The sequence below is a fragment of the Martes martes genome (genome assembly GCF_963455335.1).
Source record: "Martes martes genome assembly, chromosome: 2".
Taxonomy (NCBI): Eukaryota; Metazoa; Chordata; class Mammalia; order Carnivora; family Mustelidae; genus Martes; species Martes martes.
In genome coordinates this window covers 177,197,919-177,486,276 of record NC_137889.1, presented here as the reverse complement: position 1 = coordinate 177,486,276, position 288,358 = coordinate 177,197,919, and the positions used below count along the sequence as shown (strand labels likewise).

Sequence of the window (288,358 nt, the reverse complement as noted above, 5' to 3'; positions counted from 1 at the left end):
GTTGGCAAGTAAAATACAATAGTCCTGTGGAGGTAATTACCTCTTTTATTTCCTAAGTATAAAATGAACTCTAATTACTTACTTTGATGAGCTTAAATATATTCAAATTTAAATACTGGAGATCATCAGTATATGTTACCTTCACCATGCTATATTGCCTATCTCATTTAAAAACTGATATATGATGTCTGCCACCAGCTGGGATGGAGTAACAGGGACTGGATATACTCTCTTTCTTGGGACAGCTGAAAAGCTGTACAAAGTATAAGAAACAATAGGGTCATAATTGAGTATCAGGCGACAAGAGACAATGATCCTTGAGCATGGTAAGACTTATATTTGGCCCAGCATAACACCTGGAGAGAGTTTCCAGGATGCAGTACAGAAAAGAAAAACCAGGGAGAAGTCAGTGATTTCCCTGCATTGAGGGTATGGGGCTGGAAGTTGGTTTTAGTCAATAAATGGGAAGGATTAGGGTTCACAGGACAGATTGGTAGATAGGAGAGATGCCCAGAAAAGGAGTTCTGGAGATCTGCTGAAGGTTGTGGACTCTTGAGTCTTCAGCTGATACCAGTTAGTGGTTTTACATCAAGAAACTGACCCAGGCTGGGGAAACAAGAAAGTACCCCAAACAGTAACAAAAAACCAGTGCCAAGAATTCACATGGCCCAGGAAACATGCATGTTCCCAGTACCCAAATTGGATAAACCCCATAATTCATGAGGCATCAGGGAGCAGACTCAGACAAGCTTTGCTTCAGGAATGAGGCAAAATTAGCCTTAAACTAAATGCTTTTCTGATCCTACCAGACAAAGACTAAATATTTTGAAGTAAATTAACTGTATTGTAGGAAAAATTTCAAGAATATTTATAGATAAGTACAATATATTTTATATGTGCATACACATATATACACACACATACATGTCCATACTATAAACGTAGTCTGTATATCTACACACACATAGATATGGACATATATAGACAACTGATATCATGTGTTTTGATGAATAATATATTTTCAAGTAAAGAACCACATTATAGGTGAATATTTCATTAGAAGTGTGTGCCTATGTGTAAATTTGCTGATTGATACTATTTTACTGACAAAAAGGACAAATATGTTAATTATACCCTCACACAAAATGACATCATGATACATCATACAAAGGATTTACATTATAAAATGTATTTTGGCAAAATTATATTTTCATCTGGCACACTGAAGCAAGAACACATTGAAGTAGATCATTTTGTATAGTGCCACTATCACAATTTATCACAATAAATTAATAATTTGCAATATTAATTCAACTGAGCCTGCTGTTTTCTTTGCAGTTGACTTTAAAGCATTTATAGTTTTAAAGCAGAAATAAGAATAATGAGTTAATTCTGCCCAGAGCAATCTATACTTTCAACACCATCCTGATCAAAATACCAATGGCATTTTTCAAAGTGCTGGAACAAACGATCCTAAAATTTGTATGGAACCTGAAAAGACCCTAAATGACCAAGGAAATGTTGAAAAAGAAAAACAAAGCTGGGAGCATCAAGTTGCTAATTTCAAGCTTTATTACAAAGCTGTGATCACCAAGACAGCATGGTAGTGGCACAAACATAGCCACACAGACCAATGGAACAGAGTAGAGACCCCAGATATGGACCCTCAACTCAATGGTCAAATAATCTTTGACAAATCAGGAAAAATTATCCAATGGAAAAAAGATCAATAAGTGGTGCTGGGAAAATTGGACAGCTATATACAGAATAATGAAACTTGACCATTTTCTTACACCACATACAAAGATAAACTTAAAATGATGAAAGACTTCAATGTGAGACAGGAATCCATCAAAATCCTAGAGGATAACATAGGCAGTATCCTCTTCGACATCAGCCACACCAATTTCTTTCAAGACATGTCTTCAAAGGCAAAGGAAACAAAAGCAAAAATGAACTTTTGGAACTTCATCAAGATGAAAAGCTTCTGCATAGCAAAGGAAACAGTCAACAAAACAAAGAGGCAACCCACAAAATGGGAGAAGATATTTGTTAATGACACTACAGACAAAGGGCTGATATCCAAGATCTATAAAAAACTTCTCAAACTCAACAACCAAAAATCAAATAATCAAGTAAAAAAATGGGCAGAAGACATGAACAGACACTTCTCCAATGAAGATATACAAATACCTAACAGACACATGAAAAAGTATTCTTCATCATTAGCCATCAGGGAAATTCCAATCAAAACCACATTGCCAGTTAGAATGGCAAAAATTAACAAGGCAAGAAATAACAAATGTTGGAGAGGATGTGGAGAAAAGGGAATCCTCTTACACTGTTGGTGGGAATGCAAATTGGTGCAGCCACTTTGGAAAACAGTATGGAGATTCCTCAAAAAATTAAAAATAGAGCTACCCTATGACCCAGCAATTGCACTACTGGGTATTTACCACAAAGATACAGATGTAGTGAAAAGAAAGGCCACATTCACCCCAATGTTCATAGCAGCAATATCCACAATAGCCAAACTGTGGAAGGAGCCAGGATGTCCTTCAATAGATGAATGGATAAAGATATGGTCCATATATACAGTGGAATATTATTAAGCCATCAGAAAGGATGAATACCCAACTTTTGCCTCAACATAGATGGGACTAGAGGAGACAATGCTGAGTGAAATAAGTCAAGCAAAGAAAGTCAATTACCATATGGTTTCACTTACTTGTGGAACATAAGGAATAGCATGGAGGACATTAGGAGAGGGAAGGGAAAAATGAAGGGGTGGAAATCAGAGGGGGAGATGAACCATGAGAGACTGTGGACTCCAAGAAACAAAGTGATGGTTTTAGAGGGAAAAGGCATAGAGGAATGGGTTGGCCTGGTGACGGGTATTAAGGAGGGCATGTATTATATGGAGCACTGGTTGTTACATGTAAACAATGAATCTTGGAACATTACATCAAAAACTAATGATGTACTGTATAGTGACTAACATAACATAATCAAAAATAATAATACAAATTTTTCAATAAATAAGTAAAGGTATGTTGGTGACATAAGTATAAATATAACAAGTTATTTGGAAACAATATGACAAACATGAGACAGTATTTGTATTATCCTTGAATTGAAGTCTTTATTGTGAATCAATTTGCTTTATTTTGACCTCAGTAGCAGATACAACCTATTAAATAATCAAAGAAATGCATCAAAAAATATGAGTTTATACTTAGTTTTATATTTCTGCATGTCAAAGGAGTAATTTAACTGAGATAACATGAGATTGTTTTTTGGAAGAACTTCATATAGTAATTAAGCTAGATTTTTACATATGTATTATATTACATGGAAAAGAAATTCTTAACAGAACCAGTGGGCTAAAGTCATGTATGGAAACATTTTAATTATTGACTTTTGACAAAACGCTTGAATTCAAAGTGTAAAAGATGTTAAAAAATTGTGAAAGATGTTATCTAATTTAGGTCTTTTGATAATTTTCCTCTTTTCCTCCATTAAAATGCAACTGGTTTGCATTCCATTTACTTTGGATATCTAAAGTAAAACAAACAAAAACAAGAGGAAAAAAAAAAAAAAAAAAAAAACCTTGTACCTTGCCAGAAATTTCATCCAGTATCTGCAGGAGATGGAGGTTTGGGGGAAGGGGGTAGACCTCTTGATTCCTCTTGTTACTGGAACCATGCTTCCTTGCCTGTGTATTTCACTAGTGCAGTATCAATGCAAAGAAACATGGAATCAGCTTTCATTTATTGGCAATGGTGGCAAGCAAGAAAAAATAGCCTTAGGCAAGTTAAATGAAAAGATGATTTATTAGGAGTCTACGAGATGAGAAAAAGCTAAAAACCTGGCTTTAGGATTAAAACAAACAAACAAACAAATGGGAGCAGCCCTGGTGATCCAGGCAGCCAGGGGAGACAATCACTTAACAGCACCCCGTTTGAACTTAATGGACTCCATCCATGTGCTGGTTATTACACCTTCATAAAAAAAATCATGCCAATACTCTGCAGCTTAAAGCAGCCATTTCATCATGCTTATGGAGTCTGGATGTCAGAAATCCAGAAATCCAGACAAGGCCCCTCATATGGAGGCCTTAGCTAGAAAGACCCAACCACAGGTGAAGGCACTGTATGGCTGGATGCTGAAATGGTTTCTGGGCATCTTCATTCTCAGTTGACAGGTGTTGCTAGCTGTCAGTTAGGGCCCTCAACTGGAGCACTTTGAAAAAGTCTTTCCATACGGCATGGATTTCTTCACAGCATACTGGGTCTCGGGGTATTCAGAAATTTTATGTGGCCACTCTGGGCACCATAAAAAATGTCCAAATACAAGGCAAAATTTTCACTGCTTTTTTAGAACCTAGTTTTAGAAGTTATATAATGTCATTTCTGCCATATTCTACTGGTTGAGTTAGTTATAAGCTGATTCAGATTCAAGGGGAAAACATAGATCCCACTTTTCAAAGGGAGTGCGGTAACATCACCTATTAATGTAGAAGACCATGCTTGTCGGGAGATATTGTAGTCACTTTTGGAAAATATTATCTGTCAATACCTCTTTTCTATTTACTATTTTCTAGTTCTATATACAAGCACACATTTGATTCCACTGGGCATCTGAATGGACAGGTTTTATGGACAGGTTTATATTTCTGCCTAGAATCTCACCTTCTTTACCAGGAAGAAGGTACTTTGTGGAGAAGAAGGTCTTCTGATTTAGAGAAAGAGAAATATCTAAGGGAAATGGAGGCTGGAAGAAATATCAAAGAAGAGAGTTAGAGTCCAGTGTGCCTTTGGTATCATAAATGTCACAGCAGCAGGCAAAATAGACCAGGGGCAGTGACTCTATGAAATTCATAAGATTTCTTAAAACTTCGAATTTCCCTTTGTTTGTTCTTCTGTTGCCCCAAAGGGATTCGAAGTAAAAACCTTCATACCAAAAAGGCATGTATTTGTCTTTGAGCATACCAAGAAAAGGTTGAGCTGGAGTAAAGACAAACCACTAAGGAGGCAAATGAGAAAGGGTGTTTAATGTTAACAGTTAAAGAGGAAGGAAAAGCAGGTTGGGTCCATGGGGATCACACAGGGAAAAAAAGAAAAGAACAGGAAACTAGCCTTCACCTTAAACACAGCCCTGGGGATTTTGCAGCCTGAAATCCCTAGAAAAGGGCTCCAATGGCTTAAAACAAGCCTGATGTTAACTATGCCAGCTAAATCAAACTAGATCCAAATATTTAAACCTGACAAATATCTGGTCGTAAACCAGGAGCTGTTTTCGATGGCTAATGCAGAATTATGATTATTTTCTTCTAGGCCCTTCCAGTGGTTCTACCTACTTTCTTCTTTTCCCCCTCTCTTTTCTACACTCCCCACTATTTTTATTTGTTAAGTCATTTTTAGTGTTTTCTCTCCTTTTACAATTAGTGAAGGTAGAAGGAGAAATGAAAATATTAAAAATCATATAATTCGACAGTCTCATTTTAACAAAAAAGAAAGCAGCCTCAGAGAAGTAACATGCTCAGAGTCAAGGTGGATTCTTGGGAATAGCCGTGTTGTGGATGAATGTTGCTGTACTACTCACGTGATTCCTAGGATATGAGACTGCCTTTCCAGCCTGGCTTGAGGCTGAAGTCCCAGAGAAGGAAAATCGTAAAACTATCAAAAGGTCCTTGTGTCAGTTTGAGCTCTGTGGGGAAGCTGATGGCAAGACAGAACTAGAAAGGCCTGGGATTTTGGGGGCGAGGTACCTATGAAGAATAAAGAAAAATAAAAGAGACAGAGAGAGGCTTCAGATCACAATGTTCGTCTGACACTCTGAAGGAGAAAGTAAAAGAAGGAAGAGACTCTGATTCCTATATTGTTCTGAGACAGTGTCAGCAAGGTTGATGGAGTGTCCAGAGTGAAAATTCATCATTAGAGGAGTCCCACATTGGGCAGCAGTGTCTCAGCTCTAAAATCACTAGTCATTGTTCAGCCATTGGCCGAGAGCAGCCTGGAGGGAGTGGGAGGAGTGAAAACACTGCAGTGGATCCCCAAAATGTGGTAGCTGCGGACTTTGGTGATCTACACTTCTTGGAGCTGATTCTCTCTTTCTCTCTCTCTTTTTAAAAATCAGCATATAATGTATTACTTGTTTCAAGGGTACAGGTCTGTGATTCATCAGTCTTACACAATTCACTGCACTCACCGTAACACATACCCTCCCCAATGCCCATCACCCAGCCACTCCATCCCTCCCACCCCCCCTCTCCTCCAGCAGCCCTCAGTTTGTTTCCTGAGATTAAGAGTCTCTCATGGTTTGTCTCCCTCTTTGGTTTCATCTTGTTTCATTTTTCCCTCCCTTCGCCTGTGATCCTCTGTCTTGTATCTCAAATTCCTCATATCAGTGAGATCATACGATAAAAGTCTTTCTCTGATTGATTTATTTCACTTAGCATAACACCCTCTAGTTCCATCCATGTTATTGCAAATGGCAAGATTTGGGGGGTTTTGATGGCTGCATAGTATTCTATTGTGTGTGTGTGTGTGTGTGTGTGTGTGTGTGTGTGTGTGTATTTATATATATATGTGTGTGTGTGTGTGTGTGTGTGTGTATCTCACATCTTCTTTATCCATTCTTCTGTTGATGGACATCTAGGTTCTTTCCATAGTTTGGCTATTGTGGACATGGCTGCTATAAACATTCGGGTGCACGTGCCCTTTTGGAAGTATGTTCTCTCCAGAAGCTGTTCTGAGTCATACAATGACTGCCTCAGTTTGCTTCTATATAACTTATTTCAAATGGGTCTGTAGTAAAGTGGGCAAGTGAATTAGATGTCTTCTGCTATGTAACAAATTACCACAAACATAGTGGCTTAAATAGTGGCTTAAAATAGCATACAAGTATTATCTCACAGTTTCTGTAGGTTAAGTCTAAGCAAAGCTTATCCAGGGCATCTACAAGGCTGCAATTCAAGTGTCAGCCAGGGCTGGGTTCTCATCTGAGCCTCAACTGTGGAGGATAGGATTTCCCAAGCTCATATGGTTGTTGACAGTATCCAAGTCCTCACAGCTTGTATTGCAAGCTTCTGTTTCTTTTTGGCTGTTGACCAGGGACTATCCTCAGTTCCTTGTTATGCGGCTTTCTCAGTAAGGCAGCCTGCTTTTCAAAGCCAGCAAGGGAGAGATTAGTAAGATAGACATTATAATCTTATGTAATGTTATCATGTACATGTAATCATGTATATTCCATCATTTTTGTTGTATTCTCTTGGTCAGAAGCAAGCCACAAGTCCCACCCATACACAAAGGGAGAGGAATACAGATTGGCATGAGTACCAGGAGGTGTGGATAATTGAGGAGATCTTAGACTATCTGCTACAGTGAGAGGCTGTGTTTATTGGAAGCAAAGGGCTGCTGAGCCTCTGTATACATGATCATTTGAGTTCTCCCCTCTGAGACCAAACCTTGAGAGATTCAAATATAGGCATGTTCATAATCTCAAATTATTTTGAATATTCATGAGTAGAACAAGTTTATTCACTTGTTATAGGTTATATACATTATCAGAATGGGTTTGATGGGAAAGTTGGGAGACACTAAGTATGTTAGTGTCCTAATGACTGAAAATATTCTCCCCACGCTGTCCATTATACTCCACACTGCCAAAATACCCTTTCATTTAGATTCATCCAAACTGGATCAAGTCATTTAATATTCTTAAGCATCAGTTTCCATACTCATTAATCTCATGCTCCCATCTTAGGAGCCTTTGGCACCTGAAATTATTCCCTCAGCTATGAATGCTCTCCTAGACTTTGCAATCACCTTCTGTAGGTCATTGCTCAAAAGGCACTTTCTCAGTGAAATCTATCCCACCAATTTATTTTAAATTGCAACCTACCCCTTCCTTCAGAGCTCTTGATTCTTTTTACCCTGCTTGACTTTTATTCTTTCCCACAGTATTTATGGCTTGCAAGTACACCATATATCATTACTCATTTATTAGATTTCTTTTTTTATTGTCTGTGCCTTTTAGAATTTAATTTTGTGATGGAGATATTTGCCACTTTTGTTCATTCATGTAGCTCAAGTATCTAGAGAAATAATGTAGATAGTAAGCACTCTACAAAAAAAAATACTTATGGAATAAATTAATATCTTTAAAGAACTCTCTGTGACAGGTATTATTATTATCACCTTCAGGTTACAAATGAGCAGATGCACAAAGAGGTGAGCAAATTTCCCTGATCATTCAAATAAATGATAATTGACAGAACCCAGAGTCAAATACAGGTATTATGACTATGGAATCTGACCTCAAAAACGATGCAATATTGCTTTGCAAGGAGAGAAAGGAAATACAACATGCAAAAAATGAAACTTTCATATTGTCTGTAAATACATATAACCCTTCTTAACAGTTTTGCTTCTCTGTCCCATTACTATGTCTCCAGAAGTTTAAGCACATATTTGCAGAATTTTCAGAAAAATATAACATAACAAGAAATGAGTTCATCACACAGATGCAAACTTTACATTTAAGTATTGTTAAATTTCCCCCACAAATAATATAAGTAATATTCCCTCTCCCAGAATTCTAACATTTTTCCTTAGTGGTTGAAAATCTCAACAATAGAAAGGACACAAGTACTATTAATAAGGTTCCTTTCAGTTCATCTTTCTAGATAAATCCTTAGCAAGGAGAATAACTGAGTAGATTTAAATTAATGACTGTTCAGAGGTTTTCAAGCACTTTATAGATCTCAGTATTTGGTCTAGTTCATTATTCTTCATGGATCTTACTCTCACTAAAATACACATTTACAGTCAAGTTTCACTTCAAAATCTGGGTCAAAATTATCTAAGCTTGACCTTGAAGTAAACTATAGAAATAAGATGATAATTGCATGATATAATTTGGGAATTCCTGAACAAGTTCACTGCCATTATGAATGCTTTTGTTTTTTAAGATTTTATTTATTTATTTGACAGAGAGAGATCAGGAAAGCACAGCGAGGGGAGTGGTAGAGGGAAAAGCAGGCTGCCCACTGAGCAGGCAGCCTGATGTGGGGCTTGATCCCAGGACACTGGGATCATGATCTGAGTCAAAGACTGTTGCTTAACCAACTGAGCCACCCAGGCACTCCACCACTATGAATGCTTTTAATAAAAATCTTTCACAGATAGTTTTCCTAATTGTCAAGTACATTGTGAGAATCATAACAGAAGAGTGCTGGATTAGGAGGAGAAGACTCAAGGTGTGACCCTGGTGCTGTCATTGTCTTACAGTGTGGTCTCATGTAAGTAATTTTTTCTCTCTGGGTCTCAAATATTTCATCAATTGGAGAGAGTTATGGTGTGGCTTCTTTGTGACTTCCAGACTTAATAAGACCGATGAATCCATGAAAAGTGAGAAATCCATATTTAATAGTAAGGTTACATGAAACAGATTTTCCACACTGTGACTATGATTTAAAGTCTCTTAAACTGAAATCTAGGATCTAAGTATATCTAAGGAACTGGTGAACAGATGCCCCCCCCAATTGTCTATTGGCTTCATTTATTTTATATGAATGATGGATGGAACCTCTAGAAGGACAGTTGTTGTACACTTTCCTTGGATACTGTATCAGACGGGTATTATCAACAATAAAACCTATAACAAAGGACCCTAAAATACAGTGGCTTACAATAATATACATTTATTCACATGCTCACAGGTCAGGAGGTTGAATGGCTTGTTGATCTAAGCTGGCTCCACTAGGCAGGCTACCTCAGGCTGTGTATAAGCTAAGCCTGGTTCTAGGTTATCAGTGGGGTTCAGGGCTCATATTTACTTCATGTAGTTTGTTCTAGGGACCAAGCTGATGGGACATCAGCTATTACAAAAAATCATCATGGAAGATTTATGAACCACAAGCAATAAGACAAACCATGCAAGGCTTTTATTTCTATTACATATGTCAATATCACATAGGCCAAGGCAGGTCATGTTGCCAAGCCTAATCTCAAGAAGTAAGAAATTATACTTTTTTTCTTTTTTAAGATTTTATCCACTTATTTGACAGACAGAGATCACAAGTAGGCAGAGAGGCAGGCAGAGAGAGAGGAGGAAGCAGGCTCCCCATGGAGCGGAAAGCCTGATGCAGGGCTCGATCCCGGGACCCTGGGATCATGGCCTGAGCCGAAGGCAGAGGCCTTAAACCACTGAGCCACCCAGGCGCCCCATGAAAGTACACTTTTTTGAGGTGTAGCATAGACGTAGATGTAGGGTAATGAAGAATTATCAATAAAAGTTTAATCTATCACAAAGGCAAGGTGAAGGGAGCCACATGTGTTCCTGAGGCTAGCTTCATGGACTGGTTTGAACTCTACCAAGGGAAAAAAAAGATTTCTCAATTTGGACAAATGTCAGAGGACTTATCAGGATTCAGTCCCTAGAAGGGACTGAGGAACATAGTGCTGTTTTTTCATGGGAGGTCATTACAGTATTTTATTTAGGGTGGAGGTATCTGGGTGGCATCACTGTGGGCTGGGAAGCAGTGCCATGTGAACAGCAGCATCGATGATACTGGGTGTCTGTGACTCTCAAGTGCTTCTTTGCGTGATAGCCCTCATTGAAGAATATGAGGACTTGAGCAGATTTATTTATAAACAGATGCCTCATTTTCCTGGGAGGATCTCAAAATTAAATGAGGAAAATAGCAGGTGTTAGGACTGAATCATGTACTCTGCAAATTCATATGTTGAAGTCCTAATCCCCAGTACACCCTAAAATGTGACTGATTAGAGATAGAGCCTGTAAAGAAGCAATTAGGTTAATTTAAATCATAAGGTAAGGCCCTAATCCAATAAGTCTGGTGTCCTTGTAAGAATGGGAAGATAGACAAAGAATGGACATGCATAGGGAAAGACTATGTGAGGACACAGCGAGAAGGTGCTGTCTCTGAGCCAGAAAGAGAAGCTTCAGGAGAAACCGAATCTGCTGATACCTTGATCTTGGACTTCCAGCTTCCAGAATTCCAGAAAAAGGAATTTCTGTTGTTTAAGCCATTCAGTGTGGTGGCTGGTATTTTGTTAACACAGCCCTAGCAACCAAATGCAGATTTTGATACTGAAAAGTAGGGAGCTCTTGTAACAACTACCTACAAATATGGAAGTGACTTTGTGGTTGTGGGATGGGGAAAGCTGGAAGAGTTATAAGGTACATGTTGGAAAGGCCTAGATTGACTTGAAGAAACTGTTGGTAGAAGAAACTGTTGTTCATAGAAGTATGAAACCTTACTGGTGATGCTCATGTGGTCTCAAATGGGAACAAGGAACGTTATAAGAAACTGGAGGAAAGGTGATCCTTGCTATAAAGTGGCAAAGTACTTGGCTGAATTGTGCTTAGTGTTTTTTTTTTTTTTTTTTGAAAATAGGACTTATTTGTGATTAACTTAAATAATTAACTAAGGAGATTTCTAAGACAAAATGTCAAAGGTGCCTTCTGGATTTTTCTTACTGTTTATAGTACAGTGCAAGAATGTAGAGATGATTTTACAAGGAATTGTTAAACAAAAGGGGAACAGACTTTGAATATTCAGAAAATTCTCAGCCTATCCACACTGAAAAATGCAAGAAAAGCATGTTCTGGAGAGAATACCAAGGATTGTTGGCTGGAAGAATACTTCATTAAAGACATTATGGGTGTGACTCCTGGCCAGCAAGATAGGAAAGACTAATGCTGAAATTTGAACCAGGGATCCAGTTCTAGAATTTGAGTTTTTAACTCCAAGGCTCTCAACTTTCACACTTTGTTATTCACAGAATCTATTTATCTATCCTGTAAACACTGTGTATGTGTGTGTGTATCATATATATTCATTTCATAGTATACAAATTTGGTAAGTTCTCCATCTCCCTGTGGAATAGATTTTTAAAAGACAGGACATGTGAAGTTTTAGAGGAATGACAGTACTATAAAAATAATAGTACCATATGATTTCACTTATATGTGAATCTGAAAAACAAACAAGAACTAAACAAGCTCTTAAATACAGAGAACAAACTGGTAGTTGTCAAAAGGGAAGTGGGTAAGAGGATGGGCAAAATAGATAAAGGGGATTAAGAGGTAAAAATTTTCAGTTATGAAATAAATAACTTATATATATGAAAATTACAGCATAGGGAATATAGTCAATACTACTGTAATAATGTTGTATGGTGACAGATGGTGACTGTTTATCATGTTAAGCATCGAGTAATGTGCAGAATTATCAAATCACTATATTGTACACCTGAAACTAATATAATATTGCATGGTAATCATACTACAATAAGTTTTTAAAATTTTTTTAAAAATAAAAAGAACAGTACCAATGCTAAAGGTGACTGGAATGTGAAAGGGACATTTTTCAGACTGAAGGTTTTGTGTCTATAAACATGATGTGGAAAGGTTTGGGATCTTGTGTTTTTTGGAGTGAGTTGAGCAGTAACCCATATTTGCTAGAAAGAGACGGGGGGGATCTCCCCATACCACTGTCAGTATTTCATGAGAGTTTTAATATGTGAGGGCGAGGTATCATTGGAAAATGCTGCAGATGTCTGAAATTAATTGAACACTGGGAAGAAACATTTTGTCTGTAGTAAGCTCATTGGCAGCTTCTAAGAAAGGCATTTATTCCAGTTGAATGATAAGAAGGCTCCAGATGACTAGAGTCATGTGTTAAAAGACTCTTGTCACATTTTTTCTTTCTTTCTTCCCCCCCCCCCTTTTTTTTAATGTGTGTTGTGTGGAACCTGGGTGGCTTAGTTGGTTGAGCATCTGACCCTTGGTTCTGGCTCAGGTCATGATCTCAAGGTTGTGAGATCAAGCCTTATGTATGGCTACCTGCTCAGCACCGGCTCTGCTTAAGATTCTGTTCCTCTCCCTGTGCCCCTCCCCCCACTCATGCAGGGGCATGTCCTCTCCTTCTTTCTATAAAATAAATAAATAAAAATCTTTTTAAAAATGTGTTTTGTTTTCTTTTTTTGAGATTTTATACATCTGGATTTTTATGTAAAATTGGCATTTTTAAATGTTGGGAAGTAGGTAAAATTAAGTAAGGTGAAGGCAAAGAAAAGTATCTATGCATGGAGACCCAAGACCTCATTTGTAATCTCTGGCCTGCACAAAGTGATGAAGAAGAAAAGAACGAGCAAGTCTCATTGCAGACCAGCTAAGGCTAGATAACAAAAATGTTTAGTACAGCCAGTAAGCTTGGTCACAATTAGCAGTATGGGATTGGAGGAAAGGAAATAGGTAGTTCTACCTAACATGGAAGTTTTGTTATGTGAGTCTGGCAGGCAGTCAGCAGATGGAAAGAAATCTATGTATGAAGGGAGGGACATTTTAGGACTTTCGGTTGGCAAGCTGAAGTAGCCTGGAGATGCGCTCTTTTTTCTTTCAAGGATAAGATTATGGAAAGAATAAATAATAGATAAATTAACAGAGACACCAGAATGAGACAAGTGAGGCCCCTAGGGTACAAAACTTAAGAAGTAACTCACCTGTTGGTTCATGAAGGCTCAGGGTTAAGGCTTGCACAAACCTAGGCATGAATGTCTCCTGATATCGTGTGCCCTGGATGCATCAATTGCCTCACCTTAGTGCTGGTTCTGGTGCCTACATTATGTCAAAAACAATTATTTATTCTTTTCTCATATGATATGCCTATATTTCAGTTTTGGGAGAAGCAAATCTCAATGAAAAGTAGTAACAAAAGAGTATTAAAAAGAAAAAAGTCTGGACACTAATGGCTCATTTCGTGATGATAAATTTGCAACCATTTGCTCCAGAAAATCAATTTTTATTTTATACTTATAGATTTTCGATTATACTTCCAAACTCTGTTACAATTTTACTTTGCTGGTTTACATATTTATTCATTCAAAGGTATTTATTGAATTCCTACCTAATGTGTCATTGTGCTAGGCAATTGATTATATATTGGTGAATAAAACAGAAAAGGTGACTCCCCTTTTGGAGTTGATGATAAGGGAGAGAGAAAGAGACAATTTAACATAACTAAGTTAATAAGTACTTATCATTGTGGTAAGGACAATAAAAGAAAAAATGATACAAGAATGTCTACTATTATTGTTTCATATTAGATAAAACAGTCAAGGATCACCTCCAAGACCTAAATTATGGTGAGGGATCAGGCATATATAAAAACTTTGGAGTTGCAATACGGTTGAGGAGAATTCCTGCCAGAAGTCCTAAGACATTTGAGAAAGTAAACTATATAACATCTTTTGTTTAAATACTAAAGATAAAGTTGAAATAATTCATGCATGCTTTAAAAAATAGGAAGATATTTTTTCAAGTATGTAGAATAAAAACAAAACACATTTGATCATACCGCAAAGATACTACTGATGAAGTTATTTATTTCTTTCTAGCTTTGTCTCATGCCACACTTTAGTAAAATTCATATTTTATTATTTATTCATATTATTTGAATATGAATTTCATATTTGAATTTAAATTCAATTCAAATTTGAATATGAGTTTGACTATTATTTGAATATTATTTATTCATTATTTATTCATTTTATTATTTATTATTTATTCAGATTCTCCTTCTTCTTTCTCTTCCTTCTCCTACTCTTCCTTTTTATTCTTACGTATTGAGGATTGATCTAATTTTACTTTCTTCTTACTTAAAGCTACTCTTGGAGGGGCACCTGGTTGGCTCAGTTGTTGTTTCAGGTCAGGTCATGATCTTTTGGGTCCTGGGATGGAGCCCAGAGTTAGACTCTGTGCTCAGCAGGGTACCTCAAGTGGCTTGAAGATTCTTTGCCTCTGTCCAACCCTCCACTCACACACACACACACACACACACACACACACTCTCTCTCTCTCTTTCTCTCTAAAATAAATAAATCTTTAAAAAAGTAAAACTACTCTTGGATATATTAAGTTTTTGTTGCTGTTGTGAATCAAATCTGGTCTCTATATTTTCTTTTCATAATTTTCATAATCTAAATAGTCTTAATGTTTCACTGTAGAGAAATTTTAAAAATAAAGAAAATTCTAAAGAATAAATAAAAATCACACACAATGTGTAATCCGGTTAATGTTTGCAGGATAATCTTTCAGGTATATATTTATATTTATAAAATCAAGCATTTTTGTTGGTCATATGTAATGATTATAATTTGTAACTATCATTTTCTTATATAAAAGAAAGTACTGAATTTTTCTATATGTGGTTTGCATATGCCATTATTCTATTGTACCTAATTACTAAGACTTTTAATTAAATACTTTATCTTCATCTATTGAAGTAATTGTTATTTTCATATCTCACCAATTGGTGGGTAACAGGGTAGATTTATAGATTTTTTTGGAACAGTAATGTCCTTGTGTTCCTGGGATAGAATTTATCTATTCATGGTATGTTATTTCCATTTATTTTGTGTGAATTTACATACATACAGTACAAAAGTTACTATAATTGCTCATTCTACATGCCTCGTATATCAAGATTTTTCCTCTTTACTTATGACAGAATCATCTGGTAGAAAATAATTCTTCCATTTTCATCACGTTCTTTCAAAGACTGTTATTTCTTTGACTTTTCTATATCTCACTGAGAGTCTACTTATGTGACATTAGAAAAATAATTTATACTTTTAGCCATTTTAATAGTGGAATTGTATAAAATTCATTATTACAAAGAGTGTTGTGCTAGAAAATGTTTATCAATTGACTCTTCAGAAAAAAAAAAAAAGAAGAAGCCATAATTTGTAATGTTTGTTTATTTCCATGGTGCGAATACTCCCACCATGGCTTTTTTCAGGCTACCAATGTGATGACATTGAACATGGATTTGAGACATTGAGTAACTTGTAGAATCCAGCTCTAGCACACTACTGAAACTGATGGTGCAGGAATTAGTCATTGAGATGGCTGAATGTAAGAAAAGTCTTTATAGTCCTAATATCTATAAATGAAAATGGCCTTATGCAATAAGATAGGATTGTCTGTATTTTATATGAATAACTCAAGAAGGTTTTGAAGGCTTGCTCCCTCAACATATTGCAGTTAAAAAGTACTGGAACAAGAGAGAGGACCTAGACATCAACATATTCATTCCTTCATAAACTGTACAAATTAACCATTACCTAGCTGCTATAGAGGTTAATACTGCCTTTCAAGATCATACTCAGGTCCCTAAGACCTTTATCAAACCTTTTCTGACTATATTAAATTTTCATCTTTATTCATTTTCTTTTTTTTTTTTAAGATTTTATTTATTTATTTGTCAGAGAGAGAGAGAGAGAGAGTGAGAGCGAGCACAGGCAGACAGAGTGGCAGGCAGAGGCAGAGGGAGAAGCAGGCTCCTGCCGAGCAAGGAGCCCGATGTGGGACTCAATCCCAGGACGCTGGGATCATAACCTGAGCCGAAGGCAGCCGCTTAACCAACTGAGCCACCCAGGCGTCCCCATTTTCTTCTTTTTAATGCCTATATTCATTCTCCCTATTACACAATGCGACATGTGTGTATGTGTAATTTGCATTATTCACAGCTTCAATATGTCCTGATCTTTCCTTTTCAGATAGATTTAAACCCCTTAATGCTTGAATTATAAAGCCCCCAAGTATTTATCATATTGCCACACATATAGCAGTGTCCAATCAATAACTGTTCACTAAATATGAAAATAAAATGTAACTCTAAACTTGAAAAAGCAAGAAAATAAAAACAAATTCTTATGCAATATTAACTTAGACCTGTGATGGTATTTTTGAACTTGAGTTATTATCCTGTTTATTGTTGACTGCTTAATGTAATAGTGTCTGACAAATTATTATACTTATCATTTATTAAAGGCTTCTACATTGCCAAGAACCTTACTAGGAGCTTTTACTATCTTTTTCATCCTTACAATAATTCCAATAAGATAGGTCATTTCATCCCTTATTTTTGAAACAAGGAAATTATGCTTTAGAGATATTAGCATGTTCAAGGTTATAAAGATTAAATGATGAATCCAAGAATCAACTCTAGGTGTGGCTGACTCAAAAGCCCAGGGCTTAAAGTATTGCATCAAAAGTGCAAAAACTATGTTCCAGAAGTTCACATTGAAATTAAGGATATATTCAAATTTATGGAAAAGAGAAATGAAATGCTGGGTTTAAATAATACTTACGGTTGGCCATATAGGAAATCATAAGAGAGCTACTTGAATTTAACCTTACCCTAGAAAGTACTCTAATTCTAACCACCAAACTGGATCAGCCATTAATAATGCAAGGTGATGTGCAGAGAAAGACGCTTAGCGCATAAAAGTGATTCATGCACCCTCTTTCCGGAAACAACATTCCATTGGGGCAAATCAAAGCCATGAGCTGTTACTGAGGACACTATCTACATGAGCCAAAAACCACTAAGGTTCGCTTTTATTTTTTGATTCTAATTCTGAAAGGTACTTGGCAAATGTTGCAGGATGTTCTGTACAAGAGGGCAAATGATAATAATTGGGGAAAACTGGGTATCGTACATGAATGGACTTCTGAAGGCTCTCTGGCATTACTTTTCCTTTTAGTCCCTTTTGTAAGTTTTAACTGAGGGTTAGCAGTAAAACAATTTTCTGGAAAAAGTTTGTGTTACTTTAAATTCTAACCAAAAATACTTGGAAGAAAGATAAAAATAAATACTGTAATAAGATACACACATAAAACAAAAACTTCAAACCCCTTGGATTATATTATGCTTAGTTCCTTTTCACAAACAAAGATTTTTGTTACACATAAAATTAGCATTGAGATTTATTGGTCCCCAATTTTTGATAGTTTGAGCTAACAGGAAAGATGGAGCTAGGTTCACGTTTGTAAGTTGCTCAACTCGCCTACACACATTAGTTATTCAAGAAGTATTTGTTATGTGAATAAATAAAACCCCATGAATATATGCATCTGTATGCTTATGTACACACATTCATGCACATATATTCATGCTGCTAGTGTTTTACCCTAGCAATAGTTATAAGCACATATTTACAGTCATTCAGGTATACATATGTGTGTGTGCATTATTGAAATATAGGGCTTGAGTAGGAAATAGTCTAAGTCCTGGCTATTGTGTACTCTGTGTTATAGGAGAATACCAGGTTTTAGAAGCAAAGTTGGATTTGCCTCCAAATTGGATACAACTGGATTTGAATCCTCATTCTACCATTCTACCACTAACCAATGGTAACCTTGGGCAATCTCTCAGATGATTCTAAGTTCCAGTTGTCATATGTTAGTTCACAGTAATGCAACTTTTTCAGATTTTTCAGATTTGTTGGGTAAGGATTTCAAATATGAAATATTAAAAAATCCATATGACCCCAACATTTTAGTGTTATGTGGTCTTAAGCTTTAAATTCACTTCTGAAATATTTCAACATTTCAACATAGCTATGTGGGGCTTTAGTTTCCAAATAGGCTGCATCTGTCAAGAAACATATAATGTTTGTGATTCCTTCTATACTGACATTTTTAATGCAATAGATACATGATTATGAGAAGAAAAAAGCAGATTTGAAGCTGTGGATGAGTATAGCTGAAGTATTTTCATTTCAGAATTTTAACATAGATTATCATCTTAGGGGCTCGATGTATATTGTTTGTGTGAAAATATGTAAGTTCACTTGCTTGGTTCTTTGGTTAGGTACAACCTAGTAAGTTCAGATACAATTTCCCTTTTTTAAAAAAAATTCATGAGCTAATTAAGTTGTTTTCCTGATATAGTTTAGGCTGCTTTTATTTTATCTTATAATAGAGTGTAATTCTTGACATTCTACCAAATTAAGTAGACTTGGAGAGAAACCAAATGCATAATTCAATGAGAAAACAAATCTTAACAAAAATCTAATAAGCTCTTAGAATTTTACAAATAAGTAGCAGAAGTTTGAAACCAATAAGCACATACCATGATTCTGCATTTATAGAAAATTAGAAATAATATGATTGAAAAACTGACTCACCAGATGAGTGGACAATAATAATTTTAATTTTTAATGAGATAATAACTTTAATTGGGCAATGTTTTCCTTAATTAATCTTTTATTTTGAATATAAGTGGCACTGACAAAACTCTAGTTTTCATTATATTTAATGAATCACTTCTAGGTGTATGTATACTTTTCTTAAGATTTCTAATTTCAAAATAATATACTACAGTCATACTTTGTCTTCTCCGTATCTGTCAAACTCAGAAACAATAGAACCATTATTAAAATAAATAAGCACATATCATGCTGGAAAGTAAGAAGGGGAACTATCAACAAACAAGAAACTGAAATGAATTCCCCACCAAAAAAAAAAAAAAAAAAAAGGAAAGTAGGAGGGGAGTAGCACCTGTAATTCCCGACTACCATTAGAAATAGAGCTAAAATTAGGAGAAGGAAGGGAAAAATGAAGGGAGGGATATCAGAGGGTGAAGATGAACCATGAGAGACTGTGGACTCAGAGAAACAAACTGAGGTTTTTAGAGGGGAGAGGGATGGGGGATGGATGAGCCTGGTGGTGGGTATTAAGGAGGGCACGTATTGCATGGAACACGGGGTGTGGTGCATAAACAATGAATCTTGGAACACTACATCAAAAACTAATGACGTACTGTATGGTAAGTAACATAACATAATAAAAAATAATAATTAAAAAAAAAAGAAATAGAGCTAACATTGATAGTTGAGTTCACCTGGTGAGGCCCATGGCTGCTTCAGGAAGCTATAGTTCAAAAACTGTAGACAGTGCTGCAGATATGTGTTACAATAAATTTAATCACCATATACTTAAGAAAATCCAAGCTAATGAAACACTAACAAACTCAACAAATAGAATTTGCACTCGAAGAAACCGAGTTAATAGAACACTTAGATCCTGTCTGTATAATAAGCATATTTGGTGTGTCAGAGAAATAAAGCAAGGACTTACACCCCTGGAAATAAAAACAGGAGATGGTAAAAGATAGGTGATGCTGGGAAAGAAGTCAATTCAAGGCGTGTGTGTAATTGTTGAAATGTACTTCTTGTTAATTTGAAGGTCAAGTCAGAGAAAATGTAGTCACTGGGCTTCATTCTTCTCCTGCTTCTCCTTCTTCTTCTCGTAAATTTCAAGTTCCTTTTTTTGTTTGTTGTTTGTTTGTTTGTTTGTCTGAAACTGAAATCCTCTTTATTCACATTAGGAAAGCCCATGAATTTGCATGATTACTTTGCTTCTGTGAGTAATATAGATTTTGGCTCTGTTATCCTATACTCTGCATGTATAAATAAACAAAGGCTAAATATAGCAAATTAGACCCAAATGCTTTAGATTGAACATTCTTCTACTACCTGTGCAGCACAATCCTCTAACTCTTTGATGTCAGCCTCAATTTTAAATAGTTACTCCATTTCCCTATTTCCTCCAACTTGCTCTCTTGAAGACACTGCTTCCTCTACAGTAAGTACTTTAAGTACTTAAGCAAGTACTTTACAAAAACACAGATTCCACTCCAGACAAATTCTCACCTATGAGCTTGTGAAATCCCTTTTTATTTCCGCATCTATATTGCCCTCCCTGCTTGTTTCTGGATAGTATTAGCTCACCTTATGAAATCCACATTCAGGGAAGACTGTGGTGTGTGGTCCCCCAGCCCCTCCATTCCCGCTGCATCTCAGTGTGAATAACATCTTCTCTGGTATCACTCATCCATCTAATCACACCCTCTTGCAATCACCCTAATGCCCCCTAACTCCTCCACTTCCATTGGAAACATCCCATCCTCCAGCCCCAACATACTATCTTCCAGACTGCTTGTTTAATTTTTTTCTTTCTTTGGCCTCACTGAGATTCTCAACTCACTGATTTCTCATTTTTCTCATTACCCATCACCACCCCCTTCCTTCACTTCCTTCTGTATTTTGCTTAGACTCCCTAGTCCCTTATTTCAGTCACTGTCTCCCAAACCTGTAACACTTTGCCTCTATCACAATGAGCCCAACTGTTCTCTGCATGTCCACCTGGACAGGTGACCATTGCTGAAGGAGACTACACAACCAAATTGGAATGAGACTATCCACAATTTTTGCTCACCAAAATAAACACTGTTTAAATCTTAAATGACATTTGGCTATTTGGCTAATTGTCCTACTTTCCACAATAACAATTTCAGTTCTTTCCATTCTATCCAGACTCCCAGTCTCTCCTACTTCACCATACTAAGCAGTTTCAGAACTCTCTTACTTCCTGTAGAAAGTAAAAGCCAGCATTCTGGAACTCCTTCAACCTCCCACCACTAAACATAAATACCTCTCTGAATCCTCAGCCATCCTCCTTTTTCCCATGTTTAAAATAGAGAAAACATTCTTTCTCAAGAGCTGCCTAGTGCTTCCATTTTCTTTACATTTACTCTTTAACCCACTGCAATCCAATTTATTGAATTGAAAGTGGCAGAACCACTTCAATAAAACTGTATAGCTAAGGAAATCTTTGGAGTCTTAATTTAATATATTACTTAATTTTTCAGTAGTATGATCCTGTGTTCCATAATATACTCCTATTTGTTTTCTTCTTATGTCTTTACTACTCAGCCTTATCTCTTGGCTGTTTTTATCTATAAGATCTTTAAATATCATAGTTCCTGAGTATTTTCCTACTTTCTTCTCTTAGCCTAACCTCCCCACACACAACCACTTCCAGAATGTCAATCAATATCCATAAACTGAATGTTTTTATGTTTATATATTGAGCCAAAACTTTTTTCTGAGTTATATATCTATACAATTACTTGCCTACTTGACATTTATACTTGGATTTTTTTAGAAGCATTTCAAATTTTATACAGCCCGAACTGAACTCATGATTACTTATTCCCCTAAGTCTTCTTGCTTTCCATAATCTCCCATACAGGAGGACCCCAGACAGGTCCTCAAGTCAAAAATATGGAAGTCCTTCTTGGTACTGTTTCCCCAAATAACATTATTTTATCTTGTCTATTTTACTTCCCTATCACTGGAAGTTATCATTTCTCCCCTCCTCTACCCTAATCACCTATTTCCTGAAATACTGAAATAACTTTGTAAATAGTTTGCTTTTATTCAAATGTTTGTTTCATTAATGACATGACAATTGAAGGAATGTATTAGTTATTCCAATTATCACTGTTGAAATAATTTACATACTACCTAGAAATTAATTTTTACTCTCAAATCTGGGAACAATTTATTTCATTGGACACTTATTGTAGCCCTAGGCCCTCCTTTTCTTGATATTATGTAACTGTAGGGATGACTATTAAATTAATTCATTAAGGGGCACCTGGGTGGCTCAGTGGGTTAAAGCCTCTGTCTTTGGCTCAGGTCATGATCCCAGGGTCCTGGGATTGAGCCTTGCAACCGGCTCTCTGCTCAGCAGGGAGCCTGCTTCCCGCCCCCTCTCTCTCTGCCTGCCTCTCTGCCTACTTGTAATCTCTGTCAAATAAATAAATAAATCTTTTAAAAAATTAATTCATGAAGTTCTTCCCTCTCATATCTTCACACACTCTGTATAGTGAGAGACAGACCTGGACATCTATCTAGTATCAGGATGGAGACATTTGGGATTTGCCAAGGTCCATAGCTCTATGTTTTAGGATAACCTCTTCTTGTATTAGAGAAATAAGAGTTCTAAGATCAGGGTTAGTGAATTGGTTTAGTAGAAATTGTGCAAGTGAAACAAATATCTTTTCACAAAAGTTCCAGCTCTGCTTCCCACCACCAGGGTATATATAGGTGTACGGAACTGATGGTTACTTGTCATTTCTGTAGAGATCCTAATATTCTCAGCTGGAGCAGGATTTAGCAGTTTGACAATTTTTGAAATTTGGCTATCTCTAACTTGGTATCCTGAGGTAATTCCTGGGATGATGGTCCTGTTTTATCTAGTCCTCACTCCCCTTGAAAAGTGGAGTCATCTCTGAGACCCATGCTTTGTGCTTGTGTTCTTGATTCCTACTGATACTTTTGGTACTAAGTTCATGTTAGTCTGGTTTTATATTCCATGGTACCACCTAATTTCTCTGTCTTTATTTCTGGAAGCTTGCTCAGAACTTTTTCTGATCCTGGGGTGGCTAGCTTTATTCATTTTATCATGGAGCATGTGTTCCAACATGCTGGGCACATGGAATTGTGTGTCTATTTGTTTTGATTTGATTAAGATGATACTTACACAGTAGAGAACATTTGGAAGTTCTCCTAAAGCATTTAGTCATAAGTCATACAGCACTAATATATATTCACAGTCACGTAGAACTAACATTGAATTGAGGTCAAATGTTAAAATCTTGGATTTTAGGAAGATTTTGAAATCACTTGATGCTTTCATAAATAAATATACTGATACAAAATCTGATGTCTCATTATTACTGCTACTCTGACCCAATGAAATAAATACAAATTTAATCTGCTAAGGGGAGAAAAGACTCACTTGGTAACCTAATCAATATGTAGGTTATAAAATCATAATAAATATTGTTCATATTTTATCCAAATATTTTTCAAAATAAATTAGTTAATTACCTATCTTCCAAATTTTTATTTAAATTCCACTTAGTTAGCATACAGTGTAATATTAGTTTCAAGTGTAGAATTTAGTGATTCGTTACTTACATACAACACCTGGTGCTCATCACAATTGCCCTCCTTAACCCCCATCATCTATTTAACCCATCCCCCGCCATGTACCAGCCTTCTGGTAACCATCAGTTTATTCTTTATAGTTAAGAGTATATTTCTTGGTTTTCTTTCTTCATCTTCTTATGGAATACAAACAGTCTACACTTTACAAAAGTGGGCTCTGTATATAAATAGAGTCTAAAATTCAAAATACATATAAAATGGAATAACAAAATCCAAAGCAAAATAATCTAACCCAATGCATAAAGTCAAATTCAAAAAATACAAAAGTAAGTGAAGGAAGCTAGACAATAAATTTGGTATTATGTTTTTATTAAAGAATAAAAGAATATTTTAACTGAATCCTACAGTGGCATTTTAGGAAGAATTTTAGGTTAACATGCAATATTTGTTATTGGGAGAACTTATATAAAACCAAGGCTTATTTATTGAAAGACTGTTGATCTTCCTGTCAAATACTGTCACATTCCTTAACTGACATGGCATAAACTTGCTGGATTTATTCCATGCATTTTCTTATAGAATTAAAAAGTGCTCTCTTTTTTTTCCCCCACAAGGACAGATCCCAAGCAGGTATTAGAATCCAAGTATTGAAGTAAGTCTGCTTCTGATGGAATTAGCACAGATTTTAATCATCTCCCTCTATTATAATTTTTCTTCCAAGATCTGCTTCCTCAATACATTTTCTGGAACACTTTACTATATATCTTCTTTGCTAAAAAAAAAAAAAAAAAAGACTCACCTATTTCTTGAAGTAAATTATGTATCTCTCCTACTTCACAACTTGGACTAACTGAACATTGAGCAAAATATCCTAAATGGAGCTTTCAGTGTGAACACTGCTTTGGAACTATGCCAGCTTTTCCTGAGTATTAACTGCTCTACTAATGGTTGTCTAATTCTTCAAACTGCAGTTTGAATTATGGCTATTTTAGACCTAGAAAAATTCAGATGTTTCACACAGGGATTTGGAGAATTAATTTTCCAAGCTAATAAGATTTACTATGTCCTAGAAGAGGAAATAAGTTAAATATTTTGTATGGTTTAATAAGACCCAAAGAAAGGAAATGGGGTCAATATCTTCTCAAAGAAATGTCTTTAAAATAGTCTTAAAAATTATAGTTTGATTTCTAATTTTCCCAGTAGTTTAATTTGCTTTATCTTTCACCCACTTATCAAAAATGGCAGTATCTAATCCACTCGTTGGACTTTGTCTTTGGGTCCAGTGGTGGGGAGAAAATACTCATCCTGTCATCTTCCCTGTGAGTCTCAGAGCAGCTTCATTGGAATTCAGTAATGGTTCCAAGTTCACTTTACTTCTTTAAGGCACAAAGTAGGATATAAAATGGGGCCATGCCTCCTTCTCAATGGAATTTTTAATGAATTGTTTAAGTACAACACTAATTTGTGTTTTCTTTCTGCCCTTGGAGCAGTGCCCTAAGAACAGGAAAGAATCTGTAGCTTGATCTTATTAAAACCTGGAGGAGAGCTCTATGATGGACCCCATTTTCCTTTATTGTTGTTGTTGTTGTTGCTTTTATTTGTTCATTTGTTTTTGGCTCTCTGTTGATGCTCCTATCTGTTGGTAGGAATAGAGAGGTGCCAGTGCTAAATATGGTTTTAGACTTCGTTTTCATTAATGGTTTCATTTCCCTATTTAAAGAAAGTAACTAAATTGCTGAGGGGAAAAGTGCTGACCAAGATTTGTAGCATGTTCAGCAAACTTTTAATTGATGTATGATAGTGTATTAAAGACACTGAGTACATAACCTCGCACATTTGCTTTTTTGTAACTCTAAGATTAAACTTCAGACTGACACATTCTCTTCCAAGAGAACTCAGCATGAGCCTCACCTTTTCCTCACAACTCCATCAGGAGAAATCTGTTCTTCTGTCCGTATCTGTCAGGATTTGTACGTAAGTAGGGTGACCGTGTGATTAGTGCTCAAATAGAGACACTTTGAAGAGGAAAACAGAATGCTATTAATAATTAAATAAGGCATAAATAGAGATGTTCCAAGAAAATCTAGACATAAAATGACAGTAGAAATCAGAATCAAGTAGGCCAAATAAGTCACTGAACTTGAATTCCAACTTGAATGGAAACCTCAGTTTCATGATCACCAGACTCTCTAGAGATCCTCTGTTTAAATATATGTAAATATATTTCAGAATTACTTAAGCAAAGCTCCAGCTTACCATTTCACATTTTCAGCAATGAAAAATATGCTCCAAAGTTGTCAAGGAACATACCATGCTTTTGCTTCACTCTCATGGGTTTTCCCATGCTCTTTTCCAGTAAGGGTCTTAATTTTGTTTGCTTGTTTTAAATCAAGAACATGGGGATGCCTGAGTGGCTCAGTTGGTTAAGTGTCTGCCTTTGACTCACTTCCTGATCCCAGAGTCCTGGGACTGAATCCCACGTCAGGTTCCTTGCTAAGTGGGAAACATTCTCCCTCTGCCTGCTGCTCCCCCTGCTTGTGATTTCTCTCTCTGGCAAATAAATAAATAAAATCTTTACAAATAAATGAATCAATCAAGAACACGGAGGTGTACTTACAGTAAAATATACTCTTGTGTATACAGCTGCATGAATATCTCCACCATATCAACCAGACACAGCATATATCTATCACACGCCAAATTTCTTTATTTTCTTTATTAGTCACTTTCCTCTGCCCAAAGTCAGAAACTGGCAACTACTTTTTCTAGACTACCATAGAAATGAAATTATATAGTATGTAACTTTTAGAGTCTGGCTTCTTTCACTTTGCATAATGCATTTGAGATTTGTCTATGTTATTGCATGAATCAGTAGTTGGTTGTGTTTTTATTGATCTTTCTACTGAGAGGTATTCTACTGGATAGCAGTGTCACAGATAATCCACTCACTAGTTGAAGGGCATTTCTGTGTTAGGTAATTGTGATTATAACCACTATATCTCTGCCATCCAGATCTTCTTTTTTTTTTTTTTTTCTGCCATCCAGATCTTTGAGTGAATATTGTTTTTATTGTCTCGGGGGGCAGGATTGTCAGGTTGGATGGTAAATGTATGCTTAATTTTATAAGATACTACCAATTTGCTTTCCATGGTGATTGGCTTTCATTTCCACCAGCAATATATGAGAACTGTAGGTTAGCACTCTTATCTACAACTGATACTGCCATTGCATCATTTTTATCCATTCTTATAGGCATGTGATGTTATCTCATCATAGGTCTAACTGACATTCCTCTATTAGTAGTAATGTTGAACATCTTTGCATTGTTTATGGATCATCCATTTATCTTCTTTTTTGAAGCAGCTCTCCAAACCCAATTTTTTTTTTTATTAACATATATTGTATTATTAGCCCCAGGGGTACTGGTCTGTGAATCATCAGGTTTACACACTTCACAGCACTCACCAGAGCTCATACCCTCCCCAATGTCCATAACCCCACCACCCTCTCCTTACCCCCCTTCCCCCGGCCACCCTCAGTTTGTTTTGTGAGATTAAGAGTCTCTTATGGTTTGTCTCCCTCCCAATCCCGTTTTGTTTCATTTATTCTTTTCCTACCCCCCAAATACCCCATGTTGCTTCTCGACTTCCTCATATCAGGGAGAGCATATGATAGTTCCAAACCCTATTTTTAATTGTGACCTTATTTTCTTATTGTTATGAGTGTCTTCCCTCCTCAAGGGAAAAAAAAAAAGAAAAAAGAAAAAGAAAAAAAGAAAAGGCATATGGGTGGCTCAATCAGTTAAGCAACCCACCCTTGATTCTGGCTTAGGTCATGATCTCAGGGTCATGAGATCAAACCCTCCTTCAGGTTCTGTGCTGGCCATGGAGCCTGCCTTGGGATTCTTTCTCTCACTTTCCCTCTGCCTCTCCTCACTTGCATTCTCTCTCTCTCTAAACAAATAAACAAGCAAACAAACAAAACCACAAAACTTCATGTATTTTGGGCACCATTTCTTTGCACAAGGTGTTGTTTCACATTTTCTTCCAGTAGTTAATTTGTCCTTTCCTTTTCAAACACATGTTGAAGAAAGAAATGTTAACTTGGATGAAGAATAATTTACCATGTTTTCCTTTATGATTCATACTTTGGGTGTCCTAGCCAGGAAATCTTTGGTTAACCCAAGGTTGCAAAAAATTTATTTCCAAATTTTCCTCAAAAATCTTACATTTTTTCATTTTACTTCTATTTCTATTATCTACTTTATGTTAATTTTTGTATGTGATACAAGGTATAAGTTGGGGTGGGTTTTTGTTTTATTTTGTTTTGTGTTTTGCTTATGGATGTTCAATAGCTCCAACACTATTTGTTGAAATGCCTCCCTTTCTCTATTTGATTGCCTTGGTTCTTTAACTGATCATATACGTGGGTATCAATTTTCGGAGTCTTTCATTCTCTTGACCTAAGAGTCTATGTTTTTGCCAATATTATACTCACTCAGTTACAGTTAATTCTAAAATTAGGTAGTGTGATTCCTCCTCTAACATTGTTTTTCTCTTTCTCTTTCTTTTTCTTTTTCTAACGGCTACTCTAGTTCCTTTGCTTCTCTATACACATTTTAATATCAGCTTGTTGATCTCTACAAACAAACAAGCAAATAAACAAAATACCTTGTTTGGCCTTTTAAAAAATTATTTATTATTATGTTCAATTAACCAACATGTAGTGCATCATTAGTTTTTGATGTGGTGTTCAACGATTCATTAGTTGTGTATAACACCCACTGCTCATCACCACATGTGCCCTCCTTAATGCCCACCACCTGGTTACCCCCTTCTCCCTGCCTTCTGTAACCCTCAGTTCGTTTCCCAGAGTCCAGAGTCTCTCATGGTTTGTCTCCCTCTGATTTCTTCATATTCCATTTTCCTTCCCTTCCCCTATGGTCTTCCGTGCTGTTGCTTATGTTCCACATACGAGTGAAACCATATGATAATTGTCTTTCTCTGGTTGATTTATTTCACTTACCTTGCTTGAATTTTAATTAGAAGTGAACTGGATGTGAAAATAAATTTGGGGAGGATTGAAATATTAAGTTTTGACTCAATTTATGAGCAGAATACATTTCTCCATTTTTCTTTGATTTTAGTATTTTATTATATATTGTGGAAATGTATTTAAATGTGAAAAATACTTCTGAATATTTTTGCTATAATTGTACTTGGTAACAACTATTTCTATTTCTAGTTATAATTACCTAAATGTGAAATAAGATTGATTTTTTCATATTGTTATTATACCTCATTATATCTGAATTTATTTATGCCACTAGTAACTTTTCTTGTAGGCTTTTTAAGCTAGCTATTTCTATGTAGAACATCAAGTTGTACATGAGTTGAGCTTTTCTTCTTTCTTTCTTTCTTCCTTTCTTTCTCTCTTCTTTCTTTCTTTCTTTCTTTTTTTTTTTTTTTTGCCGTATTACACTAAGACCATCATTGTGATATTAAGAACAGTAAGAGAAGAACATTTGTTTTGATCCTGATATAAGAGGGGAAGCATTTACTCAGTTATCATGTTTTGTTTTAATTTTGCTTTTGTAGATGCTCATTATCAGGTTGAGAAAGTTTCCTTCTATTATTAGTTTGTGAAGACATTTTTGCCATAAAGGAATTGTTGGATTATATCAGAGGTATTGTCTGTTTGTATTGAGGTGGCTGTATGTTTTCCTTCTTCACTTTATTAAATGGTAAAAAATTGATTTGTTTTACTATGTGAAAATGCATTCCTGCATTCCTGAGATAATGCCCTGATGTGTTATACATTTCTGGATTTGATTTGCTGTATTTTTTGGAAGACTTTTATGTCTATATTCCTGACAGATGTGGCTGTGTAGCTTTCTTTTCTTGCAATATTTTTGTCTGGTTTCTGTATCAGTGTAAGCCTGGAGTTGTAAAGTGCATTGGGAAGTGTTCTTTACCCTCTACTTTCTAGAGGCTTTCTATACTGTTGATGTTATCTTCTTTATATGTCTGGTAAAATTCACTAGTGACATATCTGGACATAAAATTTTTTTTAAGATTTTTGTTTGATAGACAGAGATTACAAGTAGTCAGAGAGGCAGGCAGAGAGAGAGGAGGAAGCAGGCTCCCCGCTGAACAGAAAGCCCGATGTGGGGCTCGATCCCAGGACCCTGAGACCATGATCTGAGCCGAAGGCAGAGGCTTTACCCTACTGAGCCACCCAGGAGCCCCATGAAATTGTTTTTGTTGCTTGTTTTTGTTTGTTGGTTGTTGGTGGTAGAAAGTTATTAACTTACAATTCAAATTCTTTAATAAATATAGAATTATATTATAATAAACATAATAAAGAATTATATTCTTTTTTTTCTGGGTGTTTTTTAAAAATTAATTTATTTATTTTAATAAACATATAATGTAAATAAAGAATTATATTCTATATATAGAAAAACATATTATTCTAGTAATATACGCCTTCTTGAGTTATATTTGGTACATTGTGCCATTTAAGAAATTTGTCCATTTTATCTAGATTTCAGAATTTATGAACATCAAGTTGTTTATAATGTTACCTCACTAACCTATAAATATTAAGGTGACCTGCTGGTGTGTTCCTTTCTTTCTTAATAATATTGTTTGTTTTTACATTCTTTTTTTCTTAAATATTGCTAAAGCTTAGTGATTATATTGATCGTTTTTTAGTAATTAGCATTTGATTTCATTCATCTTATTGATTGTCTTTCTGCTTTCAAGTTTATTGTTTCTACCTTTGCTTTATTATTTCTTCCTTTTTTTAACTTGAGTTCCATTTGCTCTTCTCATTCTCGTTTCTTAAGATGAAAATCAATATCATTTTGAGACATATTCTAAATCAGCATTTAATATTATTTTCCCGTTGATTAGCCACATCACACAAATTTTTGTATGTTATTTTTATTTTCTTTTTTTAAGGATTTATTTATTTATTTGTGGGGGGAGGAGAGAGAGCATGAACAGGAGAGAGGGGCAGGAGAAGAGGGAGAAGCAGGCTCCCTGCTGAGCAGAGAGCCAGACATGGGGCTCAAACCCAGTTGGGGCAAACAATAGACTAACCAAAAATATGGAAGGAGAGGCTGGGTTTTGAGACGCTTTGGGCCATAAAGACTTGATAAGCTCTGACATATTCCTGGAAATCTAGGCCAGGCATATGCCCATGGCAATGTTATTATTTTATGATTGGAGTGATAATGGTAGAAGGTTTCCCTCAAAGTTTGTTTTCTGTTCTGTTTTAGCTGTCCTATAAGCCTGTGCTATAGTGGTGTTCTCTTAAGCTACTCTTGTTCCTCCCCCAAGGTTAGACTCTTATGGCTTGTACTTCATGCTTGCTCTCATGTGGTGTAGTTCATTGTAAGTCAGGTAAGCTCCATTTGGCATCAGAGGTAGGTTTCTCTCAATGTACCAACTCCTCCTTCCCATAGTAGACAGCCAAACTGTGAGTTGTATTTGTGGTACGACTTACGCATCAGAAAGTTTGTTGCCATTCCCCTGATGTAGACGACCTCTCCATTAGTATTGGGTAAGATGCTGTGCTCAGAACTGTTAGCTGCCACTACCCCTGAGGTAGAGGGCTTTTGCTAGTGTCTGGGAGTGATAGACCTAAGGCTTTTGAGAAAAAAGAAAAAAAAAAAAAAAAAAAAGATGGGGCTTTGTGACTTTCTTAGGCAGAAACAATACCTTTCTTCACACCTGCCAGTTAGAAAGGAGACCCTATCTTGTATCTCCACCTGTCTCTAATCTTTCTTATTAGCCCCCAGTGGAAGTCCATTGATGGATAAAGGCCTACCAGCAGGTATAAATTTCCTTGTTCTAACAGTTCCATGGGTTCTTTGGAGTGATTTGAACCTATACCCAGCCTTTATAAATTGGTGAATAATTTTGCTGATTTCTTCTTACCTGCTTGTGTAGTGGTACTATCTGTTCTGATACTCTGCCAATCTGTGATAAGCCAGTCCTTTTTTTTTTTTTCCCTTGGGGGAACCCATCTCTCCTTGGATTTCAGGTTTCTTGTCTGATTTGGGAATTAAGCTCCCTGATGTATTGAAGAAGAGTTAATTTATGGTTTATCTGTTTAGCTGTTTCTCATTGTTATCAGGATAGTGGCAATGCTTTCTCCAGAGCTCCGCATCCTAGGCATAAAGGGAACCTCCAGTGAATTTTTGAATCTTAAAAATATATGAGACAATTAAATGAGGGAATGGTGAAGCTAACTCTTCTACATCATAGTTTCTGTTTTTCAACTGTAGAAATTTATAGAGGAAGTCTCTTCATGCCTTAATGATATATTTTTCTACAATATTCTTCATGGACAAGACTTCTATGACAGCTATTTCTTCCCTGTGATTCAAGTCACTGCTAAATTGATTAAAATATAGTTACCCTTTAGCACAGGGTATTTTTATTTTTATTATTTTATCAAATTTTAAAGCTTGCCTTAGGAATTGTTCTTAAAATGTTTGTTCCATGCATATAAAAGACATTTGGAGAGTAGAGGGAGGACCTGTGTCACTGTATACATTTTTAATTTAATATAAAATACTAAAATATTAAAATAATAGACTTTCACACATTGAATTGTCTTGTTTACATTCCTCTCACTTGATGGCTGTGGACAATTTTCACCTCCAACCAAATAGAAACTTTTTTTTTTTATCATGAAACAACAAGGCTTTTCAAAATTATATGTCAGACTCCATGTGTATAATACTCACATCATCACCCGCAATTACTTTCCTTATTATTATGTTATCATTTGTTGAATTATTTCTTGATTCATGTCCTTTACTCCATCTAAGCATTTGTTTGAATATTCACCTTTACAGAAGGCTATTCCTGCCTTATCCAATCTAAAATAATAGCTATCTTCCTCAATATCACCATCCATTCTGCTACATTGTTCTTCAGTTTTCCTCAAAGAATGTTACATGACCATATATATATATATATATATATATTTTATATATATGTAAAAAATATATATGTGTATATTTTAAAAAGTATATATTCATATATACTTTCATATATATATAAAAGTATATATTCATATGTATGAATATGAGTATATGAATATATGAGTATATGAGTATACCTACTTTATTTTTTAAAGATTTTATTTATTTGACAGACAGAGATCACAAGTAGGCAGAGAGGCAGGCAGAGAGAGAGGAGGAGCAGGCTTTCTGCTGAGCAGAGAGCCCATTGCGGGGCTCGATCCCAGGACCCTGGGATTATGACCCGAGCTGAAGGCAGAGGCTTTAATCCACTGAGCCACCCAGGCGCCCCTACTATAACTACTTTAAAAATTTGTTGGAAATGCAGAATGATGTGATGCCTCTCAGCATTTTCATATCAGGATACACAGAAGAAAATGAGTTTGCCTAAGAATTTTTACATTGTTTCATTCATTCATTCATTCAATGAGTACTTTTTAAGCACCCACTCAAAAAATCTGCCTGTCTACCAGGCACTCTTGCAGCATCAAGATATGTCCATGTGCGCAACAAATCACAGCCCTCTGGTAATTTCACCAATGAGTGAGAATTCTTCTTCAAAGGGATCTGCCTTTCATTAATATTGGTTTTTCTATTTGACACATTAGGTCTGCTGCTCCAACCATGGCTATAAACCAGGTAACAGTTATGACGAATTGCCTCATTATCCTGAGGTCTCCACTTTTGCCCAGTTCAGTTCTGACCTCAATGCTGCCACGCACAATTCTTGAGTCTTGTGTATGTTTGACTGAGTTTTTGAAAAAAGTACAGCGTTCTCTCATGGCTGGTGATGAACAAGTGGCTGTCATCTATGCTGATATAAACTGGATAAACTTCATAAATTTGAATCTGGCAAAATAAGTGTTTGAGGATGCTTTCTTAGCTCATGTTGTCTGTCATTGCCAAGCTTGGTTGGGCAACATCAAAACTGGAAGAAAGATCTCAGAGCAGTCAGATGCAATACTGAAAGACGTTGTAACCATGTTTTTGGCTGGTATTGAAACTTAAGTTCATATGGATTCAAATAAAATACCACTTGTTTTTGTCATTGTTTCTTCTAGCAATCATTTCCATTTGTAAAATATATATTCTCATATTCCTAACATAGAGTAATTATGTTAAAAATAAACGTTCCCGGGCACCTGGGTGGCTCAGTGGGTTAAAGCCTTTGCCTTCAGCCCAGGTCATGATCCTGGGGTCCTGGGATCGAACCCTGCATTGAGCTCTCTGCTCAGCGGGAAGCCTGCTTCCCTTCCTCTCTCTCTGCAGCCTCTCTGCCCACTTGTGATCTCTGTCAAATAAATAAATAAAAATCTTTAAAAAAATAAAGGTTCCTTATTCCTTGGTTTAAAAAATATATATTCATATAGGAGCTGAAGAAGCAAAATCTGGCTGCAAAGTATATACTAATAGATAAGAAGAGAAGAGATGGATTGTAGACATAACATAATTAGAGCAGGGGTATATTTCAGAGATTAAAAAAAAATGTAGATGTCAGGTTACCAGATAGCAACAAATATAAACCGAATGAGTAGAGAGCTCTAGAATGAAGAGGAAGTGAGAAATCTGGGATAAACATTTACTAAAGGATCAAGTAATAATAATAGTATTTGGAGGGGCAGGAATAAGATTGTAACGAATATCAGAATGTAACTAATAACTTGTAACTAATATCAGAATCCCTAATTTCTATGTGCATATTACTATTCTAAGTGTTAAATATTTGCTTTAAAACTTATTTACACTATGGATTTGCCTTGCAGAGTTTCTACTGTACACATATACAATAGAAAACTAATCACTGTTACACATTTCAGATGATGATGTCTAAAATGAATGAAAGGAAATGTTAATTCTTCTATGAAAATCTATTCTTTCCATATCAATTCAGGTCTCTTTATCATACCCTGGTCTCCAGTGATACACAGAGAAGACAATCTGGCTCATAGACTCCAGGGAATATTATATATGCCACAAATCCTGGAGGCCCTGTGAACAGGCTGGCCATTGATTCAGATCTGACTAGGAAAACAAGACTTTCATAAAGATGATGGCAATGAACATCGGTCTGCCATGACAACACCATATTCAGGCTTGTAGCAGTTACTCTGTTCCTGTTTTCAAAATAAATGTGATCCCTGGAAAAACTATTTTGCATAGTGGTTAATGTACATGCTATAAAATCAAACTTCTTGGATTAGAACCTGAGTGAATAACTGTAGGCAGATTACTTAATTTTTTTTTTGCTTCAATTTCTCATCTCAAAATGGGAATAATAATAGTACATACCTCAGTGCTATTACAGGGTTAAATGTGTTAATACAGGCAATGTGCTGAGAATTGTGCCTGATATATAGTAAACCTTCTAAATTGTGAGCTGTTATTAGTGTCACCTTATAAGAAACAGCTAGCATCCTTAACCAAAAGGCTGACTTTTAATGTGGAAATCTTGGAAAGTGTTATTTTTTTTGTTAGCACTTCAGAATAGGAAGTACTAGCCACTGATTTAGAGTTTACAATCTTCCCAGGCTTCTTGGCATCTCATAATATCTGAAGTCCATTTGTGTTTTGACCGTGCATAATATGCACACATCAAAACTCTTCAGTTGTAGACCAGCTCGATAACTTTCTCATTTCTTATATGCCTTGCCCACATAAGATGCTGAACTGGAAAATCTCCACACCACCTCAAAATATGGTAATATCCAGAATATGGTAGATAGTATATGTATGTTCTATAGTAGAAGGCAGAATAAAACTAAGGAATGTCATTCAGAGATAACACAGCTGTGAGAAATATGAACTTTATGAAGACTCCAATTAGAAGAGAAGATTCAGATTCACGATCCTTCTACCTGGCAGTGTAATTTACTCTAAATTCTATTGTATAGTAGAGTCTTTGTACTGTAAACAATCCCTGGGGCACTGGGTTGGCTCAGTTGGTTAAGCATCAGACTCCTGATTTTGGCTCAGGTCATGATCTCACAATTGTGAAACGTAGCCCCGCATCAGTCTCCGTGTTTAAGATTCTCTCTCTCCTTCTCCCTCTGCCCCTCTTCCCTCTAAAAATAAAACTCCAAACCGAACCTAAACAAGAAACAGTTATTAACATCTATCTCACAGGATTGTGTGGGGAGACAGTTTTCTATGCTGTTTAAGTGGCAAGAAGTATTTTTGATGGTATTCCAGAGGAGATCACGAATGGCTCATTGTCCAAAATCATCTCCTTACTAACACAACCAAACGTAATTACTTATTAAGTATTCTCTCTTTCCTAACTTCATGTAAGAATATACAGAGACCAGAGAATCTAAAGGCACACCTGCTCACTTTACAGCTTTATCTAGGCCTGACTTAATAATCACAATGAAATTTTCTTTACTCAAACAGGAAAGGACTCAGTCGATTATGTCCCCTTAGGTAGTCTCATGACAACTTGGGGACAGTGAAGGGTAGAGTATAATTTCCTTAATCTACATATGGACCCTTGGATAAAGTTATTGGTTCTCAAAGTCACATTATAAGGTGAGGGCCAGGGAGGTGCTAGGACAACTGACTGCTGGTGTTTTACTGAGTGCTGCTAGGATACCAATAACATCTCCATAATAAAAACATAAACAAAACCCCGGGCCTATAAAAGATGCATGAAATCAAGAGACTCACAGTCAAATGGCCATATCTGCACTTAAAAAAAGTGACTATCAGCCTATCACATACACCTTCACACCCTTTGTCACATTCATAATTCTTATAAAGGTGTGACTTTTGAAACTCTTTTTGGTGGACCAGCTTTTCCTTTGGAAGAGTCAGCTTGAATCAAATGGGTCGTGTCTTTTTACTGTACTTTTAGTTGTTTGCCCTAAATGCTATTACATGCATTATTATGCATTCACAGCACTTTTAAGATTCAGTACCACCAAATTAAGGAGTTAAAAATTGTTTAGAGAGATAATATTAATATACATGAAATAAGATGAGAATGTTTAAAATAAACATACAAAATGTGATAACATTTATTACTAGTACTCCATGAATTCATAAATGAAATAAGTCAGTGGGCCCTGGAGAAGACAGGCAACAGTATACCAGGGAGCTGGTCTGAAGGAGTAGACCCAGGGTCTGATTCAGAACTCACTTCCTGTCCAGGGTAGCATGCCTCATAACTTCCCTCTAGCAACTGTTGAACATTACTATTGGCCCATCCCTGCCACATGCTGCTTATTTTTTCCTTTCCAAATGTAAATATTTCCCAGTATTTCAATATCCCTGTACTACCATAGGGTATGTGGTGGGCATATAATTTGTCTTTTTAGTTCATAGATATTTAAATCAAGAGCACCCATGGCCTGACCTGATATAGATACAGAATATCATAAGATTAGAGTGTTGATTTTATGTGTTGAGTTTTCTTTCTTGAAGAGGGCATGAGTATATTTTGTGGGCAAAAGAGAGGAAAACAAATATTTGTGACAAAGAGAGTAAACTGTAGTAGACTTTATACATTTTCAAAGTATTAACTGCTCCTCTTTATGGAAGTACATCCTAATTCTGTGACATCAGGCTTGGCCATAGGATTTTCTGTGCCTGTTCACGTGAAAAGCCATCCTTTTTGTGTTGTAATATGCATACATCAAAACCCTTCAGTTGTAGACCAGTTTACTGGCCGTCCTACTGACATCAAGCTTCACCAAGTGACTTGCTTTGTCTGGAGAAATGTGAACAGATGTGAAATGCTACAATTTGAGCAAAAGCTTTAGCAACCCCTACCATTTTGTTTTTTGCGCCCTCCACGAGAAGAATGTCATTGCCACAGGTGAGACTGCTCTCTCAGTTTGAAACTAGCATAGAGATTATGTAGAGAATCACAGAGCAATTGAGATTAGCACAGCATGAGTGAGATTTGTTGTTGTAAACCACTAAGAACTAGGAATTGTTTGTTGCCCTAGTATATCTTATACAAAGCTGACTGATAGAGAGTGGTAGAATTTGTACTGGTGGTAGGAGAGACATCTCATATAACAGTAGCAGATATGAGTAAAGAATGCTGCAAAATGTTTTTGAGGAGCATTAAAGAGGTAAACCTGAATAGAACAGGAGTGTTACAAAGTAATGAGATATGAACATTTGTATGTAGGTCTTTTTTAGGTAATGGGAAATCTCAAAACTAGGCACTAGAGTTTAGATTTGATATATTAAAACTGATGGACATTTAGGCTTTCAGTCAGGGACTCATAATATAAAAACCCATGTAATGATAATTAATTTGGCTGTGAATTATAATCAGAAAAATTGGGTGAGAAACCAACAGAAATTCTAGAAAAGATAAAGAAAGGGCTGTGATTGTCATTTGATTATGGTTGAAATTGGTCCATAACAGTGGAGCTAGGAAGAAGGTGAAGAACAAAATAATTCTTTTTTTTTTTTTTAAGATTTTATTTATTTATTTGACAGACAGAGATCGCAAGTAGGCAGAGAGACAGGCAGAGAGGGGGTGGGGGGGAAGCAGGTTCCCTGATGAGCAGAGAGCCCGATGCGGGGCTCGATCCCAGGACCCTGGGATCATGACCCGAGCTGAAGGCAGAGGCTTAACCCACTGAGCCACCCAGGTGCCCCCAAAATAATTCTTTATAAGAAAAACTATGGAGTTCTCTATATTTATAGAATATAGTGAATAAAGAGAAGGAATGAGTCAAAGGTAACTTTATAGTTTCAAATCTAAGGAACTGGGACAATGAAAACACCATGAACAGAGATAGGTATATTAGAAGAAAGGGCTAATTTTGAGTGAAAACTTGGTGTTTAGAGTAAATATTTTATTTTTTATTTTTGAGATGAACCATTCAGTAAAATGTTGGATCAGAGATCAGGTCACATGATAGAAATTTTTGAGTCATCTTCATAGAGATTATTACTGAAGCCAAGAAAATGAAGAAGTCTTCTCAAATAACACAGAGCAAAAATAAAGAAGATTAAGAAAGAAGTTATGGTTATAGGGTTTGAAGGAGACAGAGAAGTTATAGAATCAAGAAGTTGGATATGCATTTATACTACACATAAGTATTATCACAGCATTAACTCCCCCCCCAAAAGATAGTTTATTTAGGATCATCTGAGGCATGAAAAGCAAGAAAAAAGAGGATAGAGAAAGTTCATTAGATACATCAATTCTCATGGTCTATCCAAAGAGTTGTTTAGTGATGGAGAATGGAAATTTATGAAGTTTAAAGACAGCATACAAGAAACACTGAACATCAAAGGTTCTCAGAAAGGTGAAAAGGGAAAGGAATAAGAAGAAGCAAGGTCTTTGATGAACGAGAAATGGATGGGCTGGGGGACACAGGTGGGAGGGTTAAGTTGCCTTTAGGTGGGGTAAGTGTTTCTACTTTATTTGCCTTAGCGAGCTGGTGTGAAAATAATAAAAATAGCCAATATGGTTGGTTCCTTACTATGTGTGAAGTGTTGTACTGAGAATGTGACAGATATGTCTTTTAATCCTCCAAATAAATCCTCCAAATTAAGTAAGTAGTAGGGTAAGTAGTGTTATTATTATCCCCATTTATAGGGAAGAAATATAAGGAAGTAAAAAGTTTAATTAACATAGGTCACTAGTAAGTGTCAGAAATGAGAGTCAAACTCATGAGTTTGGATTCAGAATCAGTGTCCTAAGCCACTATATTTAGAATGGAAATGGTAAGTGTGTTAAGTGCTGAATTTGAAACAAAGAAAAGTAGGTGTGACCATTTCAAGCAAAATGAGGGGGCTAGCAGCATTTTAAACAAGATGTCATTAGATACATATATCCCTTCTAGTTCTTACCATTTCAAATACTGGAACATTTCACAATAAAGTAAATACTTTAAAAAAATCCAGTAAGTGATTTAGCATAACTCTTCATGTATGATTCATCTGTAGTATCTCATTTGATTCTTACAGCAAACTATGTAAAAGGTACTATTGCCTTTTTTTTTTCTTTTTCTACAAGTGAGCTAAACTAAAGAGAGGGGGAAGAAGTTAATTTTGTCAGTTACTCTGATAGAACATGGCAGAGCTGGAGCTCAAAGCTAGACAATCCTTTCACTCCAAACTTGGTGTTCTTCACACTTTGCTAACTGATTTTCTACCAAGCACCCATTCTTTTGAAAATAACGGCATCTATACACACTTAGCATTTGATAAAGTCCTCTCAGTTTCTCTAATTATTCCTGAAGAAAGCATAACATGAGACTCAGAGAAATCAGGGCACCTGGGTGGCTCAGATGTCTGGGTGGCTCAGAAGTGTCTGCCTGCGGCCCAGGTCATGATCCCAGGGTCCTGGGATCCAGCCCTGCATCAGGCTTCCTGCTGGACAGCGAGCCTGCTTCTCCCTCTTCTTCTGCTGCTCCCCCTGCTTATGCTTTCTCGCTCTCTCTGTCAAATAAATAAGTAAAATCTTCAAAAAAATAAGAAAGAATCAGAGAAATCTAACTGTCCAAGAGACATGCCTCTACTCTGGACTGACTTCCTGATTTCTCCACTCTCTGCACAAAGTCCACTCCCTGTATTGAATCCAGAAACACTAATAGTTTGCTCATAGGGAATGCTTCAGACTTATTTCCCTATTACTTTTGAGAACCGGTTCCCTGAGGCAGTAACAAAGTTCCTGTGCAGCCCTTTCATCATCCCATCCAAAATATAAAGCATCTTTTAGCTTTGAAATTGAGCATCACTAGGGCTGGAAAGGCATAATTTATCCCGTGTTCCTATGAGTCACATATTTTAACAAAGCCCAACTTGTAATCTTTTGTCACAATGTTGTAAAAGCTTTTCTTCAGTATTATTCCTGTTCTTGCTTAAGTTATTAGGAATAATTTAAGCTATAATTAAAAATAACATTTTAGCTCCCATCCTTCCAATAGGCACTTTGCAAATTATTTTTGTTTACTTCAATCCAGCACTGTGAAATTACCAGCAAATGTTTGGATTTTCGTCAAAACATAATACATTATTTATTAAGTACAAAATAAAGAAAAATGAAATTCATTGCCATTGTTCTTAGTTGTTTCTTTTCCCCAAGATTACCTAAATAATTTAGCTTCATAAACTACCATACTTCACTTTGGAAAAGAAGGCCTGAAGAGTTTGTCTGTGAAATTGAACCTAGATGTTCGGGTTTCCTGATTAGTGGTCCATGAAACTGAATAGCCATTAGCAGATGTTATGTGGTTGTATCTTGTGCAGAGCTCTGCTATGCTGATTGTCCAGTTGTCCAGACTCCAGGAGATGGTAGATGAGATGGTAGAGGAAACTCCAGTAATTTCCTATTGACACAGTTGATTGGAACCAAAACCTCTCCATACATGCATGGTATAACCCTTGGGAGAATAAAATAATCTAAGTACAGCTAGATTTGAGAAGAGTTTATGAAGCCTGGAATTATCTCAGCATGTCTAGAGTCAGCTGTAATTTTTTAAAAATGTGGTACATGTGGTTCTTAGGCTTCTGGATCAATAACTTGGAAGTATGCAGGAAGACGAGCCATTTCATTTCTTCTGCAAGGTCATAGATATTTCTATCCCCAAAAGAGCTCCTTTTACTTAAATAGCAAAGTCATCCCCACTGAAACTCCTCTTCTAGCCTCGTTTGGAGTAGTAGATCATCTTTCAAATTGCAGATATCTTGGACCACTTAAGGGGTTAATAATACTTTAGTGGAAAAATCCTTCAGCTTACTCTTTTTCCTAACATTGAATAAAATCCGTCCACCCCAAGGATAGTTAAAGACCAGACTTCTGAGGATCTTGAAAGCCAAGAATCCTTTGTATTGGTTGTGTTGGGCAATACTGCACTTCTGCAAGAATGAAAAAAAAATACTGTTTAAGGAAAATTAGTCAACAAAATGTATGGGTATGGATTTGATCATTACAAAAATAATAGACAAGCACAATCTCGGGCCCATGAGTCAGTGGATATTACCTATTATCTGTTTTGTCACAAACCTACTACGTGATCATGGACAATTCATCATATGTTTCTTAGTTTCAGTTTTATCACTTCTAAAATGAGAGTATTAAAAAATGGCAGAAACAGACCCATAAATACAGAGAACAAGTTGATGATTGTCAAAGGGAAGAGAAATGGAAGAATAGGCAAAGTGGGTGAAGGGGAGTGGGAGGTCCAGGCTTCCTAGTATAGAATGAATAAGTCAGGGATGAAAGGTACAGCATAGGGAATATAGTCAATAGTGTTGTAATATGTTGTATGGCGACAGATGGTGACTACACTTGTGGTGAGTGGAAAAGAATGTATAGAGTTGTCAAATCTATGCTGTACACCTGAAACTAATGTAACATTGTGTGTCAGATACAGTTCAATAAGAAAATAACCTTGTCATTTCTCTGAAAAATTACTGATTAAATCACATTTCACAAGAAACAAACATTAAAAAAATAAAATGAGGGTGTTATGTTAGATTTTGTAGGCTTGTATATATGCGTTGATTATTTTATTGAGATAGAAACAACTGAGATATAACACTTGATTAGTTTCAGATATACAACATATTGAGAAGTGATCATCATAATAAGACAAGTTAACATCCATCACCACATACAGTTACACATTTTTTTCTTGTGATGAGAACTCTTAAAATCTATTCTCTTAGTAACTTTCAAATGTGCAATATATTGTTAACTATAGTTACAAAAATTATTAACTACAGTCATCATGTTCCCCACAACAACAAGATATCATCTTACATTTATTAGAATGGCTATGATTAAAAAAAAAAAAGACCAAAAAAACACAAGTGTTGGAAAGGATGTAGAGAAAAGTTAGATTATTTTGAAATACCTCCTTGCCCAGATTAAAAATGAAAGCAATCATCACAATCATAAAACCATGGGCACTTAAAGTTAGAAGGTACCTCAGCAATCACTTTTCCTCCTGTCCCATTAAGGAATTCTTCTTTAGTATCATTGATTAAATAATCTATAGCTGAAGACTAACTCTGAGAAGAAGATTTTCATTTTATAAAGCAGATTCTTCTAAGATACAGGTGGAAGAGTTCATGGTTGACTGTTGGAGCTCTAGGGTTATTGCATTCTGAGTTTGAATCTCAGCTCATTAGCTGAGTGACCTTGAGAAGTTTAATATCTGTATGCCTCAATGTCATCATTCGTTTAAAAAGATAATATTATTACTATCATTAGTATAACCATTATTGACAAAGACTCTCTCTTTGACTAAACTTTAGTTAAGCTCCTTTGAGCCCTCTTCTCAACTAGGTCTCTGTGCCCTTCTGTGCAAAGCCCAGTTTTAACAAGAATTCTGTGAAGTCAGTTTGTCAAGAATCCCCACCCTTGATGGATGACACCTTGATAGATCACCCTTGAGAGCTGATCAGATTCCTCATCCCTACCCTTTATATCTAATCCCTCTCTCTGTCTTCCATAAGAATCCTATTAAGTAAGTTTAGTAAGAATCCCCCTCTTCTTGATGTCTCCTTTTAGTAGTAAATTTCCATCCACTGTCTGCCCTCACTCTGCTTCTTGGCTATAAATCCCCAACTGCCTTTGTTGTATTTGGAGTTGAACCTAATCGTTCTCCCCTGTTCAATATCCCCTTTGCAATAATCTTGATGAAGTTCTTCCTTATCATTTTTAATAAGTGTCAGGATAATTTTTCTTTAACATTAGTTATTAGAAAGTTCTCATGTTGAGTTGAGAACCTATTTTGCCTCCTCCCCACTCATCCTAGCACTTTCCTTTTGGAAACACAAATAACATTTCTATTCCTTCTTTCACATGAAATCTTTCAAATACATGAAGAGAGAGATCACATATACCAAATCTTCTTTATTTCAAGTTAAATGTGTCCATTTTCTTCAGAGTTCCAGATGATAACCATTTTGGTCCGTCTTTATGAATAAGTTTGAATATGTCACTGTGGAAGTCATAATACTTCAAAGGTGTGCATACAATCTGAGGACGCACTGACACCATTATCTCTCTTGGTCTAAGCCCTACAATTCTACAAAGCTGCCCTGAGATGTATTTCACAGATGCATTAAATGTTGGCATTTGCATCACACCTTGGCACACAAATACTGATATGAATCTGGATTTTCTCTAACCTTGAATCTCTGTAGTTGATTTTTTAATACTAAGTACAGGTTTTTAAAATAGGATGGAATTATTCAGGACAGCCTTCCCAAAAAAGGCATTTCTAGTAATCTAATGAAACAGTGATGGACATGTGTCTTGAGAACTGAGGCTTGAAAGAGATGATGGACAGTAATGATGAAGCATGAATATTTTCTAATGGTAGGGTGGAATACAGAAAGGCATGGAGAAGGGAATTAAAAAGAGTAATATATCAGCTAAAAGCTGATTTATCATTACTCACTGCTTTGCTTTCTTCTTTACCCATATGCCATTTGCTAATTCCTATTTCCAAGACTTGCACCACTTTCTTCAAATACTGAGGGATTTGTCTCTCAAGCACCTTAGACCCTGATTATGCCAGTTTTCAAACTGTATTTTTTCAACATGTATTACTATTTTTCTGAAACAAAAAAGCCATTTAGTTGAGAGAGTTTTAAAAGTATAGAAAAACACTTTTGATCTGAATTATATATATAGCTATTTATAGATATATATATTTATATCACTGAATTACATATGTAGATATATATTTATGTCACTATATATATTTATCTAAGTTATATATGTATGTATATACATATATAATAAAATTTTTTCCCTTTTTCCCTACAGATTCCACTTCCCAGCAATAATCATTGCAATTTAGTTGTCTGGTTCCATCCTTTAAGCTATAGATTCTTTGAATATATAAACTGAATTTATTTAAGGTTGTTAAACCCATGATCAAAGATAAAATCTTTATGAAGATGAGATCCATTAACTATCAACCCTTACCAGGCAAAATTTCAATGTGTAGCCAGTACTGCATACAACATATCATAATAGAAATAATACATAAAGGTGAAAAGGAGAATTCTCTACCCATAACACAATTACCAGAAAAGTGAGAAAATATTTTTGCCTGAAAAAAACTGGGCACAAACTAAGCATTCTTGATGCCATTTAGACTTTTAAAAATTACTCAGAAATAAGCTTAAGTTGCACCCTGATAGAAGAATTTTGCCTGAAGACACAGTGTTGTTATCCTTTTGTGCATCTAAGCAGCATGCAACAGCACTAAAAATGAAAATTTGATTTAACTATAGCAACAAACATTGTCACTTAGGGTAGACAGAACAAAAGTAACCAGGAGAACAAGCGTTAGAGATGATAAAAGCTCAGTATCTTGGCAACCTTTTGTGTTGCGTTATTTTTAAAAAATGAATAATATTGTGCTCTATTTCTAATTTATTCAGCCACTTGCTGAGTGATAGCAACATTATTACTATAGAAACCGTATGTCATTTTGACATTATAAGTATTTCTTAAATACAGTAATACTTGTTTTATTTTTTCTTGTTTAGTTGTGCTGAGGTGGGAAGAAATCCTTAAAGAGGTTCTTAGTGGATTAACTCAACTCAACTCAACAAGTCACTATTTTGTCTAATTTTTTTTTTTAATTTTGAGAGATATTTCTTAGTGTTTCTATTAGAGACTGGAGACAATATTACTTCAGCTTCCTCTTGTTAGCTATTAATATTCTTGAAAGAACACTCTGGGATTTGATTTATTATTTATTTAATTTATTAGTCTAAGTGTATCTGTGAAATACATTTACAAAGTGTATGGTAAAGGTTTAAATAAACAGGGTTGCTGAAAGACAAACAGGTACTTAATTAAGTTCCACAAGTATGAAATGTCATTTCTGCACAGGGCACTGTGCAGGGTGCTAGCTCTATAGATACAGATAAGTATGAAAGAGTCATGTAGCTCTTAGACCAGTAGCAAATAATAGTCTCGTATAATTTTCATGATTTACACCTTTCAAAGATATTTTACATCAAAGATAAAGTGAATAGCTTAAAGTTTATTTATGCATCATAACGAGCTGGCCTCTTAGACATTGTTCAGAAGGAGTGTTAACCATTGTTAAATTCATGCATCTCTGCCCTTCCTTTTCCATCAAGGCTTTGAACTGTTGATTCTCCAAGCAGCTCAAAGGCAAGTCAAAAAACCTCTGTGAATCATGCCTCCCTCCTATTTCCCAAGTGCGAATGGCAGGTTGAGTCAGACCAACTAAAACCTTCTCTCATATTTATGAAAATCAGACCAGGAATTTCACATGAGGCTGTGTCATATATGTAGTGCCCTAAATTTCTTCTTCCCCTTTTTATTTATTTATTTTTTTACTAAAGGCATGAACACCTTTTCTTTTTTGGAAATAAACTTTACACCCAGTGCAGGCCTTGAACTGAAAGACCCTGAGATCAAGAGTCACATGTTCTACCAACTGAACCAGCCAGGGGTCCCCTAAATATCTGGATATAGATTCTTACCTTCCTATAATCACCATCTGGCATGTCATAATATAATTAATAAAAACAAATGTGTGTGGTGCTCTTCATCTCTTTTTCTATGTAATTTATTTTCCCTGTCAGTTCTTTTAACTATTTCACTATGCCTAGCACAGTAAATAATTGTCAAATCTGTGAGGGAATGAATGAATGAATGAATGAATAATACTTTACCCTTTCTGCCATCCCCTGAAGAGCATTTCCCATATTCTCTTTGAATGATGCCCCAACATTGTGACTGAAGTTGAGTCATCCCCCAATCCCCATCCCCCAACCCCCAACCCCCAGAGGAGTGTCTCCAGACACTGTCTGTGGTCTGTTTTCTCCTCACATTTCTCATGCTTGGGAGGTGCTTTCTGTGTTTTTGTTTTTGTTTTTGTTTTTTGTGAAACATTCCATATCACAGTGATTTCTAGTAGCTACCTAGAAATATGTCTAAACCTTTTAAGTTTAAATTCTTCAATTTTGTTTTATTATTTCAAGGTTGTCTTCCCATCCCCCCTTTCCGAGTCTTCAGATTTTAAAATTCTACCTCCGCTAACGTCTACAGATGTATTTGATCACTTTGCATCTATCACCCGTCTAATTCTCACCGTCACTTTAGGACGCAGACATAAGAAAACGGGAACTCCAGTGGGATGGTCAGTGGCTCAGCCCTGCAGCTGAGATGGTAGGACCTGGTTTCAGAGGGGCTCTGGACCTGCCAGAATGGGTGCCTTTCCACTCTGCTGTGCACCATCTCCTGGCCCAGTGTTTGCCACCTTCTCCCTTCGTTTATTTGAAAGACAAAAACACTGACTGATGAAGTGCCTTGACATTGATCATCCTCTCATGAGGAATATGAACCCTCCCATTAAGTTTTCTGGCCCCTGTTGTGCCTTGAGGACCTTCAAATGACTCCTTAATGAAGGAGCTGTGGGCAGTGGTGGGAGCTGTTATGTGCAAATGAATTGGCACTTGGCAATGTTTAATTATATGTATCCTGGTTCCCAATAATGTTCAGATCCCCTCTGTTTATTTTCATCTTCTGTTCTCTTTTTTTCATGGCACAAATGCCATTCTGTGTCTTCTTCTCCAAAGCAAGTCAAGCATTGCCCATGGCCTGGCCTGCACTTTGAGGTCTTCAATATTATCTCTTTCTGTCTCATTTGATAGCGCTGGGCCTCTTGCTACAGCTTTCCTGGAGTACCCTTTATAGATTTTAAATATTCTCATCTTTGGTTTGTCCGCTATTGTCAAATGATGTTATCTGCATAAGGCACATAGGCTTAATAACTAACCTCCGATAGCATCTCTTTTTTTAATCATTTCCATTTGTCTTCTCTCCGATTTGTTATTTATTTTCTTTTGAAAGGGTCTGCAGAGCACACACAAAAATAGAGGACTGTGTGGGTAGACTTGTCTCACCTCCTTGTCACATTAATTTATTTCTTCCCCCACCCATTGAGCGTTAGAATGTGGGTCACTTTGATATATAACATCCTCACTTATTTTAGGAACTTATCTGGCAAACATTATTTTGGATCCAGATTTAAAGGAAGAATTATTGTAGTTAATCATCAAAGCCGTATTTTTGAATAAACTAATTAATAATTTCCCCACCTCTCTATTTTGGCCTGTTTCAGATCTCCTCTGAAATTCACAATCAGCTATTTTTGGATCCTTGACATATCATTTGCCCCGTGTGTCATGCTTTCTGCTAAGCTTGCCAACCTTTGCAGCGAGATGTCTATGTAAGTCTTGGGATCAGTATTCAGTTATGTTCCTGGTCTCTGGATTCTAATGCTTTTCTTCTCTCCTTTGTAATTATTATTGATAGTTTTCCGTGTGCTGACCTTTCGACCTTTTATTCATACACATTTAATCCAAAGGCTTTTTAGAATTCCTTTTGTTTAAAGAGCTGAAAGACTCTTTCAGCAGAGAACCATCAAATATCAAACCCAAGAGAAACATCAAATTCTACCTTAATCAGTCTGTGCAATTTTTGAGTTGATACGTTTGCCGTAGAATAAATTTTAACTTCTTGATTAATTCTTTGGTGTTGGCACATATTACTTCTGTTTTATGTGATGTACCATTTTTCTTTCCTTTTTTAAAATTTTTATTTATTTTTTAAATTTCTTTTCAGGGTTCCAGAATTCATTGTTTATGTACCACACCCAATGCTCCATGCAATACGTGCCCTCCATAATACCCACCACCAGGCTCACCCAACTTCCCACCCCCCACCTCCAAAACCCTCAGATTGTTTCTCAGAGTCCACAGTCTCTCATGGTTTGTCTCCCCCTCCAATTTCCCTCAACTCCCTTCTCCTCTCCATCTCCCCATGTCCTCTGTGTTATTTCTTATGCTCCACAAATAAGCGAAATCATATGGTAATTGACTCTCTCTGCTTGACTTATTTCACTCAGCATAATCTCTTCCAGTCCCATCCGTGTTGATACAAAAGTTGGATATTCATCCTTTCTGATGGAGGCATAATACTCCATAGTATGTATGGACCACATCTTCCTTATCCATTCGTCCACTGAAGGGCATTTTGGTTCTTTCCACAGTTTGATGACTGTGGCCATTGCTGCTATGAACATTGGAGTAGAGATGGCCCTTCTTTTCACTACATCTGTATCTTTGGGGTAAATGCCCAGGAGTGCAATTGCAGGGTCATAGGGAAGCTCTATTTTTAATTTCTTAAGGAATCTGCACACTGTTTTCCAAAGTGGCTGCACCAAATTGCATTCCCACCAACAGTGTAAGAGGGTTCCCCTTTCTGATCAAAATTCCACCTACATTTTTCAAAGAGCTGGAGCAAAAAATCTTAAAATTTGTATGGAACCAGAAGAGACCCTGAATTGCTAAGGAAATGTTGAAAAAGAAAAACAAAACTGGGGGCATCACGTTGCCTGATTTCAAGCTTTTACTACAAAGCTGTGATCAGCAAGACAGCATGGTATCGGCACAAAAACAGACACACAGACCAGTGGAACAGAGTAGAGAGCCCAGATATGGACCCGCAACTCTACGGTCAAATAATCTTCAACAAAGCAGGAAAAAATATACAGTGGAAAAAAGACTGTCTCTTCAATAAACGGTGCTGGGAAAATTGGACAGCTATGTGTAGAAGAACGAAACTCGACCATTCTCTTACACCATACACAAAGATAAACTCGAAGTGGATAAAAGACCTCAGTGTGAGGCAGGAATATATCAGAGTTCTAGAGGAGAATATGATTTTCTTTCTTAAAGAACATTTCCTTGATTTCTCATTTCTCTTTCTGCACCATCTTATTGCCTATTTTTAATATGTTAAAAATCAATCCTGATTTCCTCTTCTTTGCATATTCCATGTTTTCTTTCTGATATTTTACTCTTGTCTGAAGTTTTCTTTCTACCTTGATGGTATAAACAGATTCTCTCACCTGTATTTAGATTTTTGCTATGTTAGCTTTAACTTATTTTCTCTCCTTTGATGTTCTATTCTTGTTCGCTCCATCAAATATTTCTGCAGTCTTATAGACTATTGGCTTTCTTCTTGAAAGCCTTGTCTTTATTCAACCCCTTTAAAAATCATTCTTCATGTCACTTTTAACTTTTCACTCACTTTCTGACATCTTAAAAGGGCCATCCAACTTTCACTCTGTTAATCAATCCTCCCGGAATTTCTTCCTGTTCTAGAAACTCATCCTCTGTTTACCATTATAGGTTAATTCTTTTAGCTCTAAAGCTACCTAGAAAAACCTTTACCGACTTTTTTTCAAAGCAAAGATTGTCTGCTATTGATTATAAGAAAAGGCAAAGAACTGAGGTAGAGAGGCAGGTTTCCCACGAAGTCTGTCTGGAATGGTTCTGCCTGGTAAGTTTGTGGCCCATCAGATACTCATGCACTTTTTATTACAAGTGGGGCTTTGGAAGGTGAGTCAGACGTTACCTCTTTGGACAGACCTGTAGGAGAAGAACAGGGTCTGCAGCTCTAGCATCCGGACTTTGTTATCTTAAACCTTTCGGCTCATCCTCATCATCTCTCTCCTTCAGGTCCAGTGAACTTTATATCATTTCTCAAATCTTATTCTCCCTCATCTTAGGGCCTTTATGCTGTTTCCTCTTCCTGGAACATTTTGACCTCTCATCCCAGCATCCAGTCATAACACTTTACGCATCAGGCTTCAGTTTAGATGGGGTCTTTTCTGTTCTCACTCCTCGGGTTAGATATTTCTCCTCTATGTGTTCTCATAACTCCTTAAATATACCCCAGTGTAGCTTTTGTCATGCTTTATTACAACTATTTGGTTCCTTGTGCCAGTCTGTAAGTTTTCTGAGAGCACACACTCATCTCAGAGGCATCTTCAACATGATGGCTAGAGGCAAAGACTAGAGTCATGCTAGCTATGACCTTTACTGGCTTGCAGACCTAGGAGAGTTACCCACCTCTCTCTGCCTCATTTACTCACCTTTAAATTAGGGGTATTATTATACTTGTCTTGTCATTTTGTGTTTCTGATGATCAAATGCTTACAAAAATTCCCAGCCTGACTCACAGTAAGTACTATGTAAAGTTGCTATAAAGTTTACTATAATAATAGTTCTTACCAATTATCATATATAACTATATTATATGTTATTGTATATAATATATATTATTATATAATTTTATAATATTATTATTAGTCATAGACACATTCTAAGGATATGTAACCCAATATTTGCCATAGAATGGTGTTAAATCAATACTTGTTGAATAAAGGAACTAATGAAAGATCGAGTGATATTAAAAATAATACATTCAGATAAACAATCTAGCAACACAAGAGAATGTATATAACCTAGAATATGTGAGAATGGAAACCTCCCAGAGGCTGGATTGCTCTCTTTTTTCCCTTCTGACTGGCAGATATATCTAGAAAGGAGCAGACCTTCCAAGGGAAACTTCACCTAAAAATAACTGGGCACTGATAATTAGTATGTGCTTTAGTGATATCCTTTGTTATCCCAAGAAACTTCCTTTCTGGCCTCTTTCCAAATCACACTTCTGCCAAATTTCTCAGCTTATGAGAAATTTCTGCTTTTCCTATGGCATTATAAGAAGAGGGAACTTCTTTCATATTTTACAAGCTAAATTCCTTCTTACACACTAATCCTATTGACTCCGTCACAGCCCCCTTTTTACTGACTTTGTTAGAGAGGAGTAGTTGAGCATGCAAATAAACATCCCACAATCCTCTGCTCTTCCAAGTTTCTAGTTATTTTTCGTATAGACTGTCTGTTGTTGCTGTTATTCTTTCCTTTCCTATCACCTTTATGGACAAGCAATCAAAATCTTCTCAATTGGTTGTATGCATAAAAAAGCAGGGTGTTTGTACATTCCTCATCCTTCCTTTTTCCTTATGTAATATATATACATTTGCATGTCTAATCACACATCAAATTTTCCTTGACATTACTGTAACCAAATCTTAATTTTCCACAATCTACTTAAAAAAAAAAAAAAAGACTTATTTATTTTAGAAAGAGAGAGAGTAGGCAAATGCATGTGAGTATGGGAAGGGCAGAGGGAGAGGGAGAGAATCTCAAGCAGATTCCATGGGTGGAGTGTGGAGCTGGCATGAGTCTCATCTCACGACCCTGAGATCATGACCTGAGCTGAAATCAAGAGTCAGATGCCTAACCAGCTGAGCCTCCCAGGTGCCTCTTCCACAATCCACTTTTGCATTTTGTGTTTGTTGACTTGATCTCCATCAAAAACTTACAATGTGGTATAAAGAAGGTGTAAGCCACAGGTCTTTTAAAGAATTGCATTGTCTTTTGTAATGTTAATTTTATGGTGTGTTCCATATAGTAATAATAAGTGATAATAGTACTATATATATCTCTACTTTATAAATGAGGAAACTGAGTAACAGATACTAACAATTACTTGTTATTAAACATACATGGAATTAAAAAAAGAAAAATTTAAGCAGCATGTTATAATTAATCTAATAAGATAAAAATAGTTAATTTTTAATATAGGAGATAATACAACCTCTAAGGAGGGAAAGAGAGTTATGTGGTATTCAGAAGTGTGGACTTTGATATTCTCTAAATATTTTACACTTATTGTCTAATGTAGGCCTCAAATTATTCTCATGAAATAGTTCCTCTTATTGTCTCTGTTTGATAGAAAAGGAAATCAAGGTTCAGAAAGAATCAATATGTGACTCAAGGTCACAGACCTACAAACTGAGAAAAGAAATTCAAGAGACCAATAACAAACATGAAAAAAATTCAACCTTACTAGTTAAGAAATGCAAACTAGTATGAAGAAATTCCATTTTCATTATCAGATCAAGCAAAATTTTAAAAACAATATTGACTAATGATAATAAAATGGTTGTAGAACTTATATCGCCGACAAGAGTTTTGAATGTCGCAAACTATATGATGAATACTTTGGGAATATATATAAAAGGTCCATAAAATATTCATTACTTTATTTCCATGATTACATTTCTCAAGTTCATAAATAAATGAAATTAAAATACAGGTTTCTCCTGCTACCTGATAGTAGAACATGCTTATGAAAACTTTTGTAAAACTAAAGGGCAGAAATTGAAGAATCTATTTACATGGAAAAAATTTCGAGCACTCAGAGACCCCACAAATAATCTCTCTGAGGCTCTTCTGATACCTCAGGACACCTCTTGCTCTCAGATGCACAAAATAAATCGAGATAAAGTACGGATGCTCACAGACACAGTTCAAAGCTACGGCAGCTCGCTGCTGAGATGCTGAGTGTAGTTCCCAGGGAAGGAGCTTAGCGGGGCCCCTCTTGCGTTTGGGGTGCGTGTTGCCTCTACGGCAGCTTGCTGCAAAACAAATGTTGAATATTCTTGCTTTTCACCTTGTATCCTAAAAGAAAAATCCTCTCCGGATTTCTTTGGGTCAGCAAAAACAGACAACAATGCAGGTAATTTATGAAAGCAAAGTGGTGTGATACAAACTTTAAAAAAGTGGGGGTAGCTCAGGGCATCTGAGATCGAGCTCTGTGTTTTCATAGGCTCCTCAATCAGCAGGATGTCTGCTTAGGACTCTCTCTCCCTCTCTTTCCCCCTGAACCTTCACTCCACCCCCCCCATTCCTTCTCTCTCTGCCTCAAATAAATAAATAATAAATAAATAAATCTTTAAAAAGTGGAGGCTATCTGTATGAATATGTACTTCAAGTCTTTTCACTGTTGCTGAATTTATATTGGGAAAAATTTGGAGAAGAACTCCAGTCTGAAAACTCATTGGATGGCTGATTATCTATATCATAGTGTGCCTTTATATAACGGAATGTTATATTGCTGTAAAGACAGAGCCTTCAAAGATGATCTTTCAGAATGCATTGCTAAAGGCTAGAAGTCAGATATAAACAAGATCGTATGATTCTGATGAGGCTCTGCTAAAGTAAAAAATACCAGCTTAGAGGCTTAAAACATAATAGAGATTCATTACTCATTCATGCAACATCTGCTGTGGGTGTAGCAAATGGTGACTTGGGGCCTCAGTCTGCTTCCATGTGGTGGCCCTGCCACACAGATCAACCTGAGGTTTCAGAGTTCACCACCCAATCTTCAGTGCCTCAATCCAGTAACCTTGATTAAACCTTTGGTTCTGGGTAACTACAAAAGAGGTGGGAAATACATTCCTTTCACCTGCCATAGAATGAGAAAATTAGTGAGATAACATTTTCTAAAACAGCTATATAGTGTTGGTCTCATTTTTTAATTGTTTATAATAGCATTTATCTGTCTATAGCTATAGCTCTATCTACATACCTATGTGTCTAAACCAAGGGTTGGCTAAATATGGCCCTTGTCAAAACTGGCTTAGCTACTGGCTTTTATACAACCAATCAGCTAAGAATGGTCTTTAACATAATTAAATGGTTGAATAATATTTGGTGGTACAGGAAAATTATCTGAAATTCAAATTTCAGTGTCCACAAATAAAATTTTATCGGAAACACAGTCATGAACCTTCATTTACATTTGTCTTTGACTGATTTCAGATTTAGCAAAAGAGTTGAGAAGTCACTTCAGAGGTCACACAACCTACAGAGCCAAAAATGTTGACTATTTAGGCCTTTACAAAGAGACTTTGCTGACCCACTGCCCTAAATACTTAGGAAAAGTAGGCATGAAAACAAATTGTCATAGTACTTACTTGAATGTTTGGGATTTAAGCTATTTTTTTTAATTTTTTTGGTTTTTAATACTTTTATTTTCTAAAATTTCGACAATGAATAGATATTATGCCAATATTTGGGGGAAATTGGAAAAATTAATAAAAATAAAAGTAACTCATATGTAGAATCACTAAGAATATTCTTACATGAGTAGGTGCAAAAGGCTGCCTTCTCTGTGGAGGCCTCCAGCCTAGCACAAGAGACGAGGGAATCACTACCAAAGAGAGGGCTGGCTTCCTTTCCAGTCTCATGTCCCAGTCCTTTCCCGCTCTTTCCAGGCTCTGGCCACATTCCCTTTCTCTCTCTGCAAATAAACCCAACTCATTCCGTCCCTGTGGCCTCTACACTTGCATCTCCCTGGAGAACCCTTCCTCCAGATTTTCACATGGCTGACAGCTTTGTCATTCAGATCTCAGCACAAAATGTCATCCCATGAGAGATCTCTCCTGACTCCTCTGTGTAATGTTTTACACTATCACAGTCAGTCTCGATCACATTTTCCTGTTTCTTTTTCCCTCCATGCACATAACACTACCTGCTTTATTTTGTATGTCTATTTATATTTTTATTGTCTGTGAGCACTCAAAATCCATGAATGCAGACTCCTTATCAGTCTTCTGTCACTGCTCTATCCTAGAACATTGAACAATGATTAGCAAAGGACTTATATAGAAGACTGAATGAGTAATAAATGTTTTAATTATAACTTTCATGTGTAATGTTATATACACATTGACATCTTGAAGAATCCCAGTGGAAAGCCAAATACCTTCTGGGAAAAGCCTCGCTAGTCAGCAAAATCCCTAATTTGTGTTAGTCATCTGCTGACAATTGAATTTTGAATTTAACTGTGCCAGTGATGAAAAAATTCAGTTGTTCTTTTATCTGACATGATTTGAAGGAAAATAGGCAACTGTAAGCAAATTTAATGGAAATAATTAAGAAGAATTTCTTTGAAAAATCATGATTTATTGGCCCACTAATAATGCTTTATTTTTCTGACCATATAAGGATGACTGGACAAAATGTATGAACGTGTACCTAACCAATACCAACAGCATACATTTATTAGATATCTGATTTGTGAAAAGAGAAATAAGAAATGTTACCATTTTAAGAAACAAAGAAAATGGGGGAGAGAGATCTGTGTAATCAGGTTGTAAAAATGAAATATTATAAAGATAAAATGCATCATCAATATAAATTTAAAGTATTATAATAGCCAAATTTATGTTATAAGAATTGTATCCCCAAGGGAGAAAGTTAGATATTCTTGGAGGTCAAAATGAAAATGAGTTTTTGCAACTTAACCTTTTGCCTGTGGGATTTCTGAACCTTCTTTACTGCTAAGAGGAGGACAGAGAAGACTCCATGGCTTACAATCCATTATTCTTAAGAATGAAGAACTGATCATCTTCTTCATGTTCTTGTCTTGGGAATGTTGTCTCTGATTCCTCTGTTTTTTCCAATAATATGTATTCGTATAACATCTTTCAAAATATATAAAACCAGCTATTGTCAAAAAATAGTTTACTGGACTTAAGCATTCAGAAAAATAAAAGTATGCACGAGGAAGCAAACTCCATAGATGTAGGGCAGCTACAGAATCTTGCCCTTTCTCTAAATGTCTATATGTCCCCTGCCTTTACATTTCTTTCAACTCATAATTCTCATCTATTTGTTTTACATACATCCACTTAGATTCAACATCTAAGTTGAAGGGGTCCACACTTAAGGATAAAAATTTAGTATTAGTGTCAATTGAATGACTCTCCCATGGAATACAGTTGGCAGAGGAGGGGTGCATTCCATGTCCAAAAGGAAAAAAAATACCTCATTGGGGGAGAGGTGGCAACGTGACCTGCTCTCCTTGGAAAATGTTTGGATGCTTAGTGCAATGCAAATGACCTTGGTCTGTTATGTGGAAAAATATAAACCTCACAAACTGTTATTTATCACTCAAAGAAATATTAAAACCCAACTTGGTGGTCCCAGAAGGATATTTAAATTCTTATCATTATTACTTTGACAGATAAGATGTTTTTGTCTATGCTATTTGGGAATGTGTCTCAAAAACAGCATTCACAGTACAATTTACCATAATGATTTTTATAAACCAGATGTTACTGTTTCTCTTCCAACACTGTCACAAAGTCAGCTATGTCCATTAAAATCTATTTCCTATCCTTCCTGTGTATAAAATAAACAGCTCTACCGTATTCCCTGTTTCCACTGTAGTCAGCTGGAGCCATGTGACTATGCTATCAATGTGAGGGAATAAATATTATGTGCACCACTTCTAGGCCTGGGCCATAAACAGCTTCACCCCTCTGATTGCCAACTGAATGTCAACCAGGCTGTCGAAGGCTTAGCTGTCTTTAATACCTTGATCCCAAACTATCCAGTCTGTGAATGAGATGTGAAGCAAGGTGGCCCCCATCACTCCCACTGCCTATAGAGTTCACCTAATTGTAAATGATGAACTCCTCTTCCCTCATGAAAATTTTATGGATTATGTTCTATCTTTATTGACTAATTGCAATAAATAATACAGAAGTCCACAACAATATGTCTAATAGTATTGCTTTCCAGTTTTCCTTCACGGTCATAGTTAAGTCTTTTCATTCATTTAGCCATTTGCACAAATGAACTTGGAGTGTACAAGAGAGAAGAAAGAGTATCTGTTCATCTCTTCAGTGAATATTCATTGACTATGTCCCTTATGCTAAACATTGTGTATAATGGACCCACAAAGATGAATTACATAGTGCTGTGATTCGGCAAACCAGTTAATAATTCTCTGTACTAAATTGTTTTTTGCTTAAACTAGCTCCGGTGGATTCTGTTCCCTGAAATGGAAACCCGGACCCCAGTATTCCACATTCCAAGAATATAGCTGCAGATGTCTCAGCCTTTGAACTCCAGTTTAAGAAGCATTTCATTTAATGTTAAATGTAATTATTTTAGGGTTTCACTTGGGTAAATAGCAGGTGATTGCAAATCCAAATTTCAAAGCAGGAATGGAAATTTATTAATGTTCAATTATGATGATCATTCAGATAATTCAAAATAAGTTCATATTTTTTATTAACAAGAAATGGAAATTTTTAAAAAAATAGTTATTTGTTAATTTGCAGACACCCTGGGTGCTACTGATCCAAGATGAAAAAATCCTGGTTTAAAGCTTATAGCAACAGAATGTTTGGCAGAGTCGTGAGAAAGAGCTCCATCAATTTTCACAATTTTAAACATAATGTTAATGCTAAATACCAAATGAGATAATAATGTGGAAGTACTCTGGAAAGTGGTAAAAGGCTGTACACACTATTGAGAGTTTCATCTACATAAACGCCTCACAGTTCCTTGGTGCCATAGTGACAATAGTCCAATGTCACATTATTGTAACTGAAGGATAATTCTCTGTATATTTTGTCTATTGAAGGCATGGATAGAAATTACATAAAGGACCCTTCACTCTACAGACAAGATTCAAGTTAAATAGCATTAGTATAAACAAAAGAGGAGTCCAATAATTGAATGCCCATAGTGATTCTCTAGGTCAAGATAGACCCTTACGTGTAGAACAGTTTAAATTACTGCTTCTCATATTCTGCTTTACTTTGGGGATCTCAAGCTGCCATTATAACACCTTCCACCAGACTGAACTTGCAATTGAAAAATAAATCAATCTTGAGGTGATTGAAATTACTATTGCCTGACTTCTCTTACTTTGTCATTCCACAGGAAGCCGGTATTGGCAGTGGATAGAGAAGGAACTGACATTTTTCTTTCATTTTGTGGCATCACAGACTTCGAGAGAAATTAATCATAATGTTTTTTCTATGAACAATAATACATGAATTATAAATTTTAGTATATGTTGTCCATATGTATTTGAGATATATTTTCCTCAGTTCATATGTCCGCTGAACTCAGTATTAAAACCTCCTTTGAGTTCCTGGACCTTACAATTAAAAAAAAACCTGATATAATATTTTTATGTATATATCAATATGTAATATTGATAAGGTGGATTTTTATATATAGAATAGTGCAGATATATAAATATGAATCTCATGGATGACCTAAATTGTATAGATCATTTTCTTGATTAAATTTACTCATTAAAAATATTCCATTTTCTTTGAATTCATTAATTCTACTTTTATTCTGCCTAGCATTTAAACATTCACTCCTAGAACTTCATTTTTGCCCCCACTGACCTTTTTTTTTTTTTTTTGAAGATTTTTATTTATTTATTTGACAGATCACAAGTAGGCAGAGAGGCAGGCAGAGAGAGAGGAGGAAGCAGGCTCCCCACTGAGCAGAGAGCCCGATGTGGGGCTCGATCCCAGGACCCTGGGATCATGACCTGAGCTGAAGGCAGAGGCTTTAACCCACTGAGCCACCCAGGTGCCCCCCCACTGACTTCTTTAAGCCCTTTCTGCCTTTTAAAGACAATGAAGAGAAAAAAACTAATAAGTAGCTTTTATTAACTCATAGCTGTTTTTGTCCCTACCTTTTGTCCATCCCTTTATATCCAAGCAACCGATATGTTCTTTTCATTTGCCTCATTGTGTCTCAGATTTCACCTCTTCTAATTTCCTCTGCACCATGCGTGTCTCACCCTCACTATCTCACACCGCAGTAAGGCTTTCTTCCTGACACCATCCTCTTTTCCACTCTCTACCTTCACAGATTACTTTGACCAGGTCCCAGCCTCTGAAGGATATTCACTACACTGCAAAGTTGTTCAAAAATCTGTACTCATTCCCACTATCTCTTGCCAATGTTTCCAAACCCCAATATTGTTACTCTTATGAAAGAGTTCAGGTACTAAAGTGAACAAATGTAAAGATGTTTCTTTCTTACTCAACTCCATGGAAACTACAGTATGCTAATCCTCACTGTAAATTGCCAGGAGGGTATAGAGTCTGGGTATAGGGTATAGAGGGTATAGAGCAGTTCCCAAATAGAATATGTTATTATTTTGAAGGGGAAGGGAGATAGCATTAATATCCAACAGAATGCTGATATTTTTCAAAATACTATTAAAGGAAAGCTAATCTGTGAAGATCATTTTGAAAAAGCCTGTTGTTAAAATCTGACCATCAACTCATCCATTTTTAAAATTTCAGTAATTGTCAAGAGCCATAATCTAGGTGCTCTTGTGACATGGTCTACACATGGCTTGCTCATGTCTACTTCTGTGGAATCATTCCCAGCAAAGATCATCTTCCTTTTCTTCTTCACTAGTTATTGCCAGACTGCTATGATTTAGGTCAAAATCCCCCTGTCCCAAAAAGCCTTTCTTAATGATCTCCATTTTAGGCTATTATGCTTTATTTTAGAGCCATAGTGGCTATGTAAATTTTCATGCCTTCATCTAAGAAGTATATCCTCTTAGATATCAATCTTGTCTTTCTGATTGCAGTGTAAGCTTCTTTTTAAAGTATGAAATTTCTATTTCTTTTGCTTTATCCTTACTGTTTATGCCTCTAAAATGAGTTGCAAGTTGTAATTTTTAATGTAATATTTTCCTTGTGTATTAGTTGTTAGTATCTACAAATGTAAAATATCCTTCTGGCTGCTAAACTGAGGAAGCCCCTATCCATATCCCTGGATACATTTTAGATGGAAGGTAGCAGCACAGCTGACAATGACAGGATGGCAACAGACATTCAGTAGTTTCATGTAAGTGAACATCATTCCTGACAGCTTATGCATGATGCAAGAAAACATCTTGCAATATACTATAAAAGAAGAAGGAGCCAAGCAGTTTTTAACAGGGACCTCATCGATAATGTTTTATAAGCTAGGGAGCAATATGTGCATATATTCTATGTGTAATACAAATTACATAAATTTAAGTATCAAGGGATTCATGCATTTAAGAATGAGATATGTTAAAGTTTTAGCGTTTGTTAATTCTGAGTGATGGATATATGGAGTATTGTGTTCTTTGTAACTTTCTGTGTATTCATATTTCTTTTAAAAATGAAGATAGCAAACCATTTTGCATAATTAACAATAATTTCTTTTGTGAGATCAATTAATACCTTGATGTCACTTTATTTGAATCCTATAAATTATTTTGCTTCGAGTCTGTATTTTGTAGGCAGCTTTCTGAGTATAATTGCCTCCCTTAGTGACCTAAGTGTACTGCTTTGCATGAGTTATAGCTTTCGTTTTAATTAATACTTTAGCATTTTGTTATGTAATTGAACAACGTGGTGATTAAGGGTGCTCTCTATGCAGTCGAAATATATGTATAACTTTTGACTCTCCAAAAACTTAACTGCTGATAGCCTACTGTTCACCAGAAACCTTACTGATAATATAGTCAATAAGTACATATTTTATATGTTATATGTATTATATACTATATTATTTTAATAAAGTATGACAGAGAAAAGAGTATGTTATTAAGAAAATCATAAGGAAGAAAAAATAGATTTACAGTACTGGACTGTGTTGAAAAAAGTCTGCATATGAGTGGACCTTCACCGTTCAAACTGTGTTGTTCAAGGGTCTGCTATACATTGCTTTCTGGGCACTTGAGTCTACTCCAGACAGATACACCCATACTTCATGGACTGAAAACTTATCCACATTTCTGAGTCTGTCAGGATGAAAGTCAGACTCTAAAGCAGTGTTTCTCGAAGTGTGGTCAAAGGACAACCTACAGAAGAATCATCTGGACAAGGGCGCGGCTTTTAGGTCTGGTGAATGGAAGTCTTCAGGCGGGAATCCCAGGCATATGTGTCTGTATACTCACGCACGTGAGAAGGAACATTGTCCCTAGACCATGAAGTCAAGGCCCCTCGCTAGTTTTCTTACTACAGGCATCAACCTTCTCTTGGTAATGCTCCAATCTTAGCAAATCACTTTTTATTGCAACTGCATTAAAACGTACTACTCCATGGACACACTGGTGCAAAACTTCCCATACAACTTACTGTCACATATTAAAAATAGACAACTTTTCTTAAGAACAGAATTCTGTAATTATAAATCATAATTTTATAGGGAAAACATGACTTCTTGTGATATTTGTGGTACAAAAATTTCTTTATAATTTTTATGCTTAAACAAAGGCCTATATTCATTGTAAAAGAATATATTCTCTGTATTAGTATATCACTAAAATTATACAAAGGCACAGTTAACATCTTTTTAAAGAAAGAAGACAATAAAAGTAAGATAATAACCTAAGGATTAAAACGTATATAATTTTGCCTCAATGCCGTGGACTTCATGTATTTAACCAGACATTGTTTTAAATTTGACTCATCCCTGAAAATTTTTTGGCACAATGTCAAATTGCAAAATTTAAAAAATATTTTAAAGTGATATTATTCGAGGTACGTTCTGTGGAGTGTGAGTGACCTCTCTATACTCTGAAAGAGGATATTTAAGATGTCATTTTGACTAACATGTGAGAACTAATTAACATGGCTCTGTGTTTCCAGTGTCTTGTCTCCTAGATTTTCTGTGTTAAAAGGGCAGCATAGAAAAAAAGCCACAATGGAAACTCTTCTCAGAAATATTCTACTACTGCCCCTGTAAATACACTCTTTTTCTGCTGAAAGGTAAATCTTAAATAATTTTAAGTAATCTGGGAAGTGGTTTTTTTTTAATATATAAAGGTGATAAGTGAGGTAATTTTTATCAATAGGAGAAGGTAGATCATGGATGTTTGGCTTTAAAAATCTGATAAAGATATGAAATAGCATCATTATTACATTTTACATAAAATGCAATCTTTTTTGGTTCAAAATCATCTTAACTCAGTGCCCATACCATTCTGATTGTCATGATAGCTTGTTTTCCCCATTATAAATAATTAAATTCCACTAAAGCTTATAGGGGGTACCTGGGTGGCTCAGTGGGTTAAAGCCTCTGCCTTCAGCTCAGGTCATGATCCCAGGGTCCTGGGATCGAGCCCCACATCAGGCTCTCTGCTCAGCGGGGAGCCTGCTTCCAGCTCTCTCTCTGCCCGCCTTTCTGCCTACTTGTGATCTCTGTCTGTCAAATAAATAAATAAAATCTTTCAAAATAAATAAATAAATAAATAAATAAATTCCATTGAAGCTTATGACTTGAGTCCTTAAAAGAAAATATTTCCTGTCTTCAAGTCATAGTAGGTTTTTAAAGTATTTTATATATTTAGAAATTCTCTTTTGTGATGAAATCTGTACATTTCACTCTGTAGTTTAAAGTCCATGCATAGAAGACATCATTCTTTTCCTCCGTAAAATTGATGTACACAGTTGTTCAGAGGAGACTGAGGTAAGGGTTTGCATACATGCCATTTGTGGGAAAGGTGGAAAGTAGTTTTCAAGCCTGAAGCAGTTGTGCAATAAAGAAGATAGTCATTTGAATGTCGTGTGTCACTCATCCCTAGCAGTAGCATGAACAGCTAGTTAGATATGTAGGTAGATAGGTAGCTGGCTAGTTAGATAGCTAGAGAGCTAAACAGCTAGATAAGCTCTATAAACACATGTATTTACTATCTTTACTCACATACAGATATGCAAAATGTATTTATCTTTCTTGGTGCCTGTAAACAAGATGAAGGCACTTTTGGTTTTGTTACTGATTATTGCTTTTCCTGCTCCCTCCCCAGTTTCTCAGGAGCAGAGGTTAATTTAATCCTACAGCCCAGGCCCAGGCCTACAGTCATCTTGGGTCAGTGCAAGGTCCCTATCCTCTTTGAGGACATCCCTCCATCCCAGATTCTCAAGTACTTCCTTCTCTCCCTTTCCGAAACTACCTCCTACAATGCATTTGATATATTTTCCTGACTATATGAAGCAAACAAAATTTGTTCTCATTTTTTAAGCTCTAATCTCTAAAAATATTTTATTTATTTATTTGAGGGAGAGAGCATGAGCATGGGGGAGGGTCGGAGGGAAAGGACAAAGCAGACTCCCCACTGAGCAGGAAGCCTGATGTGGGGCTCCATCCAAGGACCCTGAGATCGTGACCTGAGCAGAAAGCAGACACCTGAACTGACTGAGCCATCTAGGCGCCCCTAAACTCTTATTAAGGAGTTAGAGAAATTAATGACTACATCTAAATAGAAAATTTATTTGACTGTTTTGATGGAAGTAACCAGCTGTTAACAAGCAGTTCAGCATTTGCCAAGGTCTTACCCAAGGAAATGCAGAAACCTCCATGTGCTAAGAACCTTCCAGGCCATGTTGTAGGCCTCTTCCAGAAATTTTCTCATTTAAGCTTTACTATAATTATAATTCACTTTGATAGGCCACATATGAGGCATGAGAAAACTGAAGCTCAGGGTGGTTAAGAGACTTTTTCTAATATAAAATAGGAAAAAGCTGTGGTAGTGCTGAATGATTTCATGATAATAAATCTTTTTTGAATGAATGAAATAATGACTGCTCGCACGAGTAAATGAATTAATATGACACATCCTGACTCTAATGAGCTTTTGTTTACCATCTGGGGAATATTTACTCTCTGAGAAAAGAAGAACAATTGGGATACAATTGGGAAATTCAAATCTGACTAATAATAAAGACCACATGTATTATTTAGACAAATTGGGCCGTATGAAATCAGAGGAGGTGAGATCAATGTGAACCATTTTACAGGTTGCAAAATACACAGAGTTGTGAATTTGTGAATGAAGCCTTTGAGGCTAGGTTAGAAGAGCACAGAAAATGTTAGAGAAAAGTAAAATGCTGTTTTCTTGTTTGCTTTTTGCTTTGTTCAACGTGCACAAAGCAAATACCTGCTGATTGAAGCTCACTTATGCCTAAGTCGATAAAATGGATGCAGGACAGGAAGCAGAGCGTTTATGGTTCACGATGCCCATTTCATAATCAATAATGGCAGCAAAAGCTGTAGTGACTGATACTGACTATTAAGATGCGCAGATATGAATCATGGAGGTTGTTTTCTATACTTTATCTTATTTTCTCTCGCTCACATAGCCATGTCTTCATGAAACGGGTTCATTCACTATTGGTATGGCTGGACTTAACCTTTATTAACCCCCCAATTTTCAAAAATTTCTGTAAAGTGATTTACAAAGACAAAAATATGTGTACTCAGCTCTGTTATGGATAAAATTTAGTCCATTTATAAACTTTTCAACAACAACCTTCCTACACAACTTCTGTACATTACTATGTTTATATGAGACTTTGTGTAAAAAATAAAATGATAATATTGGTTTTGCTACATTAGAGTTGAGTGAATTATTTGGACAATTTATATAAAATGGGACTATGCCATGATTAAACTTTGATTACATAAATATGTGATTATTTCTAGACTAACCTTCACATACATGTTTGAAACCCTGCAGACAAGCTTTTATACCATTCCTCTCACCTGTATTTTAATTTTTATTAGTGACCCCCATTGGGAGGGGAAATTTTTTCTCTACCCTTAAAGATTCTTCCGGCTGATCTAAGAATCAAATTGACATGAGACAGATTAACAGAAGAAAGTCAAATTTAATTACATTATATATGCACAGGGAATCCATATAAACATGTGAACTTCCAAAGGTAGTCAGGCAAAATGAGATGTATATGGCATCCTGAACCAAGGAGAAGAGATAGGGGTCTGGGATTTCAACGAGAATGAAAACAATTCATAGGAAGAAGAAAAAGAGTAAGTGTTCAGTAAACAAATGCTTGCTGGGTCATACAGAAACAGTGGGAGATAGAGAAGAATTTTAACAAACAAACTTGGCTAAGTTCCTGCCTCTCTACCACTCTTTATTCATGTTATGTTTTAGGTATCTCAGATGATAGCTCCTGTCCTGGAGCAGGGGCTCTATCTAAATTCTTTTAGGCAGTTAGGGGGACTTGCAAAGTTTCTTCTTGAGTCTTTCAGACCTTGATTGTTTTCATCTTGAAAAATTTGCATGCCAAAATGGCACATCTTGGGGCCACTGTTTTGAATGCTTGGAGCCTTGCAAACTTTGTTAAATTGAAATAATTCTTTCTGAGACATGCTGAATAGTGCACTAGTTTAGAGATGAAATCTGACTTCAGAAAAACCTGGGACTGAAGACTGACTATGTTATTTACTAGCTTTGTGTAATACGCGATTTTTTTTTTTTACCTGAAACAAGAAGAAGAAGAAAAAGAAGAAGAAGAAGGAGGAGGAGGAGGAGGAGGAGGGGGAAGAGGAGGAGGAGGAGGAGGAGAAGGAGGAGGATAAGATTAAGAAGTTCATATGTATTTCTTTTAGGTTTAAAATAGCTAATACATGGGGGCGGGGTTATGGACATTGGGGAGGGTATGTGCTATGGTGAGTGCTGTGAAGTGTGTAAACCTGGCGATTCAGAGACCTGTACCCCTGGGGATAAAAATACATTATATGTTTATAAAAAAATTAAAAAAAAAACACAAATCATCGAAAAAAAAATAGCTAATACATGTGAAGTCACTTACCATAGTACCCAGCATAAGGAAACACTAAAAAATGATGGCTTTATTATTTTTCCTATTTACTGGAACCTGTATCATTCACACCTAATAATTAAGTCACAATTTACAAAGATGTGTTGAAACTGAAACAAACTCTCTGGACAATTCAGATTTTATAATTTGATATGAACAATGGAATTGAAGTACTGATCAAAAAATCAATTATCTATTTAAATTTACTGGCTGAGACATGCCCTAACTTTGTTAAAATGTAGTCAGACAGACAGACGAAATATGTGCATTGATAGAACAGTTATCACTTTGGTTTTGCATTATTCACTCTCATTTGTTCTCTAGTACTTGACATGCCTTTAATGCATTTTTAGTTTGGGCATTTTATTAATTGAAATTCCAATTATTCTAAAGTTATCCAGGAAGATTGGAAACAGCCAAATTTGTTTTTTTTTTTCTTTGAAAACTTCATTGTGCAGTAATATTCATAGCTACACCCACTCTCCAGCAATTTTGAGTTTTGGGGAATGAGTCATGCAGACATATGCATGTATATTTTTATCTGGCTAGAAAATGTCATGCCCATCGAATTCTGTCTTCCAAATACATGCACTTCTGGGCTGCAAACCTCTTTCTCACATGCATGGAATGCAAGATAGGGAATGCTGTTCTATAATGTATGTAAGTTATTTTTTGAATCACCCAATGGAAACGATTTGGTGCTTTGAAATGTTCTTTTAATGAGAACTACCATTGTGTTTATTATTTTTTAGTAAACCATTTTTACAAAACCTAAGAGAAAAATATGCACAGGTCATTGTTTGGAACACAAAATGTGAGGCTGCCTTATGATTAATAGATATATCTTGTTATTTTTGTTTGGTACCACATACAATTTGAAATTACACAAAATGTGTAAAGATGGGCATCTCATGTTTGGATAGTTCTAAGAAAGTTGAGTGAAGTTGTGATCAAATTGATGAAAAATATTTTTGAATGATAAGAATTTCTTAAGTTGAATTTCCACGTTGATTAATGAATATCTGCTATATTTACTGTCATATTAAATACCCCAAAATAGGTTGGTTTGGCTATCTTATTTTAACAAAACAACTACTACTTATTACTTTCATCTTTTGAAAACAATTTTATATTTTTAGCTTTGTTTAAAGTTCTTTTGACATTTGCCTCACCCTGATACCTCTTAAAATCTTGAGAAAATCAAATGCTTTGGTTCAAGATTATCTTACAGTCCACATTAACCACTGAGTTATTTGAAGCAACCTAATCTTACTGATCTTCTGTACTTTCTAATTTCCTTCATCAGGCTGATGCAGACCAAAAATAAACAAAAGATAGCTTGTTTTCTTAGCTACAATACCATCAAAGCATTGCAAAAATAGTGACGGTGCCCCTCAACACACACAGACTTCTTCTATCCTCCCCGACCTGTGCCAAATGTCAAACTTATTTGACTCTAGGCCAGAAGTCAAACTTATTTGGGTGAGACTCAAATACCTCTGTATTCTGGACACAACTGCCTTTTCAGCTTAGCCCTCATACACTGCTGGCATGACTCACCCTTTCCTCAAGCACTCAATACTTCCCGGCTTCTGCTCAGACATGGTCTTCTCAGGGAAAACCAACATTGAATATTGGCTAGAGGACTGGTTATATGGATGGAAATGGGGGAAGATAAGGCTGAAGAGGTGAACTAGATGCAGAGTATGAAAGGTTTTGACCCTTTGGCTATATATCTTGAGTTGCTTTTAGTAAATGGTGGAACGATACTCCTGATCTGATAGTAAGAAAGTACTGGAGAAAGCTCTGCAGGCAGCAGTCTTTATGAAAGTTTAGAAGGCATAAAAAAGTGATAAAATACTGATCAAGGAAAGTGCATCTACATGGAAAGGAGGTGGACTACAGTATATTGGCAAGAGCACAAATTCATATACTTGCTGCCCTCCTTACCAGCTGCATAGATTTGGAAAAGTTACTCAATTGCTCTGATCTTTACCTCATTTTATCAATGAGGATAATATAGCCACTACTTATGGATTTGTATAAAGATGGGGATTGAACAAAATAATACCAAGTATTTAGCATACAGCCTAGCTCATGGAAAGTCCTCAAGAAATATTTCCTATTTCATTATTATTATTGTAAAGTCAAATGAATTTGATAGCATATTGACTCTGAATGCCAAAACCAAAGAAAGAATAAAATCATTCTAAGACTTCTACCATGAGTGACTAGAACAACAATGACATTGACAGAATCTGAAAATACAGGAGACAAAAGAGCTACAGAAAAGAAAATAATAACCAAAATTTTTGTTGTATCTTTTATTTGAAGGGTTGGTGGGATGGACAGATAGAATTACTCAGTAGGCAGTTAGAACTAGTGGCCTTTGTGGTTAGGAATGAACCGCTAACCCACCATGCTGTAAAAAGGCTGTGACAAGATCCAAAGAGAGAACTGTATTTTTAATTGTGCTTTTGATTTTTAAGCGGTGAATTAGTTTTCGTTAAACTGATCATCATGATCATACAGGAATCTAAGTCTGCCTTGAATGAAACCTAGTGAAAGAGATACATTATTTCACAATCAAGGCTTATAGTCTCAGGGATACAGACTCTGAGTCATTTCCTACACTTATATAATTGTATTGTATGTTTTTTTTTTTCCAGAAGAATGCAAGCATAATTTTATGCATTTTTATCTACCAAAAAAAAAAAATGTTTCTATTGCCTCAGGAACACTAAAAATGACTCAGGGAATCTCCCATAATCAAATCAGAGAATTTTCTCAATGTTGATGACTCTAAGAATTGAACTGTGCTGTTTGGCTTTAGCTGGGTTCTGAATGAAATAACATTATTCATATCCTGGTGATTTGCCAACACGTTCACTGTAACGATTATTCTAAAATATTCCTTGTTTCCTTCACCTGCCCATCCCATTTCTTTACCTGTTTCCACATTTCCTCTTTCTTTTGAAAGCTAAGTATGATTTCTTAATATTGTCTATTTTGTGTAGAAAAATTGGTATGATCTGTCTCATTTTCTCCAATCTCTACCTTGATCACTTTATGGGACACCTGGGTGGTTCAGTTGGTTAAGCATCTGACTCTTGATTTTTGGCTCAGGTCATGATCTCAGATTTGTGAGACTGAGCCCCACATTGGGCTTCATGTCAGGCATGGATCCTGCTTGGGATTCTCTCTCTCCCTCTGCTGATCCCCCCCATATCCCTTCCCCCACTCTCATTCTCTCTTTCTTAAAAAGAGAAAGAGAGAGAGAGAGATACTTTATTTTTCTCTTTTGCTGATTTATGAGGTACATGTTTTGAAATTGTGACCTTCCAGAACAACTCCAAGATCTGACCCCCTAGTTATCTTTTCATTTTAGAATCTTCATTCTTACTGCCTCTTCCCTTAAACATATTGGGTCTATAGTTTCTGAATCATTGCACAATGAACGTGTATCTCATAATAGAAAATAGTGAAATCATTTCCCCTACAAAGATTGAAATGCCCCAGGATAACTTCAATAATAAAGCAATGCAAATAAGAAGTTATTCACATTATCTTTATCTGTGCCCATAAGAAAAAGGTGTTTCTTCTCCCTACTTAGCATCTTTAGTTCCTATTTTCTACATGCTTCATAAATGCTGGTCCTACAATGCCTTATGTTGGATTTCTTTCATTCTTTCTTTCTTTCTTTTTAAGATTTTATTTTATTTGACAGAGATCACAAGTAGGCAGAGAGGCAGGCAGAGAGAGAGGGGGAAGCAGGCTCCCCGCAGAGCAGAGAGCCCGATGCGGGGCTCAATCCCAGGACCCTGAGATCATGACCTGAGCCAAAGGCAGAGACTTTAAACCACTGAGGCACCCAGGCACCCCAAAGCAGATGCCTGAACAGGGGCTGTCGGGTTTATTTCTAAGCTCTCTGTCTGGCTACATAGAAAACACCTTGAAACCTCACTTAATTTCTTATATATTTTTATATGAGAATTGATCATAATATAATGATTGAAGAAAATTTATTTGAAGCAGAAGTGCATTAAGATCCTTATTTTAGGGCGCCTGGGTGGCTCAGTGGGTTAAGCTGCTGCCTTCGGCTCAGGTCATGATCTCAGGGTCCTGGGATTGAGTCCCGCATCAGGCTCTCTGTTCAGCGGGGAGCCTGCTTCCCTCTCTCTCTCTCCCTCTGCCTGCCTCTCTGCCTACTTGTGATCTCTCTCTGTCAAATAAATAAATAAAATCTTTAAAAGAAATCTTTAAAAAATCCTTATTTTAAAAAGAAAACATAAAAATTAAGGCTATGCATAGGGATAATAGCTGATTTACGTGAACAAAGAACACAGTAATTCCCATCATCTTGATATTTTCAGGCATCCTAGGGGAAGGGAAAGAGAAATAACTACATTGCACTCATTATTCTTATTGAGTCCTATCACCTGATTAGACATGCAGTCGGGTTTAGTTGTTCCATAAGCACATTAAGATGGAGCTGAGAACTTGCCCTTCCTTCCTATGTCCTTCAAAGACTGAATGTTTATCATTGAAAACAATTTATTTCTGAGGGGAGAGGAAGATGAGGAAATTGTTGTTCTATGGGCGTAGAGTTTTCCCAGATGGAAAATTTTTAGAGATTTCTATATGACACGGTGTTTATTATACTTAACGATACTGGACTGTACCCTTATTTGTTAAGAGAGTAGATCTCATGTTATGTGCTCTTTGCCACAATAAAAATAATAATTTCTCTGAAATATGTAGGCCTTTCAATCTTCACCAACTCACTTATAAAATTCAAATGTGCCTAGAAAATCATACGTTCCATCTCCAGTGTGCTGTAATGGTCCTGTGCCAAGTGTGGTCCAGTGACTGGTGCTGGTCTTATGAATTATTGTTACTGATCTGTAATAAGTACAAAAAATTGAAAGCATGCACTTAGAAAATTTTGTAGAAATTTGGCATTGCTGCATTTTAAGGTTTTATTTTTCAACAGTGTGTCTCTACAACAGATTAGAGGGAAATAGAAAGAAAAGAAAGGTCTTTCTTCACAGATAATTTGCTTCTCACTCGGGACTTGTTCCCAAAATCCTGCAATGCTAGAACTTATGGATATAGCTTGATGCTTGAAGAATTTCTGGTACAAGAAAATGGAAATAATTGCTTTCTATAATGGAAGTCGTCTTGTGGAATTCAATGCCCCAGAAGATACCACAAGCTGAAAATCTAAATAGATATAATAGATATCTAAGTAAATTTAAAGTTGGTAGAAAATTATGCTATACCTACAGTTGTGGTAAAGGGTGGCCCAGGATTATCATTCATTTTTAAAGCAAATTTTGGGGGTTCATAGACCCCTTTGAGAATCTGATGAAAAGCATTGTTCTTGAGGAAGAAAAAGTAAAAAGTGCATATGGACAAATATTTGCATATAATTTGGGGATATTTGTAGTTTTAGTTGGAAGTAATCTGATTACAAGCATTACACAGTAGGAGAGTAGATCTTGAAAGTTCTCATCACAAGAAAAGAAACTAACTAGCGATGGTGATGGATGTTAACTAGACATAGTGTGGTAATCATTTCTCTGTATATATAAATATCAAATGATTATGTTGTATACCTGAAACTAATATAATGATATGTGTCACTTATACCTCAATTAAAAAAAAAAAGAAATACACAGGATGAGTATGAGCATTCAGGTATCTACCCAATGGGAGTTTGGGTTAACTTTGAACCAAAATTACTTTCTCACCACATAGCAAACATGGTGAAACATGCTTTGGTGGCTCCGGCATGGTGAGATAGAGATGTTGGTGATTGGGAAATAGGAAATACTAAGATAAGGATGAGGAGGCAATAAGCTTCAAACTGAGAGAAAATGCTGCTGCTCCAAAAAATTTGTTATTATCAGATATCATAGAAAGAATCGTCCTCCCCTTCTAAGTTCTGCTCTTAATTTCCCCCCTGTCCACCCATGAATTAGACCCTCTTTTTTTATCTCTCTTCCTGACTGCTTTATTTCTTTGGTGACCCTTACTCATTTTCATGACTCAGAATAATAATGATGATAATGATAAAATAGTGATAATACTGATAATAATTGTTAACATTCATTGAGTGGCTTGTTAGGTAACAATCATACACACACACACACACCCCCCAGAGGTATATGAAATTTTCTCTTTATAATAACCCCATAAAGGAAGTACCATTTTACAGACAAAGAAAGTGTTGCACAGAGAGATTAATTAATTTGTTCAAGATAACATAGCTAACAAGTGATAGAAATAGAATAGAGATAACATTTTTTCTGAGAATATTTCTGGGATAGGTTTATTTTCTTTCTTGCATACTCTCAAGTAGCCTGTATTGATCACATTATAAAACTAATAAGAGTTACAGTTTATAATAGCCTAAAGTTCATGGGATACTCCCCTAACCAGACAGAATTCCAGAGAGGGAAGGGGCTGTCTTGTTCATGTTTTTAAGTGTCTCTTGTAATAAGCACAGAATAGCTAGTGCAGAAGAGGAAATCAATAAATATTTGTTGAATATAAGTACAAATGGATGAATAAGTACTTGGATAAATGAATAAATGCTTGGATGAATAAATAACCTAATAATTAAAGACTGTGTAATCAAAGGCTGAATAAATGAATCTCATAATTAAGGACTATAAGTAGTAACAAAAGTCCTGCTAGAAGAAGTGACATCCTTGTTTTCCAACCTGGTTAATGAAGGTTATTCCTGTTGTTTATGGAACAATGGAGCTGCATTTCCCTTGACTACTCTGGGCAGATCCTACAACCACAAATTAACAGCAACAATGGAATGAAGGACCATAAGCTATTGATCTCCATTTCCCTCTCTGTATCAACAAGAGACTCCCACATTGAACAGGAAACTCTATCGCAATAAGATTGAGAAAAATCAATCAATATCTTGTTTATCAATCTACATGGTATCAAATACCTTGCATGGGGTTTTCTTCTTTTAGTGAATTGTCAATCTCAAGTCAATGTAGTTCTATTCAGTGACAACTATGCTTAATGATGTGAATTATGAGTATAGTCTTTTCTCAAGAGAAGAGATTTTTGTAACAGCCTGTTCACTGCATCCTGTTTCCAATTCTTCCTTTCCAGTCCTTCACACAAACATCAGATTTTTCTTTCACTATTATATTTCCCTGCTCAAAATCTTTAATTACTCTCTTAGCTACAGGATCAAGGTCAGACTTCTTCGTTAGCTTGGTGTTCAAGGCTTCCTGAGTTAATCCAAATTTGTGTGTTTCTTTTATTTTTGACTCCTTTCTTATGTCAACCTTCTGTTTTATTTCTTCTGAACGTAACTTGCTCAGTCCACACGGTACTGCTTTGGAGTGAACTGGGGACACCATGGGCCCTGGGGCCTTGCCACAGCCAGGATTCCCCAGAGGTTCTTGGTCTTGTCACAAGAATTCAAGGACAGACATGCAGCACAGATGAGTAATGCAAGTGGGAAAGTTTACTTAAAGGGACAAGGGCACTTTGGAGAACAGTGTGGAGATTCCTCAGGAAATTAAAAATAGAACTTCCCTATGACCCTGCAATTGCACTACTGGGTATTTACCCCAAAGATACAGATGTAGTGAAAAGAAGGGCTATCTGTACCCCAATGTTTGTAGCAGCAATGGCCACAGTCGCCAAACTGTGGAAAGAACCAAGATGCCCTTCAACGGACGAATGGATAAGGAAGATGTGGTCCATATACACTATGGAGTATTATGCCTCCATCAGAAAGGACGAATACCCAACTTTGGTAGCAACATGGACGGGACTGGAAGAGATTATGCTGAGTGAAATAAGTCAAGCAGAGAGAGTCAATTATCATATGGTTTCACTTATTTGTGGAGCATAACAAATACCATGGAGGACATGGGGAGATGGAGAGGAGAAGGGAGTTGAGGGAAATTGGAAGGGGAGATGAACCATGAGAGACTATGGACTCTGAAAAACAACCTGAGGGTTTTGAAGGGGCGGGGGCTGGGAGGTTGGGGGAACCAGGTGGTGGGTATTAAGGAGGGCACAGATTGCATGGAGCACTGGGTGTGATGCAAAAACAATGAATACTGTTGCGCTGAGAAGAAATTAAAAAAAAAAAAAGGGACAAGGGCACTCTGGAAGTGTGAGAGCCAGTGGGCTCAAGAGAGAGCTGCGCCCCCTGGAGGTTGAGTTTGTCTCTTTTTTAGATAGTTGTGAACTAGGGGGCAGAATATTGATTTCTTGGGGCAGGAATGCAGGGTTTTGCACTTTTTTTTTTGCTAATTTGGTCAGGGGTTTTCTGTCATGGTGTCTGCCATTCTGGGCCTGTCTGGTTTAATCCAGCTTCTTGTGGAATTCTGCCAGGACAGACCTCTGACCTTCCTGATAGCTGGCCATGACCTTCTGTCCAAACCTAACTAACTGCCTACTCTAATAGTACCATGCAGAGTTCAATAACAACACTTAAAAATTTTCCTCTTCCTCTTTGATTGCCTATTCTATTTGTCTTAATAGGCCTAATATAAACTCCATCACCTCTCCAGAGAGCAAAAGATAACACTTACTTTTTTCTCTTGTTATTTTGTGGGATTTATTTTTGACATCATTTATTTAGCATTTGGTTTTACGCTACCTGTGATATTCTCCTCTCTATATATACATATATGTATACATATATGTGTGTGTGTGTGTATATATATATATATATATATGCTTTTTTCTCTTAATCTGGTCAGCATCATAAGGGCAGAAAGCATGTCTTAGACTTACGTTATATTTTATATGATCCCTAGTTTCAATAATGAGTATGTAATTAAATATCTGCCGAATGCATGTGCTTGTACTTTTGGTATAAATACTTGAGGAGAGGTGCTCAGAGCAGCAGGAAACTTGCCGGGCTGAGTCATTCAGTAGCTGCAACGTGTTTGCAATGTATATCCTCAACTCGGTGTGTGCATTAGGAATAAAGGAATCTCAGTTTGAAGTGGAGTGAATAATTTTGTACTGTCTTGTAATATTTATTTATTTGTTTGTTTGTTTGTTCATTTGTTTATTTATTTATTTTAGAGATAGAGTGAGAGAGATAGTCATAGTCGGGGGTAGGAACAGGGATAGAGGGACAAACAGACTCCATGTGGGGCTGGATCCCAGGATCCTGAGATCATAATCTGAGTCAAAGTTAAGAGTCAGAAGCTTAACTGACTGAGCCACCCAAGAGCTTTGCCTTCTTGTAACTTAATAATGCATCTTAAAAACTACTGCTGTGCATGATCCTTCCCTTTGATTTTATACAGGTAAAGTGGTTTTGGCTGCAAATAACAAAATGGCTTCAATAATAAGGAAGCAATGGGGCGCCTGGGTGGCTCAGTGGGCTAAAGGCTCTGCCTCCGGCTCAGGTCATGGCCCCAGGGTCTTGGGATCGAGCCCCGCAGCATCGGGCTCTCTGCTCAGCAGGGAGCCTGCTTCCTCCTCTCTCTGCCTGCCTCTCTGCCTACTTGTGCTGTCTGTCAAATAAATAAATAAAATCTTAAAAAAATAATAATAATAAGGAAGCAATCATACCAAAAGGAAAAAGAAAAAAAAAAGTTCAGGTAGAATAGTTTCAGATTTGGTTAATTTTGTAAGCCAGTGATGTCATCTCGGACAAGGTTTGCTCCAAGTTTGTGTTCTCATGCCTCCTACTAATGTAATCCCCTTAGGCTGAATTTCTTCTTAATTGCAAAATGGCTGTTACAGATTCATCCCTTTGTTGAAAAATGCCATAGTGTTAAGTGGGAGAAATAGAATAATTTCTTCTTTGGTCACTCTATTTAGGCGTGAAGAAGGCTTTTCCAATAGCCCCTAGCAGATTTCTTCTGTCTTATTAGTTGAAACTGGATTACATGCTCACTTCTACATGAGTAGGTGGAAAGAAGAAGAATACCGCTACCTGGTTTGCCTTGCTTCTGGAAAAATTCTGATCACACGAGGTTAGCAAATGGATATCAGAACAAAAGTGAGGCTGTTAAGTGTGTAAGAAGTGGAAACGTCTGTTAGTAAAACAACCAGCAGTGGGGCTTAGATTGGAACATGACAGTAGCCAATGACCCGTCTCAGAAAGGTGAATACTATGCCCCCCTCTAATGTTTGTTTTCAAAGGATTGAACAGGCCAATGCATATCCTGACTCAGGGGGATACCATCCAGCTAATCAGTGGTTGGAGTCCTCTGCCAGAACATTTTAATAGTCTTAATGACCATATATTACATATATTGTTTGCATTAAATATTGGCTATGACTAAGCCTAAGGTTCTCCAGGGCACCTTTTTAAATAATAAATTTTAGACTTGATGACTTCCTAAGCCAACTTGTAAATTAGAGAGATCTTATGCTCAGTTATCCCCACCTCTCCATTCTGTTTCTTTCTTTCTTTTAATTAGGTATCTTTAGACCTTCTTCCAGAGGCCCAAAGCTGTGTCAAAATCTGCTTATTAGAAGTTTTCTATTGTCAGTCAGTCATACTGGAGGGTGAATTTGAACATGTGCACCTCCACCTGAATTATGTGAATTAAAAATTAATCTTTAATGGTAGAAAAGGGATTTTTGGTTTTACATGCCAAAATTGTCAATATTAGCTAAAAGAATGTGCAGAATAATTTAAGCGATTTCATGAGTTTTCTAGCACCCCACTCTACTCATTGTAAGTTAAAACTTGTTGAAAACCTATTTCAATTAACCAGATAAAATGTGTGTGGGTGTATGCCATGTGCCTTTGTATGTGTGTGCTGGAAGTGGAATTGAGGAAACAGTTTTGAAATGCATGTTTCATATTGTGATCCTAATTAGGTTCATATACACTATCTCCACCAGTTTATAGAAATTTTATGTTAAATGTATAAACAAAGTAATTAAGTTGAGTATATAGGAAAAAAATATATATAGTTTGGTGTTGTTTTCAAACCACTTGGAAATAATTTTGTTTCTGACCAACTGCTTCTTAAAAAAATACTTTCTCAAAGATTATAAAAAAAAGTCATTAAAATATTTTCACTCTTCATTTCTTGCTTTTTAAAGTCTGTTTCAACTTATATCATCTGCTTAATTGAGCAGAATGTTACACATACAACACCCAAAGTCACCAAATGTTCAGATTTGCCTAGTGAATTTTGTGTGGACATTAAAGAAAGAACAGGGATGCCTGGGTGGCTCAGCCTTCGGCTCAGGTCATGATCTCAGGGTGCTGGGATCGAGCCCCGCATGGGGCTCTCTCCTCAGCGGGGAGCCTGCTTATCCCTCTCTCTCTGCCTGCCTCTCTGCCTACTTGTGATTTCTCTCTGTCACATGAATAAATAAAATCTTTAAAAAAAGAGAACAAAACTAAAACTCTGATGACGTAAGATTTCTGACATTCTTTCTGTATCACTATGTTCTTTTTCTACATTTCCTTTGGCTAGTTTGATAAGAAAACTATTTGTCTCTAATCTGGCAAGGAGAAGGAATACTAATTAAAAATAAAGATTTCAATAGAATAAACTATAATCACAAATAAATTATGATTTCTTCATCAAGTCAACTTATAAGAAGTTAAAAGACATGTATTACATACAGAGTTTACCTAAAAGATTAATTTAGAAGAAGAATCGTTTGTGAAGTCTCCTGCAACTCAGCTCTATCTAGCACAAGAATGAGACCTTCCCAATTTGGGCCCCACAAAGTATTTACAGGGTTCATACTTCTATTTCACTTTGCACAGGGCACTATATTTATTTCTGTGTCTTTCTCAACCTCAAACCTTTGGAACTCAAGGACTGTTTCTAAATAATTTCTGAGTACCCAACACTCAGCCAAGAATACAGCTCACACTGGGTGCTCAATGTCCACTAGAAACATATCACTCATGTTTGGCTGGCTCCTTACTCTGGACCACACACGATATACAGTTAGAACTGGATTTATGCTGGACCCTCCATAAAAGGGGATAACAGTGAGAAGTCAAGGCCATCTTGTTCAAGGTTTTTCCTCTTTGTAGTCTGAGGCACTATTAGAATACCCATATATTCTGCCTTTTCTCATGTCTGGAATCATTCATTCATTCAAATGATATTTATTCAATATCTAGTATATGCCAGCTACTGCCTCAGGTTCTAGCATCCATCTGCAAATGAAGTAGATGAAATGCTTTCCTCATGAGGCTTGCATTCAATTTGGAGAGCAGACAGTAGAGAAATAATCAAATGGATATATAACATAATGTCAGTTAGTGATAGATGTCATGAAGAGAAGTACAAGATATAAAGGAACAGAAAGTTTCAAGAGATACCATTTTTAGAGAGAGTGATCAGGTCACATTTCTGAGGTGATATTGGTTTATCAGAGACAGTAGGTATCTGGGAGACAATTTTTTTTAAAAACTTATTTATTTTAGAGAGAGAGAGAGAGAGAGCATGCATTCTAGCAGGGGGAGGGGCAGAGGGAAATGGAAAGAATCTCAAGCAAAGTCCCCACTGGACATGGAGCCCACATGGGGCTTGATCTCACAAGCCCAGCGATCAAGACCTGAGCTGCAATCAAGGGTTGGATTCTTAACAGACAGCACCACCCAGATGCCCCATCTTGGGGAAGAATATTCTAAGCAGAGATTAGCAAAAGCAGACTGGAGGCAGAGCAAGCGTTATATGCCTGAGAAATAGTAGGAAGAATCTTGTGGCTTTAGAAGAGTAGGTGGAAGAAAGAATGGTCAGAATTGAGGTCAAGAAGTCTTGGACATCTGACATTAGAGGACTGGAGTTAATGGTAAGGATAGTATTCTGATCTGTATACACATCTCCATATATTAGTATATTTGAATATATTAATACAGTGTGGGAAACCACTGATGGTTTTAAATAGAAGGCTATGATTTATTTTTGAAATGATTATTCTGACTTTTTTTTTTTTTGAATGATAAGTGGGAGGAAGGCAAGAGTGAAAACAGACAAATTAGAAGGCAAATTGCCATAATCCAGGCATGGCATAGAATGATAGCAAGTGGGCTAGGAGAGTAACAGTACAATGAATGCGAAATGGTTAGTTTCCCGATTTATTATGAAGGCGAGCCAAGGGGAAATATGGATCGATTAGGTCAAGGCTGAGAAAAAGGGAAGGTAAAGAGTGGTTGTATGAGTTTTGGCTGAAGCAATTGGGAGAATGACAGTGTTATTTAGTGAGATGGGACACACTGTGGGGTGAACAGAAGGAAAGCAGAAGAGAAGGGCCGGTTTTGAAGCAGAGCAGGAATCCTGACTTTATCTTGGGACACTAAGTTTATGATGATTATTAGAGACCCAAATGCACTGTCCTGGATTTCAGAGAAATGGGCAAAGCTGAAAGTTTAAATTTGGGAGTTATTAGTGCCTTTGATATAAAGATTCAGATGAACTCTCCTAGGATTCAGTGTAGTAGAAGAGATACAAGAGGACAGAGACATGAGGTGCTCCAGAATTTATAGATCACAAAGAGGAAGATAATCTAGCAAAGGAGACTGAGCAGAAGCCACTGTTGAGGGAAACCAGGAGAATGTGCTGTCAGAGAATTAGAAAAGAAAAGAAAATGAATGGGGGGACAAAGAGAAGGAAAAGAAAGGAGAAGAGAGGAGAGGAAGGGGGAGGGGATGGAAGAGGGGAGGAAAGGAGAGAAGAGGAGAAGGAAAAAATATAGCAAAATCTAGTAAGAACCTTCTTTCCTTTTTGCTTTGAATGATTTTCTTCATTGTCTCTAAGCCCCCCAAAAGTGAGATTGATCTCGTGATCTAACCTATGTATCAGAAATATTCAGTCTGGGAACAGATTCCATCTCCCCAAGTTGTGAAGCGATGTCTAAATGGTCCATTGTGGGATGTGCTGTTCTTGCTTCCATCAGTTAAACACTTAACTGGGCTCACACTTAGCTCCTTAGTTTGCAACATCGCTGAGGAGCTGTACAGTAAACGGCCCAGAGGTTTGGTCTATGTCTATTATGTTTATCAGGACTCAGGCTCTGAGGACATTTTATCTATTAAGGTCAGTTTTGTTATAATTTATAAATGCTCTGAAAGCAATTATATTAAATGTTTTCTTATCGGGTGTCTTAACAAATAGCTCCAGTATTCCCCATTGTCTACTTAAAATACACTGACTAATAACAATAGTCACCAATCATAGCCACAGGCTTCTCCTCAATGTCTGTACCCTCCTATTTCCTCTTGAATTAGACCGTTTCTCCAATTATACTTATCAGGGCAATATTTAATTTGATGAGATATTTGTAAATTGATATACTATGAAAACAAGATTTACTGCATTGTTAGGTCCTGATAAATATGGATTGCTAAAATAAGTCTGAGGTTTTGGTGTTGGAGAGAAAACTAAAAACTAGGATGAAATTATAAAGATTAAAGAAGGATTGTAGCCAAGTCCTGAATTATAATCATGTTTTGAATCCAGATTGCTTCCCCTGACTCTTCAAGCTCTCGTTAAACTGAAGGAGGGAAGGAGAAGGGCATAAAGGAGGAATGGAAGGATGCAAAAATAAAGGCACAAAGAAAGACACAAAAAGAACACATTGGAATGAAAAAGATGTACTTTGGATAGGATTCGTGTAAGAGACAATGTAAAACTTTAATTAAATCCAAAGAAAATGCCATATGTCTGCATCTCTGTATCAAATATTCACAAATAAATGCACGTGTATGCTTTCAAAGTTAAACCTGTTTAAGAAATGCCTGTTTCATTTGTATTAGATGCACTGTAAAATTAATTTTTTATACCTACCATTGATTTTCTTATTATATTGGTATCTATGTGTAGGTATTTATTTCTGGCTTAGGATAACTGATTAGGGGTTTTTTTGTTTGTTTGTTTTTTAAGTAGGCTCCAGGTCCTACATGGGACTCAAACTCATGACCCTGAGATCAAGAGTTACATGCTCTACAGACTGAGCCAGCCAGGCGCCCTAATAATTGATTAGTTTCATTTTAAAGGAGCCAATGCTGCTGCAAAACAACCCAGCAAAAATAGCTTATTATGATGAAAGAATTGAAGAATCGGTTGACCTGTGTCTTTGAAACTTTCATCCTATTTTTGTCATTATAGATGCGTTTATTCTTGTTATTACATATTCATTTGAGTAAAGTTTCAAGTTAAATTTAAAATATGTAAAGTACGCTTTACAAATTTGGCTTTAACAATATACAGTTACCGATATTTATCAGTTTCTTATTTGTTAATTTTGAAAGACATAACATAAATAATGTAATTGAATATACTTATTTGGAAAACACAAAATGAAACAGCTGAGTCTTCTTTAAAAAAGGAGAGAAAATTGATTCCAAAGAAGAAAGAAATGGCAGAAAGAACTATAAAGGAAAAACATTTCCTGTGTCATTTTCAAATTCTCAGAATAGAATGCATTTGTGTCTAGTTGGGTAGAGAATTGTGCAGACTTTTATGGTTTTTTTTTTTTATTTGAAAATCTGTGTTAACCAACTTTTACGTGATTTAGTAAAGAAAGCATAGCCCAGCTTCAAGCTTAGTTTTATTATGAGTCTCCCGTGAGATAGTTCCCATTTCCATCTATTTGCTCTAAGGCAGGCACTATACTATCCCATTTAATCCTTCTGACAACACTTCCAAATAAATATTGTCATCCTCATTTTCTACATGAGAATTAGCGGCTTAGAAAGAGGTGAAATGCATAGTCAATGGCCAAATAGGGGCGTGAGCTAACCTCTGCCTGGTAACAAAATCTGCGTATTTCACCACACCCCGAACTGTCTCAATTCATCTGCTCATGTCTCAATTTCTTCTGCTATAAATTGTGGGTAAAATCATCTGCCTTCCCCAGGGTAGATCAAATGAAATGAAAAAAATCCTGGTGTTTTGCAAATGTCAAGTAGTGTTTATAATTATGACGATCTCTCAAGGAAAGAAAGTAGTCGCAGAGGAGCTGTCTTGGAGAGATGGAAATGTGTTCAGCCCTCAGTCTTGGCTAGTGCTTCCAATCTGCCCTGGCTTATCACCCCCACACTCCCCGGCAAGGGCTCCGTCAGGCTGACCAAGTTGTCTTGCATTTTTCTGCTGCTTATCAGTGGCTCAGAGAATTGTCAGATTAATTTCCCACAGAACTTCCTTTCATAATAAGGAGGAACTAGAGGTTGTGTAAAGTCCAGGTTCTCTCTTTTTTTTTTTTTTTTAAGATTTTATTTATTTATTTGACAGACGGAGATCACAAGTAGGCAGGGAAGCAGGCAGAGAGAGAGGAGGAAGCAGGCTCCCTGCTGAGCAGAGAGCCCGATATGGGGCTCGATCCCAGGACTAGATCCCAGGACTCATCCCAGGACTCAATCCCAGGACTCTGGGATCATGACCTGAGCCTAAGGCAGAGGCTTTAACCCACTGAGCCACCCAGGCGCCCTCAGGTTCTCTCTCTCTCTCTTTTTTTTTTTTTTAAAGATTTTATTTATTTATTTGACAGAGAGAGAGATCACAAGTAGGCAGAGAGGCAGGCAGAGAGAGAGGAGGAAGCAGGCTCCCCGCTGAGCAGAGAGCCCGATGCGGGGCTCAATCCCAGGACCCTGGGACCATGACCTGAGCTGAAGGCAGAGGCTTTAACCCACTGAGCCACCCAGGTGCGCCAGTAGGAAGACTATTTTGAAAATACATTTAAACACATGCCTGGTTTCCTTAAAGCGTGGTGTCAATGATGAGACCTGTGTAATATTCCTAAAAATAAAAACAGAACAAACAAGCCCAGATTTACCTAGGAAACAAACAAACAAAATCCTGAGTAAGAGATAACAAAACTTTAGTGTCTTTTCCAATAGAGTTTAACAAACCAGTTTTGTAAAATTTGTCACTGAACCAAATGGTTCTTGATTATATCAGCAACAACAACAGTAACAACAATGACAAAATTCCGGGAGTTACATGTTAAAATGGACAGCCAGATAGAAGTGGATTGGGGGTGATTACAATGGACATTTTACTGAACAGGACTGAAGACATGACTGAATTTTAGGGCAAACAGTGTGAACAATAGTGTTTAAGTGATAGTATTAAGTAACAGTATTTGTCAGGAGCTTGTCCTTCCATAAACTCCCTAATATAGTAAATCTTTATAATTATTTTTTCTGAACATAATGTGTTAGCTTTGACTTGATACCTGAGGGAGCAAGAAGCTAAAAGAAGGTGAAGAGAGGGTTAAGACACATATTAAATAAATAATAAGAAACCAAAAGGGAACTCTTCGAACTCCCATCCTTGGGAGCTTGATTTCCCAGTGTCAACAGATGGTGCTTCTTCTAGTTTCCCACAGTGTCCTAAATGAGAAAGTTTTCCAAAATACTTAGCTGAAAAAATCAGTTTTCCATCCAAAAATCAAGTCAAATCACCCAAGACAATAGAAGCAATATTTACAGGTGAATTTTATTATGTGCCTAACTCATGAGAGGACTGTGAGGAATCGTTAAAGAAAATGCTCTACTCATCAAATTCTCAAATGGCAACATTCCACCAGATTTTAGTGGGAGTGCATGCCAGTGATCAGAGAAGTTTAGGAATTTGTATTTTTGTTTTCTTTTGGATATTCACAATGCAAAAGAAGTTTTGCTCTAAAGAAATCAGTCCAGCTCTGTTAGTACCAGTATTTCCTATTTTATTTCCCAAAAGTACACTTTTTTTTTTTTCCAATTCCTAATGACACACTAAGTAATAGCTTCCTGAATATGTATGGATATGGTTGTCATGCCCTGGGACTGATTCCTTGTATCTCTTCCTACGTTCTTGCCTATAGGGGCTACATGGGCAGAAAATACTATCTCCTCATTTATGTTGGATGCCTACCACAGTGCCTGCATGTAATGGATGCTCAATGAATGTCTGTTGCACTGAATTGAACAAGGCCAGTTATTCTTGGATTGATATTTAGTCAGCGGTGTGGTCCTAATAATGGAATATTCACACTTAACACACACACATGCATACTCACACATGGAGCTGGTATTTTAATTACAGCTTAGAGTTTGTAAAACAGTTTTAGGTGTATTACCAGATTTTATCTCCATAAGCACCTGTGAAATAGCATGGAGAAGATGGCTAGCTGTCCACTAAAATTTATATTTCTTCATTCGTAATAGAACATAGTAGCTGAAAAGTAGTTACTTAGGTAGAAACTGTATTTCTCAGTCTCCCTTCAGTCCTTATATTTGGTTGTGACTATTTTTCACCAATGCAATGAGTGGAAGTGAGATTTATCACGTATGGGTCAAGGCTTTAAAGCAGTAGGTGCGCCCTTCCCTGGGCTCTCATTTGCCTTGTGCAGCTTCATAAATTCAGCAATGTCACAGTGCAGGCAAAGCACAGGACTGTACATAGCCTAGGAGAGAGCTTCTAGTTCCAGGTTCCACCAACCTGAAATAACCACATCGGATTGTTAGATGTAGAAGAAAAAAAATCAAACTGTGGACACTGGGTCTGTTACAGCAGCTAGTGTTACCCCAGCTAAATAAAAACAACTATTGCTATTCTAGCATGTGAAAGAAGGTGAGAGGTGGAAGAGTTAAATGTCTTAAGTAATGATAATTTGTGAAAAACCCAAGTTTCCAAGCCAGGTCTTCTCAACACAAAAGCTGTGCTCCTTTGAGCACACTATGCTGCCTCCCAGCCAAACACTCATCAGCTTTGGTGAGGAGAGTTATTGGTGCAAGAGCTCCTTCTTTCTGAAGGCTCAAATTTACTATCTTGCATTTGTGAAGTCAATTTTGACGAATCAACATAAGAATGGTAATTTTATAATGAAAATAATGTTATCATCATGCATTTTTAGGGCCTTATAGCTGATAAAGTATTTTCTTCTACGGCTCATTTAATCTTCATAATAACCATACATGTTACACAGAAGATTTTTCCTCTTTCAATGTTGTATGTGATCAGATGAGTCTTAAATAAGTATTTTGTCTCAAATCTTATTATTCAGTTTAGAACAGGAGAATGAGGAATCCAGCAGGGAGGTCTTTAAGAGGGAAAGAAAAGAAGTAGAGAGAGACAGTCCCAGTAGAATTACTGATATCATGAGTGTTTGAAAACAACATTTGAGGATATAGGTAAGAAAGTGCGAGACAATTAAAACTTTAGGGAAAAAGAAAATACTGTAAAAGAAAAAAAAATGGAGTAAGAATTACCCTGCTTGGCTCTCTAGAGCAAAATATTTACCTAGCCATAATCATGTATGTACTATTTATTCATTCAACTAGAAATCGTGATAAAACCAAATAGGGCCTATGAGATAGAGAGGTGGGGTTGAGTTGTAGGAGACCTAAATCCTCATAGCAGAAACTATGTGGACAATATTTGAAATCAAATAATCAGAAAATATCAGTTTGTGCATGCTGTTTGTACATAGAGGAAAAACCACTAGAGGAAGCATTGGGAGAGGTTAAATGTTGTTGCCTCCAAAGTGATGAACCTTTAGGAGTGGGATGCAGGGTTTAGATGTTCAGTCTACATCTCTGTCGTATTGGGGGTTTTAATCACATGTATATGTTACTTTAATTAGAAGTCACATTTATTTTAAATGACTGTAGGGGCACCCGGGTGCCTCAGCTGTTAAGCGTCTGCCTTCAGCTCAGGTCATCATCTCAGGGTTCTCGGATCGAGCCCTGCATAGGGCTCCCTGCTCTGTGGGGAGTCTGTTTCTCCCTCTCCCTCTTTCCTGCTTGTGTTTTCTCTCTCACTGTCTCTCTCTGTCAAATAAATAAACAAAATCTTTAAAAAACCATGACTCTAAAATGAGAGATGCTTAATACTAGTCAGCATGATCTATTTATAGATCTGGTGTCCACTTATTATCCTCTGAGGGCATTGCCTGAGGGCAGGTTGTCCGGTTAACCTAGATCCCACAAGGCTAGGGCTAGAAGTGGAAGCATCTCTTAGAGATGTGGATGTGTAGGGAAGAGGCTGTAGGGAGGCAGGAACAGATGCAGAGAGAACCATTCAGCAGCAACTCTCATAGTTTAAGCAACAGAGCAAGTCTGGACTAAAGAGTGGAGTCAGCAAGCATGGGAAGTATTCTAGAAGTTTTGAAGGCAGAAACAACGGATTTGCAGATGAATCGGATATTAACCATGAGAAGAAGGGGAGAATCAACAAGGATTTTATAGCTTGGATCTGAACAACATAAGAAAGAAATCGCCATTTATGGAGTAGACTGTGGGAGGAACACGTTTGCAGGATTAAAACCAGGAGTTTAGTGTTGGACATGATAAACTTGCTGTGCCTATTAAACAGCCCCCAGGCGGAAATGTCCGCTAAGTATTTAGATATTTGAATCTGGAATTCGGGAATAGTTCTAAGACAGAGATACAGAATTGCAAGTCAGTGGATACATGGTATTTAAAGCCACAAATGAATGAGGTCACCTAAGGGGTGAGCAGAGAGAGTGAAGAAATACAGTCTAAGGGTGGAGTTTAGAGGTAGGGATAAGGAGGATCCAGCATAGGAGACAAAGTAATGGCCAGGAAAGTAGGAGGATAAGTAGACAAGGTGGTAACCAAGTAGTCAAAAGATAGCATTTCAGGGAGATGGGAACAAGCAACTGTTTCATATGCTGTTGAGAAATTAAGTGAATACTAAGGAGTGAGTGAACCTTGCATATGGCCACGTGCAGGCCACTGGAGTCATTAACCCGAGCTCTTACCGTAAATGTGATTGGAGTCAAAATGAGTCCAAGAAAAAAAAAATGGGAATATAGGTAGTGGGAACTTTGAGTATGGACATCTTTTTCTGAGTATTACTGAAAGAGAAGCAAGTTTATTAGGCAGTAGCTAGGGACACGTGTAGGATTAAGAGGAGGTTTTTGGCTCTTGTTTATGCTTAATGAAGTATGTTATAGTATGTCTGCTGATGAGAATGAGACTATAGTCAGGGAAAAATTCACCCTGGAAAGCAAATGGGGAAAATGAGTATTGTTAGGCCTTTGAGTAGACAGGGGGAAATGGGGACTAGTGCCCAGGTAAAAGATACGAGTATGTGTGTAGGATTTCAGATTTGGGGGTGAGGGAATATAAAAGTTCTCTCTTAATCTCTTTGTTTCTATTTTCCCTGGGAAATGAGAAATAAAATAATTTGCAGAGGGTGAGGTTAAAGGAATCATGGAACTTTGATGACAGACAAATGGAGTCACCATGGAGCAGACTGAGAGAGAGAAACTTGCCTAAAGAAATACAGGAGAGCCTTGAGCTCCAGGGGCTTGCTTGAGGGTTTTGGTCATGGCACATTGCATGCTTCTCTCTAACCGCATGCAGCTGCTCAGGTGCCTAAACATTAGACCAATATGTTAAGAGTTGGGTTCAACAAACACTGGGTGCTTCCCAGATTAGTTCAACAGAGTGAGAAGGGGTCTGCACAGAGGAGTGGTGGTGCGGGTGCATCATGGAATTGGAGTCAGGTGAGAAAAGATGAGAGCGCATGGTCAATGATGAGGCAGTAGGGTCAGTGGGTGTCACATATTTATGGAATTATGGAATTGAGGTAGGAGAAGAGAGGAGTGAGAGGTAGGAGGATAAAGGCAACAAGAAGGGGTCAGAGGCTGGGTATTGAAGACATTCGCTTCAAAGAAGCTGGGTGTTTAGGGAAGATAGTGGTCTGGTTGTTGCAATGAGTAGCAAAAAGTAGCTTATCCGCTTTCAAGCTGAGTGGTGCATGGGATATAACAGGTAAAAGGGCCCCAGTTTATGGGCACTATAGGCAAGTTAGCCCACTCTGTGATAGACAGATTTCAGACTGCCTGACGAAAGAAAGAATGCCAATTTAGCCTAGTTTCTTTTAGAATTTTAAAGGTGTGATATATACCTTTATTCTAGAAATAAACATTTCTAATATTTTTCTAATAATATATTGTTAAGTAGAAAAAGCATAATTTGTATAATATGTGTATCTATATCTATGCATTTGTTCTCATCTATTATTTTATAAGAATGAAAGGAAAACAAAACTGGTTTCAAGAAACATATTATGCACAACCATTACTTAATTGTCAAGCTACTTTCTCTGAATTTTGTTAACTTAAATCTTATACATTAGCACAAGCTTAAAAAATTCCTTTTGTCGCTTAAATATTCGCCACTCAGCGTTTTGCAAATGACTTATTTTGTTAGCAATAACTTCCTTTGGCTCCTTTGCCAAGTAGTTGATATCCAGATGCTCGTAAGCACAATAATGTGTTGGCATAAACTAATTATCTGCCATGTGCAACTATTTATACATCCTCACTACATTAGTAAGATATGAAAGCGATTTACAATTCCCTTTAAATAGCCACATGCACCTGCAGGCAGTTTTGGTTCAATAATACAGAAATGAATGATAAAGATAGGTTAGGCATCTTTGTTCTTTATGGATTTAAGAGTTCAAATGATTATGAACAAAGCATTTCCTTTCACTTTGCAGCATTGCAAACACTGTGACAACTTTCTTGGTAAATTCCTGAATTAATTCTGGAGCCTTATATCATGGAAGCAAAGAAATCGGCGTTCTACTAACTCATATAATTCAGACAGATAAGGTTGTTACATTATTATTACTATTATTTTAATTTGGGAGAAGTGAGAAAAAAAATTGAGACTGGTGATTTGGTGGTCAGAATGAGAGAAGTAAGTGAAGGAACAGCGTGTCTGAATTCACTTCATAGGCATTAGGGTTGAGTCTTGTGTCTGTATGGCCAGTATAACTCTTGGACATAGTAGGCATGGTACATGGTCCAATGGTTTTGTTTAGCTTTGTTTTGTTTAGAGACTCACAAAATATTTTTTTCAAGATTTATTTATTAATTTGAGAGAGAGGATGACAGACAGTGCAAGAGGGAGTGGCAGAAGAGGAAGAGTCTTTTTTCTTTTTTTTTTAAGATTTTATTTATTTATTTGACAGAGATCACAAGTAGGCAAAGAGAGGGGGAAGCAGGCTCCCCACAGAGCAGAAAACTCGATGTGGGGCTGGATCAGAGGACCCTGGCAGAGGACCCAAAGGCAGAGGCTTTAACTCACTGAGCCACCCAGATGCCCCAGGAAGAAAGAGTCTTAAGCAGACTCCACACTGAGGGCAGACCCTGAGATCCCGACCTGAGCCCAAACCAAGAGCTGGTCACTTAATCTACTGTGCCACCCTGGTGCCCCAGAGACTCACAAAATATTTTACTTTTGATTTCCCTTAAAATCAGAAAGAAACAGTTGAATATCATAACAATGAATCTATAGTAGTGAACCCAGGCTGGAAAATAATTGTCTTTATACTTAGGTTATTAAGAAAATACTGCTTTTATTTTCTTGTTTACTACTACTACTACTACTACTACTACTGCTATCATTATTTTATTGAGGAAGGGGTCCACAAAGGCAAAACAGCCTGGGTTCTGTGATTACTGTATGAAGCAATCATACAGAGCTGAGTGGCTCTACAACTTTGGTTGAATAACTTAGAATAATTTAACCAGGTTGTACCTTATTCTCCTAATCTTTAAAGCAGAGCTAATAACTGGCAGGTCTGTTCAGAGAAACTGGTGAGATCCTATATATAAGGTTCTTCGTACAGTGTCATGTACAGTCAATAAATGTGAATTAGTATTGTTTAACCCAAAATGGAGAAGTTTGTCTCCACAGAAAAATGGCTAAGGAGTTCCATCTCTCTATATCTGTTTCTGTTGCTCTCTTTCTTTTAACACTGCTTATTACATAGCTACTGGGATGAAGCCGATGGACAGGTTTGGCAAATTCAATTAGAAAAGTTCTTTCTAAAGATAACCAACAGCTAGGGTGCCTGCACGGCTCAGTCAGTTAAGTGTCTGCCTTCGGCTCAGGTCATGATCCCAGGGTCCTGGGATGGACACCGCCCCTCCCCCCATCCTTGCATCAGGCTCCCTGCTCAGTAGAAGGCCTGCTTCTCCCTTTCCCACTCCCTCTGCTTGTGTTCCTCTCTCTCTGTCTCTCTCTCTATCAAATAAATAAAATCTTTAAAAAATGACTAGAGATCATTTGTTTTAACTTAAAAAAGGACTGTGTATAAACCCTACTTCTACCATAGGAAATATGATAGAATTTTTATGAAAAGTAATTGATGAAAATAAAGTCATAGTATCTTTCTTTCCTAAGCAGCCAGTGACGGAAGCCAGAGTTACAGTCAAATAGAAAAAAACAGAAACATTCCTAATTGTATTTGCTGCCTTTTGGTAAAAAGATGATGGAGAGTGAAGGGAATGAGGCACTTGAACATCAGTCTTCTCTGAACAGACTCATGTAAATGTCGATCTGCACGTGGGGACAATGTAGACCTTCCCAAGGTCAGATGGTGTAAGACTCTGCTTGGTTTCCTGTTCCTGCACTGTTCTAATCTTCCCAATCCTGGTTATTAACTCATTAATCATGCCTTCCCCCAAATAGAGAATCTAATAGTATCTAATGATTTCTTGGCCAGTAGCGTAGACTTGCTAACTTTTCATCTTTCTGAAGCTCTGGTCTGTGGCTATATATCTGTCATCTTTCAGCTTCAATCCTACTCATGCTGGCATGTGCCATGGTAAGCCTTCTTTGGGGAAAGACACTAAAGCTTAAAATATCTTTGGCTCTGACTTGTGTACCAACAACCATGTTCAAGAGTTTCTTTCCATATTATCTGCAAGTGTTCTAGAAATAAAACAACTTTTCTGCCCCAAACTCTCCTATATATGTGCTAAGTTTCTTTTCCTGGGGAGACCCTGTCCAAGTTTAAGAGCCTAGACTCAGATGTGAGTAAGCCTTCCCTTTCTGCTCCCACTCCAGCCAACTTGTGTCACTATTGCTACCTTTAGCCCTATGCCAACTAAAAAGCCCTGGCAACATTTTCTTAAACACCAGCTGCTCACTCCTTGTTTTCTCATTTTCAAACTCTACAGTTCCTTTGAACAGTTCCAAATTACTCAAGTGTGCCAAAACCAATTCGGTCCTTTAGTGAATGTCAGTTTTTCTTGGTAAACATCAGTATCTACCTTTGCTTAGAGGCAATGCCCACCCTGCAACCTCTCTAGCAGACGTTAAATCACCGTGAAAACACATCTTAAGCCAAAATCTGCCAGATAGAAGACATTTATTAACAAGCAGGCATAATAACACAACTTTTTAAGCTTAATTAAGACAGGTTTGTTCTTTTGCCCTCAGGTGAGCAGATGAGCCTCATCCCTGAAAAACACTCACTCTGAGGGAGGCATGTGGGGTGGTAATGGCAGGATCTGCAGGGTGCTGTGACTGGGAAGAGTGGCAAATTGTCTCCAGATGAAAGGTCCTAGAGATGGATGTTGCTTTCAGGGCATTGGTTATATTGTTGTGCGTCGTCTTCTCATACTTCTGTCCTGCAAGGATTTTAAACTCCTCTTTACTTTCCACATATCTCCAATTGCATTACTATCTCCAAGAAAAGGTTATCTTCTATAGGTCCAATGTAAATTAATTAACCCAAAGGGGCTGATTGGCAGTGAGACACTTCTTAGGCTAATTAACTCTCTCTAGAGTGTTTGTTAAATTTAATTTGTCCATACATATATGTCATAGTACTTACACTGAATTATTTAAAGTTAATTACATCCAGAAAATACAACAAGCAAACTAGTTGGTGGGATGGTGGTGGTGAGAGGATTCTTCAGTAATGTCTTAGATGACTTAATAAATAAAGTTGATGGAATCCTGAAGTTATTCAGCTTTGTAGATCAGACATATTCCAGGTAGAACTGGATAGTAGAATAGGTATGGAAGTCATTTAAGATCTCCTAACACTTGAGCCTATAATTCCCTCAAGTCACTGTTCTTCTTTATCCATTAGGCTTTGTTAGCCTTTTCTAGGATTGTGCTATTTCATGGGCCAGACCCTTTTTCACTGTTAGATAAAAGCCAAAGAAAAGGCAAAGGAAGAAATTAAAGAAAAAAATAAGTACAGAGCTAGGGGGACACAGAGCTCAAAATTGTGATTTAAGGTCCCCAGAGGACTAGGAAAGACATAATAGTAATTGATTCTTTAAAGAGAGGAGATATTAAAGAGGGAGCCAAGCAGGAGTCAGGTGTAAAATAATAGTGGAATCCAATTTATTAGAACCAAGTATTGATTGGGAATTAGTCTCAACCAAAGAACTCTATTACTTACTACAATTGTAAGGACAAATGAGGAGGGCACATGATGTGATGAACACTGGGTGTTACACGCAACTAATCAATCATTGGACACTACATCAAAAACTGATGATGTACTATATGTGCCTAATTGAATTTAAATTAAAAAAAAAAAGGACAGATCAGAATGGAACCCTAAGAAGGCTGACTTGAGAGGTCTTGTTATCAATTTCTGGCTCCAGGACATTCTATATTATTTAGCTTTAGTTCTTTTCAGAGCCTAGGGTGGGATCCACATTTGGGAGCAGTTAAAGGACCTACAAAAATTTTCTAGGAACAAAATAGCATCTCCTTGCTTCTTCCCCCAAATGTTTTCCTAGTGCTAAGAATAGTTAAGTCAGGGGCGCCTGGGTGGCTCAGTGGGTTAAAGCTTCTGCCTTCTGCTCATGGTCATGAAGGCCTTCTGCTCAGGGTCCTGGGATCGAGCCCTGCGTCGGGGTCTCTGCTCAATGGGGAGCCTGCTTCCGCCTCTCTCTCTGCCTGCTTCTCTGTCTACTTGTGATCTCTGTCAAAAAAAAAAAAAAAAAAAAAAGTTAAGTCATTACACTAATATTTACACGTAGCCATTCAGTGTTCCTACTGTATATTTGAAGGAAATCTGTCACTCTTTCTATAGCCACTTCCCTGTTTTATTTAGATATCCATCACTTCTACCAGATAATAGTAGAAAAGTCAAAGCCCAAGAGTTCACATTCATCCGTAGAGAAACCAACATGTCAGAATTCGATTTTGAAAAGAATCAATTGCTTGACAATTGGCAGGAAATGATACCAGAATAAAGAATTCAATCTGTTCTTGTTTAATTTAATTTTGTTTTATCTCTGCTTTCATATACTTTGATAAAACTTCAATCACTGTGAATTGTTATTGCTTAGTTTATTGCATTTTGTAAGTAAAATAAGTAGAAATGTTTTAGGATAATCCTGTGACAAAAGACAAACTGCACTAAAACACCATGGAATTCCTACACTGAGTATAGGTTAACAATGGACAGGTACCATCAACGTGAGTATTTATAGAATTATCAAGTAGAAAGAAGTTTATCTGCACAGAACATATTTTTTCACCTGTCAAGCTAACTTGTTTCAGCATCTTATGACAGATGGCTTGTATAGTCATGCAGAATATCAATGTTTATTTGACCTAGCCATCTATCCATATACCCATTTATCCATTCTTTCAACAACTTTTTATTGAGAAGTCATTACTGTGCTATACAGAAGGGGACACAGAAATAAATCATTAGCTTCTGTCCTTAAAGAGTTCACATTCCACCTGGGGAGATGGGTGAACATATTTTGGCAATATAGTGTGATGATTTGAGCAGAAGATGATATGTATGAGAGCACAAGGGAAGGGCACACATTTATACAGAGGATATACCTTTTACTTTAGTTTTTGGTACAAATCACACGTTCTTTCAAAAAACTATTTTTTGAAGAGGTGGTGAACCTGTTTTATATTGTTTTGTTTTTTAATTTAAAATAAGGCCGACCATAGTTGGCTTTACATTTTATAAATTGTATATACAAATATTTTTAATTTTTCTTTTGGAAAAACAAGGGTAATTATTTAATTCCCTAAGTCATTTTTTGGATACTAATTGAACAATATTTCCACAGGAGCTAGAAAGGAGCCTTCCAAATAGTAATTGTTGAAGGAAGGTATAAAAGAACCATCTTGTTATGGAGTTTAATGTGAAACTCTCGTACTCTCTTACTTAGTTCAGAGATTGTTAAGCTTTTTGTCTTAAAAGATCAGGGAGGAATGCTTTGGGCTTTGTGGGCTACATGGACTGCGTCGCAACTACTCGGTTCTGTCACTGTAGCACAGAAGAGCAAAATACGTAAATGAATGTGCATGGCTGTGACCCAATAAACTTTCATATACAAAAGCAGGTGGTAGAACAGATTTGTGCAACAGCTATTTACTAACTCCTGAGTCTTAATTGACTAGTTCGGATCATGCTATAAATATATGTACATACAAATGTGCAAATTTTCAGTTAGTTATATATTTATGGTGGGTAAAATACATTTCTCTGAACATATACTTGGAATGATAAGGATATAGAACAGATGAACAATTCATTTGACTCAAGCGGTTAGGATTTAGTAAAAATTGATAGAAAAGGATAATTATATTTGTAATAAAATTCCTGGGGAAATTAGATAAGGAGAATTTTTATAAAATAAGAATACGTAACTAATAAAAGGCATCTTATAGTTCATCTATTACAACACCTTCACGACAAAGATCTTAGTGAATATTGCTTGAACTTGCATCCACATGGTTCATATGAGGCTGCTAATTAGCCGCGCAGTCTAGCTAAATAAGGATAGATCACCTCACCCTAAGCAGATAATACTAAGGCAAGATTTATTAGAATGTTCAATTCTTGAACACTGGGAATTACATGTATCTGGTCTTATCCTCTGAAGTCAAGATCCCATTGACCTCTATTGTTACTACATGGTTATCTTTCTCTTCACTTCCTTTTGCTTGTCTACCTTGATTGAAATGCCTCCCACCCCCTTGGTATCAACAAAGTGTGCCCTCTTCTCATTTCTCATGACATGGTCTTCAGCCATTGGTTCTCCATAGATTCTATGAATGTGGCAACAATCCAAGTTACTGAACTGCAGTATTTATTTTTAGGGATATGAGATGCTAGTTTTGAGAGTGACATTATACATCTAATCCTGTGTTCATTATACATTTATTTGTTCCTTCATTTTTCCCCCCAACAACTATTTATTGAGAATTCACTCTAAGGCAGGCAGTGTACTAATTGCAGGAGATACAATGCTAAGTAAAAATAAGCATCGTCTCTGAACTCCTGGAACATATAACATAGTTGGGTAACAGATGTTAGTCAAATAATCACACATAATGATTAAAAAAAACAAAACAAAACTGAGACAGATTCTCCAGGAGAAAGCTTATTTAATAAAGGAATTTAATAGAGACTGTGGGTAGGGGCTATGTCAGGGAGTCTTATTGAGGGAGTGCTTCCTAATTTTTTATATGAAAGCTGAACAGGTGTATAGAGGGGGGAGGAGCTTTCCAGCAGAGACAACATGTGCTACAATGCCTTATGGCAGGAGGAGAAATGACAGTAGGAGTTCAGGCACATTCCAGGAATTGAAAGGCTGCTGTTCATGGAGCTATGAAAACAGTGGTTCAAGGCCAGGCAGGAGTCAAGGCATCCAGGACGATGTTCATGATAAGGCTCTGGTCTTAACCTTATGAGAAATAGGAAATATCTAAAGGATTTTAAATTATGCAGTGACATGAACAGATCTGTACTTTGGAAACATCATTGAGACCACTACATGGAGGACAGGCTAGAAAGGTCAAAATGTATAAGGGGAGAAAAGATGAGCTACCATGAACAACATTTATGAGCTCTTTGACATATCCTTGCATTAATCTATTAATTTACTCATTTATTTATTCACTCATTTATTCTTCCTTCAATTAACATTTATTAAGCGCTTACAATATGAGAAGCCTGATAAGGGATAAAAAGAGAGAAAAATCATAGTTTCTGGTCCCTTGAGAGCTTATTAAAAACTTATATATTTTTCTTCTCATAATTTGAATGTTAAATTGTTGCAATGGTTAGTATTTGAATGATGTTGACTGACTAGCTGAAAGCAGTTTGAACCTACAAGTTTTTGCTCCAGGGACTTGTGTAATGACAGCATAATTCACATTAAAATCCATGACTAACTGGCCTTTTCTGCCTTGTTGGAAATATCTGGAAATGGCTTTAAAATTTTCAAACTCTCTATTTAGATCAGAGTTGATTTCTTTTATTTTTTTCTTTATGTCATAGACATAGGCAGAATGATCCCTAACAATTTCTATCCAGAACCAATCTTCTTACTACTCATCTCTCTTCAACTTTAACATCTAGCACTTGCTATCCAGTTTAGGCCTTTTTCCTCACCCCTTCTCTTTTTATCATTTTCCATTTTATTTCTGGGACCTATTGGATGTTTTGGCAATGAGAGTTCCTTTTGGAATTCAATGAATATCATCCCATCTTCCACCCTACCTACCGCCATTACCACTACTTTCAATGTCTGGCCTCAGTAGGGAAGAATGAGGTAGAGATTCAGATCTGTTTGTCAGTTGTTGTCTCAATCCCCTGGATGCTCAGGTGCAGAAAAAAAAAACAAAGGGCCATTAAGAGGTGGACACAAAGCACAGATATTACCAAAGACTGATTTGTTCAGACTTAGACAAGCAACTATAAATGCTGTTATTTCAAGATCTTTAAGAAAGTCTCCCCATACATCTATCTATCTCACATCTTCTTTATCTATTCATCTGTTAGTGGACATATAGGCTCTTTCCATAGCTTGGCTATTGTGGACATTACTGCTATAAATATTTAGGTGCACATGTCCCTTCAGATCATTACATTTGTATCTTTAGTGTAAATACCCAGTAGTGCAATTGCTGGGTCATAGGGTAGCTCTATTTTCAACTTTTTGAGGAACCTCCATACTGTTTTCCAGAGTGACTGCACCAGCTTGCATGCCCACCGTCAGTGTAGGGGGGTTCCCCTTTCTCTGCATCCTCGCCAACATCTGTCATTTCCTGACTGGTCAATTTCAGCCATTCTGACTGATGTGAGGAGGTATCTCACTGTGGTTTTGATTTGTATTTCCCTGATACCGAATGATGTTGAGCACTTTTTCATGTGTTTGTTGACCATTTGGATGTCTGCAGAATTGTCTGTCCATGTCTTCTGCCCATTTCTCGATTGGATTATTTGTTCTTTGGGTGTTGAGTTTGATAAGTTCTTTATAGTTTTTGGATACTAGCCCTTTATCTGATATGTCATTTGCAAATACCTTCTCCCATTCTGTTGGTTGTCTTTTGGTTTTGTTGTCTGTTTCCTTTGCTGTGCAAAGTTTTTGATCTGGATGAAGTCCCAATACTTCATATGTGCCCTTGCTTCCCTTGCCTTTGATGATGTTGCTAGGAAGAAGATGCTGCAACTGAGGTGGAAGAGGTTGCTGCCTGTGTTCTCCTCAAGGATTTTGATGGATTCCTTTCTCACATTGAGGTCCTTCATCCATTTTGAGTCTATTTTTGTGTGCGGTATAAGAAAATGGTCCGGTTTCATTCTTCTGCATGTGACTGTCCAATTTTCCCAACACCAGTGATGTGGATGGAACTAGAGGGTATTATGCTAAGACAAATAAGTCAATCAGAGAAAGACAAGTATTATATGATATCACTGATATGAAGAATTTGAGAAATAAGACAGAGGATCATAGGGGAAGGGAGGGAAAAATGAAACAAGATGAAACCAGAGAGGGAGACAAACCATAAGAGACTCTAAATCTCAGGAAAGAAACTGAGGGTTGCTGGAGGGGAGGGATGTGGGAGGGATAGTGTGTCTGGGTGATGGACATTGGGGAGCGTATGTGCTATGGTGAATGCTGTGAATTGTATAAGACTGATGATTCACACACCTGTACCCATGGGGCAAATAAAACATTATATGTTAATAAAATAAACAAACAAATAAATAAAAGTCTCCTCTGCCAGACAATATTTTCTGTGCCACTTCATCATTCCAGAGTTGATATTAAAAAGACACAGCAAAATTTCATTTTTCATCCTTCAGGAGTCAAAATATGCCAAGTTATTTTGTGATTAAATACCACCCCAAACTTTAGAGACTTAAAACAACTCTTTATTTCTAGTTCATGCTGTATGTTCGGTACAGGTCAGCTGGGAGCTCTGAACATCATTGTCCTCACTCAAGGTCCCACTGAGTGATCACCATTTGGGGTTTTCACTGGTCACAAAGCAGACAATGGGGAAGGAGGCAGGACGGTGAGCCTGACATTGGCTCCTTCAGCCTCCATTTAGAAATGGCCTATTTTCTTTTGCTCACCTTTCATTGATCAGAGCAAGTTTCATGGTCACCTGTAATTTCAAGGAGAGTAAGGAAATTCAATCTATTCACACATCTAGGCTGGAAACTGGCAATATTTGCTGGATGGCACTAATGTCTGTCATAAGTCTCTTTGAAAATGTCTCTCTTCCAAAAAAACAGATAAATGAAAACAAACAAACAAACAAACAAACAAAAACCAGCCTTGAAAGATAATTTGCTACCTCCTAACTCATAATGCAAAGACTTCGCTTATACCTTGTTTCCAACTGAGTAGCATAAGGATACTGGAACCTGGAAGTCACACACAGAAAAAAAAGGAAGAGCAACTTGTAACCAGATTTTAATCTAGGGTTGGCTATCAAGATAGCTGGAAGCTTCAGTGGGAATTACTGACTTTGGCTCTCTGCATATTACAGATGTGGATCTCTTCTAAACAGAAGATTCAAAGTATAACAATTTCTTTGTTGCAGGCAAACCAGTAGCCAATTCAAAGGAGAAAGTCATTTGACTTTGCCATTCAATCCATATAATGAATCAATAAAATACACTCGACTGGATTTAATAGCATGATTTATACAGAGACCCACACACAGAAACACAGGCAGGGATGCCCAGGCCTTTGCAATGTTGACACTCACATTTCTATGTCTAAATAGACACTTTCTTTTCCACGTCTACTTTAACACCCCTTCTCCCATATGACAAAAGAAGTGTACAGACAAATGCAGATTTATGCTTTATATAAATATTATTGAAAAAGAGATAAGGAAAAGGGAACAATGGAGAACTAATAAATTAAGAGAACACAGGCCAAGAGAGAATAAAAAGAAGGGCATGGTATACTAAAAAAGAGGGCAGGGGAGAGAGAGAGAAAGAGAGAGAGAGAGAGAGAGAGAGAAAATGAAGGAAGGAAACAATGTATTCATGGAAAAAAAAAAAAAAGACACCATAAGAGAATGTGGGTATTTGTAAACTGTTCAACCGATTGTTCTGCAAAGGTGGGAACATGAATGTTAGTAGGAAAGAGTAGATGGGAACATACAGAAAAAGATGAGTAAAAAAATTCAGTAAATTTAATGGCAAGGAGTGCAACTTATTTCAACTACTAAATGTCGAGGCGGTGACCTAACAACTTTCAAATACTTCAGTAATATCAGCCAACACTGTGAGGTATTGTCTATGATCCAGGTGTCATCCCATGTACAAATATCAATTCACAGAGTATTCACAAAGACCATGTGAGGTAGATTTGTAGTTACACTTACTCTGTGGGTAAGAAAATGAGGCATAGCAAAGCTAAAGAATGAATCTAAAGTTGCATAGCAAGTAAGTAGTAGAACTAGGATTTGAACCTGTGTTTAGCATGAGAGTCCAAGTGCTTAACTCCAATTGCTATTTTCTATTGCATCTCATATCCTTGGAAGAAAGAAAGTAGTGTGGTTCTCATGTACATATAAAGGCACAGATGCTCATGTGTTCTCGGATTTATTCATCAGGTTGTTCATGCATTCTTTCTTTCTTTCATTCATTCCTCAAGAATTTCTTGAGGTTATATATGCCTGGTTCTGTACTAGACACTTAGGAAGAGATGATTAAGATGAGGCTCATTGCTTTTAAAGGGCTCACAGGCTAATAGGGTAAGATAGAAAAGTTAGTGAATAAATTTAACTGGATAGTCTTTGGGTTTCATGTTACTTGCCCGTGCTATGTTCATCAGGAGTACAAAAGATGGTATGGACAATTTTATCTGGAAGGGTAAGAAATAGTTTATAGAGCTGAGGCTTGAAGTGTTGCCAGGTGAACAGTAGGAAAGTGGCATTCCAGCTGAAGGGGACAATGAGAAACAAAAGCATAGAGGCATGAAATATTTGGTTGTTGAGAGAAACATAAACAATTTCATTTGTAGGGAGCAAAGAGGACAGGACGGTGTTGAGACATTACAGCTGATAATGGAAGGTGTATGTGTGTACATGCATATGCACAAGTGTGACATGTGTGTGTGGAAAGAGGGGTGGCTCAGTTGGTTAAGCGTCTGACTCTTGATTTTGTTCATGATCTCAGGGTTGAGAGAGGGAGCCTCGTGTTGGGCTCCACACAGGGCATGGATCCTGCTTAAGATTCTTTCTCTCTCTCTCCCTCTGCCCCTCCCTGCTCCTCTCTCTCCCTCTCTTAAAAAAATGTGTGTGGAAAGAGCAGAGTTGAGGCTGGAGATAAAAATAGTGGTCAGTGGTGATATGCAAAAAAGTTCACGCCCTGTACTTTTATCAAGAGAGGATTTTGGACGATTGAATGACACTATCGAATTGGTTTGGGGATACTCATGTTGGTTCTGTGGAAAACAAACTGGAGAAAGCAGAGATTGGAGGCAGAGAAACTAGTTAGTAGGCTGCTGTCTATTGGTAATGCAATGTCCAAGTGAGGACAGAACAAAGGCATGGAATTGGTAATGGAGAGAATGGATCAGAGACAATGGATAGATAAGGGGTGTTTTCTCTGCAACAGCAAATGTGGTGTTGGTGGTGTTGGTGGTGGTGGTTTATGTGTGTGTATGTTGAGAAGAAGAGTCTGGAATGACTCCCGGTTTTCAGGATTTTGGTGGGGGGATAGTGGTAAGATAGAGAACGTTAGAGGAGTTACTTGCTGAGGAAAAACAAAAATTCTACTGGGAATACACAGTGAGCTGTTAGACACAGAGAACTTTGAGACTTTCCAGTAGATATTATAGCCAAGATGGCCCAAGGTCATGCCATTTTAACTCTGGTACCAAGGCTCCCAATTTGTATTCCAAAGTGCTTAACTCTATGAAGAAATCAGCAATTATTTATTGTGCATCTAAGAGCAAGTTCCTTTGGCAAATACAAAGAGGTCTCTAACAAGGAGAAATGATCCAAATATTACTATTTAAAATCATTTGATATCCATAATTAATTTGCCATGGCATTATCCATTTTTTCTTAGAAAAAAATTGGTTTCTATTTTCTCTTTCATGTTTCTTTGACTGACCACGAAATACTCATAGCCTGATTGTATTTTTCATTTATTTCTTCACAATACATATATTCTCTCTTCCTCTCATGATAGAACAGTTTTGATGCTAAAAATAATGATATTGAAATAATTCTTCATTTAGGACCACTCTTAGCCCACTTGAAACATATGTAGATGGGCCCAAATTAGGTGCTGGGTTCCCTCTATTCTCTGATTTTGTTGTCGTTATTGTTATTGACTTCTTCTGCATAATTTTACCTGATGAGGTGTTATTATTCAGAAAGTATCCATACGAACTGGAAATTTTTTCATTCTAGACATAAACTTTTCCTGGTCCTGGGAGTCCTTAAGTGGGTTTTGTGTCATAGAAAGTGCTTAATTATGTTCTTAATAATAATCCATTTATTAATTGTTTTATGGGAACAACTAGATTTATACATTGTTAATTAAATGTAAAGCTCCCTGGGTTGCATTCTTTTTCTTAAGCTGCATGTGACTCCTTAGTAAAGATAGTACTGTTTTGGAAACATTCAAAAGTTTTTAGAGTGCATGTATAAGCTTTGGTTATTAATTTGTTCGTAATTAACAACATATGATACTTCGTGCTTTCTGAGGGTAGGGACCATGTCTTAATCACCGTTATATCCAGAGTGGTACCTAACAGAGTGTCTTGTAATTTGCACACACTCAGTAAGACTTGTTGAATGAATATATGGCTGTTATTCACAGATATATACTACCTTCACAACATTAACAGATTAACAGTTAAATATCTCATCCAAAGCTTCAATGGTGAGACTGCACATAAGAAGTTAGAAGTCTGGCTGTCATGGAGTAACATAGAGGCAATACAGTATAGTAATTAAGCATGGAGACTATGGAGCCATATTGCTGGGCTCTTACTACTGGCTCTACCAGTAAGACCTTGAGCCAGATTAAACTTTCTGTGCCACAAATTTCTCACCAATGAAATGGGAATAATAAAAACCTAATCCTGACTTGTGAAGATTAAGTCAGGATTAAGATTAAGTCAATTAATACATGCAAAATATGTGGAATGGGATCTATTTGTTATACAGATGAAGATATTACAGGATTATTTTTTATAATTTCCATTACTCTGAGTATTATTTACAAAACACACCTCCCAGGCAAAAGCTGCCAATCACATAGCTTCATGAAATGCACAGTATATATATTTTTGAATTACTGGAATGTTATCTTTGTTTTAGGAAGTAGTTCAAAACTTGAAAATAAATTTTATCTATAATTTCATGAAAAGAAGGCAAAAGGGTTTCCTTACAAATTACTCTTTATAAATGTTTGATGTAAGTAGTCTTTAAAATCTCAGAAACCACCAGGATATCCTGAATGCATGATAAATTTGATTTGCAAGTTAGATAAGGATTTGCAAAATTACTTTATAAACAGAGATACTCTGTTTGAAGAAGGTAATATCCACAGTTCATCCAAGCTAGTGTACATGATATATTTAGTTCTAATGAAATGTGACCTAAATACATTAATGTAACAGAGTAGTTTTGGAATTATTTGTTTATAAGGCTGGTTACTCCCACTTTCCAGCTGTTTCTTCTTTCAGAAGCTTGGTGCCTAGAGGACATATTAGAACCATCCATCTAAACTCAACTCCCAGGGTAAAATGGAGCTTGACCAACCCACAGTTTCGACCAAATGGGTACTTTTTCTAGTTTTTGTTTTGTTTTTAATGATAACGTGGGGAATATCTGAGAACAGACTTACACTCCAAGTAAACTTTGAAATTAGTAAAGCATTCTGGGGAAAAGTATAGGATAATATTTAATTCTGTGAAAACAGGAAAATTTATGCTTTAGTTCTTAATTTTTCACAAATTTATATTCTCATTCGAACGGATGACTCAGATGGGAAGGTGCAGTTAAAGTGTATATAAATTTATTATATAGAATACATGCAATATTTAAAAATTTATAAATACATTGAGAGACTATTCTTGTTGAATTCTTGTACTTCTCTTCAAAGTGTATAAAAATCACTCTAATTAAATTATGTTAGTGAGGCTAAATGCATTTTGTAGAGATGCATTATATAAATGCTCTTCTCATTAAAAACCTTATGCTTGTTTTTATTAGTTCAGATATCTATCTACAGATAAATATTGTATATCTGTATGCATGTATGTATATAATATATATAATGTATATTACACATATATAATGTATATTACACGCATATTGACTATAGAACTTTAGGATTTAAGAGGTCCCCTAAGGCATATAGAGTAATAGTTCCCTGGAACAATAGTAATAAGTCGATATGGCTGGGCCCTAAAACGGGAAGTTCTCCAAAATATCTTTTCAAAAACACAGTTTTATAATGAATTTTAAAAACATGCAATATTGCAAAATATCAGGAAAGAAAAGTCAGACAAAACCAAGATTCCCCCAATTCCTTGTCTTTCTTTTATTCTTGTTCCTCATGTGGAAATCTTCTTAGAGACTACAGTCTTAAGGATAAGGAATTTATAAGTGACCCCCCACCTCCCAATCCCATTTGTGCGAGAATAATCCAAACAAATTCAGGCAGAAGGTTTTGCACTGCCCTAGCCTGGGCAGAAACAAATTTAGATTTACTGGCAACCAATTAGTTGTCAATTTGTCTACAGGATTGGTTGCCTTAGGACATGCTCCAAAAGGAGTGGGTAGGAAGAGCTTAGTCACGACCTACCCAGGCTGGCTCTCAAATCACAGGCAGTGCACTGTGCTCCAACACATAGAGAGAAGAAAGAAATCAGGCTGGATCTGTCAGATATTTGTGAAAGCTGGACGAGCCTTGAAGATATTTGCCTGGACTAGCAGTGAAATATCAGTATAGATACAGCAACTGAAGTAGGGGTTCACTGCCTGCAATAAGCATTTCTGATTTCCATCTCCTTTAATGTGCTTTGAAGTCAGATCACAGATACCCAACTTCAGTAACACTGCAAAACGTTTTGTGGGGAAGAATTAAAAATTATGGTCTATAATGAATCTTTGGAATCTAGTTTTTACTGAAGTCTGTCTCAAGTAAGTTCATACCCAAATTGATAGACAGTTCTAACATATAGTTTTAAAAAAATAGTGAAAATCATCCCACATAGCTTGAATTTTGTGAAGTTCCAGGTAAATGGGTCATATGACAATGAGATTACAAATTTATATTAAGGGTGCTAATGGGAAAGCCCATTTTTTTTTAGAATAAATCATTCAAATAGATATGAATTTTGAGATAAAACAAACCAAACTAAAATCTATAATTCAGCATGAAAATCCAGAAAAAAGAAACTACACTGGTAAATATGAAAATAATCTATGAGGATATTTACAAAAATTGTGGCATTCATAAAAGAGAAATTTTGTGGAGCATAGAATTAAGGTTGGGAAGAAACCATGAGCTGTTCAACTTCCATGATCAAAATATAATCAATTTAGTAGTAATAGAAATGGCAAAGTGATAGAGATCTTAATGAAGATTGATTCATAGAAATGGAAAATAGGAAATTACAGGAGGAAGTAAAGTGTTCACACCAACTAGAAGATGTTTAGATTCCCTAGTTGCAAGGTTTTAAATGGCATGCTTTTTATCTTTGTGAATTTCAATTAGACTTTGCAATGGGCAAGTCAGGAAGGGAATATTAATGATGGAGAAGGCTGGGTGGTATTCCATTCTTCACAGAGCCAGCTAAATAGGAGAGCAAATGTTTGTTTAGGTTGTAGCATATTAAATGCTCATTCAGAAAGTGGTGATTAATAGGTTAAAAAGAACAGCTTGAAATATTTACAATGTAAAGGTTTTACTTTCCTCACATAATCTTCAAAGCGAAGCTAAAATTTACTGTAGATTAGCAGTGTGTGTTGTTATGAAAACTGCACCATCTAGGAAAAACATCTGAATTTTTGGTTCATAACTAACGAAATTGAAGTGTTTGGCACATATTGACTCTAAATGTAATATGAGAAAAACATATCAGCATACTTATTCCCCCCCCTTTTAAGTGTCTAACGTTTATAACAACTTCTTGAAGAGATAAACACCCGCTCTGCCTTGCCTTAGTAGGGTGTGCATAACATTCTGTCTTGTGTGCAGTACAAAAAGGAAAATGTCTTTCTCTCTTTTTTCCTTTATTTTTTCTGTTCAAGTTGCACGTTTGTATTTTATCGCCTCAGATAAAACAGAAGAGAAATGAGACAGATCAAACACAATACTGAAAGTGTACTATGGGAATGGAATTAACAACAGGTCCTTTTACCAGCAAAAGCCTTATAGGGGGGAAACCTCAAACCCTGCTAGACTACATCTCCTCTCTGCGCACCCCCCCCTTAACCCCTCCCCAAGAATTGCAGAGTTAGTAGAAGCACAGAATGTACCTTTTTTGCTGGGGTGGGGTGGGGTGGGTGCGGGGGCGTGGAATGTAAACTTTTTTTGAGCTTTGTTGATTGAGTTTGATCATCACGTAGGGAAGGCGCCCGTGAAAAGATGTTGGGAAAAAGAATTGCCCAGAGTGAGCCGGAGGTTTCCCAAGGTGCATAATCTGCAAATGGACTTTACTGACCCGCTGGAGGGAGGTCTCCAGCTCTCAGAGCTTTGAGGGGAAATAGGTCCTGATTGCAGAAGTGTGAAGGAATGAGTGGTATATCAAGAGGGCTCAGGAAATCAAAGAAACTTCCTGCTGTCTGACTCTACGCAACATGCGCTGAACTTGATCCTGCGTGGATGCGCTGATGACTAAGTAGAGGCTGATTAGAGTCCCCTCGCCCTCCAGCGGGAGTGGTACCTCTTTACCTCTGCTCAGCAGCCACGTCGCTCCGGAGCCAGGGGATGTTGGGGGGCGGGGGGCAGGGCGAGGTCCCTGGGATCTAGGGCGTCACACACACTCTGCGTTCCCGACTCCGCACCAACACCCACTGGCAGCTCCCCCCACCCCCGCCCCAGGAGCCTCGGGTCCTCGGGGCAGCCCCGGCGGGTGCCCGCGGGGAGCAGTCCGGGGCGGCGCGTGGGCTCCGCTCCTCCGGCGGGGCGTGGGCGTGGGCGCTGGGAGCAGCGCTCGGGGCGCGCCGGGGAGCTTGCTGCCGCCGGGGGCTGTGCCGCTGCAGGTGCCCGACGCGGGGCGGGTTGTTACCCCGGATCCGGGCGGGTGTGGGGGTCCCCGCGTTCCCGGGAACCTCGTTAGACCTCCTCCTGGGCCTGGCTCCTCCTCCTCCAGGCGTGGGGCTCGTGCCCGCCACAGCCTGCGCGCACCGCGCCTCGGCTCGCGTCCCCCCACCCCGCCCGCTCCTGCCAACGCTTCCCCTCCTCCTCTTCCTCCTCCTCCGCCCATCAGCGCCACTACGGACGCCTGTGCCTCCATCTACTCCTCGCACGGCGGCCGCCGCTCTCCGCGCTCCCCTCCGGCTGCCTCCAGCCCATCGCTCCCCGCTCGCTCGGCTGCTGCAGTCGCTCGCTCTCACTCGCGCTCTCTCTCGCTCTCCCTCAAGTTTCCTATCTGCTCAGATCAGGGCACAGGGAGGAAAATACGCGATTCTGCTTGCTGTTTCAGGTAAGGTCGCACACGCCGGTTCCAGCAGGGACCCCCTCGCGTTTGCCTTTGCCTCCGGTGCATGCCTCGTCTCCCCCGCCCCACTCTCCCATGCTCCCTGAAACCCGGGAGGGTCAGGTCTCCTACTCCTCCCCGGCACATTTAAAAAAATAATTTCGATACTCCTCACCAGAAGCTTATCTGCAACTACAGTAAGAGCCGAGACGCGCGGTCGCCCGGCCGGCAGGCAGGCAGCGCGTTAGCCTGGCTCTGTTGCAGTCTTCAACTTTGCACACTGAGCTCGCCGCTGCCTCCCGGCCGCGGCTGCATCCCGGAGCCTCGCGCCCCTGCTCCGACTGTGGTCCTCGGCTCCGAACAGCTGTCAGACGCGTCGTTTCGCAGCAGTTGATCCCAACCCGGCCGCCTCCAAGACGTGGTCTTGGTCAAACTGTGCCCGGGCAGGGAGGGAGGTTCTTTTCTTTTCTTTTCTATTATTTTAGAGGGAGGGAAGAAGGGAAGACGTGAGGACCGCAGCACACTGTGATGAAAAGAATAATGGAAAAAGTGGGCTGGCCGCCCCTGGCTTTTCCCGCTGGGGTTGCGGGGGTGGTCTTGGCAGCGGAGGTTGTGGCACCAAGTACCCATCTCTCCTCCCCCTTTTCACGCTCCCCTCCGACCCATTCTCTTCTGTAGCTCTTATGTCAGTTCAGGGTCCCGCGTGTTGTTATTACGTGTGTGTGAGCACAAAACAGTTTGCTGACGATGGGGCTGGGGAAGTTCCTGGCAGAGCAAAGTCTTATTATTTGTTCATCTTGCTGTCAAGAAAAAAAAAAAAAAAGAAAAAGACAAGACAACCCCCCCCCCGCACCCCCTCCACTCTCACCCTCTATCATCACACCCTACACTTGCTCCGTTGGAATAATTCTATAGGCTTAACTCCAATTCTCAGTTTAATTGACATTCTTTGGGGCTATTTGGATGGTGGAACTGAATGTAATTTTAAGTGTATTTTGTTTTTCCTCCATGGCTTTACGAAGAGCGGCAATGAAGACGAAATTAAACACCTACAACGTGCAGTTGCTCCTTCTTGTTTTCTTGGTGTGGGACCCAGCCAGGTGAGACATTTATTTATTGTATTCGACTTTTTGAATTCAGGGTAAACGGTGTGTTTCTTGAATGCTCTCAGTGCTGAGGTAGCCTTTGAGAAGCTGAAGTATTTTGAAGAGTCAATTCCAATGAAAAAAGGTTGTATCAGGAAATTGAACTATGGAGTGGCAGAGGCTGTAAAAAGTTCACTGCTTCTTGTTTTTCGTGATACAATATGAAAGTGATCAGAAACATTTTCTTAAAAAGAAAAGAAAATCTGCAAAAAAAAAAAAAGAAGACATCTTTTGAATGGCATATTCTTGCAAGGAATTGAAGTGGTTAAGTTATATGCGTTTATAATAACACCAAGATTCAGTAAAATAGCCAACAGTTTTTCTTTAAGCCAAACAGAAAAGCACAAGCTAAAATGATTTGATTAGTTAATTTATTTTTTCTTCCTTCTTTCTTTTCTTCTTTCTTTCTTTCTTTCACCTTTTTTTTAATGGTCTTGACTCTTTTGGTCAACATAGAAAACCCAAAGGATGTGTGAGTTTTTAACCTCTAGGTGGAGGTAGTATACAACTTCACAATCACAATAAAACAAAAGCTTGATTTATTAATCAACTTTTCATATTATTGATTTAGAGATCTTTTATTTCTAAAATGGTTACTGCCATAAACAGTACTTATTTTAAACATGTAACTAATTTTGTTTTGCCTATGTTGTACAAACATGAAATTAATTTTTATTGCTTTCAATAACATCATCTTAATTATATTCTTTTCTGATTTTTATCATCACTGGGTATTTTTTATTTACCGTCTAAATTTAGGATATGATTTTCAAAATATTAGAGGACTTGAAATGTAAGAGTTATAAGAATGTTCATGTAACCATTCCTTTAAAAAATAATGTCTTTATTATATCTTTATTTCCTTTTTAATTTTTCATTTTCCTGTCCAAGTAATTGTCAAAGTATGAAAATACTTTCTAGAATTAAGAAGAAATCTCTTCATAAGGCTTATTTTTAATTAGAAAATAGCTCCTCATTTAACATCTTAATATTGAATTTAGAAAAAGAATATGACATGTGATCAAATAACACTTTTCAGTGAAAACCTGTATGTGGAACTTTATGATTAACGTAATTATTGGTTTTAAAATTAGCTTAAGGTAATTAGAAACTTTTGATGCTGGAGTTTTGATGAACTAATTTGCTTACATAATTTTAAAATGTTTACCTTTATACCAGTGTTCTAATATTTTCTCTGTCCTCAAGACAATATTTGTTTGAAGTTGGTTACCAATTTTTTTAATGTATCATGACTATTTTTATTTACTGGCTGTGTAGTGATTTAAATGCAAATGGACTCTGTCAATGATGTTTTATACACTACACCTTGATCAGAATGCAATTACGTATAATCTTTGATTTGAAAGGAGTGAACACACCATGGCCAGTTAATAATCATTGAAGATTCTCAGTGCTTAACCATATTTCCCTTACTAGTTTTCTGTTCTATATTTGACCAGTGATGCTCATGACAGTATTTTATTCTATTATATAAATGATTCTTTTTTGGGGCCAGTAATTTAAATCTCTGAATCATTCTAGGGGGAAAAAAAAATGGCAGTGAAAAGGGACATTCTGTTTTATGCATCCAGTTGCTTCTGCACCAAATTGCTGGATGTCACAAAATCAGGTCTCTGGCTTTCTGATGGAGAAATAATGGAGAAAATCACTGTTTCTAACCCTTTTCTGGCGATATTTTAAGACCATTTGTTCTTTCCGCAAATTTGTCACACACACACACACACAAAAGTAGCGAGGCATTTTGATTTTTAGGCAATCCCTGTCGCTCTCCTCAGAGACCAGTCAGGAGGGGTACTCCTCCAAGGCTCTCCGCAGCCCTGTGTGTGTGTTCCTGTTCCTTTCAGAGCCCACCTCCACTGTCTGGCTACAGCGGAGCCTGGAATACAGCCAGTGGAGTTTCCCTGATGTCTATATTGCACTTGGCCATTGGGTGGAGGTATACCCAAAGTAAGAAAGTAATCTTGGTTTAAAAGAGAAAAATGACATAAAGGAAAAAAAGAAGGCATTTATGAGGAAGATAGAGAAATTTCCTGCCTCCAAGGAGGCGATTTATTTTCCAATTAATATTCATAGCACTGAAGTATTATTTTAGGAGTCATTTTGGTTATTGTACCTTTCTTAATGCAGAATAATAGTACTAATAGTGTCTGCATGTAGTCATCTACAGTCATATTCCAGGTGATGGCTTTTAGGAAAAAAATGAATATTCTACCCTGAATGCTAAGTGATAGAAACCTGAAATAATTTTGACAACAAACTTTCTGATAATCTAGTATTTAGTGTCCATTTTCAGCAGCACGTTTATTTCCTCCACAGATATGCTGGTATTTATAGAAGTGATAAAAGGAGAAAAGGGGTGGCCCTAATAACTTAGAGAGACTTAAAATTCAAACCAAGCAAGAAAAGCATGTTGACACACATATGTATATGTGAATGTGTATGTGTATGTATATATATCAGCTTGTAAAATTATCTGTTTAGGTTGGTGCTGGCTAACATCCAAGAAGATGAGGCCAAAAATAACATTACCATCTTTACAAGAATTCTAGACAGACTTCTGGATGGTTACGATAATCGGCTTAGACCAGGACTGGGAGGTAAAAGTAGTTTTACTTTTTTTAAACTCTCACGAAATAATGCTTTTAAATGTCAGGGGTAATGTTCATATTCTAATACATTTTATATATGAATGCATGTATTAAAAAATCATAAGTAGTAGTAAGTTATATGAAGTAAATATTATCTGGGATTCCTTTTACGCACATACGAGGTATTTAACATATTTTTTAAGAATGCCTAAAGTCATATAGAGTCCAGACTTCCTGCATGAAAAGTTCTTAAATTAGTTTATTTCTTTTTTTTTTTTTTTTTTTTTTTTTTTAAAGATTTTATTTATTTATTTGACAGAGACAGAGATCACAAGTAGGCAGAGAGGCAGGCAGAGAGAGAGGAGGAAGCAGGCTCCCTGCTGAGCAGAGAGCCCGATGCGGGGCTCGATCCCAGGACCCTGGAATCATGACCTGAGCCGAAGGCAGAGGCTTTAACCCACTGAGCCACCCAGGCGCCCCAATTAGTTTATTTCTAATAGCTAAGTTTTTCAAACTTAAAGTACATTAAAATGAAACATTACTGGGAAGCTATGCTTGTATATTATCTTCATATTTTACAGATGCCTATTTTCACAACAGTATACGTAGGAAGAATTAAGATACATTGAAAAACACATCTGGCTTGTATTTCAGCAAATACACAGTTTAGGATTTTATGATGATATTTCTTTACACATACATACGATATTTCTAAAATGTAGCACTGGTTTGGCATTCTTGAAAATTTCAAAGACATTTTAGCTATATATTACCTGTACACCTATATTTATTGGACTGTGACACAGTTTGATTTCAAATTTGAATGTTGATTTTCAACTCAGCAAAGAAAATCTGTCTTTATCTACGAAGAATTAGCCTTGGCTAAAATGTTAATTTTTTAATGTGTTAAATTTTAATTATTCTCTAATTATCCTTAGCTAGGTAATACTAAGGAGATTAGATGAAGGCAAAGTAGATGTATAATTCCTAAACGATTCTGAATCAAAATATTATTACTCATCAATTGTAGCAGGAGCTATATATCTCCATACACACATTTATCACATGTATGTTATACTTATTTGGATGTTTAGTTTAACCATTTATTAAATATTAAGAAAAAATAGTTGAACAATTGATACTAATCAAAGATTTATATAGTTAGGTTATTACTGGCAACTTCGTAATATGAAATTGCTGATAAAGATGTGCATTGACTAAGTGCCTAGATATTTATTTTCTTTGAAAAATGTAGGTAGTGGTTAATGCTATGTATATTTGCCAGTGTATGGTTTGGAGAGCCCAGGAGTCAGAAAAAGTCAGAAAAGACCCAACTCACTAAATAATATGCCGTTTGATGCTGTTAGTTTTTACTAGAATCCCTGAGAGTTATCTCTCACTTTAAAAGAAGTACAGGGAGCAGTAATACACAGAAATATGGCCCATTGTATCATTCAGAGCAAAGTCAATTGTTTAATACACGCTTAGTTTTCTGAAAGGAAAAACTAAAAGAAAAATAATATTTCTTTAGTAGTTAATATTTCTAAAGAGCATGAAATAAGGAATCCCTCTCAATGTTAGCATATGACAATGAGCTATTGCCACACTTACATGGTAGAAGTATGCCCAGCATACATCCGTCATAATTCATGATGGTGGTTTAAGAGGTAGATTGCCCTAAGGCAGATATTTTTCCTAATTTATAGATTTTATTTCTTAAAATAAATAATATGCTGTCAAAAATCTTAATATTTGAGGTAGACCTTGGGTTCTGTATCTGTGAGTTTTTAGAGGAAATATCTACACTGTGGGTGTGAGGCCGGGGGGTAGAATCTGCCTGTTTCAGGACGGGGGTCTTGCTAGTTGGTGCTCATATTTCTTTTGTGATAGCTCCTACATTCCTTTTTACCTCCGTTGTCACCACTCAAATATGGACCCTTGTCACTCTATTATTTGGGTTAAATGGCTCTTTTTGTTTCGTGTCTTCCTTCCCCATTCCTTCTCTGATATTGTACACGCGTTAATATTTCCCAATCAGATTAGTTTTCTTTTATTCTTTTTTTTTTTTAAAGATTTTATTTATTTGACAGACAGAGATCACAAGTAGGCAGAGAGACAGGTAGAGAGAGAGGAGAAAGCAGGCTCCCCCTGGAGCAGAGAGCCCAATGTGGGTCTCCATCCCAGGACCCTGGGATCATGACCTGAGCCGAAGGCAGAGGCTTTAACCCACTGAGCCACCCAGGCGCCCCTGTTTTCTTTTATTCTTACAAAGCTTTCCACATAACCCCTCTCTTGTCTTGATCATATACCTTCAGTGGCTCTTTGGCTTTGGTAGGTGGCAGGAATGGAAGAAGGAATACAGGCCTTGGAGGCCGATCAATCTAGGTGGGATTTCACTTCCATCCACACACAAAGCTGTGTCTTGGCCAGATAATTTCTGTTTCCTTTCATTTAAAGCGGTCATCATATATCTACCCTTCTGCGTTATAGGGTTGTCGAGAGGATTATATAAACAGAAAGTGTGTACGAAGCTGGTGCCACGTAGTAGCGATTCAGCAAAAATCGAGTTCCTCCCTCTTCCCTTAGAGTCCTGATTTGCCAGTCGAGGTTTTCTATGTTCTATTTCCCAGACTTCGTTTCTATTTTGTCTCTCATTCATCCTGTACTTCAATCGTATTTGTTCACTTTCTCTTGATAATCTATTCCTATCTGCTCCCTCGGCCTTTGGTCCAATTATTTTCTCTCATTGGAAGTATTTTTCTCATCCTCTCTGATGATCGAAACCTTTCTTTTTCTATAAAGACCACCTCAACCCTGGTCCTCTAGTAAAGATCTTTCTTAACTGAATTGAAGCACCCAGATTCAATTTTCTCTCTGTTGAATTTCTCCAGCTGTTGTTGGCTCTGTATCTCATTTGGAACTTGTTATGTGCTAGCTTGGATTATTTATTATCTTTTTGTGTGTCTCTTGTTACCTTAACAAGATTGTAAGCTCGTTGAGGCAAGATATTGTATCATAAATCTTCTATGCTCTCAGCAGCTACATATCGATTTGCATATTGGGGCTATCAAATAAATGTTGATTGGTTGCTTAACTTTTCTAGGACCAGTTAATCATCTGAAAAATGGGGCTATTCATATCTAGCTGACCTTTTAGTTAGAATTGTTCAGGTGATATGTCAGGCATCATGTTGCAGGATAGTAGTGTGTCTTAGTGAAGACCTACCTGACTTTAGATTGTGGAGATTGAGGTAAAATCCCAGCTCTGGTACCGAGCAGTCATAGGACCTTTAAATACTCAGCCTCTCTGCGTCCACAGCTGTCATCTATAAAGTGTGATGACTCATACTATTCTTAAAGCATTTGATGAATATGAAATACTATAATATATACAAAGAATTTAGAACAGCGACTGGCATATAGTAGAGAGCTAATAAATGAAGATACCTAGAGGACTTTCAGAAACTTTCTAAATGTACTGTTGTAAATTTAAATAATTATGATTACTTCTGCATCCCAAAGTCTTAGCCTACGTGTTCATATGTCATTTCAAATAGAAAGCCCAAGGAAATTAGTTGCCTCATTATGTCCCAGAAATTAAAAAGAAGGAAAAAATGCATTTGATTCCATCTTAATATATCAAGCTGAACATCTCTGTTGATGAAAAATCTGGATAATTAATCTCAATTATTATTTTCTTTCCTTTATAACTTTAATGTAAATGAGTATGTAGGAGACAGCAATCAGTTTTGGACTTTGAGTTAGAAAAATTGTTCTTTTCACTTGGCTCTACCACGACTAGATTTTACCGTAGCCAAGTGACTCAGGCATTCTGACCCTTGGTATTTTCTTTGGGAAAATGGCAATAATCATATTTTATCTTGAAAGGAGGGTGGTAAATTGAGATTCATATATATGAGAAGGATTATACAATACACTAAGTGCTAAAATTTTAAGAGATTTTATGATTAATAATAGTGTCTCTTTAAAATTTAAGTTAACATCATGCCACTCAACTGCTCAAAATTCTGCAGTCATCCCTCCTTCATTCAGAATAGAAATCATGCTCCTTGTGGTGGTCTCCAAGGCCCTGCATGATGTGTCTCCTTATTCTTTGACCTCACCTCACATAACCCATCTCCTTGCTAACACTGCTGCGGTCACATTGGCTTCCTTTCTCTTCTTTGAATGCCCCAGGATCCTCCTTAGGGCTTTCTCCTGGGCTGTTCCCTCTTCCCTGGGTGTCATTTGACCTCACCTTCTCAATGAGGCCTACCTTGACCAACCAGGTAAATACTATAATCTATCTGCCTCTTAATAATTCTGATCCCACTTACACAGCTTCATTTTTTCTTTTTTTTTTTCTTAGTACTTAGTATCCTTTAATATCTACGATAATTTATTTCTTTATCACTATTATGTCGATTGCTTACTTGTGTCTCTTTTTTGCTGGAATGTAGGCTCATGGAAGTCAGGGATTTGTGTCTGTTTTGTTGCTCGGTTGACTGATGTTTCGTTTATCCCAAGCATCTAGGACAGTACCTTGCAATAGTAAGCTGCCAGATCTTTCTGGATTGAATTTTAATTTTATTCCTTTATATTATTTTATTTTATTTTATTTTATTTTATTTATTTTTACTATTCTGTCATGAAAAGAGTTGACTATAGAACTTAACCTGATCCTTTAATCAGTGGAACAGTTATCATTTAATTAAAACACTGGCCTTCCACTGTTAGCATCAGCGTGTTTTAGGCTGACATCTTGGTGAATTCGGGCTATTATTACACCAGTTACTCAAATCCTGACTTAGTGTGAGCTGTGATTCTGCCTTGAACTGTGTGATTTGGGGTGATTCATTTATCCTCTCTGTGCCTTAATTTACTCATCTGTGAAGTGGCAGGAGAGGATCTACTTATTCTATTTATATTTCACAAGGATATGATGAGGTTAAAGTAAATTAAAATTCTTGAGAAAGCATAATGGGACATGCAATTGATATGTGTTAGTATTGTCAGGAATATGAAGAAAATTCTTCCAGAAGAACATCTTAGGAGGTAGTGCCCTTTGAAAACATGCCAGGAAAATACTGGTAGGTCTCGTGCATTTGGTAGGCTTCCTTCTTGTGACCCTGGAAACCTGAGTTGGGCTTGTCCTGATATGTTATCTACCAAGACCATGCATTTAGATTAGCTAGAACTAATAACTGAATTAATTTTTCCTCTTGTCTTCATTTTAGTCATTAGAGCTAACAACTTGGAGACCACACATGGGTTTTTATATTCCTTAGGAGGCTTTCAAATTATTAACTGAATAAAAAGAGCAGCATTTGTTTTTCGGACCAATTTTATGGGGTCATTGGAAAAATGAATGTGTCGACAGGCCTCGTCCATTTACGACAGCTAATAACATCCACAATGCTCAACAGTGACAACTATTAGAAATGACAAGCCTTGGTATCTAAATTATAGATTCAATCTGGAAAATCTAGATTGAGTACCATGCTTAAATACATTTGGAAAAGCTGTTTTGAGGAGGTTGTACAGATAGATTTTTTTTTTCTTCCATGCTCTTGTTTTATACTCTGAAACCTTGAAGAAACTTTATGCTTAAAACCATGAAAAATATGATGTCAGAGCATAGGCTTAAGGTCTGAGGGTCAGTTTCCAACTTTGCTCTTAGATGTTTACCTTCAGTCTGTAGAGAGATAGATGACAACACGTTTCTATGAAGTGCACAACTCTCAAATTTATAAAAATAAAACATAGACTATTCATTGGGATAAATTGATATAGAAAAATCTGATCTCGTCCACAACCTAAGGGGTATTCTGACCTCAACATAATATCATATTACTTTATAAAGTAACGCTTGAGATCAGGGCCTCTGGATACCATCCCCTTTGGGTTTGAATTCTGCTGCCACCATATGATTACTACAAAACTTTCATCATGCTACTCAATCTCTCCTTGCTTTGGTTTCTTTATTTGTAAAATGGGAGTAAAAATATGTGACTTATTGGTTTGTTGGGGATTTAAATTTTTTTTTTTTTTTTTTTTTTGGACATCTAAATCCTTTGGATAGTATATGGCAAGCAGAGTAGGGACTCCATACATGTAAGTGTTAATGCTATAGCTATTGCAATAAAATGCAGTAGAAAGTACCACCCGGTGTTTCACTTCATGTATAAAAGCTTTGACTTCTTAAAAAATGATAAATTTGTAGTACATATAACCCAGTTTTATTTTATTTTTTAAAAAATTTACTTATTGGGGCGCTGGGTGGCTCAGTGGGTTAAAGCCTCTGCCTTCAGCTCAGGTCATGATCTCAGGGTCCTGGGATCGAGCCCCGCATCGGGCTCTCTGCTCAGCGGGGAGCCTGCTTCCTCCTCTCTCTCTCTGCCTGCCTCTCTGCCTAAAATAAAATCTTAAAAAAAAAATTTACTTATTTATTTGAAATGGAGGGAAAGAGAAAGAAGAGCATGGGGGAGGGGCAGAGGGAAAGGGAGAGAAAGAAACTCAAGCAGAGTCCATGCTGAGCGGGGAGCCTGACTCGGGGCTCGATCTCAGGACCCTTGAGATTATGACCTGAGCTGAGACCAAGAGGACGCTTAACTGACTGCACCACCCAGGGGCCCCCACATAACCCCGTTTCAAAGAAAGGAGAGGTTGTATATTCCTTAGGCAGTCAGTATCATTTTGTGGACACCCCTTTATATATGTACAGAATCTCTGGAAACAAAGCCAGTCACAAAAGAAGTATGACATATGTGTCGCTCTTTGTAATTATTACCATGACATGTAATAATGTGGCATCGTCAGTTCATGGTAGTAAATTTGTCTGTAGGAGAAAAGATATAGTTCCAGAATAAAACCTTACTATGTGACATTAATGATGATTTTAGCGACATAAAACTGATTTTAGCGACATAAAACCAAAAGTGTGTCCATCAACCTTCCCTGGGACTGGGCTAGGTACGTGAATGGCAAAAACTGGGTCTTGCAGCCACAGAGTATGGGTCCAATGCTTGATCGTGTCTTTTGAGGTGACAGGTGATGGAGGCATTGGGACTGAAAGAAAACATGAAGAATAGTGTGAAATCTCTACAGAGAATTGGAAGGGGGGAAAGGAAAAAGTGTGTTGCAAGATGAGCAGGAGAAGAGAGATTGAATGTTAAGAAGTTCTGGTCTCAGATAGAGGCAGAGTCAACTCCAGGTCTACGGCCTCCCCTTCTCTGTAAAGCTGTGACGTTTGGCATTCTGCTTCTCTTTCGGCAGCTGTGGTTGGGGCTGATGTTCCCAGAGAGGCCTGAGGCAGCTGAGAATATCCCCCATTCCTTCCTGACTCAGCCTTCTGGGGTTCCCTGCAGTGTCTGGTGTAGGATAAGCTTTAGAATAAGCTGTAGTCGGCAAAAGAAGATTTCAGAGCCTTTTTATGCTCCCGGCCACCATGTTCTCCACCCATTTTGAGTTTGCCTAAAGATCACAGGGAAAGCTGCATCTGATTATTTCACGAGTGAGAAAATGCAAGTGAGTTGGGGAGATTCCACACAGGTGTGCAGAAGTGCTTTTGATAAAAGTGTCAAGGGTCATTATCATTTGCCACTTCCTGTCTATTTAAAATTACTTGGTGGGAGGCACAAAAGGTAAAAGGCAGAAAGGGGAGGCTCCAAACTGGGTCTGACCTCCAAAAATCAGTTCCTTTAGTTTTGTCTGGGACCTGTTGGATTACTCTCTCTCTTCCATTGAAATAATATGGACTTCATCCCAGTGCGTGCTAGCTTAAGCTAGAAGCATGGTAATGTTAGGTACAGTTTTCTGGATTCTTTTTAATATTTTGAGGCAAGACTAAAGACCGTCCTAGCATTTCTGCACACCCTTTCTAACGCTGTGTTGCTTGTTCACCGCCCATCAGAGAACGGCATTAAGACAGGCTCTTTAGCTTGAGGTAGTTTTGCAGAATTCTTTCTCAGTTTGCTATTTGAACTAGGTACGTAGCTTGTGATTTATTATAGGATTATAGGAAAGGCAGACTGGATACATGCAGCAAGGGTATGCATTAGAGTAGATGGTGACACTTTCTTCCCAAACAGCATCTCTCCAGCAGAATTCAAGGTGACATCACTGAAAGGCATGACCAAGAAAATGCTACTCATGTTTTCATGAACCAAGGCTAATGCTTTGTTTTCACCTTAAAACATACTTGGTGAGCCATTTTTTTTTTTTCTCTCAACCATTGCTTCTAGAAAAGCATTGCCCTCAGTCATATTCTGAGGGATTATTATTTTTGCTTTTTCAGGCACAAGCATGCCTCACTCACTGTGTTTTCTCGCTAGCATTTAAGCTCAGGTGCAGTCGGTGTTTCTCTTTTTACCTCCTTAACACAGTGGATAAATTGGACCATAGGCATGACGGATCCATTTGTTTCAGTGTTATTTTTTGATTGCTACAGCTCAATCATACTGTAGAAATCTATATTAGTAGTGGAGATGGCCAAGTGAACAGCTTGGCCAGTCAGCAATTCATTACTTTTCAATGTGTTAACAGGGAAAGAGTCAAATTAAATTATTCTCGTATTCTGTTTCTTAACACATGTCTATTGAAGGCTTATGATGTGCCAGACATTCTGCAGGATATAAAGATATACAGGATGTGGTATTGGTCTCTGGTGGTTGAAGTCCCTCGGAGGACAGATAAGATAGATACCCTATGATTCTCAAAAGAACTTGAAATAATACAACATGTGTTCCATTATAAGAACATGTTCTTGAAGTTTAGAGAAGTAAGAGTTCATTTTTCTTGTACCACATAACTGGAGTTGGCCAAGTTCTGTATCAATAATCATGGTTCATGTACTCAACTATTTCTTATTAAGGGCCAACTATTTGCTGAGTCTTATTTTAAGTTCTGAAAATATTTTGATGAATAAGACCCGGACTTTGCGGAAATTCATATCACACCGTATTTTGGTTCTTTCTGGCTTTCAAATGTCCTAGACATTTTTCTTTTCTTTTCTTTTCTTTCCCTCCTTATACCGTATAACCACCCTGTGTTTTCTTTATTGAACATTATTGATTGTTTTTTCTCATAGTGAGAAGAGTGATTTTTGATATATTTACTGTCAGGCTGAGAATTTTATCTGTAGAGGAGTATAACATCCAGAGAATATGTCTTTTTGGGTGTGTAGCAGAAGGTTGTTGTGTTAAAGGTATTTACGTTAAGAGTAGCATTCTCAGAGGTAGTAAGGTAAGTGTTAATTCCTGTTGAAACTTCTAGACATTTCTCAGTTCTCTCTTTAAAGAAAATTTTTTTGCCTTATTTTAATTTCTTTTGAGCTGGAGATGAGTTAAATAATAACAAGATATTCCTTGGGAAATAAAAGAAATAAATTACATGATGTGTAATGTAATGAGTATTAAATTTATTTATTTTGAATTTTTAATGGTCTTAACACCATACAGAACACTGAAAACTTGTTTGTAACTTGGGGTACAGATCTTATCATTTAAAAGTAATGTATAAGAATAAAATTAATGTTTAAATTTAAACATACTTTATATAGAAGTTCATCATATTAGGGATATCATTTATGATGAGATGTAAATACCTCAAATTCTCCATAGTTTTTTATATTTTAAGAAACTTTGATTAAATAGTAGTTTTGATATCTTTGCATGTTTTTATTATACTTTTTCAAAAAATTCAAAAACTGGTGTATAGAAATACGAGTCCATCTCCATCTTAGTTTGACATAAGCTATGATGTCAATTTTTATTTTATCTTTCTTATGTGTCTTCTTATTTATTTCAATATTATTATTTCAATGCTTAAAACATGTTAAAAGTATTCACATAAAACTAAAAAAATAGTATACTATCATAAAAGCATCGTTTTAGAAAGTGTCTTTATTAGCCATTTGGGATGCTAGGTTGTTTTTTTTTTTTTTTTCTGGGAACGAATGCCAAATGTAGTGCAAAGATTGTTCCAGGAGCGTGTATGGTGACATTCTTTCTCCTTAAACGTATCTCAGTATTCTTGGAGGATGTGTTTAGTTAGGGGATTGTTAATTTGATTTAAAAACACAATAAAAGAAAACGTATGGCTCTTCTTCTGATATAGTACCCACAGGAAAAATGTATGTCAAAAAGAAGATACTGCTATTTCAGCTATTTTCTGGAGATGGTTAGTAAATTGTAACAGATTTCAGGGATATTTCAGGATATGATATAATGAGGAGTACAATTGGATTTTGTGTCTGAATAGAAGAGTAGAGTTATGTCACAGGATTAAAGAAAGTTGAAGAGAGGATAAGAGTTATAAATGTTTTTTCACAGCATTCCCAAACCTGTATTTAGACTATGTTTCAGGGGGATACCTACAATATTTCAGTAAGTATTAGGGAGACATTTGGCTTTTATTAAAAAGGTAAAAGGATTGGGTGCTTTTAGAATGGTATGTGTTACAAGCTTTCCAGGACAGAGAAGATCTCTGGACTTGAAATGGAGGAGTGATTTGAAGAGGAAGAGGAATGTCATGGGGGACTTTTAGAAAAGGATGAAGAAATAAAAATAAAAAAGGGAGAGGTCCACTTTACCTCTAATTACTCATAAGAAGGTTTTAGCTTTAGAAGCCGAAGATGCTGAGTTACTATTTAGATATTTGGGTTGGAGAGTCCAAATGTGTTCAATTATATGAACTCTTCAAAAGTCTTCACAATAAAAATTAAGCAAATCAGCCATAGTCAGAAAATTAGGGTAAATGGAACAAATTCATTTTTGTTACCACGATTACATAAACACTGCAGTTTCTCAAGAAAGAAAACAGTGGGCTCAAATGCCAGCCGGGTTTACATGGAAGATTAAAGTTTGGATACCAAGAGAGAGGAAGGCTTAATTAAAAGAAAATGGAATCACAAAGCTGGTGTTCAGGTCGGGTAGAGGGGAATATGGTAGGGTAGATTTAATTAGTTATCTAGGGCATGTAAGAGGATAATCACTGAAGCAAAAAAAAAAAAAAAAAAAGTGAGGCTGATGACTGTGCTTTGTAGAATGGCATAAGAATCATCCAACAGATACAGGAAGAAGAGAAACTATAGACCCTTAAGAAAGGAAGTGGGGTGGCCTTGAGGTGATGAAACTGTCATAAAGGAATGGGAGTGAATGTAGAGCCATTTTAAAGGGAGTCATCATTGGAGCATTCCTGGGAGAACAGTAAGTCCCTTGATAACTAAAAATTAAAGCTAAGTATCCTTTCATCGTCTTGAGTAGCTTCTGCCTTAATAATGATAACAGAATTGCAGGATCAAAGATAACTAACAAGAAACTATATATAGAACCACATGATTAGTAGTGCCTATATTAAAGCATGTCAGCATTTAAAATAGATTAAATGTAAAAAAAATGACTCATTATTCTTAAAACATACAAAATCGAGTCATAGTGTCTGAATTCTTAAAGGACCAGGAAGATAAAGTAGTGAGAGTATTTCTGTAGCAGAATTCTTTTCAACTTCCCTTCTTTCAAGGTTCCCAGATAATCTGAAGGGCTCTTGAAGGTGTTTTTGGCTACCAGCATACTGATGGTCTGACTCATAACTTCAGTGGGCAGGGTGGGTCATTTAGGATTTACATTATTATCTGTGAAATAGGGGGGGCTGATGAAAAGTCCCATGGGACCCAGCTGCCGACTTAGAGATACATACATTTAGATGGAGTTCCGCTTGTCACACTGCTGCTGCCTTTGTCACTCTCCTTTGCTGCCACGCCCGATCTAGACTCTTGTCATTTTTGGCGGCAGCTTCTAATATAGGCATCTTACTCTCAGACATCTGATTGCCACCAGGTGCAGAGAGCAGCTGCGGTTCCTGCTTTGGAACAGCTGGGAGGTTAAGCCAAACCCATCAGCAGATCAGGAAAGTGGGCAGGTGCATGGTTAAGTGAGTGGATATGAAAGTTAGTGGGGTGGAAAGCAGATGTCTCTTCAGATCCTTTCCTTTTTAGGGAACTGTGTTGTCATCTGTCATTTCTATAATTTTATCCACTTGGTCTGAGAGGGTGGTCTAACACTTTATCCACTTCTGTTTGAAGACATCAGAAGAAGATACAGTAATGCCAAGTGGCTTTTTATAGTGCAATTTTGGTGCCATTTGGAAATACAGGAGGGAGCAAGCACTGGAATAAAATAAAACATAGGTAAAAGAATATTTATCATAGCCTATACCCGTTAGGGATGTGTTTATCAGAAATTAACAGAAAAACCCATTGACAGTGACTTCACTGGGGGTCAGTTTTACTTGGAAAAAAAAAAAAAAGTCTGTAGGTAGGTGGCTTCACATGAAGACTAAGCTTTTAAGTGATGGCATCAAAAACTCAAGGAACCCAGAGTTTTTGTTTTTCCACTTCCTCTTCCTTAGCATTAGCTTCTGTCCTGCTGTCGCCTCACAATCCGGACATGGCTGCTGCAGCTCCAGCTCTCCTGACCACGGTAAAGACTGGAATAAAAGGAAGGGATGGCACTAGCTCCGTTAGTTCCTTTTATTAGAAAAACAAACCTTCGCAGCTCTTGCAGCTGATTTCCACATTTATCTGATAGCAATTTCAAACTAGGAGAGCATCTGGGACAATTGGAGATCTATTAGAAGGAAGATGCGTTTGATATTCAGTAGGCTTCTAGCAATGCCAGTCACATCTACTGATGCTAATAGAAAAATTACTTAATCTCTTTGTGCCTCAATTTCCTGCTCTGTAAAATGGAAAACATTAGTTCCAATGGTTAGTTGGTTTATCTGAAGTACTTAAAACTTTAATTTGCATATGAATAACCTGGTTAGTGATGATTGTAAAAATGTAGATTTTGATGCCCTCTGTGGGTCTGGAGCTTAGGATGCTGCCTTTGTAACAAGCCCCCAGGTGATATCAATGTTGCTGGTCCTTGGGCTACACTTTTGAATAGCCAGGAGGTAAACTTAGCTAAGGCTACCATATTATACAAGCTTCAGGGGCCTCTGTAAAAAATATAATGCAGTGGAGAGGTTCTTTGCTCAGTAAATGCTGCTGCTGCTGCTGTTGTTGTTATTGTTGTTATTATTATTATTATTACTACTACCACTACTACTATTAGTCATGGTTTACTCTGACAATCAATTAGGAATTCATAATTTCTATTTCCCTTTTTTTTTTTTTTAAAGATTTTATTTATTTATTTGACAGAGAGAGAGACAGCAAGAGAGGGAACACAAGCAGGGGGAGTTGGAGAGGGAGAAGCAGGCTTCCTGCTGAGCAGGGAGCCAGATCAGTCAATGGATCCCAGGACCCTGGGATCATGACCTAAGCCGAAGGCAGATGCTTAAGGACTGAACCACCCAGGGACCCCCATAATTTCTCTTTCTAAAGGTTGTGGTAATACACCTCATTTTATCAGAACATAATCATAGACAAATTTATTCTTTATGATATGCTTTTACAACATTGCTAGTAAATATTAGTTTGACCATTAATTCCTGTGACTATGCTGCATATTATTAAGTATAATTTCTTTAGTTATCAGTACACTATAATTCTACCATATTCTGTAAATAAGAACATATTCCTGTTTAATTGAAAACAACTAATCTCTGACAATTCTATGGTGGTATTTGAACTCTGCTTGATTAAAATGTGTTGGGTATTGCAGCTCTTACTAGTTCTGGCAAAAATAATACTGACATGAAGGTTATAAACTAAGGTAGTATAAATAATTGATTATAAAAAACAAATTTAATCCTTAAATATAGTATTGTGGTAAATAAAATTTTGTCACGTGTGTGATCTCCAGGGTAGAAAAATAATAGAGCTCTCTTCTTGTCGGATTTTCTATTTAAGATGCTTCAAAATTTTCTTTTTGGACGGATGAAAAATGTGATTTCCTTTAAAACGTATTATGCATAGTTTGTATTTGAGTGCCTGCCAGAGACCAGATTATAATCCTGGAGGAACCTAAATTCTTAAATAACTGATTCTATTTTAATTTTAAAAGACACTAAGAGGGAAAAAGCTTTTGCTATGATCGGGGAGGCTGTGATGGCAAGGCAGTGTATAAAAGCATGAAAACCACCATTTATATATGAAAAACCCCTTTATTTTTATAAAAACTCTATGACCTTGAGCGAGCCAGTTAACATCTCAGTGCCTCAGTTTCTAAAATACAAAGAGGAGGAGACTGTAGCTGAGACCTGCAATGTCCCTTCCATCTAAAATTTCTCTCATCTTCTGTGGCGTGTTTCAAGGCAAATAGAGTAGAAAATAAGGTTCTTGGAACAGAAATCTAAAACCAATTTTTTCTTCATTGTGGAGAAATAGGCAGGGTGTGGGCCTGAATACGAGCAAGCAGAATAAGGCGGCGAACCCTCTGAAGTCTAGCCTTCCAAGAAACGTACAAAGGCTGTTTGGTCTTCCAACTGCCAGCAATTAGGAGTTTGTACAAAACTAGGTAGTTCCATTGCATGACAATTTCAATTAAGAGCTTCTCTTAAAGCTGCGTTAAGGTTTGATTAGGAAGTGATTGGTACAGTGAGGTGGTGATAAATGTACAAAACTATATGGACCAATATCAGCGTTTATGTTCCTAAACATTGCTCTCCACTCTCTGTATAGGTGATATGAATGGCAGCATCTGTTCAAAGCCTACCCTCTGTGACTTCTCCGCTCTGCTTGATATTATAGATCTACCCCTTCTTGAAACTCACTGCTGTTCGCTGAGTCTTGGTCTTTCCCCCACTTCTTTATCTATCTCATTCTTTGGTTTCTCTTCATCTTCTCTTTTCTTAAATGTGCCTCCTGCCTGGTTTTGTACTTTCTTTCTTTTTTTTTTTTTTTTTTTTAAAGATTTTATTTATTTATTTGACAGAGAGAGAGATCACAAGTAGACAGAGAGGCAGGCAGAGAGAGAAAGGGGGAAGCAGGCTCCCCACTGAGCAGAGATCCTGATGCGGGGCTCGATTCCAGGACCCTGAGACCTTGACCTGAGCTGAAGGGAGAGGCTTAACCCACTGAGCCACCCAGGCGCCCCCTGTACTGTCAACACTTACCGCTTACCACTTATCACCTTAATGATTTTCTCAGAACAATCTCATTCAGTTCCTTATCCTCAAATATTGACCCATATGGAGATTATCTCTGGTCCTGAAGCTGTTCTCTGATGTGGATTTGCTTGTCGTTGTCCACATGAACTCCCTTCTCTGACCACCCACAGCTTTCAGGAGCAAGTCCAGGCCACTTAAGGTAGTCTCTCCATACTCTGGCCTCTTCTCACTTTTCTCTACTCATTTCTTGCTACAAATCATTACCTTTTACCGACTGGCTTAGATCAACTCTCCTTGTCTCAGTTTTTATCTTTATAGTGCATTTGGCTTTCTTTAGCCTTTACAGAGGCTTTTGCTTCTATTGAGGACAAAGATTATCCTTTCTTCAGTTTTTAGCTCAGATGTCACTACTTTCTAGATGCCTTTTAGTGTGTGTGTGCACACATGTACATTTCTGTGGAACACATCATCCATTACTACATTTAGCATAACATGAGTGTAGTGTTTTGTAACTCTGTGTTCCATCTGTAGGGATCTAAGATCTCTATAGGCAGAGATCTGTGACTTCTTGTCTCTTGTTCTAGCCCCAGTACCACGTGTAGGAGGTAGGTTAGTAATCGTCATACCTGTTGAATAGATGACAAATTAATGATGAACTGTATCCTTTCACATACGAATTTCTTAAACTTCCAGAAACTAAATTCATAATTTTATCACCTAAAGTTGCTTTTCATCTTGTGGCTCATAATGGAGTCCATATTTGTCAATCTACAAGGGCTAAAAATCCATTGAAAAAAGTTTCTCAAATTCCTCTTACTTTTTTCCTGTCTCCTGACTCTAATTCTGCCATCCTCTAATACGTGGATAACAACCAATTGATTGGTTTGTTTTTTGGTTGAAAAAAAAAATAACTTAAGGCATTTAGAAATCGGGACATTTCCAATAAAAAATGTGGATTTCTATCTTCTCCTTTAAAAATTGCTGTTCTGGTGAACCCAGGCTGAACCTGATGACTGAAATTGAAATATAAATTGAATTGATGATAGCAATTGAAACTAAGTTTCTAAAGGGAGGAGGTATGTCCTTCACATTTAGCTAGAGATCTCATTTAGTTCATATCACTCAGTCAGGTTACCTACTTGGCCAGTAAATAATGTGCTGTCCACCACCGCCTCCCACTCTTCACCCCCCCTCCCCAGCAAAACACTTGCATGTGCAAAGCCCAATCCTATTTTCTATATTGCCAGGTTTTTATTTTTTTGTTAAATTTCATTGTGCAATTCTTTTGCTCAACAGTCTTCAATGATTTTCCTTTTTCTCACTTTCCAGAACACAATCTCCAGCCTGTATAACAGAAATCAGAATAAAGGGACACAAATTCTATTACTGCCTTGGGCAGGTCAAATAAAAAAATGAGTTGACATTATGGAGACAAGACCTGAGGCATGGATATGCTTTGTGCTAAGGTGGTTGAGTTTTTATCTGATTACTGCCATATAAGTGTTTGAGATAAGAGTTGCCTGATATTCCAATTATTTTTCAAAAGTGGAAATACCAATTCTTATGAGAAGTTTCTTAATTTTTAAAGGCCAACCAATTCTATTTCAAATAAAAACAAACCAAATCTTGTGCATCCTGAACAAAACACACCTGAGTATTATTAGTTTACAGCTTTGGGTCCCAAACCAAGATATTTTATAAAGGTTATAAAGGAGGGTGCCTGGGTGGCTCAGTAGGTTAAAGCCTCTGCCTTGGCTCAGGACATGATCCCAGGGTCCTGGGATCAAGCCCCGCATTGGGCTCTCTGCTCAGTGGGAAGCCTGCTTCTCTTCCTCTCTCTCTCTGCCTGCCTCTCTGCCTACTTGTGATCTCTGTCTGTCAAATAAATAAATAAAATCTTAAAAAAAAAAAAAAGGTTATGAAGGAATCAATTGGGGAATTTATTAAATACAAATTTAACCAATCCTCAGAAATTTGGTCGGCTTTGGTTTGGGATCAGGAATCCTCATTTCATCAAATGTTCTTGATTCTGATGCAAGTGTCTGTTTGGATTCACTGGATGGAATCATGTGTCTTTGGGTTTCTGCTTAAAAATGACGGTGTCTTCTTCCATTCTCTCGTACTTTATTTGTGTCCTTTTAGTTAAAAGTGAGACATCAGTGTGTGTAGTAAGATTCGTCTGTAATCAGATGAATCTGGTAGCATTTTCCTCAATAACTTTAAAGAGGGGCTCTTTGCTCTACTCTTTTGAGCTAGCTGTTTCATCGGGTCAGAGACCTAGGTTTGTTTCTTAAATTAATTAGTCTGTATTAACTGGCTTATGCTGTGGTAACAACTCTTGGTTTAAAACATCAAGTTTTATTTCTCTCTCATTTATCTTGCTTATGACCCAACACTGTCCACTGAGGGTGGATGGGTCTGTAGGCGTTGGGCTTTCCTGTACGTCATCCTTATTTAAAGTCTCAGGCTGGTAGATTTCCACCATTTGAAATATTGCTGATTACTGTGTCAGGGAAAGGACACATGGTCAGAAGCACAGTGTTCCTTAAATACTATGTCACCTAGGCTCCAATTCTTTGCTCAAAGGAAGGTATATAGACGTGCTTAACTTCCAGCGTGAGGGGAAGTACAACTCAGAAGTAGACTTGGAGAAGGAGACTTGGCAGCTTAATAACTACTATAATTAGCCAGAAATACCTTTTTCTAGGCTGCAACTCATCTTCAGTAGTGACAGCTAATACACCGTTTGGTGGCATAGGTCATATCTTGTTTCAAGATATATAATCCATGAACTGTGTTTTGTGTATCACATATGTAGCTTGTTTATTAGTGGATTGTTATGCCTTTTTTTTTTTTTTTTTGACAAATGGACTTGATATACCTTCAGAGCCTTTCCTAGCTCCCAGGAATAAAGAACTTTGCTACTTGGGCTGCAGAACCATAGCCTGAATTGCAGGTATTGAAGGGGAGATCGTCTTTGAAGTGTTAGTCTGAAATCTCAAGCCTCTGTGACAGTAATTGCCAGGGAGAGTGGAATTAAATGGACGAGGAGCAGAAGCCACGTCCTTCTCGTTTGTTCCTGTGGCCTCAGTAGCGGGCATAGTGCCTAGAATTCATTATTTGTCAATGACTATTTAGGTGAATCCAACACTCCTATACATAAAAATACATAAACACAGCCTTCCTTAGGACAGCTACTGATTTGGGGTTCTCCCATAGGCATTTAACAATCAGTTTTACCTTTAAATTTTAGTGATTCAGACTTGTGACATCCTTTACAATGAGTCATCTTTCTCAGAAACAGTGTTGATTGATATATGGGATATATAGTGGCTGGGCTGAATGTGGAAGTCAGTAACACATAAAATTAGAGCCATTAGGATGGGCTTGGACTTAATGCAGGAAAAGAGACGAATGCACCCAGCACTGCCTTCTAACACTGAAACAAAAGCTTGGGGTAGGGGGTGGGGGGTAGGGGGGGCACAGTTGCATAGGATAGAAACAATAAACAAAATGACAGAAATGCATTTCAAAAGCTTGAGGAGCCTAAGTCTAAAATTTTTTTTTATGTTGAGGTTATGCAAAACCATTATTAGCTTCAAGCAATCTATTTAAATTTCTCAGTTGTCTTGTGGAGGCTATCTGATTAAATATTATAAAATATTGCTAATTGTAATAAATTAATAATAATACTTAACATGTTTCCAGTGCCAGGTAATAAGTTAAGCACTTTACCTATGATTTAATACTCACTATTAGTGTCATGAGGTAGGTGATTTGATGATCCTCACTTTCCTAGTAAGAAAAAGAGATCCAGAGACCAATTATCTGCCCTTTGTCATGTAATTATTTTGTGATAAGAGTGGGCATTCCAACAGATGCATTTTTCTCCAGAGACTTTGTCTAATAAATCAGAAATTAAAAACCCCCAAATCCAACAAAGGGGCTATGAGGATGTCTGCTCTGGATGTCAAGGGGTCATTGTTTATTACAATTGTGTAACCGTTAGCCTCTGGGTAAGTACTGCAGGAAAGAAAAGGATGGTTTGCAACACTACTCATTTATTTGCTTGGGGATTCTTATTACCACATTTCTTGGTCAGCCTTGACATTGACGTATATCTGGGGCTTGGATCTGAGTTGAGATATGAAGAGACAGAAAGAACATTTATTAGTAGAAAATCTCTAAGGGCGCTGGCAAATGAAAGCCAGAATCTTTGATTTTCACTCTGCTGGTTTTACCCCTTACTTGATGTGAGCCAGAATTTTTACTGTTACTATGCTTAAGAATAGCTAATGAGGATATGAGATGACCATGTGGTTTGGGTAGATAAACATTATTCGCTTTGTAATATATGGGTCCTTAGATTTTTTTTTTAATATTTTATTTATTTGACAGAGAGAGGGATCACAAGTAGGCAGGGCAGCACACAGAGAGAGAGTGAGGGGGAAGCAGGCTCCCTGCTGAGCAGAGATCCCGATGTGGGGCTCAATCCCAGGAGTCTGTGATCATGACCCGAGCCGAAGGCAGAGGCTTAACCCACTGAGCCACCCAGGCGCCCCGGGTCCTTAGATTTTTTGTACAGTTATTAATGCACTGGTGAAATCATTCATACAAATTTCAGCTTTGATTGGCTTCTTGTAAGTTAAATTTAAAGAATAGGACATGTGAAAAGGTATAAGTCTATGAAAGCCAAATAAGTGAAAGATTATTAAATGCAAGAGATCTTTTTCTTAGGTGCATTTTCTTTCTTTTGCCACCATTTGACCCATTTTAGTTTGAAGAGGCAGTATAGTATACTTTGGAAAGAGATCAGGCTTTGGAGTCTGATAAACCTAGATTTGAATTCTGGCTTTAGAATGTTCTATTTATGTGGTTTTTGTACACATTAATTACCTTCTCTGAGCCTCAGTTTCTTCAGAGGTAAAATAGGAATAAAATACCTAGCATTGACAGTATTGTTAAAAAAAATTCAATGACAATATGTGTACAATGCTCCTATAAGAATATTTGACATGTGGTAGGTATGCGTTAATGAACAGCTTCCTAGTTACTCTCTGATTTTTGCTAACATGTTATAACATGGAGGTTTGTTCACGATTTAGGAAATAAGGAATTTAAATGAGAGATCCTTTAAAAATAGGACATAAGTAGCTATTATTTTAAGAGCATTCATGAAACTGGATGATTTTTAACTACTTACCCTGGGGTTAGCAATGATTAAACTTTTCCTTTATGAGATGCCTTTCCAGTAGAAGTTTGTTATAGAATCAAACTTCAGAAATTTGTCAGAATCTGTAAATTGCATGGTATTTCTCGCCACACATTGGAGCTAAATGAAAGAGAATTTCTGGCTTTCAAAATTATGTTTATGGAAATGCAGAACAAACCAGGAAATAAGGTGTTCTGGGAAAACATGAGCTGGCAGGTAAAAGATAGTCTAGTTTCTTCTGGCTTTTCTTTAGAAATTCAAATTCCCATAAATATGTTGTGTCTCCTGTGTATAGATATAATTAAATACTGATGGTATGACAACATAAGGGGTTTTATTAAGTTTCTAATCATAATTTCCTATTTCTTGAAATCTTAAAAATGATACCTTTTTAAAATGATTGAAAGTATTATGCAATAGACAATTATTAAGACTGTTACCACAACTACTGTGGTAGATAGAATTCTAAGATGTCCTCCATGATTCCTGCAGCAGGTTTTACAAGTCCTTTCAAATCCCTGGGACAATGAATATATCTAGCGTCATGAGTAGGCTTTGTTATATGGCATTTTGCCTTTAAGAAAGAGAGATTATTCAGGTGGGCTTTATCTAATGCTATAAACCCTTTAAATCTCCTTCTGGAGGTCAGAGGTGGAGAAGTCAGGGAGAGTTGAAACAGGTTAGGGAGTTAACATGGAAGGGATTTTCCACTGGGAGAGGGGAGCACATGGCAAGGAATGTGGATGGCCACTAGAAGATGAGACATGGCAGCCAACAAGGATGTGGAGTCTTACCATTGCAAGGAACTGAATTCAGTCAACAATTTGAATGAGTGTGTCAGCTGATCTGTCCCCAGTCACCTGACACCTTGACTCAAGCTTCAGACACTTAGCAGAGAACCCAGTTACACCAACCTGGATTTCTGACCCACTGACCTACAGAACAAAGATACGTGTGTTGTTTCAGGCCAGAATAAATTGTTATACATAAAAATTAATACAATTGCAATAAATTAGTTAAAATACAACATTTTCTTAAAATTGTTTAACCTGTGCCAGATGCAGTATACTTTACAAACATCATTTCATTTAGTTATTATAAAAAACACTGTGCTCTAAACCCTGTCTCTGAGAAAATTGCTAACACATACAATTTAAGTAATGTGTGGAGGTCCACAAAATTCTTAGTGCATAACTCTGATCTGAACTTAGATTTCTCTGGTTCCCATTTTTGGGATCTTACATGTCCCATAATTTTGTGTAGGAATGGAATTTCATGGAGATTATAACATGCCACCTGTAGGCTGAGATATGACATTGATGTGATACTTGATCTACAAAATATCTTTTTTATGCCACCTTGGCAAGAGATAAAGAAATTGCACTTTATTTTTTGTGTGGCAAGATTATCAGCTGTCGGTGTTATAGTTTTAAGGCATTATGTGTGAAAACATTTTTCCTTTAAAATTGTTATGGGAAAGTTGAATTGGATTCAACAATTTTTTTAGATGTTGGTTGTTGCTCAAAATTGACATTAATCTGAATAAAATTACATATTCTGAAATGACTGGCTTTTAAAGTGCATTATTGATAATTCATAATAATTATTTTTATTTTTATCATCCTTGCCTATATTGAATAAATGTCTTTGGAAACCATTTTAAGATTGTTAATGGTTTTGCATCTTTATTAAATATTTTATGAAATATTCTCAGAATATTAACTTTATAGCTGAAAGGCTAAACTACTACACATTAGATATTCCATATAATAAGGTATATTTTTTTAATTTAAGTTTTCCACTGCTAAATTTGTCTTTACATTAGTTAAAAGTCATTATATATTCTCAAATATGCCATTATCTTGTTGTGTTAGTATTAGTGTGTTTCTGCGTCTTTTCTCTCTGATGACCTCTTCTCTTTTTCCTTCAATACATGTAGATATTTTTTCCTCCCATTTTCATTCTTGATGGGGGTCTCATCTCTTCCCAGGGATTTAGCTGCCGGTATGTGTTCACATTTCTAAAGTCTTTTCTTAGCTTGGAGACCTCATACTTGCTATACCTCTGCAAGTGTAAACATCTCCTAGTTCAGTCCATTAATGCTTACCTATTAGCTGTCTCTGCAGATTTTTAACACTCGCCCTGCCACCTGTCTCCTTTCTGGCCTGTCGAAATACTTTATTCTTCCATTCCTTATGTTCCTTATCCATTCTTTAGCAAACATCTTACCCACTGCCCCTTTATTCATTCTTAAAAAACACCTGATTTTGAGTATGTGTTGCAGCGAGTGCATATATAATTTGTTAGACTAGGGGAGCCAAGGATGACTCAAAGGTTTCTGACTTAGGGACATTTGGTGGAAAAAACTGCTGACTTTGACTTAAACAGGAAAAATCTGAATTATGGTTATTTTTGTACATGCCTTAGCTTCCTGAGAAGATTATGACTTTCTTGACTATAGCAACTAAGTCTTCTTGATTGTCTTATCTCCACAGCACTGAGTATGACATGCTCTGGAGAGTGTCACTCAGTAAATGTTAATCATTGAATAAGCTGGTTTAACGTCGTCATCTTTGTCCTTTGACAAACCATAGTTTCACTTCATGTAAGTCTGCTAAGACTTGAATTTCTCTCTTCTTAATAATGACCAGCAACCATATGGCAGATGCTTATAACTTGTCATTAAAAGTTTCGAAACAATCCCAAATCGTTTGCTTAGTAGCTTTTTATGGCTTTGTTGTGATGATATTATCTAAAGATTTGAATCTAGCTCTGTTTCCAAACTGTGCTTTTCTTATTGGATAGAATATAAGTTAACCTCTACCATGCAAAATGCTTTTTTTTTTTTTTTAAAGAAGTTTCTTTTTTCAAGCTTTAAGGAACGCCGTCTTTATTATTTTTGGATTTCCTGAATGTATCATATTTCCCGAAGGGAAATAAGGGATTGTGTCTAGTTCCATTGCCCCCAGAACTAGGAGGGCAGGAGAGGCGACTCTTCATCAGTTGGTTTCCTTCCTTCCACCCCTATCTTTTCAGGGGTGTGAGTGGAGATCCCACTGCTCTTGCTGTCACTTAGCATTGCATTGGAATCTACAAATAAAAGTCACTGTATGAGGAGTTCTTCCATGCTGAAGGTAATGACTTTTGAAAAAAAAAAAAAAGTAGATTTCTGAGCAGTAGAAAGATCATTGGATGTTTTCCAAATATTACTTGGTTTGTTAAAATATATATTAGAACCAGGCAATTGTAGATATGTTGTTTAACATAACCAACGCTTAACCGAGTAGAGGAAGATAGGATACTTATTGATTGTATTTGACAGGACCACCCGTGTCTTTGTCTGGGTCCTACAGAGTAAAATATAATGAGTATCACGAGCTGCCGCAATAAAATGTGGACCCAAAATTGTCGGAAATGTTAAGTCCCATTAAGGTTTAGTTTAAGAATATCTCCCTAAATTTGGAATGAGTGATTTGCATTAGACTTCACAACTAAGTGGGGAGAATGTGTCAGAGAGTGTTAGATCTCATAAGGAATTTATTTCAGAATATCTCCTTATATTTCCAGTGAGTGATTTTCGTTAGAATTTAAAACATGAATGGCCAGTGTTTTAAAATAAAATTCTACAGATTGATGTCTGTAGCTTCATAGACTTTGGGTCAGGAAGAACATATTTTGGTTAATGCCTCGCTACTTATTATCTTTATGACCCCTTATACTCTGTAATATTTAAGTTCTGCAAGTTTCGATTTCCTGTTTCAAAATGAAGACAAAATTGCAGAGCACAACATTCATAAATAACAACATGTGTCTTGATGGTCGAAAGGATGGATGAAGAAATGAGCTGTGTTTGATAGTTAATCCATTACCTGTGAACACAATTCATCAATCCTTCTGTACAGAACATTAGTGTGGCTGAGATAAATAGATCTGTCACAGATGGTTAAACAAGAATTCAAATGGACAAATTCTAACAACCAAGCTAGTACATAAGATCCTCATAACTGGCGTGGCATGTGGATAAAAGGACTCTGATAGAAGGGTGTGCAGAGAGTTCTGTCTGAGACACATCTAAATCAGTTGCATGGGAGACAGTGGCTCTACGTGGACCTAAGGTCAGGAGTTTTCTTGTATAGTTGGTTCTGTTCTACAACCAAGCCAGCAAACACATGAGCCCGGAATCCCTCACTAGCAAATGTGTATAACTGAGATAATAATTGGAACACTCTTAAAGACATGACAATTCTATGCGCAGAAGCACTGGGCGAGATGGGAGGCCCAGGGGATTTCGAGCTCTATGGTTGGGATGAAGCTTGTGGGAAGGAGGAGGATAAAATCCACGGAGGCCTAATGACCTGTGTCTGCAATGGCAAAAACAACCCGAGGGAGCCAGTAATTGTGCAAAGAAAGGCCTCACTGAGATCTTCACCATCACTTTTCCAAGTCAGAAAAAATTCCTCCTGACACAGCATGGCATATTAAACAACAGTATTCTCTAAGGATCTGAGTGTAGGGTTTGCGAGTGGAGTTGAGAAGTCAGAAGTTATAAAATATTTTCACCTGAAGCATCATTACATCCTGGGGCTTCTGAAGCTCAGAGATAATCACAGAGAAAGGAGAATGCCTTAATAGCGGGAATTGTCCAGTTAGGGTTGGCACCGCTTCCTTAACTGAAACAGAGTGTCATCACTGTCATCGTTTTCATCGTCGTCATCTTCTTCTTCTCCATTGTCGTCGTCATCATCATCATCGTCGTCACTTATGGAGCACTTACTATACTCCAGGCACCACTGTGAGTGCATGTGATATGCTAACCCACATAATCCTTATACTGACCTTAAGTCCTGTTAACTGTTTCAGTTGTACAGAATGAAAGCTCTGTGAATGCAGACATTTTAGACATTGTACGACCTCTGACCCTAGAACAGTGCCTGGCACTCAGTTTGTGCTCATCAAATACTAATTGAGTGCACAATTGAGGAAAGTGAGGCACTAGTCAAGAGAAACTCAACATTGTGGGTGAAAAGCATGTAAAATTGCTCCTTTCCAGCTATTGAGGGTCTATGAAGCCAGCATTAAGATTCTTTTATTTCCTTCCTAAACCCCAAATCAAATAGAACCAAGACATAAAAAGCAGCCACATGGAGAATGGAGTGCCAGTTTTGCTACTGACAAGCCTAGATTAGAGAATGTGGCTTAGATGTTGGGTATCCTCAGTTTCCCTAATACCTCACCCCAGGAAGTATTTGGGCCTAAAGATGCAGACACATACTCCTGGCCACTGTTTCATGGATGTAGAACCCCAAAACATAGAACCAGAAAGGGACACTGTCACCTCTGTCTGTAGATAACCAGCATAGCATGATGTATATTTATCATGGAGAAAAAGAAGAACATGGGGTACAGCTCTGGACCAGGTAGATCGTAAACCAGAGAAGGTGGCAGAGATGACATGTTCAGTTCCTTCTCCTGACCTCACGTGTTGTAAAAATTACTTCTCTCTCAGGGGAGATGTGGACAAGTAGTGACTGGGGCTAGAAGTGTTATTTCTTTTTTCTTTCTTTTACCCCAGTGGGCTACTTTAGATATCATCATCATCATCATCATCATCATCATCATCATTATTATTATATTTGAATATAGTTGACACAGAATGTTATATTAGCTTAAGGTATAGAACATAGTGATTCAGCTTCTCTATACGTTATGCTATGCTCACCAAAAGAGCTAAAGTGTTGTTTCAGGATGGTTCCCTCTAGGGAGGGGAAGGTCTATGAAAATGTGAAGATTGGGAAATAAGGGTTCTCCCTAAGACTAGATCAGACGTCTGCTGGGCAGCCGTGTGGTCTTGGTCCTTCCACCTCCCAAGGAAAATAGACTATGCTAATTCTGAAACCATTAGATTTGTCCCTGATTGTCCTTTGACAATCTCTGCAGACCCAGGGCTTGAGTAAATCTCGGTGATCTTGATATGCAGATTCTAAATCTCTCAAAGGCTTACTTATTCTCATACAGCTGCCACCAACCCCTGTAACTGCCTGATAAACATCAAGAAGAGGAGGTATTCCAGGCCATCCATTTGGGAAGCTGGAAAGTACTGGGCGCTTTCTGCTCAGTGGGTTTGCCATACCCCTCATAATAATAATAACTGCAAGACGCTTTGTGTCTGGGCAAGAGTGTGAAGAAGCAGCAGTTATGGCAAAAAGGCCTTCTTCCTGAAGGGGAGATTTCAAGAAAGTCAGAAAATTGGCTGGCAGACTGGCTTTGGCAGATTTATAGAGAAGGACTGGACAGGATAAAATCAGAGGTCTTGGGAAAAGAGATTACAAGCTGAACAAAGGAAAGCGGATTTTGATTTTTGGAGAACTTCAGAATTATTAAAAGATATGTGAGGAGCACAGTAGAACATTGGTTGAGGAAATTGATTTTAGGAGCTTAACGGGTGCATTTCGAAGTAAGTGGTGTTCTTCCATGAGGATTGATGGGGGCTGGGGCACCGAGGCCGTGATCCAAATAGCAAACAGGGACGTGATGTTGAAGCCTTATAGGAGGCAAGAGATGTTACATCCCGAAGGTTCAACGAAGCTGGAGATGGGTGCTCTTGGCTCTTGCAATAGGTAAAACATCGGTGCCATTATGAGAATAATGGAAGAGAAATGTAAATGAAACTGTTTTAACTATATTTAGTTCCAAGTGGTCCTATAAGCTGATGAAGCATATATTTAGAAAGCGCCTTTAAGAGTCTTGCCGTTGAACTGCCATTCTAATAGACCCAGTTGTAGTTTAAAGTAATACAGAAAATGATAAATAAATGAAAACAAGGCAGAAAACTTGTAGCATATTAGGCTGTGACACAGTTTCTTCCAATAGTGCTCTGGTAGTGCTGTGCCTCGCATAGTCCTGCCTCTTTGAGGGTTCTTGTGCTCAGGGGGCATGCTTGGCAGTGGGAACATCGGGAATCCTACGTATTTAAATGAGCTACCCTGCAGGAAGTGCTAAAGTGAATGCTTTGTACATGTAACGATTCTTCTCTTACTTTCTTTAATTTAATAATAACTTTGATTTAAAAAGAAATTTGAGAATCCATTTAAGAAAAGTTGTTTGCAGTTAAGGGGTCTACTGGGGAGAAAATGGAACAGAGCCTGACCCCAAAGGATATATTATCTCTTCACTGAGCTTGCAAAGGAAGGGACAACTGCTGTTTAAGGCACCATCTAGAAAGACAATCTGTTGAAGTATTTTTAAAGCATGATGGATGTTTAGTCCTCAAAAATATTGTTTAGCGTATTAAAATGCTAGGAGTCTATTGACTGCTGTGCTTTCCTCCATGTTTATACATAAGACGTGAACAATTGCAATTAGAAGGGCTATTCAGGTTAAGAAAATACGGACAAAAAAAGAAAGCAAGAATTTGGGATTGAAGCATTTAATATAAATTGCCAGTACTGATATGACTCACCAGGCAAATGAGAAAGAAAGTGAAGTGTTGGCGTGGGTGGAGGGTGCCTCCGAAGGGAGTAGACCAGGATATTTTTATCAGAATGCACATATTAAGAGTCTACTCGGTTGATGGCTGCCTGTAAGGAACGTATAAAACGAGCTAGTGTGTGTAATTATATCCAGGCCTCTCCTCCTCCAAAGAATTTTGGAATCTAAGACACAAGTGGTGCCAGGTCTGACATAGATGGGGCAGAAGTAGATGACAAATGCAAATCTGAAATGAGCTACTGTGCACAGGAAGAGGGACAAGTATAGGTATTGCATTAATTGAAGGTCAAGAACAGAGGTCAAGCATTTGAGAAGCTTAGGAGTAAGCACGAGGAGAAAATTGAGAATCAAGATATGATGAAATGAATTTGAAGGATAACCAATTAAAATTCACTCATGTTCCTTGTGTTTTTCTAGCCCTTTTCTATTAAAAAAAACTATGAGCCGGTATCTTTACAAATTTTTGTAAATTAGGATTAGGATTAGACTCTGGGAATAACCTCTCACTTGATCATTACTTTCTGCTTCCCAGTCTCCAAAGCTTAAATCCTTTCCTACACCTAACAGATCTTATGATTATGCAGAACTGTGTAGTGAATCAAGTTGCTATTTTCAGCATATCAGAGTGCTAATATCCAAAGTCTTAGTGTTGGATGTGAGTTTCAATCCCGGCTCTGCCACTTAACTGGTGTGTAATCTTGGACAAGTAACAAACTTTTCTAAATGTCAGTTTCTGCATTTGCTAAGAGGTAGAATAGTACTTACCTCACATTTGGGGTTTTGTGAGAGGAGGCAAGGTGATGAGTGCAAAACATTTAACAGAGGGCTGACATAGAGTCGGCATTCAGTAAAAGATAGCTGTTTTTAATGCTTTCTTTCATAAATGTATTCATTTTTTAGTAAGTATTTATTGGGTGCCGAGTATTGCCAGCTCCTGTTTTAATCCATTGGAATGCATCAGTGAACAAAACAGATCCTTGCTCCTAAGTTGACATCTTTCTGAGTAGAGCCGAAATAAATAACCATAGTAAATAAATGCAATATGGAATCTGGCCGTTAAGTTGATGAATCCTTTGGAGAAAATAAAAATAAACAAAAGTAGAGCAGGGGGTATGAATAGTGGGAAAACTGGGAGTAAGAGAGCATTTTCCAGGGTCCTCAATATTGGCCGCATTGAGATGTTGACATTCCCGTGAAGATTTAAAGGTTGAAGGAGTCGCCTATGTGGACAGGTGGGTAAAGAGGGCGTTAGGATGGGGAGAAGCGCAGTCAGTTCAAAGGCTTTAAGGTGAAAGTGTGCCTAGAGCTAGAGGCCAAGTTGGTGGCAGGGGAAATTAGTAGGAGAGGAAGTTAGATATGGAATGGAGAGGATGGCTGCATTGCTTAGGGCTTTGTTGGCCATTAGATGAGACTTGGCTTTTACTCTCTGTGAAATGTGGTATTATTTCAGAGTTCCAAGCAGAATGGTAGCACGATTCCATCCATTTTCTTACATTTTGGAAGATCTACTCTGTGTGAGGTGACGAAAATAGACTGTCTGAGGGCAAAGATGGAAACTGGGAGAGCAGTTAAGAGGGCATTGTTATTATCAGGTGAGAGACAGAGATGGCTTGGACCACAGAGGTAGCAACAGGGATCATTACAGGTGGCAGGATTTGGGATATTTTGAGGACACAGCCATCAGATTTCCTCATGGACAGATGTGGACAATGGAAGCCAAGAATAATTACCAGGTCTTGGCCATCAAGACCATCAAGAATGATTATAATAAATATAATACTCATTTTCTTCCAATTCATGGCTTCTTGTTTTATGCACTTAAAAAAGAACTGTGAACTCACTTGTGCTTCTTTTCATCCTCCACAGCACTGTGAAAATGGTATGCCCAAATTTGGTGCCAAGTTAATAGTTGTTGAACCTTTGGGGGGCATGGGGACAACTCTATTGCTCAGAGAAAATATTAGGCATGAAAAAGTAGTGAGGCCTTCCAGAGAAAACTTCTTTACTTTACAGCTTGATCTAGGTCCATCCCTGACTATTCATTCCCCATCAAATTGTCTGATGCGGGCATTCTGCTACAGACATTCCCCCAAATTAATATGAATGCACACAGCCTTCTTGATTGCAAAAATAGTCTCCTTTGTTAGGAGCCTTGGTAGTGATCTGGCCTTACTTTCTGGCCACATAGAGACAAGTACTATGCATGAGTGCGGACACTGGATGAAGTTACCTGAATAAGGAAGTCCTAAAAAGTCTAAATCTCTTCTTACATGGGCAAAAGGGGATTTCAGTTCTTCTCTTTATGTGGTGATATATTCTTAGGAACTAAAGAGAACTGCCCAGTATATTCTGGAAATGATGTATTTCATTTCTGCATTGGATTTATATTCTTGTGAACATTTACAGATGGGATACATAAAAACTTTCACACTGAGAGGAGAAGCAAACATTATTTCTGGGAAGACCAAAGGAAAAATAAATTATGTAGCTCACTTACTATTTCTGTTTTGTCATCGTAATCAGTGAGTCACAAATATAAGCAGAATGTTGAATCTCAACAGTTGTAAATAGAGTTCAGAAATGTAGTGTCTGTTCCAGACAGGAGACCTGAAGGTGAGGAGAATCAGGGCATAAATGAAATACCTTGTTTTAGCTATAACTGTCCCTGTCACTATAAACTGGATGTGTTTTTATTGCACAAGGTGCAAAGGCTCGTTTATCAGTGATTCTCTGCCCTTCCAGCAAAGGGCTGAGAGTCCTACTTCTGAGCTCAGTGATGGCAAACATGGGGTGAATCTCTTTGATCTATTAGCTGGGGTTGTACCAGAGCTGCCTTTTAAAACTGTCTGGAGAGTTGAAACAGCGCTTTAAAAGGACTACCAGGAATGACCAGAATAAGTAAAGGCGAACAGTGGGAATCATTTTCTGGTAAAACCCCAAGTGTATCAACTTATAAATTTATATAACAAATACTTTTGTAGGAAGTGGTGCTGGAATCTGAATGTAGGATGGGGGAAAATCAAATTGTTCATAACATTGTATCAGAGGATAGAAGGAAAAAGGATAAAATGTAAGTGCAAATGAAAGAGGAATGAAGCGACTCGAATCTTACATAGGAATTTATGTGAGAGATCTGATCAGATCTGAGAAATTAAAGGTATGCTCTACACTAACAAATAGTAAATCCAATTCTGATTTCAAGTCTGGTCTGTAGTTGCTCTTTTTGAAAGGTCGATTTTTCTTGCATTAGTATTGAATGTTATTACATATATATCTTTTCAGTATTCTGACTTTAAAAATTTTGATTATAAAAAAATTCTGGTATTTCTAAAATTTTTTAGTAGCAATGGTTTAAAATAAAAATATTTTTTTGTTTGAAAAATGCGTAGACGTAATTAGGATTCAGGGACAGATCTGGAACAGATCGAAGTAAAATAATGTTGTGAATCACAAAGAATGCTGAGTTTGGGAACTTGAATTAAATGAAAATGAGCATTTCCTGACCACATCTAGAGGCAGTATCTAAAACAATTTTAAAAGACCACCAGAAAATTCTGTCATCATTTTAATTTCATAGTTAACTTCTTAAAGTCCTTTCATTTCTCTCTTGCATCTAGTGAATCTTTTCTGTTCTGTTCCTTCTACTACCGGTTTTTGCACTCATTTTGAGGTCTAAATCCTATGCTGTAATCTACTTTCTTAGGATTTTCTCCTAAGGTAAAAATCAAGGTTTCCTGAAATTGGCCTACACAAGTATAAATATTTAGTAAAGGTAATAGCTATCCTGCCTTTTCTTCTTATCTTGCAACTGTGAGATTTTAATAAAATGAGCTCAAGTGATGGAAGGGAAAAGTCCTGAGATCAAAAGAAAAAATAAGTAAAAAGAAGCATGCTCTGTGGATAAAAGGATGGCTTACGAAACCTTCTCTGCCTCCCCGGCTCTGAGTTCAGTGCTGCTGCTTCTCTCCTTACCATCTCCCACTTCCGACCTCCTCACACCACACCTAGCAGGTTTGATGATTTTTACCATTTATGAACACTTCTATTTATTTGTTGCTTTTCCCTTCAAGACCATGATGGCTACATACTGTGTTCCTTGTCTTTTATCTAAGTGAATTACATAGTGTAACAGGCACTCAAATATGTCTCATTTTGAAGGAAGAAAGAAGGGAGAAAGGGAAGAAAATTCACTTATCCATTTCTTCATGTCTTTCTACATGTAGCTGTCTTCAGAAGTTCCAGATTTAAGCTAGAGTGATATGTCTTTTGATTTAAATAAGGGCGGTTCAACATCAAAATTTGTATATTTATATGTGTGCACACACGCACATACTTATAACACGTTAAAATATTTATATCAATATATAATACACACATTTATAGAGGACATGTATGTGTGTATACACATGATAAGATATATATATGATATATATGATAGGATGAAAAGTGTGTATGTGTGTGTGTCACATATATATCTATATAAAGTTTTCATGCTGAAGTTTCAATGACATTATGTTTTGCATAAAACCAATACTGACTACCTAACTAGACAACAGGTTTCTTTATTATTTCTGTATTACTATATCTCTCTAAATATGTAACTTAAGGCTGGTGTCTGACAGATGTGTAATAAATGTATATGGTTCGATTATACTGACACTACTGAAGATACCAAACACTCTTAAGCTAAATGAAAAAAATCCTTGTATTTTTGAATGATGTTTTATTATTCGAGTAGTTAAGAGGATGAGATGTAAGCCAGAGAAAAATGTTTCAGCTATTGAATTTAGGTGAGGGATAAATTGAATATAATTATTTATAGCTCATAGGATGATCATAAAAATAAAATTTAAATATATATATACGTATACACACGCACACACACACACACATATATATATATAAAATTCTGGACTAGGATAATTTTATAAAATTATCCTAGACCAGGCATACAGTAAATGCTTAATAGGCAGTAAGTTCCTTTTATTATCACACAATGGGAATTCAACAGATAGGACAGGTCTTAAAGGTTGCTACGTACGTTCTAAAAGTTCCTAATTACAGGTTTAGTGTAGAGTAATCATAACATTTTCCAGTGCACATGCCATCAGGAAACAGCATCCAGTGATGGGTGATAAAGTTAATTACTTTAGGAGATTTCTTTTTTCCTTCTACACTACTTTAAGCCAAATTTATTTTTAAGAAGAAAAGTGATACTATCATCAAATTAGAATATCAATAAGCTCTATGTTATAAGTACAGTTTCTTTTGAGGCTGATCCAGGAGATTCAGGGAAAGATAGCAATGGTTTGTAATATTGCCAGCAAGGCTCCCCATGCATTTAACTCTGGAATGTTGTAGATGAAAACTGTTGGATTTTTGAATGTGAGAACTGCATTCTTCTTGAAAAAAAAAATAGCAAATGAGCTAATGTTTTTAGCATCTAAATCTAAAACTTTGCCTTAAAATTTTTCCATATATGATTAATGTAATTCAGCAATTTTACCACCATCATAATATTCCTACATGCCTTATCCTTGATCATAATCTACTGTCCATTTAGAGTTGAACAAGAAGATCGAGAAGAATTTCCTACTTAGGCCATATTTCTAAGGAAAATGTAAACTACGTAATAGCAAACAGTGAATGATAAATGATTGTTTTCAGGACATTGCTTTATATCATTCTATGATTATCTGTGATGCTCCATGCTACTCATATAAAACAAAATGCTGGGAGCTTTTGAGGGGTGAATAGAGTGGAGGTAACATAGGACCATCTGATAACTTCCCATGCATTACAAGTACAAGGTGATTTGATTATTTCATTCAAAGGAGTAAAAACTTCTGGAACCAACAGAAAGACTAATTAAATACCCCAGAAATGGCAAGGACAGCTTCATAGAGGATGTGTTATCTGAGCTTATTTTTTAAGAACAAGGTTTAATTGAGAAGACAGTTTATATACAGGAAAGAGCAAGTGTGGAAAAAGAACAAAGAAATGAAGGAAAATGACATGGATGAGGTAGACATTGTAGAATAATACTGAATCAGGATGGAAATGTGGACGAAGACAGATCATGAAGGGTCTTATGTGCCATGCTCTAATCTTCAAACTTGATCTTTAGGTACAGGAGAGTCCCTGAAAAAGGTCTGATCAGATGATCAGAGAAGAAACATCACACAATATCTACTTATAAGGGAGTACTTTAACAGAATCATGGAAAGTAGATAGGAGTTGGCAAGTTGGGAGGCAGGAGGACTGAAAGAGGCCATTCCAAAGGCTACTGCTAGTGAGGCTGGGAAGGAAAGGCAAATTCAAGAAATATGTGGGAAATGTAATTGACAGAGCCTGGTGAGCAATTAAAATGTAGAATATGAGTAAGAAGGTCAGACTGAGCCTAAGAGTTTGACAACTGACATGGTACCTTTTACCAAGACTAGAAATAGAGAGGCGGAATTTTGCATATTTGAAAGCCGCGTTCAATATGAGCTTTTGGAATTGGATTGTATTTTCCAGTAGTTATACTTGTATTACATTTAAATGTTTCCCTTCTACAAAATAGTAAACAACAGAAAAGTCATTTTTCAGGGTGAACATTATTTTACTGTCGATAGCAGTATTCTGTGGAGATGGTAAGAGATCACAAAATAAAGTCAATTGGCATGCTTTAACTTACATACCTTTTTATAATAAAGAAAATGAATACAGTAAGATTTTTCAATCCCTTGATAATAGCAATACGTATGAATTATATTTCTTAGTGCATTAAGAATTCTCAATTCATACTGACATAAAATAATTCATTATCTTAAAAAGATAAAAGTTTATCTTTATGATATGTTGGGTATGAGAATCCTTTCTTATTCATAGCATTTGGGGAGCAAAATGGAAATTTATATGAGCATAGTTTTCATTTTTAAATTCTCACAAGTTAGTTGTTAATCTGGCATCTATCGGTACTTGGAGAACAACTAATAAGCTCCAGGTTACTAACTCAGGAATACTAGGTTTGTAATAGCCTGTGCCCAGACTGAAATATGGACTCTTAGTATGCTAGCATATCCCATGTGCTCTAGATATCATCTTTCACAATTTGAAAAGTTGGAAGCACTAGAATCTCACCACAAGACAATCTAACTTGAAGTAGTAGAAGTGATATGTTTGAGCACATCTTCTGCCTTTCGCTTGTCAGAATCCCAGACTGAACATGTAGCTACTGCTTAATGAAACATTACCTTGAGGAACATAAATTGCTTCTGGTACCACATACGACTTCCCTTTGGAAACATTCTCTCCCTTGCCTGTCAGCCTGGAGATGTCTCTGGACTGTACTTAGTAAACCCTTAGTAGTTATTTGTTAATTGGGCCAAATGGCCCCACTAAACTGATGGGAATCAGGGTCTATTCAGTCTTCCTTGTCCCTTACCTAATTGATTTCCTTTACTAGTCCTTTTGGGAGAGAGGTGTGTCTTCAGTTTCCTCACCAGAGTAAGCTGAGTCATAGGATATTAAAGAAAGACATTTCAAAGAGAGAGGTACCACAGTGTTCTACCTGGTGATGGTTCTAAGGGCCAGAATAGGCCAAAACCCTTTTGGAGATAAATACATCTTGCAGCGATTTTAGTTCAGATTCATTTGCAACTCAGAATCAATGACTGTCATGATGGGATGTATTTAGTTAATTCTTTAAGGAGTTTTTGTATCCTGTTCACAAGCATATAGTCATCTTGACACTTGTCAGAATTCTTTTTTTTTTTTTTCTCTTGTTCAGGATTCTTAAATGAGCTATGCTCTTTAATAAATCCATTTTCATTAGTAGAGAACAATCAAAGTAAAACAAAACTACAAGAACAAACAATATATAAAGAAGCAACAACTTAAAAACACTAGAAACCTTACCCTGAGAGGAATTTTCGTATATTTAATATATGTTGATATTTCACATTTCTGAATCATCACAAAGAATCGAAGACCAAAATGTAGAGCTTTAATGAACTATGATTGTACTGAAACACAGTACATACTGATTTTATTACTGTTCTTAATTCTTCCTACTTTTGTAGGCACTTTGTTGACCCTGTACTATTTACCATTCCTTTTCATCAAACACATATTGAGTGTCTACTGGGAGGAAGGTGTTGCGCAGGGTGCAACAATTCCTTTGTGGTAGAATGGCAACAAATTACATTATCAAATTCAAAGTTTCCAGCTTTTAATAGGGGAACACTAAGTGCCATATACACAGAAGTCACTTAATAAGTATTTTTTGGCTTGAACAAAATTGAATAATGACAAATGGCACATGTAGGTGTTATGGGAATCATCCCAGGAAACAAAATGTCTTTGTTGTTGCTGAGAGAGTTAAAGCAAAACATGGCAATGACTAACTTGTTCTAAGATATGTGTGACATTCTATTTATGATACATGATAAGCAAAATTATTAGTATCCTGATCTTGAAGGGATATCCTCCACAGTTTGATTTTACTCTTAGTATTGTAAGTTCATGTCCTTATTAATATCATTGTTAATATCCAGATTACAGGAGTGAAGACAATGTAGCTGATTGCTTAGATAGTTAGCTCCAGTGAATATAGTTAGTATCTTTACTGAGTCTTTAATTATTATCATTTATTATCATTTTTCTTCTCTTCTTCTTCTTTTTTTTTTTTAAGATTTTATTTTTATTTATTTGACAGACGGAAATCGCAAGTAGGCAGAGAGGCAGGCAGAGAGAGAGGAGGAAGCAGGCTCCCTGCTGAGCAGAGAGCCCGATGCGGGGCTCGATCCCAGGACTCTGGGATCATGACCTGAGCCGAAGGCAGCGGCTTTAACCCACTGAGCCACCCAGGCACCCTTCATTTTTTTCTTCTTAGAATAGCTGAATAATGTTTGCATTTAGCTCTGGTTTCTCTCAGAAGCAGACTGTAACCTTGGCATTAACTTCAGAAGTCCTATCAGAAGCCACTAGAGAGGAAATGGCTAAGTGACACAGGAAGGGAGGGGAGTCAAAACAGGGTACAGGTATTAGTTACTGAGTGGGTTACTGCTGAAGACTACGGGGGGTTTGGTCTCCTCTCCCACTGACGTCCTCTAGGAAATGGTGTGGGACATGCCTTAGAGTTGTCTCCACTAAGGAGGAGAGAAAGCTGCGTTCTATTTCCAACAACTCCCATCAGTCATTGCTTGTTCTCAGGAGTATGAGCTTCTCTGCACTTCCAGTCTGCCCTGCACAGCTAGGGAAAGCCCCCAGGCAGAGAATCAAAGATGAGGGCTGCAGAACATCATGCCAGGTAGAGCAATTGTGATTGTCCAGGGAATATAGACAAAGAACTGGCAGCAGATGTGACATTGGTCTTCGGTGGAGATAGACTATTTTAAATGTGGTTAATATAATCATTTAAATACCAAACTTTTTACTTGAGATCATTTTCTAGTATACTAAGAATGATGGGCAGATATTTTGCACATAACTTGTGTTAAGACAAGTTATGTCCTTAACTTTCCTGTCACCAGACCTAAAAACCTGCTTCAATTTATTTCCACATTCTTTTTACTCACTCCTGATATAATCAAGGATATTCCCTCCTCCTCCTCCTCCTCCTCCTGTCAGTCCCTTAATGCATGCACTGCCTACCCAGGAATGTTCCTCTATCACCGATTTTTTTTTTTTCTCTCTACTCCAGTCCCTCCATCTGTGTTGCCATATGCTCAGACATCTTCCACCTTAAACAAGCAAAGTAGTGTCTCTTCTCCCTCACCTTCCTCTGTTGTTAGTGTTCTCTTCCTCTTCACACTCAAACTCCTCAGGAGTTGTTTCCAGTCACTCTAGCCTTTTCCTCTTCTCCGTCTTCTCTCACTCCGTGCTGGCCTCTGGGCACATTCTTTCCTCCACTAATGGCTCCGAGGTCTCCAAATGCAGTGACTATGCAGACCTCAGATTACTTGATCTCTCCGCAGCAGTGACTGTCCACCACTCTCTTCTTCATAAAGGTTTAAATTGACTTTGTAACACTCTTTTTTAAAAAAGAAAAACAAAACTATTTCTTTATTTAAGAGAGAGTGAGTGAGCATGAGCAGGAGAGGCAGAGGGAGAGGGAGAATCTCAAGTAGACTCCGCACTGACTGCTGAGCTTGGAGCCCCGCGTGGGGTTTGATCTCACCACTCTGAGTTTATGACCCTGAGACCATGACCTGCGTAGAAATCAAGAGTTGGATGATTCACCAAATAAGCCACCCAGGCTCCCTGCCTTTGTAACACTCTCACCTCTCATCTTCGGGCCACCATATTCTCCTCTACTTTTGATTCCACTGTTTTTCTGGATTCTCCTTCCTGGCTAACTTCCTGGTTCATTTTCTTTTATAAAATGTTTTTTTGTTTGGTTGGTTTTGATTTTTTTTTGTGTGCCTCTTAATCGCCTTTTTCTATTTTGCCCATCCCTCTACCCACCTTCCCTCTGGCAACCACCAGTTTGTTCTCTGTTTTGAAAGTCTGTTAGGTCTTGTTTGTTCATTTTGCTTTTTAGATTCCACATAAATGAAATCATATGGTATTTGCCTTTTTCTTTTTGACCTATTTCACTTAACGTAATACCTTCTAAGTCCATCCATGTTGTTGCAAATGGCCAGCTCTTTCTTTTTTATGGCTAATATTCTATTACGTGTATGTGTGTTTATGTATACACAAATATTTATTATACGTGTTGGTGGTATAGTGGTGAGCATAGCTGCCTTCCAAATATATATTATATACACCATTACACACACACAAACACACACACACACATGCACACACTCTATATATATATACCACATTTTCTTATCCATTCATCTGTTGATGGGCACTTTGGTTGTTTCCGTATCTTGGCTATTGTAAATAATGCTGCTGTGGTCTTACAAAAATACTGCAGGGTAATACATTTGTATTGCTTTAGTATGACATCAAATTAAATAACCTGGAAGAAATGGACAACTTTCTCGAAAGATTCAAATTACCAAAACTAACGCAAAAAGAAACAGAAACTCTGAATAGACTTATATAAGGATAGAGATAGAATTAATAATAACAATATAAAACTTCCATCAAAACAAATCACAGGTTTGTATGGCTTCACTGATGAATCTTACTGAACACTTCTAGGAGAATTAATACTAATGCTTCATAAATTCTTCTTAAAAGAAGAAGAGAATTCTCAGCTCATTCTATTAGTCCGGTATTACTCTGATACTAAAATGAAACAAAGACCTTGTAAGAAAATAAAACTGTAAAAAAAAAAAAGAAAAGAAAAGAAAACTGTAGACTAATATGCTTTGTGAACACAGACATACATATGCTCAAAATAATACTAGCAAATTAAGTACAGCAACATATAAAAAAGTAGGCACCAAAACCAAGTGAGCCTTATCCCAGGAATGCAAAGTTGTTTTAATACATGAAAATAAATTGGTGTAATATACCATAATAATAGAAAAAAGGGCAAATAATTCATGATCATATTCATATTTCATAAAACATATTTGGCAATATTCAAAACCTACTTATTGACCAGTTTTAAAAAAAAACTCTCTATAAATTAGGAATAGAAGGGATTCCATTTATATGAAATGTCCAGAATAAACAAATCCATGGAAACAGAAACTGTACTGCTAGTTGTCAGGGCATGGAGGGAGGGAAGATAAGTAATCTATGCAGGGTTTCTTTCTGATGATAAAAATATTCAAAGTTTAGATAGTAGTGACGTTGTACAACCCTATCCTAAAAACCACTGAACTGTATACTTTAAAAAGGTGTATTTTATATTATGTGAATTATATCTCAAGAAAGCTATTATAAAAAAGAGACTATATGTGTGAATAGGTAGAAGCAGTGTTACTACAGAGAGATGATGGTAGCTTTAACAGTATTAATGGATGGACACCTGGGTGGCTCAGTTGTTAAGCACCTGCCTTCAGCTCAGGTCATGATCTCAGTGTCCTGAGATCAAGCTTCTCCTTGGGCTCCCTGCTTGCTGGGAAGCTTGTTTCTCCATCTCCTGCTCCCCTTGCTTGTGTTCCCTCTCTCCTTGTCTCCCTCTGTCAAATGAATAAATAAAATCTTTAAAACAAAACAAAACAAAAAGCAACAGTAGTAATGGAGAAGAGGTGAGAAGTTGTTGGATTATAGATATCTTGGAGAGCCAACCAGACTTAATGTTGAAAACAGAGAAGTTGTAGATGAAACTAAGGTTTGTGGCCCAGAGCACTGGAACAATAGTTTGATACAATAGGGATTCAATAGTGTGATTGATTTAGGAGAGAAAAATCAGTTTTGTTTGGGATATGATGAGTTTAAGAATCTATCAGTCACTTAGAAATGTCAACTGGCCAGTTAGATATAGGAGCCTAGACTTTAGAAGAAAGCTCTGACTCAAAAAAGAATTTCAGGAATCCTCTACTGCATGAAATAAATCAATCTAGAAGTATGAATAAAGAGAACAGAAAACTGAATGTTGGGACATTCCAATATTAACAGGAGGCTGGTATAGGAGTCAGGCAACCAGTAAGGCTGGAATAAAATCAAGAGATTGTGGTGTTCCAGAGACCAAGTGAATGAAGAGTTTCTAGGAGAGGGAGCCTCTTCTTACATATTCTCATAGCATATTAACATAGCATAGCATATACATATTACATAATACATAGTAATTGTGTATTTATTTGATTTTGCATAGTATCTCTCTTCTAATGCTATAGCATTATGATAGTAGAGGCTATATCTACCTTCAATGACTGAACTAAGAATAATAATTCATTTATTCATTAATTTGGCAAAAAATCTATCAATTATGTAAGGGGTGGTTCTGTGCTGTGGCTTTACTTTTCTGAGCAAACAAAAGTCCCTGTCTTCATGGAACTTAATTCTAGTGGGAATATGTAAACAGTACTATCTAACAGAAGTCTCTGTGATGATAGAAATGTTCATCCTGGCTATTCAATGTGGTAGTAGTAGTTAGATGAGTATAACTAAGGAACCAAATATTTTATTTTAACTAATTGAAATTATATTTAAATAGCCACATGTGGCTTGTGTCTACCCTATTAGTAGAAATAGGCATTAAACAGTAAACATAATAAGTCAATGAACATATAGAGCCAGGGAGAAATGTGAAACAGTTGCAATTTAAAATAGGATAACTAATGAAACGTTGAATACTGCATCAGGGACTAATTACGTACTATACAGTGACTAATTGAACATAATAAAAAAAAAGCTAAAGAAAATAAAATAAGATTTGACAAAAATTTAGGGGGCACTTGGGTAGCTCAGTTGGTTAAGTTGGTTAAGCTTCCAACTCTTGGTTTTGGCTCAGTTGATTAAGTTGGTTAAGCTTCAAACTCTTGGTTTTGGCTCAGATAGTGATCTCAGGGTTGTGAGTTGAGCCTGGAGTCAGCCTCTGCTCTCTGTGTGGAGTCTGCTTGAGATGCCCTCTCTCTCTCTCCCCCTTTGTTCCCCTCCCATCTCCCCATTTGTACATGTACTCTCTCTCTCTCTAAAAATAAATATAATCTTAAAAAAAAAAAGGTGGTAGGATGGACCTCATCAAGGTGTATGATTTCCAATCCTTTTTCATGTTTTATGTTTAGTTTTATACCCTGGCAATTCAACTGCAACTGCTCATTTCCAGGCTTTACACATCATTTATACCAGTCAAGCAAAAGGGCTAATTTCAGTATCTTTTAACATACTACTTAAAAAAAAACAAAACAAAACAGACTTTATTCTCTTGATTTCTGCACTTTCCTTTTCTCAGTATCACTTTTTTTTTTCCTTTTGCTTTAACCATTGCAACATCTTCCAAACTGGACACATCATCTTCCGTCTCCTCTGATTCAGTTTTCCCACTGTTAAAATGTAACATAATAGTTCTAGTATAGTATGCTTGCAGGTAAGATTCTCCTGAATTCCTTCAGTGAATGCCCTGCTGCCGCAGAAAGAGAGATAATATTCTCAACATTGTGGTACACTGGGTCTCTTTTGATACATTCTCTCTTTCTTTACAAACTTCCTACCCCATATTACCCCAACCTGCCTACAGATATTAACTGCATTCATGAACCAGACTAGACCATTTACAAAGGATTTTTGAAAGGGAGTTTGGTATATATACACAATGGAATATTACTTACCCATCAAAAAGAATGAGATCTTGCCATTTGCAGTGATGTGGATATAACTAGAATGTATTACACTAAAAGATAAAAGTCAATCAAAGAAAGACCCAAGTGATTTCACTTATTGTGAAATTTAAGAAACAAAGTAGAGGAACGTATGGGAAGGGGGGAAAGGGAGAAAGGGGAACAAATCCACAGGAGACTCCCAATGATAGAGAACAAACTGAGGGTTGATGGAGGGAGGTGAGTGGGGGATGGGCTAGATGGATGGTGAGTATTAAAGAGGACACTTGTGATTGAGCACTGGGTATTATATGTAAGTGATGAATCACTGAATTCTACTCCTGAAACTAATATTGCTCTGTATGTTAACTAAAATTTAAATAACAATTTAATTTGATTGTATGCAGCATTACCTAATGAATAACAGGTTTTTTTTCAATGAATTTAAGCCTTCTTTTTTTTTTTTTTTTTTTTTTAAGATTTTATTTATTTGCCAGAGAGAGAGAGAGAGAGAGTACACACAAGCCGACAGAGAGGCCGGCAGAGGCAGCGAGAGAAGCAGGCTCCCTGCTGAGCAAGGAGCCTGATGCGGGACTTGATCCCAGAACCCTGGGATCATGACCTGAGCCGAAGGCAGCGGCTTAACCAACTGAGCCACCCAGGTGTCCCTAAGCCTTCTTTAAAAAATATATATATATATTTTATTTATTTATTTGACACAGAGAGAGAGATCACAAGTAGGCAGAGAGGCAGGCAGAGAGAGAGGGGGAAGCAGGCTCCCCGCCGAGCAGAGAGCCCAACGTGGGACTTGATCCCAGGACCCTAAGACCATGACCTGAGCTGAAGGCAGAGGCTTAACCCTCTGAGCTACCCAGGTGCCCCTAATCCCTTCTTGAAATTATTTACATGTTCATTTTGGATATCCTTCAGGGCCATTTATTATTTTTTTCTATGAAGTATTTCAAACATTCCAAAGAGTACAGAGAATAGTATGATTTATTTGGTGACCAGTTTCATCAAATCTTAGAATTTGCCAAAATTAAGATCAATTTTAAAAAAAGGAAAATAATAGAATACATTAGAAACCATTGGAAACCCCTTCTGTAACACTGCGAAGGTTATTCCCTTCCTCTCTCCCCAGTGATAACTGCCTTTCAGATCCTGAATTTGATGATTGTTCCTAAAGATCACACCTGTTGTTGTTTTTTCTGAAGCTTTTATTTTCATTATCATTTATTTGTCAGAGAGAGAGAGAGAATGCAAGCAGGGGAGTGGCAGGCAGAGGGAAAAGCCAGCTCTCCCCTGAGCAAGGATCTGGATGCAGCACTGGGTCCCAGGACCCTGGACACATGACCTGAGCTGAAGGCAGATGGCAGAAGGCAGAGGCCACTTAGGCATCCTAGAATCACACCTTTTTTTTTTTTTTTTTTTAAATTTATTTGACAGAGATTACAAGTAGGCAGAGAGGCAGGCAGAGAGAGAGAGGAGGAAGCAGGCTCCCTGCTGAGCAGAAAGCCCGATGTGGGGCTCGATCCCAGGACCCTGGGATCATGACCTGAGCCAAAGGCAGAGGCTTTAACCCACTGAGCCACCCAGGCGCCCCGGAATCACACCTTTTATGTTTACTACATGCAGCCCCTATTTCTCCTCGACAACTTATTATTAACCTCATGATGTTTTTGCCTTGGAAAAACCTATATAGAAGATTCTCTTCTGCATACTTTTTTTTTTTTTTTAAGATTTTATTTATTTGCCAGAGAGAGAGAGTACACACAAGTAGGCAGAGAGGCAGGCAGAGGCAGCGAGAGAAGCAGGCTCCCTGCCAAGCAAGGAACCCAATGCGGGACTCGATCCCAGGACTCTGGGATCATGACCCGAGCCGAAAGCAGCTGCTTAACCAACTGAGCCACCCAGGCGTCCCTCTTCTGCATATTTTGCTGTTGGCATTTCTAAAGCCAAGAATTTAGCTTACAAACAATTATTTTGAGGTAACTCATGATATACATTTATGTTAAAAGCGGCTTATTGTTTGTTCAAAAATTGAATTTTGGTTTCCACTGAAATAGTGTTTTCCATTAATATATTCTTTCCTTTTGCTTCATATAACCTACCCCAACCTTCAGCAAACAGCACCTTGATCAGTTAGTAGCTGTTAACACTGAGACAAGAACCTTCCAGCAAAAAGATTATAACTCACTGAAAGCTCAGATGATGATTAGCATTTCTTGGCAATAAAGTATTTTTAATTAAAAAAATAAATTTTCTTCACGGGGATCCAGTTCCCCAGGCTTTCAACCTCCCTGTATCAATGGATAGTTTGGGCTCTGTCTTCACTAATGACAGTACTCGTTCTGCTATTCATGGTATTTGTGATGTAGGTGAAATATCTTGGGAAAAGGTTTACATTCTACATGAACTATAATTAGAAATTATTTGTTACCTCAAATATAGGACACCTAATATGTGGCAGACATTGTGCTAAGCCCTGGTGATAGGACAGTGGACAGAGATAATATAATCCTTGTCTTTTCATGAATCTGAATCCTGGTTGGGGAGACAGACCAAACATGAACAAAACCAGATAGTGAGTAAAAAAAAAAAAAAAAAAAAAAAAAAAAATTAAGGCATGAAAATAATGGTAAATTCTAAAAAGTCCTATGAAAGGGAAGTGTCAGGGAGAGAATAAGGGAAGCAGACTTACATTATACAGGGGCAGAGCAAACCTCTGCTCCGAGGAGAGGACGTTTAAGAGAAACTTAAAGACAGGTAGACAATCAACTAAGAAGGGAAGTGAAAACGGCAGTAGCCAAGGTGGAGGTCCCGAGTCAGGACACTGCAAGGTGAGTCCACTCCATGCGATCAGGATTTGAGAAGGTAACTCACAGTTCTTAAAGTGGAGAGTACTCACTCCTCAGTGAGTGAGGCTGCCGCCGGATTATTAGTACATTTCTTGACTCTGTGACAGACACCTGTCCCATGGATCCCAATGTTACAATAGGTATTAATTAGCAACACAGTTTAACCCTGTTCTAAACCCATATGGGAAAACAACAATTAACCAGAAGATACTAAGGCCTTTGACAGATTAGTGTCACAAGTTCCCCAAGTCACAGAAATGCTTAAAATCTTCTTTCTTCTCTCCTGCCCTCCCCTTTCTTTCTTCTCCATTCTCTTCTCTTTCGGAAAGCCACTTCATAATCAGAGGTAGCCTTTTGAATAGAGAACCTTAGGAAACTGTGTTAGATGTACCGAATATCCGTAGTCCTCACCCTAAAATATTTGACTAAGTCACGTTGATTGTGGACACCTCTGTTGCTATAACCAAGAATCACTTTCTCAGTCTCCTAGCTGTTGGGTATTCGTGGTCAGTGTTTGTCTTGCTGATTTTCCTTTTTTTGAATTTGCATAGCTGGAGAATATTCCTTGCAATGCCTCCATTCTTTCACTGTGCTTATGAAGTTGAGAAACAATGAAATCCTTTATTTAAGGTAATTTTGCATATCTGAGTTCTGTGTCTTTAGGTGTCGCTCTTAGTGCTTAGAGCTTTGAGGGTAATCTTATTTTTTCTCTTTGGATTCTGAGCTGCCATTTCCTTGCAGCCACAAGGTACTGATAACAACCTTCCACAACCTTTACTTGCCATTTGGCATATAATGGATATCCTTCATATCCTCAGCATGAATATATGCCCATATTTTGTCATCTCTCTTCTCTAGTTCTGCTACTTCAGACTAAGGAGAATAATTTCATTTGCCTCTATTTTAGGTGAAGACTACCTCAGCATTTCCATTTTTCTTCTCTGGAACATTTTAAATCAATATCTTTAATAACTAAAGTTTTATTCAATTGTTTATTGAGTAAGTGTGACAGTATTGATTTGGTATGAATAAGAGGAAAAAGCAAACAAACCTGAGTCCCATTTTCATAATTTCTTTCTAATAGCGTATATAATTCACGTCTAGGACCAGCTACATGATTTGTGGGACCTAGTCCAAGATGCAAATGCAGGGCCCTTTATTCAAAAGATAATTAAGAATTTTAAAAGAGAAAAACAGGACACTAAAGCAAGCTTGGGGCTTTTCCAAGCACAGGGCTGTATGAGACTGCACAAGCTACATGCCCACAAAGCTGATTTTCTGGGCAGGTCTTGGGGGCAGCTGGCAGCTGAGGGTAAACTTTATAAACATATTTATTTCCCAGATGAGTTTTATGATAAAATTTCATGAAAATAGTTTTTAAAATAAAATAGAATAGAAAATAATAAAGCTGAATAAATATATTTATTTGGAACACTGTATTTTTTGGGTGCAGAGTATTAGGTTGAATACAGTGAATAGAAATACTTAGTTAATGAGAAAACACTTTTAGCTTTGGTTTTCCCTTAGGGCTTAGGAGCCAGATTGCTTGGGTTCTAAAACCTGGCTCTATTCACTCTACCAAGTGTGGGTGATTAGGCACACTTCCTTATCTTTCTGTATATAGATAAGTGTACATGTAGTTATTGAGATAATAACAGAGAACTTACCTCATAGGATTGTCATGCAGATTATTATATTTCAAGACTTGGAAGCCTAAGCATTCAAAGTCTGCTCTGTTATTTCAAAATCCTTTTTGCTTTTTATTTGGGTCATATTGGATACAATATACCCAGACTTAGTTTACTCTCTCTTTTATGGTTCTGAATTAGTGGCCAGTACAATATGAAAAATATTTTGTGATATTTCTTCTGTGGAATTACAAATTTGATAATAAATGAGACACTCAGTTCATGATGATAGAGATTAATGATGTATTTTTTTTTCTATAAGTACATTGGAAGAATTATTCTTTTCAAGTCCTTTTGAGCCTTTCCTCCATCACTATTTGGCTTACTTAAAAGATCTAAATCACGGGGTTAAAAGAGCAATTCAGGGGTGGCTAGGTGGCTCAGTCATTAAGCATCTGCCTTTGGTTCAGGTCATGATCCCAGAGTCCTGGGATTGAGTCCCACATGGGGCTCCCTGCTCAGTGGGGAGCCTGCTTCTCCCTCTCCTGCTTCACCTGCTTGTGCTCCCTCTCTCACTGTCTCTGTTAACTGGATAGCTCTTTTTTTTTTTTTTAAAGATTTTACTTATTTATTTGATAGAGAGATAAACAAACAAATAAATAAAATCTTTAAAAAAAAGAGCAATCCAGTTAATTGTGTTACAGTTAGTAAGTTACATAACATTTGAATCTAATTCAAGTAAATCTTAACATCTCATACATTTGTAAATACCTTTAAAGACAAGTTTGTTCGGAAATAATCCATTGTGATTAATGTCTGTTAATTGCTTTTATTTTTATGTCATTGAATAATGAAGCTTTTTATATTAATCTGAATTATATTTATTTCTAACAAATAACAATTCATTTCTGTGCTTTATTGAGAAGATATACTAATTTACAATCTACAAACTAAACCTCTACCATCATGAAGTACCATCTGAAATATTTAGTTTAAAAACCAGATTTAGCACTATATCAAATAGCGACCATACTAACCACACTTTATTTTTAGTACTGGTAGTAAATTTATTGTAAACTAGTTCAGTTAACCCAGATTCTGAGAAACTATTATTTCTCAGAAATATGTTTGAAACAGAATGCTCTAAATCAGGTATAGTTTCCAAGTAAAAATGCCATAATGCTTCTGGGAATTTAGCATTTAGGATTGTGAGAATCTATGAAATAGTTAGGCATTATAGAAATTTTTGTTGTTTGTGAAAGTTGAAAAGAAAGTGAAAGCCAATATTCTTAAATATCACAGAGCTTTCTAATCATTCCGTGTACTTGACCCCTTCTCTTTCAGTGGCTTTCATTATATATTATCTATATTTAATCTCTTTTTCTCGTATCAGACAGTATTACTGAAGTCTTCACTAACATCTACGTGACCAGTTTTGGCCCTGTCTCAGATACAGATATGGTGAGTTTTTCATTAAATAGTATTTTTACTTCATATTATGTTCCCATTATATGGGGGGAGGTTAGAATAAGCAAATATTTTTAGTGTTATAGAATTATGTGTCTGTCTCATGCCTAATCGATCCAAATACTTGGAGACTTAAGGATACTTGTTTCTGTCAGTGGTACACTATTCTTCCTTGAGTGTTTATATTAACCCTTCAAATTTATATTCTTTCAGAGTTTGCCTACGTAGCTACAGTGTGGTAAACAATTAGTGAAATACAAATAATTATATCACTGAGAACCATTTTCTAGGATTGAAGGACCTGCTTGGACTTTGATAAGTAAAATCTGTATAGTTTCATAGACAACCACTCCTTGCACAATGTGCTCATGGTCAGTGCTATAAATGCAAAACGTCCATTGGAGGTGGGGTCCTTCTCACACGACCTAAACACATACAATACATACATGCTACATACATAGTAGGCATATATAAATCAACCTAAAGAAAACAGAATCTTGACATTCTTGGATGTCAAGAGTGTCAATGAGATAGGTAAAGAGAAGGAAATTGGTCTGTTGGGTTAGAAACTGGGAGGCTAGAAACATCATAGATAATTATTAATTAAGCATCAAAATTTTAGTATTCGGTTTTCCTTTCCTATTGTTAATGAGATAGCTCTCAGAAATAGAAATTTTTGTTGAAAGACTCTTCATCCACCTTCCTTATGGCCCAGAAAGTGAGAGTTCAAGGGAGTGCCCTTATCCTTTCTTTGCCTGGTCATCCTCCATGATGTCACCTTTCCCCAACTTCTTCCCTTTCTCTGACAACCCAAGGCGAAGGACACTAAGTTCGGTGGCTTTTCACTGGGATAAACACACAAAAACTAAGTTTCCCTTGAATGCAGACATCAGTAAACATAGCCAATATATTAGGACCTCTTTACCTTTCCTTCAGGAAGCAGATATGCCATTTCTGTCATTGAAAACATTTGCTTTGTCTTCTACCAGAGACTCTTCTCCAACTTCATGGTCCTTTTCTTACATTGACTTGGATGGCTCAAACTGTAAGGTGGCACAGGGGTAATGACCCCCAACTTTGGTGACTTGGTTGATGCTAAACACTAGCAGGTCTTTGAAGTTCTTTCAAATTCTAATATGAAGATTTAAGTGGTTCCCCCCACCCCCTTAACTCTAAGCCTTAACCACAATTCCACAGCAACAGAAAAAAATCCTTTCAACATAATCCTTCCTCCTCTTTTGCGGTATCTTCTTTTGTGATCTAAAATATTAATCTGCCTCTTTCCGTAGGTCAGTTTTAAGTGTACAGGAACTTGAAAGATGATGGAGACATATTTAGTAAGAATATGTATTCCAAACAGTATTGATTGACTGAAAAGACAATGTATTTGCTCTGTTTGTCTCAGTAGAAGCTCCCAAATATTAGAAAGACACAGTGAGAATGATCACTTAACCTTTATGTGGAGTCAAGGAGAGTTAGAATTTCATCTGACACTGAAAAACTAGCAAGATTGTATATATATGATTCTTTTATGGTTCCCTTTGGTGTATTGTTACCAGCCAAAACAGAAAGGTAAATAATATAGGACCCAAAATATCATAATTTCTAATGTTGTCTATCTTGTGTTGTGAATATTATTCATTCACAACATTGAATGTTGTGAATCTATATTGTGTTGTGAAGTTGCTCACAGTTACCTTTAATGTTTTTGGGTTTTATTTTTAATTTTTTTTTACAAAGGGATTTATTCTACCTAAAAACTTAAAAATAGAAAAATATATACTTGTCTTAGATATATGAAATGTTTGTTTTCTGGAGATTTTGGACAAACTCATTCATATATTTTTGGCAACATGTGGAAGGTGACTTTTTTTGGTGGTGACAATGGATTAAACTAATCCTCTTTGTTCTGATCTTATGTTCAATTACTAATACATATTTAGAAAGCAGATGGCTTCAACTCAAAATGGATTAAAGACTTGAACAGAACGACTGAAACCATAAAACTACTAGAAGAAAACATGGGAGAGAAGCCATTTGACATCAGTCTTAGTAATGGTTTTTTTGGATCTCAGGTCAAAAGTAAAAATAAAGAAGCGGGTCTACATCAAACCGAAAAGCTTTTTCACAGCAAAAGAAACCATCAACAAAATGGAAAGGCAACCTACACAATGTGGGAAAATATTTGCCGATCATATGTCTGATAAGGTGTTAATAACCAAAATAAATAAAAAACTGACACCACTCAGTAGCAAAAAAAAAAAAAAAAATCCCCTAACAATCCAATTTAAAAAAAGGAAGACAAACCAAACATTTTTTTTTTTTTTTAAGATTTTATTTATTTATTTGACAGACAGAGATCACAAGTAGGCAGAGAGGCAGGCAGAGAGAGAGGGGGAAGCAGGCTCCCTCTTGATCAGAGATCCCAATGCGGGGCTCAATCCCAGGACCCTGAGACCATGACCTGAGCTGAAGGCAGAAGCTTAACCCACTGAGCCACCTCTGCGCCCCCAAACAGACATTTTTACAAAGAAGATATGCAGGTAGCCAGCAGACACGTGTCAGGCATCAAGTACTACTAATCATCAGGAAAATGTCAATCTTTAACACCATGAGCTTTCACCTCATACCTGTCAAGTATGGTTGTCATTAAAAAGACAAGAGATTAGTGTTGTTTATGATGTGGAGAACAAGGAACACTTGTGCGCTGTTGGTGAAAATATACATTGGTGCAGCCACTATGGAAAATGGTAAGGTTTCTCAGAATTTAAAAAGGGAATTTAAAGATTTTATTTATTTATTTATTTGACAGAGAGAGCAAGAGAACACAAGCAGGGGGAGTGGAAGAGGGAGAGGGAGAAGCAGGCTCCCCACCGAGCAGGGAGCCTATGAGGGACTCAATCCCAGGACCCTGGGATCATGACCTGAACCAAAAGCAGACACTTAACTGACTGAGCCACCCAGGTGCCCCCAAAAGGGAGCTATTACGTGTTTCGTTAATTCCATTTCTGGGTATATATTCAAAGGAGATGAATACAGGATTTCAAAGAGATTTCTGTACTCCCATGTTCATTGCAGCATTATTCATAAGAGCCAAGATATGGAAACATTATATATATTATACAGATATAGTTCATATATAATTCATATATTATATATATGAATATTTTTGGTCATGGGAAAAACCTAAAATCTGCATTTGTGGCAACACAATGGACCTTGAGGGTATTATGCTATGTGAAAGCAGCCAAACAGAGGAAGACAAATACTGCATGATATCACCTACACGAGAAATACAATTTTTCTAAGTCATATTCAGAAACAGAGAGTAGATAAGTAGTTGCCAGGGGTTGGGGGTCGGGTAGTAGGGAGAGGTTGGTAAAAGTGTACAAATTTTCAGCTATAAGATGAATAAGGTCTGAGGATCTAATGTAAAACATGGTGACTATAGTTAATAACACTGTATTGTATAATTGAAATTTTCTAAGAGGGTAGAGCTTAAATGTTTTCACACACAAACAGATAAGTATGTTAGTGAATGCGTTAATTAACTGGATGGGGGAATGCTTTCACAATGTATATGTATATCACTACTGTGTACACTTTAAATAGCTTATAATTTTATTTGTCAGTTATACCTTAGTAAAGCTGAAGTTTAGAAAAAAAAAAAAAGAAAAAAGAAAAGAAACCGTGATCCTTTAGTAAGTGCTTCCATGTAGGAATTCTTTGCAGACATTTGTTGGGAAATGTATCTGTTTTTGCAAATTGTAAATTATGGGAAAAAATCAACTAAGAAAGAAATGGGAAAGGCATTATAATTCTGCAGCAGGAACGAAAGCCTAGCAGTCAACATAAGGAATCCACTGATGTCAAGTTGAAAGGCAGCACAGGGGCTGCTGACATGTGAAGTTGAAGACTCAGAGGTTAAGGACAGTCTGCCCCAGAGCTAGGACAGGACCATGTGTGAGTGAAACAGGCATTATCAGGCAATCAGGCTTCTAAAGGTTATGGGTCTGTGGTTCTGTTTGCTGCTGTCATTCTTAAAAACAGGGTACTTATTAACAAGCTGATGCACAGAAAAATAAAAGTAAAAAGCTGGTAGCTGTTGTTAGGTATGCGGCCATTAGCAACAGAATAAACTTAAACTCTTTGGTCTGAATTGAATGAAAAATTGTGCCCTCTTCAGTGAACTAGCTCGAGAAACTTAAAAAATTTTAGCAAGCTCCAAATTTGCTTCCTATCTGGGAGGACCCTGCTACACATTGTTTTAAACATTAAAATGCGCTCACAGTCCAAATGATCTGGGTTAAATTGAATTCAAGTAGAGTTGTAGTTGGAAACATTTAAATAAAAAACTACTTTGATTTTTTAGTTTTTCTTTTCTATTTTGTAGTGTGTGTGTGTGTGAGAGAGAGAGAGAGAGAGAGAGAGTAATGTGCATGTGCACTTTGTATGTAGAGATATTCCCTAGATGAAGTACATACTTAACATCTTGGTGGGCTCTTGAAACACTGAAAAGGCCCCAGACCTTATTCCTAATGATTAATTTTCCTTGCATTACCTTGCCTAACACGGTCCTATAGAATTCTTTTGGTCATGTCAGATTTTCTACATTATTTCCATCTTTATTCACCTTGTTTACTCAGTCCTGCCAGTAGCTGGCTTGGAGGAAGTTTTACGAATTGCAAAACCATCAAGGGGGCACGTACTTTGTCATCAGAGTCCAGTCAGAGGAAAGGATCTATAAATGTAGTTTGAACAGGGAAAATCTAATAAAATGAATTATTAACTAGAACAAGGTACTTTAATAATAAAACAGGATAAAAGAAGGCTCTAAGTAATGCAGAACTAGTATATGCAGAAGGCAGCATCTACATTTGGGGTGAAGCATCACGAACAAGCAAGGAAAACACACACACACACACACACACACACACACACACACACACAGAGCTGTCTTCCAAAAAAGGGGAAAGGAGTCTGCATTGGGAGCTCAGAAACAATACACTAATAATTGGTATACATAATAACGTGTGATATGGGAAGGATTTTGAATGAGAGACAAGAGATAGTTTCATCACTCAACAGGTATTGTTTGTTATTTGTCCAAATCTAAGAAGAAAGATGAAACTGGGGGAAATTAAAGTTGACTAACCTCTATACACATGTAACACACACATGTGCGTGTGTGCACACAAGCACTCATATTGTAAACCTATTAGGCAAGATGGAACTCAACTTAAAAACATATATACATTTTATAAAGAGAAATGATTTGGTCTTCATCATCACCAATTATAATGATTTTCAATCTTGATATTACTTTTGCTGGAAAGCAAGATAAACAAATGAGGAAAAATTTGAATTTATGTTAGTATGGATGGCCAAGAAGTGAAACTTATCTGTGACACTCTAAAGAAAATTAAATGTATTATATGTGGAGGGAAAACACATTATTATTAACCATATGTGCAAGTGGCCATGAAGATATCTAACTCATGCCTTATAGAAGCAGTTTGGTAATGAGAAAAAATTAAAGAATATATTTAATTTCACTTTTAATAGCTTAGCTAATGCACTAATTTCTATGCAGTGTGCATAGACCTAAACCCGTACATCCTGTTCAGGTCAGTGATGTAGATTTGTTGTGACATTAGCCTGAGAGGAAAATGCAGCATAGCAAAAAGAATTAAGAACCAAGGGAACACACACACAAACACACACACACACATTCTGTTATCTCAGAATCATTAACTAGTGTAATTGTCCAAAGAAAGTTGCAGATCTAAATTATAATTAAAGATTCTAATTACAGTGTCTGCAATTAAGTTTAAAAATCTTTTATTTCAACATCTAAAAAATTCATGAGTAAGAAGGTAATTAAAGTTGGGAATGTACTAGTAGCTGACAGTTGACAAAGTTTGCAGTAGGCATGTGCATTTTAGCAATTTATAACTCATTCCTCTGTTATTTTTGCTTTTTCTTTTCTCCTTAGTTTCTATATAGGTCTTTTCCCGTATTAGTAAACATTTTCACTGTGTGTGCATGTTCTTTAGGCATAAGTGGTATAGCTACCAATTACTGCGCTAAAACCTAAACTAAAAACCCCAGTCCAAATGGTAATCTCTTGCAGTGCAAAGTGTTAGGGTTAGAAATTAAGCAGTGCAAATTTTGAAATCACCTCCAGATTTCTGAACCTAAGATTCCCATTAGGCTATTAAGAAGCAGGCTGTCAGATTAAGTTATGACTTTGGTTTATTGATCATTTAAATCCCCTTGATTAATCCTTTTCTGTCCCTTTGAAAACAGAGTGCATTATCTCTTAGACTCACCAGAAGCTGTTGAGGTATTCTGTATTTTGGTGGTTAACATCCTAGGGAGACTTAAGAGAGTTATTAGATCTCGACATTTGGTCAAAAATTGACACTGGACTTAGGTGTTAACCCTTATCAGAAGTTGTCATTTGTAAATGTAGCTAGATCAGGAAACCTGTTATAAACATGGCAAATACTGTTTACCACAAGTAAAGTAGTCATTTTACCCACTTCAAAATTGGCCTGTTGAAGTTGATGACTGGAAAGCTACTAACATTTTGGAAGGATAGAAATTAGACTTTGAGAGCATTCATTCAGCTAGTCAATATTTTCCAGTATCCTCTTAAGAGTTTTTAATATTGTCCCTTAAAATGTGATTCATGGACACTTGGATTGGATTGTTTCCTGGGTTCCTTCTACAATCTGTGCAACCGTAATTGCTAGTCGTGGGGTATGCCAGTCTACGTTTTAACAGGTTAAGGTATTTGACTTTATGACTTTATGCTAAAGGCAGCAAAAAGCCATTTTAAGGTAGGGGGGTTGGAGTAATTAATATAGAGAACCTGTGTTGGAGTCAGATTTTTTGCAATCCAATAATTTGTATTAGAAGATAGGGAAAGGAAAAAATAGTTTGAAAGCTCTTTTATTGCACGCAAGAATGACTATGGACTGGGCCAAATTAGTGGTACCAAAGCTGGAAAAACTGAAAAAATTTAGATCTCCACATGGTCGTATTAGTCAGATTTGATGATCTGTTGGATGCAGGGGTTGAGGGAAGCACAGGATGAAGTCTTAGGAGATGGGGTGGGTGGTACCATTCACGGGGATATGATACACAGAAGGGAAAGTTTACTTTGCTATTGTTTTGGTGTTTGGAGGATGAGTACTTATGTTTTGGATACACTGAGTTTGGGTCTTTGTGAGAGATTTAATTGGAGATGTCTAGGTAGGTGCCGACATATATGCAGATCTTGGGAGAAAAGCTGCAGTGCAAATGGTATGGGGAGCCATTGGATGGTAGTTGAAACCATGGGCATGTATAACATTGTGCAAGAAAGAGATTTCGAGTGAAATGGTCATTGTACTTTCACAGAAACTCTGGAATACAAGAGAATAAAACAGGTTATAGAGGGGACTATGAAGCGACTGTAGGTGTCTTCAACATAAAGGAGGATTTCCTTCTCTGAAACAGACTATGTTTTGATCCTTAACAACAAAAGTTAGAAATCACTGCCTTTTATTCCTTATCAGATGCAATGATGAACCATAGTCAGATGTTTGTGTCATTTACATTTTTCTGTCAGGGTAGGATTCTGTAGGGGCGCCTGGGTGGCTCAGTGGGTTAAGCCTCTGCCTTCAGCTCAGGTCATGATCTCAGGGTGCTGGGATTGAGCCCCGCATCACATCCAGCTCTCTGCTGAGCAGAGAGCCTGCTTCCCCTTACCCCTCTGCCTGCCCCTCTGCCTCCTTGTGATCTCTCTCTCTGTCAAATAAATAAATAAAATCTTGGGGGAAAAAAAAAAAGGTAGGATTCTGTATACTGATGGTGGTATTATTCATGTGGTAATGGGGACGACTCATGGATTTTGCCCAGAGTAAAATGGGCAAAACCTAGGGAGTGGGGTAATAGTTTCAGAAAAGAGGGCAAATAAAAGCAGTTTGACTAGATTCACTCCATGCTACCTTCCTGCAAGAGGGTGGGGGTGGGGTTCAGGTGATAGTTCTCTTGACTTCCTACAGAGAAGGGCACTCCTTAACATTCCCCCATTCATTTTTTTTTTTAATTTTTTTTTTAAGATTTGATTTATTTATTTGACAGAGAAAGATCACAAGCAGGCAGAGAGGCAGGCAGAGAGAGAGGAGGAAGCAGGCTCCCTGCTGAGCAGAGAGCCCGATGCGGGACTCGATCCCAGGACCCTGAGATCATGACCTGAGCCAAAGGTAGAGGCTTTAACCCACTGAGCCACCCAGGCGCCCCCCTCCATTCATTTATATAAACTAAATAATAAATAGTTATAATTTCTGAACATGAGTGATTTTAAAATTAAAATTGCAGAGGTCACATGTTCTTTCTCCAAGTTTCAAGGGTGGAATCTCTCTTCTTGGGGGAGTCACACAGAACTTGTTTGCCCTAGTCAAGAATAATAGATGTTGTCTATTGATGCTACTCCCATAAATTTTCTTAGGGGTTACCATTCATTACATGGTAGATTGTTGGCAGACACAGGAAGTATCAGATCCCATGGTGAGGATTTTCCCAATGGTTTCCTACCACACCAGGAGAATATAATTTAATACCAATGCAAGAGAGCACTGCAAAAGTAGGGACAGAGCAAGGATGTCATGTTATGGAAAAACCAAGAAAAGGATTCAAATGTGTCATTAGATTAGGAACACGGAGGTATTTGCTGATCATGGTAAAAGCAACCAGATTGCAGTGGGTTGAGCATGTGGGAGGTGAGGAAATGGAGAAATCGTGGAAGCAACATTTTTAAGCAACATGGTTGAGGAGAGGAGGCGAGACAGAGGGCAGTAGCTGTAAGGCATTATAACTATCAGTGAGGTTTTTCTTTTTAAAGATTGCATTGAACTCACTGTTTTCTGAACATGCCATTATCTTTAACAACTCTGTGGAGATGTTTTTCACTTTTCTTGTGATGCTTCCCTCCTTTGCCAACTGGAGATCTTTCATTTATTCAAGGCCAAGTTCAAGTTTCATCTTCTCCAATGTCTTTGTTGGCTACTCCAAGTAGGGTTAGTCCTTGTCCTTGTGTTCTACCACATGGTGTACTCACGTTTTTATGCCTTCGCATACTGGATTATAAAAATCTTCACGTTTTTCTTCTTTACTGCTGTCTGAGCTACTACAAGGCGTGAGTTGTGTTTGCTCATTTCAACAAGATTTACTAAGTACGTGCTCTGTGTCTGTCGCCGTGTGGGAGCTGAAATCCCTAAGTATAACCAGTGCTTGTCCTCAAGTTGTTCACAGTGATGTGGGGAAACAGCTAAGAAAAGTTATCAACTTTGAAACAGTGGGATCATGCTTTTATTGAAGTATTTATGGATGACTATGTAGCAGAGGGTATGTGGGTATAGGATATCTATATCTGAGAAGGTTTCTAGGAAAAGAAGATAACTACAGAGGACAAATGAGGGGAGTGTTTTAGCACAAACTGGAAAGCTGGTTGAATTTAGTAAAATGCAAAAATTCAGTGTGACTTGAGCCCAGAATGCTTTAAAGGATCTTGGTGGGGGGTGGGGTGAGGATCTCATGCAGAGATGAGGCTAGAAAGAAACACAGAGCCAGATCACAAAGGCCTTATGGCCAATTGCCCAGAAAAGAAAGCTGCAAAACCATCTCCAAATGAAACTTTAAAACACAGTAGGTCTCTTTTACCAGAGGACTGATTAATGGCATAGCTGTTTTGATAAGTGTCAACATTCTTTAAAATGTAGCCACCGTACAGACTAAAAGGCTACTGTGGTTAGTTTAATATAGTTACACAAAAACACACATGCAAACATTATACACTTCACACTGTTAAATTTAAGGATTGAGGTATTGCGTGCAGGTGACTGCCATAAGATACCTGAGAGCTTATCTACCATATGCCTCTGCTGATGCCTTTCTCTTTAGGGAATTAGAGTTCTTGTTGCCCAGAATCCTTGTTACTACATTTAATTTCTAATGATGCCTCTCATTCATTCATTCATTGACTAACTGTTGTTTATTTCCTGTGTTCCGGGCAGTTTGTTAGATGCTGGTGTTACAGCGTTGAAGAAGGTGATCCCGGTCCTTGTTAGTGTGGAATGAAAGTTGGCCAAATGTAGGGACTGGCGGGGAAGATCCTCTGTAGCAGAGATCAGTGAGTTTCGGGACTTGGTTGGAACAGGACACATCAGAGGCCCTGAAGTATCAGTATTGCTCCAGGCAGAGTGGAGTGGGAGGGTGGGTACTGCCAAACACCAGGCTAGAGAGGAAATGGAGGGAGAGATCATGCTGGGACTTGGACGCTGCAAGAAAGTGTTTGGACTTCACCCCAAGGGCTTTAGAAATTCAACTGATCAAATTCAACAACACTTCATTTTTGGATCTTCCTCCCCACCCCCAACATCGTGACAATATCTTGAATGCATCCTGTAGCTTTCTGTTCACTTTCAAATATCAAAGAGTTCGGTGCAGGCCAATTGAAACATCAGTCTTTGATGCTGGTTGGATCTTCTCTCCTTTCCGCAGCCATGTTCACAGCTAAGAGATGTGCAATGGGCAAAAGGCTATCATCTGCTCTTCCTCCCCTCTTTTTGGGTCTGCCAGAGTTGAGGCAAGGGAAAGGGAGATGATAAAAATGGAGGAAAATACATTTTTACTTAGCTTGTTCTGTTGGTGGTTCTCTCTTGGCAATTGGTGCCGTTTTTATAGCCAGCAAAGTCGGGCTCTCTCATGGGGCACATTTGTGATATCTTCTCAGTGACCTCTTTATTGCCCAAACACCAAAAACTCAGGTGGCTTATTCCTTAATGGACTTTGTGTGGCTCAACCTGTGCTATTGGCCCTTTATTTCATGACCTTTTGCTTCTGGGTGTCCCTCACTTGTCCCACTGCCCTGTTGTTGAGTATAGGGAATGGGGGAAGAAATATATATAATATATATATATATATTATATATTTATATATTATATATATATAATAAAATAAAATATATATATATATTTTAAAGATTTTATTTATTTATTTGACAGACAGAGATCACAAGTAGGCAGAGAGGCAGGCAGAGAGAGAGGAAGGGAAGCAGGCTCCCTGCTGAGCAGAGAGCCCGATGCGGGACTCGATCCCAGGACCCTGGGATCATCACCTGAGCCGAAGGCAGAGGCTTTAACCCACTGAGCCACTCAGGCGCCCCAAGAAATATATTTTTAAGGTGATTTATATCAAGCTTCCTTCCTTAATGTCCAAACTGTTTCCAAGAACTTTATACATATTATCCACTTTGTCCTTATGAAAAGAAGTAGATTTTATTATTATCACCATTTTATAGATAAGCCATCTGGAATAGTGAGATTAAAAAACCTGCTCAAGGTCAAGTACCCTAATCAACCTAACCTCAGAGCCCAAGTTCTTAACATCTATTTTAAATTACTTGATTTATTATTTTTGTTATCTTTCGATCTAATGTTTGAGTCAGTTTTCAATGTGGAAAGAAGACTTTGACAGAGATTCTAAAACTCCATTCTCAACTTTGCAACTAAATTCTCTCTGTAACCTTCCACAATCCATGACTAACATCTATTTACTGGTCTATACAAGATGGAAATTTCACTCTGATGTCCATGCCATCAAGGATTGTTTTTACGTATGATGTAAAAAAAAAGGCATGGTGTTAGGAAGCACAATTGGATTCAAAGCTTGGCATTCTCTCTCTCTCTTTAAATGGGTATGGTTTCTGAGGTATTTTCCACCTGTGAAATTAGGATATTATGCATATTTTAATACAGTTATTGTGAAGTTTAAAAATTCTATTAAAGCGAATTGCAATTAACTATTATAACTTCATCATTTTGAATATTTTAATTAGATATATTTTAATAATCTACTCTCAGATTCTGAATCTGTAGTATCAGTTTTTAATTTGTTCGTGAAACTTGCTCAGCCCCTAGTTCCAAAGAGAAAACCTAGACACCTTACCTGCACAGTGGTCAGAGATTGTAGCAGCTGTGTTATTCTGAGTCTCTGTTTGTGTGAGCTTCTTTGCATAATAAGGTTTTATGATCTTGTATTAACTGTATTGACTGGCGCACTGCTGCTCTGTTCTAAAGCTTCTCCTTTTTTTTTTTTTTTTGCAATTTTTGCAATGCTAATACTGGGCTACGTATACTTTTCATACCCTTTTGAGTACCAACTGGAAGTGTTTGAGCTCAACCATTCTTGTATATTCCAAGGGTGTTATTTCTTTAATAGCTGCATACCTGCTTCGTGAACCACATGTTTCTTTGTTATAGAAGAAATACACTGGTTGGAATTTACTCAGAGGAGACTAGCCTTTTTTAGTAAAAAGGGTAAAATGAAATAAATTTTGGTACTTTAAAACATGCTCAGTAAATCAAAATAAATAAGAAATCACCCCCAGAGCAGTCCTGTAACTTGGTTATGTTTCAGTGAGTAGATAGAATTCTTCAGAAATTGGCTACATGCATTGACTTATAATTAATGTAGTCAGGCACCAAAAAATACTCTGCCTTAGCTAAGTTAACGTGCCTTTGAAATCATCATTGTTTGCAGTACCAGTTATGGAAATAATACTTATTGGTAGTTAAAACATTGGACTGGAAGTTGTATCCTTGTGTGGGTTTTGCCTCCACCAAGCTTAGAGACAGGAAACTGATGCAATTTAGCTATAACCCCAGCTATAAAAAGGAGAATTTAGATAAGTTTCCTTTGGAGAATTTTTCAAATCTTGAAGCATGTGGATTCTTCTACTTGTTGGTCTCACCCAACAGTCAGAGTCACGTCTCCTGAGCATAGACTGTGGCATAGCTGCATGCTAATCCGTCTTTGTGATTTTTTTGGTTTCTTTCTAAATTTGCTTCTTAGTTGTTTGTATATTCCCTGAGGGATTTTGTAGTTGATCTTGTTGTTATTTATTCCTTTTAGAATCTCAATTCATGGGTCCAAGTCTTAAGTTTATATGAAGAAATTGCATTATTTCATATTTCTGGCAATTTTCTTATAACACACAAATAAAGCAATGACTACTAGTACATGCGCATGGCAAACCTGAGGTTTATTTTAAGGAATCTTTCAAGAAAAGATCTTTTTGAATACTGAGAATATGCATTTTATATGCATTTAAGGAGATCAAGTGCAAATAATTTGGAAATCCTGTTATCCTTAATGGATATACAATAAATATTATTTGACTGAAATACTCCTTACCCTGCCATTTTAGTCTAGAAAACAAAACCACAAAAATTAGTGAATCAACTGTATTTATTTATTTATTTATCTGTATATTTTTATTAATATATTAAAATATAAGATAAACACGAATGCAGAAATTGGAATAATTAAAGGTAAGATGCATATTGTTATTTCAGAAATAATGATATTTATTACTAAAGTAGATTTATTTTTGCTCTCACTTAAGATTGTCATTCATGATAATATTTTAGCACTTAATCTGTTTAACTGTATTATTTTTAAATTTTTCCTAAGTACTTTAAAATAACGATCAAAGGTCTGATTCTAAATTTATATTTTAATACTTATTTTGGTAACTTATAAGTGAAAAAGATACATAAATTCAAATCTAAGAAATCCATCATTGGCTATTGGTTACTGAACCATCACGCTAATTTTTTAAAAAGTCATCCACCAATTCTAGATGCTTCTCCTCATGTTCATGTTTTAGTTTTTAAAACAACTTGCTGGGGCGCCTGGGTGGCTCAGTGGGTTAAAGCCGCTGCCTTCGGCTCAGGTCATGATCCCAACGTCCTGGGATCGAGCCCCGCATCAGGCTCTCTGCTCAGCAGGGAGCCTGCTTCCTCCCTTCTCTCTCTGCCTGCCTCTCTGCCTACTTGTGATCTGTCAAATAAATAAATAAAATCTTAAAAAAAAAAAAAAACAAAAAAAAACAACTTGCTGTTTGCAATGGCCTTATGCCACAGTAACCAGTGTTTCAGGGTATAATATGTGCTTAAGATGAATGTCATCATTAGGAAACAGTGGTTATAAACTCATACTTAAATAGCCTCATTGATAATTATAAATTTGCTTTGCAGATTTCTTTTAAGACTTGATTAGTTCACCATTCTTTATGTGGCTAATGAAGACCTCATGTTAGGCATAGAACTGATATTCATTGTTTGCTGTTGTTGTTCACTTGTGCTTGCGTAATGATTAGTGTTTTCTTCAATCCATGCTGTCATTTATCAATGATCTTTTGAAGCCATTTGTCTATTTTTGTTCGAGTTGGTTTAATCAAAACTAAATACTATAACTTGCAAATTCACCTGATTCTAAATCACAAAACACTGAGAGCAAATGAAGGAGACATCACTCGACCATTCCTGAGTGGTTTACCTCTATGACCAGCATCGACTTATGGGGGCAGTGAGAGTGCCAATATCGTTCTTTATATTCTCTATTAGCAAGGCTTCAGTTACTACTTATATTTATTTATTTATTTATTTTAAAGATTTTATTTATTTATTTGACAGAGATGAGAAGTAGGCAGAGAGGCAGGCAGAGAGAGGGAGAAGCAGTCTCCCCGCTGAGCAGAAAGCCTGATCCCAGGACCCTGAGATCATGACCTGAGCCGAAGGCAGAGGATTTAACCCACTGAGCTACCCAGGCGCCCTACTACTTATATTTAGATGAGACTTTTACTTAAGGATAAAGATCTATATTTTCTTCTTACAGCTAAAGGGATGTATATACCCCACTTTGTAAACAACTGCTCTAAGCTGAATATCTTGGTTGTGCTCACAGTCCCTCTCTTCATTTAGGTACAGTATAGCTGATTACAGTTGTATTTACTGACGTAAAACCAACCTGCCTCCCTGATATTTGACCCATGTAACTTTCATTAGAGTCATGTGATGAAGTAAAGTTTCAGATGTTCTCAAACTCTTTATTCATTCACAAAACTCTTTAATTTTCTCTTACAAGGGCTGGTGTGATAGGTTGCAGTCATGGTCCCCATTCTTTACCCCTTTTTATATCCATATTTTTTTTTCCATTTAACTGTATAATACCCTTCCACCGAGAGTGGGGTGACTTGCTATATAACACTTGTCATTAAATTCAACCCTGTGACTTGCTTTGGCCATTGGGACGTTAATAGACATTGCACAAGTGATGACTTGAAATGGCACTAGGGTTTGTTCTTTTGTACTTCTGCCATTGTCATGAGAAAGATAAGCCCAAGGTAACCTTGTGGTCCCTGGAGGAGGATACGAGGCACACGGAGCAGAGCTGAGTTGCCTCGGTGGTCCTACACAATGGCAGCCTAGATCAGCCAATGGCCAGCTCACCCACAGATGCACAAGCAAGAACAGCTGAGGTCAACAGAACCCAGGTGCGATCAACTGACCCCCAGTCTCACATCTTCTGAGGTAGTAATAAATGGTTGCTGTTAAAAGCTACTTCATTTTAGATGTCTTTTTACACAACAATAGCTAAATGATACTAATTAGTCTTTAGGTTTTAGTGGTTAAACTCTGATTTCCCTTAATGGCATTTACAAATTCAGGAGTCGGGAGAATACTTTAACTTCCCCCATTTATACCCTCTGTTCATTCTTCAACCCATTGCATTCCGCCTTCTGAACTCTCCTTTCTAATCTAAGCTCAAGATCTTTCAGGACTGTTTGACACTGTTTATCTCTACATCCTTCTTAAATTTTCTTTTTTCTTAGTTTGGTATTTTTCTTTCCTGCTATTCTGTGTGTGTGTGTGTGTGTGTGTGTGTGTGTGTGTGTGTATTTCTGTTCTTCAATAGTTCATTTTCTTTAATTTTCCTAGAATTTTTTCCTCCTTTTTTTCATAAGTTAATCATGACACATCTATATAAGTGATCCCTTCTATCTTCATAATTTTAATTGTCACTGCTAAAAACAGTACAGCCTGGGGATGTGTCCGATATGTAAGTAATCACGTTATATGTAAATGGACTGAATTACCATTATATCCAAAGATATTTTTAATAAATTGGAAATAGTATCTTCAGAACATAGTCTCTTATTAAAATCCAGCAAAATTAAACATCAATGACAAAAATATAATTAAAGAAACCAATACATTTGGAAATACAAACGTACTTCACAGTATCTCCTACGTAAAGAAAAAGAAAAGTCATAATGGGACTTAAAAATTGTCTTTGACTGAATAATACTTAAAATACTATTAATTATGCTTATTATATAACTGTAGTAACCATGACTTTGGAATTAATGTAGAAAAGAAGAGAAATCTCAGAAACATGGACACTGGGTACATAGGTATGGACACTGTATACATCAGAGAAATGTCATTACAAACCTGTAGAGAAAGCTGAATCAGTCAATAAATAGTACTAGGAAGTTGTTTTTCCATTTGAAAACAAACAAACAAAAAAACAATGTTGAATCTTTTTCTCATGTAATACATAATAATTCCACAACCTAAATGTTAAAAAGCAGAACTTTCGCATCTTTAGAAGAAATGTACAGGGATGTATTTATGATATTTGCATACCTTTATAATCTTTATTATAATTCTTACTGAGTAGTAAATATACTGAGTAGTATATTTAATATTTAAAATATATATATTCAGAAAGTGTAAATAATTTCTATAACTCAATAATAAAAAGACAACCTAAAAGGAAATGGAGTACATGAAATAAACAGACCCTTCCTAAAAAGTAGAATATTTAATAAATATATGAAAATATGTTAAATTTCACTAGTCAATAGAGAAATCCAATGGTAGAAGTATGAGCCATTCCACACTAATCACAATGGCTAAAATGAAATATTCTATTTATATCAAGTTGTACAGAAACAAGAGAGTTCATGGGTACAGACCTCTAGGATTTCAATTTGAAAATATCTTGTTATGTTGGGGATATACACTTGTAAGTTTACTTTACAGCATTGGTGGACATTCCATAGGCCATCAGCCAAATCCTATCAGTTACCTATTTTTGTAAACAAAGACTTACTGCAATATAACCACTCTGACTCATTTATGTATCATCAGTGAAGACTTTCACACTACAGTAGCAAAATTGGGTGGTTATAACACCATACAACCTGTAAAGCCTACAGTGTTTATTAATTGGCCCTTTACAAAGAAAGTTTGCTCTGGTTTAGAGTGACTCTTAGGTTTTTGTCCTGGAAGTGTAGCATAATAATGCTTGTAGCAGTATTACTTCCTATATAACAGATTGGAAATAGAAAAAAAAAAAAAAAGAACATAGAAAAAGGGTGAATATTGTGAAATATTCTTAAAAGATAATGCTATGTAGCAATGGAAATGAATCAAAGTACTAGATAAATTACCATGAATGAATTTCAATAATGTAGCTAAGAAAGTTAGTGTCAGGAAAGTATACACTCTATATGATACCATTTACATAAATGTTGAAAATGTGATATAGAAACACATATATTTATGTGGTAAATATTTAAGCACCTGTATGGGAATGATAAACACCAAATCCAAGATAATTATTTCCTCGGAGAGTTAGGGGAATGTGATTGAGGAGGAATAAATGAGAGAGAATGCTTCAATAATATTTGAGGTGACATTTATGCTGGTAATGGATACAAGATGTTTATTATATTCTTTATACTCTCGTATATGTCTGAAAACAAACTAAGATAATACACAAATGAAAGCCATGGTGCCTTTTGTGAAGATTTGCAAACTTGTCTGGAGGCAGAGGAACAAACATACCATTACAGCATGGGATCTTACAGTAATAGAGCACTTTATGAGTAATGAAGATACACAGACATCTGGCTATGTATTTTCTGGATGTTCAAAGGACTGAGAGTGTGGTTATGAGTAGTTCCTGACTCAGGCAGGTAAGAAACTTGCTTTAGGGGGCTCCTGGGTGGCTCAGTGGGTTAAGCCTCTGCCTTCGGCTCAGGTCATGATCCCAGAGTCCTGGGATCGAGCCCCCCCACATCGGGCTCTCTGCTCAGCAGGGAGCCTGCTTCCCCCTTTCTCTCTGCCTGCCTTTCTGTCTACTTGTGAGCTCTCTCTGTCAAATAAATAAATAAAATCTTAAAAAAAAAAAAAAGAAACTTGCTTTAGGTGAGAAATGGTAAGAAGTGGGGATTGTTTAAATTGCCTACAACATAATGTGAGTACCTGGGTGGAGTGGGTGGGGGAGTAAAGGCACAGATCATTCTCAGCAGGTTGACAGACATACTTTAGGACACCATGAATGCTCAGAAACAGTGTTCCTGGAAACACTTTTCAAAAAGAACTCACCTGAAGCTTCCTGCTTATAAACTTTGTGTATGTCCTATAGGGTAAATCTGCAGGAAATGATTGCCTTAGCAACAGCTTTTGAAACAGATAAAACTTATAATTTTACAGAAGTGGAAAATTTGAGTCTGATGTTTTATAAAAAGTTGTAAAATGCATTCAATTTTCCTGGACAAATAAATGTCTTAGGTATTCACATTAGGCTTGGATTTGAGGGAACCATAGTTGGAAAGAAACACTTGCATAAACACTTAGATAGTGAACATTCATCTCTTAATCTAGATGTTTTTTTAAAAAAAACTGAGTTATATCTATATGAAATTGAACATTTTAAAATTAGGACTAAACCACTGAGAGTGAGTGTCAGTTTAATCATGAAATTGTCTCCTAAGGATCAGGGACACAGCCCAGAGCCTTTGCTTACTTTCTGTTCATATATCATGACCTATGGCTGATATTTATTCTCTTCATCCATTCAGTTTTTGAGAGATCACTGGAATCATTTACTTGATTAAAGTTTGTACAAATAATTTGATATTTTCATAAGTACATGGCCTTTTTAATCTATCCTTTTTCATATGCATAATTTTGGTTGAATGAAATTGCCAATTGCTAAGGTGTTTATTTCAAATGTGATGACTGTGGCTTTGGGCTCAAAGGATAGTTTCTGAATTTCCATTCTCAAGTGTGTGATTGAATATTTTGATGATCTATCATGTAAGTGTTTGCACAAAAACACATTGACAAAAATTTTAATATCTAATAGTTTATTAGTATTAATCACAATTGTGAATTGGACCTCGTGTCTAAAATGTATACAGTCTATTCTAAAAAGGACAGAGAGAGAGAGAGAGAGAGAGAGGAAGGCAGGGAGCAGGGGAATGAGAAAGAGGAGGTGAAAAAGACATACTGATTGATTAAACAACCTCAAAGTGTTGAACAGTGGTAATACAGGAATTGACCACTAGCTCATCTGTATGAATATTTAAAAGTACATTTATTTTAACCTGAGGGCATGCATTTGTAAAATATTTGTATTATAATTATTACAATAACTTGTCTAAGTATTTCTATTACAACGAATTTTATAAAATAAACTCTATTGAAATTATCATCCACTAATACATTCTTGCTAGCAATATGGTATCTCACCATTTTTTTTTTTAGGATTAAAAAAGAAATATGATATTTTATAGTTCTTTTAGCAACAGCAGATGATGACTCATACAGATTTGACAGTATGTTTAATAGTTGTTTCTTTTTTCCTGCCTTTTTTTTTTTTTTTTTTTTTTTGGCTACTGAGAAGGCTGCCTGCTTACTCTTTCTTGAGATAAACTACTTAGAACAATAACCAAGACCCTGCTCCCAAGCATGCTCTCTCTCCTTTACTCATAAGTTCTAGGATGCAGGAAAGCAGTTTAAGACCTTGTTCGACTGAAAGAGGCCAGGATAAGTAGACTTACACTTTTCTTTTCATAATATGTGGCTAATTGTATATATACACATGCTTATCTCATTGTAAGTGACAACATTTATTGATAAAGAAATGATTTTTCAAAACTTTCTTCTCTCAGTATAGTATTCTCTCTTTTTACACCCTTTTTATTACTATTTTTATTGGAATTTTATAGTGACCTTATGTCTGAAACATTTATTATTTTCCAAAGAATTCTATTTTCTATTTCAGGAATATACAATTGATGTTTTCTTTCGACAAAAATGGAAAGATGAACGATTAAAATTTAAAGGTCCTATGAACATTCTTCGACTTAACAATTTAATGGCTAGCAAAATCTGGACTCCTGATACCTTCTTTCACAATGGGAAGAAATCAGTCGCTCATAATATGACAATGCCAAATAAGCTTCTTCGAATCCAGGACGATGGGACTCTGCTGTACACAATGAGGTAAGCTTTCAGGCTTGGTATATTGCATTTAAGTACTGAAAATCCATGTATTAAACAACCAACCTAGTTGCCAAGTATTAGCACAAATTGAACATTTTTATAACAGATTATTGAGGTACCCATAGCATGCTTTGTGAATCCCTAGATATTAAAATAAGATAAAACAGGGGCACCTGAGTGACTCAATCTGTCAAGCATGTGACTCCTGATTTCTGCTCACGTTGTGATCTCAGGGCTGCGAGAGTCAACCCCATGTCTAGCTTTGTGCTGGGCATGGAGCCTGCTTAATACGATTCTCCCTCTATCTCTCTCTTTCCCTCTGCCCTTCTCCCCCAATTCATGCACATTTGTACACACACTCTCTCTCTCTAAAAAGGTAAATAAAATAAGATAAAATCGTGTTTATGAGACTGATTATCATCTGAGTGTTAAAACTTAAGCATTACCTTAATTATTAAGAATTTTTTGTCTATTTCTTTTTCACACTACATTTTAATTAAGTACAGCTTGAATGTCATAATTTAAAATTTCCTTTATACCATCATGTAATTTTATTTTTAGTATTTCATCAGATATGCCATGAAAATTTTAAGTGATTTTTAAACAAGCTTTTACTTAATATTTTGCTCCTCCTTATAAAGTTAAGGAAAAATAAGGTTTACAAATACCATAAGCATATATATTACATTGAACAATATAAATTACCATTTTGTCAGTCAAATAGTATCACATCGCATAAATTTCACATGATTCAACCTTTAGAAAATTACCTAAAGAAGAAAAAATTATCTAAAGAAGGGCACCTACCCAGCTCAGTCAGTTAAGCATCTGACTTTGGCTCAGGTCATGATCTCGGGGTCCTGGGATAGAGCCCAATATCAAGTTCCCAGTCTGGGTATGGAGTCTGCTTGTCCCTTTCCCTTTGCCCCTCCCCCGCCCATTCTCTCTCTCTCTCTCTCTCTCTCTCTCAAATAAATAAATAAAATCTTTTTTAAAAATTAAAGAAATACACAGTTGCTGACTGTATATTTATATATATACATATACATATTTACAGTATAGCAACTACTCCATTTTAACTCTACTCAAATTAATCTTTTAAAATAAGTTACTTATATAAGAAAGAAAACAATCACAAACCTAATAAAGTGATGTGTAATCTAAAATTTAAATGCTTAATAAAGGCTTTAAAACATGCGTAATTTTTATTAGCATTAAATATAGATTAGATATGTATTCTAAACATTTGATCTGTTACTATTTCATATGAAATGTTAAGCAGTAGATCTCAGTTGTGTAAGTTATTTAAAAAGCGGCAAAAACATAATCCCGATCTTTAAAGAAAAAATTCTTGAGGACTGATTACTAAATGGCCATTGGCTAAAATGGAAGTACTAGCTATTCTTTGCCTCTCGCTCTACATTTTATAATACAGATGCAATATCCCCGTTGGTTTTACACTTTGAGTATTACCGTGGATTAAGACAATGATTGGAAATTTTGGCTTTAAGCAAAATGTTGGCAGAGAACATACAGTTTTGGAAAATATTTCTCGGTGTTCTACTTAAATACTCTCCTAGAAATATATGTTATCATTAAATTGTTGGCCACATTCATTTTGCTCATCGTAAGAGTCTTCTCTAAATTCAGTTTAATACCATTTCTATCCATTTTACCTGTGTGTGAAGTGGAATAATTGATGACTGTCTTTATAACAAGTTTGCTATGATTACTCCTTTTTTTTTTTGGCTGTGATTACTCTTTTTTTTTTAATTTTATTTTTTTAAAGATTTTATTTATTTATTTGATAGAGAAATATCACAAGTAGGCAGAGACAGGCAGAGAGAGAGAGAAGCAGACTCCTTGCTGAGCAAAGAGCCCAATGCGGGGCTCGATCCCAGGACCTGAGATCATGACCTGAGCCGAAGGCAGAGGCTTAACCCACTGAGCCACCCAGGCGCCCCTGTGATTACTCTTTAATGTGATCATGTCGATATAGAAAAAAATATTTATTTAACAATACATTGCTTGTGTCCATAATTTAGCCCATAGTCTAGTTTCAACAAGATATTTCTAAGAGGCATATCTATATATTACCTGTATCTACTTCTATATTTAAATCCATGTACCTGTATATAGTATGGGATACTCATTCACAGTTGACATATTTTTGGAGGGAACTCCTATGAGCTAGTATTGAATTCTTGTATCAGTTTTGTTCTATGGTTGCTGATGACGTAGAGGGAGAACAATAGCATTCTTTTCATGATAGAGATTTTTTTTTCCCTAGGATTTTAAATGTAATAGTGAATGTTAATGTGAAAATAGCCCTCCAAAAATCTGTATGTAACTTCTTTACTTCTTAATAAAAAAAATAACTTCTTTAGTTCTTAACAAACCACAGAGTTCCAAATGTTTGTAAATAAATGTTGTTATTTGAGCTCAGTTTTTGTATATGCTAATGTCTTCTGAAGGATCACCTGAATATGGAGGAACAAAAACATTTAAATGTGAATTAACCTAATTCAATGCTCTAAGGAAAGTCCTCCCTCATCCTTGATGCAGTTGAGAGCAGGAAGGAGTGATTTATCTTGACTTGTCAATTTACTTAAACAAAGAGTGAAATTTTTGCTTTTAGGCTTACAGTTCAAGCTGAATGTCCAATGCACTTGGAGGATTTTCCTATGGATGCTCATTCATGTCCTCTGAAATTTGGCAGCTGTAAGTATGGGGATGAAGGTACATGTTTTGGGCCTGTAAAATCAAGGGTAGTCAGCATCATTGCTTACTGGTATAGTTTCTTCTAATATTATGGAATGCTTAATATTTGCCCAGAAAAATATAGAAGTAAAAAACTTGCTGATTTCCCTCTAGGAACTAATTGTCTAGCCCTATGGCACTCTCAAATATCATTATATATTTTTTTCTCTCTCTCTTTTTTTTAAGATTTTATTTATTTATTTGACAGAGAGAGATCACAAGTAGACAGAGCAGCAGGCAGAGAGAGGGGAAAGCAGGCTCCCTGCTCAGCAGGGAGCCTGACATGGGGCTCTATCCCAGGACCCTGAGACTATGACCCAAGCCAAAGGCAGAGGCTTTACCCACTGAGCCACCCAGATGCCCCATCAAATATCATTATATTTTAATCATGATGTTTAAATTATCACTTTACTGCCACTAAAGAACATCATGTGTTTTTATACATGGGGAAGGTAGTCCAGGAGCTGCTTGTGAAGGTCAAGACCATGTCATTTACCTTCTTTTCCAAGTGCTAGCCGCTTAAAAATGCAATTATTATTATTATTATTTTTTTGTAACTAGGAATGAACTGTAAAGGATAGATGGTATTGTTTGTTAAGCCTTTTGCAAATGGCAGGCACAGAAGCTGGCTCTGTGCAATTATCTTCCTACTTTCCAAATAATGGAAGGGATTTTTTTTTTTTTTAAATTTCCTACAATAAATTTTAAGGAGATGAGTAACTGGATTTGTTACATCTTCTGCTTACAGAAGATATTTCAGAAAAGGCTCTGTGCATTTGGCCATTCTCTAGGTCACTGAGGTTGTGTCTTGTATGTCAAGTAGTAGCATTCACTCTCCCGGAATAATTGAAAAGAAGGGAGGTCAAATCATCTCCCTAGGCCCACATTTAAGGCAGGTTCACAATAAATTCACAGACACAGCTGGAACAGTTTCTCTGGTGTTAGCATGTCCCATCACCTGACCTTTTCAGAAACCTTGCTCTTTCTATTATCCCCATCTTTATCCATTCGGGGCACCTTTTGACTTTTCATTCACTTGAACAGAAATGCAGTTCCCTCACCTGGTTAAAAATATGCGTGATTGAATAGGTGCCTTCGCTCCACAGATGTATTAAGTGAAAGAAAAGAGAATGATGGCTAAGATGAATGCAAACTCCTCTAATTATTTGGATGACCATAGTTTTGTGGAATGAGAAGTTCAATCTTGTTCTGTTTATTCTTACAAAAGGTGTCAGCTCTCAATTTTCTTTGAGAAGCTCTCCTTTGTTTAACTACAAAGCCTTCTTTTATTGTCATGGAAACTATCACTTCAATACTGGCATTTTCCCCAAAATTATTTAAGATAGTCAATCATGTTCTACGATGTAAACATGATGGAGAGAAACTACAGCAGATGCAGCAGAAAGAAACTCATTTGCATCACATAAATGGCATTAAAGAGAGAATTGAAAAGCCTTGATAACCAACGAAAGGATTTATTCAAAATGCAGTAATGGTATAAGAAGGAAAAGAATTTTTCACTGGACAACTTAGTGCCATTAAGGCAACAGATATAAATAACGTGATGTCTTAATTCTGAATATGAAATAAATATGCCTGAAAATCTTTTAAATAAAATCTAAAAATCCCTGTAGTGTATCTACAGAGTAGTGAAATATTGTATGTGTGAGTTTCTGTATCTAGAAGTGATACAGAAAACAAACAAAGTTTATTGTTAGGCATTCTCTAAGTAATTGCTTTTTCTTTTCCTTCGTTTAATTTCTGACACATTGAACAAACAATTTGATTTGTATATTCTTTTATTTATCCTTGCCAATAGTAAGTGGTTGATATTTAAGGGTTAAAAAGATGGACTTTAAGGGCCACCTGGGTGGCGCAGTGGGCTAAGCATTAGACTTAATTTCAGCTCAGGTCATGATCTCAGGGTCTTGAGATAAACCCCGCTTCAAGGCTCCTCAGAGAACATGGCGCCTGTTTGAGATTGAGTCTCTCTGTCTCCCTTCCTCCCACCCCCAGTTCTCTCTCTCTGTCTCTCACACAAAATAAATAAATAAATAAATAAATAAAAATTAAAAATAAAAAAAGTATGGGCATTAGCCTGTTGTAATGTATTAACAAGCCAGCACAAGCTTTAAACTGCCTTAAAATGTTGACACAACAGATTTTGTCAGAAGCTGCCATGGCTTTGCCTTCTAGTCTTTTTTTCCTCTCTTGCTTAAAAGCCCCGTAAAGTGATAGAATTTCTGGAAATTTATCATTGTTCTTAAAGATGCATCTTTTGTATAAGTTTATAATTTTGAATTCATTTTTGTTTTGCTTTATTTCTGTTGTGTCATGTCTTTATGCATTTTCTTGCTGTTTAACATGATTTAAAATTTCCTTAATGGGAGTCTGAATGTGTTCTGTGCATTGATCCAAAAGAAATTACGTCATCTTTTGGGATGAAAATTAATAATTAAAAATGATTTGGGGATTTTTTTTTCTGGTTACCAAATAGTAAGAATCAGGATGCATTTGATGTTTAATGAAGATTATGACTGAAAAATGGGTTATTTAACAGAATTAAATGAAATTATTCAATGAAAATCTAATTTAGAGATGGAATTTATAGGGAAATTTGTAAACCAAACTATCTTTCTCTCCTTTATATTTTACTGAAAAATAGTGCAGTGGTCTCCTGGTTTATATGTGTGTTGGTGGACCGGGAACGCCTCTAAGCTGCATGACTTTCTGCTCTATTTTCTCTTACTAGACTCAAAATCTAAAAAAACATCTTCCTATCTAACTAATGAAATGCTATATTTCCTTCTTCATAAAAGACATGGGCAGGATCACTCACCTTGTTTAGCATATTCTTGGGCTCCTTGGCAGATTCCATCTTCTGTAAAAGTAAATAACGTAATTAAAATATGAAGAGCTTATTGATTAATCTAGCAAAAACAAACAGAACTTTTTCTAGGTGACAGGCCCTGTGCCAGGTGCAAGCAGTGTAGTCATGAACAAGGTAGAGTCCTTGCCCCTCAGTGTCTCACTAGTTTCTTAAAAATGTCGCTGCATTTGTAGGGTTTCATTTTCTCTTATTTAAGTTTAAAAATAAACATCAACATTCAAGAGTGGAATCATTATACTTAAGAAAAGTTCATAATTTATTGATGTTCACAACTACTAATGCTTATTCATAGGAAAAAAATCCACTTGATAATGTGCAAATGGGTTGCTAGTTACCCACATTACTAATGTTCCTTATTTAATTGTAGCAGCAGAATCACCAATGATTAACTAATCGAAATTAATACAAATTTAGATCCTAGAGTAACTAGGATTCATTCATATGCAAACTATAGGACTATATCTGCTCTCTCTCTCTCTCTATATATATATGCACATTTATAAAGATACACACACATCTACATATTTTTAGAGTCCTATTTCAAAAACTGTTTCACAGAATGTAATTATGGATATAGGAGAATATGTGTACAATGAAAACAGTATTTCACTGATAGGAGCATTTAGTAGTAACATGCAGAAACCAGACAACTTTGTGGTATGTCATTAAGACCACACAACAAATAAGACACAAACTCATGAACATTCACTTTATTGTGACTGATGCTTAAGTGTGAGTTGGTCTGTGATCTGTCAACACCAGAGCAAGGTAAGTAGCAGGGCCACCCCAGAACAATGTTATCAAACTAGAAGACTTATATATGGCTTGTAAATGAACTTCCCAGAGTCCCAGAGATGTAGTGGGCGGAGATACTGCTGGAAACATCTAGTCCTTAAACTGAGAATGTAACTGTGATACTGAGTTTTGCTCAAGAACCGGGAGTAGCTAATACTTCTAAACATTCCCATGAGCAAAAGTACAAAGAAGTTCTTCAAAAAGTCAATACTATAGCAAAAACTGGCTGTTAATTCCACTGTGGAGAGACTTCCTGCATGGAGAGGTCAGCTGCTCCCCTCCTGGACATACAGGCATAAAGGAAATGCCAGGGCCACAGAACAGCTAAGACAATATATGCTGCCTGTCCTCCAGTGCTAGAATGATCTAACTTCCACTAAGTTCTGTATCTTCGGCCAGATAAATCAGAAGGTTATACTTGGTCTATCTGTGTTTTATCTCTGGCCAATCCATAATGGAGGTGCTATGAAAGTATAGTCCAGTGAGGTCTGTGTGCATTAATTTTAAAATGAACATGTTTTAAGGAGTATTTGATGAAACTATAGCGTTCTGATTTATTTTTACATGTTCTGCAACAATTAGTTCTCATTCTTTTAATGGAATGCATTGTATCATGATAGGTAAGTCATTTAATTCTTAACTAGGTGAAGGTTTTGAAGAAAAACCTATAAAACGAACTACAAAAATAGTACTTAAAATAAATACATTGCATTTCATCAGTATTCTCATATGATAATAAATTAGTTTTATGCCCAGAGAGTAATATCATTTTGAATTATAAATGTTATTTCATGAGTGATTCCTATTTCCAAATAAATCATTTAAGTGGGCTTTAGGCATTTATAACCTGTGTACTACAATGTCTTTATATATTACTTTGGAACTATGGTGGACGTTTCAACCATCTCAGGGCCCAGTGATTTTTGCAGGCTCTAAAGAGAAATTTGCTGTTCACTTCTCAAAGTGATTGCAATGAAAATATTCTTTGGTCATGATTTTCTCACTTGATCTACTTCATACTCTTCATGTTAAAAATTATAAATCTCAGGGGCACCTGGGTGGCTCAGTGGGTTAAGGCCTCTGCCTTCGGCTCAGGTCATGATCTCAGGGTCCTGGGATTGAGCCCCACATCGGGCTCTCTGCTCAGCAGGGAGCCTGCTTCCCTTCCTCTCTCTCTGCCTGCCTCTCTGCCTACTTGTGATCTCTGTCTGTCAAATAAAAAAAAAATTATAAATTTCTAAGATTTATTTACTATACAAAATAGGATCTATAAAATCAGTTTTTATAATAAATAATGATTATATGCAGTATATAACACTTGACATTGTACTTTATTGATGGTTTTTACTAAAGTGCTTAAATATTTTTTTCTGATTTTGTACAGATGCCTACACAACCTCTGAGGTCACTTATATTTGGACTTATAATGCATCTGATTCAGTACAAGTCGCTCCTGATGGCTCCAGGTTAAATCAGTATGATCTGCTGGGCCAATCAATTGGAAAAGAAACAATTAAATCCAGTACAGGTTAGTAAAATGACTCTTAAGCTAGTTTCTAAGAAAATCGATGGCTTGAAGTCACTAAAATATGTTAGTTTGCTTAAAAAGTTTTGTTCTTGGGGTCCAGGAACTAGCAGCATATATTGTAGGAGCTTTTTAGATATTTACAGTCTCTGACCTGACCCCTTACTCAATCAAGATCTGCATTTTAAGAAGATCCAAGGAGATTCTAAGGAGGTTTACATAAAGCTTGAGAAACACTGGGTTAAAATATACTGTCAATTCAAAAAGAGTATGACTTTGCAGACAAGCAAATTTTATCTTCAAACAGTGTCACAGTTTTCCTAGTTTTCTAATTCTTTTCCTCTTATTCAGGATAGTTTGTGACTATTCAACTCTTGAATTATGGATCATTACTACTGGTGGGTGTGGGAAAGCTGATGCCCTTCCTAAGGATCACACTCATCTAAGAAAGCTGCCATGTTGAACTAATGATTTTATCTCTGGCAGATCTAACCCTGGGAAGCAGAAAGGAAAGGCTCTCAGGATTGGATAGAAGTGACAGCAGTAGATTAGAGTTGATGTACACAACTGAGAGATTCCGAATAGGTGACAGGGTCAAAAGTGGAAAATTTGGGCCAAAAGCCTGGGGTTAGTCTTAGAGATGTGGCCAGATAGTGATACTTTAAAAAGCCAGGGAATTAGAACAATCAAAGCAGAGACTTGAAGTTGGTACCAGTGGGGATGAGAGATCTGAGCACGTAAGATAATTCACGGTCAAAGAGCATTTGTGAATCCTGTATCTTTTTGGTCAGTAGGCATGACCTGGAGAGAAAAACAAATGTCATGCCTTGGACATGTAGTGCAAGTTTCTTGGTAATATTAAAGTTCTCTTAAATATTCTTGCTGTGCTAAAGAGGCATTTAAAGGTTTATACTTTTCATGTCGTATATGTGATAAATTCTTTTTTTTTTTTTTAAATCAGGGATTGTTCTTTCTCAAATCCGTTCCATTTCCAAAATGTTCAAACTATTGACTATTACAGTTCCTTAAGCTTCTTAAATTTTTCTTCTAGGTGAATATACCGTAATGACAGCTCATTTCCACTTGAAAAGAAAAATTGGGTATTTTGTGATTCAGACATATCTGCCTTGCATCATGACTGTCATTCTCTCCCAAGTGTCATTCTGGCTTAACAGAGAATCTGTGCCTGCAAGAACTGTGTTCGGTGAGTGAACAGCTACACACTCTTGTGGAGCACTTTGGATTTTGTGGCGTACTTTCAAAAGCTTCCTCTCTCTTGAGACTCACACCAATAAATCTGTGGTGTGAGGGGCAGGGCATCTTGGCTCCACCTTTTATAGACGAGGAAACTGAGGCTCAGAGAGGCAAAATATAGAGTCTGTGCCACACTATTAATAAAAGGTATAAACACTACTCAGATCTTTTGGAAACACATTCAGTCTTCTTTCTGTTTTGCTCCTCTTTTCATTTTGCTTTCCATCATTTGTTTTCATGCTAGTTTAAGGGGAATATCCTTAGAGGCTCTGACTTGGTGTATAACAGTACCATATTTCTAGGCTTTCCACGTTTATTTTTGCTCTGTTTTGTTTTTAGATGGACAAAGAGGATCTTTGTGTTTCATGTTAGAGAGAGAAAGGGAAGAGGAGAAAGCGAAAGAGACCCCTCATTCACTACCACTAGTGTGTTTAATCACAAAGTTAATTCTCTTGATTTAAACCATGCAAGGGGTGGGAGTTGGCTTCTCCTTCTGTCCCTCTCCCCTGCTCCTGCTCCTGCTCTCTCTCACGCTCTCACTGGTGCGTGCTCTCTCTCTCTCTCTCTCAAATAAATAAATAGAATCTTAAAAAAAAAAAAAAAACATGTAGGGGAATGACTGCTTTTTGGATGAAGGACCTAGGCTGAGCACATTTTGTGCAAAGCAGATTGTCTTTTTGTGTTTGGTACCTTCATTCATTTAGGAAAGTTTTATGGAAAATCCAGTCTTTTGGATATTGCACCAAGCCCTAGAGGTCAAATACATTTAAAATACAGTCCCTACATCCAGCTAGTTCAGTGTAGTGAAGGGCAACAGGATAGGCAGAAAAGATAATGGCAACACAGATTAATGGGTTATAAAAGAGGTATATTCAAGTTGTTCCAAGATAACAAGAGAGCTGATTAAGTAGCTTAGTCAACATTTGAGCTAAGTCTCTTCCTTTTTAGTTAAGTTTTTGTTTAATTTTAATTCCAGTATATTCAACATGCAGCATTATATTAGTTTCAGGTTACAATATAGTGATTTAACAATTCTATACATCATTACTCAGTGCTCAGCATAAGTATGCTCTTAATCCCCTTCACCTATTTCACCCATTCCCCCACCCAACTCCCCTCTAAAATGCTGTATTTTAAATGAGTACCCTCTGTTAAAATTATTGGGCTAAGGCTTGAAGGATGAGTGGGAGTTTCTCAGACAGATGAGATGGGGCAAAAATCCTAGCTTAAAAGGATCAATTGTGCATAACATCAAGGGATGAAAGCACATAGTGTGTTCAGTGACAGTGAGCTGTTTCAGTGTCAGTGTAGACACATTAGATAGAATTATAGTTTGAGACCTAAAGAGAACAGCCTTGTATGCCATGCTAATACAGTGTACCTTTATCTTATGGGCTATAGCAACCCATTTTAGTATTCTGAAAGCATAAATATGTAAAACTTTTAGAACAATGCCTGCCATTTAACACGTGCTATATAACATCAGCTATTCTCATTATCAATGCACAAAAATCAGTTTGATTTTCAACACCAGCAACGAATAACTCAACAGCAAATTAAGAAAATAATTCTGTTTACAATGACATCCAAAAGAGTAAAATACTTAGGATAAATCTAACCAAGTATGTATAAGACTTGTCCATGGAACACTACTAGACTTTGCTGAGAAAAATTAAAGATTACCTAATTAAATACCTAATTAAAAACCTAATTAAATGGGAAAGACATCCCATGTTCATGGATTAGAAAACAATACTCTTAAAATGAGAATAATACCTGAAATGATCTATAGATTCAATTTGATATCTGTCAAAAAAAAAGTTCTTATTTTGCAGAACTGGAAAAAGCCAGTCCTCAAATACATATAGAATTATAAGAGGCTCCAAATAGTGAAAACAATATTGATAAAGAAAAACAAAGTTGGTTACTTCACACTTCCCAGTTTCAAAACTTAGTACAAAGAAAGTTACATTAATCAAAGAGTGTAGTAGTGTCATAAGGATAGACGTAAAGATCAATAGGATAAAATCAGGATAGAAACAAACTCAAGGCATGTCTGGGTGGCTCAGTCAGTTAAACATCTGCCTTTGGCTCAGGTCATGATCCCAGAGTCCTGGGATCGAGTCCCACATTGGGCCCGTGCTCAGCTGGGGGTCTGCTTCTCCCTCTGCCTGCTGCTCTCCCTGCTTGTGTTGGCTATCTCCCTCTGTCTCACAAATTACAAAAAAAGAAAAAGAGAAAGAAACACACTCAAGTATTCATGGTGAATTGATTTTCAATGAGTGCATTAAGAATATTCTATGGGATTTTCAGCAAGGATACCAGAAGGTCAATGATCCCCACATGCAAAGGGATGAAGTTGGACACCTACTTCACTTCAGATACAGCACTGAACACAAATGGATACAAAACCTCAATATAAAATCTAAAACTTGAAAGTTATGAGAAGAAAACATATGATAAATATTTACCATCTTAGATCTAGCAATGGGTTCTTAGATTTGACACCAAAAGGATGAGTAACAATGAAAAAATAAATTGGATTTCATTAAAATTGAAAACTTTTGTGCCTCAGGGAACATTATCAAAAGTGTGAAGATAACTTACATACTGAAGAAAATACTTACAAATCGTATATTTGATAAGGATTTAATATCTTGACTAAATAAAGAATTCTTAGAATTCAAAAACAAACAAACAAAAAACACAAAACAAAAGCTAGATTTTAAAAAAATGGGCAAAGAACTTGAATAGGCTTTTTTTTCTGAAGAAAGTATACAAATGGCAAACAAAGCACATAAAATGATAAGAAACAATATTGGACATTAAAGAAACACAAATAAATACCACAATAAAATACTTTGCACACACACTGGGATGGCAATAATAATAATAATAATAAAAAAAAAATAAAACAAAAGACAAGAAATAAGTGTTGGTGAGGATGCGGAGAAATAGAAACCCTTATATATTGCTGGTGGGAATGTAAAATGATGCAATCTCTGTGGAAGCAGTATTGACCTTTCCTTGAAAAGTTAAACATAGAATTCCCATACAACCCACCAATTCCACCTTAATGTATATATCCAAGATTAGTGAAAACAGATGTCCACAAGGAAACTGGTGCACAAATGTTTGTAACAGCATTATTCCTTATAGTAGAAACAACCTAGATTTCCTCCATTGGATGAGGAATGTGCTTTATACTTACAATAGGATATTATCCACCCATAAAAGTACTAATGGCATGCCACAATGTGGATGACCTTCAGAAACATTGTGTTAAGTGAAGGTGGTGGACACAAAAGGTCATATATTATATGGTTCCTTTCATGAGAATTATTCAGAACAGGTACATCATAGAGACAGACAACAGTTTAGTGGTTGCTAGTAGATGGAGGCAGGGGAAATGGGGAGTTATTACTTAGTAAGAATAGGATGTTCTGGGGTGCCTGGGTGGCTCAGTGGGTTAAAGCCGCTGCTTTCGGCTCAGGTCATGATCCCAGCATCCTGGGATCGAGCCCCACATCGGGCTCTCTGCTCAGCAGGGAGCCTGCTTCCTCCCTTCTCTCTCCGCCTGTCTCTCTGCCTACTTGTGATCTCTGTCAAATAAATAAATAAAATCTTTAAAAAAAAAAAAAAAAAAAAAGAATAGGATGTTCTTCTAGGGTGATGAAAAATTTTGAAACTAGAGAGAGATGGTGGTTGGCAGAGCTTCATGAATGCATAAATGCCACTGAATTGTACACTTTAAAATTTTATATTTATGAATTTCACCTCAGTGAAATAATTTTAAAAAGTCATGAATTGGGAAAAAAAAAAAAAAGGAATGAGCGCATCAAAGCTTTCCCAGGATTTAGACTCAGAAGTATCTTTTCAGATATCCACTCAAAAATTGCAAATTTTTAAATCAAAAACAACACCAAAAAATGATGTGGCCAGAAATAAGAGGAAATTTCCATTCAGATGGCTTAAAGAATAAAATTGCTTGATTTTCAGAGCACAAATAATATAGAAGAAAAGTTTTACATTAAGAAGAAATTACATAATTCATGTTATATATTTACATATAAATTTAGATCATTCTGGAATATCGACTCAAACAAGTCAGATGAAATAAAATAATGAAGTATTTGTTTAACAAAGGTGGTGAAGAAAATAAACTATTGAGGCAAATAAATAGAGAGATTTCATAGCGTAAGTTACATAGATGCATATGTTAAAAGAGGCCAATAGTAAATATTGGCCTCTCCTCAAATATAGAGGAGAGATAAATAAATGAATAAATATTTAACTTTGAATGAATAGAATGTGTTAGTGTCAGGGCTGTTAAATTGGATGATAACAAATATAAAAAAAAAATTAAGGGTTGGTTATAAGAGTAACATATATAAAATTAAAAATCCAGGCTATATTTGAATGTATAAATTTCATATGAATTATTTACAATACAGGTGTAGGGATCCAAAAGTCAGATTTTCATATTGATTGAAACCAGTAGGTAAGAGCATTTTTAGTATTATACTCTACAAGTTTTTCAGTGTAAAGTTTGTAATAAATACAATTCCGTATGAGTGTATGTGTATGTATGTGTGTGCAAGTAAAAGATAAACAAAAATCTTATGTCTTGCCTGGAATGGTCCTTGAAAGCTGCCTGGCGGTCCTACTCCACACCCTCATCCCCTCTTTCACTGTTTGCTGCCTGTTTTTGATTTGCACATTATCTGACTGATAACACAGCAGTTACCTAAGCCAAATTTCTACCCTCTTCAAATTTCTCTCTCTGAATTCATAGTCAGCTTTACAATCTAGTGAGCAATCATTAAATCATCTGCCCTCCTCATGCTTGTAAGGCTTTCTGCGATGGATAACCCACCCAGGTAAAAAACGACTACAGTTAAGAAATTAATATGCTCCAAGAGATAGATGTCAAATGTCTCAACCTTTGAGATCTGATTTCACACTGTGAACAGAATAAGAAAGCAGAGCAAACAAGACGGTAGGCATGGGAGTTGAAATTCTAATGCACATCCCTTATATCAGAAGACTTTGTTCCATTATATAGGGTTTTACTGTTCAGTTTTTTTGTATTTTGTATTTATTTTGTGGCTGGGGAAACAGTTTGATTTTTTTTTTTTCCCCAAAGATCTTTTTTCGAAGGGATTGCCCATGTATCTTATGATAGAAGCCTCCTTTGACTTTCTCTGGGTGTTCATGCCCCATTCAAAATACTTACTGAGCATCTATTTATCAACACTGTTGTAGAGAGATGTCTGGGTAAGTCATTGAATAAAACTGAACAGGTTTGTCTTCCTGATGAGGTAACCGCCCCCTGTTATCAGTAGTGTAAGAAAGCACTTGGGAAACTTTTACCCTTATACTTTGGGTTTTTGTGCTTTCAAAGTTCCTGTAAGCAGATGGGGTGCATTTTCAATATACCAGCTTCATTTTGTGTTTGTATAAACATATACGTTCCCTCATTTTGTGAAATCGTGGCCCTGGTTCTTTTAGCTGATGAACACCCTACAGCACTTCATATAAATGAGAAATAATCATAACGAATTTGATGATTATTACCTCCATATTTGAATCAAAATCATTTTTCAAATTTATGGATAAATTTATGAATATATGACTTAGTTTATATATGAACATGTGGATATATGAATAAGCTTATATATAAGAAGTATGTGTTGATATTTTCATTTAATATAGTCAGCATGGAATAGAGAATTTTAGCTGTTAAAAACGAAAATCAGAGGTACCTGGGTGGCTCAGTCAGTTAAACATCTGCCTTTGGTCATGATCTTGGGGTCCTGGGATGGAGCCCTGTGTCAGGCTCCCTGCTCAGTGGGGAGCCCACTTCTCCCTCTCCCTCTGCCCCACCCCCCCCACTTGTGTTCTCTTCCACTCTCTCTCAAATGAATAAAGAAAATCCTTTAAAAAAATAAAATCAAATAATAAATAGCTGTTAGGGTTTAGGTTTGTCAGGTAAAAGAGTACAGGGAGTTCAAATGTTTTTTATTTCATGCGTCATTTATGGCATATTCAAGGGCCTTAGCTATTTATCTTACATGAATTTTGGAATAAGTAAAACTCCAAAAGGGATATGTTTGGATTGCTCATTTTTCTTCTTAGTTCTATATATTTCCACTATTCAGTTTGACTGTTTATATCAGGGAGCCCCAAATAGAGTGGCTTGAATATATGAAGGTTTTTTTCTATGTAAAATAAATCTACAAGTAGGTGGTCTAAGACTAGTGTGGCAACACTGTGGGTATCAGGGACTCAGTCTCTTTCTGCCTTCTCCTTTGATATCCTTAGCATGGAGTTTTGCTTCATAGGCCAAAAAGGCTGTTGGTGCTCCAGCGATCACATTCATATCCAGGAAATAGAAAGGACTAAGCAAAAAGGACAAAAGCTCTCTGTTTGCCATTAATAAGCTTTCCCGGAAGTCCCTCCCAGTAATTTCTATTTATATATCATTAGCCCAACTTGGTCTCATAACTGAGACTCTGAGAAATTGCCATCTGGAATAAATTCAGTATTCTAATATTACAGACTGACTAGATATTGGATTGGTAGTTCGTGGGTTCTACTACCATAAGAAAAAAATAGTTGTTTGCTATAAAGGCCATAAAATTTAAAGCACACATTTTGGAACCACAGTATCTTGGTTCAAAATCTGGCTCTGCCATTAATAATTTAGGTCACTTTTGGCACTTTTTTTTAACCTCTTTGTACCTCTATAAAATTGGAATTATAATATTTCCCTCATGAGGTAATTTATGGAATAAACACACACACACACACACACACACACGGAACACTTCGAGTAATTATGGCACATAGTTAAGTACTATGTAATTATTTGCTATTATATTACTGCTTGTCACCTACTACTTAATTCTTTCCTTCTTGTCAAGATATACATTAAGGCCGGTCAGATCTTCTTTTAGCTTGAGTAGCAGTAATCACTTCCCAAGGTGGCATATTTCAAGAATCTTGAACTCTATAAACCCCTGGGTAAGACAGATCTGGGCAGGAATCCAGCTTCTTTGACATATTAGTGTTTGGTTTGTTTGAAGGGAATTTCAGAATCTTTCATATTCCTTTATTGAAGTGTAATACACCAGTGTATGTTCAGTTTAGTCAAGGTTCCTTTAATTATAGTGAAATGAACCCCAAGTCAAGCTGGCTTGTACGTACTTGTTAACTTCATTCTCAATTAACCATGACCTCGTATAGGTGTAGACAAGAAACACATCTTAGATGTGCACCCCATCTCAAAGCCCCATAATTGAGTCTTATTGGTTAGACAGGTTCACATTCTCATCCCTGATGCAATTTTTATGGCTGCACACAAAATTATTAGCAAGGCCACTCCTTGGGCCAGTGGGTATTGTCAGATCCACGGCACAAATGGAGAAGGAGTAGTTCTGAAAGGAAAGAAGAATTGCAGGCTTCTGTCAGAAGAAGTAATTCCTCACACATCCTCACTCTGCTCTTTGTATCTCATTTATATCTCACTTAGCTCTATGATGATGATCTTGATTGAGAAAACCGAAGCAACTAGAGAGAACCTCCCTAGAATCCCATAGCCTCATCTATTCAAGCGTCTACACGCACAGACGCTGCTTGACTACATCTCTCTATGATGCTGACCCTTCCACCTGTGCACTAGGAGATAGCTCATCTCAGCTGCTTTAAGGACATCATTCCAGCAATCCTCTCCATTCTCTCTAACGTCAGCAATGTCTGCGATCCGTAATCATCCTAACGGAAGTACAGATTTATGGTGTTATTTATCCAATCCTCAAATCAGATTCCTTACTCTACTAAACCACTTGCTTCCAGCTTATTTGGTTGCTCTCCTTTTTAGTAGTTTTACTTGGAAGAATTATGTCTATTTACTGTCCTCATTTTTCTTCTCCTCTGATCTCTCAAACCCACTCAAATCAAGCTTTTGTCTCCAAAATGACACATGTTGAGGTCCTCATCATTGCTAATCCAGTGGCCGATTCTCAGATCAGTTTACTTGATCTAATAGTAGCCTTTGACAAGGTAGTTTCCTCCCACTAAATGAGAGGACATTTCTTGGAAAGAATTTCTTTATTTGGTTTCCAAGGTAGTCACACACTCTTGATGTATCCCTTCCTAGTCTCCTTTGCAGGTCCATACTCTTTCTCAGACCACTTAAATATCAGAGGGCTCTAGGCTCCATATTCAGCCACTCTTTTCTCTGTATTTTCTACTTGGGTGACCCCATCATGGCATAGTATAATTTTCATGTGATTATTACCAAATTCATAGCTTCTGTCCAGACCCCTTCCCTTTAGACATCTCCATCCAGTGGTCTTCCTTACATCTCCACTTGGATTTCCGATATGCATCTCAAACTCACTATGCACACAATTGAACTTTCAGTCCTCCTCTCTTCAAAACTTATGACCTTGCTTATACCTGGCTGAAACACCATCATTTCTCTCCTTGATCACTGAATGTCTTATTCTGTGTGGGATGCTATAACATAATACCACAGACTTGGAGGCTTAACAGAAATTTATTTTCTCACAGTTCTAAAGGCTAAAGGTCCATGACCAAGGCCCAGCAGGGTTGGTTTCTGGTGAGAGCTTTCTTCCTGGCTTATCAATGGCTACATTCTTGTCATGTCCTCACTTGGCCTTCTTTGGTGTGTGCACATGGGGTTGAGGGAAGGGAGAGAAAAAGAGGGAGAAAGCCGTCTGCTGTGTCTTATTATGAGAACACTAATCCTACTCAATCCTACTGAATCAGGATCCCATCCTTACAACCTCAGTTAATTTTAATTACTTCCTTAGAGACTCCATCTCCAAATATAGCCACACTAAACATTAACGCTTCAATATATGAATTTTGGAGGGATGTAAACATTCAATCCATAATATGTACTAGATTTTTTACTGTTTCGTTCTGCCACTCTTGTGGGACTTTGTTTCCAACGTGGTAGTCATTGGGATACTTTCAAAATGGAAGACAGATCATGTCATACCTGTTCTCTAAGCCCATTGGCTCACCGGTATCCTCAGAGTAAAAATGAAAGACCCTTCAGAGGTCAGTAAGTTCTAAGGCAGTATGAACTCCCTCCACTTCCAACCTCTAGTTCTGCTACCCTTCCTGTATTTTACCCTTCCTGTAACATCCACACTGACCTCTTCCTTATGGACATGGCAGTCATTCACTTATGAGCTTTGTCCCTTCTCTCTGCCCCGACCCCTTTTTTTCTCCAGATACCTGTGTGGCTCATTCCTTCCATTTCCTTAGGGAATTTCTAAACTCTCATTTTTTTTTTTTTTTCAAAGAAGACTATCTAACAGTCTAACTTAAAATTGTTAACTGCTTCCCAATCCTGTTTCTGTTCTCCAGCCTACTCTAATTTTGTCTTCATTGCACATACCATCTTTGAATATGTTATAGAAAAATATTTTTACATAATTTGTCTCCCCCTCTGGAATTTAAATTTCAGAAGTGCAGTTATTTTAGCCTCTCTTTAAAGCGATAGAAAATAAGTAAGTTAAACTGAGACAGTAAGTAATTGCAAAATATTTTAAATAGATAAATGATAGATAAATAGGTAGATAAGCACATACGTTTGTGTGTTCAAAAGAGGTAAATTTCATATAAACTAGAAGGTAGTTCCTTAATTGTTTAAATTTGGATGTTAGAGGACTATTTGCAAAAGAAGGTTGAATGACTATTGGGAAAAAAAAATAAATGAAAATTATCCATTGCAATTGGTTAGCCAACTGTGTTTAGAAGGAACACAGTACAGAGGGCTGCAGTCATTCTGATATTAATTATAAGATCGGGCGTTCCCAAAACTACCCTCAGGTTTAATAATTCACTGGAACTTAGAGAATATGCAGAAAGGCATTACCCTCACAGTTGCGGTTTATTACAGGGAATAGATACAGACTAAAATCAGCCAGGGGAAGAAGCACATAGAGTGCGGGCCAAGTGCAGAGGCAGCACTTCCATTGTCCTGTTCACACAGAGCGATGGACAACATTACTTTCCTGTCGCAGATGTGTGAGGATACACACAGAGCGTTGCTCACCAGGAAAGGTTACCAGCTCCTTGGTGTCCAGAGTCTTTGCTGGGGCTCTGTCACAGGGGGCCTGATTGACTGGTCTTGTGGCTGATCTCAGTTTCCAGCTGCTTAGGAGGATAAGTTGATGTGGCCTGCTTGAAAAAATAACGATAAACACAGACAAACAAAAAAAGGCAAAACATTCTAAATCCAACTGTTACTAGCTGGCTGGCCCCCAGCCCCCAGGCAAACTAAGTCACTCCTCTCAGGTGTATATCCTTCTGAGGCCTAGAGGTTACCGCCCAGAAGCTGAGGGCAAAGGCCAGACCTCTCTCAGGGTAAGGGTAATTTTTTTTTAATTAAACGTACAACATACATTATGAAATCAAATTTTAAATATCTAATTATTAAATTATCATTTTGAGTTATCAGTACATCTGCTAACTTTGTGCCTTTATCAATATTGTCTCTCATTTTCTCCCTCCCTGCCCACATTTTTACCTTCCCTTTATTCTGTTTCCTTTATCATCGTCTCACTTTCTCAACATTTAGTCCTACTGTGCCGTATTCCTTTCCCCTCGCCAGCCTGTCCGGCAAGTCATTTAGAATTAGAAACATCTTGTTTACAACGGAATTGGTGGTGAAAAACAAGCTTCTTCATTTAGTTCTAGAAAGCTATACACAGAATGGGCTCTGTGCACCTGGTATATGAAACACAGCTACATACTGAAGGGGTCATAGAATTGGTACATAAGACAAACATTCCACTAAAACTTTGAGAGACCAGTCATCTGTCTGGCAGAAAATTCCCTGATAATAAGCAGGCTGCCGATTAATAAAGAGAATAGCGATCTGAAGTAGACTCGATCTGAATATAGAACTTTTCTTCCCCCTTAATAATAAAGCAATTAACACTATTGAGTGCTTACTACGTGTTTGGAAAACACTGCTTCAGGAGCAAAGAGAGCTTCTGTCAGGTCCTGTCTCCACTTCTAGATTAAGCAAGTGTGTAGCCTTTCTAAACAGGATTTTCTCCGCTGTAAATGCATGTAAAATGTGTGCCAGCTACCACATCAAGGGGCTGAGAGGACCCATGAAACAGCATGTGCACAAGGCTAATGAAGTCTTGAGTAATCATAGACTTTCACTGTATACTTTGTATATTCTACAAATAGCAGGTCTGAGAACCAGAGATACTGTAGGATAGTCTCTCAATCCAAGTGGTGTATGTGTGTGTTTCTTTCTTGAATTTAAATTCCTTTAGCCAGAGTTTATAATCTCCAGTTCAACCAAGTTTCAACTACTTCCCGTATGTGTATACAAAACAATTTCTTATATTACTTTGTCTGAACCAGCTGCTGAATACCGTCAGGTTACATAGTTATGATAAAAGGGGTTAGATTTTACATATAGAATATATCTTTTATTGTCTTAATATGTGTATATATAATAGTGGGCACCCATTTATATGTATAGATGCTAATAGTTTTTATTGTCTGAAAAAATCAGAAAATTTGGTAAGACAGGGACTCGTATTCTTGTGGGGCAACACAGAAGTGGAACGGAGTAGTGGCAGCCGCTTTGGACATTCAGTCTCTACCACAGCACCTGCCGCTCCCTGTTGCCCACCTTACCTGTGTATTTTCCCCGCCTAGTCCCTGTGGACACTGGAATTTGCGCCCTATGATGAAGGCATGAAGAGATAAGAAAGAGCATTCCGCAAGGACTGGACAAAACATCAAAAGCGAAGCAAGAGAAACTTGAACTCAGAGAAACAGAGAGTAGGATCCCGGCTGCCAGGGGCTGGTGGGTGAGGGGAATCGGAAGAAGCTGGTGAAAGGGCATAAACTTTCTTACATATATAATCTTATAATATATTATGTAATATATATTATATATCATATATAATATAATATATAATATATAACCTTATATATTATATATAATATAATATATATAATCTTATATATTATATATAATATAATATATAATATATATAATCTTATATATTATATATAATATAATATATGATATATAATCTTATATATAATCTTATAAGATAAATAAGGAATGAAGAGCTAATGTGTGTCACGGTAACTGTGGTTGATACTACTGTATTGTATTAGAAATCTGCTGAGTGACTAGAATTCAAGTGTTTTCACCCAAAAAGGGGGGAAAAGGTAAATATGTGAGGTGATGGGTGTATTAATTAACTCTCTGGCAGGAATTCTTTTGCCATGTATATCAATTTGTCATATGGTATACTTTAGATATGTTTTAAGTTTATTTGTCGATTTATACCTCAGTAAAGCTGAAAAAGAAAACTAAAAAAAAAAAAAAAAGAGAGAGAGAGAGACAGGAAATCAGAAAGTCTCTCAGGCCACCCTTGGAAGGAGACATAGATGGTTTTAACTGGAAAGTAGCGAGAAGGTGACATCGGGAGTAGAACACCTGGGTGGTAACATGACATGAAACCAAGGAACAGAGAGCGGGTGCAGGGCACACACAGTCTCCGCAAAACCTATTCCAGATCCCTGCCTTCCCCGAGGCTTGGGCTGCAGAGTGCTAACAGGAGGCACACCTGGCATCCCAGAATTGACTTTGGCACAAGGCAGCACATGCTAATCAGCTAGCTGCCAGCCCACTGGCCGCCCTCCTTCCCGCTGTCAGAGACACATCCCAGTCAGCCACTGCCAATTAGGAAAGTGACTGAGGCAAAATACGTTAATAAACCATGGCAAGGAAAATTAGAAAGCCTTGCTAGTTCTACTCTAGAGGCATATTTAGAAGTTGTTTCGGGAATATAGGTGGCCTGGTTAAGCTTGATTGATGAAAATGAATTATTAGTGAGGGCAGGGAAAAAGAATTAAAAGTATATGCTAGTGTTTTGTCTGGTTTTTTTTTTTTTTAATTTTTAGATTTTGTCCAGGTATCACTTCAGTACAGTTATAACCATTCAAGTCACGAGGACAGGTTATCCAGTCCTATTTTCTGCACTGAAATCTCATAATAATGAGAAAAAAAAATTATATAATAGCGTTTACTGAGCACCGTCTGTTGGTCATATGCTTTCGGGCACTTCAAATTTACTCATTATTTAATTCTGAAAATGAAACAAAACAAAACTCCAGTTAGGAAAGTTAATTACGCCCTCTTTTCAGACAAGAACATTGGAACCCGAAGGTATAAGCAACTATTTCATTATCAGACAGCAGGTCAGTAACAAAGAAAGAATTTGACCTTGCAGCATTCTGACTCCAGTGGGTGTTCGGCTGCACTGTTGTGTTGTCAGACAACTTCCCTCTTCTTTTCCCTTCTTCTTTTAGAGCCTGAAGTCAGAACTATGCTGGATGATTGCTTCTCGCCAGGGTAATTTCTGTTTGAGAGTCAGGCTTACTAAACATAGATCAGAACTTGAGGTGAACCTTCAGATTTGAATTTGCTGGTTCACGGTTAGAATCAGCAGCTGCTTATCGAGGTCTTCCTTGAGCTTCTTGAGGCAAGATTCCTTGCCCTGAAGTTGATGAAATCCGATTACGGTACAGCAACTAATACGTTAAATGACTTTTCAAATTTCAGTCCTTCCAGGTGTCATATTCTGAATTTTTAAGCAAAATTAACCTGGTTAATCCAGGTCTTTAAAAAGTAGAGCTTCTTAAAATAGCATCACCTTAGTCGTTAGAAACTCTTGTTTAATCTTAAGTGAAGAATTTGATGATTTCTTTTGACTAAAGTCTGTAAAACGATTTCTCTTCAATTTACTTTGTCTTAGAACTCACCTATGAAAGTTTGATAACCTGAGAGCATATATGAGAGAGAATCCATGTGTTGCAAGAGGAGGGTTTCATTTTTTGTTGTTTTGTTTTAATTTTCTTGTAAATATGGTTTTTTCTTCCCTTAAGCTTTGAAATAACAAAATGGAAAATAATGGCTTTTCTACTCTGATTATTCTACTTCTCATACAGGTTTGGGTCATTAAATATTTAGTTTCGCTATAGCAAAATTTTGAGTGCATATTTATCCTTAGGGTTTAAACTCTCAAAAAAATTAAAACTATTCTTTATTTTCAAATATCCTAAACTTTCAAGGAAATGATTTCCATTTGGGTGACTTTTTTTGTGATAAAATATTTTTATTAATGCATTATTCATCATAATAACATACTATCTCCCCTGTTAAATCACCTCAGGGAGCTATAAGAAATCACCAAGACCATTAACATTTGAACAACCACCCTGCACTTTATGGCAATGCAATTACAAGACTGAAACAGTAAAAGGATTGGATAACAATGGAGAGTTTATACAGGAGAGTGTTTTATGTAGTCTTCTATTCTTTTATTGTCTTATTGTCATCATACTGAATATATTATTTTCTTTTAAATTCATGAAAGCAGAATATTACTGTTTTAGTTCAAGCTGCTTCAACAAAGTACATAGACTGGGTGGCTTGTAGATAATAGAAATTTATTTCACACAGTTTTGGAGGCTGGGGAAGCCTGAGATCAGGATGCCAGCATGGTGGGGTTTTGGTGAGGGCCCTCTTCTCAGTTGTAGATTGCCAGCCTCTCATTGTGTCCTCACATGGCTGAAAGAGAGTTAGTGCTTTGGCCTCTTCTTTCTTTCTTTCTTTCTTTATTTGTCAGACAGAGATCACAAGTAGGCAGAGAGGCAGGCAGAGACAGAGAGGGGGGAAGCATGCTCCCTGCTGAGCAGAGAGCCCATTGTGGGGCTCGACCCCAGGAGCCTGGGATCATGACCTGAGCAGAAGGCAGAGGCTTTAACCCACTGAGCCACCCAAGTGTCCTTGGCCTCTTCTTATAAGGGCACTAGTCCCATTCAAGAGGACTCCACCTTTACAACCATATCATCTCCTAAAGGCTCTACCTGCATCACACTGGGGACCAGATTTCAACATAAGAATTTAAGGGGAGCACAGACATGCAGTTCGTAATAACTACTGTGACATTTAGCAGTGATACCAGACTGGAATTTCTTGGTAATGGAGTAGAATTACGGGGATCCTAGAGGGATTCTCCTGGCAGACTGTGTTCAGCTATTTCTAGATCCAGCATTACATTAATCCAGAACTTCCATCTCACTCCTGACATTATTTGAGTTTAGATGTGAACCATGCTAAGCTTCTTGGAAGTCACTTCTCAAATATAATAGATGATGATTGATGGATAGTTCTTACAAGAGCTTGGTCTTAAGTCATAGTGACATTACCGCATTGATTTGATAGCAAAACTCTATCAAAGGAGCTCAAACGTATCCTTTTAGAAATCTAGGAACAGGATAGTTCAGTCATGAAGAGGATGAGTTTAACAAGACCAGAAATATGAGGATCCACGCTGAAAAGACTCAGGCTTTCTTGGAACAGTGGGATGGAGGGGAATCCAGTTCAAAGCTTTCCTTTCTCTTCTCTTGTAAGCTTCATCAGGCTATTTCTCAAGGTAGGAAATGAATAACTAAAATAGCCCAAGGCTTTCTAGGCATCCATTTAAGCAGTGTAATCCGTGTGTCTTTTGATTTTACTTAAACCACCACTAGATGGGACTCTTGCATCCTTGGTTTGGATTCTTAGCTTCTTTGTCCACACTTTGGGGGCCTAATAAACTAAGCAATAACAGGGAAGCGATGCTCGTTATTGGACAGATTCTAAATGGGACATTTGCATATATCATTTAACATTCTAGCATATAAACTATATATTATAATTCCCATTTTAGAGATAAAGTCACTGAGGCTGGGAGAGAGAAAGAGATAGAGGGAAGGGAGAATGTAGGATTTGCTGAGCAATTCTATGTGCTGAGCATGTATACTTGTACCATCCTCCCAACATCTATAAAAACTATCATTTCCATTTGGCAGATGGCAGAGGTACCGAAGCTTAGCAAAGTTGCCTAACTGTTGAGGCAGAAGCAGAATCCAATCCTTTGCCTGATTGTAGTGCACATTTTTCTGTGTATAGCCACTTCTCAAGGAATCTAAATACTTTAATGCATGATATAACTTTAATGCTTATTAAGATCATAAGGGCTTCAGCAGTAGAATACAAGGGTTGGATTCATGATACTGAAAAGTACATGATATGGACATACAACTGATTGTTTATAAATCAGGCAGTATAGTCTAGTAGTATGGGCTTTTGAGACAGACTGCTAGGTTTGTATCCTACTTCTCCTACTTGATAACAGTATGATCTTCAGTAAGGTGCTCAACTCACTTGACCCCAGTTTTCTCAACTGCAAATGAGGATGACAATAATACCTATAGTAGGCACTTCTTAGTGACATTTTTTATTATCCAATCTACGGTAATATAAGAATGTAAGACTTAACGTGCAAAAGATTTATGCTATCTTTACATCACATTTATATTATAATTTTCTGATTAAACCTCTGTTTTATTTTAAAGCTTACTAGATTCTGAACTTGTATAGTCTTTCCTATAGAACTATAAATATGGTCCACCATTGTTACTGTTCAATTTTTAAAATTAGTTTTTCAATCAGTGAATCAACAGATAATGAGTATGCACTATTGCCAGAATCTGAGTTTGATGGCAGCATTTTATTTATTTTTAATTTTTTAAAGATTTTATTTATTTATTTGACACAGAGAGCGAGCGAGCGAGTGAGCGTACAAGCAGGGGGAGAGGCAGAGGGAGAGGGACAAGCAGACTCCCTACTGAATAGGGAGCCCGATGCAGGGCTCAATCCCAGAACCCCAGGATCACAACCTGAACCAAAGGCAGACATTTAACTGACTAAGTCATCCAGGTGCCCCTCGGCAGCAGCATTTGAAAGGATGCAATGAGCCACATGCCCACAAGCCACTCAGAGTGTGGAGGAGTGAGACAGGTGTGTAAAAAAGTAGGTGAAGTAAAAGGTTATGGATGCCAAGAGAGAAATGTATTAAAATAAGGTAAGAGCAAGAAGAAGAAACAATTATATCTGAGGAAGGAGTCTTCCCCCAAAGGGAAGAAGAATCAAGTCAAGTCTTGCAAATTAGCATTATCTAAAAGGACATATTCTAAGCACAAGGTACATAATTATCAAAAGCAACATGAAGCATATGGAGAACAACCAATTATTAACCAGTGTATCTTAAGGGTGGGACTCATTTATTTATAACGATGTTAGATGGAAGCCAGTTCATGTACTGCTTTACATCCCATGCTAAAGCCATGGAAACTGCTCGAAAGGTGTTTTAGCAAAGGAGTAAAATTGACATACTTGTGCTTAGGGTAGAGGATTATGAGGAATATTGGGTAAATAGATTTAGATGGTATGAATGATACAGGGTGATTGTTAGGAGATTATTGGCATCATCTGGGTGAGAAATAATAAAGGAATAAAATAGGACAATAAATATTGGTGGAGGAGAGAGTTAATAGATTTGAGAGATATTAAGGAAGGAAAATATGCAGGGCACAGTGAATCTGAAGAGGCGAGAAATGTAGTCATTGCAGAACGCACCTAGATTTCTAATTGAGTGGCTAAATAAATGTAATGTTATTCCTTAAGTAATAGAGAATTATGGAAGACACGATAGGGTTTGGTTCAGTCGTGAATGTTTAAAATCTGAGGTTTCTGCAGGAAATCTCTGTCGGATTACCAAAAAAGTCTTCTCTGGTCTCCCTCTCCTCAGTCTTACCTTCTCCATTCCATTCTACACAGTGCAGCAAAAGTGATCTTTCTAAAACTCAATTTAGTATATAACCCTCTCCTGCATGAAATCTTTCTGTGACTCTACATTGTACTCACTACTGAAACTGTTACAGGATTGTAAGGTCTTTGTGAGGCTTCCCAAGCCTAACCCACTGCGAGCCCACCTTTTGCTATATTGATTGATATACATGAGACCTAGAAACATGTTTTTTCTTCATTAGCGTATTCTTCAGACTCTTCAAATATCCTTTTATGCATTGTTTCTTCCAGGAAGCCTTCTTTTACTCCAAAATCTTGATAGGTATCCTTAGGGAGTCTTAGAGCACCCCATACCTTCTCCATCACTTGTTATACTGTCTGTAAAACATGCCTACCAATTATCTGCTTTGTTTAGTAGGCTCTATTCCCTTTGAGCATTTACTTTAGGGTTTTTCTATATACACATCTAACAAAGTGACAGGTATGTAGTAGACTGAAAACATTTTTAATGAAAAAAATTATATAGAAGGTTCAGTAAATTTTTACTGAGTCCATGTGCAGATATTCAAGAGATGGTCAGATATTTGGACTGGGAGCTTATGAGATATATCCTTGATGATCTTCTGGGTATGGGAGAAGGTTAGGAGGTGGGAAGAAATGCTACTGCCAAGAGAGAGCAGTAACTAGGACGAGTAGAGGAGCAATACATTGCTTTGTGGAATATGAGCAATTCGGTGACCAGTGAGTGGTAAAGGACAGCCTACAAAAAGAATACCGGAAGACTGGTTGAAAGATGGAATGTTCATGGAGTACCAGTAGCTGTGGAATCTCTACCTAGACGGGACCAGGCTCTCTGAAAGTGGGGCTGGGGACTGCCTGGAAGCTACCTTTGCACAGGAAGCACATTGGCATGGCTCGCAAGAGGCCAGTGTCTGCCGATTTGGTTTAGTTTTGCTCAATCATGTAGTTTGGCGTGTGAGAGAGTCAATAAATACAAAACGTTCCCTCTTCCTTTCCTAAATTTTCAGAGGAAAATTTCTGGGTAGTCACAAGCCTACATCTGTCAGAGATGATTGTCTTTTAGTGAGTCACGGAAGACTAGAAATTGTGATTCTAGTCGGGCGCACCAAATCAAGACTACCATTTTTTTCCTCTCTTACTGCTAGAAGTAGTCAGATGACTAGTTCTCAAAGACCTAGGAGTAGAAATTGGATGTATAATTTTCCCTTTGTGGGCTTCAGCTCAGAAGCACGCCCCTGAAGTGACAGGGTGCGGCTCTCCTTCTTTCCCCGTCTGTTTGCTGGAATGTAGATCAGGCATGGGCAAGCCCTCTCAAACCTCCAGAATATGGACAATACCTGATAAATGGCAGAGAAGTAAGAAAGAGGAAGCCTAGGTCTTTGGTACCAGGGCCATCATGCCCTTGTATGCCTTATACCAAAATTGTCGAATGAAAGTTGGGGGCTTTCGTCGTATTTTATCTGCTTTCTTACCTGCTCACTCCAGAGAATAGTTTTTCCCTGGTGCTTCGCTTCATACCTTTTCCAAGATTTAACTGTAACATTATCTATATGTAATATGATATATATTTACATATATATTTTATTTATACACACTAATTATATTCTATATACTATATATGCACGCCTAGATACAATGTTTTGAATAGGGTTATTGAACGCATAAAACGTTTACATAAAAACACTTGCAATGGTCATACTTTGCTCTAATCTTAAATACTACAAGGCATCCATTTCCCTAGTGATTGAATTCCAGAAAAAAAGAGCTGGCATCAGGCTATTTTTATGTATTTGTGTATTTAGCTCCAAACACACACAAATAGGTCTATTTACCCACACAAATAGGTCTATTTGCTTCTTAAACCACATTCATTCATTCAGTTTGAAAATATGTGCCATGCACTGTGCTAGAGCTTTCAGATACAAAGTGAACAAGAATGATCCTTAACCTCACAGAGGTTGTGGTCTGTTTGAGGAGGCGGGAAGGTAAACAATTGCAAAGATTACAGTATGTAATATTCTAGGAATATGCAGGGTGCTCTCTGAAAACAGGGAAGGGGCATCCAACCTAGATTTGGAATATTAACTGATCCTTATAGCTTGAGGCTCCCGATTCCCCAGAGTTCCTGAATATTCATATACATTTTCATGTATGTACTTCACATTCAAAATGATGGCAAATAAATTTTTGTCTATATCCATGAAAGTTTTTAACCTATTACTAATTTAACAGTTAGTATATATACATGTTAAATTAGGGTTAGTACCATTACTGTGTGAACTTTCTTCTTACTTTCAATCTTAAAATATAATTTTGATTCTGCCTGTGGTAAAAGTATTAAATAATTTGGCCAAACTTCATAGGTAACAGTTTTCCAAAAATATAATCAAGCCAGTTTGGGGGTGGGGGAGAAGATTAGGTAAGCTGACTGAATAAATCAGGTCAAAAAGATTAAAAATTTGGTTGATTTCTTCAGTTTTTCTCGTTTTCACAAGTAGTTTTAAAATAATGTAGATAGAGCAGTATTATAGCAATACTCCCATATTATAATTCATTTTGATTCATTTTTATGTGCTTTTAAAGCTCCCTTTCTAAGATTCAGCTAGCAGGAACACAGTGGACTGTTAGAGCACCTATGTTTCAAATTTAATTATGCTGGTCAAATTCAGAGATCTGTGAATTTGCTTTGTTGACTATCAGTCATTTGCTGACATTAGTTCCAGAAGATTACCTATATTATTTTGATCGTGAACTATTCCCCAGTTTTTCTGATGATCTGTCCAACTCCACTACCCAGAACGCAACTAGAAATTCAGAAGTAGAAGAAATAGACATTTGACTAATAAAAAAAAAATCTTGTTATAAAAAATCTTGTATTAACATCGAGGCACTGGGCTTCAGGTTTCAGCACTGACATATGAAGAGCTTGCAAGTTGTCACTTTCATCCTTGCAACAAGAGAAAGCTGAACAAACTGAAAATTAGAGACTTTTACTGCATTTGTAAGAGAATCGAGGTGACAGGCAAACTGCCATCCCAAATTGTGAAGAGGCAGGCACATTCAGAGAGACATAGCTAAGATTTTTTTTTTTTTTTTTTTTTTTAAACCTGGAAGAAGTGCTGCTTAAAGCATCACGTACGGGTAGGGGCACTTAAATACTCATTCTCTTGAATTGCTGCAGATGGGAGTATGGACATCTTCCATGAAACTCTTATCTTCTGTCTTCCCACCTTGCAGGCTTCTTTCAGTTCTACTTAAATGCCATGTTTCCTCATGTCCCTGGTTTCCTGTGCGTGTTCTTTCCCCGGTCGAGTATTATACTCCCTCGCCTTGTGACCACTTTAACTTTTCCCCTGTTTCCTTAGAGAAGCCTAACTCAGGTTCGCAGGCTAGGTAGATCGCGGGATTACAGTTCATCGTAGACCTTGCCCTGTTGTGATATCAGGTTTCTTTGCGCTCTTTTAAAAAAATATATTTTTATCTTTTTTTGGTTTTGTTCACATTGCACTCATAGTTCTATCATGTACAGCACAAAATGAGTACAAAATGTCTATGTAGGAATTAAGAGGAGTTCCATTAGAAGAGAAGGAATGCATTCCTTACAGTTATCCTAATAAATGAATGCTTATCAATGACAGTTCACTGGAGAGTAGTTCAGTAAATATTCATTAGTTCATTTAAACACTATTTAATGACCTCTTGCTTTCAACTGAGCACCCTTTACCACTGGGTGAGAAGACAAACAAGTCTCTACTCCGTATAGTTTGCTGAGGGATATAGTCATGTAAACCAACATAAATTCAAGAAAGACAATCTGATAGAAGTATGTGTAAGACCAGGTCACAGATGCCTTTAGGGGTGTGAAATCCTGCAGAAGGATAAAACCGCACTGTATACGGTAGCCTTAGAAGGGTTCAGGAATCTTTGCTGTTTTGTTCATTGATGTGTTCTGGGTGCCCATAAAATACTTTGGATTTAGTAGGCACTCAATAATTTACTCAGGGAAGAAACAGGCATTAGCTAAGTCAAAAAAGAGGGATGACTAAGAAGGAAAAGATCCACGGTAGAGGAAACAGTAGGTTGCCTAGAATGGCAAATTACCCAAACAAAGAAAATATTCACGTCAACTGCAACTTCAACTTCCAGTATGCAAATGGTTTTAGATCATAGGGGCCTTTCACTGAGAAAAGGGCATCAGGAAGAAAAGGATTGAGTAGAGGGATATGAGTTTTTAATGTATTATATCCAGAATACATTCAGGCAAGCAAAAAGAAAAAAATATATAATCCTTCACAGTATTGCACACACTGAAAGTACCCTTTCAAACACCTTCTTCTAGATTATAATTGATAGTTTCTAAATTTTCACAAATTTCAAATTAGTGGAGTTTGACTTAATTAGGTTTTATGACAAGATACGTCATCTAGGTTCTAATTTCTGTCTGTAACATGAAGTTTCAACGTTTTTATCATTCAGATGTAGCACAGTTATGAGTTAAAATTGCAACCTTAAAAATAAAATAAAATTGTAACCTTTCATAGTGCATTCATACTAGATTTGTAAGTGTTAAATCTAGCACTTGTTTTATCAGAATGTCTGTTTTTTTCTGCCACTTCTAGCAGTAACCAGCAGGTGGTATCAAACAATTTTACATGTGTGTTCTATTGCAGTGTTGTGCCTGTTTGCTTTCCGAAACTTCTTCTTAACTTCCACCCGACACCCCAACAGCAAACACTCACACACAAGCATTCGATGGGGATAAAGGTCTAAAGGAAGATTGCATTCCATTTCATTTTATTTCTCTGACATAAATCTGTCTTGACTTTGCTTCCAGAGTAATATTTTTTTGCACATGCACTGAGGAATCTTTTTACAATAGAGGCACTGCTTTCCATGTAGTAACTCATTTGGTCACTATGTGAACACTATAGGAAAACATTATTCCTTTTTTTTTTTAAGATTTTATTTATTTATTGTAGGAGAAGCAGGGGGAGCACAGATGCATGCATAAGCAGGGGGAGGGGCAGAGGGAGAGAGAATCTCAAGCCTGATGCACAACTCAGTCTCATGACCCTGAGATCAAGACATGAGCCAAAATCATGAGATGGATGATTAACCAACTGAGCCACCCAGGCACCCCAGAAAACACTATTCTTAGTCCTCACTTCACCAACGAGGATACTGTGGAACAAAGGGGCTAGGCAATGTCCCCAAGAGTACAAGATTAAGATTTAGGCATCTGACCATGGAGCTCACAGAGTCAGTCTCTGTGCTGCAGTCACTTTCCCTGATTTGATTTTATTCTGTCAGAGCATATTTGCACCCAACAGTTGGCATTCCTTCACTTTGGCACAATTTGCTTGGCTACTATGAGTTGAGACTTTGGCACCTATACCTCGAAGTAAGAAATATTAACATAGAATAAAACCAGAGTATCAAAGAGCTCTGTGTGTGATATTGTCTCTGTGCGGGGGATGGTCGCATATTCCACCTATATGCATGGCATTTTAATGCTGAAAGCACTTTAAGATACTTGTCTTCTATTTTACTGAAAAAGAAACTGAAGCCTCCCCGGGAAGCATTGCTTTATGGCAGTCACACACAGAAGATAAGGAGATAGATAACCTGCTAAAGAAATGTGGGAATATTCACTTTTGGAGACCCTAGTAGGTATAGAAAAATGCCCATTGTTGGGAGGGGGGCAGGCATGTGGAAGGTCTGTGAGCTTTCCAGGTAAATGCACCTCTTTATGTAATGCCCAGTTCTATTATAGTGTGATGGGAACAGGCAAAGCTGAACTAGCAGGCAGAAAAGCTGGCATATGAGAATCACATCCTTTCCGTGAAAAGAAAAAAAAGGGAAAGGGAGAAAAGAGGTAGAAATGTACAGTCAGTGTTAACAATTTTATTCTCAAGTTTATAAAATCAGATGAAAGAAAATAAAATTTAGTTATGGGGAAGATTTGAATATGGTGAAAATTTGCCTCATAGTAGATAGATTCATATTAAAATTGATACAATGTTTTATTGGTTTGAATGACTAGACCCAGATCTAATTTTAAACCAGCAGTGTAGATTAGAATCATAATTAAATTTATCGTTGCCTAATTTAAACTTGCATTTTTTGATAGATTTTCTTTAAATTAGCCTTAATGTATCCATCAATCATTCCCAGAAATTCACACTTGAATTGCAAATGTTAATTGTAGTCAAGTATCCCTTGTTTAAATTAAAAATTTTGTATTTTTTTTTCTTATCACAAAAGGAAAGCAAGTTCACTACAGGGAAAAAAGAAAAAATGGATTCTTTCAATGTTACTTGTCCCAAAGATACCAATACCACCATCTTAGATTGTATCCTTACATGTTTTTCTGGTAAAATACCAAAGAAATAAACAATAAAAAATCAGGTATAAGTCCATTTTATATTTATCTATCCATATCACAAAATACCTTCTCCGCATGGTGATAACTGGAGTCTCATTTGTTATTTTATTTTTTGTTTACTAAGCTCATGCAGGTATATCTCTAATGATACACAAATCTAAATGCATATATTTTCATGAAAACTGAATCATGAAGTGTTTTAAGCAAAATGTATTACAGATATATTTGCAGTCAACGAATAGCCCTGCTTTACTCTTTGTAATATTGTGTTATTACTAGTGTAGGGAATCAACAATTTATTAAACTATTTCCCAATCAATGAATATGCCAGTGTTTCCCACTTTTTTACTTTTACAGGTGTGCTCATGTAAAGAACCTTGTGTGTCATTTATCACTATGTATTTTCCTGCTGTCATCTCAGTAAGATAGATTTGTAATAATAGCAGTAATGATGACAACAAAACCAAGAATTATTAAAATAGCTAACATTTATTGAGTACTTATAGTGTGCCAGGCTTTGTGCCAAATGCATGGTTAACCTTCACAACATACTTCTGAAGTAGGTGTTTCTTGTCAGTTTATAATTCTGTTTTGTAGTTGAGAATAGTAATGAGAATAGTTGAGGAACTTGCTCAAAGTCACCTTAAATAGCAAATAGGGGAGCCAGGATCCCAAACCAGGCAATCCAACTGCAAGGTCATCTGAGGACATAGCAATGCTGTTAATCAGTATCTTATACCACTCTACCCATCTAGAAGAATTGCCAGGGCTTAGGGTAGATACCCACAAAAATGGTGGAGTAAGACATTCCAACTAAAAGTCTCTTGGTATTAGAGGGAGGAAAGTGGAGTTCCTTCAGGAAGTATTGTCTTCACTTTAGGTTGTCTTCCTTGAAGACATTCACAAAAAGCTGGTCTTTGTATATTACCTGACTCAGAATTCCTTAGTGCAAAAATTGCTACCAGGGAGATGCCACTAAAAGAATTTATGGGGAAATGTTTTTGTTGCTTTTGCCTTTGCTTCTGTAAAAGCAATCACAACCCTTAGCAAGAAGAAGGGAATTAATATAAATTTGAATAGAGATCAATGAAATAGAGAATAGAAATCACATTAGAGAAAATCAATACACTACCATAAAGATCAACAAAATTGAACAAGACTTCAACTAGACTGACAAGGAAAAAAAGGGAGAAAACTCAAAAGTTTAAATTTAGGAAGTAAGAAGGAACATTACTACTGACCTTATGGGAATAAAAGAGATTCTAAGGGAATCTGTGAACAATTGTTTCTCCCTCAAATGAAATAACTTAGAATGGACCGATCCCTAGAAAAAAACAAATTATCAAAAATGACTCAAGAGTCTGAGCAAATCTATAGCAAGTAAAGCTATGAAATGAGCAACAGTAAAAAATCAATAGACGTCCAAGGCCAGATGGTCTTGCTGGTGAATTTTACCAAAACATTGAAAAAAAGAATTAATGCCATTCTTTCTCAAACTCTAAAAATATAAATGAGGGACCTTCTTGACTCATTCTGTAGCACCATTTACCAAGAAAACCAAAAACAGACAAAGAAATAACAAGTCAAAACAAACAACAACAACAAAAACCAACTCTACAGATCAATATTCCTTAGATATATATAATGTCTTCAACAAAATACTAGCAAATTGAAACCAGCCACATACAAAAAGGATTACGTATGATGACCAAATGGGATTTATCCTAGGAATGAAAGTTTGGTTCAACATACAAAAATCAATCAATGTAAACAACGAATTTATGGGGTATGGAAAAAACACACAATCATCTCAAAACACTAAAAAACAAAATACAGTATGCTTTCATGATTAAGAAAACCCAACAAATTGTCATGAGAAAGAACTTTCTCAACCTGATACACGTGGATGGAAGAAAAAGCCCACAGCTAACATCATACTTACAGGTGAAGATTAAAAGCTGCTGTGCTAACATCAAGAACAAGATAGGGATGTCTGCCTTCATCAATTCTACTCAACCTTACATTGCTTGTTCTAGCCAGTGTAGTTAGGCAAGAAAAACAAATAAAAGGCATTCAGTTTGGAAAGGAACAATTAAAACTCTATTTATAGATGACATGATTTTATATATATAAAACCCCTAGTACACCACATAAAAACCATTAGAGCTAATACATTCAGCAAAGTTGCAGGGTACAAGGCCAACACAAAAAATCAGTTGTAGTTCTCTACACTAAGAATGAACAATCTGAAAAGAAAATTAAGACTGTATTTCCATTTCCATTAACATCCACATAAAATACCTATAAATAAATCTAAATTTAAAGGTGAAAGGTTTGTACACTTGTACACTGAAAATTATAAAATGTTGCTAAAAGATATAAAAGAAGCTCTAAATAGATTACATATATATAATGTATATATGTACATATATATGTATATATGTTGTGTATATATGTACATGTATATGTACATATATTTATATTTATATATATAATTATAAAGGCTACATAAGTATTCTATTTTCAGGAATTGGAAGACCTAATATAGTTAAGATGGCAATCGTGCCCAAAACAGTAGCTTAAATGCAGTGCATATCAAAATTCCAGCCATCTTTTTTGCAGCAATTAGCAAATTTATTATAAAACCACATGTGAATACAAGGGACCCTGAATAACCAAAACAGTCTTGAAAAAGACTAAGAAATTTGGAGGATTCAAGCTTCCCAATTTCAACACTTACTCTAAAGCTACAATCATCAAAATAATTTGAAACTTGGATAAGGATCAATGTACAGAGTAATGGAATAGAATTCAAAGTTCAGGAACAAGGGACGCCTGGGTGGCTCAGTTGGTTAAGCGGCTGCCTTCGGCTCAGGTCATGATCCCAGCGTCCTGGGATCGAGTCCCACATCGGGCTCCTTGCTCAGCAGGGAGCCTGCTTCTCCCTCTGCCTCTGCCTGCCTCTCTGTCTGCCTGTGCTCACTCTCTCTGACAAATAAATAAATGGAATCTTAAAAAAAGAAAAAAAAAAAAAAAAAAAAAAAAAAAAAAAAAAAAAAAAAACAAAGTTCAGGAACAAGCCCATATATCTATGGTCGGTCTTTCTTTCTTTCTTTCTTTTTCTTTCTTTTGAGAGTCATAGTTGTTTATTTTATTTTTTTCTACCCTAGGCTTACCCTGGAGAATTTTTAAAAAAATTTTATGTATTTTTAAAATTTCTTTTCAGTGTTCCGGAATTCGTTTATGCACCACACCCAGTGTTCCATGCAATATGTGCCCTCCATAATACCCACCACCAGGCTCACCCAACCTCCCACCCCCTACCTCTCCAAAACCCTCCGATTGTTTTTCACAGTCCACAGTCTCTCATGGTTCATCTCCCCCTCCAATTTCCCCCAACTCCCTTCTCCTCTCCATCTCCCCATGTCCTCCCACATATGAATGAAATCACACAGTATTTCTTTTTCTCTGACTGATTTATTTCACTTAGCATAATGCTCTATAGCTCCATCTATTTTGTTGCAAATGGTAAGACTTCATTCTTTTTTTACTGCTGAATAATATTCCTCTGTGTGTGCGTGTGTGTGTGTGTGTATACCATTTCGTGTGTGTGTGTATACCATTTCTCTTCTATCCATTCATCAGTTGATGGACACTTGAGCTGTTTCCATAATTTGGCTATTAAAGATATTGCTGCTGTATACATCGGTGTGTATGTATCCCTTTGAATTAGTGTTTTTTTATTCTTTGGGTTAATACCTAGTAGTGCAATTTCTGGATCAAAGGGTAGTTCTATTTTTAACTTTTTGAGGAATCTCCATACTGTTTTTCACAGTTTGCATTCCCAACAACAGTGTAAGAGGGTTCCTCCTCCTCCACATCCTTGTCAACACCTGTTGTTTCCTGTGTTGTTGATTTTAGCCATTCTGACAGGTGTGAGGTGGTATCTCATTGCAGTTTTGATTTGTATTTCCTTGATGATCAGTGATGTTGAGCATCTTTTTGTGTGTCTGGTTGCCATCTCTTTGTCTTCTTTGGAAATATGTCTGTGTCTTCTGCCCATTTTTTAATTGTATTATTCATTTTTGGGTTATTGAGTTGATAAGTTCTTTATATATTTTTGGATATTGACTCTTTATCAGATATGTTGTTTGCAAATATCTTATCCCACTTCATAGGTTGCCTTTTAGTTTTGTTCATTGTTTCCTTCACTGTGGAGAAGTTTTTATTTTGATGAAGTCCCAATAGTTTATTTTTTATTTGGTTTCCCTTGCCTCAGCAGACATATGTAATAAGAAGTCACTGTGGTATGGTCTCTTGATTTCAACAACAATCCTAATGCCATTCAATAGGGGAAGAAAAGTCTTTTCAACAAATAATACTGATACAACTGGTTATCCACATGTGAAAGAATGAATTTGGACATCTTCCTCACACCGTACATAAAAATTACTCCAAAATGGACCAAGACCTAAATGTCAGAACTAAAAATGTAAAATTCATAGAAGAAAATGTAGGCTTACATCTTTGTGATTTTGGATTAGGTAACAGTTTCTTAGATATGACATCAATCTGTAATCCCTATTCAGAGAGGATGCCTGTTATCCCACATTCTCCTCAATACTACCATAGTATAAATCCTTTAAAGTTTGCTAACATTTTGCTGCCTATATGGTTTTAGAAAGGTATGTCATTATCTCTTTGTTTGTATTTCCTTAACTGCGAGTGAAGTAAGGTATTATTTCCATATATTGATTTGTCATTTGCATTGCTATATTATGGGTGTGTGTGTGTGTGTGTGTGTGCGAGCGCGTGGGCACTCATATAGAAGGATATGATTTCGGTTGTGGGTGTATGTGGTTGTATCTATCATGTCTTCTGTTTAATTATTCTACCGTACCGAATTCCCAAAAGAAAACATCCTCACAATCTAAAACTTTTCACTTTGATGCATGAAAAGGAAATATGTTTTGTAGATGTGTTTTTTAATATTGACTTAGCAGCAGGTGAGCTAAATTTATTTTTCTGTCTTTTATTGCTACTACTACCATCATATTCCTATGTGCATTCACTTATGATTAAATAGAATTATTTGCTGTTTTGAATTACTAACTATTGTAGATGAGAAGAAAAAGCTGCTTTATTTATCCTAAGGGAAAGCAAAAAATACAATACAACAAAACTTTAATATATGAATGAACATTTCTTTAACATTTTAACTCTTTTAATTTAATGTGTCCCCTATGTACGTGATTAAACTTCTATTGGATCTCTGATAAAACAGGTAATTGCAGACATTTTGGCAGCTGATATTGCAACTTACCTCCTGAGTTATTGCTTTCTTTTTACTTAATTATTGCGACTTCCCTGACTACTGGCAGAAAAGCTTTACAATGAAAGGGACTAAATTGCTTTTTAAACCAACAGAGGCATAAAATATTCCCTAAAAGTAGTGATTTGCATTTTTATAAAGTTTGAAGTTTAGTTGCTTGTTTTATATTCTATAGATTCTAAGCTTCATTATGAAAGATATTATGTCCTCACAATGCTAAGTGATCCAGAATTAATTTCATATTTAGGTAGCTATACTTGGAATAAAGAACTTCTTAATCATAGTTCCATTGTGATCACTGGTGTGGATGATTGGTCCATTGCTGAGCATGATTTAAATAAATGATGAAGAAATTCACGTGAGGTTTGGTGTAAGATTTTTAAAAAAATAATGTTGATGCACAATGGAGCAATTTAAAGTAACTGCTTTCCTCATAGGAAATCCTACTTTCAAAATCAGCCGTATTTTTAACCTTAACAATACTAAAAAGGAGAAAAAGGAGAGTCATACAAACAAAAATGAAAACAAGGCATTTCAGAGTTATTACTTCAAGAATTAAAATAGCCATTTGTGATAATTAACTTTGCACTGTTCTTCCAGCTTTTGTTGTTGTTGTTGTTTGTTTGTTTGTTTAGTGGATAGAACTGGCAGCAAAAGTAACTTTGAGAAAAAGAATACTTTCAATTCTGTCTTGCTAGTATCCATTCATGTTTTTGTTCCTGTCTTTCCGCAGGAGTAACAACTGTTCTAACAATGACAACTCTAAGCATCAGTGCTCGGAATTCCCTCCCCAAAGTGGCCTATGCAACTGCCATGGACTGGTTTATTGCTGTTTGTTATGCATTTGTGTTCTCTGCCCTAATTGAATTTGCAACTGTTAACTACTTCACCAAAAGAGGATGGGCTTGGGATGGGAAGAGTGTAGTAAATGACAAGGTAAGTGAGAACTTCCTTCTCACCATGATTAAGAGAATCCCCTAACAGATTTAGCTTGTAACAGATATGTTCCTAAAAACGGACATGAAGATCATGTGAATGTAAATTATCTGTATCTTTATATCTATGTCATAGATACAGATATATATAAATCATACAGATTTCTTTTAAATTATGCTCTTGCCTGAAATTCTTTAGGAGTGCTTGTGTATTACTTCTGTTCAAACTCCCCAGCATCTGTTGAGCTCTGACTGTGTGTAAGGCTTTGGGCTAAGTTTCTGGCATATGCTCTATCATGTAATCTTTAAATTTTATGATTAAGGTCTCTTTTTAACTCTCAGTTTTCTAATGAAGAAGCTGAGACTTGGTGAAGTTATTTACTTGCCCAAGTTCACACAACTGGTTAATAAGTATACTTAAATGCAGATCTATTTGACCATTAAATTCATACTATTAAATACCATACTGCTTTTTAATCAAGAGATCTGGTAAAGAAAGTGGGCGTTAACTTTACCTGTTATAGGATTTCAGACCCTATCAGTGGGTTGAGTTACTCTTCACCTATCCCCCATCTCTGTTGCTTGGATATAAAATTTCAAGCAACGTTATTCTCCTCCCATGTTATATGGAATAAGTGGGTGTGGAATGCCTAGAAATTTTAAGTTGCTCATGTAGTCTATGAGAGTTATTTGTTTTGAAGATTAATTTCTTCGGGAATTATTGGTGTCCATTTTTAGGTTGCAAGTACTGAAGCTAATGAGAGTTTTGAGCATTAATATAATAGCTGTTCCGTTTATTTTATAGATTATTATTCATCTGCATTAAGAGGAAGCTCTGGATATATCACACTAAGATACATAAAGTTTTCTTAATAGTTCAGTTCTACTTGGAGGGCTTCTTTTTAACAATATATCTATTAAAATACTTCTTCCATTAAATTTGGAATAACGTACTTGATGATTTTACTTCTTTATCAGTTATTTAATTATTTTTTTTTCTTATTTCTAAGACCATATTGCAGTTTAAGCATATAAATGGTTGATGTTATCATTTAAAAGTCTCATTCTTTTTTTTTTTTTAATTTTATAAACTGTGTCAGTTTTAATAAGTGCTGGTTGATTTCATTTTATAAGTGATGTTTTGCATACTAACAGCCACTGAATGAATGTTAAAGGGAATCTGATTAATTTTCTATGCTTAACTTCAAGGCTATTTCAGAATTTCCATTACATTTTATTGTTGATTTATGTTTTCATTTTCCATATAATGTACTGCTTTTTCATTGTTGTCTATGCAATTATTTCTTTTTAGTTATATTAGTTAAACATGCACTTTCATACTAACTTTTTTGAAGATTAAATGCTAGTTATATTTCTAAATGCCAGGCATATTTATAAATTTGTCACAAAAGAAAAATAGTGGTTTGTGGTATAAATGTTCTGCATAGATATTTATTGATATGTCACTTTTTAATGCTCTGAGGGTGCCAGTCAAATTGACATTGTGATTTGGCATATCAAATAAAATACCTTCTCCCCGAACTTGGAAAATAGAGGTACTTATAAATGCAAAAAATACATTCCCGATAATGCATTCTAAAAGAAATAACTTGGTACTAATGAATATTGGATTTAAATCAAACCACATACCAAATCACACAGAGTAAAGACAAATCTAGGACAAAATCATTGATGTTCCAACCTAATCTGCAGGAAAATAACTAATAAATTCTATATTATTTCAGTTCTAAGTGGTTCAAGTTCATGGTTAAGTTAAAGGGAATATTACATCCAACCTGTTGCTTGTTCTTAATCACTTTTCCATAGCTAAAAGGGCCAAACACAATGACAGGTACTTGCTAGGCACTTCAGAGTTTTTTGTTGAATAGAAGAATAAATGAGTTTCCTTATTAAGTCTGACAATGCAACACCAGTGAGACTTCTTTGTCTTCATGGAAAGGATTTTAGAACTTGACAATGGTGAATTTATCAGTGGGTGCTCAACCCAACTTCTTGATTCAAATGAATTTTGGGAGGTGCTTCCTAAACTTAGCTTAGAAATAATCAGGTCCTTAAAAATGAAAGGAGATGAAGTAGAGTGCCCCAAATTAGCATATCTGCCTAAAAAAAGATTACAGTATAGTCTACTTTCAGCTACCTCTGCTTTAGTTTTCCTTAGATTTAATTTTTAAGTGGAAAAATGGTAATTTTCTTGAATTACAGAGTTTTTATCCACTGCCCATATTGGCATCCTTCCTGTTTTATCAGACAAGTAGAAGTCCTCTGCTTTTGAAGTTGGTATCATAAGCAAATGCAGTTAAATTATCCATCAATCCACAGAGCAAATGATAAGTCCTTAAACACTCGTGAACTAGCAAATATTATGTTGCCTTATAAGGATAATATCTCAAAGACACACATCACTAATATATGTTTGAAAAAAGAAAGATGTATTTAACATAAAATATTCGTGTAGATTGTGCTCTGATGATCTTTAAAGTTAGTTTATGCCAATACATAAATCCACTCAGTCTATATTCAAGCTGTATTTGCACCTTCTTGTTAGAAGACACAGCCTACCCTGCTCTGTGATCTTGGACAAGATGTTATACCACTTTTAGCCTCAGGTGTGAAACTAGGTAACAAATCACCCTAAAAATGTAGTGCTGTATCAAATGATCCAAGTCCACTTTTTGTGCCCTTGCATTTATAAAAGTATCATCTTGTGAAATTCCCCAAGTTCTTCTGGAACCTTCCCTGATACCCAGTCTTCTTCCACATGGCCAAGACTAATTTGTCCACTCTAGCTCTTAATCTCTTTCTTTCTTCTTCTTTTCTCAGGCTTAAACCATCAGTATTTTCTTCTCCTTTCTTCAAAGCCATCTTCTCCTTTATGACCGCCTCCTTCCTTTCAGTTAAGGAATGTGCTTCATATGCTTAACTTACCAGGAAGCGAAACCAAAACTCTCTCCAGATCCTATGTGACCCATCCCCCCACATTCAGATTCTATCCTTTTTCTCCATTCAGGCTTTTTGAAGGCATTTCTTACAATGTCTGTGTTCTCATTTTCAATTTAATTCTCAGCCCACTATAATCTGATTTCCTTTTCATTTTTCTCAAGGGATCCCCTAGGACCCATTGAATACTGCTGTGTTTCAGAAACCCATGTGGGCCCAAGTCGGCAGCATTTTCTCTTTCCCTCTTTGAAACAAGCCTCAGAATATCAACCTCTTGCCCTCAAATCCTGGCAGCTGCCTGTATTCATTCTATTCTGAGAGTCGCTGCCCGAGTTCAGAGAAGATCCAATTTCCCTAGCATTTGCCCTTGTTTATCCCCAAAGACAGTAATTTGTCTTTATTTTATTGTTGTTTTTATCTTTATTAATCACTATGCGATTCTTACTGGAAGTGTCTTACTGACGGTATCTGTGGGAATATCTGCAATACGAAGCAGACCGTCCACCCATTTACCGTCCCCAAATAGATAATCCTTATACATCCTCAGCACAAATATCCATCTTCAGGAAGTTTCTGAACCCTGCGTCCCTTACATGATTTGATTCAATTGTAAGTGCATATCGTACCCTGCCCTTTTGCATTAGATCCTTTATCCCAGTTTGTAATTACATATTTATGTCTCCTCTCCTTTCCTTCATTGATCGTTATAATAATGACCATATTTATTTCAATAAATCATTTATCCTTGGCCCTTTCACAGTATCCTGTAATGTTAGTTGTTCAATAAATATGGGATGAATGAATGAAATAGAACCAAATCAAATCTACAGCTCATGCCTTTATCTCATCTTCCACAGTTATTATCTACAACGGCACCCCATACCCTCCTTTTAACTTCCAGGATCATATATCAAACCTGGTCCGTAGGCATTTCTACATGAATACAACATCCCAATCTTTGTGTCTTTTTTTTTTTTTTTTTGAAGAAAGAACAAACAAAAACAAAGCCTTCTAAATTGATTTTCTATCTTTCCCCTGCCTACATGTATGTATTTATGTATGTTTGTATGTCTTTTTTAATCTCTGACAAAACCTAATTTCACATACCCAGGTTATGTGAAATTAGGTTGTATACTTGGAAGTATCCCTCACCAGCTAACCTGCCGTCAGATGGTGCCTGTTTTACTGTCTCTATGTCGTGAACTATGCCCTGACTGTCTCCCATTATTTTAAGTCTCTTTATTTTTCACAGTTCCTAGTCATATTTCCCTCCAATCCATCCTCCACATTAGAGCTAGGATTGTCTTTCTAAAATGGGTATCTGATCGTTTCATTTTTCAGCTCTTTAAGAAATTGTTGAATTCTTAATGTTAACTGCTGAACTCTTTAATGAGTTCTTCAAGCTGTTCAGCTAATATGGTCCAAGTATGTACCTTTCTCATAAGCTTATTTATATATATATATATGTTGAATAATAAGGAAATATTACTGTTATTTATTGTACACTTACTACTATGTGGCTGAGAATATCTCTGTGTTAGAAATGAGAAATTAGGGATGCCTGGGTGGCTCAGTGGGTTAAGCATCTGCCTTCAGCTCAGGTCATGATCACAGATTCTCACATCTGGCTCCTTGCTCAGCAGGGAGCCTGCTTCTCCCTCTGCCTGCCACTCCTGCTGCTTGAGCCCGCACAGTCTCTCTCTGACAAATAATTAAAAATCAATAAAATCTTTAAAAAATAGTAATGAGAAACTATAGGATTGATCAACATAAAGTTACTTGCTCAGGATCACATCTAATAAGTGGTGCATCCAAGATTGAACACAGAGCTAAAGTGCATGCTCATATTCTCCCTCTAGCCATTACAAACATCTCCAAATATCCATGCCCCTACACATCTCTGTGACGTTAAAATGTGCTGATCCCTCTTGCTAAAATGCCCCCTCCTTCCTTCCCTAACTGATGAACCCCTACTTAGTTTTTAATATCCATCTGATCTTACTTAATATTGAAACTTTCTAAATGAATGTAATTGCCACCCCTAATATGTTTCCAAAGTACCCAATACAAATTCCTTTTGTGTAACCTTATTAAATTATACATTTACTATAAACATTTTTGTTTCCAACAGTAGGTTACATGATCTAAGAGGATAATAGTCATGTCTTACTCATCATTTTCTCTGTTACCTGGCATAACAGTTAGCACATAGTTTATTTGAATTAAATTAAAAATAAATGACTTTAGTCTCTTGAGATTGTTTCCATTTCTAAATCTGAGTCAGTGGTTCTACACTGGCCAAAAAAAGCATGTTCTATGGAAACACACTAGATATTAAATTACTTAAAACACAGACTTAGCAACGTAATATCCAAACTAACATGAAATGTGCCATTGTTTTGTGATTCATGCCTTGCAATTCATAGAAAACATCACATTTCAAGTGTTTTATTCATTTGTTTGCATTTTTTTTTAACATCCGGCCTTGTTCCAAAAGCATTTCAGGCAGTTTACCAAAAGAATGCATGTGCTTAAATTATTATAAAATAAAACATAAGTAGAAGTATATCAGGATGAAGGAAGATAGAATGTAAGTATGTACACCATTAGGGCCAGAACATTAAGTTAAGTGTAATCCATAGCTAGAGAAGTAGAGCTTTAAATTCTGAACTTCTTGGCTAATGAAGTAAACCATGGGGTGGTGGGGAACTATTATCTTTTTTTTTTTTTCCAATCAAAAAATGGAAGTATAAATTTTCTTACGGAAAATATTTTCCTACACTGAATTACATAAACCAATATCATATGGGTTTTATATTAGGGAAAGTTGGGTACTGTTGAAAGTAATGTCAGCATTTTCCCAATAAAAGCAGTAATGAATTTCATATTGATGTTTCTTGTAGTCCCCTTCAATAAAAGCTGAAGGCATTACATTAACATACAACTCAGTGAAGGCAATTCTTCAAGGAGCTAAACTAATATGGTCCAAGTATATAGCTTTCTCATGGCCCAATTTAATCCAAGGAAAGACTTTAGAGTACTTAGAGAAGTGGATGGACTGTATAACCTTCAAACAATCTTCTGTAAGTATCACTTTTCTCAGTCAGGATGGTTAGCAGACAGTTAATAGCAGCATTATCGGACCAAGGAGCATGTTGCTGCTTTACAGTTAATGGGCTGGATAGTAGCCACAGTAGACTAAAAAAGCAACATGGTGTATATAGTAAGAGCATAGAGTTGCCACTTTTGGCTATCTTGGGTTTTTTCCGAAGTCTGTCTTATTTAGTATTACATTTATGAGAGCTCCATTTCCTGATTCTAAGGACAATCTCTGCTCTTCTTTCCAATTCTGAAACCATGTGATTATTATTTTTATTTATATTCCAGGTCACTTTGCTAATAGATGGCTATATTTTAGATAGAGCATTTGCTCAAGTTATTAACACATAATTTTGTCTAATACTCTAAGGAAGCTGAGATTTGTTTGCCCCATGGTATAAGACATTTTGATTTCTATAATCAGGAATTTTCCACACTTGAAATCTTAAATACATATTCAGACATTCTAACAAAGTAATCAACTCAGAATATTCTGAATCCTATAAAACATTGTTTAAAAAATAGAAAATTTAAGTAGTATGCACTATATTTCATTTTCATTCCACTTCAGTAACATCATCAACATATTCTATAGTGGCATATTTTACTCTTTTCCCCCAGTAATGTTTAAAAATACATGTTACCGATTTTGTGTTTAGCCATATTTTCCCCCTTTCTAGTTATATGAGTCTCAATTATAGTAAAACAACTTCGACAGACATGCGGAATAGTAAAATTGAGGACTTTCAAGATAATTACATAGCGGAATTGTAGGACATACTATGGGAATCTAGTTTTTATGAATTTAATAAATGCCTACACTATAAAATACTTTATATTTTATATATTATATATTTTCTAAGTATGTATTTTTGATCACACTGATCACTCTTGTGCATGTCATTCCCTATAAAGTAAACATTTTTTAAGGTTTTTCTGTGCTAGGAACTATGCTAGGAGCTCTGCATTGCACTGTGTATGCTTTCAAGGAGCTCACGATTAAATAGAAGAAAAAAATAAATGAAAAAAGTATACATGCCATTATTGAGACAAACACTAGTGTGCTATGAAAACACATGGAAGGCGTACTTACTGCAATAAGAAGTGATTTTGAGCTGAGTTGGTATAAAATGGATCTGACTAGGGGGTCAGAGTGGGTTGGTTATCATTTCCTGGCTCAACTGTGGTATCATTCACAAGTTAGGGGATATAGGGAGGTATACAGAATTAGGTTGGGAGTAAAAGTAACCCCAGTTCATTTCTGGATATTTTATGTTTTAATTACCTATGGAATATGTTGATAGAGAGGGCTAGTGAAATATAACGGGTAAGAATTCTGGTGAGAGATATTATGTCAATCATCCATGTATTGGTTACAAAAGCCTTAGTAGTTACTTAAAATTAATAGAAACTTGCAGTGTTCACTTGCCTTCATTTCCCCCATTCTCCTTCTGCTTGGTTTCATTCTTCACATTTAACATTGTTTTCTGTACTTACATTTTCAGGCATAGCTGGCCTTATTCTTATATAAAGTGGCCTACCTAAGAGACTTAAAGCAGAAATACAGAATGATCAAATTACTCTATGAGAAATTAGGTAGTGTGAACTATTGGATCCTGCCTAATTCTCGAAAGAAAAAAAAAAACAACTTTATATACGGACATGAACCTTAAAAAAATTATCTTGTGGCAGTTAGTACTGGTTTGAACAGTTAACACAATGATAGTCTTCATTGCATTATTTCTCTTCAAGGCTCTGAGGGTCTGAGTGTAGGCCAAGGGTCACATTGAATAAAGTAAAATTAGTCTCAAAGGGGCAAAATCATTGTCCCAAGGACTCAACCTGCTGACGGTCTGCCTTGAACAGAGGCTTGTATGATACTCGAAGAGGATTTATAACATAATATATCAGTTTGGTTCTTTTTAATAGAAGTTAATAATGAATAAGGTGAGGTAATATCTTGTAGTAATGGCCTAGAGTACGAATATGTTTTAATACTATCATCAGCAGATCTCTGTCTTACAAAGAACAGAAATAGAATATATTACGTGGACTTAATCTGTGTACTCTGCTTTAGCAGATCTAAGAACTGTAAGTCATCTATGAATTCAACAGCATTTTTTCTCTATATACATGATATTAATAATCTTAAATAGATAAGAACAATTTGTTTTACTGCAGATTTGTGACAATTACTTTTAAATGGACTGAAGGGAGTTATTTTATCCTTTAAAACAAGACTTTGTAAGATTTGAGCCAGAAAGGCTTTACTGGGCTGTGGCTAGGAATTGAGAAGGGTTAGGACCATGGGGGTGTCCTGTGCTTCATTTAATTCATTGGTTAGAAATTACAGGTGTCCACCACTGGGTTTTGACTAAAGATAGTACTCATGACTGTTGCACTTTTGCTCGCTGTTGGTTCTGAAAATAATCAAGTTTCCAAGTTCCAAGAGAGCATTGTGAAGTCAAGCCATCATCTTGTCAGGTACTGAGCTCGTCTCTCGAGTTTATACTTACATTCAGAGACTGAAGCCATACTTTGAGCGATGAAAAAGAAATATGATGAAATTTTGTTCTCTGTAGTTAAGTCAATAAAAGTTAACACACATACATTAAAATTATTTTTAACACTGCTTATTGTAGTATCTTCAGTATTGGGGTTAAACACACACACACACACACACACACACACACACCCCAACATACAAACATGCAGGGGTGATATTTGCCAGTACATCCTGGTACAGCCCTCTGGGTATTTACAGCAGATATTCATCCCGATTAGTTAGAGTACCTGTTCTGATTTGTTAGTGTGTCTGCTTCAGAGTTTGCTAAATAATTTTAACACCAACTGTGGGTTTATATACAATTGAAGGTTATTTGCGTTGGGCAGGAAGGGGGTTGGTAAGAGTCAGTACAGAGTTTCTAACCATAGGCTCCTCTTGCAACAAAGGACGTTTGCATTTATGCTTCTTTGTCAAAATGTCTAAGCCTTGCACCATAAATCTTGACCTAACTTAAATGTCCCTCTTCCAAGACACCTTTTTTGAGGTCCTGCTTGCAATGTTTATGAATATTGTCCATACATTTTATAAGCCAATAATCTTGTTTAGCTTGTGATAGGGTTATAACTGTTACTACTCTACACTAAGAGGCTGTGCTTTTGTATGTGGTTTGAATATTCATTTATTGATTTAATTCTCACAACAGTTCATTATGGCTTTGGTATAATTATCCCTTTTTTTTTTTTTTTTTGAACAAGAAGGTGAAGCAGGGAGAGGTGAAGGAACATCCCCAAAGTCTGAACTCTAAGGGCAATTTGATATTATTTTAAATGATATTTAGGTAGAATTGATATAATGATAATATAAACACTATATGTTACATACTTGATGGTTTAAAGAGTCTTTTTAGGAGATTGACCTGGTGATACACACTTCAATTGGAAAAGTTTAGGAAAAAGTATACTCCCAGGTTTCAAATAGCTTCCTCAAAGAGAAAGTCACAGAGTATGATGCTTAAAGTAGAACTTTAGTAGTCACACGCACTTGAGTTTGTGTGCTCATTCAGCCACTTAATAGACAGGAGACCTGGTTATGTCAGGAAACCTCTTTAGCCTCTATTTTGGAATTTGTAACATAGGAATTGGCATAGAACTTACCTCCTATCCAGTAGTGAAGTTTTTCACAAATGACACCCTCAATGGTGACTAACATAACACATGAAAAGCATGATGGAGGGAAAGCCTTCCAGTCTAGTAAGCAGCATGGCCATAGGCATCAAACAAGGAAATATTCTTGAAAACTGAAGTTATTTCATGAGATTGGTGTATAATGAATGAAGTAAAGAAGCCATGGTAAGAACTACTGGTTTTATTCTAAGTTTCTTGAGATAGTATTCAAGAGATTTAAGCTGAGGAGTGACATGATCCCATTGGTGTCTTAAAAAAAAAAAAAAATCCCTGTCGCTTGAGTGTATCTATGATTGGACAAGGTCAAGCGAAAGCTGGGAGAGCACAAAGCATGTTGTTTGGTCCAGGTGGGAGATAGCTGTGAGTCATATTCAAGTAGGTGGGGATTATGAAGGGAAGCAGGTTATGGATGAGCTAGGCAAAAACCAAAGTTTGTATTTTCTCTTTGTCCCAGATTTTTAGTATTTATTTCACTGCCAACCGTATATGGTTAGCTTCCCATCGTATTGGTAAAGCGTTAGACATGAGAAAGAGAAACCCTGTTATCTAGTTAAAGAAGTTAAATTTCTTTATTCAGAAATTGTGGTCATTGTGGATGATCGTTCCTCTGCTTAACATATTTCTACATTTCATTTATTCATTCTCTCAGCCATTTAACAAATATCTGAATAACTTATAGGAGTCAAAATATTGTATCGTTTATTAAATGTGTGGTTTTGATTGTTTATTTTCCATGTAAACAACAACAAAATATGCTTCTCCGGGAAAATGGTATCACTGATTTTACTCTGGACCTTTCCTCATGGTTTCAGGACTCCTTTTATTTATTTTCCTAAATTTCATCTTTCTAATGGATAATGATGTTTATTAAAATACTTTTGTTCAGAATTTGAACTGGAGTTTTGAAAATGTTAAATGGCAGGCTCAACCCACATTGTGTTAATTCTTGTATTTTTCAATAGAAAAAAGAAAAAGCCTCTGTCATGATACAGAACAATGCTTATGCGGTGGCTGTTGCCAATTATGCCCCGAATCTTTCCAAAGATCCAGTTCTCTCCACCATCTCCAAGAGTGCAACCACGCCAGAACCCAATAAGAAGCCGGAGAACAAGCCAGCGGAGGCCAAGAAAACCTTCAACAGCGTTAGCAAAATTGACAGAATGTCTAGAATAGTTTTCCCAGTTTTGTTTGGTACATTTAATTTAGTTTACTGGGCTACGTATTTAAACAGAGAACCTGTATTAGGGGTCAGTCCTTGAATCTGGACACAGGTCATCTTTGGGATGTATAGCAACATAGAACTTTGTTTTGCTATGTACAGTCTGACTAATAACTGCTAATTTGTGAACCAATATGTACAGTATGTATATAGCTATATAGCTTACCAGTAGACCTCTAACGGAGACACGCATTTGCTAACTTGTGGAATTGCAGGCAGAAAGCACCCCATGCCCAAAGAGCCATTGCCTTTTTTAAAGATTTACCCTAGGAACTCGTTTAAAGTGGCTTTCTCATGGCCTGGTTTATTTCCTACTAGTGATGAAAATGGGGCTCCTATACCACACTTGATGATCTCTTTCGATTTAGATCTTAAATATTAGGACTATTTTCTACTGTAGCCTAACTATCACGTAAGATAACACTGTCGTTCCAAGATGAATTCTTCTAAATCACAGAACCTCGTATCTGCCACATCTGTTCCCTTCATGAGTGCTCAGAAACCCTGCTAGTGTAATTGGAAACTTAGCACACATCAGAAGAAAAATCTAGAGATCTGAAATCAGCTTTTAATTACTCTGTATAGCATCTATAGCAACATATTACCGCATGACAAGCTCAAATAATTATGAGTCACTCCTGACAGGATGTTAATTATGCCTAGACTTTAGTAACTATCAGAATGTCACAGTCATAACATTTTAGCCTCAGAGTTTATTTGAGAGTAATAATTGAAATCCTACAGATTATTTTAATCATTGGAAACTACCTTAAATTAAAAAAAAAAAAAAGACAAATGTGTCTTACTCTTTCCAGGTATGTGTTGTATTGAAATTGATCAGCTAAATTTTCTTGGTGCTGGCGACTGGAAAAAGCATCCCACTTGGCTGCTGTAAAGCAACATTCATGTCGATTAGAAAATTGTGCCAAAAACTCCCGCCAATGAGAATTCATAGGTGTCCCAGCGTTTAGATGAGCACTTACACGATTCTCTTCTTTCCTGTTTACTGTAAATTCTGCCTTAAGGCTTCTCGTCATCAGGACTCAGAAGCCACTAATTATAAAGGAAAGGGCAGTTAATTGGCACATTTTTCTGTCTTGAAGCAGCGCTTTCAGATCAGAATTAATGTAAATCTGCTTTTGTAAATTGCAACTTTAAATTTCACTGACTCAAATTTACAACAGCTTTGTATACCAGAAGAGGTTTTGGTAAGAGTTGAACATTTTTAAACAGAAACTTTAAAGCATCACCAACAGGTCGTGGATTAGTTCACACGCACACACACACACACACACACACACACTGATTAACTAAATTAGAACACACACAAATAACTAAATTAGAAACCACAGTTTTCAATTTTATATAATTATTAATTATTAATGGATAAAATTCATTTTTCTTTTAATATTTTAAAATGTACTCTCCATGCCCCTGAAATGTGTTAATAGAAGTTAACAATTGTGTCTCATGCCTAGATTTAACATTTTTGGAAAACCTGAAAACCTTTCGAGTCACATCTACATTAGCAGTTATTAGTTGACTTTTACTAATAGATACACCTTTATGATGGTGTTTTTGTAGAAACATAAGTAGTCAAATAGTGGCATTTCTTGCAGTTTTGTACAGTATTTCAGTATAGTGCATAAGTAAGTATGTTCATAAAATCAAATAAAAGGAGTATCTTATGGAAATAAGCAAAATCACTGCAAAATTTGTTATTCCTTTGCCTCGTTTAAATTTTTTTCATTTTCTTTGTTTTAGTGTGATTCTATTATGTGCTTTGCATGACTGTATTAATACCAAGGTCACAAATGCATCTTATTAACAGAATTTGCCGTGGAGACAGCTTTGACATTAAAAATTCCCTCACAAAAGGTAATCCGTAATCCTTAATAAAATAAAATTGTTACATGAGCTAATAAATGTATTTCTTTAATTCCCTTCCAATTACAGCTTCTTTGTCATCTAAATAGTTTTAACATACGAGATCCTATTCCCTACACATTTAAATATAACCTGGATCTTTGGTAGAGTTTAGGAAAGTGTGTGAGAGTCAAAGAGAGTGCACTGTGTTTGAGGGCAAGCAATAAAAATGCTTTGTATGGTACATTATTAGGCACTTTAAAAATGTTGTTGTTAAGTTCTGCATTTCCCCCTTCATGTCTGACCATAAGTTATAAATTTATAAATATGTACATATGTAAAAATAGTTGTAAATAGCAGTTTCTGTGTGACAACAGAAAAGACTCATCTTTACCTTTGACAAAGGGCTGCACCTACATTGATGGCACCAGTTTTTTGTTTGTTTTTGTTTTGTTTTAACATTTATGGTAGATGGGCCAGAAAAGTTATTCTTATTGTCACCCTCATTTTTAGTTTTAATGGCCAAAGTCTTATTTGAGCCTAATAACATCCCGACAGTTCAGATTTTCTGAGAACATAGATCAGGATTTTCTATTATTTCTCCACTTTGCTGTTTTTTTTTTTTTTTGTGCACTTCTTAATCTTTTGAAGTTTAGATAAATCAAAGGGAGCTTTTGGTCTTGCAGGAGAGTGGGTGGATGCTCCATTTAAAATGATTTAAAATTATAGAATGCTAGTGTTTATAATCATTCTCCCTTCCATAAACCATTTTAAAGATGCAAAATAGAAGTGACATGGATTTATTAAAATGAGACCAATTTTTCAGGAAATACATTTTTAATATACTAACAGAGGTCTCTTTGGCCCATAATATGACGCCTCTTTTAGGCAGTTGTACATTGACATAAAGGGTCACGGTATGTACAAAATGTAGATAAGAACATGTGCATATACAGAGATATAGTCTCATTATTGTATAGCTGCTACTCTGATTCAGCTAATATTTATTCGACAAATATTTTTATACCTCCTACTATGTGCCATACCATGGGGATGGTGTTAATAACACTCATATCACACCCACAGAATTTAGTTGAAAAATAAAGTGCACCTTCTTCTTCTAAAAACTTAAGAGCAAAGGCTAAATGGAACACATGAATTAATTTAGCACTGAGAGTTGTTCTAACGAACTATAAGATCATGAGTGTGCTTAAGATAGTAGCTGTTTTGTTTTTTCTTCCAATTCATGTTGCTATTTTTTAATGCAAAAATGGAATAAATATGACTATTTAGTAATGATTTTAAACGTCAGTGATTTTTAAAATGCCAGTGTTACTGTTTAGCAATCTTCAGGGATCTCTCTCGAATTTATCTCAGGTTTGGATAAGTGATCCCCTTGAGTGACGTTTCCAATTTTTTTTCTTAAATATTTCATAGTTTATTTAAAAAGAACACAGATTCTATTATTTCATTCGTATTTTTCTTTGATAGATATATGTGTGTGTATACATATACATATATCTGTACATATATATACATATGTATATATATATGATGTAATCAGTATTTAATTACGATTGGTTCTTTCTATATTCCTGGCTAAGGGAACTGAATTCTACCATGGTATCATAGATACTAGAGGAGTGCCAGAGCTCTGTGGATTCTGTCACTACCATACTTTGGCATGACCTGTCATCATTTCAATGGGAGGGCAAGGGAAGTAAGTCAAGTCACCTTCTGCAAAGTCATGGTTCTTCAACATCTATTAAGACTGATTTCAAATGCTCCATTCTTGATGTCTCAGACAGTGACTGTGAAACAGGGAACGATTTATTATTTAACTTGAAATCTGAGACCATATTAATAGATTTGTTAATAATAAATTTACCAAACACCAAACTGTATAGGTTGTCCCTGTTGTTAGTTTTCTGACATTCTTACATGCATTTGCATATTTTTGAAGCAATTTGCAGAATTTTTTTTCATATACAAAGATTCAGAATTTCAAGGGAATCAAGTTGACCCATTGCTACCCTGTAGTGCATTTATTTACTATTTTGAAAAAATTTAAATTCAATTTATTAATAGTGTATTATTCGTTTCAGAGGTAGAGTTCGGTGATTTGTCAGTTGCATATAATACCCAGTGCTGATTCATCTCATGCCCTCCTTAATGTCCATCACCCAGTTACTCCATTCCCCCCCCCCACTCCCCTCCCCTCCAGCAACCCTGTTTCTTTCCTATGATTAAGAATCTCCTATGGTTTGTCTCCCTCTCTGACTTCCTCTTGTTTTATATTTCCCTCTCTTCCCTTATGCCCCTCTGTTTTGTTTCTTAAATTCTTCATATGAGTGAAATCATATGATAATTGTCTTTCTCTGATTGACTCATTTTGCTTAGCATAATATTCTTTAGTTCCATCCAGTTGTACAAATGACAAGATTTGTATAAAAAATTTCAGAATTTCAAGGGAATCAAGCTGACCCATCGCTACCTTGTAGTGAATTTATTTTCCTTTTAATTGAGGTTTCATGGGCACTGTGGGTTTCCCTCTTATTAATTCAGAGTGTAGAGAAGCATACCATTTAAACTGAGAAGGGCTGTGGTTATTTTTAATATCCATGCTTGGAATACAGAGACACTGTATCAAAATTAGTCATAATAGTGTGGACAAGACAAAGTATAATCATTTTTCTTTATTGAATTCATGCTTTAAAAGATGAAATCCAGTATTTAATGAAATTTTTAACATCCATAATCTTTTGTAACAAGCATTTGTATAAAAGATACTAATATTTTCCATTAGTGTAATCACTCATATTTTCATCATATTCAAAAACTAATTTAGGACCTCAAAAACAGCAAAAGAAACATCAAAAAGAAAAACCCACTAGAAAAAATGAGGATGTTGCTAATTAAACCTAGTAAAGGATATTCCCTTTTTAACTCCTAAGAAAAGGGAGAAATTAAATATGCATAAGTATATACACAAATGTTTAACAGTTATGATTCCATCATGGTAAGCATCATGATTAAAATGCTAAAATAGATGAAATTCATGTGAAGGCATGTGGGAAAGGTAATCAAAAAATATTCAAAATCTATTATAAGAATTTTGTATCATGTTTTTCTTGGAAATTCTTAATCACTTAGACATATAAATATTAGACATATTTATACCACTGTTTTCAACTTTCTTTAGTTGAAATATTCTGTATTTGTCTATATACATGAAAAACATTTTCTCATATATATAATTATAACACCACTTTAAATCACTTTCTCTATGTTGTAGTTAATATGTAGTATCAGTTAATATGACCAGTAGGGAAGAACAACCAATAAATGTTTCAGTTTATAGTTCCCAAAGAACCCTTAATAAGTTCTTACCTTTGATTAGAAGTGTGTGTGTGTGTGTGTGTGTGTGTGTGTGTGTGTGTTGGTGTATTTCCAGGTATGAAAGAACATTTTGAGAAATTCAGACAATTTTATGAAATCTAAACAATTTATTTTATTAATGGGTCCAATCTCAAATTAATTCTTACTAACTAGCCATTAACTTAGTTAATAGAATAGTTTTTTTTCAATAGATCCATAACAGACTTATTAGTTGGAATTTAGTCTTGAGCCATACATATGGTTGGAGATATCCTTCCTATAAAGTTGTAAACATCTTTCTGATGTATTTCTACTTGGTTCAAATTGGTTTCACAGTTTTGCTTGTAAGACAGGATAGAAAAATCTTTGAATTCCAAGTTTGTAAATGGAAGTTTGTGAAAGATTTCATTAAATTAAATATGTGGTTGATTGTAGTCAAATGCCTAGTTATCTATATTCATTACTGGTCAGTTTCATACCTTTTTGAATTGAAATGGCTTGCAGAGAGCTCATCACATGCTAGTCAGTATTCTAAGCCCTTCACGTAGAATACCTCATTCAGTCCTCACAACAACCGGAAATCACTGTGTGATTCTTGAAGCTCTGAAAGTTTAGAATTTCTATATAGTACACAGACATGCTGGTCTAACACGTATTTTAGACAAAGTAAAAAAAAAAAAAAAAAAAAAAGCTGGATTTTTCTTTGCTTTAATTCAAATTTATATTCATACCTTTTGGGGGGCATCAATCCATCGAAAAGTCCACCATCTGCTTTTCTAATTGACAAAACCAAGGAAACACTGAACTATAAAGCAACCAAGAACCTATTTTTGTGAAACTATTTATTCACAAACATTGGTTACAATTTAGTTTCTAGGAGTATGTTACATTTTTCTTTTTTGAACCATATGTAATGATAATGTAAAAAAATGCTTAAAATTAAGCACACTATTTTGTTTTCTTCTTTCTTTCTTTTTTCTTTTTTCTTTTTCTTCTTCTTTTTTTTTTTGCCAGTTTTGTTAGGTGTTGGAGAGGTTTTGTTTTATTTGCCACATGGTTGGTTTCATGACATTTAAACTCATTGGACTTAAAGAATTATGTATTGACTTCATCTGTTTGTTGCAAGTTACTATTTATAGAAACAAGTCTAAACAGATACATTCCAGAGTTGGGATTGTTAGTTTGAAATAGCTCAGTTGGTGTGAGAATTTCAGTTTTTCATGCTTCGTTTTAGAAGACTTACTTTACCATAACATGCTGTCAAATTCCAGCCTAGATTATTATATAAATATGAGTACTTCCCACAAAGTTCATTTGTGAGAACAAATGATATTAGGAAAGCAAAACAAAGGATTTAGATATAGAATTACTTTAGGAATAATGGCTGATAGATTCATTCCCATATTTATTTTTAAAATATTCAGCATAGTATTTGAAGTACTTGGCTGTGTTTTGAATTCTGCATAATGTGTGAAGAAGTTTAATGTATGATTAGAATGGCTTAAATGAAACTGAACTTTGAGCCACAGTATTTACGAATTAAACTTTACCATCCACGGATAAGTCCTCAGTTATTTATTGATCTTAGGTGCCTGCTCTGTAATTGATTTCAAGTTTGTTGGTATCCAATTTTCTTTAAGATTCTTCTGAGCAGATACAAATTCATGTTTTGGTGTGCTCTAAAATGAGGAATGTGACCTTCTATGAAATATTCCCTTTAGAGTTGACATGCATGAAAACTTAGGGAAGCTTCATATTTGTTGCTAAATTTGAAAAAAAAACAAAACAAAACAGAAAGGAATGAAATGTTTTCCCCTTGCTACATATTAATAATAAAATTACATGCATAGACAATGCATGATACAGCTCCAACACTAAACTTGGAATATTCACATAAGGTGAAATTTGAAATTTTCTGAGTGACAACATACTTATATGGTAGGTTTTCTCATTTGAGAATATCATTCGAGAGCTAATAATATTTGTAATTTGTGACCTTGTTGTAACTGGGAAAAGTCACTATTTTTCACGTATGTAAGATAATTTGGCCTTTATTGAATGTGTCATTATGCTTGCTGTTTAAAAAAAATACTGATCAATCACACACAAATTAATGCTAAACATTATCTTTTTGTATTTATTAAAATTAATTTAAATATATTTGATCTGCAAATTGTGTTTTTTGTACTCTGGTCATTCATACATGTTTGCTTACAAGAATTGAATTTATTGTGACTTTTTTACATTGGGATATAACAGTGATATTTTGTAATAGTGATTTTAAATGTTAATTTCTTAAATTTATTTTTAAAACAAAAAGTTATAGGGTGACAAGGAAAGTATAAAGCTACCCTGAAATTTTAGGTGGGAAGGGGGGCTTCATGAAGTGCTAACATTGATTCCTTTAACACGTTAAGAAAGCGGTGATATGGAAAGCAAGTTCTCCTGGAAAACTGGCTACTTTCTATCATAAAAAGTTCACATTTACATGAAAGCATAAAATAAATAAGATTTTTTTTTGTTAGATAGACTCAAGTTTATCATTCTGTTTGTAAATGGGGAATCTTGCAGCTTTCTTATTCTCTTAATTGAATGCAATATTATTTAAATTACCTGCTCTTGATTATTATTACAAATATCACTGAAATGAAATACTTTTAAATATCAAAAAGATATAATAGAAAAACACTTTTTATAAACATGGTAAGTTCCCATGCAATATTTCTCAACTCTACCCACATTTTAAAATCACCTGAGGAGTTTTGCTTTTGTTTTTGTTTTCTTTTTAGAGAGAAAGGTGGAGAGGGCAGAGGGTGAGAGAGAGAGAGAAAGAACCTTAAGCAGGTTTTCCACCCAGCACAGAGACAGACCAGGGGCTTGATCTTACAACCCTGAGATCATGACTTGAGCCTAAATCAAGAGTTAGTCCTGAACCACCTCCCAGGAGCCCCTCACCTGAAGAGTTTTCAGAAAAACATTGGCCCTACTCTGCTTGTTATAGCTTTTAGTTTAGTCTATATTAGAAAAAAAAAAATGAAATGAATGTTACAAGTTAATTTTTCATATAATATAGTGAATTTAAGTGACAATTTCAAACCTTATATAACAAAGTATTTATTTTTTAAATATTTTATTTATTTGACAGACAGAAATCACAAGTAGGCAGAGAGGCAGGCAGAGAGAAGGGAAGCAGGCTCCCCCTTGAGCAGAGAGCTCGATGTGGGGCTCGATTCCAGGACCCTGAGATCATGACCTGAGCCGAAGGCAGAGGCTTAACCCAATGAGCCACCCAGGTGCCCCAAAAGTATTCATTTTTAAAATTTAATAATTAACTAGAATTACTCTTATTCTTAATTTGTATCCTATAATATGTATCCTGTAGTTAATTATGAACAATATCAGTGTGTTTGTGTGTGTGTATATCAATATATATCATATGTTATTTTCACCCTGTGTTTTTTTTTTTTATTTTATTTTATTTTTTTTTATTTTAATAAACATATAATGTATTTTTATCCCCAGGGGTACAGGTCTGTGAATCGTCTGGTTTACACATTTCACAGCACTCATCATAGCACATACCCTCCCCAATGTCCATTTCCCCACCACCCTCTCCCATCCCCCTTCCCCCCCGCAACCCTCAGTCTGTTTCTTGAGATTGAGTCTTTTATGGTTTGTCTCCCTCCCAATCCCATCTTTTCATTTTTTCTTTTCCTACCTCCCCCCAAACCCCCCCACCTTGCATCTCCACTTCCTCATATCAAAGAGATCATATGATAGTTATATTTCTCCGATTGACTTATTTCGCTAAGCATGATACCCTCTAGTTCCATCCACGTCGTCGCAAATGGCAAGATTTCATGTCTTTTGATGGCTGCATAGTATTCCATTGTGTATATATACCACTTCTTCTTTATCCATTCATCTGTTGATGGACATCTAGGCGCTTTCCACAGTTTGGCTATTGTGGACATTGCTGCTATAAACATTCGGGTGCACGTGCCCCTTCGGAGCACCACGTTTGTATCTTTAGGATATATACCCAGGAGTGCAATTGCTGGGTCGTAGGGTAGCTCTATTTTCAGTTTTTTGAGGAACCTCCACACTGTTTTCCAGAGTGGTTGCACCAGCTTGCATTCCCACCAACAGTGTAGGAGGGTTCCCCTCTCTCCGCATCCTCGCCAGCATCTGTCATTTCTTGACTTGTTAATTTTAGCCATTCTGACTGGTGTGAGGTGGTATCTCATTGTGGTTTTGATTTGTATTTCCCTGATGCCGAGTGATGTGGAGCATTTTTTCATGTGTCTGTTGGCCATCTGGATGTCTTCCTTGCAGAAATGTCTGTTCATGTCCTCTGCCCATTTCTTGACTGGATTATTTGTTCTTTGGGTATTGAGTTTGATAAGCTCTTTATAGATTCTGGATACGAGCCCTTTATCTGATATGTCGTTTGCAAATATCTTCTCCCATTCTGTCAGTTGTCTTTTGGTTTTGTTAACTGTTTCCTTTGCTGTGCAAAAGCTTTTGATCTTGATGAAATCCCAATAGTTCATTTTTGCCCTTGCTTCTGTCACCTTTGGCGATGTTCCTAGGAAGAAGTTGCTGCGGTGGAGGTCAAAGAGGTTGCTGCCTGCATTCTCCTCAAGGATTTTGATAGATTCCTTTCGCACATTGAGGTCCTTCATCCACTTTGAGTCTATTTTCGTGTGTGGTGTAAGGAAAAAGTCCAATTTCATTTTTCTGCATGTGGCTGTCCAATTTTCCCAGCACCATTTGTTGAAGAGGCTGTCTTTTTTCCATTGGATATTCTTTCCTGCTTTGTCGAAGATTAGTTGACCATAGAGTTGAGGGTCTATTTCTGGGCTCTCTATTCTGTTCCATTGGTCTATATGTCTGTTTTTGTGCCAGTACCATACTGTCTTGATGATGACAGCTTTGTAATAGAGCTTGAAGTCTGGAATTGTGATACCACCGACTTTGGCTTTCTTTTTCAATATTCCTTTGGCTATTCGAGGTCTTTTCTGGTTCCATATAAATTTTAGGATTATTTGTTCTATTTCTTTAAAAAAAATAGATGGGATTTTGATAGGGATTGCATTAAATGTGTAGATTGCTTTAGGTAAAATAGACATTTTCACAATATTTGTTCTTCCAATCCATGAGCATGGAATATTTTTCCATTTCTTTGTGTCTTCCTCAATTTCTTTCATGAGTACTTTATAGTTTTCTGAGTATAGATTCTTTGCCTCTTTGGTTAGATTTATTCCTAGGTATCTTATGGTTTTGGGTACGATTGTAAATGGGACTGACTCCTCAATTTCTCTTTCTTCTGTCTTGTTGTTAGTGTAAAGAAATGCGACTGATTTCTGTGCATTGACTTTATATCCTGACACTTTACTGAATTCCTGTATAAGTTCTAGCAGTTTTGGAGTGGAGCCTTTTGGGTTTTCCACATATAGTATCATATCATCTGCAAAGAGTGATAGTTTGACTTCTTCTTTGCCGATTTGGATGCCTTTAATTTCTTTTTGTTGTCTGATTGCTGAGGCTAGGACTTCTAGTACTATATTGAACAGCAGTGGTGATAACGGACATCCCTGCCGTGTTCCTGACCTTAGCGGAAAAGCTTTCAGTTTTTCTCCATTGAGAATGATATTTGCGGTGGGTTTTTCATAGATGGCTTTGATAATGTTGAGGTATGTGCCTTCTATCCCTACACTTTGAAGAGTTTTAATCAGGAAGGGATGCTGCACTTTGTCAAACGCTTTTTCAGCATCTATTGAGAGTATCATATGGTTCTTACTCTTTCTTTTATTAATGTATTGTATCACATTGATGGATTTGTGGATGTTGAACCAACCTTGCAGCCCTGGAATAAATCCCACTTGGTCGTGGTGAATAATCCTTTTAATGTACTGTTGGATCCTATTGGCCAGTATTTTGGTGAGAATTTTCGCATCTGTGTTCATCAAGGATATTGGTCTGTAATTCTCTTTTTTGGTGGGATCCTTGTCTGGTTTTGGGATCAAGGTGATGCTGGCCTCATAGAATGAGTTTGGAAGTTTTCCTTCCATTTCTATTTTTTGGAACAGTTTCAGGAGAATAGGAATTAATTCTTCTTTAAATGTTTGGTAGAATTCCCCTGGGAAGCCGTCTGGTCCTGGACTTTTGTTTGTTTGGAGATTTTTGATGACTGTTTCAATCTCCTTACTGGTTATGGGTCTGTTCAGGTTATCTATTTCTTCCTGGTTCAGTTGTGGTAGTTTATACATCTCTAGAAATGTATCCATTTCTTCCAGGTTGTCAAATTTGTTGCCATAGAGTTGCTCGTAGTATGTTCTTATAATTGTTTGTATTTCTTTGGTGTTGGTTGTGATCTCTCCTCTTTCATTCATGATTTTATTTATTTGCGTCCTTTCTCTTTTCTTTTTGATAAGTCTGGCCAGGGGCTTATCAATCTTATTAATTCTTTCAAAGAACCAGCTCCTAGTTTTGTTGATTTGTTCTATTGTTTTTTTAGTTTCTATTTCATTGATTTCTGCTCTGATCTTTATGATTTCTCTTCTCCTGCTGGGTTTGGGCTTTCTTTGTTGTTCTCTCTCCAGCTCCTTTAGGTGTAGGGTTAGGTTGTGTATTTGAGACCTTTCTTGTTTCTTGAGAAAGGCTTGCACTGCTATATATTTTCCTCTCAGGACTGCCTTTGTTGTGTCCCACAGATTTTGAACTGTTGTGTTTTCATTATCATTTGTTTCCATGAATTTTTTCAATTCTTCTTTAATTTCCTGGTTGACCCATTCATTTTTTAGAAGGATGCTGTTTAGTCTCCATGTATTTGCGTTCTTTCCAAATTTCCTCTTGTGATTGAGTTCGAGCTTCAGAGCATTGTGGTCTGAAAATATGCAGGGAATGATCTCGATCTTTTGGTACTGATTGAGACCTGATTTATGACCCAGGATGTGGTCTATTCTGGAGAATGTTCCATGTGCACTAGAGAAGAATGTATATTCTGTTGCTTTGGGATGGAATGTTCTGAATATATCTGTGATGTCCATTTGGTCCAGTGTGTCATTTAAGGCCTTTATTTCCTTGTTGATCTTTTGCTTAGATGATCTGTCCATTTCAGTGAGGGGAGTGTTAAAGTCCCCTGCTATTATTGTATTACTGTCGATGTATTTCTTTGATTTTGTTATTAATTGGTTTATATAGTTAGCTGCTCCCATGTTAGGGGCATAGATATTTAAGATTGTTAGATCTTCTTGTTGGACAGACCCTTTGAGTATGATATAGTGTCCTTCCTCATCTCTTATTATAGTCTTTGGCTTAAAATCTAATTGATCTGATATAAGGATTGCCACCCCAGCTTTCTTCTGATGTCCATTAGCATGGTACATTGTTTTCCACCCCCTCACTTTAAATCTGGAGGTGTCTTCGGGTCTAAAATGAGTTTCTTGTAGGCAGCATATGGATGGGTTTTGTTTTTTTATCCATTCTGATACCCTGTGTCTTTTGATTGGGGCATTTAGCCCATTAACATTCAGGGTAACTATTGAGAGATATGAATTGAGTGCCATTGTATTGCCTGTAAGATGATTGTTACTGTATATTGTTTCTGTTTCTTTCTGATCTACTACTTTTAGGGTCTCTCTTTGCTTAGAGGACCCCTTTCAATATTTCCTGTAGAGCTGGTTTGGTGTTTGCAAATTCTTTCAGCTTTTGTTTGTCCTGGAAGCTCTTTATCTCTCCTTCTATTTTCAATGATAGCCTAGCCGGATATAGTATTCTTGGCTGCATGTTTTTCTCGTTTAGTGCTCTGAATATATCATGCCAGTTCTTTCTGGCCTGCCAGGTCTCTGTGGATAGGTCCGCTGCCAATCTAATGTTTTTACCCTTGTATGTTACCGACTTCTTTTCCCGGGCTGCTTTCAGGATTTTCTCTTTGTCGCTAAGACTTGTAAATTTTACTATCAGGTGACGAGGTGTGGACCTATTTTTATTGATTTTGAGGGGCGTTCTTAGCATCTCCTGGATTTTGATGTTTGTTCCCTTTGCCATATTAGGGAAATTCTCTCCAATAATTGTCTCCAATATACCTTCTGCTCCCCTCTCTCTTTCTTCTTCTTCTGGAATCCCAATTATTCTAATGTTGTGTCGTCTTATGGTGTCACTTATCTCTCGAATCCTCTCCTCGTGTTCCAGTAGTTGTTTGTCTCTCTTTTGCTCAGCTTCTTTATTCTCTGTCATTTGGTCTTCTATGTCACTAATTCTTTCTTCTGCCTCATTTATCCTGGCAGTGAGAGCTTCCATTTTTGATTGCACCTCATGAATAGCTTTTTTGATTTCAACTTGGTTAGATTTTAGTTCTTTTATTTCTCCAGAAAGGGCTTTTATCTCTCCGGAGAGGGTTTCTCTAATATCTTCTATGCCTTTTTCGAGCCCGGCTAGAACCTTGAGAATTGTCATTCTGAACTCTAGATCTGTCATGCTACCTATGTCTGTATTGATTAGGTCTCCAGCCTTCGGTACGGCCTCTTGTTCTTTTTTTTGAGGTGAGTTTTTCTGCCTTGTCATTTTGTCCAGGTAGGATTTGCTTTCTCCTGCTGTGGAATTCCGCTGTTCTTGGTGACTGAAGTTGGTTTTGGATGGTTTCTTGTTGATCTTCTGGGGGAGGGGCCTGTTGTAGTGATTCTCAAGTGTCTTTGCCGCAGGCGGAATTGCACCGCCCTTGCCAGGGGCCGGGCTAAGTAATGCGCTCGGGTTCGCTTTCGGGAGCTTTTGTTCCCTGAGCGCTTTCCGTAGAGTTCCGGAGGACGGGAATGAAGATGGCGGCCTCCCAATCTCTCGGCCCGGAGGAGCCGAGAGCTTGGGGTTCCGCTCCTCAGTGCGCTCTCAGAGCAAAGCGCCCAATAGCCCCGCCTCCCTGGCTTACAGTCGCGCCTCGAGGAAAGCAGTCAATTGTTGGAGCTGGAGAAAAGCGCCGGGTCGCTTTTGTCTCCGCGGCCTGCGGCCGCGCTCCGAGCCCACCCAGCCTGCGACCGGCACAAGGTAACCCCGGGCTTAGAGCTCACTCCTCGGCTTTGTCGCTATAGCCGGCTTCCCCGCTCTAATACCTGCGAGCTCTGTGGCACTCAGACACCCCCAGTCCTTCTGTGACCCCGCGGGTCCTGGGGTTATGCTGACCCCGCCTGGGTTTCCCCCCAGTTTAGCCTCTGGAGCGATGTCTCCCAGTGGAGCCGACTTTTAAAAGTCCCGGTTTTTTGCTCCGTCGCTCCGCCGCTTGCCGGGTGCCGGCCCCTCCCCCCGGGGTCTATCTTCCCGTCGCTTTGGATTCACTTCTCCGCAGGTCCTACCTTTCAGAAAGTGATCGATTTTCTGTTTCTGGGATTGTTGCTCTTCTTCTCTTCGATTTCCCGTTGGATTTATAGGTGTTCACAATGGTTAGATAAGCTATCTAGCTGATCTCCTGCTACCCAATGTCGTCTCAGCCTGCTACTTCTCCGCCATCTTGACTCCTCCCCCCCACCCTGTGTTTTTTAATTAAATATTTGAAAAAGTATTTAGACTAACATGGTTTTGCTACTATTTTCCTGAGGGAACATACACCCTCAATTTAAATATTGAGGTGAGTATTTACAGCCCCAAGGTCACATCTCAGTAAAATCATAGCCTGCAAAATGCTACATTCTTCAATGGCATTCAGCCAGTTTCCCCAGTATCAATTTATAGTCCAGGCTCCGTCAGATTCATGTAGATGAAAACATGCTATAAATGGAAGCATTTGTGTCACCTCTGCTCTGAAGAATTCAGAAAAGAAACAACTGAGCTTCCAAAGGGCTTTCTGTGGAGTTGAAAGTTGTGTCCCACCTTTAAAATGTAAATCCAGGGAAACTGCTGAGAAAGCAATGAGACTCGAATAATAGTAGTCCCTGAAGATGGTTACACTGCCGCATGGAAAAAGGTTTATAGTCTCAAGTCTGTGGTCAATACTAACTCTTGAAGCTTTTCCGATTCAGACAGAAAACTAGAACAGTGGAACCAGAAGCAAGCAGTAAAAATAGCACTAAATCCCTCAATTGCCCCTGGAGAAGATGTTGATTTATACCCAGTGTTCTTGGTTTAAGAAATTAAGGAAATGAATATTTTTAAAAAATTTAACCTTTCTCTAGTGTAGAAGCTTAATTAATTGGTGTCCACTTACCTGGAAAATTCACTCCTGTGGAACACGTTATTCCATTAATGGTTTAAAATCTTATATATTTCCTCCATGAATTAACAAAAATAATAAAAGTAGAGAATTTCTAAATTATGTCTTAACATGTAGAATAATAAAAACTTCTAAACTAATAACTGGAAAATAACTGTTTTGAATTGCTTTTACACTTACTTTTTTAATTTATTTTTTTATAAATTATTTTTATTAACATATTATGTATTATTTGTCCCAGGGTGCACTTACTGTTTTAAAGTTATCCTTATTTCCAAACTAAAATGCATATGACATGTCAGATAAATGTAAAAATGAAAGAATTTATCAGTCCTTGAAAGTCATCAGGCCTGTCCCTTCCGTCAGCTTACAGGGACACCTCACAATGGGTGTGCACAGGGAATCACCCTAAGACTTAACTCACACTCCACTTGGTTCCAGACAACGGAGTCTGTACCTGAGCAGAAAATATTGATAATTCTCTAGTTCTTTTCCTTGTTTTAAACTTTACTCCATATTGATCACGACATTCCTCTTTTTGATGTTCTGGTATCCTATCCAGTAATTAAATTGCACTTTTTTTTAACTCCTCTAGGTAACTTGAGGTAGTGGTGAAGTCATGGTAGAGTATTTTACTGAAAGTTGTATCTCCTTACTAAAAGTCAGCATCTTCTCCATGACTCCTTTCACTAAGAGTATGAGCAACTTCCACCTGTTGTAGTGCAAAAGGAACTCAGCAAAAGGATATATGACATCTCAGAGCAAGCATTAAAGCCCCTGGAATCGGGGAAGGTAGGAGAGGGTTACAGACTTCACTGATGTGTTAGAACAAAAACTCAGTGCCTGAGTAGCTCAATTCAAATTTTTGAGTAGAACAGTCTAATCAGAGCATTTTGGTTCAGTCAGCTATATCATCTAAAGTCAAAATGAAGTGTGCCTGGGTGGCTCAGCAGGTTAAGCGTCTGCTGCCTACAGCTCAGGGCGTGATCCTAGGGTCCTGGAATCCAGCCCCACCTGTCTGGGCTCCCTGCTCAGCGGGGAGACTGCTTCTCCCTCATCCTGCTGCTCCCCTTGCTTGTGTGCACCTGCTCTCTCTGCCCAGTGTCTCTGTGTCAAATAAATAAACCTAAATAAATAAATAAATAAGTTAAAAAGATAAGCACAGCTGTTGGGCCCACCCCTCTGCAGGGAGAGAGGCAGCGCCCACGGAAGAGGGGCAAAGGTCCAGCATACACCTCAAACACTGACTATTACACTCAATTGAGATTTTTCAAATATATACTTTGGAAAACTCCAAAAATGAAAACAGAATTTTAAAATATGTTAAAAAAAAGAGGACAATAAAAACACTATCGCTCTCAATGCTTATATATACCATTGTATTTTCCAATCAATGCAAATCAACTACTTAAGGATGCTAGGATTTGTAACTGAGCTGTTAAGATGCATATGCCTGCATCATGTATATAACATAAAATACAACTAATGAACATGTAGGAGAGTAGAGAACACACGTATCTCATAGATTTTGTCATTGACATCTCCATTGTCAAAGTTACATTGGGATGTAAGTTTACATTGGGCTGAGAAGACCTCTAATTTATGATACTGACAACCACTCCTCACAACATTGTCCCTCAAGAAGTATGGAGGGGATTGGTGATTCAGGTAAGTGGGTCATGATGCAGATGTGGAGTCCTCCTAGAGGACAAATGTTTTTCATCACCAAAGAAATTTATTAGAAATTATATTCTGATAGAAAAAACTTCTTTTTGTTGGAAAAGTGAAAAAGAATTATGTTTTCATCACACAACATGGGAGAGAAATATTCCATAGGTGTTCTCTTTTGTTCCAACTTTTTTACTGTGGTAAATATATATGACATTATGTGTACTACCCTAGCCATTTTAAGTCTACAGATTAGTGATAGTAAGTTTATTCGTATTCTTATGCAACCATCGCCATCATCTATCTCCAGAACTCTTTCCATCTTACAAAACTGAAACTCTGTACCCGTTAAACAATTATTTCCCATGACCCCCTTCTCTTAGCTCTTGGCAACCACCACTCTATTTTTTATTCCCCTTTTCCCACCAAATCCCAACCTCTAATTAACCCCCATTCTACTCTGCTACTATGAATTTAGTTTTTTAATTTAAATTATTTTATTTAGAGTCTATATATAAGAAGACAAAATTTTTATGTTATCTTTGTTCTAGAGAGAATCCGAAAGGGAGTAACTGAGGTATCAAAGTGCTTTCTATGGAATTAGAAGTTTTGCCTTCTGTTTCCAGGACTAGATAGAGACTAAAGCTTAATGTCACACAGAAATTATTCTGGCAAAGAATAGTACAGAAAAATACAAACAACATATTCCAACCTCAGGAACAGCACCAAAACAAGGTTAAGAGATGAGCAGAGTGGAATTGGGACATGTGTTATAAGTGAAGGAAATACAGTCCCTACTGATGACCAAGAAGGAGTTGGAAAACCTTCCTTGTCTTCATTACCCATTATGCTCATAATTCATGCTGGGTAACACTAACATTACATAAACTAGATGAAATGACATTTTGAGAAGGGAATGCAATTTTATTTTAGTGAGACAGTAGCAGAAGACAGTAACAAAATAATTACTGCTGGAATTTGAGTAAAGGGAAGTGGCAATCAAGATTTGAAAACTTGGTCTTCCTACTTTCAAAAACTTGAACTGTCCATTTACCTGATATTAAATTTTACAGTTAAATGTGCACATGATATATCGCTGCTTCTCTATTCAAACATAATTACTTGGGGTTCTTTTTATACCATTTGAGAAATTTTGATACAGGAATAGTGGTCACATATAACATTTAATATAGATGTAAGTTATTTGATTAGCATATTTCACAGTAGTACAGTACTAATTTCCAAAGGAATGATTTTATCATTTCACTTTCTGCTTAGAAGAATGAGGTTTTATTTATACAGGGTGTCACTATTAATGACTTGTTAAAGCACACATCATTATTAAGCATACATCATTATAATTTTTCTAATACTGAACCCCAGTCAGTACTTTAAATTTGATGGAGTTCTAGCTAATATTTTAACAAAAGGAGACCTGACACACTAGATAATAATTTATAATTTATTATTTTAACAAGACATAGACAAGCTTTTATAGCACTTCTTAAATTTACGTTGGGCACAATTAGGGTCTACATCATTTTTTGTTTGCAATTTTCAGGTACTTCACAAATAGACATTGCATTGGAGCGGAAGAGTTCTGTTTTTCTATGGAGCTAGTACTTTCTCCACACCCCTCCCACTGATCTGGACTACTCATGAAACGCAAGTCACAATTTGTGGAAAACTTGTGAATGGTTGCATGGCCCCATGCTTATCAGTGGGCTCCTATGTTGCCCAGACTTACCAATATTCGTTTTCCCCATTAATCTATAATAATCTTAATGATTAAGGATTATGCCCATTTTATGTCAAGGTGTGTGACTGAAATTCAGGGAGATTCTTCAAATATGTGAGTTCTTTTCCCAGTTCTGGAAAATTCTCAGTCATTGTATCTTTAAAAATCATTCTTTCTCTTTTCTTCTCTTTCCCAACCCTTTCTGGAATGTTCATTAGATATATGTTAAATCTTGTTGTTGTATCCTTTGTATTCCTTAACCTCTCTTTTTAGTTTTCCATGTCTTTAACTCCCTGTGCTACATTATGGATAGTTTCTTTTGAGCTAAGGCCAAATGCCTTGTCTCGAAAAAAAAAAAAAAAAACGAAAAACAAAACAAAACAAAAAAGAAAACCGCATTTTTAATATATTTTAATATATTGAATTCCAAATTCCATTTACCATTAAATTACACAGTGATTCTCTAATTTTCTTGCCCTGAAAGGAATTAATATAAATACACAAATACCTTACCTATTTAATAGTATTTCACAAAAATCACATTAGCCCATGGGGAACCTCCAGCCTGAAACTCTGTGATCTGTGGCAGAGCACTAGGGAAGGAACTCTAGGAAACTGACTCAACTGGTTGCCCTCAGATCCTGGCCATTAGAGTGTTGTTTGCTTCATTTTCTGTACGTAGTTTCAGTCATGAAACAGCATGGGTAAGTGAATGTCACCATTTTAAAATGACGTTCTGTTTATTGTTTTTCTATGCTCTATTGCAGACTTCAATTCTTTGTATATACTAAATGCTCAATAAATGTGAACAGATTTCTTGACTGAATAAGTTTCTAAAAAGAAACTCTGGCAATTGACTTCAGCCAGATTTTACTTGACATCTCAAAGGAAAGCGACTTCATCTGGACGATGCCGAAACATTCAATCTTGCATAATTGTCTGTGAGAGTTGTGCCATCTATTATTCAATTGAATAACAAAGCAGACTCATCTTAATAAAGAGATAAGTGCCTAGAAAACACCTTCAGATTGCATAGATCAAGATGCAGCTGGGGCCATCATGTTAGTATATACTATTAAAAAAAAAAACAAAACAACCACTTCATTTGTAATTAACTGCTCATAGAAAAACTGCAACTCCATAAACATTGAAATATGAAACTACTTAAAAAGTCAGTGCCTGGAGGAGACAATTACTCAAAGCCGTAAAATCTAAATGGATTGGTTTTGATTTTAGGTTTGAAGGAATCCAAAATATTGCATATAATTTTAGGAAAAAAATTATAGGAACATGAAGGGTATGTTTTCATGATCTGTGGTCATAGTTTATAGGGTGTATACATAGTTTATTAAAGGTGTATGCTTTATAAATAAATAAGTATTTTGGGGGGGGAATAAACCTATGGCACTATATTAACCATATCTCAGTTGTAGAAAATAGTCTTCCTAGGAATTTTAAGCAGGAGCTGACTTATTACAGTGTTTCAAATTGCCTATTGAATTGTTAAGAAAGCTAATAAAACAGAATAGGGGATGAATTTTCAGAAAAAAAATTCAGTATCTATACTGGGGAGGACCAGGGCAACAAGGCTGTTATCTGTTCTATGATTAAGAAATCACTGACTCAAGATCCTTAACACCAGAGCTAATCCGGAAGCTGGTAGGATATCTCTTGATCCAGAACCACCTTGTGCTACATACAGGTTTTACCAGCTACATTCTTACTCTGTGTCCTGTCTCTTAACATCTATCCAGTTAGTGACTGGGATGTCTGATATTGCTGCCACCATAAAATAAACCAACGTTATTAATTCTGCTTGCCCACAGAAACAGCTGAGAGAGAAGCACAGTCTTCATCTTGAGTCGGTCTCCAAATCTCACAGAATTGCATTTGACGGGTCATACATAAATCACCCAGAACTTGGGTTATATGAGATAGAGCTTTCAAACTTCCAAAATATAGGAAGTCACTGTCTATCACTCTACTATATTAACCACAGTGTGGCTATACTATTTCCACAAGCACCCTTCTTCTCATACTTAAATTTACAAAAATAATCTTTAAAAGATAGAAATTACAATAAACTCATACAAAACACAACAAAATTATCACCAAACAGCAAAATAAGACATTCAAGAACTCTCCAAAAGGAGAAAAATATATATATTTTAAATGATTTTATTTATTTAGGGGCGCCTGGGTGGCTCAGTGGGTTAAAGCCTCTGCCTTCTGCTCAGGTCATGATCCCAGGGTCCTGGGATCAAACCCCACATGGGGCTCTCTGCTCAGCAGGGAGCCTGTTTCCCCCTCTCTCTCTGTCTGCCTCTTTGCCTACCTGTGATCTCTGTCTGTCAAATAAATAAAATCTTTTAAAAAATGATTTTGTTTATTTATTTGAGAAAGAGACAGAGAGAGGGTAAGCATGGGCAGGGGGGAGGGGGAGAGAAAGAGGAAGAAGGGGACTCCCTGCTGAGCAGGGAGCCAGATGCGAGACTCAATTCTAGGACCTTGGGTCATAACCTGAGCCAAAGGACGACACTTAACGGACTGAGGCACCCAGGCACCCCAGGAGAAGAAACACTTCTGGAAGCCTTTGGATTTTTTTTCTTTGGGAAGTGTTCAACCTCAACCTTTCATTAGTGCAGTCATAATTCTATGTTGACATTCATAACTATATAAAGCCTATCTCCAAAACCATAGGCTATGTGAAAATGGACAAAAGGAGGAAAGAAACAGAAAGAAAGAAGGAAAGAAAATATATGTATAATAGGGGAAGATAAATTATGAATATATACTTCTGTTCACTGTTTGCCAAGTGATGATGGAGCTATGTTTCCTAATATAACAGTCGTTCTCTTCTGGCCATTTTATGTTTATTTTGTTCTCAGCCACATCGGAGGCATTGCCATCCTGTGCCCCTCTCAACTCATATAGGTCTCGGCTAGAGATATCTGACAATTGCAAATATCACTTTTTCCCAAGGGAATCATGTGTGCTCCAGGACTGTAATTCTTGCGTGGAAACTGGGCACTAACTTGCTCTTTCTCTTTAAAACATGGTAAATTGCACTTTAGAGACCTTCAGGTATTTAAAGAAACATTGCCAGTAGATCATTTAGCCGTCAGACTGCAGAACTCTTTCCAAAAGGAGTTTATCCTTGATTATTCAAGGGGGCTTCCCGGAGAGGTAACTGACTCATTATTTATATGCATCCTGAGGGCAGTTTATCCCTATAATGAGAGTCGCCCAATTAGACAAGGTAGTAGGAAATTTGTTCCTGACTTTATCTGAAGTGATCAATGCCACCATCTTGACCCACAAAGACATCCAGGTCACCCTCAACTCCCTGGCTGGAGTTGTTAGGGATGTGAGAACAGTCCTACACTTCCTTCTTGAGGTCAGGGCAGCATATGGGATTGTTAATACATTCTGTTCTACATGGATTAATGCCTCAGGACAAGAGTAAAGGTTAATACAAAAGCTTATAGAGAAAATTTCCTGGCTTCCTAAGATGGGCCCCAATAATTTACAGGATTTACTTAGCTGGTTGGATTTGAGAACCTGGAAGACCATTGTTGTGGTCAATACTGTGGGTTTGCTTCACCCTGTTTCTTAAAGGCGTTTTGATAATAGGCTTAGTTAAATGCTATATAAGATAAAGTGAACAGATATAATCCAAGCCTCTATCAGTCAGATTTATCAGAGGAATCAATAAAGTAGTATATACTCGTGGAAAAATTCACCAGAAGTCAAGACAGTACAGAAGCAAGGAAAAGATCTTTTTTGAAATAATTCTCCACGGGCTATTGGCATTTCTGCACATTTGCGAAGGCACTGGCTGCCTTTGCCTCAAATTATCTTTCCAAACATGTTTGTGTAGTAAACAGCCTTGGAAGATAAAGACAGTTGAGAAGTCCAGTTTGCCATAAGTATGATAAAGGTAATGTCTCTTCTCTTCGACAAAAGCCAGGCTCAATCCCCATACCAAAAAAAATAGGTTCCCTGAACTTTAAATTCCTCTCTTGTAATATAACCCATTGTGTGTACAGTGTCTCCTGAATATCTTTTTGTTGCTCTGTAGGAAATGGGCTCGGGAAATGGATGCTTACATGATGATATGCTGGCTGTTGTCACTGAGTGAAAAACTGAGTTTTGTCTCTGACCCGAGAGTCTCATGTCTTCCGCCAGAAAATTCAGAAAACTGTGGCTAATTAACTTGTGAACTTCTGAGTTCCTGACAAAAAACAACCACCATAACAATAATAGTAACAATAACAATGATACTTGAAATAACAGCAACAACAACAACAAAAACAAAAACACTCCTACCAGACATCTTTCTAGGCACTTTAAATATTTTATTTAGCTTTATAACAAAGACAAGTTATTACTATTATACAGATGATGAAATTGAGGCCGATAAATTAAATAACTTGGTTAACATCACACCATTAGTGTATAGTAGAACTTGATTTCAAATACAGGTCATAGTTTTCCAAAGTCTATGACTTCAACCATATACCACCGCTCAGAATTCAAGTAACCCCTTTACCATTGTATGTCATAGACTACCCACGGCCCAACTCATTGTAGTCAGAACACTGCCTTCTTAAAGTTGAACCAGGTCACTTCATCAACTCCAAATTTTTATTTCCTTAATAATCTATTACTTTCAAACACTCTTGCCACCAGTTATTTTATCATTGTGAAGATGCAGACCAAAAGAATAAGAATGGATTTCTTATAGGATATGAGTTGTATAGAGGTCTAGGTTAGGAGAGTCTACCAAAGATGTGCCATAGGACAGCTACCAAGAAAATTAGTATCTCTTTCATAATTAGGAAGCCACAACAGAATGCTGTTCTCCACAATCCAGATTAGGGAAAGGTCTGTGCCCTGCTTCTAAGTCCTGTAGAGTTAGAAGAACATTTAGCTAAAGCTAATATTAGTGGAGAAACTTCCAAATCTTCCAGACTATGCTTCCCCAGAATAAACAGAAACGGGAGATGCCCTCCATTCTCCGGGCATTCACTTTTCAAATCTTGTCTGAGTTTGTTTGTTTGTTTGGCTGAATCTAGATCAAATCTAGATCTCTAGCTGCAGAGGAGTCTGAAAAATGAACATTCTGTCTAGCCTGGCTCCTTAGAGCACGATGTAAGGGATGTTAACAACTATTCTACCAAATTATTCATAAAACATTGATTTCAAATGTGGTATAAACTCTGCTCCGAAGAAACCACAACATTAAAAAAAAAAAAATCACAGTTATATGTGAGCATACTTTTTTTTTTTTTAATTGGAAACTAGGAAACAGCAGGAAAAGAAAGGACTTCACGTAGCTCTCATTTTCTGATGCCCTCCTGCTACTCCTTATGTAGGTAGATGGGTTGGGAGAGCTACCTTTTGAGTTCATGACTATAAACTAGTTTGAAAAAGAAAATGATTTGAGATAATGGATGCCAGTTCTTTAAGGCAGGGACAACTCTTTCGGCCAGACCGCAAGAAGACTAGGAAATGAGGGATAACTGTGGGAAGTAGAATCTCTTTGATGAGAAAAAAAAAAATTATGTATCAGACATTAAAATACAACATCAGAAGTCAAAAGTATTTCAAATTGGTTTGTTCATTAGCAGTTATATAGATGTAGAATAAGAAGATTAAGGAGTCTAGGTCAGAAGTTTTTTAAAATGTAATTGCCTATATACAGACAACAATTGAATCTCTCTATAAGACTTGAAATCATAGAAAGGTTTAGAGAACTAAATGATGAAATGCTTTAGAAATGTACACTAGGCAAATGTGGCAGAAAAATACCCTAAAATGATAGCATTCCTCAAGCTAAAATGACATCAGCAGTGGAGTGCTGTACTGGATAAATTTCCTGTGCTGTTATGTGATAATTTTGTGGGTAGTGAAGGGAGAAATTAAGAGCATGGTACAATCTGTCCCTCAGAAGATGCTCTGTGAAGTGCTCTCATGAGAATGAAAAGCGAATGATTGAATGCATGAAAAGAGAGCAGTTTGTGAACCAAAATACCAATGAATAATGATGGGGCAACTCTTGGGAAAGAAACAAAGCCACCGAAGACAGGTGAATTTTAAACTCCCAAGTTCAGTTTCTTACGGAATTATAGGACAGAATGAATGTGAGGCAAGTCTGAAATTATAATTAGAGGGAAATCTGTAACAATCACTTTTGCAAACACTTCTAAAAGTGGCAGTGGGAAAGATTTTTAAACAAATAATTTTCAGGCCCATTGAAAAGATAATGAAGTGTGTAGTTCTCCCTTGGCACACACAACAGCTCACTCTGTCCAGAAAATTATAGGGCAAGCCATACAGAACACTTGGGCTTCATTAAGAGAACAGGGCACTCTGACGCTTGGGAAACAAGTAGCTACTGGAACAGAGAGCCGGGAAAGACATCCCCATCTTGCCTATTTGCCACCTCATTGTTGTAAATGTTTTAAATTATTCTCTCATCTCATTCTCTGTAGAAGAAAAAGAAAGTTCTGTTTTTTGTAATGAATCCAGCTGTTCACACAGGTTAAGAATAATGCGCTGAGTGGGTTTGCATATTTAAAGATAATATACAAGAAAAGAGAAGTTATTTATGGTATAACAATTGCAGACTGAAAGTCAAGAAAAATGGAATTTGTCTCGCCAAGCTTCCGAGCAAGCAGATCACGGCTGCATGTGTTCTCACTTTTTATGTGGTTCCAATTATCATTCTCAGGCTATTCTAAGAATTACATAGTAAACTCGCATATGGCGCACTGAATATTTCAGCAGAAAGACATTTTACTAATCAGAAAATTGACTTAATAGTGTATTTTAGAATCATATTTTTTTCTATAACTCAAGAATTTAGGGGCTCAATTAGGTATGTACCCCGACATCTCAAAGTACAGAAAATCCAAGATTTAAATCTGCTCTCTGAGAGTTAAACACAGAAGTCAAAAAAAAGTTTCAAATTCATGTCATGCACATGACAAAACATCTTTCAGGTCTTATGGACTAGAAATATAACCTAATTACAAGTTTCAATATTTCAAAATAGAAAAATTAAAACCTAAGTGTTCTTAGTTAGCCACAGGAGCCTAATAAACGAAGATCCCTAGAAGCAAATGTCTGCAGAGAAGAAAGAGACTTAGCAAACACAACAGAGTATCCTGGTCCTTGAATATGGGCAAAATCATTCCTATTGCCAGATGGTTGCATCAGGCAAAGTAAGTTTTATTCAATCTAAGCTAATGTTCAATCTATCATACTCCTTTGTTCTGATTACTTATGCACTGAGCTAACTCTTCATCAGTATCTGCCTTCTCATTTAGTCTACATTGTGATGATGTGTTAAGACACAGGGAGTAGGAAGGTTTTTGCTTTCGTATTGTTTTGTGTTGTTATTATAGATTAGCATCATGATTCTGATTTTATACATCACGTTTACATTTTTATTACTTTAGAGTCTGTCACCAGGAGGATTTGGCTATCTATTGACAGTGTCTTATTTTTGGATCAGATATTAGATAGAGGTAAAATTACCAAGGTCACAAGTGGACTCCTGAGAGTCTTTTTGGCGGCAATCCTGTATCCCCCACCTCTCTATCACGGGATTAGGAAGAAAAAAGTCACACGTTTATTTTTCACCAAGTCATAACTTACTGCTCTTGTTAAGGATAACATAGTCATGTATTCCCCGTTATATTTCCTCCATACATTTAATGCTGTTTATATTCATTGTCATACACTTCCTGAATTAGATAACATACAGTTCCCAGTAAACATAGATTATTCCATCAATGTTAGAAATCATTGGCATTCTTGTGATCATTATTATTATTCTAAATCCAGTCACCTGAAGGCACTGTGGCCACAGATCTTCCTCTCCTCACCCAAACAAAACACTTAAGATTTGGGAATAAAGCTTTTCATAGTATAGTGTACCAGTGTCATTTCTGTTTCCCAATTCCCATTCAACTCTGAGAAGCTGTTAATTAAGAAAGAATAGTATTAATATGAATATATTGAATTAGCATTAATTAATTAGTATGTATAGCATATAGTATTACAGGACTTTCTGTTTCAGAGGATATATCAATGGTAGAAGAAAGAATCATCCTGCATCTACTTTTAGGTGTCAGACTTGCCTAAGTGGTCCAAGCTTTGTTTTTAAATGAAGTTTCCATCATTCTTGTAATTAGCAAAAACGCCTTATAGAGACTAGCAAGAGGTTAACTGTTAGGCTTTTTAATTGTGATAGTTTGAGTTTTTAAATTTTTACTGTGTATAAATATGTTGATATTTAAATTTAAAAAGTGGAGAAGTGTGTCAGAATCCACAAATCAGAACAATGTGTAACAGAGGTAATACTTCTACGGCTGAACTTGCTCACAGGGAAATCTCTATTGGCGCATCTCCAGTTCTACTTTGATCCTAGGGTGAAGCTGGCCCAGCATGCTATAATCCCCATTGAAGTTACCAGATCCATACATTCAGAGGTATTTGGGATTATCTTCCATTATGAGGTGGTTGGTTGTCAACAGATTCTGATTTCCAGATTCTGGCTTGGGAATGAATTCCTCAAACAACTTGGCCTTGAGTGAGCTTCTGATTCTGCTCTCAAGTCCCCTTGATGGAAAGATCGTCATTCTTTTTAAAAAAATATTTTATTTATTTATTTTAGAGAGAGAGAGAGAGAGCAGGGGGAAGAGCAGAGGAAGAGGGACAAGCAGTATCTGAGAGTAGAGCCCGACATAGGGCTCTATCCCATGACCCTGAAGTCATGACCTGAGCCGAAATCAAGAGTGAGATGCTTAACCAACTGAGCCACCCTGGTGCCCCAGTAGGTCTTCATTCTTATCAGCCTCCCCATACAGTCTACCAGAATCCAGATTTACCCATTTCTTTATTTGCTTTTCAAGTTGTCTCATTTCTCTTCCTTTCTGCACAGTTCAGTTCTTATCAATAATACTTAACATTATTGAGCTAGTTTTACTTCGGTGGTTACTGCACAAATAGTTTTTTCATGAATCCACTTACTTAATGACCATAGAAAATACAAGGCACGTTCTAATATTATGCCCATCTTACCAGTGGGATGCCTGAGGCACTGTGGAGCTAAGTAACTTGCCCAGTGTCATACCACCAGAAAGATGTTAAGGAAGGGACATAAGCAACAGCTTTGTTATTATGCAGCACTGGATGACATTATTTCCAGTGGAAATAATGGGAAATCTTGCTTATATACATGTTTGATAATATTTCTGTCTGTTTATAGTCTTTGGGATTGCTCATGAAGTAAATATCTAAAGCCTAGTGAATTATAAATGGGACAAGGGAAAATTGCCCAGGAGGAGGGATATATCAGTTAACTCAGCCACAACTTATTATACTAGATTCTTACAGCCTCAAATTGTGCTAGATTCTTTGTTGCATAGTTGTTTTTCTTTTTCTTTTTCTTTTTTTTAAGTAGGTGCCACACCCAGCATGGAGTCCAATGCAGCGCTTAAACTCATAACCCTGAGATCAAGACCTGAGCTAGGATCAAGGTCCGATGCTTACAGGACTGAGTCACCCAAGTACCTCTGTTGCATGGTTTTGATATACAAAATACCCTGAATTTTACTGATTTGTACAAATCCTGAGGAAGATAAAAATCTTTACTCCACCTTCCTCTTTAATAAAAATCTAACAAGTTGCTCAAGTTCCATGGAGTTAACTCCTTTAGCTCTATTTCGAAGCTGTTTTAAAATGTAATGATGCTATTAAAATGATTTTCCTTTTATAAACAGCTTTTTAAGATCACCTGGGTGGCTCGGTTGGTTAAGTGTCTGCCTTTCACTCAGGTCATGATCTCAGGGTCCTGGGATCCAGCCCCACGTCAGGCTACCTGCTCACCCAGGAGCCTGCTTCTCCCTCTCCCTCTGCCCCTCCCGCTCATGCTCTCTCTCTCAAATGAATCACTAAAATCTTTTTTAAAAAAAGAAATAATTTTTTTAGTAGATGCTCAAGAAATTTAATTGCATGGTGGTCAAGGAAACCTAGGAACAAATGCAAATACGAGGATTTAATTTTTAGTTTTATATTCATTAATATCATCTTACAGTATAAGGAGAAAAACATTTCCAGTACACAATAAAAAACAATTTTGGTAGTGCATGGGTGGCTCAGTCCGTTAAGCATTGACTTTGACTGAGGTCATGATTTCAGGGTCCTAGGATGAGCCTGGCATTAGCAGGGTGTCTGCTTCTCCTTTGCCTTCTGCCCCCCCAACGCCACTCAGCTCTTTCTTTCTCTCTCTCTTTCAAATAAATAAATAAAATCTTTAAAAAAAAATAAAGCAATTTTTAAGTCCAGAAACATAATTGCCTATAAAGAAATGACTAAGGAAGGCACTTGTAGTTCCCTTGAGGTATATAATGCATTCACATGACATCTTCTCCAGGGATATTTGAGTAACTTTGTAGCACCACCATTTTGGTAATTTCCAGAGCTTGTGTGACGAATGAAGAGCATAACGTAAGGAATTAATCTTTGATTTTGTGAAGATGATGGCAATAATTAATTGCCCTGGCACCCTTATTTCAGATTGATAAACTTTAATATGGATTATATGAAGCTCCTTATTTACAAATCAACCCCCAAATGCCCATCTCCAAGCAGTCACTAGTAAGTGCCTATTGATAATGTGGGAGAAAGGAGAAACATTTCAGAAGGCTGATGTTCCTTCATAACGCTTTGTACCTTGGTAGTCTCTAAAAGATGTGGTCTCTGACTTGTATAACCCATTGACAACACTTTGTACACAGGTGAATGCTTTAGTAATATTTTTTGTTAATAAGTAATAGTGGTGGAATTATTGGGATATATTTGTAGTCAACATCTCAGTTTCCCAAAACAGATTCACCTGGGCAACATACAATTGACTGCCAACGTTCTTTATTGAATGCGAAGTGATTTTGTATTTACCTTACTTGCCCAATTATTTTTGTTTTTTGTTTGTTTTTCATTTTGTTTTCTCTGAAAAAAGAAGTTTCGAAGACAGTGGTATCCAAAAGGCTTTGTGGAAACCTGTTATTAACACTTTCATGTGTATGAAAATTCTCACAACCACCATAATGTGAATATCTGAGTGGTAGAACTGCCCACTCAGAAAGGTATCTTAGGTACTGACCATCTTGGTGACCATCTGGGTCAACAACAAAAGAAATGCTTATAGTCACTGTTGTCTCTGTTTTTGTTTCTACTTTCATCTTCAACCCCTCATCAATTCTTGAGTCCGGTTGAAAAAAATAAATTGTTGCTTCTTCCTCTGAAGCTTCCCTTGAATCTCCCCCCACCCCCATTTTTTTTTTTTTTTTTTATCTCAATGCCACTGCTTTCTCTTAGCCTCTGTCTCCCTCCCTTGGCCTACTGAATGATTTTCTCACCTTGTTTCTCTCCATTCCTGTTCATCTTCCATCTCCCCAGTAGAGTTTCTTCCAAAATCCAGATCCGATCATGTCAGGATACTGTTTCATAGCTAACCAATTCACAAGGATAAAATTCAAACTAAACACAGAGAATCCTTCATAATATGACCATATCCTAAATTAAAGATCTTATTTTTCTTTGTCCTTTCCTTCAAGTACTTTATCCTCTTTCTGCAGTGGGGGGACTTCCTGACCTCCCAGTGGGTAGTACATATTCCTTCTTTGTGACTTTGTATGTATTTCCCTTTTCCTTGGCAGGTACCTTATTTTCCATTCATCTCTGCCTGTTGAAAACCCTCCAGGGCATATTTTACCTGTGAATCATTCTTATTCTTCTCTTTCCATGAATCATCTTTATATTTCCCAGAGTTAGTTTTTGTATTGAAGCCTCATTAGGACTTTAAATTAAAGAAATTATTATGTTTAAAGTGTAGGGAATGATGCCTATTAAATGAAGTGTTTTCGTTTTAGTCTGACAGTCTATCTTTTGGGCTCTGTTCAATGTGTCTGAGGCTAATAGCCTATGGATGCCTGCGAGTTCCACTGCTCATTTTAAATCATGCCTTCAATTAATTCTCGAAGTCCATAATTCTTCATGATGTATATGTTGTACTGATTTTTTTTTTCCGATTTCTCTCTTTAGTGGAAATAACAAGGAGGTTAAAGCTTATGTCTGTTTCAAGAATCCTAATTCCACTCAGAATGAAATTAACTCCCACAATCATATATTACAGTTTATGATCTTTCTTTGCACATTTTCAAGCGACTGAAATTATGCTCATAACCTATCCAATTTAAATCACTTGGCGATGCTAATGAACTATGCTATTATGCTATTTCTCCCACCTGGGAAACACAAAAGAGATGCAGATACCCATTAATAGCAGCAATCTCGGCCAAGCCTGACCACCTCTGCACATTAAACACCGCTCTTTGAAAATAACTTCTGACATATGCGGCTGTTTGAAATCTTATAAGCCATTTAGCATGAAAAAATTTCAGAAACATAGATTTTTTTAATGTATATTTTATGTTTTTGTTAAACTTGTCTTTTAAAACATAGCCAAATAAAAAATCAAAGTAAAATGATTTAAAAACGTTTGAGGAAGTAGAAAACTTTTAAGACTGAAGCCAGCAGGGTATCACTGAATAAGTCAGATATATTAAATGGAGATGTAAAGAATAAATGTGAAGAAAAATGATCAAATATTTTACTGAGGTTTATTAATAAGAGAACACAAAAATTTTAAATAGAAAACCCATTTAGTTTGAAGATACAAAGAAAATTGTAACATATATACCTAGATGTATTCTCTTACCACAAAAATATATTTGATTTCCTATTTCAAATATCAAGGAGAATAGAGGTAGTAAGAGTTTAGATAGGCAAGGATATAGTTTCCTCCATAAGAATCTACCAAAAAATATGATCTAGATTGGGTTTGAGGGGGGTGGGGGTGTTAGGGAGGCAAGTGTGTTGTGTTACTGTGTCAATAAACTGATTTAAAGTTAAAAAAAAAAAAAGAAGAATCTACCAAAAAATATAATTCTATTAGTTTTGTCAGTTCACATGAGTTTGAATGATGAGGGATGCCTTTATTTTTATTAGCAGTGTATGTTTATACTAATTTCTAAAATAATTCTTTGTGCAGTAGTGGTTCTATACCTCAAGAAGACCTTGTGTGTAGCCATTGGGAACATGTCTCTTTGAAGATCATTTTATTTATTTTTTTTTGAAACGTTTAAAACTTTCTCATTAAACAATTTTTATCTTATTTGCAACTACAGAAGACAATTTGTCCCAACTTTTTGCCCAGTCCTGTTTTTACCTGGGCAGGGGAAAACAGCTTTTTAGAAAGAGAAGTTAGAAAATCTCAAATTCAATTTCAATCATATTACTCGCAGACAACAATCTTCAAATTCTCCACAACTCTTCCCAAGTATCTACAAAGTTCTTAAACTTCATTAAGACCTATGGCCTATCACTTCTTAATTTTTCTTTTGGACTGATCTAGGTCCTGTGTTTCATTTATGATAATGATACCTGGCAAACACCCTCAACTTTTTGCCGTACTTTCCATCCTTAATACTTTCCTGATAAAACCTCTATCTGGTTGTTTCCAGCAAATTTTCTGTGTAGTATTTTTCATTATTTCATTATATTTAATTTTAAATTTCTTTTAAAATTTAGTTTTTTAGCCATAGTTACCAGGAAATATACTTTTTAAAAATTTCCAAAACGGTGAGGAATTTTTACTTATTTTTTGTTGTTGGCTTTCCAACTTAAGTTGAAGAAAGATGTTCTGCCTGATGCAGATTTCTTTTTGATTTGTTGATACTAGCTTTATAGGTAAGTGTGTGAAAACAATGTTTATTCTTTAATGTTGTGTGGAGAGTTCTACATATGACTTTTCAAATGAAATTGTTACTTGTATTATTTAAAGCCTTTCCCATGTCTTCCTTTTTATTATATCTTCTTTAACTTTTTATTGAGATATAATTAACATAGAGTGTCATATTCGTTTCAAGTATACAACATAATGATTCAACATTTCTGTACATTACTGAGGTATAGTCACTTTTTTTGACCAAACAACATTACTACAATCTTGTGGACTATATATTCTCTATGGTGTACTTTTCATCTCCATGACTTACTTATTTTGTAACTGGAAGTTTTTATCTCTTAATCTTCTTTAACTATTTCACCCATCCCCTCACCAACTTCCTCTCTGGCAACCACCAGTTTGTTTTCTGTATTTTGAGTCTGGGTTTTTTTTTTTTTTTTCCTCTTTTATTTTTACTTTGTCTGTGTGTTTTGTTTTTTAAATTCCACATATGAGTGAAAGCATAAGGTATTTGTCTTTCTCTCTCTGACTTATTTCGCGTAGCATTATGTCCTCGAGTTTCATCCATGTTGTTGCAAATGGCAGATTGCACAGCTTTTTATGACTGATATTTCATTGTGTGTGTACGTACCATGTTTTCGTTATCCACTCATCTGTTGATGAACACTTGGGTTGCTTCCATATCTTGACTATTATAAACAATGCTGTACTAAACATAAGGGTGCATATATCTTTTTAAAGTAGTGTTTTGTTTTCTATGGTTAAATACTCAGTAGTGGAATTACTGGATTTCTATTTTTAATTGTGGGGGATTCTCCACACTGTTTTCCACCCTGGTTGCACCAATTTACATTCCCATCTATAGTGCAGGAGGGTCCATTTCCCCCACATCCTCACCAATACTTGTTATTTCTTATCTTTTTGACTCTAGCCAGTTTGACAGGTGTGAAGTGATATCTCATTGTGGTTTTGATTTGCATTTCTCTGATGACCAGTGATGTTGAACATCTTTTCATGGGTCTTTTGGCCATCTGTATATCTTCTTTGGAAAAATATCTATTCAGGTCCTTTGTCTTTTTAAATCAGATTACTTATTTATTTATTTTTGGTGTTGAGTTGTATAACTTCCTTATACATTCATATAACCCTTATTGGATATATTATTTGCAAATATTTCATCCCATTCAGTAGCTTGCCTTTTCATTTTGTTGATGGTTTCCTTCACTTTTCATAAACTTTTTTATTATTTTATGTATTATTCAAAATTTAGAAATATTTATAAAAATTCTGCCTTATCTATCAATAACTGAGAAAATTGTGAATGTGCATTTATCATTTTCCCTGTAGTTTTTACCAATTTTCACCTTCTTACAGTTAAGACAATCTTATTAGGGGCATATGCTTTTAGAATTACTGTATCTCTGGGGTGCCTGGGTGGCTCAGTGGGTTAAAGCCTCTGCCTTCGGCTCAGGTCAGGATCTCAGGGTCCTGGGATCAAGCCCCGCATCTGGCTCTCTGCTTCACTTCCTCTCTCTCTGCCTGCCTCTCTGCCTACTTGTGATCTCTGTCTGTCAAATAAATAAATAAATTAATTAAAAAAAAAAGAATTACTGTATTTCCTTGGTAAAATAACTATCTTACAATTTTGTAGTGATCTTTTTTATCCCTAATAAAACTTTTTATCTTAACGTATGTTATCTGGATTTAATTTTCATTTGTGTGAACATTGTTCCTGATTTAACATTTTCTCATCTTTTGACTTTACACCTTTAACTATCCTTATGTTTTAAATGAGTTAATTTTAAATAGCATATAGCTGGATATTTTTGAACTTCTTTGTCAGTTTGTCATTAAATATTAAGTTTAATCTATTTTTGTTTATTTAGCATTTTTAAAACTATATTTGTATTAATTTCTATTTTCATATTTTCTTGATTTCTATTTGTCCTTTCTTTTCTATGCTTTCTTTCTCTTTCTCTACTTCCTGTGTTTTTTTTTTTTGCAATACCTGACATTTTATTCTTTAATAGTCTATTTTTTCCTTTTTAAAAAAAAATATTTTATTTATTTATTCAAGACAGTGAAAGCAAGAGACATCACAGAGGGAGAGGAAGAAGCAGCCTTGCTTCTGAGTGTAGAGCCCAGTGCAGGGCTTGATCCCAGGACCCTGAGATCATGACCTGAGCCTAAGACAGACACGTAACAGACGGAGCCACCCAGGTGCTCCTATTTTTTTCCTTCTTATATATGTTTAGAGGTTATAACTTCAATTTTATTATGCATTCTATTTTTGTTCTTTTAGTGGATAGCTATCCTGTCTGTAATTGCACATCTTCTCCAAATTAATTTCCTTTTTCCCTCTTTTTCTACATTTTGTAGAAAACACTTTCATATAATTCTATAGACAATAACTCTTCCAAAAACATGCTCATATCACCCTTACGTTACCAGTGTATGTTTCTCCTTTAAAAAAAAATCCTCAAACTTTATATGACCATTCCCATGTTCTCTGGCTTACACTGTTTCTGGTAAGAAGTCTGATTTCAATATTACTGATTTCTTTTAGGATCATCCTTTTGTGCCCGAAAGTTTTCCAGTTTGTTTATATATATATATATTTTTTTTTTCATCCTGCTTAGCATATCTTGTACTTTCTATGTTTGTGAATTCATATCTTGCACCATTATAGAATTTATTCATCTTTTTAAAAAATTATCAGATTTCTCTCATTTTCTCTAATCTCCTTTCTAATAGTCTGATTAAATGTTAGAATATCACACTCTATCTTTTATATCAATTCATTTTTTTTCCCTTCATAGTTTTCTCTCTTTGCCTCTCTGCTTTGCATTTGGAGTAAATTCCTGATCTTTCAGTGCAATACAACTTTCATCAACTGTATCTAATCTGTTGTTTAACTCATTCATTGACATTTTTATATCATATTATGTGTTTTGTTTCTAAAATTATTTTGTTTCATTTTTATGTTTCTTAGAATTTTTGATATTCACTGGTTTCCCACTTATTTTTTGTGACTTTATCTTTTACTTCAAAAATGTTTTCTACAGAACTTCTTCTATTTTCTATTTTCTTTTCTACTATCTAAAGTGTTGTGGGGAATTTAACTTAATTAGAAATGTTTCATCAATATATTTGTTTCTTTGACCTTAGTAATTCCATGTTCTTATATGCTTGATATTTTTGCTTATGAGCTCAACATTTTTCACTTTAATATGTAGGAATCCAGAAGGACCCATGCTGAGTAACTTTTATTCTAGAGAAAATTTGTATTTACTCTCACAGGTCTCCAAAGGTTCTACTTTTCTGAGCTGACCTTGTCTCTTGTGAATACAGGATACACAGGTTTAGTGTTATCACTTTATCCAGGATTCAAGGCTAAGGCTCCGAGCTAGTATTAGTATTCCCTTCAGGCTTCCACACCTTTTAGCTTCCTGGTATTTGTTTGTTTGCTTTTTGGGTTAGAGGAAATATTCTATAAAGATTTTTTTCTTCCATGTTGGATTCCCAGACATTCATAATAATGTTTTACATAAAATCTAGTTATATTAAGATTCTCTTCAGATTACCTAGCCTTATATTATATTATATCCACAGATAACTCTGTCTCATGGTTTGTAGTTGTCTTTTGTTTGTGAATAATTTCCTTTTTCAAGTTCCTTATTTCTGCTTGAATAAAGTTTATAGTTTTAGCATCTAGAAATACTTAATGATAGCTTAAATATACTATAGTTTATAGCATATTCTGTAGTATATGTAGTATATATATCATAAAGAACCTCCAATGTGCAGACCACTGAATGCCGGTTGCTTATTTATTAAATTGTAAACATCAGTTTCAAACTAAAATAACATGTGTTCTAAGTGTTCATTGACAGGAAGAATGACATTTGAATGTTCATATTAGAAAGAATTTCTACCTAATTGAGGGAATTAAATTTAAAACAAAGCTTTCACTTGAGGCACTTGGGTGGCTCAGTCAGTTAAGTGTCTGACTCTTGGTGTCAGCTCAGGTCATGATCTCAGGGTCATGAGATCAAACCCTGCATTAGACTCCATGGTCAGTGTAGAGTCTAGTTGAGAATCTCTTTCCTTCTCCCTCCCCCATCCCTCTACCCTTCCAATGGTTCACACACAGGCTATCTATATAAAATAAATAAATAAATAAATAAATAAATAAATAAATAAATAAATAAAATTAAAAAAATAAATCTTTCATTGAGAAGATACACTCTCAGTTTCCAACAATTCATAGTATGCTTCAGTTAATTGTATATTATATACTAATATAGGTATTGAAATATTTAATAATTCAGAATGACCATATCATAAGCATGCATGTCTAAAGCTCTGCAAAAAAAAAAAAAAAGAAAAAGAAAAAAATGCATTATCTCCTTTAATTTTCACAGCAAATTTGTAGGTTGAATTAATATTGCGATTTCATAGATGTGGATATTTCTGCTCAGAAAAGGCTCAAGTACAAGCTGAGTCCAAATTAACTTATTTTTCTGTTTCAAGTTGAGTGTGTTACTCACTGAATCTTCAGAAAGCACTATTTTTTGTCCATAAAATATTAACTTGTCTCAACACGAATCAAAATAGATCATTAACTTTCATCTTCCTGCATTATCTCTATTGCCTGTGTTGTTTGGTTCTTTTCTGATTTTGCAGACAAGCTTACATTAAAAAAGAGGATTATGTGGAGTCACTTTAAGTTTTTTCTGACTCAATAATCTGTCAGATGAAGTAAGACATGGGAGTATTTTTCCTGATTGAAAATTAATCATCATTTTTTATATTTGTCCATATCTATGTCAACTGGGATTTTATGAAATAATTTAAATTGAGCATGATTTTGGCAAATTACTCAAGTGCATTCAATATTAGATCTCAAGATGAGGTGACAAGAACCATTTCTTAATGAAAGTTAATTTTAATTATCGCAAAATTATTTCTATATGTTAGACTGCAGCGAGCAATATATTTTTTCTAACTCTGAGGAATAACTGTAATTGGTCTATCTATTGAAGGTAAGAAAATGTAATAGTTTTTATTTCCCATTAATTATCATTTATTCAAATGAATGTAAACTTTCTCAATAGCTTAGCAAAAGTTAAGTGATACAAACATTGTAAGAGTAATTAAGAAAGTGAAGGTATATGAAATAATTTAAAGAAGAAAAATGCACAACAATTTAATTGTATTAAGAAATACATATACGTGTTATGTAGCCATATTTGAAAATATCACATCTCTTTTTTTTCTTTCCTCCTTTAAAAAAAATCCACAGGATGACTTTTACAGCTGTTCCAATTGAAGTAACAGGATATGATTTGCTCTCACATCTGAAGTTCTCAAAAAAAATCAGACAAAATAGATAAAGCAAAATTTTTGAAAAAAAAAATAGATATCCAGCAATGGAGGACAATGATTCCTGAGAAACAGGCAAAAACTAAGGTAAGGCTGATAGCTTTGAGAGACTATAGGAGCTGTAGCATGGGTGGGACAACTAAAGCAGGGCCTGAAGCATTTCATAAGTTGAGGAGCTGAAGCTGCAGAAACTAACCCCTCTATAATTCACAGGGAAGACTATCAGAAGTAAGAGAGCACACAGAGGAAGAGAACTCTGGAGATTTGTGGAGGGTACCCTGAGTGTTCTGAAAAATTACCCATCAGAGAAAATGTGTGAGGCATCAACTTTGGGGAAAAAGAGACAGAGGGAACCTTTCCCTGCTCTCACAGGCTGATAGGAATGCCTAGTCTCATGAGCTGGGTTAGAGATGTTCACAATTCACAAGGCATTGAATAGAGAATTCAGGGAGATCTTGCTTCAGTACTAGGGGATAATTAGCCATAGACAGCCCTCCTCGGGACCTACCTACAAAATCACAGAAGGAAGACCTGAGAGGATCCAACCATTTCCAACTAACTTCACTACATCCCAGGATGAAGTTTAAAGAAGATGTTTAAGAATGCAAATATATCCAGCGCTTAGCAAGTCAAAACTCATAATGTCTGTCATTCAATCAAATATTACTCAAGGTGGTAATACACAGCTCACAATGGAGAGAATAATCAATCAATAAAAACTGACCTGAACTTTAGAATCAGCGGAAAGACATTATAACATTGTAACAGTACTACATTTGGTCAAATGGTCAAGTAGAGACACAGAAGATACAAAGAAGATCCAAATCAAACTTCTAGCCACTAAAACTACAATGACTGAGATGACTGAGATGAAAAATATACTAGATGGGATTAATGACATTAATGGGTAACAATAGATTAATTAGGCATGGCAAATAAAATCATAGTGAAATTGAAGACATCAGAGTCATAACTATCCAAAATAAGGAGAGAAAAAGCAGTTTAACTGGAAGAATAGAAGAGAGTTGTAGAAAACAGAAATGGTCAGATACAATTTTGAAGACGTAATGGCTAAAAACTTTCCAAATTTAGTGAAAATTGTAAATTCACAGGTCTCAAATTTCAGGATATAGTTCAAAGGTGTAGCCAAGTGGGTTTCTGGATAAGCTGGATGTGGAGTTTGAGAGAAATAGAGTTAATAGAGTTAAGTTAATAGAATTAAGTTAAATTCTTTGTATTTACACAAAAGAATTGAAATCAAGAGCTTGCAGGGATATAGACATCCCCATGGTTATTGCAACACTATTCATAATAGCCAAGATGTGGAAACAACCTAAATATTCATTTCCAGATGGACGGAAAAAGAAAAGTGGCAGATACATATATGGAATACTGTCTGGGCTTTAAAAGGAAAGAAATTCTGCAATATGTGACAACATGAATGAACCTTGGGGATTTATGCTAAGTGAAATAAGATAGTCATAGAAAGCTAAATATTGTATTATTCCGGTTAGATGAGATATCAAGAATAGTTAAATTCACAGTATCAAAGAGTAGATGATGGTTTCCGGGTGCTAAGAGAAGAAGGAAATGGGAGGTTACTAATCAGTGGGTGTAAAATTGATGAATAAGTTTTAAATATCTGCTGCACAATATTATACCTATAGTCATCAATCATATATACACTGAAAAAAATTTGTTGAGAGTAGATGTCATGGTAAGTGTTCCTACCATGATAAGATAAATAAAAAACTTTTAGAAGAGTGATTCAAGTATTATTGTTTTTTAATCTAAGCAGATGAAAGATGGAGCTTCTCTCATTTGATATGGGATTTAAAGAGGATAGACGAGGTGTTTTTCTTTGTGTGTGTGTGTGTGTGTGTGTGTGTGTGTGTGTGTATTGTAGATATAGTTTGGAAAGACATCAGATATCTTGGTAGAGATATCAAGCATGAAGTTATGAAGTTATATATGATCTAATGTCTCGGGCAGAGGTCTAATATGGAAATATTAAGTTGAGCATTGTCAGCATATGGATGATGAAACCGGGTGGCTCTTTAAGGGACAGAATCTAGATAGAAAGGATAAAAGTTCCAAACTGAAGCCTGGTGTATTCACTCATTAAAAGACTGATGAGGAGAACATACAACAACAACAAAAAAGAATTAGAAGAAATAATGTTGGGAACATAGAAAAATCAAGAGTGTGCTGTATCCTGAAAACCAAGTGTATATAGAAAGTAATGGAGAAAAAGGAGTGGTTGTCTCTGTTAAAGGCTACAGCCTGCTCTAATAATATGATAACTGGAAATTTACCACGAATTTAGCCAAGTGGGGGTCATTGGCAATCTGGTCAAGAGTAGTTTTGGAAAAGTGGAAAAGTCAAAGCCAGATGAGTGAATTTAAGAAAGAAACATTAAGGAAGAAATTGGATACAAGGAGGATGAATGCTCTTCAGAGTTTTATTCAAAAGAAGGACAGATAAATGAGACAGGAACTAGAAGGAAGTAATGAGAGACAAGAGGGGCATTCTTTAATTGTTTGTGGAACTGTATTTCTTTTTCCTTTGTATATTTCCCTATTTTGGAATTGTCATCTACCAGAGTTCTTAGCAACTTAAAATTTTTTTTTTAGACAGTTCTAGGTTTAAACCTATGTCCCACTTCTGAAGTGTGTAATGTTGAACAAATTACTTAATATTTATTCTTCAAATTCCTCTTCTATTAAATAGAGTTAATAATAATACCTATCCTCACAGGATTATTGGAAGAATTAAATAAGAATTAAATAAGGCAATGTGTGTATAAAGCATATGCACACTGTCTCAAATATAGCACATGGCAAAAACTCAATTATTGCTTGCTAGTTTATATATTAAATATATTTCTGGTTCATTACTTATTCACTTTTGATGTAGTTTCATTGTTGTTACTAATCTGAATGACACATTCATAACTTAAAAACTAACCTTTCACACACCACTCATGTTGTGAATATTTTTTGCATTTATTTTGTTTAAAAAAAATTGGGGGAACCCCTGGGTGGCTTGGTTGTTGGGTGTCTGCCTTTGGCTTGGGTCATGATCCCAGCATCCTGGGATGGACCCCTATATCCGGCTCCCTGCTCAGCGGGAAGTCTGCTTTCCCTCTCCCACTCCCGCTGCTCATGTTCCTACTCTCGCTGTCCCTCTCTGTCAAATAAATAAATAAAATCTTTATAGTTTTAAGTTGTATGTGATTAAATCTACTGATTTTAATTTTATGTCTTTTTTCTGCTTTTATGTTTAGAAACAATTGTCTTATTAAAGAATAAAATAATATTTACAGATATATTTTTTGATTATGTCTGGCTTTCCTTCTGATTTTACAATTTAGTCAGTTTGGGTGTTGTTTCATGATGACAAACATCTATGATGTCTTTAACAACGTGGAAAAAGCCACCCATCTTCAGCTATCTATTACCAGCCACGCTTCTTTTCTAGTATTCAGAAGAAATCACATTAACTTATGTGTTAATTTGTTCACTGAAAAATTTTTATTGAGCACATACTAGATATTGAGTAACATTCCAGATTGTGGAGATAGAGCAGTGAATGAGTGAAAGGCTGAACCATATTTTCCTTTGTGGGGTTTAATTTCTGTAAAGAAAGAAAAACTATAACGGAAAAAAAGTGTTAAAATTGCAATTTAAATGACATGAAGAAAACAAAAGCTAGAGATAGAAAAGAGGAAAATATAGGAAAGATCGGTGGAGGAAACTGCTTTTTAAAATTTGGCCAGGGGCACCTGGGTGACTCCGTGGGTTGGGCCTCTGCTTTCGGCTCAGGCTGTGATCCCAGGGTTCTGGGATCGAGGCCGGCATCGGGCTCTCTGCTCAGCGGGGAGCCTGCTCCCCCCCCCCCTCTGTCTGCCTGCCTTTCTGCCTACTTGTGATCTCTGTCAAATAAATAAATAAAATCTTAAAAAAATAAAGTAAAATTTGGCCAAAATCATAGTCTATGAGGTGATGTTGAAGAGAAGACAGGAAGGATGAGAAGAAATTTTGCAGTGATAAGAGCTTTTAGAATTGTTGCCATGTGCAAAGTGGAGGAGGGAGTGAGGTTATCAAATAGAATGTAGAGTTGTTGCCAGGTGCAAAGTGGCGGGTGGGGGGGATTGAGGTTATTCAAGAAAAGGAAAGAAGACACTATGGTTAGAACAGGGTAGGATGGCAGAAGATGAAGTCATAATCAGGGGTTTAGATCTTTCACAACATGGTAAGAATTGATCATAATTATAGCTCATAATAAAGAATAAATAGATGAACAGTTAGAATGTACAATTAAGCTTTTAAAATTTCTATCACGTAACTGAATAGGTTTTATGAATTGTTATTGAAGCTGTAGCCGGCCTGTTGAAAATTATTTTTATATTAAATAAGAATAGCCTTTTGATTTTATATCCATTCCACTTGAAGCTAATGTTTCTCAGATGTGCTGCTATTATTGTTATGGTGATAGAAAGTGATTTTCAAATCTAATACCATAATTTTGTACAATAAAAAAAGATTTTGGAGACAGAATCATGCTGATCAAAATATAAAGTTGATGAAATTCTCAAATACTTTTCTGTAGCAATTCACTATTTCTAGAAATAAAAACTACTTAACAGTGAGTTAGACACATTTGTAATATTGAAGACCCTCTGTGAAAGGGATCACTTATGTAATTATTCATTTTTAGCTCAAACATTTTTTTCCAGAGATAATGGATTTTATTCATTTACAAAATATATTAAATGTTCTAAATTGCTCCTATTGACAAGAATGGACTCATCTAAAAACTACTACCAATACTATTACTACTACTACTAACATTTATTGGATGATCACAATGTACCAGATACTGTTATAAGAACTTTATAATGTGTATTAACTTATTTAATTATCATAATGACTCTATAAGATACTATTTTTATCACTTTTTTTTTCAATCTAGGACACTAAAATTCAAAGCAAATTAAGCTACTGTCCACATTCATAGTGCTGGAAAATATTGAAGTTGGGATCTAAACCTAAGCAATTTGGCAATAATAGCTAGAGCTGAACTTCTCTGCTAAAACCTGTTTATATGTGTTTTTCATTTTTCTTCCTTATTTTGGTTTTGGTGATATTAGATTCATTTAATGAGGCATACAAGAGCACTATAATCAAGTGGGTTAAAAAATGGCAACTCCTATTTATTAATATCGCTCTTATGATAAAACATAATTTAAGTTGCAGAAAGAATTTTTTCACTTCAGATATTACGTTAACAGTAAATTTAAGCAGTGATTTTTATCACTTTTCACTACAATAGTCCTACAGGGAAGATTGTGTGTTGCAATTTTCTCACTGCCTCCTCATCACACTGGTTTTGGAGTCAACAGTGGAGAACTATGTTCAAGAAGGAGCTCCTAGAGGCAGGGACATCTGGACTAAGAACTGAATGATAAAAGTAGGGACTAGGAAGGAACAAGAGGATACTTTAGAATGATAGTGTGTAAAGCATGTGAATTTAAAGGAAAAAAAAAGGAATACCATGTAGCTGGAATACAAATGAATAAAGTAATGGGATTTTGATTTGGGGTAAGGATAGGTCAAGTCATCAAGTTTTGTTACCTACATTAGGACATTTAGATTTTATCCTATGTACTCTGGGGAGATACTGAAGGTTTATGGATGGTAATATGTGAAATTTTTCTTTCTAGAATCCCTTGGCTATAGTGTAGATAATGGGAAAAGGGGGTGGGGGAAGACTGAATGCAATGACATCCCTGAAAAGATTTTTATAGTGATTTTTGTAGCAAGAAATGGTTTCTTCAAGTAGATGCAGGAAATGGGAACATAAGTAGATCTGAGATCCAATTAGGAGGTTGGATAGATCTCAATGACTGGTTAGATATAGGTTTTAAAGGGATAAAAGTATCCAAGATTAATTCCCTGTTTCTGGCTTTCAAGAATGGATGAATAATAAAAATAGCACTACTAAATAAAATAGAGAGCATAGGTGAATATAACATACAGTTGAAGTGGGGAGTACATTCGAAGGGGAAAATAATGAGTTTGGTTTCATTGACTTTGAAGTCCTTGAGAACCTGAAGGAACTTACTGCCATCTGAGCCAGAGTTACAGATTAGGAATAATCAGAAAATTAGTATCCCCTGGAAGCAATGGATGTGGATGACATAAATAGATTTGAGACCCAATTAGGAAGTTGGATAGATCTCAATAACTGGTTAGATATAGGTTTTAAAGTGAGAAAAATATCTAAGATTAATTCCCCATTTCTGGCTTTCAAGAATGGACACAAAATGTGTCTGAGACACGGAAGTGAATTCTTAAGCCCTAGCATGCAGGAACATTGTCATTTACAAAAGAAGCATAAATATGGATGCATCCAAAAAAAAAAAAAAAAAAACCAACAACCAAGAGAATCACTATGTCTTTAACAAATGTACTTTCAATTGGAAAATCTTGAAATACTAAAATTATTCCACTTCATCCACATTCTTGAGTTGACCTTCTCCCCTAGCTAGATGAACTGGTTCTAGACTTATACCATATAAATACGCTAATTCGGTAGTTCCAGAAAGACAGAAAATGGAATTTACATGTTGAATTCAACCCTAAAGAACCCAGATCTGGAACAATTTTATGAACAAGAGTCCCATTGGTACGAAATCACAAATTGGTTTGGATCTCTATTACATTAGACACTCAAATTCCTATATTTTGTTATCAGTTGTGTTTTAATCTCAAGACATTTAAAGAACAATTATATTTGGTACTAAATACATCAAGGAAATGATATATTGTAAGGATGTGGTATAGATGTAAAGATTCTTCATTAGTCGAACACTTTAGAAACCTGAGGGGTGCCTGGGTAACTCAGTGGGTTAAGCCTCTGCCTTGGGTTCAGTTCAGGTCATGATCTCAGGGTCCTGGGATAGAGACCCACATTGGGCTCTCTGCTCAAGCAGCAGGGAGCCTGCTTCCCCTTCTCTCTGCCTGCCTCTCTGCCTACTTGTGATCTCTGTCTGTCGAATACATAAATAAAATCTTAAAAAAAAAAAAAAGAAAGAAAGAAACCTGAGACCCCAAAACCTATTCCTGCTCTTTTTTTTCTCTTTGAGAAATGACACTAGCTATAGTTTTAGAAAATAAAAAAGAAAAATAGTGCTCTGGTTCTGGTTGAAATAGGTGAATACTTATAAGAGGTTTTTAGATACAATTTAATATCATTAACCCTCTTTACTCTCAGCATAAGTAATCAACAAGTGATTATATATATGAAATTTCTAGCAATGTATTTTTAAAAGTCAATTGCTTTATCATATAACAATTAAACACCATGCCTCTTGGAATTTTGATCATTCTTTTGTTCTGTCCAAAGTATATATTTTACAATGATTCCAACTATCGGCAAGGAAAATAGTTGGAAGATTAAATGATATTTTCAGTTGCACTTATCTGAAATGAAAGAAGTTTAATCCTTGTGATTACAAGTGTTCGGTTGAATTTTATTTTAATCTAGTCTCATGATGTTTATAAATCTTACACACCTGAGTTATATCCATCTTTTTGGTTGAGTGTAAAGATAGTTCTTGCTGTGGTAGAGAAACTGTCAGGAACGAAATGTGTCAGGTTTTATTTGTGCAGTAGATTTCATTCTTTTTAAGATCCCACACTATGTGCTTTTCTGTTGTTTTTTTGGGCAGGAGTATAGAATAAAATGTGACATGTTTAGGTGTGATGATTCATCTTGTCTCTCTACCTCAAATCTACCAACACCTTGAACACTGGTTATTTCACCCTTGTCAAGTGACTATAGGGTATTAAAAAAGTCACACTCAGGTATCAAAAGAAAAGGAATAAGCAAGGGAAACATTTATTGGAGGTTTTGTATATACTTGTTGGAGCGTGCCACTAATTGTATCACTGAATCCCTGGAACCATACTTACAAGGTAGGAGTAACTGTGCCCATTTAACGGATTAGGAAATTGAAGCCCAGAGAGCTTATATAATAGCTTGAAGTTCCATAGCTATTGAAGGGTGGAGGTAGAAGTCAAAAACCTTCCTGGTTCCAAGACCACATTGCTCTGATTTTCTTTTTGTTCGGAATTTCACAAATAATGTTTACATATTGTATTTTAGAAGCATTTGGTAATAATTATAATATTAATAATCAGTGCATATATGGTTCTTATTGTGTGCCAGGCGCTGCCTTACATAAATTACCTCACAACAACTCTGTGGACTATATCCCATTATTCTTTCGGCTCCTTAGGTAAGGAAGATAGTTTAATCACCAAATGTCACCCAGCTGATAGCTAATAAATAATAAAATTGTGATTCTATCCCAGTAGGTTATTTCAGGGTGTCTTTAATAATACATTTACTATAATGTTTTGAAAACCATTCCAGGGATTTCTGGAGTTGGAGAGTCTACCAAGAACTAAACACCCATAGGAGTCCACTAATCCTAATATTAGGAGTTTGTCTCAAACTAACTTTAAAGAAAGCAATAAATAAATTGATGGCAGAATTTAAACTGTGTTACAAATTTTGTTACTATAAAGGATTGTAAAGACTTAGTGCAATGGAGAAAGAAAGCAGAAAAGAAAGAAAGGCAATTTAAAGCTACAATTGATGTAAACAGCCAGAGTAGCATTAATGGAGAATGTTATTTCCTTTTAAGTTAACTATACTTTTGTTTAATCAAAATACTTCGATGGGCCAAATTTGACCTAAAAGAAGAAACAAGTGGGGCCAGAGGTGATGAGAAGAAAAGCAGTTTCTTTAAATCTGCCTGCACCTGGCAGCCAGGAATCTGAAGATAAAAGAAGGGCGTTAGATGTCCAAGTGGGTGGATGTAGAGATATTAAATTTATTTGAATTATAAAGGAAAAGTCATCTCAGCAGGGTGGAACAGTTGGGCCATCTCAACTGACATTTGTGTTTTTATCAAGAACGATAATATGGACCTTCTAATTCAGAGGCAGTGCCTCTTGTCAGAAGTCCCCATCTGATTGAACATCATTGGCAGGAAGCCAAAGAATATCCTGGATAACATAGAGGGGTTGCCTTATTCCTTGTCACATGTATTTAAGGATTTAACTGTTCAATTTCTCTTTAATCATGATGAATGATCTTGGATTCTTTACAATCCCTCAGGGCAAAAGAAACTAATTCTATACATATCATGAATAATACAGCATCTCTGAATAAGATGTCAGAATCAACCTTTTAGAGTCAAGCAATTTCTAAGATGAATATCTTGAAGTTTCATGATTATTTATTGAAAGTTTGAAATAGAAGAACCATACAATACAACTCTGATTTCCACAGATCAAAATATTGATATGTCAAGACTCATTCCACCATTTGTAATAGATTTGTTTGCACTGCATGTATTTTAAACTGTACATGAGGTTTTTGATAGTTTTTTAAGGTACTCAAAAATATGTTTTTAACTTTTTTTTTTGAAGGTTTTATTTATTTGACAGAGAAAGAGAGATCACAAGTAGGCAGAGAGGCAGACAGAGGTGGAGGGGAAGCAGGCTCCCCGCTGAGCAGAGAACCCGTTGTGTGGCTCAAGCCTAGGACCCTGAGATCACGACCTGAGCCTCAGAGTCTCAACACACTGAGTCACCCAGGCACCCCCAAAATATGTTTTTAACTTTTAAAAAATATTTTAAAAATCACAACTATCGGGAATAATTAGCTAATTGTCTAACATGTTCAATATCAAATATGCATCAAGAATAGGTTGGACAAAATAATTGTATAGTATTATATTTTGTATATATAGTACATACATAGGCATGTACAGATTGGGAATAAGAATGCATAGTAGTGGATGGACTGAGAACAAAAAAAATTACGTCAATATTATGCATGAATATGTATGATTTCATTAGTTAAAAAACGGATTAATCCATTATGTTAAAACTACTTACTCTTGTGAGGTTGTAACTTGGAAAGGGGTATGAGGGAGGTTTCTCGGATTCTGAATAACGTTCTCTTTGACTTGGCTACTGGTTATATATGTGTTTAATTTCTATCAATTCATTGATTTGCACACTTGTGATTTGTGTTTTTCCATATGTGTATTCTACTTCATAAAAAGTTTACATTAAAGAAATATACATACATATGTATTCATTATATATATATATATTCAACATCATCAATGCATTGATCTTATTTGAAAAATGGGTCAAAATGATTATTTTGAAGTGTTTTGAGAAACATGATTGCCAATAAGTCAGTAATGAATGCTCATCAAAGCTAAAATCACTGGTAAGCTATTTTATTTTTATAAATATTCTAACACTAATCAGTAGTTCATTTTATAAACATAATCACTTCTAGGTCTATTCTTTGTTCTAGAAATGAAAAATTGTGCATGGCTATATTTTAATTGAAGAGACATTTAGAATTTGTAACAATAGTTATCTCTATTTAATATGTGAGTATTAATGATATTTTAAGATATAGTCAAAGTCTATCACTTTAGATTTTTCCAAAGACTATCTTTTTAAATTACAAGTTAGTTATGGAATTAATAAGTCATAGAAATAAAAGGCAAAGCATAAGGAATACAGTTGATAATACTGTAACAGCATAAAATGGGATAGATGGCAGCTACACTTGTGGTGAACATAGCATAATGTATAAACTTGCCAAATCACTAAGTGGCACACATGAAACTAATGCAACATCGTGTGTCAATGTATGCAAATAAAAAATTTAATGTTATTACACAATATGTTTTTGAAGAGTTATATAGATTAGTTTTGGCATAAAATGAGGTAAAAATAAAATACAGAGTTCTAAAATTACACAGTTACAGGTATGAAATTTTCCTCAATTTGTTTCTAAAGTCCTTAAGGTTTGGAAGTTTTCTTCATTTTGGAATACCCTACTGTACCTAGCATTATACTCTGTCTTAATGAGTTTCAATAAATAATTGACAGTGAATGAACACTCTCGTTCCTTCAATTTGTAGATGTATATCCTGATATAAATTAAGGTTCCACACTCACTGTGACATTCATGCTGTACAATGATTAGATGGAAGAAACTGAGTGAAGGCACAAAAGAAATTTAGAACAGAAACAGCTCTGATCTGAAGAAGTTTATTCACTATTTGGTGCTGAATGAACAATACTATTACCTGGATGTGTATTTCTCCTACTTACGCAGACATAAAAATACTTTCAAATTATTTTCTCTTTTCTCAACATACTTGAGTTTAGCTGAAGAAAGTTGTCAAGGGTTTTTATTTCCAATATGATTAATATCTAATTTTGTATCATCAGTGATAGACACGAGCTCAATTTTGGTTTTGTTTCTAGTCCAGTCTCTCTATAAGCAAAAGTCTGTAGCCTGGAGAATACAAGAGAAAAAACAAAACAAAACAAAATCCAACTATACATCCAGATAATCCAAGAAAATAAGAAATAAAAATAGCCATACACTAATATAGTTTATAGTTTTCCAGTATATTTTTGGTCTAAAAAAAAATCACCAAAATATTAAAATCCTCTTGTTCACTATCCTAACAGGTACTTGATTTTAAAGCACTTTAAAATATGTAAATTAAGAAAATAATCTACTTTCATATATTATTATAAGGTTGTTATGAGTTGAATTGGGTCTCTCAAAAAGATATGCTGAAGTCTTAATCCTCCATTCCTTAGCAAGCGACTCTATTTGGAACAAGAGTCCTTGCAGATGTAGTCAGTTAAGATGAGGTCATACTGGACTAGGATGGGCCCTCAGCCCAACAGACTTTTACAGGAAGAGGAAAAAGAAACACCCAAGGAGAATAACACATGAAGAAGGCGGCACAAATAAAAGTCAGCCACGTGAACACTACGGCAGCTTGAAGTTATGCTGCCACATGTAGCGAATGCCTGGGTTGACCCACAACTAGAAGAAGCAAAACATGATCCTCTCTAACAGGCTTCAGAGGGACTGTGGCCCCAGCAACATTTTGATTTCAGACTTCTGAACTCCAGAACCTTGAGAGAATTAATTCATGTCGCTTTAAGCCATCTCGTTTGTGGTACTTTGTTCCGTCAACCCTAGAATACTAATACAAAGGATATAAAAACCATCATCAACAATCTGACCAAAACAAGCACTGATAAAATATATCCCAAATGTAACAATGTTTATCTCTAGCCAGGGGGTTTATGGGTGGGCAGTGAGATTTCTGGTTACTGGATCATGGAGGACAGCTGTGTGGTATGCTACTTAAAAGTTCACACTTGGAAATTTTAAAATTTGTTTTAACTCTGGTCCTGTGGTTTTGGTCAATTTATTTCACCTTTTTTGAGCCTAAGCTTTCTTATTAATAAAAAATTGGATTGCTATTAAAGATTAAATGACTTAAACATGGAAAATTCTTTAAAAGGAGTGTGGTGACCTGAAACTGCTCAACAAGGATACTTACTATCATTTTATTGCATTTCGATGTATTCCCTATCTTGTATGAAGTTTTGCATGTTACTTTGTAATTAGGGGGAAAAAGGATAATAAAGGTTATTTAGAAAGAATGTTTGACATTTATTGGGAGATAGCCATGTGCCAAACACTGTGTTAAATATCATGAACACAGTATATCATTTAAATCTCACATTATTGTATGTATTATTTCTAGTTACTTATTACATATGAGGTTAGCAAAGTTCAAAGATGGGAAATAAAATGGCCAAGTACTCACAGTTCAAAAAGGACAGAATAAATCTAGACAACTCAAACTTCAAAACTTATTTTTTAAGATTTTATTTATTTACTTGAGAGAGACTGAGAGAGAGAGAGTACAGAGGGAGAGGGGAAGCAGACTCCCCGCTGAGAAGAACAACGCCTCATGTGGGGCTCAGTCCCAGGACCCCAAGACCACAACTGGAGCCAAAGGCAGCCACCTAACTAACTGAGCCACCCAGGCTCCTCTCAGACTTCAAAACTTTTTTTTTTTTTTTAAGATTTTATTTATTTATTTCACAGACGGAGATCACAAGTAGGCAGAGAAGCAGGCAGAGAGAGAGGAGGAAGCAGGCTCCCTGCTGAGCAGAGGGCCTGATGCAGGGCTCGATCCCAGGACCCTGGGATCATGACCTGAGCCGAAGGCAGAGGCTTTAACCCACTGAGCCACCCAGGTGCCCCTCAAACTTCAAAACTTTTTAATTACTATGCTCTATTACCTTTTGTGTTCCTTATCAATTTCTCCCTACTACCAAATAATACCATCTTGCGTGAACTGATTAGGCTCTGTGTGGTATAAATAATCTTGATGTAGCAACGTTATTTTCAGTTTATTTTTATATTCTTTTACATTGTGGCATACAAGTTAGAAAAGAATAACCATATCACTTTTCTATATTATCAGAGAGTCTAATTAATTTGCAACTTCAGGAGTTTTCTTGGTGAAATCTGAAACTGGCCCTTGTACAGGTAGGGCAAGGAGAGACCAGAGGAGGCAAAATGTTGCAGATTGGTAAGTGGCAGGTTTAATAAGCAAGAGAATTTACCTATGAGGCTCATCTTGGGCATCCATAAATACAGCAGATCTCTGCCGCTCACCACCAGAAACAAAAATTTATATAGCGGTCTTACCTAGGTCCAGTCACATATTCAGTCCAGATGATCTCAACAACACCTTACTTTTTCAAGACATCTTTGAAACAGTGGCTGGTGTGGGAATAGTAGGTGAGAGGTATATTCCAAGGACAGGGGAGGGGTGAAGGAGCCTCTGATAACACAGGTCCAGCTCACTGGTCAACCAGTGGTCTCATCCTCTCAATGACTAATTCCAACACTAATCTAGAACCTACGGTTTTAGTTTGCCCTTAACCCCTCATTCTTTTTAATGACTTCTTGTACCATTTCACTGCCTTTATGTAAGATGCCACTTTTTAGATATGACTGTGTATGGACTATAAACTGTGACTAAATTTCAATTTAAAGACCAAATAAGAGGAGCATGTAACACCCCCAACCAAATATCATAAATACCCCTTTCAAAGACAACTGTAATACTGTATGCAGTACTTTTATAGATTATTATTAGAGATGCATATGATAATCTTCTCTTACATCCCAATATGTAAAATTAGGATCTCGAGAGTTTAGAAGTCAGTTAAAAGTAAAACATAATTTTCTTAGTTATGTGAATCTATTTCTTATTCAACCAAACAAATATTATTAATAATTTGTTCAACTTTTTCGTTTTCGTTTCTGAAAATCCAGTCTTACCTATTCTTATTAAATCTCCCTGGAAGTCAATGGTCTGATAATTATAAGAGGACTTTGTAGCTAGTGTGAAAGATTTATTTTTCCTAAAGGAAGACTATCATTGAAGTGTTGCATGTCTGAACACTTAGATGTTTAAGATTCTCTTAGAACTACTTTCTCATTTGTTTATATCACTTTATTTGATACTTCAGGAAAGAACCAACTTTTCCAAAGCTGCTTTTCCTGAATCAAAATACAATACTTGTTGTTTTCTTAAGACAACAACAACTGCTAAAATAAATGTATCAGAAAATGGCTCAGAAACAAGAAAAATGTATTTCTTACATAAAATTCCTATACGGGTACTCTTGATCAATGGTGGCTCTCCACAAGATAATTTGGGATCCAGGCTTCTTCACCTGGGGCTCCACCATCTCCAATACATCATTTTTAGCTTTGCAGTGCTTATCTTCATCACTCTGACAGCTGAGACAACAACGTGGTCGTTTGCACCTTGAAACACTTGTAGTTCAGGAAAAGAGACCTCTTTTGCTTACATTTTGCTGACATTGACTAGCAATAGATAAATCCCCAAACCTGTCTGCAATGTTAGATAGGAAATGTAGCCTCGTGGTATGCATGGAAAGAGGAGTAAAATTTGCTTAATAGATTTCCCAGTCACTCTCACACTCTTGAACCTGAATCATAGTGTAAATGGTCAAGGGCAAAGAATTAGAAGAAGATTAACTCATTCTCTTTCACTATAACCAGAGAAAGAAAACTTATCCATGTGTAGCAAGCCAATGAAATGGGAGATTAGCAACCAACCAAACATGGTCCAAATGAGTCACATACACAGCATCTATTGCCAGTAAAAGCCATTATGGGGGAAAATGCTCTTTTCTTGAGAGGCTCTTGCCTTGGGACAGTGGGACAATTGTGGAGGGGAGAAAGTCAGTCTGTTGTTACCTTGTTTTTCATCAGCATTTCAATGGATAGTGCCTTAGTGCTGTGATATTAAGGGCTTATTTGGAGCCACACCTATGAGTGAATCAGAGAAGCAAGAATGAAGAAACAGCATTCTGTCTCTCTATTCCTCTAGTTATTCTTTTTTTTTTTTTTTAAAGACTTTATTTATTTATTTGACAGAGATCACAAGTAGGCAGGCAGGCAGAGAGAGAGGAGGAAGCAGGCTCCCTGCTGAGCAGAGAGCCTGATGCAGGACTCGATCCCAGGACCCTGGGATCATGACCTGAGCCGAAAACAGAGGCTTTAACCCACTGAGCCACCCAGGTTCCCTCCTCTAGTTATTCTTAAGGCATTCTGGATAAATCCATGTTTCTTAAAGAGTTAAATTTAAGATTTAGGACTTGTTAAAGAAATATTTTTAGTCCTTAATATGGGAGACAACAATATAATACCTTATATTTAATATCATTTCTATTATATAATCATGGGGTACTTAAAGGGAACAAAACAAACTTCTTTTAGCCTCTTAAACTATTCACCCACAGAGTTAAAGATTATTACTTACTTATTTAGCTATTGGATTTTAAAATAATGCACTTTGCTTGAAACAAACTATAGGCAAAGCAAAATACCTGACATCTTTAAACCAGTTGTAGCAGCATTAAAGAAACAAAGTCTGGTTCAACAGAATGCATATGGTGGCACTTGATTGAATGGTCCCATCCCTACCGCTCTGTTGGGTCATAGCCAACATGGAGTTCCCCAGAAACTAGTTATCCCTATTAACAGGCAAAATGCTCACATAGCTGTTCAGAAACTCGAAAAGAGTTAACCTTTAGGTTTGACCAGTTATACAAGGCTATATGGAATCTGGCTATTGTTTACTGCTTCAATCTCATCTTACACCATTCTCAAGCTCATTTATTACACTGCTCACTGTATCTCTTTCTGCTTGCAATATATTCTTTCCCCTGGTCTTCTCCAGAATCTTTCCTTTTTGTCATACAGGTCTCCTCTCTAATGTCATCACATTAGAGAGGTCTTCCCTGACTACCCTGTGTAATATGTTACCTTTCATCCCAACCTTCAAATCACTGTTTTACTTTCTTCATGGTACTTAAACTACCCAAAATGACCTTATTTATGTATTTAAATTTTATTTTTCTCCTTGTATTCTAAGTTGGAGAAGAAAAATACATTTTCTATTTTGTTCATTACTGATGTGTTTCCAGACCCAAGAACAATGATTGGCCTATGGCAAGGATACAGTCAATATTTGTTGAATGAAAAAGACAGTGGGTGTTGATAAGTGGCTTAGACCAGCTGATACTAATCAGTCTCAGTATATAGGGGGGGATTCTGAGATTAATCAATAAATTGCACATTTTCACTGAAATATCATCGGCAAAAGATTGTGGATCTCTTCATCAAAGCTACGTGAATATGTAAGACATTTACTGTCTTTTTGTGGTTGCTTAACAAGAAAACTGTCCTCTCGCTAATAGTTTTACTCATTGATCTTGGCAGAATTATATTTACATCTCAGACATCTCTGAATTATTTTGTTAATGCTGGGTCAGAGAATTAGCTAGTCATGGTAATGTACAAAATAATTCTTTAGAAACATCATTATGTCACGAAGTTTAATCAGACTTTGTGATTATCAAAGATAGCGGTAATGATAATTTATAGTTATCAATAATCTAATTAATAATGAATAGCAATCATTATTAGTTTGACAAAATATGTAAACAAAGTGCTATATTCCTTTTATACATGAAAACACTGGGGTTAGAGAGGTTTAGTCATCTGAAGAAGATCATAGCTGCAAGAATAATGAGGCCGGTTTTTCAAGGCAAGTTGTACTGATGCTAATATTTGTGTACCTTAAATATTTTCCTAATTGTCATCAGGAGCAAATATTTATTGAGTCTTGTTTTGTCACACAGAACTTGGATATGTACGCAAATAGTTTGGTTTCAGAGACCATATTTGTAGCCAGCATTCTAAGCTATTCCTATCTTGCTTTAAATGTTTACTCTGGTCTTCTTTAGAGACTTGCTATACTTTTAAAAAGTTATTTCATGTTACATGGTGTATTTTTTAAGGATTATCTTGTCAGGAAGTCTCTTAACATGCACTGTGACTGAAAAAAATGAAAAAAGAAAAGAGGAAAGTGAAAAATCATCTATAATCCCCTCCTTATAGAAATAACTACTGTCAAGAAATCTTTGGATTGGAAAACAAAATTTTACTTAGTAGTAAGAGAGATGAAGTTTTAGAAAATATTAAATCCTTTAAAACTCTCAGAACCATCAGAAAGTATTCTGATCATCAGAAGAACCATTTAAAACTCTCAGTTCTCACACAGTGTTATAGATAGAAACCACCAAAATGTGCACACAAATTGTCGTATAATATGGTCACTTATCCTTTTGGCACCCAGGTCCTCCTTTGAAATACAAAAATAGTAAGCCCTAGCTTATCTATCTCGTGGATGTTTTAAGGATAAAATTAGATTATAAATGTGGCAGTTCTTTGAAATACCTGTCCTTGCTGAGCACTTCCCCACAACTGTATTCTATTACTATGGACTCTGACCTTTATTCTCCCTTGAGAATCACTATGTCTAAGTCAGGGCTCTCTTTGCCTCCTTCAACACAGCATGGGAAATCGCTGGACTACATACTCTCAGCTAATTTCTCATTCAGTGCTATGATTTCTGGGAAGACATCAGTGACAAAGTTGCTAGGGGAAAAAAGGCATACAGAAAAATGTTGGAAAATAGTTTCAAGATGGGCCATAGGTCCAACCCGCCCATGTCCGTGCATCTCCCCTGAGTGGTAAGACAGACTGGTTGCCAAATGATGAAGCATTGAATTATTTTCATACCCCTCGCTTACTTTCTTCATTCCTGGGGCTCTCGTTTGACCATTTCCCATTTTGTTTTATTTTCAAACTCTCTATAGTCCTGTATCTTTTCTACCAGTCCTGAAATATCTCATTTCTATCTCATTATTGTCTTAACTAATATCTTATTTTCACAAATAGTCTCTTCGTACTGTTGTCCAAAGGCACTGATTCTACTTCCTTCCCTCCTCAGGTATACTTTCTTAAAATCATTTATGAAAGTAATATAAGCAGTAATAAACATTTCAAGTTAAAAGAATTTATAATTATAATCTGGAATCTCAGTCTCACTTCCCAAAGTAACATTTTCAAAGTCAAGCTCAGGTTTAGACCTGAGTCCACCCATTGTCCCTGCCACCTGGGCCTCTCTCAGATCCTCTTAACACTAGAGCTGAATTCTTCTAGGTGGGGTGGAGAACCTCTGGTGCTTTGTGTCTCTTTGCACAGGGAATGTCTGCATTTTTTTTTTTTTAAATGGCTCACATTTAGATAAGGTTAGACTCATTTCCCTTTTGGTTAACTCAAAGTCAACCATCTAGACCTTAATTAAATTTGTAAAATCCATTCACCTTAGCTATATTATATCAGTTAGAAACAAATCACAAATTCTACAATCATTTAAAGAGAAAAGAATTGTACAGTCCTGTGGTTTTCAGAAGCTAGAAATCTTGGGAGCCATATTAGAATTCTGCCTACCATAGATTCCTCAGTGTAATGTTTGCATTTGAATCTGCTTAATGGTTTTTCTATAAATATATTAAAATTCTATGTAAACTAAATTTTATCAGTCTTTTTCTTTCTATCTTTTGGATTTAAGCCTTGCTAGTAAGTCTTTTCCCATTCTGATATATAAGAACAACATATATGGTGGATTTTCTTTTTTTTTTTTTTCAAGTGTTTTTGCAGCTTTATTTCCTTCTTTATTTTTTCTTATTGCATTTTTTTGTATTAATTCTTTGACTCTCTAGATTTTTCTTTTTCTTTCTCTCTTCTTCTTCTTTTAAATGCTGTTACATAAAGATCTCAGTTGCTCCAGTGCTATTTATGGATTAATGCATTTTTTACCTGCTGGCTTTAAATTCCACTTTTATCATAATAGATGTGAGCAGTTCATGTTCTTGCTTAAAATCTCAGTTCCATTTCATAAATCTGTCTATTTTCTTCTGCATCAAAAGAAAATACTTTTTTATTTCTGTGGACTTATACATGTATCTACTCTCTTGTAGGAATATTATCCACTATTTTATTTTCTTGTACTCAGAATTTTCTTGGATATTTCCAAATGTTTATTTTTCCAAGTGTATTTCAGAAACAGTTTCCCTAAATAAAAATAGTATTGTTGAGGCACCTGGGTGGCTCAGACATTAAGCTTCTGCCTTCAGTTCAGGTCATGATCCCAGGGTCCTGGAATTGAGCCCCACCTCTGGCTTGCTGTTTAGAGGGAAGCCTGCTTCTCCCTCCCCCACTACCCCTGCGTGTGTTCCCTCGCTGGATGTGTCTCTCTCTGTCAAATAAATATATAAAATCTTTAAAAAAATTGTATTGGTAATTTTATTTTCTTTTAACTTTTTTTTTCAAGATTTTATTTATTTATTTGACAGACAGAGATCACAAGTAGGCAGAGAGGCAGGCAGAGAGAGAGAGGAGGAAGCAGGATCCCCACTGAGCAGAGAGCGCAAGGCAGGGCTCCAACCAAGGACCCTGGGATCATGACCTGAGCCAAAGGCAGAGGCTTTAACCCACTGAGCCACTCAGGCATCCTATTGGTAATTTTAATAGGGTCATAATATGCCATATTAATCTATGAATAATTTATTCTATAACAATATTGCTGTTATATTGATGAATAATGAACTTGATTTAGTTAATTCTTTTATGTCTTTTAATAAAGCTTTACTATTAGAGATCTTTATGCATAGAGTTCAGCAGATATACTGAACTTTACATTCATGTTTGATTTTATAAATGGAATATTTTTCTTATACTTTTTATTATTTTTAGCAATAACTTTATTTATTTATCTATCTTTATTAACATATGATGTATTATTTGCCCAAGGGGTACAGTCTGTGAATCATCAAGCTTACATATTTCACAGCACTCACCATAGCACATACCTTCCTCAATGTCCATAACCCAACCACCCTCTTATACTTTTTAAAAAGTTGTTTACTTCCACTGATTTTTCTAAAATAAATTAGTGTCAAGAATCATTTTTTAAATATCTTAGCTTATTTTTAATAGTTTTTCATTAATAATTTAGAATTTTCCAAATATATAATCAAATAAACTGGAGGTGTTGATATTTTTGTCTCTCTCTTTTTCAAATATATTCCTCTTTTTTCCCCTCTTGACAATAACATTGGAAAGTGCAGCCCCCAAAATATTAAATAATGATACTTATAGTGAGTTTTCTTGACTATTTTTTACCATGAGTATTATTTGTCAGAAATTAATCATAATGCTAGAATTTGATAGAAATATATGTATTATGGGGGCACCTGGGTGGCTCAGTGGGTTAAAGTCTCTGCCTTCGGCTCCGGTCATGATCCCAGGGTCCTGGGATCAAGCCCCACATCCGGCTCTCTGCTCAGTGGGGAGCCTTCTTCCTCCTCTATCTCTCTCTGCCTGCCTCTCTGCCTACTTGTGATCTCTGTCAAATAAATAAATAAAATCTTAAAAAAAAGAAATATATGTATTATGAAACTAAATAAATAACCATCTGACTTATTTTAATAAGCACTTTCTTTGTTTTTTATCATGACTTTATTTTATTTTACTTTTTAATGTTTATTACTGAAGTACAATCCTATATGTTACACAATGCTCACCAGATTAAGTTTAGTTACCATCTGTCACAATACAATATTATTGACTACGTTCCCTATGCTGTTCTTTTCATCTCCATGACTTATTTATTTTATAACTGGAAGTTTGTAGTTCTTCATCCCCTTCACGTATATCACTCACTTCCCCACTACCCTTCCCTCTGGCAACCACCAGTTTGTTCTCCGTACTTATGAATCTATTTTTATTTTGTTTCATTTTTAGTTTGTTTTGTTTTTCAGATTCCACATATAAGTGGGGTCATATAGTATTTGTCTTTTTCTGTCTGACATATCACTTACTATAATATCCTCTACATCTATCCATGTTGGCAAGATTACATACTCTTTTTATAGCTGAGTAACAGTTCATTTTATATAGATATATATAAAATGATATATACAGATAGATATATAAATATCTATCTATCTATCTACATATATAGATATAATTTCTTCTTCAACCATTCATCTATTGATG

At 36.5% G+C, this 288,358-nt stretch overlaps 1 protein-coding gene across 2 annotated transcripts; it reads left to right on the top strand.

Annotated features, from left to right (window-relative positions):
* Positions 1-107,465: 107,465 nt before the first annotated feature.
* On the top strand, positions 107,466-228,893 carry GABRA2 (gamma-aminobutyric acid type A receptor subunit alpha2; the record flags this gene model as incomplete). 2 transcript variants are annotated; one of them, XM_080797310.1, is made up of 10 exons in its annotated part: positions 107,466-107,557; positions 110,105-110,220; positions 157,997-158,064; positions 178,048-178,268; positions 180,907-180,989; positions 186,098-186,241; positions 187,290-187,442; positions 217,686-217,888; positions 223,749-223,928; positions 228,597-228,893. In XM_080797310.1, the coding sequence occupies 10 exons, from the start codon at positions 107,466-107,468 to the stop codon at positions 228,891-228,893; spliced, it is 1,557 nt and encodes a 518-aa protein (XP_080653436.1). The 2 variants fall into 2 exon arrangements, with proteins under 2 accessions (XP_080653436.1, XP_080653437.1); XM_080797311.1 differs by lacking the exon at positions 223,749-223,928.
* Between the last annotated feature and the right edge of the window lie 59,465 nt (positions 228,894-288,358).